General features: G+C 43.8%; 2 protein-coding genes across 3 annotated transcripts; one reads left to right on the forward strand and one right to left on the reverse strand.

Annotated features, from left to right (window-relative positions):
• Positions 1 to 9798: 9798 nt before the first annotated feature.
• Positions 9799 to 30807, forward strand: SMAP2 (small ArfGAP2). 2 transcript variants are annotated; one of them, XM_040424523.1, is made up of 10 exons: positions 9799 to 9946; positions 16189 to 16322; positions 16410 to 16495; positions 17816 to 17894; positions 19306 to 19389; positions 21441 to 21522; positions 22007 to 22113; positions 22776 to 22938; positions 23140 to 23456; positions 29535 to 30807. In XM_040424523.1, exons 1-10 carry the CDS (start codon positions 9844 to 9846, stop codon positions 29649 to 29651), a joined length of 1272 nt encoding a protein of 423 aa, XP_040280457.1. In that variant the 5' UTR covers positions 9799 to 9843; the 3' UTR covers positions 29652 to 30807. The 2 variants fall into 2 exon arrangements, with proteins under 2 accessions (XP_040280457.1, XP_040280458.1); XM_040424524.1 differs by having other exon boundaries at positions 19306 to 19380; positions 29535 to 29686.
• A 29948-nt stretch (positions 30808 to 60755) lies between these two features.
• Positions 60756 to 196102, reverse strand: RIMS3 (regulating synaptic membrane exocytosis 3). Its single transcript, XM_040424526.1, has 6 exons — positions 195889 to 196102; positions 110834 to 110975; positions 107862 to 107974; positions 74022 to 74123; positions 65148 to 65287; positions 60756 to 61037 (listed from the first exon to the last, which is right to left on the reverse strand). Exons 1-6 carry the CDS (start codon positions 196100 to 196102, stop codon positions 60825 to 60827), a joined length of 924 nt encoding a protein of 307 aa, XP_040280460.1. The 3' UTR covers positions 60756 to 60824.
• Between the last annotated feature and the right edge of the window lie 92256 nt (positions 196103 to 288358).

Genomic DNA, 288358 nt, shown 5'->3' on the forward strand with positions numbered 1-288358 from the left:
CGACCACCACTGAACAAGACACACAAGCTGAAACGTCAAGACTGGGCCAAGAAATATCTCAAGACTGATTTTTCTAAGGTTTTATGGACTGATGAAATGAGAGTGAGTCTTGATGGGCCAGATGGATGGGCCCGTGGCTGGATTGGTAAAGGGCAGAGAGCTCCAGTCCGACTCAGACGCCATCAAGGTGGAAGTGGAGTACTGGTTTGGGCTGGTATCATCAAAGATGAGCTTGTGGGGCCTTTTCGGGTTGAGGATGGAGTCAAGCTCAACTCCCAGTCCTACTGCCAGTTTCTGGAAGACACCTTCTTCAAGCAGTGGTACAGGAAGAAGTCTGCATCCTTCAAGAAAAACATGATTTTCATGCAGGACAATGCTCCATCACACGCGTCCAAGTACTCCACAGCGTGGCTGGCAAGAAAGGGTATAAAAGAAGAAAATCTAATGATATAGCCTCCTTCTTCACCTGATCTGAACCCCATTGAGAACCTGTGGTCCATCATCAAATGTGAGATTTACAAGGAGGGAAAACAGTACACCTCTCTGAACAGTGTCTGGGAGGCTGTGGTTGCTGCTGCACGCAATGTTGATGGTGAACAGATCAAAACACTGACAGAATCCATGGATGGCAGGCTTTTGAGTGTCCTTGCAAAGAAAGGTGGCTATATTGGTCACTGATTTGTTTTTGTTTTGTTTTTGAATGTCAGAAATGTATATTTGTGAATGTTGAGATGTTATATTGGTTTCACTGGTAAAAATAAATAATTGAAATGGGTATATATTTGTTTTTTGTTAAGTTGCCTAATAATTATGCACAGTAATAGTCACCTGCACACACAGATATCCCCCTAAAATAGCTAAAACTAAAAACAAACTAAAAACTACTTCCAAAAATATTCAGCTTTGATATTAATGAGTTTTTTGGGTTCATTGAGAACATGGTTGTTGTTCAATAATAAAATTAATCCTCAAAAATACAACTTGCCTAATAATTCTGCACTCCCTGTATATATATATACCTGACACTAAAGGGGGGGGGGCATCATCTACTGGGGCCACCCAGGTGGGGAGCATTATACTGTATATAACTGGAACTAAAGAAGTGGGCATCATCTACTGGAGCACCAAAGGTGGGGCATTAGATATACCTGACACTAAAGAGGGGGGGGGCATCATCTACTGGGGCCACCCAGGTGGGGAGCATTATACGGTATATAACTGGAACTAAAGTAGTGGGCATCATCTACTGGAGCACCAGAGGGGGGCATTATATATACCTGACACTAAAGGGGGGGGCATCCTCTACTGGGGCCACCCAGGTGGGGAGCATTATACTGTATATAACTGGAACTAAAGAAGTGGGCATCATCTACTGGAGCACCAAAGGGGGGCATTATATATACCTGACACTAAAGGGGGGGCATCATCTACTGGGGCAACCCAGGTGTGGAGCATTATACTGTATATAACTAGAACTAAAGAAGTGGGCATCATCTACTGGAGCACCAAAGGGGGGCATTATATATACCTGACACTAAAGGGGGGGCATCATCTACTGGGGCCACCCAGGTGGGGAGCATTATACTGTATATAACTGGAACTAAACAAGTGGGCATCATCTACTGGAGCACCAAAGGGGGGGCATTATATATACCTGCCACTAAAGGGGGGGGGGGGGGGGGCATCATCTACTGGGGCCACCCAGATGGGGAGCATTATACTGTATATAACTGGAACTAAAGAAGTGGGCATAATCTACTGGAGCACCAAAGGGGGGGCATTAGATATACCTGACACTAAAGGGGGGGGGGGCATCATCTACTGGGGCCACCCAGGTGGGGAGCATTATACTGTATATAACTGGAACTAAAGAAGTGGGCATCATCTACTGGAGCACCAAAGGGGGGGCATTATATATACCTGGCACTACAGAGGGGACCATTATCTACTGCGTTCACCATGGGGGGAGCATTATACACTGCTCAAAAAAATAAAGGGAACACAAAAATAACACATCCTAGATCTGAATTAATTAAATATTCTTCTGAAATACTTTGTTCTTTACATAGTTGAATGTGCTGACAACAAAATCACACAAAAATTAAAAAATGGAAATCAAATTTTTCAACCCATGGACGTCTGGATTTGGAGTCACACTCAAAATTAAAGTGGAAAAACACACTACAGGCTGATCCAACTTTGATGTAATGTCCTTAAAACAAGTCAAAATGAGGCTCAGTAGTGTGTGTGTGGCCTCCACGTGCCTGTATGACCTCCCTACAACGCCTGTGCATGCTCCTGATGAGGTGGCGGACGGTCTCCTGAGGGATCTCCTCCCAGACCTGGACTAAAGCATCTGCTCCTGGACAGTCTGTGGTGCAACGTGGCGTTGGTGGATAGAGCGAGACATGATGTCCCAGATGTGCTCAATTGGATTCAGGTCTGGGGAACGGGCGGGCCAGTCCATAGCATCAATGCCTTCGTCTTGCAGGAACTGCTGACACACTCCAGCCACATGTGGTCTAGCATTGTCTTGCATTAGGAGGAACCCAGGGCCAACCGCACCAGCATATGGTCTCACAAGGGGTCTGAGGATCTCATCTCGGTACCTAATGGCAGTCAGGCTACCTCTGGCGAGCACATGGAGGGCTGTGCGGCCCTCCAAAGAAATGCCACCCCACACCATTAATGACCCAATGCCAAACCGGTCATGCTGGAGGATGTTGCAGGCGGCAGAACGTTCTCCACGGCATCTCCAGACTCTGTCACGTCTGTCACATGTGCTCAGTGTGAACCTGCTTTCATCTGTGAAGAGCACAGGGCGCCAGTGGCGAATTTGACAATCTTGGTGTTCTCTGGCAAATGCCAAACGTCCTGCACGGTGTTGGGCTGTAAGCACAACCCCCACCTGTGGACGTCGGGCCCTCATATCACCCTCATGGAGTCTGTTTCTGACCGTTTGAGCAGACACATGCACATTTGTAGCCTGCTGGAGGTCATTTTGCAGGGCTCTGGCAGTGCTCCTCCTGTTCCTCCTTGCACAAAGGCGGAGGTAGCGGTCCTGCTGCTGGGTTGTTGCCCTCCTACGGCCTCCTCCACGTCTCCTGATGTACTGGCCTGTCTCCTAGTAGCGCCTCCATGCTCTGGACACTACGCTGACAGACACAGCAAACCTTCTTGCCACAGCTCGCATTGATGTGCCATCCTGGATAAGCTGCACTACCTGAGACACTTGTGTGGGTTGTAGACTCCGTCTCATGCTACCACTAGAGTGAAAGCCCCGCCAGCATTCAAAAGTGACCAAAACATCAGCCAGGAAGCATAGGAACTGAGAAGTGGTCTGTGATCACCACCTGCAGAACCACTCCTTTATTGGGGGTGTCTTGCTAATTGCCTATAATTTCCACCTGTTGTCTATCCCATTTGCACAACAGCATGTGAAATTGATTGTCACTCAGTGTTGCTTCCTAAGTGGACAGTTTGATTTCACAGAAGTGTGATTGACTTGGAGTTACATTGTGTTGTTTAAGTGTTCCCTTTATTTTTTTGAGCAGTGTATATAACTGGCACTACAAAAAAGGGTATTATTTACTAGTGACACCAAGGAAGGGTGATCATTATATATACCTGGCACTACAGAGGGGCATTATATACTGGTATTAGGGGGAGCATTACATACTGGCACTAGAGGGGGCATTACATATATAGGCACTACAGGGAGCATGGAGGAGCATTATATATTGGCACTACCAGGGGTCATTATCTACTGGCATTACAGGGGAATCATTATATATATATATATATATACTGGCACTACAGGGGGCATTATATACTAGTAATACCGGGATCATTATCTATAGGCATTACAGGGGGGCATTATATATATGGGCACTATGGGGGGACGGAGGAGCATTTTACACTGGAACTATGGGAGGGCATTATAGATATAAATATATATTGGAACTACAAGGGGGCATTATAAAAATGGCAAATTAAAGCTGGCATTAAAAAATATAACTTGTCCCACAAAAGAATAAGTCTTCATATGGCTATGTGAATGGATAATTTAAAATGTTATTGCTCTTGAAGGGAAGAAAGGTGAAAAAGAAAATTATCCTGGTCTTTAAAAAGTCACAATATTTTCATAGAATTTCAAGTCATTTAATTAGAGAATGGTGTAACTGGCAAATTTCTAAATTGCTTCATTTAAAAAAATATGTCTGCATTCATCTGAATGCAGAAGCTGTAAAGTCATGGCCACTAGGGGTCTCACTTCCACCAAATTTGTTGTCCACTGCCTGTTGTTAAGGGCTCGTTCACACAACCGTTGGTGTCCCGTTCCCATATTGCGGACCGCATTTGCGGATCGGCAATACACGCAAATGGGTCCGCAAATCCGGAGATGCGTAACGGAAGCACGGAAGGGAACACTACGGAGTGCTTCCTGGGGTTCCGTGTTATGCCTCCGCACCGCAAAAAGATAGAACATGCTCTATCTTTTTGCGGAATGGAAGGATCGTGGACCCATTCAAGTGAATGGGTTTGCGATCCCCATGCGCCTGCCCCACAGAAGGTGCCCATGCATTGCGGACCGCAATTTGCGGTTCACAGCACGGGACGCCAACGGTCGTGTGAACGAGCCCTAAAGGGGGTGTCTCACTTCAGAAATATGACATTTATCATGTAGCGACCGGGACGTAAGACTAAGACCTGATGAGCGAGACAAGTTCTACCATTAGTCCATGTTCACATGGCTCGGATTTGCCAAGGGCAGATCAGCTGTGGGTTGTTTAAAAAGTCTGAAGCTGAAACAGATTGGTCAGCTGACCACATGCAGATTAGCCCGCCCACTGTAATCCAATGGATCTAATCCATGGCTTTACCATCTGGAATGGCAGTTTTAATAAACTTTAGATTTTTTATGGACCATGTGAATGGTGTGTAAAACAGCACATTTCTATACATTAACAGTGCCTTATAGCTTGGCTCTTCCGGTCTACACCCATGACCCTCATCACCCATGCAGCTTCGCCACTTCCCACCTAAATCATGAGGCGCCTAGTGATGGGTCGATCGCGACTGATTCGGTACAAAGAGCTGACTCATTTACCTGAATCATGGGAGCCGGCACCCAAGCGAGAGTGAGCGGAAAACACACACATGGCAGAGGGCAGGCACAGTGGCGAGCTGCAGAGAATAAATGGGCAGGAAAGGCAGTGTTTTTGGGGAAGCATCAGTGGTCCAGCCCTATTAGTCTCCTGGTGATTAAAGGGGTATTCCCTAGCCACAAGATAGGGGATAATTATTAGAGAAAGTCTCAGGAACGCCCATAGAAATGCATGTGCGACCGGCAGCTCCGGTCATTTCAGGGGTGTAGCATGGGACCTGCATGGGGTGTGGGCCACCATTCTCGTGATCGGTCGGGGTCCCAGCGGTAGGACCCCCACTGATCTGTTATCCCCCAGTGATAGGCAAACTGCGGCTCTCCAGCTGTTGCCAGGGCCGATCCTAGGGTCACAGGCGCCTGGGTGCAGAAATATTTCTGGTGCCCCCACATGGGCGTGGTTATCTTACTAACTCCTCCCCTTTACAATGTTTCTATGGCAACAACTTCAGCCCCCAACTTCAGCCCCACGAATCGGCGGCTCGGCTTAAAAAAAAAAAAAAGTCAAAAAAAAAAAAGTCCCGGCGGCTCGCTCGGCCAGGGCCGGACTGGGGATAAAAACCAGCCCTGGAAAAAGTTGCACACCAGCCCCACAGCATTGCGTCATTATTTACTTGTTTATAATAGGAGAAATTCATTTTAAAACACGTGTGTAAACACGAATATGAACTTTGCCCCACGATAGCTCTTTTGTAGAACCCCCATAAAAACTTACAGTTACTTGACTTGGCCCTTGGGGATCTCGGACGCCACTTCAACACTTTGGCCGGGGGCTCGGCGGAGCTGATGTTGTGCTTTAACCTAATGAGAAAGATTTCATAATAAGGATTTGGAGAAAGGGCAGAGGGATAGCAGAGCAGGGAGAGGCTGGTGCTGCTACTAGGGGGTCATACCATGGGGGAGTAATAAAGCCCACCATAATGCCCCCCCAGTAGTAATAATTCTCCTTATAATATGCAAAACATTTGTAATGCCCCCAGTTGAGCTAATGTTCCCATAATGTGCCAATATAAAATACCCCTTCTCAGTGCCCCCGTAGATGACCCCCATAGTGCCCCCCCCCTTCCCCATAGTACCCACCATAATGTGTCCCAGTATAAAATGCCCCTATACAGAGCCCCCATATAAAATATCTTCTTTTTTAGCCTCAGTAGATGCCCCTATAGTGCCCCCCAATAATCTGCAGTAAGATGTGCCCCCATAGATGCCCCCAATCATGTGCCAGTAATAAGAGCCCCCCCACCATCATGTGCCAGTAGCCAGAGCCCCCCCATATCATGTCAGTAGCCAGAGCCCCCCCATATCATGTGTCAGTAGCCAGAGCCCCCCATATCATGTGCCAGTAGCCAGAGTGCCCCCAATCATGTGCCAGAAATAAGAGCCCCCCCACCATCATGTGCCAGTAGCCAGAGCCCCCCATATCATATGCCAGTAGCCAGAGCCCCCCCATATCATGTGCCAGTAGCCCCCCTTATGTGCCAGTAGCCCCCCTATGTGCCAGTAGCCCTCCTTATCATGTGCCAGTAGCCCCCCTTATCATGTGCCAGTAGCCCCCTTATCATGTGCCAGTAGCCCCCCTTATCATGTGCCAGTAGCCCCCCATATCATGTGCCAGTAGCCAGAGCCCCCCCCCATATCATGTGCCAGTAGCCAGATCCCCCCCATTATCATGTGCCAGTAGCCAGAGTGCCCCCATATCATGTGCCAGTAGCCAGAGTGCCCCCATATCATGTGCTAGTAGCCCCCCATATCATGTGCCAGTAGCCCCCCTTATCATGTGCCAGCCCAGTAGTCCCCCCTTATCATGTGCCAGCCCAGTAGTCCCCCCTTATCATGTGCCAGCCCAGTAGTCCCCCCTTATCATGTGCCAGCCCAGTAGCCCCCCTTATCATGTGCCAGCCCAGCCCAGTAGTCCCCTTATGTGCCAGCCCAGTAGCCCCCCTTATGTGCCAGCCCAGTAGCCCCCCTTATCATGTGCCAGCCCAGTAGTCCCCCCTTATCATGTGCCAGCCCAGTAGCCCCCCTTATCATGTGCCAGCCCAGCCCAGTAGTCCCCCCTTATGTGCCAGCCCAGTAGCCCCCCTTATGTGCCAGCCCAGTAGCCCCCCTTATCATGTGCCAGCCCAGTAGTCCCCCCTTATCATGTGCCAGCCCAGTAGTCCCCCCTTATCATGTGCCAGCCCAGCCCAGTAGTCCCCCCTTATGTGCCAGCCCAGTAGCCCCCCTTATGTGCCAGCCCAGTAGCCCCCCTTATCATGTGCCAGCCCAGTAGTCCCCCCTTATCATGTGCCAGCCCAGTAGCCCCCCTTATCATGTGCCAGCCCAGCCCAGTAGTCCCCCCTTATGTGCCAGCCCAGTAGCCCCCCTTATGTGCCAGCCCAGTAGCCCCCCCTTATCATGTGCCAGCCCAGTATTGTACCTATATAAAAAAATAAAAAAAAATAATACACTTATACTTACCTCCAGCAATGCGATGCGATGCAGGCCGCCTCTTCCGTCTGTGTCCCTCGCTATACGGCTCAGGCGACGCGATGACGTCATCGCGCCATCACCGGCCTCTGATAGGCTGCCAGCACTAAGCCGGCAGCCTATCAGAGGAACAGGAGGGGACACACCTCTCCCTCCTCTGCCGCAGCACAGGCATCTGTATTGCCGTCCTGAGGACGGCAATACAGATGACTATGGAGATGAGCGCTTCCGCAATGGAGGCGCTCATCTCCTGCTCTGCCCTGCCGCCGGCCGCGGCCGCCCCCACTTGTCACCAGGGCCGCAGCGCTGGGGTGCGGGGCACCCACTGCACCCCGTGTAGGATCGGCCCTGGCTGTTGCAAAACTACAACTCCCACCATGCCCTGCTGTAGGCTGAAAGCTGTAGGCAGTCTTTGCATGCTGGGAGTTGTAGTTCTGCAACAGCTGGAGAGTCGCAGTTTGCCTATCACTGCGGGCCTAGACTGTGGATACTGGATAACTTTTACCAACCAGAATACCCCATTAAACAAGAAGCATTAGATTACATCAGGGCTTTTTTTCTGGCGGAACGCACCGGAATGGCGTTCCGCCACCTTTTGACATCGCAGCCTGCCATGCTCCAGCATGGCAGGCTGCGATGTATCAGCGGGGAGGGACTGGGAGGAGGAGCTGGGGGCCGATGCGTTCACTGTGCTCCGGCCCCGCCGCTTTCAGTACAGTTATAAAATGTGTAATTAAATGAATAATGATTCATGCTGCCCCCTCTGTAGTATAACATTCAATATATTGTACTCACAGGGCTACTGTTATCGTAATGCAGGCAGGCCGGCCGGGCAGACAAGCGGCAGCGTCACTGACTGACGTCACGTGCCTGCGCCGCCTACTTCATTCATAAAGTAGGACGGGCAGGCACGTGACGTCAGTCAGTCACTCTGCCGCTCGTCTGCCCGGCCGGCCTGCATTACGATATAACAGTAGCCCTGTGAGTAGGATATATTGAATGTTATACTACAGAGGGGGCAGCATGAATCATTATTAATTGAATTACACATTTTATAACTGTACTGGAGCGGCAATGGGGGGTCTGTGGATGACACTGTTAAGGGGTGGGGGGGTGGGGGTCTGTGGATGGCACTGTTATGGGGTGGGGGGGTCTGTGGATGGCACTGTTATGGGGTGGGGGGGGTCTGTGGATGGCACTGTTATGGGGTGGGGGGTCTGTGGATGGCACTGTTATGGGGTGGGGGGGCTGTGGATGGCACTGTTATAGGATGGGGGGGTCTGTGGGTGGCACTGTTATAGGATGGGGGATCTGTGGATGCCATCCACAGATCCCCCATAACAGTGCCATCCACAGATCCTCCACCCCATAACAGCGCCATCCCCAGATCCCCTATTAACAGTGCCATCCCCAGATCCCCCATTAACAGTGCCATCCCCATCTGGGGGGTTTCTTTGCTGGGCTGGACTTTTATAGCCCCCCCAAATTTTACTTGCATCCCTGTTCTCTAAAGGGGCGGTTTTAGGGGGCGGTCCTAGGGGTGGGTAGGGGCATGGCCAGGGAAGGGGGGGGGGGGTGAGTTCCACCACCTTTTCCCTGAGAAAAAAAGCCCTGGATTACATTATAAAATAACTGGAGGTGTGGAATGGTGTAGATTTAAGTTGTTTTTTACACCAAAAACGGGGGTAGAAAATGATAAATGAGAGGGGCCAGACGGACATTTGAGAGCCAGTGAGCTGAGACAAAAAGCATCATGACTAGAGGCAGGCCCTTCTCCATACTGGCATTCCGCAGAGGTGGGTGGAGCCTGGACCTAGTTACCGCGTGGGCGTAATTCGGGATGTGTGTACAATATGGCTCCGTATTACGTAATAATAAACTCTTCTAGATAATGACACACAGTGAACTTCACTAGAACTAGAGCAGACATCGCGCCTGCTACAGCGGCGCTACTGCCAGTGAGGGGGCATCCCCGTTCTCGCTGCAACCCTGCGCTCAGGTTGCTAAGTGACGTCAATGCCCATTCATAATTTTTTCCCTTGTGGGCGTAAACATCCCTCCCTCTGATTGGCTGTCGGCGGAAGGTTTTTTGCACTGAGTGGGCGCGGTTAAATGACGTAACTATTGACGTACGCGACGGTAGGAGGCGACCCGGAAACAGGAACTGAGAGCCGCAGCACGGGGAAGCCATCTTACTGTCTCCCGGGAAGATGACCGGGAAGTCTGTTCGGGACGTGGAGCGGTACCAGGCCGTGCTTTCTGAGCTGCTGCTGAGGGAGGAGAACAAGTTCTGCGCGGACTGCCATTCTAAAGGTATGGCTTCTCAGTACGAATACCGGGCACTCCCTCATGTACCCCAGTGTGTGCCCCGCGGATAGGTTAGAGGCTGTCAGTGTGGTCTAGGTGCTGGCACTACTGGGGGTTCTCCGATGGGGACCTATATATCTCCATTCTGGGGTCAGGTCTGGTGACCCATTTAGGAGTCAGTATTCCGTTGTGCCCAGAGGGGAGGCTGATGGATCTGTTCTCTCTGTTGTCTATGAAGCCTTGTGATCATCGGGCCACTGACAGCTCATATTGGACCCCTGAACATCTCAAGGTTCTTGTCCAAGCAGAAGTACCACTAGAAGATGCTTCCAATGACAGAGAAAGTTGAGGGAGTTGGTTGTAGATTTAGAAGACATCATTTTTCCCCACAATGATCTTTTATGGAGTTTGATCCATGGGTCCATGTGTCCACCTGGACTATGGTCATGGGGGGAGGCACCTGCCTATAGGTGACACTAATCTCAGTGCATATTTAAGGTGCAATGAGCGGAAACTTTAGAAATAGAGATGGAGGAGCTTCTTTATTTAGGCCTGGTTCCTTGGCCTCAGTGAAGGGGCGCGTGGAAGGGAGGATGAAGCAGGACACCTCTTAGTAATTCTGTATTAGAGCAGGGGTTTCCTACCCATGGTTCTCCAGCTGCTGCAGAACTACAAATCCCAGCATCCTCTATTGGAAACAGGTGGCAGACCATTGTAATACACACTCCAGGCTGGCCAGATTCCGTAACCTCATCGTCTCTGCACCAGGCATGGATTTTATTGACTATGGCAGCTCCTGTTGCCCTCTACCTAAAGTCATTGATCGATCCTTGCCCTTTAGCAGCGGCACTGCGCCCAGCTGGTGACATTGTCAGATGTCCATTCTCCTCCTGAGATCCAGCAGTGCCACCCATGAAGGATGCTAATTAATGTCTTCCTTCTCACTGTGACAGGATTGTGCTTCCCATCTCCCAGCATCACCAGTGACTCCATTAAAACACCCTTTAGGGTTTTCCATATTGTCAGATCTCTCTACTTGATCCATCTAGACTGGCACCTTGTCCTCACCTCTGTACATGGAGAATGACACAAAATCCATATCTCCCTGGTAAATGGTTCTCTACAGAACATGGAGATCAGAGCGTGGTTTACCAGCAATCTCCCACAGGGAGCACATTTGCTGGGAAATGATACATCCGGTGATTCACCGCCCGTGGATTGGAGGAGAAATCCTTGATCATGCAGTGTCCTTCAGAAAACCTCAGTCACGGATGCCATTAGCTCGGACTCCAGTGTCGGGCGAGATGTGTTGACGCCGTACACAACTTGCAGGCAGCAAGCACTCCGGAGCACAAATTATTAACCATTTCACTGTCTAGATATGTTTACACGCTGCAGTCCTTGTTTGTTGCAGTTGCCTTCGGCTCAGTATATTGGACACTTTCTAGATTTATTTTGTACGCACGCTACGTCTTCTGCTTAGAGGTTAAAAGAAATCAGTATTTGAGCAATCCTCCTTTACAGAGCTTATACATGTCTGTAGGTCCACTTTAAAGGGGTTGTCTTTAAATGGGAGCAGCGCTGTAATGAGCTTCCTCCACTACGAGGCTGACGGAGCTGTGTCGTTCCGGCGCCGACTGAGCTACAACCGAGCAGTGTGGGGTGCTGGACCCCTGCCAATCAGCTGGTGATGACCTATCCTGAGGGTCGGGCATGACTTGGTAAAGGTTAGACAGCACCTTTTTAAATTCAGTCAGGCCACTTGGAGCATGGACTGCCCCCTATAGGAACGATAAACATTAAAATATACAAGCTGGTTAAAATTGGCCATAGAGCTAGCAATCATTGTGTGTGATACAAAAATGATAGGGCATAACAGAATGCATATCGCTAGGATATGCCATCTTTTTCTGATTGATGGGGATCCTACCTCTGAGACCCCCACTGATAAAGAGCATAAAGGGACTGTAGTGCTGCGGGCCCCTCACTGTGCACATGGTGCTCCGCTCTGTGCAGCGCTACACAGTGGATGAGCGGGAGCACCGCTTGTGCAGGGAAACCGTAGAAGGGGGTGGGGTGCGGTGCTAAATCAGCGCTACAACCTACAGGATTGGAGGGGTTTCCCAGAGGATCATAAAATGATGGCACATCCTAGCGTTTAGCCACCACTTTACAAGATGGGAATACCCCTTTGAAACTGCCCTCCTGGGGGTATGTATTTTGTGTAGGGACTCCCCATCCTCAGAGCAATTTCTAATAGCAACCGCTGACAGGCTGCAAATAAGGGTCCATTCACACGTCCGTAGTGTATTGCGGATCTGCAATACACCTGGCCGGCACCCCCATAGAACTGCCTATTCTTGTTTGCGATTGCGGAACGGATGCGGACGTGGGAATGGAGTCTTGTGATATGAGGAAGCAGCTTTGATACACAGAAGCTGAATTGTGCAAGTAAGACGGGGCATAGGCCTGTGCCTTTTTAAGATGTAGCGGAGCTCACTCACACAGGTATAGCATAGCTTTCATGGGATTTGTCCGGCCCAACATACAGTATAAACCCCTTAAATTCATTTTCTCCACACTGAAATCTATTTAGCGGGGTGGTTATGTAATTTCTAGGTTTTCAGAACAAATGACGCAAGTATAGTATGTTGTGTAATATTGTCACTTATGCGGAAGAAATAGAGGAAGATGACTGCCGTTATCTCATGGCTTTGTGAAGAGCTGTACTGTACATACAGTATTGTATAGAGCAGTGATGGTGAATCTTTTTAAGACCGAGTGCCTAAACTGTAACCCAAAACCCACTTATTTATCGCAAAGTGCCAACACAGTAATTTACCCTGAATACTACAGTCCAGTATAGTAAACCTTCCATGCACTTTACTATAATAGCCGGCCTACATTCAGTGCCCTGCCTGTGCTGTTCATAGTGCGCCCTGCGCTGATGAATGGCAGGAAAAGTCTAAGGCATATTGGTACACCATAGACTTTTTCCAGGGTGTGGGTGCCCACAGAGAGGGCTCTGAGTGCCACCTCTGGCACCCGTGCCATAGGTTCGCCAACACTGGTATAGAGCTTCCTACTGACCCGTGCCACCTTTTTCATACCAGTAGGTGTGGAGTACACACGATATAAAATCTATCTGTTCTGCACTCACTTCTTAGCGTCAGTGCTGCTGCCCTGTGTGTTTTGGGGCATTGTGCCACTCCATTGTGTCATGGGGCATTGAAGAGAACGCAGGGCTAATGTTAGCGCTGTGTTCTCTTCACCGTTCACATGGCAGCGGCAAGGAGATGCAATTACAGCTCCTCCGTCCCATTTACTTCAGTGCGAAGGAGCAGATGGAGGAGCAGGAAAACGGTGAAGAGAACACAGCGCTCACATTAGCACTACTTTCTCTTCAAACAGACGATCAGCAGGGGTGCCAGGAGTTGGCCCCCCTCCAATCTGATACTGATGACCTGTACTGAATAGGTCTTCATTATAGGAAACCAGAAACCCCCTTAAGGCTTATTTCACATGAGCGATGTGGAATGAGACAGGGTATTTTCAGGGGGAAAACGTATGGTTTGGCAGACATGTTGAATCGGTTTTGTCTGCAGTTAGGTTACAGTTGGTTTTTTTAGTATTTTTTCTGCATGTACGCGACCAGTTTTTTGCACGTGCGTGAAAAATAACTGAAGAATAACACTCAACATTTCCTAGAAACGATCAGTGAAAAAAGCATTACATCTGGATGCCTTCCGTTTTTCATACAAGCCCCATTCACTTCTATAGAGCCAGGGCTGCATAAAAAACGCAGAATATAGAACATGCTGCCATGTTACCTGAATGCAGAATTGATCGGTGATGAACGACGCTCATGTGCACAGACCCATTGAAATGAATGGGTCAGGATTCCTTACAGATGCAAGGCGTTCAGTACATGCATTGCATCTGGACGGAAAACGCCCTCTTGTCAAAGAGGCCTTAAAAATACTGTGGTCTAGTGGAGAAATGATCCCAGGGCAGTGCTGTGTTATCTATGAACAAGTTAGGTGTTGTCTTCTTCATCCATGGAAGGACTACTAGTGCTATCCTTCCTGCACAACTCTCAGCATGTGGTCTGTCTCGTCATACGTGTCCAGCCAGGATGAAGGAATAGCATTTACATTACTGCAGTTCTTGATCACACTTATGGCAGAAGGTTCTGCACCTAAATTTATTAGTAGAGCATTCATGAAGAGAACCCGCTTTTATGAAGTAGCTAGCTTCTCTAACATCCAGCAGGGGAGCCATAAGGAATGTTCTTAGGGGCTATTCACACCAGTGTATTCTGGACATATCATCCTTGTGTATTCCATGCGTCATGACTTCACCATGGGTTCCACCATGGCTCAAACAGATGCCAAATGTGCACAACTGATGCACCAGATCCATTTTCTCTTTCGCCTATGAAAGCACCCCTGGAGAGACCGCTACTTCCTCTGGACAGGAACCAGAACCGCCTTTTAAAAGAGGGATCCTCCCCTCTACCGCCAATTCTGTCCTAAGAGGCAGGAGAGAATCGGATCCTCTCGTCTGCTGCTTTTATTTCATGGAGCTAGGAAGGGTTCGGCTGCCTCTTCTCAGATTATCGCTAGGTGGGTCCTTAGCTTGCTCTTCTAAGGGAGTAGTTCGTCCCTCGGGGTTTGGGGCTCACTCTACAAGATCAGTCTCCACATCATGGGCCGAGAGAGCTTCCGCTTCTATAGAACAGATTTGTAGGACAGCTACCTGGAGTTCTCCTCATACTTGTTTTAGGCTACCTTCTAATGAAGGACTTTCCTTTTGGCTTTGGCCGTAAGGTGCTGCAGGCTGTGGTCCCGCCCTAGATAGGATTCTTGCCTATTCTCCAGGCGGGCTGTCATAGACGAAAGAGAAATATTGGATTACACTTACTCGTAATCGTTTTTCTTTGAGCCTATGACAGCACCCAGTTAATTCCCCCCCCCCCCCCCCCCCAAAAAAAAGGATTTATGTATACATAGATTAGAGAATGATGTTATGTTTCTTAGTTCTTGAGAGGGGACTGCTGGCGGTAGAGGGGAGAATCCCTCTTTTAAAAGGCGGTTCTGGTTCCTGTCCGGAGGAGGAGGCGGTCTCTCCAGGGGTGCTGTCATAGGCTCAAAGAAAAACCATTACCGGTTAGTGTAATCCAATATTTATTTTTCTGTTCTTCTGACGGATCAGAAGAACGGTGATGTGAACTCTCCCTAATATGGACAGATATGTCCAGCAGCTGTCCTGTTGATAGCACTTAGAGGGATGGGTCCTCTCTGTGACGTCCTGTCCCCCTAATAAGGCATAGATGGGTTGTCTTTATGAGACAACGCTTTAAGGGTACATTCACACCTCCGCAGTGTTTTGCGGATCCGCAAAACACGGGGACGGCACCCCAATGGAAATGCCTATTCTTGTCCGCCGCTGCGGAAAAGAATAGGGCATGTTCTTTTTTTTTTTTTTTGCAGAGCCGCAGACCGGAAATGCGGATGCATTGCGGAATGGATCGGGACCCAAAGTGTGGACGTCTGAATGGACCCCAATACTATAGCCTCAACAAGTATCTGGGAACTGCAGCCAGTCAGCTATTTTCCCAATCGGAACGATGCCAAGCCAGCTTTGAGCACAACGGCTGGGCCATGTCTGACAGCTTAGATGCTGGGCGTGGACTACCTGTTAACCAAAGGCTTGTCCGTGGGGTTATCAAGCAGCATGTCACTGACAACCAGTCTCTGACCTCTCTATTCAGTTTTTTTGCTCAGTCAGGTCTATGATACGTTTTGTGACTTCTGGATCTGATTTCAGAACTGATCATCTTCGTTTTGTAGACATAGCGGTCATTGGCGGTGCTTCGAACATTTGGCCTGTCATTGCAGTAAGTGTGCTCAGGAATTGGAAAGTCATGTGAAGCTCACCACTGAGAGCTGTGACCAACCATGTATTCTGATGGACATGCAGGATATGCCTCAGGAATATTGACTCTTTCCTGACACTGCTTTAGAAATGTGATACGTCTGCACATCATTTATGCTGAAGTGGATGCTTTTCTTTCTCTTCCTTTCCTTCCCTTTAGTTTCCGGAGCCGCTATCAGTGCTGTCCTCACACAATGTCTCACTTCCTGCATGAAATGCAGTGTACATGGGGACAAATGAAGGGACATTCAGGAGCATGGTGCATGTCGCCTAATCAGTTCTGTTTTTTTTTTTTATGTTTCTCTCGCCAGGACCAAGATGGGCCTCTTGGAATATTGGGGTATTTGTGTGCATCCGCTGTGCAGGTGTCCACAGGAACCTTGGAGTCCACATCTCACGTGTGAAATCTGTGAATCTGGACCAGTGGACTCAGGAACAGATACAGGTACAGGGGCATCCTTTTGTCTTGAGGAATCTCAGGCCCTTGAATGGCCTTTTGTATACGTTAACCGTTTTCTTTTTTTCTTTCCAGTGTATGGAAGAGATGGGAAATGGGAAAGCAAAACGACTGTACGAAGCATTCTTACCGGATAGTTTTATCCGACCACAAACAGACCAGTATCCTTTCAGCATGAGCCTGTTTTTGGGGAAACCCAAACTTTTTATTCCACATTGGTGTATTAAAATACCCTTTCTAATTGGGACGAAAAAGGGACACTTTTTTTTTTTTTTTTTCCTCCTTGTTTTAGGCTACTTTTACACTAGCGTTTTCAATTCCGCTATTGAGATCCGTCATATGTCAATTGCCATTGTCAATGGGGACAAAACTGAACTGAATGAAACAGAATGCGTTCCGTTCCGTTTGGTTGCGTCCCTATCGCGATGTGGTGCGGAGCAAGGCGGATCCGTCCTGACACACAATGTAAGTCAATGGCGATGGATCCGTTTTCTCTGACACAATGACTTTCAGTAGTGTTCATTACTGATCCGTCATGGCTATATAAGACATAATCCAACCGGATCCGTTCATGATGGATGCATGCGGTTATATTATTGTAACGGAAGCGTTTTTGGCGATCCATGACCGATCTGCAAAAAATGCTAAGACAGATCCGTGATGAACACCATTGAAAGTCAATGGGGGACAGATCCATTTTCTATTGTCAGAGAAAACGGATCCTTCCCATTGACTTACATTGAGTGTCATGACGGATCCGTCTTGCTCCGCATCACATTGCGGACAGAAAAACGCTGCTTTCAGCGTTGTTCTGTCCGCGATAGGGACGCAGCCAAACGGAACGGAATACATTCTGGTGCATTCTGTTTTGTCCCCATTGACAATGAATGGGGGCAAACAGGAAGCGTTTTCTTCTGCTATTGGGATCCTATGACGGATCTCAATAGCGGAATTGAAAACGCTAGTATGAAAGTAGCTTTAGTCGTCGGGAGTTTTTTTTCCACCACTGATTGCAATGCATAAACTTCCCAAGAACAGAGCCAAACCTGGGATTAGCTATTCAGGACTTAAAGTGGTTGTCCGGTTAAGACAACTTGTTCACCGCTCCATTTATCTCTATAAAACTGATGAAGATAGCAGAGTACAGCTACCTCCCGCAGCCACATAGATGTAGCGGCAGCATGCATGACTGCCATTCCATTAAGACTCGATTAGACACTTATCTTAATGGGGCGACCCCTTTTAAAAGCACAGTAAAAAAAAATGGAATAAAGGCCATAATAGTTAATCTGTGACTTTTCCTTTTACCCACAAGCATATATTTTTTAGTCTAGGAGAAACATCTAATAAAAGGAGCTAAGGTATATTACCAGTGGTGTGGTTTGTATAGTTTATAGTTAGCATTGGGGATTTTCTTGAGCTAATCTATAGACCTTTTCAGCATGTTGCAGGTTCCTCTTTCCTTAATTTCGCTTCTACAGAGCAGTCGAAACATTTATCAGAGACAAATATGAAAAGAAGAAGTACATGGATCGCAGTGTAGACATCAGTGCGTTTAGAGTGAGTATTTTATGTTCCCAGATTTTCTATTTGTTTCTTTGGTGCAGCTTTCGCTGTGCTGCTTCACCGCATAGCCAGGCAGTACCTTCTTCATGTCTTCTCCATTTTAACACACTGCACCAAACTCCCAACAGTGCAAGTGCAATGTATTTGGGTGGAGGAGAGACATCACATGGAGGTGATTTGCCTAGTCACATGACCCTCCATCAGCAGCCATTTTCCAGACAAGGCCGCTGTGTGGACCGCACAAAAGACTTGGTAAACAATTAGACAGACCTTATGAAATATAGAAAATGGCACAATTTCAATATTGGCTATATTAATAAGTGCCATATAATCCTCTTACAAACACTTTGATCAACAGTAACCAGAAAGTGGACAACCCCTTTAAAGGACTGTCTGTTAAAAAACCTGTTTTCAAATGCCCTGTGAGAGCATAGTGAAATGTGCTCCAGAACCCTCCATCCTCATCTGTTAGAGCAAGGAAGTGGCAGACACCCCCTTTAAGAATGACAATTAGGACTGAAACGACTACTCGATTTAATTCAGTAATTCGACATAAAAAAATTCTCTGCAAATTTTTTGCATCGAGGATTAGTTTGTGTCATGTGACCACTAAGCGGGGGTAAAGCGCTTGCTATTACTCACCGCTGCGTGGTCACCCGCCGGTCCGTACCGCGCTGCACTGTATCCTGACGCATCATCAGGTCATGGTGCACATAAGCGCACACTATGACCCGACGCTGTGTGACGGCAGTGCAGTGGATGGAGGAGCTGTGGAGCAGCGCCCCTTTACAGCAAAGCTAAGTACTGGCGCTGGGGGCATGGCTAGGAGGGGGAGATCGTGGCAAGCTGGTGGCACTTGAGGGGGGGGGGGGGGTGCTGGTGAGTTTTTATAAAGAAAAACGTTCTTTTAATTGGATTTTTGTTTATTAGAGTACTCTATTAATCGTTGGATTAATCAATAGATTACTCGATTACAAAAATAGTCTATCTGCAGCCCTAATGACAATGGCTGCGTACACTGCCAAATGTACGTTGACCGGTTGAAATAACATTGTAAAGATTTTGTGTGCGTATCTCTCTGTTTGCATGATTTCTTCTCCTTGTACACTATGGACATTAGCTGATAAAACTTTGGGTCTTTGGGGGAAATTTATCAAGTCCTGCACTCCAGACCTCTGGCATCAAAAAGTCACAAAATGGGGCTCTGTGAATTTTTGGGCTCCAGTTTTGGAAATTCTCAATCAACGTTTTAAAAAGTTGCAAATATTGTCGCAATTTTGCCCCAATAACAGGCTAAGTATAGACATCTCAAGATAGAAGTCTATTTCACAAATTTGGCTCAAATGACATAACACAGACTTCTGCAAATTTTCCCTCTTGACAAATCTCCCTTTGTCTTTAACAGAAAGAGAGAGAAACTAAGTGGAAGAAATCTGAATCTGCACCTGAAATCAAATCGGGGCCGGTCATATTTGAGAAGGTAAAGTTGGTAAGTTATCTTTTAATGACCTATTATTAAATCCGTAATAACAGCGCATCAGCCATGTTATATTAAATTAAAATGGCGGTCCAGGGAGGGATGTCCCTTCATTCCAAGAGGAGCTGTTATTATGATTGTACAATTGGTCCTCATCTCACACAGGTAATAATTCAGTATAAGAAAAGGTCTACGTTAGATAGTGGTCAATCATTAGTTCCACATCGGTACAAATCACGCTGTTTGCTTCTGAGAAACTTTATTGTGAATTAGTTCTTGCCTAGAATAAAGGGGTTGTCTGATTATTTAAAAAAAAAAAATTAGAGCAGCAAATTGAGCAGTGGCTGCACTTGAGTGGTGTGTTCTCCATTCACTGCTATTGGACGTCAAAAAACAGCCGAGCGTGCTCAGTCAGCTATTTTCAGAACTTCCATAGTGATGAATGGAGAGCACACTGTGCAGGCACTGGAGAAGCATTCAATAGAGATACAAGCAGGTCCCAGAATGGGAACCCACACCTTTATTACATTGATGGCATATCCTAGCGATATGCCATCATTGTCCCAGATGGGCCAACTCTTTAATGTTCTGCAAACAATTTTAGGGGAGAATGGGAATTTTGAACAACTTTCCAACTTTGACCATTCAAGTCAGTCTGCCAGTGGTGAAAGGTGATACCAAGAAATATGACTGCTGAGGTCAGTGATCGGCTGCAGCAGTCATTCACTGGCAGCTTATAAACAAAGACTGGCTGGCGGCCACTGGAGCATCTGCAATCCAACGGAGGAGGAGCATGAAGATGCAAGTTTAAAATTTTTTTTTATAAATATATATATATATATATATATATATATATATATATATATAATTTATAAAAAAAATTTTTAAACTTGCATCTTCATGCTCCTCCTCCGTTGGATTGCAGATGCTCCAGTGGCCGCCAGCCAGTCTTTGTTTATAAGCTGCCAGTGAATGACTGCTGCAGCCGATCACTGACCTCTGCAGTCATATTTCTTGGTATCACCTTTCACCACTGGCAGACTGACTTGAATGGTCAAAGTTGGAAAGTTGTTCAAAATTCCCATTCTCCCCTAAAATTGTTTGCAGAACATTAAAGGAGTTGGCCCATCTGGGACAATGATGGCATATCGCTAGAATATGCCATCAATGTAATAAAGGTGTGGGTTCCCATTCTGGGACCTGCTTGTATCTCTATTGAATGGTTCTCCTGTGCCTGCACAGTGTGCTCTCCATTCATCACTATGGAAGTTCTGAAAATAGCTGACTGAGCACGCTCGGCTGTTTTTGGACGTCCAATAGCAGTGAATGGAGAACACACCACTCAAGTGCAGCCACTGCTCAATTTGCTGATCTGGGACTGCCAGAAATAGCCGTGAACAAAGGGTGGTCGCACATGTTCAGCTGCTCTCCATTCACTTGAAGGGCCCCATTCGAGATATAGGTGTGGGTACCACCTCAGGGACACGGACCTATCTGAGATTGATGGCTTATTCTAGCGATAGACCATCAATGTCCCAGGTGGGCCAACCCCTATAGGATTCAAATGTCCAGTAACTAGATTGCTTAAAGTTTACCTGCGCTTTGAAAAAACTTTTGATGTGTCATAACGACATATCATAGGTTTTGATTGGTGGGGGGTCTGAATGCTGAGACCCCCACTGATCACTAGAACAAGGAGAAAAGGGCTCTGTCATAGCGCATAATTTTTTTCTCGTTACATTGAGACGGACCCATTGCCTTCTTTTAGCACGTTTTTTGCAGCAAGGAGAGACAAGCTAGGTGAGCGCTTCTCTCTCCTCGTTCTAGAAATCAGTGGGGTTTCTCAGCATTCAGACCCCCACTGATCAAAACGTTTGATATGTCTCCGTGACCTTAGAAATTTCACCTTTGTCTTTGAAACATTTGCAGATATGCAGTTTTGTCTGCTGCATACATGCAGATTACTATTGTGAAATGATGTGACAGTGGTATATGTCAGCTATCTGTATAGGTCAATACCCCTGACTTAAAAAAATAAAAAAACAGAACTTTGTTTTCTTCAGCCTCCTAAAAAAGATGACTCTCATCTTGCTAAAAGCTCTCCACAAAGAACAGCAGAGCCAGTCATGGACCTCCTAGGCCTTGGTAAGACTGCTTTTTATTTGCATTGTTTTGCCATAGACAACTCCTTTCCTTATATCTGTTGGGCCATATGGATATAATAGAGGAGGCTCTTCCAATTGAGATCCCTCTACTGGCCATATACAAAGCCCTTCTGGGCCAAGCAGCCCAAAAAGTCTCAATTTTCCCTTTGCAGAAATAACAGCTAATTCACCTGTCATCAGGGGACCTCTTGTGGGAAGGGGTTATCAGTCATCTGGCTCATAGTTAGATGTCTCTGTCTCTAACATTTGTGTAGCCTGTAATATATAATTATCTATTGTCACACTGGGTGTGTAAAATCTGAAGTATAAGGATAATAGCTGACAGTTGGCTCTTTGATTTATGATCAGTTCCAGTCATATCTATTAATGGGCCGCCAGAAAAAGAACTGCATGTGCTAGGTGGTTGTTACTGTGTATTTTAGCACAACTAGACTCCTGTACTTAGCTTTTCTTATTATTTTCAGATGCACCAGTGGCCACTACTGTTCCCAATGGAAAGTCAAATACCAGCTTGGAAAAAGAACTAGATCTTTTTGGCTCCACTTGCTTGACCAGCTCAAAGACCAACCAGGTAAACAGTCATGTGGTGTATTGTCTAATGTAGGTGGCTTATATGTTTTGTTAGCAGAGCCCAGCTAAATGGTCGAAAGACAATGACGTCCAAGTTTGTGTATTAAGGCAACTGGCTCTGTATGTGGATATATGAAGTCCACAGGCCGCCTCTTATGATTTTAAACATACTGTTTTCAGCATGCGTTATTTTAAAGGGGGTCTGTAAGCAGTTCTGATCATGCAAGCCTGCTGACAGCAGTGGGTAGGGGCTGGGAAGTGCAAATGTAGCTTTTGTGGAGCTTTTATAATCAGGAGTACTGCTCCTGTAAGTGCCTTGGCAGTTGAGCTTTATGTGAAGTGCTCTCTGCATTGAGCTGCTTTATAGCCCCTCTGCTTTGAGTCACAACTGAACATCCAACCAGGAGACCACTACAGCTGTCATTTAGAGCAGGGGGGGTTAAGAATCTCATGGCAGGCAGCACTTTAGTCAAATCCTGCCTCCATGATAAAAGTTCATATTCACACTACTCCTGATGATAAAAGCTCCACCGAAGGTATATTTGTACTGCTCTCCTCACCCTCTTCCTAGTGCAGTCAGCAGTTTCTGCATGGTCAAATCTACTGACACTCCCTTTATGGAGCAAAATCTGAGCCCTGCTTTTCTGGTTGTTATTCCAACAGACTGTCAGCTCCATGCCAGTCACTGGCTCAGGATCTGTCCCAGAGAACCTTAACTTGTTTCCAGAATCTGGTGGGAAAGCAGAAGAAGGAACAAAGAAGCAACTCTCAAAGGACTCAATCCTTTCTCTGTATGGGCCTCAGAATCCCCAGATTCCAGCTCAAGGTCTGAATTTGAGAAGTTAAGCACTCTTTGTGATGCTTTTCTAATCAGTGGGGTTCTGATTGTTCCCTACTTGTTCATTGGTGCAGGCTCGCCCATTATTGAGAGTGAGCACTACCTTAAGAACGCTTGTACTTGAGAAAACTGTCCATAATTCTTATTTCCCTTAATTAGTTTAGACCTTTCTTTTTATTTACTCTGCAGGAGCTCTTTTCATGGCACCAGCTCAGATGCCATACCCAAGTGCTTACACTGGCTTTCCAGCAGTTCCGTCTTCTAGTGGTGTTATGGGTGGTATGATGGCGTCACCAATGGGAATCATGACTCAACCAGCACACCCAGGTGTAGTTGCCCCTATGGCTGTTCCAGCAGGATATGTGGGTGGAATGCAAGCAGCAGTCATGGGTGTCCCAAATGGAATGATGGCGCAACATGCAGGCTACGTAACGGGCATGGGTGCTGTTGCTCAACCAATGTATGGCATGCAACCCGGACAGCAATTACAGTGGAATGTCACTCAGGTAAAATTTACGGGACATGTTCTGTATAATAAAACTTTCTTGTGCACTGTCTCAAAGTATTATTTTCTCGCCCATATTCCTTGGGGGACACAGGAAACCATGGGTATAGCTCTGCTCCCTAGGAGGCGTGACACTAAGTGAAAGCTGTAAGCCCCTCCTCCATCAGCTATACCCTTCAGCCTGGAGAGAGAGACTACCAGTTTTTGCTTAGTGTCCAAGGAGGCAAGACACTCCCTGCTTAGGCAGGGTTGTTTTCCTATAATTTTTTATTTTTGCGTTATTTGTTGTTTTTAATTCGGTTTTTTTCTACTTACAGGGACAACAGAGGCGCACTAGACCCCTCTGTTTTCTCCCGGGGTTGAGTCGCGCCAGTGCCGGTAATACCGCACTGCCGCCTCCCCCACAGAAGACAAGGTGGACCAGGGCAGCCTCGCTCCCCTGCGTCCCGCCAGCTCAAGGGTCGCCCGCACGCCAAGTCCCTCCCCCGGCTTCCTGCCACTGCGGTGCCAGTGGCTGAAGGGGCGACCCTGCTGGATGGATTGAGGGCGAAGACAGCGTATGGTGAGAGTGGCTGCTCCAGCCTCCCCTTCCCTCCCTCCCACCGCTGCTACATCTCTCCGTGCCATCTCCCCCCCCCCCCCCTTCCCTCCCCTCCCCCATGGGCATATCGGGGCCGGCAACTTTACCGGCCATCATTTGGGGGGGGACTTCGTTCTGGTGTTGCAGACCCAGGACAAGCTGGTTCTTAGGGGGGTGGCTACCATCTTCAACGGCAGGGCAGTCAGGGGGACGGCTGTATGAGGAGATTCAGGCGAGGGCCGCTTACTTGAACGGCACCTTTTCATGGCCGGCACTTCATCTACCTAGGGGGTTAAATCATTTTGCCGCGCGCGCGTGCGGCTCTGCTTCTCCTTCAGCGCGGCAAGGGGGGGGCGGAGCTTTCTACATGCGCTCCGCTACTTCCTGGTTCGTCGGGCTCCACATCTCAGGTGCTGCGTGGACCTCTCTCTCTCTCTCTGCCGTCCGATCCTGAAGCTATTCACCTCTGTGCCTGCCGCCTCTCCTCCACAGCCTCCCTTCAGTCTGCTGCCCTTGCTGTCTGCCGCTTGCATCATCTGGGTCTGGTAGGACTGTTAACCCCATCCGTGCCACCAGTACTGTTACTTGGGTGTGATCCCCGTTTTTTCACCTGGGGTCTCCCACTTTAAGTGCAACTTTTCTTCCACCATGTCAGACCCTTCTGCAGCTGCCAAGCCTTGGTACCATGCCTGTACCGCTTGTAGGGAAGCCTTTCCCCGGGGGCAGTCTGATCCGCACTGTCCTGCATGCCGAGCTCCACCGCAGCCTCAGTCGCCCGCTGTGTCGCTCCCTGCTTCCTCTGACCCGCCTGACTGGGCTAGATCCCTGTCCCAGGCCGTGGAAAGCCTCACTCAGGTCGTGGGCCGCCTAATAGACAGGCCGCCTACCCCGCAGGACGCCATTCTTACTGTCGCGCCCTCCGGGTCCATCGCTTCTGCCGCTGCGGCGGGTTCACCCTCTCTTAGTGACCCTTCCCGAGCTAGGCACTCTCAGAAGCGTTTTAGAGTAGAGCGAGCCTCCTCCTCGGATGCCTCCCTCTCCCCGCCACGCGTGCGCACTCAGACGAGCCTCTCCTCTCCAAAGGATTCGCTCTCTGAAGGTGAATTGGCGGTTTCAGATTTGGAAATGGACTCGGCCCTGCCGTCCAAGCTAGCCTCAGCGATGGGTCAGCTCATCTCTGATATTCGTGACACCTTTAAGGTGCAAGATGACCCCCCTAGCTCTGACGCAGCTAGCGTCTCCTTTATCAGACCCAGGCAGGCCTCAAAAGTTTTTCCAATCCACTCTGATTTCTCCTCCGTGGTGTCTAAGGCTTGGGCTCGCCCGGACGCCCGTTTTGTCAACCCCAAGAAGCTGGACATTTGCTATCCTTTTCCGGCCGATGTCGTGGCCACCTGGTCGTCCCCACCCAAGGTGGACCCCCCTGTGGCCCGTTTGTCAAAGAACACGGCCATCCCTGTTCCCGACGGGTCCTCTCTTCAGTCAGCGGAGGACCGTCGCATGGAGACCCTTTCCAAGGGCATTTTTGCTGCCTCCGGTTCTGCCCTCAGACCGGTTTTTGCCTCTGCTTGGGCAGGTAAAGCAATCTCTGCTTGGGGTGCGCAGCTGGAACAGGAGTTGGACTCGGACGTCCCCATCCAGGACCTACGTTCCTTGGCCCAGCTTATTATTCGGGCCGGGAATTTTGTTTGTGAGGCCTCCCTTGATGCGGGAGCCCTTATTGCACGCTCCTCCGCCCTGGCGGTTTCCGTCAGGAGGGAGCTCTGGCTGAAGGTTTGGAAAGCGGACGCTGCCTCCAAACGTTCCTTGGCGGGGCTACCGTTTGCGGGTTCCCGCCTTTTCGGGGTCCGCCTAGACGAGCTTATTTCGGAGGCCACGGGTGGCAAAAGCACCCATCTTCCTCAACCCCAAGCCAGGGGCGCCCCCCGCGGACGCCCCGGTGCGTCTCGTTTTCGGTCCTCCCGCAGGAACTCTGGGGCTCCCCCCGCAGCTGCCGCTTCGGCCCCTCCCCAGGATAAGCGTAGGAAGCCGTTTTTTCGGGCGCAGCCCTCCTGGCGCAGGCCGCAGGCTGCCCGCACACCCGCAGCAAAGCAGTCCTCTGCCTGAAGGCGCGCCCCCACCCACCCGGGTGGGGGGCCGGCTCCTCCTTTTCAGGGACGTCTGGATGGCTCACGTCTCCGACGCCTGGGCTCTCGAAATTGTGTCCTCCGGATACAAAATCGAATTCGCGTCCTTCCCTCCAGATCGGTTCTTTCGCTCCCGCCCGCCGCGGGACCCGAAAAGCGCGGCTGCGTTCTCCGCGGCCGTTCAAGCCTTACTGGACAGAGGGGTGATTACCCCCGTTCCTCTAGAGGAAAGGTTCCAAGGGTTCTATTCGAACCTCTTTGTAGTTCCCAAGAAGGGAGGTTCGGTGCGGCCCATTTTGGACCTCAAAAAGCTCAACCGTTTTCTCCTCCTTCGACGGTTTCGGATGGAGTCCCTCCGTTCCGCGGTGGCTTCCCTGGAGCGGGGAGACTTCATGTCTTCCATCGATATACAGGATGCCTACCTCCATGTTCCGGTAGCCCGGTGTCACCATCGCTTCCTCCGATTCGCCGTGGGGGACCTCCACTTCCAATTTGTCGCCCTTCCCTTTGGGCTGGCAACAGCCCCCCGGGTGTTCACCAAGGTCCTGGCCCCGGTTTTGGCCTTACTCCGTTCCAGGGGTGTTTTTCTGCTACCGTACTTGGACGATATCCTCATCAAGGCTCCGTCCCTTTCTCAAGCGGTTGCCAGCGTGGATCTCACTCTAGAGACTCTGGCGAGGTTCGGTTGGGTCATCAACTTCCCCAAGTCCTCCCTTCCCCCCTCCAGACAACTGGTCTTCCTGGGAATGCTTTTAGACACGGGAGCGGCGGAGGTACGTCTTCCCTCGGAAAAACGACTGATCCTCCGTCGGGCGGTTCGGGGTCTCCTTCTCCACCGTCGACCGTCCTTCCGCTTCTGCATGCGGGTCTTGGGGCAGATGGTTGCCTGCTTCGAGGCGATCCCATTTGCGCAGTTTCACTCCCGCCCTCTCCAACGGGCGATCCTCTCCTCCTGGGACAAATCGCCGGAGTCTCTGGATCATCCCTTCCATCTATCGCCTCCGGTGCGGTCATCTCTCCGCTGGTGGTTACAGTCCCCTCTTCTGGGCAGGTCCTTTCTGCCACTCAACTGGTTGGTGGTTACAACCGATGCCAGTCTCTTGGGCTGGGGAGGCGTGTTTCCTCCCCGATCCGTCCAGGGCATTTGGTCTCCATCGGAGTCCAAACTCTCGATCAATGTCCTGGAGCTGAGAGCGGCCCTTCTGTCTCTGCGACACTGGACTCATCTGCTGAAGGGTCATCCAGTTCGCGTGCAATCGGACAACGCCACGGCCGTGGCATACATAAACCACCAGGGGGGCACTCGCAGCGCTGCAGCGATGCGGGAGGTCACCAGCATTCTCCGTTGGGCGGAAACCCACGTCCCGGCTCTATCGGCAATTTTTATTCCAGGGGTGGACAATTGGGCGGCGGACTTCCTCAGTCGCACCACTGTCGACCCCGGCGAGTGGTCTCTTCACCCGGAGGTATTCGAGGCCATTTGCCTTCGTTGGGGCATGCCGGACGTGGACCTCATGGCCTCCAAGTTCAATCACAAGGTCCCCGCCTATCTGTCCAGGGCCAGGGATCCGGGAGCTTGCGGAGCCGACGCCCTCGTTCGTCCTTGGCGAGGCTTCGCGCGTCCGTACATATTCCCTCCCATCCCACTCCTGCCCAAGGTCCTTCGGAAGATCGCGGCGGAGGGCGTCTCGGTGATTCTGGTCGCTCCGGACTGGCCCCGCCGGTCTTGGTATGCCGACCTCATGCTGCTCCTGGCAGATGCGCCCTGGCCGCTGCCCGCCAGGGAAGATCTTCTCTCTCAGGGACCGATCTTCCACCCGCGTTTAAGGTCCCTACGTTTGACGGCGTGGTTGTTGAGACCACCGTCTTGACACGTAGGGGTTTTTCTGCGGACGTCGTCCGCACCATGATCCGTGCCCGCAAGCCGTCCTCTTCTAGGATCTATTATAGGACCTGGAGGACCTATTTGGGGTTCTGTGCCGATCTGGGGATTCCTCCGCTCCGCTTTTTTCTCCCCACTGTTTTGTCCTTCCTGCAGGGCGGACTCGCCCAGGGTCTGGGTCTTAGTTCTTTGAAGGGTCAGGTGTCTGCGCTGTCCATTTTGTTTCAGCGCCCACTGGCCCCCCTTGGTCCTGTCAAGACCTTCCTTCAGGGCGTGGCTCACGCGGTTCCCCCGTACCGCCCTCCGGTACCGCCCTGGGACCTGAACCTGGTTCTCTCAGCGCTCCAGGCTTCTCCTTTCGAGCCTCTGCGGACGGTTTCCTTGCGACTTTTGTCCTGCAAGGTTATTTTCCTTGTGGCCGTCACCTCTCTTCGGAGGGTGTCCGAATTGGCTGCACTCTCCTGTCTGGAACCTTTCCTAGTGTTCCACCAGGACAAGGTGGTCCTTCGTCCGGTCCCTTCCTTCCTTCCTAAGGTGGTCTCCGCCTTTCATCTGAACGAGGACATCGTTCTCCCCTCTTTGTGTCCTTCTCCTTCCCACCCCCGGGAGAGGGAGCTTCATCGCCTGGACGTTGTCAGGGCGCTCAAGGTTTACCTGGAGGTAACCAGCTCTTTCAGGCGTACTGACTCGCTCTTTGTGGTTCCGGAGGGGTCGCGCAGAGGGATGGCGGCATCCAAAGTTGCTATCGCCCGTTTTGTCAAGATGGCTGTTACTGAGGCTTACCTCGCCAAGGGCAAGGTTCCGCCCCTCGGTGTTACCGCTCACTCCACTAGAGCGGTCGGGGCTTCCTGGGCTCAGAGGAATCGGGCTTCTACGGAGCAGATTTGCAAGGCGGCCACTTGGTCCTCCTTGCACACCTTCACCAAGTTCTACAGGGTGCATACTCATGCGTCGGCTGACGCTGCTTTAGGCCGTCTGGTGTTGCAGGCGGCAGTTGATTGATGCCTCCGGTGTTGGTCTAATTTGTTCTGGTCCCTCCCTTCTGGGACTGCTCTGGAACGTCCCATGGTTTCCTGTGTCCCCCAAGGAATATGGGCGAGAAAAGGAGACTTTTGTATTACTTACCAGTAAAGTCTCTTTCTCGCTCTTCCTTGGGGGACACAGCACCCGCCCTTCATTTGGGTTTACAGTTGTGGTTCCGGCTTGGTTGCCCCCGTTGGGGCTTGACAGTTCCTTTTTTTCCGGTTGGTGGTTATCTTTCACTACTTGGACACGCAACTGGTAGTCTCTCTCTCCAGGCTGAAGGGTATAGCTGATGGAGGAGGGGCTTACAGCTTTCACTTAGTGTCACGCCTCCTAGGGAGCAGAGCTATACCCATGGTTTCCTGTGTCCCCCAAGGAAGAGCGAGAAAGAGACTTTACTGGTAAGTAATACAAAAGTCTCCTTTTTTTACTGTCTCCATATTATTAATATTAATATATATTTTTTAGGTGTCCCAACAGATGGCAGGGATGACCTTTTTTGGTGTAGGAGGCATGGCGGGATATGGACAGCCTACAGCTAACCAGGGACCTAACCAGAGCCTCAGCACACCAATGTGGAAATGAAAATAAAGAAACTCCTTTCCCAGTGAACTCTTGCTCCCCTCACTTTTCCAGCCAAGCTGGTCTTTTTCGGGTAAATGAGCATCTTCTTTCGCCTAAGTCTTTCTAAGGTTCACCCTACTTAAATTGCAGTCAGTCTTTCCCATACTTTTACAGGGACACCCTGGTCCTTTAAAGCTACTGTTACCGGTATGTTTTAGAATTTCTGAGAATTGTCTACAGTTAGACTTGTAGATGAGCTTCATAACGTGAAGAACCACATCAAGGATATGGTTATTCCGGCAACAAGAGATGGGTCCAGTTATGTGTGCTGCTACCAGCTAAATACAATGGGCACATGACTGAAGAGACCTGTGTTCCAATCCACACCAGCAAGCCTCTTCAGGACTGCAGCCACTATGTATCTCACCTCTGTGCAGCAACTGGAATAGCATGGTAGCCATACTTGTCAAATGGGTGGGAATAAGGCTTATTCTTTTCTCCATATCTAACTTTTAACTGTTTTATAAGTGAGGGTTTCTTTGAAAGTGGAGTAATGAAAGTAGGTAAATGCAAATTTAAGGCTTGTTCACGCCTGAATTGGTGGCTCCGTTACAAGTTTCATCAAAAAGACAGGACAAAAAAAGTCCTGCATGCAGAATATTATTTTGACCTCCAGAAAAACAGGATCCCAAAAGGAAACTCGGCGGAGTTTGTTCAGTGCTGCTCATCTCAGTTATGTGCGGAATCCTGCATTTACATTATTGAAATATATAGTGGCGGTGTAGGCCTGCCCTAATCTAAATTTAACCTAGTTAAAGGGGCTTGTCCCATCTGGGCATTTTTGGTATATGCACAGGGTATGCCATATGGGACAACTTCTTTTTAAAAGGCATCTGTCAGCAGATTTGTATGGATGAAACTGGCTGTTACATGTGCACTTGACAGCAGAAGACATCTGTTCATACGTGCCCACATTGCTGAGAAATATTACATTTTAATATATGCAAGTGAGCATCTAGGAGCAACAAGAGCATTGCCATTACACCTCGAGGCTCTGCTCTCTCGGCAACTGCTGTGCCCTCTGCACTTTGACAAGACCAGGCAGTGAAAGCATCAGGCCTGACCTTGTTCATTAAAAGGCAGAGGGTGCAGCAGTTGCCGATAAGGGCCCTAAGTGTAAGGCCGAATGCACAGGGCCGTGTTCTGCGGCCGAGAGCGGTCTGTGGTATACCGGGCTGGATTCCTGTTCAGAGCAGGAGCGCACTGTGTCATTGGTTGCTATGACGCCGTGCGCTTCATGCCGCCGCTGCTGTACAGTAATACACTGGTATAGTGTATTACTGTAGTGCAGCGGCGGCATGAAGCGCACAGCGTCATAGCAACCAATGACACCGTGCGCTCCTGCTCTGAACAGGAATCCAGCCCGGCATACCACGGACCGCTCTCGGCCGCGGAACACGGCCGTGTGCATTCGGCCTAACAGTAATGCCCCCGTTGATCCTAGAGGCTCACTTGCATATATTAAAACATCATATATCTCAGTAATGTGGACACATATGGACATGGGACCAGCACAGATGCCTTCAGCTTCCCAGTGCACATGTAACAGGTTAGCCAACTTCATAAGTATAAATCTGCTGACGCCAATGTTACAGTCGCCAATTATATAGATAACATTGCTTGGAAAATGGATTAAAGGGGTTATCCAATCCTAAAAAAAAGCCCCCCGCCCTATATGCTGGGCCCCCACGCTGAATATATTTACCCGGGTCCCTGCGCCACTACTGGTCCCCGCACCACCACTGCGGTTTCTCCCTGTGCATGGATGAAAACATCCGGTGTCGGAGGGGAGCAGCCAATGGAAGACTGGGATGAGCCTCCCTAGCGTCACCTGCAATGCTAGGGAGGCTAGTCACCGCCTGCCATTGGCTGCTCCTCCAATCTCCCCTCCCCAAGCTGGATGTTTTAATCCGTGCACGGGGAGAAGTGGGGACTCGGGTAAGTATATTTAGCATGGGGGGCCCAGCATATGGGAAGGGCTTTTTTTAGAATTGTATAACCGAATTGTATATTCTATAATTTTATATTATATGTATGTCATTTATTTCCTGTAATGTTACAATATATATCCAGTGTGGAATACCTGTTTATACCTCCCTTAGCACATGGCATTGATCTAGTTTGCTGAATAGTCTTATAAGGATATGTAGAAACTTGCTCCACTTTTATAACTACCCCCATTGTGCTACATTCCCTAAAATTATTTTAACCATTCTGCCGTTGTGCAGTGTACAAGGAGGATTTCTTATGGCAGGGACTGGAGTGTCGAAATCTCATATTGGCATACACTTAACTAGTACTTGTAGACCTTCACAGTGCATCCATTAGTGCATAGGCCATGTTTTATCAGATTATATGAACATGTGGGAGAAATTGTAATGTAGGTTTGTATCCTGTACGGGTCAGGCCTAATTGTTAGGGTACTTTCACATTAGCGGCAGGGGAGTCCGGCAGGCTGTTCCGTTGGGTGAACAGCCTGTCGGATCCGTCCTGCTGCTAGTTCACGTGTGCCCCCGAACTGCCGCTCTGTCCCCATTGACTATAATGCGGGGCGGAGTTCCGGAGGCAGCGTGGTAGCGCATTGCGAGAGGCAGCCAGACTAAAACTACGACATACAGTACTATTAGTCCGGCTGCCTCTCGCAGTGCGCTGCCGTTCTGCTGCCGGAACTCCGCCCCCATTATAGTCAATGGTGACGGAGCGGTAGTCCGGGGGTGCACGTGAACTAGCGGCAGGATGGATCCGACAGGCTGTTCACCCGCCAGAACAGCTTGCCGGACTCCCCTGCCGCTAGTGTGAAACTAGCCTTTAGACTTTTATTGCTATTCTGTTTCTCTGTTTGTAGTGTTTTAATGGAATCTGGTGCTGTTCATATCCATTCCTTCGGGAAGCTTTCATGTTTGGCCCCTAATGGCAAACCTTGTCACATTTTACACATCATACTTGCACATTACTTGCCATATGTTTTATGGATGTGTTGACATCATTATATTTACGAAGAGAAATGTCTGCCTTAAGAATATGTATTCGCAAATGACGTGATGGTTTCCCTGCTTAGGAAAATGATACATTAGCTTGCGACACATAATCTGTTTGCACACGGCACTTCTCTATGTTCAGAACATTTTATAGCCATATGCACTGACATCTTGTTTTATTTAGTTTTTATATTCTTTTATATATTCTAGAGTGATGTCATACATTTATGTTTTAAGGATATGTGGGCTGCCGTGCACTAGCATATTTTCCTCCTTTCTGATGGCTTAAAGAGGTTTTCGAGGGTTAAAAAAAAAAAATGAAAACATGGCTATTTCCAGAAACGGCACCACCCCTGCCCACAGGCTGTATGGGGTATTGCATGTCAGCTCTATTTACTTCAGTAGATCTGAGGTGCAGTATCAGACACGGCCTGTGGACAGGGGTGGCACTGTTTTTGCATAAAAGCAGTCATACATTTGTAATCCTGGTTAACCCCTGAATCTGCAAATCGATGCACTTTAATAGTGCTGATACACATTTCAGCACCCTGTCATTGAACTGAAAGGGTGTGTGCATGGGCTGGCTTTTTTATTCTTTTATTCTGCTTTAGAGATTATCCTTGTAGACATGTAAAGCTTTAGGCTGGTTTCAGACGGCCTCGTGCAGTCTGAGAATAATGGTCCATGCAACAGCCTAGCAGACCCAACCTCGCTGCATTCTAGTGATCTATGGCGCTAGGAGTTCCAGCCTGACCCTGGGTCTACTGTCCCACTCTCACAGCATCATTGCAGTACAGGACAGTGGAGCTGAACCCAGAGCATCACAGATCACTATCCCTGGTCTGTTCTGGAAATGCCGCCATCGCATGGACTGTTTTTCCCAGGCTGCAAAAGGCAGTGTAAAACTGGCTTTAGTTGATTTGACGTGTGTGCTCATATTGCATGTGTTCCCTTCTTCATACACACATCTAAACCTCTGCTATATTTATAGAGGTTTTCCAACAATACATACTTAACTCCTATCCACAGTGTCTATGGGACTTCTGAAAATAGGTGTAATCGGCTATCTCTGGCAGTCCCATAGAGAGTGGCAGCTCGCATGCTCTACTTGTCAATCCATTTGGGTGAGCAGGACCCATGTTCAATGGGTGTCCGTTTTTGGACCTTCACTGATGAGATACTTATCCCCTATCTTGTGCATACGGGATACGTTTGTATTGCCGGAAAACGTCCTTAGGCTAAATGCACACGATCAGGATTGCGTGCGGATTTTCTGCGCGGAAAATACGCACCGAAGGTCATGTACATTGTATTCTATAAGAATTTGATATTCTCAATGCACACGATGCGGATGCAGCATGTCAATTTATTTTATTTTTCCTGACCAGATTTTCTTCATTCACTTAGTAAAATCTGCATGCGGAAAATCCACACCAATTGATGCGGATTGACCGCACAGATTTCCCTGTGAACACCTGCAGATTTCAGTGCAGATTCTCCGCACACGAATCCTGAACGTGTGCGTGTACCCTAAATGTTTCTTGAAGAATTTAGTACTTTGTGCTCAGATATGTTGGGAAATGCTATTACTGTGACCCAAACATTTGAGACACTGCTTTGCACCCTTTAAGGAGAAGAAAAATTGTTAGGCTACCTTCACACATGCAGTTTTTGATGCTGCTCTTTTTTTTTTTTTTTTTTTTTTACCCAAATTGGTATGGGATACAGAAGAGCAAGAGAGTGTATATGAAGGACTTGTACTTTTCTCTTTTGAAAACCTGTGTGAATCCATTCTCAAATGGAGCCGGTCAACCCCTTTCTTAGTGATACACATGCTTGTGTGTGGACATGTACAAAATTTAAACAATTTCTAGTTTATTCGGTGCTGTGCTACCTGATTGACAGATCTCTCCCTATGCACAGTATTTGGGACAAATCTGTAAATCAGCGGCAGGGGCCCACAGCTCATGAATATGCCAGATTCCTGGCTCATGGACTGGATACACACAGCAAGAAATAAAGTTCTATAATTCCCATCTAAGAATACTGAAGGACTCCCTAATTATTGAAGGGGCTTTCCTGAGGACAGGTCTTCAATAACTGATCGGTAGGGGTCCGACTCCAGGCACAATCGGCTGCTTAAAGAGGCTGTAGTGTTCCTTTGAACACCAAGGGTTCTTCAAACAGCAGATCTGCAGGTGTGCCAGGTGTTGAACCCCCACCGATCAGATATTGATAACCGATCTTGAGGATATGTCATTAATATAGGAATCCCGGAAAACCCCTTTAAATCAATGGGATACTCCAGTTTCCAGAAAAATCCTCTTAAATCAATGGGATTTTTGCCAGTATCCATAGATAGGCAGCACAAAGACACTCCTATACAATACCTCTGTGCGATTTCGAAGAGCAGAAGTGTATGGCAGCTTGGTAAAGTTGCACCCTTGAGTACCTGCGTAGGTTGTTAGAAATACAAGTTTTTATAGTTTTCAGTGAACCCCTATGTGCAGAACTGGTCGTCTTGTACTAAACTAGCAGTGAATGTAACTGGGGCTAGACACACCTAGGGTCGATTTGTATGAGCCATTACATGGCCCAAGGGTCCCTGGCAATCAACTGCCTCTGTCCTTGTCCTGTAACTTGTTCCAAAACCACATGGTGCATACGTGACTTTTTTTTTTTGTCTTTTTTGAAGCAGACTACAAGACTTGCAGGCGTTATGTCCTTGTAGGATAGACTGATACTTGGCTGTTTGCATGTTGGTTTCCCAGGAAAAGCAGGGTTTTTAGCATGTCGGGCCTCTAGATTACTGTTTTTGTAGTGTATTTTTCGCTAATCAGCTGAACCAAATTCTTCAAACAAAAGGACTCCATTTACCATATGTGCTGGGAAAAAAATTCAATATTACGAATGTGAAATATTTGCACTTTCTGTAGCTTTAACATATGTTTATATTGTTTTTTCTGTAGCTTTAACATGTTTCTATTTTGCTAACTTGTGTTTTTTTTTTTTTTTGTGTGTGTGTAACTTGTCAGAGTTGTTTTCTTCTGGCAATGAGTTAAAGGAAATTTTAATTTAACCTATCTTACAATGAGCATTTAAGTTATGAACATATCTAATGCAGATAGTCTTGAAGGTATAGAACATTATTTTCTGTCAGTCTGAATTTATACTTTACAAATGTTTCTATTATTATTATTTTTTGTAACAATGATTGTAAAGGAAACTTGTTTCTTGTGTATTTGATTCTTGTTCATTTGAAGGAGGATATCATATACAGAGGCAGCTACACATCTGTGTATATGTACATTCCAAATAAAAAATGGTCATTAAACATTAAAATGGTTGTTTTTTTTTTTTTTTGCTTTAATTTCAGAGGGAATCTGTGACCAGGTTCATGGCATATGCTGGGTCACTTACGTAAATTGACCAGTCTGTATTGAATATCTCCAGAGGGAGCTGGGAGAGGATTCTGTATTGAATAGCTCCAGTGCTCAGCTTGGGCTGCAGCTATTCAAAGTGGTTGGAGCATTCATACAAGTGGCTCAGCATTCTGCTCAGGGTATTTGACACCAGTTTATGCCGCCCTTGGGGTAGCATGAATCCGGAGACAGATTCACTTTAGAGAGAACCTGTCAACATGAAAATGCAGTGCAATCCGCAGGTAGCATGTTATAGAGCAGAAGGAGCTGAACATGGGAAAAGATTCTGTAAAATGTGCCATCTATTCATTAACCTGTGCTTAAAATGATGAAACAAAAAAATGATAGATGCCCACAAAAATGTGTGACATTTACTACAGTGTAAAATCTGGTCACATCCTCTTCCGCGCCGTTACGTGACTGGTTCAGCTGTTGTCCAATGCAGGGGGATGCCGCTGGGGACATGACAGAAATCAAGGGAATGTAGGTAATATTGCAGCGGTTTTCGTATTGCCGAATTCTGGCATATTTGCTGGGTAGTGGCCAGATCTCTGCCAGACCCCATTATAGTCAATGGTGCCGGGGAGCATTTCAATAACAACCGGCAATGCCAAATCCAGAGAGCTTCGGCAGGATGTTCTATGATATAGTTAAGGTACTGGAGCCTTCCCCAGGTAAGTATACATATACAATAATATGCCGAAAGACAATGGGCAATGCATGTCCCATTTACTCACGATTCCTGTAGTTTCTCGGAAAAGATGCCCACGGGCTTGCCCATAGGGACTTATTACTTCAAGCTTCTGGAAAAAATCTGGGGCCTTCCAGGAAATACTCTGGGTCTAGCCACCGATAAGTGGGGTCGCCCCTTTCGGGGCGGGTGCTCTGCTTTTAGGCAGGGATAGCCAAAGGGAGACCCAGGGACATTCTATCTCCTGACACCATACCTTACGGTGACAAGCCCGTGGGCATCTTTCCCGAGAAACTACAGGAATCTTGAGTAAATGGGACATTGCCCATTGTCTTTCTGCATATTATTGTAGATGTATACCTGGGGAAGGCTCCAGTATCTTAATTATATCATAGTCACACATTTTTGTGGGCATTTATACTTAATTTTTGTTTCATCATTTTGTGTCTTTAGGGGTATTTCTTTCCTAACATTTTTTTTTTATATATTTGGTTATATTTTAGAGGGTTATTTTTAATAATTTATTGACTTATTGATGGCATAACGCTAGGATATGCTATCATTTTATGATCAGTGGTGGTCCAATCTCTGGGACACCTACCAATCCCAAGAATTAAGGGGACACGGGTTGTTGAGAATTAGAAAAACCATGGCTGCTTTGATCCAAAAACAGCATTACTCATGTCCACAGCTTTTCTGCTGCAATACCAGACACAACCCATGGACAGCGATGGTCCTGTATTTGGAAGGAAGAAGCTTTGTTTTTGTAATCCTGGACAATACCTTTATGCTGCACAATGACAAGCAGGGTCAAGCTCTGCAGGGACAGGTAGCACGGCCCCACATAAATGAGGGTGTGCTTAAGTTACTTTCAGCACAGGTGGGGTGCATCTGTGTGAAAGGGATGCAGTGTTAAACTAGCACTGCGGCTACTTCATTCTCGGGATTGGTGTGGGCCCCAGAAGTCGGACCCCCACCCATCATAAGGTAATGGAATATCTTTGCCATAAGATGCTCTTAAAACAGCACTGTTTTCAATTGGTCTGTATTAATAAGAATTTGCAAAACTCCATTTACTACAGTGTAAAATCTGGTCACATCCTCTTCTGCGCCATTACGTGACTGGTTCAGCTGTTGTCCAGTGCAGGAGGATGCTGCTGGAGACATGACAGAAATCTAGGGAATGTAGGTAATATTACAGCGGTTTACGTATTGCTGAATCCTGGCATACTTGCTGGGTAGTGGCCAGATCTCTACCAAACCATATTATAGTCAATGGTGCCGGGGAGCATTTCAATAACAGCCAGCAATGCCAAATCCAGAGAGCTTCGGCAGGAGGTTCTCTGCTGGAACTACGAACAGAAGTGTGAAACAAGCCTAAAGTGGCCAGGTGACTTGGAAGCGCCAGTGTGCAGGGATAACTGTGAAAGCGCTGTAGCCCCAGTGATTGCATTTTACTACTTTTGGGCTAAGAAAAAGAAAATTTTTATTTTTTTATATATATATATATATATATATATATATATATATATATATAATAATTTTTATTTTTTTTTAAGTCCTAGTTAAAAAAAAGTTCGGCAGTTTATGTCCTGCGGTGATAAACTTCACCCTTGCTGCAGTGTTTCCTAGTTTCAATTTTATACTGAACCGCCATGTTGCTGCTCTGATGGCTGGATGTATAACCTTTATCTCTGAATTCCTGACAGCTCATAAACACTAATTTTGTTTTATAAGAATTTAGCTATAATGAGTGTTTAGTCACAATGAGGTACACTGACAGTACATTAATATATTATTCTATAACTATATCTGGCCATATTGAATTTTTGGGTTGTTAGCCTACAAGACACATTCAGTTAAATACCGATATTGGAGGAGTCAGAATATTTACGTAAATTTCCTATTGACATCCCTGAAATAATATCTATAAGAAAATATTATTCTAATGTCAGAATCTGAGGTTTATAGAGATGAGTGACACTACTTATCTCTACCTGTGTATGCAGTACTTCTTTGCTTTGTCAGGAATTTCCTTCTCTTGTTTCAACTGATTTCCTTTTTAGGGAAGAGCTTATTCAGCAGCAAAATGTACTCCATCTGCTAAATGTAATCTCAGGAGTTGCACATGCAGTTCTCCAAATGCATTTAGAAGTCATATAGGGCTCATTCACACGACACTGTGTGCCCCATGCTGCGGTCTTTCTGGAGGGTGATGATTTATTTGCTGAACCTTTGCCACTTTGGCTATTTTTTTTTTTATCCGTTTGAACACTAGTTTCCCACTTCCTTCCACATTTTTTTAGATGACTTAAGTGGATTCTATCCACTTCTATGATTAGATAGAATCCACTTAAATCATCTAAAAAAATGTGGAAGAAAGTGGGAAACTAATGTTCAAACGGATATAAAAAGTGGCAAAGGTTCAGCAAATAAATCATCCCCAGTAATGAGTCTCCTAGTGTGTCCTGTGAGCAAAGAGCAAGTTGGACAATCTCCGTACATTCCTGTTTATCATCTCACTATGCATCTCGCCCTCCTGCAAATTAATGAGTAGCCCCAATAGTGTCTGGGGTTCTTATACAAAGGCTATCATTGTGATGCAATGGAATGCTGTGATGTCATGTGCTTATTTGCATATGCAGCAGCCTCCTGTCTTTTTTAAACTGTGGAAAACCCGGTTTAATGACCTTCAGACTAAAAACTTCTCACCCATTGGATCCTGCAGATCAAGGTGGAAAAAAAACAAGATCAGCTATCGGCTACTAGATGGGCAGCTGTAATAAAGAGGCAGTACAGTGCATCTATCTATCTCATATCCAGACTGGCCCACCGGAGTACCAGATGATACGCCAGTGGGCTCTCATACCATCATAGGCCTCAAAAGTGCAAAGAAAAAAAAAAAACATATGTAGCTGCATTTGAAGACCATAAACTACCACACATGGAGCAGGGACACAGGCACCTCGGGCTGCAGACAGGAGAAGACCTGAGGCTTGCACCAGAGACAGCGACTTGGAACAGGACTCTATTTGATTTTTATTTTTTTCTTCTTTCTTTGTCCACTTGGGGAGCATACTACTGAGGCCACTATAGTTATTACTACGGGAAGTCTAGGCAGCATGCATGCTGTGGCCCACATGTAACCTCCTAAGCCCCCCCCCCCTTTCTCTCCATATCTTAATTAGAGTCAACTGGAGTAGGGCAGAACATTGCAGCTATTGATGGGCAGCAGAGAGGTATGGCTTTTAGGGAGGTATTTGCTTCTGCTGAGGAAGTATTTTGTACTGCACTGTGGTGTTTGGTTCAACTGGGACATTATTTTTGCACTATTGTAGTTCTAACCCCGTGCTTTTGTGTTGGGCCCATCTATTTTTGTTGGCCTTGCCTACCTGTGTTGCCCCACCGTCTGTCAATTTGTGTCTGCCTCCAGCACAGGGGCCACGTTTAGATTTTTTTCCAGGCCACTTTAAAGAGGACCTTTCACTAGAATAGAAAATCTAAACTAAGTATACAGACATGGAGAGCGGCGCCCAGGGATCTCCCTGCACTTACTGTTATACCTGGGCGCCGCTCCGTTCTCCCGGTATAGCCTCCGGTATCTTCATATGTTCGGCTCCACCCAGTTGAGCCTGCCGGCGTCTCTTTCTCCCATGCTGTAGCGCTGGCCAATCGCAGCGCTCAGCTCATAGCCTGAGAGAAAAAAAAACTCTCAGGCTATGAGCTGAGAATTGGCCAGCGCTACAGCATGGGAGAAGGAGACGCTGCATTGATTTGCAGAGATGAACTGAAGGAGGAGAAAAAGTTAATGACGCAAGGAGGGACAAGTTGAACACTCATATCAAATTGTAGTTTACCAGAAGTCACGATTCTGATCTCTGGTTAACATAATACATCATGTAGCTGCATTTGATGCAATTGCCAGAAAGTAAAGGTCTAAATAACGGAGAGGAGAAATGAAATGAGAAAAGATGTGCACCATTACTGCAACGAGAATGAGTGTGAGGTAAGAAAAAAGTTTTCCAGTTTGCATCAATATCCATTAAAATAATCATTTATGAAAGCAGTTGTATTTTGTAGCGTACCTCATTTACCTTTATGGCTTAGATCTTTCATTTTTTGGGCTGTGGTTCCATGACCATGCCTATGCAGCTCTCTCTTATTTTCTGTGATGATATGTCCATGGACGTATCTAAACAGCCGTAAAAGATATGTATAGAAAATGTGATGGCTCACTCCGCTTGTAGCTGTGGATGGGTGCTAACAAGTCTAATGACTCACCCAGTCAAAAAAGGGATATAAAGTGTATAGAGAGGCTGAGCACTCTCCACCTGGATCACACAGAGACTCACACAATAGGTACTGATGATGATATTTATTACACCTAAATGAAGATCGATTTCTAAAACTGTAATAGAACAACAATAAAATACAAAGTAAAAACAATATAATAACTATAAAATACAGTGGGTACTTTATAAAACTCGGAATAGTTAATATATAAATAATAGATGGAAGTTCAATGAATAAATAATCGAAGATATGAAAAAGATCGAGAGGTATTCTATGTCGAATAGCCACTCAAATATTCAGGTAAATGTCCGGACACAGTTCGATAAATTTCTTTAGATTATTTCATATATTCGACGAATATTCCCTGTCTGGCAAAATAATAATAATCACACTTGCAATTGCCGTCTGACTAAAGCACAGTGGCGTCCCACGTGGTTGAAAAATGTCAGATCCGGCAGTACCTGGTTATGATAGTTCAACTGGAGCGGTGCAGGCAAGTTAGCAGCCCTCGATGTAAGTATTCTTCAGTAGATATTCACCAGTGGTTTTCTCGGTTTTTTCAGGTGTAGTAGCAGTGTGAATCGGATGTAGCGTTGAATATATGCCAGAAAAGTTCGTCAGGGTAAAATTTCCAATCCGGGTTGTTGGGGTCAGGACATTCATCAGCTGATGTGCGAGTCTTAAAACCAGACGCGTTTTGGGGTCTTTTCCTAGCCGCTTCCTCAGTGGTAGCCCGCAGAGGGGAGTCTACCCCCAGGGGCGGACTGAGAACCCTCAGGGCCCCCGGGCAAAATAAATCAAGGGCCCCCTTACAGGCCCCACCCATGTTCTGCTGCAAGCTTCACCCTTGTCCCGCCTCCAGCCACACCCTACACAATCTTTAATAAGATTTCAAAGTTAAAGCGACACAAAAGGCACCCAGACCACTTCAGCTCATTGATGTGGTCTGGGTACAGTGTCCCTTTTGCAAATCGAGCTGCAATGTTCTAGAGAAACTGCATTGTTTACGTTCCAGCAATAAGTCGGCCTCTAGTCGCTGGCAGCCACCTGAGGGCTTCCTGGAGTAAAACAGACCTTTGGTCTGGTATCTGACGCTGGACGTCCTCACACTCTGCATGATGACCTCCAGGGTCAAATTTTTCCCCATAGGAAAGCATTGATTCAATGCTCTCATATGGGGTGATCTAATCTCAGCGTCCATTAGTGAGCCTCTGTTAGAAGCAGTGTGGGCATAACTACTGTGAAGGGGGCACATATCTGGGCATAACTACTGTGAAAGGGGGGGAGGCCCTTCACAGTAGTTATTAATCCCTTTCAGCAGTCTCCCCTTCAGTGAAAGGTCATGCTTGACAAAGGCTATTCCTAGCCGAAACGTTGCTGCTGTTTTTATGCCATGTTGTGAAGTGATCGACTTAATAAAGAAGAATTGCTGGATATGCTGCTGTGGCCTTCTACTTTCTCTACATGCCTATGGATCTCGTTGGATCTGTGATCTCCTGCCCAGCTGTTGCATGACCTCCATCATTGCTCTACATAAGCCGCATGTTGTGCTGAATACATTTCTCCTGAATACATTTCTTCCCTTCAGTGAATGGGGGACTGCTGAAAGGGGTTAATAACTACTGTGAAGGGCCTAGCCGTCTGGGCAACCCCACAGATCATCCCCCCACCCACCTTGTACTTGTGCCACTGATCTGCTACTTGCGGGCTACATGTGCATGAGTTCAGTCACTTCGGTGCGCAATCCCATCCTGAGGCACGTGATCCCGCGAGACCCGTGACCTACAGCGGCAGGTCTTGCGAGATCACGCGCTGCAGGACGGGAGCCACCGAAGTGACTGAACTCATTCCCGCGCAGCCCACAAGTAGCGGACAATTACAAGAGGGGTGGGGAATAGCCAAATAAAAAACCAAAAGGTGTTATGGGGGCTCTGTGGATGACACACTGTTATGGGGGCTCTGTGGATGACACACTGTTATGGGGCTCTGTGGATGACACACTGTTATGGGGGCTCTGTGGATGACACACTGTTGTGGGGGGGGGGCTCTGTGGATGACACACTGTTGTGGGGGGGGCTCTGTGGATGACACACTGTTGTGGGGGGGGGCTCTGTGGATGACACACTGTTGTGGGGGGGGCTCTGTGGATGACACACTGTTGTGGGGGGGGGCTCTGTGGATGACACACTGTTGTGGGGGGGCTCTGTGGATGACACATTGTTGTGGGGGGGGGCTCTGTGGATGACACACTGTTGTGGGGAGGGGGATCTGTGGATGACACATATATAGCAGCATATACAGTGTCCACAGATCCCCCATAACAGTGTCCCTGTGAGTGAATGATCCCCAATACACTGCGCATGCGCGAAAAAGACGACTTGGTGCAGGCGCAGTAGAGGTTAACAAAATGCAAACAAAAATAAAGGTTAACAAAATGCAAATATCTAGACCTCTTCAGCACCTCTGTGACGTTTAATTGACAGTATTATGTCTATATCGTGGAAAATAGTTTTAAGGAAATGAAATAAAGATTTCAAATTTTATATTAGTCAGCAGTTCAAGCTAGACGTAATGCAAAACTATCTCCCACGATATGGACATAATACTGTCAAGTAAACGGAACACCGGCATCTGGTGTTGTAATGGCAGCGGGGCCCGGTGCAGTCACTGTATTCTATTACACCGGGCCCCGCTCACTGTAATACTAATATTCCGATGTGAACAACTTAAATCCTCTGCGATCCTCTCCCTCTCTGTACTCACAACCTCAGTAGCAGGCCGGGCGGCAGCGCAACTCACTGACGTCACGCGCCTGCTCCTCCCACTTTTTGAATGAAGTAGGAGGAGCAGGCGCGTGACGTCAGTGAGTTGCGCTGCCGCCCGGCCTGCTACTGAGTTTTAGAGATGGGAAGTTCGGATCTTTTTCATGAATCGGATCTTCGGTTCACTTCCTGAGCCGGCAGAAGCAAGTGAACTGAAGATCAATGTGCATGCTCAGCTCATCGAATCTTCGGTTCACTTGCTGAGTCGGCTCTCAAGTGAACCGAAGGTCTGGAGGGACTCGCTCCTGGAAAACACAGCTCTGCTGCAGTGGAGCAGACTGATGTAATTACACAGTATAGTTATTGCAGGGATTTAGATAATGGTCTAAGAGTTTATTAGTTAAAAGAATCAAATGAGTCAGAGACTCATTTGATTCTTTGAGTTAAAATAATCCTGTCACCGAGTCCCTGCCAGGCTTCCTGCTCTGCTACATTGCTGCAAGCACCCTGTACACACACAGCTCTGCTGCATTGCTGCAAGCACCCTGTACACACACAGCTCTGCTACATTGCTGCAAGCACCCTGTACACACACAACTCTGCTACATTGCTGCAAGCACCCTGTACACACACAGCTCTGCTACATTGCTGCAAGCACCCTGTACACACACAGCTCTGCTACATGCAATACTATACCATCTCAGATTTTGCACCGTGTTTGAATCTAGAGCATGTTGGGTATAAAAGGGCGTAGACTCCCCTCTGCGGGCTACCACTGAGGAAGGGGCTAGGAAAAGACCCCGAAACGTGTCTGGTTTTAAGACCCGCACATCAGCTGATGAATGTCCTGACCCCAACAACCCGGATTGGAAATTTTACCCTGACAAACTTTTCTGGCATATATTCAACGCTACATCCGATTCACACTGCTACTACACCTGAAAAAAAACGAGAAAACCACTGGTGAATATCTACTGAAGAATACTTACATCGAGGGCTGCTAACTTGCCTGCACCGCTCCAGTTGAACTATCATAACCAGGTACTGCCGGATCTGACATTTTTCAACCACGTGGGACGCCACTGTGCTTTAGTCAGACTGCAATCGCAAGTGTGATTATTATTATTTTGCCATTATTTTGCCAGACAGGGAATATTCGTCGAATATATGAAATAATCGAATGAAATAATCGAAAGAAATTTATTGAACTGTGTCCGGACATTTACCTGAATATTTGAGTGGCTATTCGACATAGAATACCTCTCGATCTTTTTCATATCTTTGATTATTTATTCATTGAACTTCCATTGATTATTTATATATTAACTATTCCGAGTTTTATAAAGTACCCACTGTATTTTATAGTTATTATGTTGTTTTTACTTTGTATTTTATTCTGAATATTTTATTGTTGTTCTATTACAGTTTTAGAAATCGATCTTCATTTAGGTGTAATAAATATCATCATCAGTACCTATTGTGTGAGTCTCTGTGTGGTCCAGGTGGAGAGTGCTCAGCCTCTCTATACACTTCGTGTCTAAACAGCAACAGGAGCAATGAGGGGAGAGCGTCTATTTACAGTGGATAAAAAAAGCTTACACACCCCTGTTAATGTCAGGTTTCTGTGCTGTAAAAAAATGAGACAAAGATAAATCATTTCAGAACTTTTTCCACCTTTAATGTGGCCTATAAACTGTACCACTCAATTGAAAAACAAACTGAAATCTTTTAGGTGGTGGGAGGAAAAAATAACAATAATGTGGTTGCATAAGTGTGCACACCCTCTTATAACTTGGTATGTAGCTATGTTCTAAATTAAGCAATCACATTCAAAATCATGTTAAATAGGAGTCAGCATGGTGTATGCCATCATTTAAAGTGCCTCTGATTAACCCCAAATAAAGTTCTGCTGCTCTAGTTGGTCTTTCCTGAAATTTTCTTAGTCGCATCCCATAGCAAAAGCCATGATCCACAGAGAGCTTCCAAAGCATCAGAGGGATCTCATTGTTAAAAGGTATCAGTCAGGAGAAGGGTACAAAAGAATTTCCAAGGCATTAGATATACCATGGAACACAGTGAAGACCATCATCATCAAGTGGAGAAAATATGGCACAACAGTGACATTACCAAGAACTGGACGTCCCTCCAAAATTGATGAGACGAGAAGAAAACTGGTCTGGGAGGCTACCAAGAGGCCTACAGCAACATTAAAGGAGCTGCATGAATATCTGGCAAGTACTGGCTGTGTGGTACATGTGACAACAATCTCCCGTATTCTTCATATGTCTGGGCTATGGGGTAGAGTGGCAAGACGAAAGCCTTTTCTTACGAAGAAAAACATCCAAGCTAGGCTACATTTTGCAAAAACGCATCTGAAGTCTCCCAAAAGCATGTGGGAAAAGGTGTTATGGTCTGATGAAGCCAAGGTTGAACCTTTTGGCCATAATTTCAAAAGATATGTTTGGCCCAAGAACAACACTGCACATAACCAAAAGATCACCATACCCACAGTGAAGCATGGTGGTGGCAGCATCATGCTTTGGGGCTGTTTTTCTTCAGCTGGAACTGGGGCCTTAGTTAAGCTAGAGGGAATTATGAACAGTTCCAAATACCAGTCAATATTGGCACAAAACCTTCAGGCTTCTGCTAGAAAGCTGAACATGAAGAGGAACTTCATCTTTCAGCATGACAACGACCCAAAGCATACATCCAAATCAACAAAGGAATGGCTTCACCAGAAGAAGATTAAAGTTTTGGAATGGCCCAGACAGAGCCCAGACCTGAATACGATTGAAAATCTGTGGGGTGATCTGAAGAGGGCTGTGCACAGGAGATGCCCTCGCAATCTGACAGATTTGGAGTGTTTTTGCAAAGAAGAGTGGGCAAATCTTGCCAAGTCAAAATGTGCCATGCTGATAGACTCATACCCAAAAAGACTGAGTGCTGTAATAAAATCAAAAGGTGCTGCAACAAAGTATTAGTTTAAGGGTGTGCACACTTATGCAACCATATTATTTTATTTTTATATTTTTTCTTCCCTCTACCTAAAAGATTTCAGTTTGTTTTTCAATTGAGTTGTACAGTTTATAGGTCACATTAAAGGTGGAACAAATTCTGAAATGATTTATCTTTGTCTCATTTTTTTACATCACAGAAACCTGACATTTTAACAGGGGTGTGTAGACTTTTTATATGCACTGTAACTAGCTGGGTGTTTTTAGGGACAGTGATAGTAGAGTGTATATAACTCGCTGGGTGGTAGGTGCTATTAACTAGCAGGGCGCTGTTAGGGGGCGGTTCTAAATCTGTGGCAGAGTAAGAAGCTCATCATGGGTTTGGTTAGATATAGCAGGAGGAAGTGCTACATACAGGATGGAAACAATCCAGGGTGATGTATTTATATGGAAAAACGAGTCAGGAGAGTCCAAATTTTAAAAAAAGAACATGGGGAAGATGTACATGAGGTAAGCAACTACATACATATCAATTAAAAACCACAGTAATCCCAGAAAACCCCTTTAAAGCTTTTTGACCAAGAGGACACCAAATCTTACAAAAGAAAGATGCTGCAGTACACGTTTTAATTGGATTTATTCATCTCTGGTTGCCAGAATACATGCGTTACAAGCTGACCATCCAAATGTGCTCACATTTTTATCTCCTTTTTCAAAAATTGCCAAGAATATTTTACAAAAAGAAGAATCGTGCATTTTGTTTTTATTAGTCATCAGTCCTGCTGCATGAAAACCACAAAAATACTAGGATTTGACAGTAAAGACCACGTCTATAAAACATTACAGAGCACAGGTAGAAAATGCAGGTTTCCCTTTTTATCATATTTCTCATTTGCTGTATTACAAACATTATCCATCACGTACTTGGCCTTTAGTTTGAGTATATATATATATATTTCTATAATATTTGTATTTTTTTTCTGTATTTTTTTATTTTGCCATACACAAAGCTTTACAAATAAAAGCAGGTATCAAACTATGTGACACCACATTCAGAGCATTAAAGCGTTACAAACATTCAACAGTGAGCCAGAAAGGAGGGCACTTCTGTGCGAAGAAGAGGCAGTCTGTTTTAGCCAGAGCTATGCTAACAGTTCTCTATTCTGATACCAGGATTGTCACGTGGCCTCATTGACGGGATTAATCAGCTAGCCAAATTCCTGCTGCTTCATGGCTATTCCTGCTGTTAAGGTGCTGGTCTATGGAATTGGTGAGACCACTTTTGGTCTGTTTGGCAGCCAGGACTGCTTGTGCTGTCTACCCTATATACTGCTCTTACAAACTGCTGGTGCACTGTATGAAAATAAGTTTTGTACCATAGTCTTACCCCCAAGTTGTGTTTTTGGCAACAATAACATTTTTTTTCTAAAGCTGTGTTTTTTATAAATTAAATGGTTTATACATTGTCAATTTTGTAAGGCAGCAGGGTGTGTCTGGTAATGATAGTCATGTCTGTGCTCCAGTTACTAACAGTAAATGTTTCTGCCCAGCTGTATAAAGAGCAGGATTGCCTGGAAGTATAGTCCCTGAAATCTCATTATGCCTAAAGTCTTAATATTCTTTGCTGCTCCTTCTAAGCGTTCTTTAACATGACTCGATATGGGGCCATAACAAGTGTTCATCGACAATATAACAGGTCAACCAAAGATTATTCAAAGAGCCTTCACACGAGTCGATGTAGAGTACATGGGGTGTGAACGTTCAGTACAATCTAATCGCTGGGGAGTTTAGACGAACTGATGATTGGTCAAAGAATGTTCCTATGAAAGTTTATTTCCAACCATTGGCCTGTGTAAAAGGGCCTTAAAGGGATCTCTTCTGTTTTGGTCTATCCTTCGGACAGACTCAAGACACATCTACCAATTAGCTGTTCTGCAGTAGTTTCCGTGGGAGAACTACACAACTCCATCCATTGTGTAGTAGAGCTATTTACTGCAGTGTTGCTTCACTTGAGTTGGACCCCTGCTGATCTCATATTGATAACCTATCATATGGATATATAATATATATATATATATATATATATATATATAGGATCAATATAAAATCCCAGAGAACCCCTTTAAATTACCTTGGTTACCTACCAGGGTAACAGATGCTAGGTAAACACCGCTAACGGCAGCCATAACTGTAGTCCATTTAAGTGCCATTCAGAGTGGTAGTAAGACTGACTAACTAGCTGTTTAAAGCACAGGAATGGCTGCCATTTCTGGTTGTTTCTTGTATGTTACTTGTGTTGGAAACCAAGAAACAACTTTATATAAAATTAAGGGGTTGGTCTAATTTCAGTGGCATATAGGCATGATATAGGAGAGTCATTTGCCTGGGGCCAAATCTATGAACAAGAGCCAAGGCAAACAATGGTGTGTTCATGTATGGCCAGCTCTATCCTACAGTGGTTTTATGAAGCTGGGCACACAGCGATCAGCTGCTTACCAGGCCTCGAATCAGTATAAAATGCAGTTTTCATGATAAGACAGCCCCTTTAAGATTTCACACAAGAGAATAAATCAGGGACTTCTATTTCCTAGTAATTATTTGATTTTAGGAGGAAATCTTATATACTAGAGAAGGAATAAATACAAAAATCTGTAAATAGAGTGAGGAACAGAAGTATTTGAACACCCTGCGACTTTGCAAGTTCTCCCACTTAGAAATCATAGAGGGGTCTGAAATTCACATTGTAGGTGCATTCCCACTCTGAGAGAAAGAATAAAAAAAAAAAATCAGGAAATCACATTGTATGATTTAAAAAAAATGTATTTGTCTTGCACTGCTGAACATAAGTATTTGAACACCTGAGAAACAGCAAGAATTCTGGCTCTCCAAGACCTGTTACTGTGCCTTTAAAAAGTCCACCACTACTCCATTCATTAATCTAACTTAGTAGCACCTGTCTGAACTCTTTAAAGACACCTGTCCACCCCACAGTCAGTCAGACGCCAACTGCTACCATGGGCAAGACCAAAGAGCTGTCAAAAAACAACAGAGACAAAATTGTGGACCTCCACAAGGCTGGAAAGGGCTACGGGGCAATTGCCAAGCAGCTTGGTGAAAATAAATCAACTGTTGGGGCAATTGTTAGAAAATGGAAGAGGCTAAAGACAACTGTCAGTCTCCCTCGGACTGGGGCTCCATGCAAGATCTCACCTCGTGGGGTATCACTGATGATAAGAAAGGTGAGAAATCAGCCCAGAACTACAAGGGAGGAGCTGGTCAATGACATGAAGAGAGCTGGGACCACAATTTCAAAGACCACTGTCGGTAGAACACTACGCCATCATGGTTTCAAATCATGCATTACAGAGAAGGTTCCCCTGCTCAAGTCATCACATGTCCAGGAACATCTGAAGTTTGCCAATGACCATCTGGATGATCCAGAGGAGGCATGGAAGAAAGTCATGAGGTCTGATGAGACCAAAGTAGAGCTTTTTGGTCTAAACTTCACTCGTATTTGGAGGAAAAAGAAGGTTGAGTTGCATCCCAAGAACACCATCCCTACTGTGAAGTATGGGGGTGGTAACATCATGCTTTGGGAGTGCTTTTCTGCGAAGGGGACAGGACAACTGCACTGTATTAAGGAGAGGATGAATGGGGCCATTTATTGTGAGATTTTGAGCAACAACCTCCTTCCCTCAGTCAGAGCATTGAAGATGGGTCGTGGCTGGGTCTTCCAACATGACAACGACCCGAAGCACACAGCCAGGATAACCAAGGAGTGGCTCCGTAAGAAGCATATCAAGGTTCTGGAGTGGCCTAGCCAGTCTCCAGGCCTAAATCCAATAGAACATCTTTCGAGGGAGCTGAAACTCTGTGTTGCTCAGCGACAGCCCCGAAACCTGACAGATCTAGAGGAGATCTGTGTGGAGGAGTGGTCCAAAATCCCTGTTGCAGTATGTGCAAACCTGGTCAAGAACTACAGGAAACGTTTTGACCTCTGTAATTGCAAACAAAGGCTTCTGTACCAAATATTAACACTGATTTTCTCAGGTGTTCAAATACTTAAAATACATTTTTTAATGTGATTTCCTAAATTTTTTATATTTTTTTATATTGTCTCTCAGAGTGGGAATGCACCTACAATGTGAATTTCAGACCCCTCCATGATATCTAAGTGGGAGAACTTGCAAAATCGCAGGGTGTTCAAATACTTCTGTTCCTCACTGTATGTAAACTCTTAATTAGACGTTTTAATAATTTTACATTCTGTAATGACTGGTCTTGTCTGTTTTAAGGAAGGAAATCAGTAGAAAGAAATTTCTTACAACACTTCTATTATATGTTGAGCTTGCTACCTGTTCTAGTAAATTATGCCCGATCTCAGAACTCTCCAATTCCTCTATAGCATCTACCCCCTCCAAGTTTTCATGCCACGTCTACTTATTTTGCTGACAAAGTGAAAAAACATACTGTTTAAGTAGCCTTTTTTGCTGAATAACAGAGATTTTACTAGGCACCTGTGAAAAGTGATGGTCTTTGTTACTTTTTCTATTCCCCGGATTCAATTTAGTTTCAAAGCATAAGTTATCAATTCCATATGGAGACCTTAATGAGGATCTAAAACAATATGTGCTTGTAAATTCAGCTGGGCTCCTGCTGTTATAGTGACCGACCTTCTTAGACGCACCTGTAATACCTTAATTTAGCTGGAGGTGGTCCCACTACAACTGACGGCAAAGGACATTAAGATTAGTGGGCTTTGACTCTGAAAAAAGGTCATATAAGGCTGTAGCGACGTAAATATGGTGGGACCTGATGTGCCTCCAATCAGTTAAGACTTGAATAGGCAAAGGAACTGTGAGGAGGAATGACTAATGAGGCTAAATTATCAATACAAACAGTTTCTGTAGTTATTGCCTAGAAACAACATTAGGGATTAATGTTCTGAGACCTGAGGCACAAGATACCTCAATCCCACCTAAGGTGACTAGGTGCAGGTGAACTAGCGAGTTGGTTTCTCATTAGTGTTGCTTTGGTCTACCCATTTACTTGCAAGTTATGAAGTTTGATATGTTTTTTTTTTTTTTTACTGAGAGGAATGTGGGGTTTAAACAAATGGGCAAGTGTAAAATTCATGGATTCTATGAACCTGGCTAATATGGGAAGAGGTTCTGAGCAGGGGTAACCCTCTATGACATGTGTTTTTGTCGCAGATTTTTATTTCATTATCAACCATGTGTGAGCATAGTCTAAAGGCCCTCATTCACATACAGTCATGTGAAAAAATTAGGACACCCTTTGAAAGCATGTGGTTTTTTGTAACATTTTTAATAAATGGTTATTTCATCTCCGTTTCAACAATACAGAGAGATTAAAGTAATCCAACTAAACAAAGAAAACTGAAGAAAAGTCTTTTCAAGATCTTCTGTAAATGTCATTCTACAAAAATGCCTATTCTAACTGAGGAAAAAGATAGGACACCCTCACATGTATTCCCTCTTAAATTGGCTCAGATCTCACACAGGTATATCACACCAGGTGCACATAATTAGTAGATCGTTACTCTGCATGTTGAATGAGGCTTGCCCTATTTAAACCTCAGACATTTAGTTTGGTGTGCTCCTGACTGTTGAAGTGAGAGTGAGCACCATGGTGAGAGCAAAAGAGCTGTCAGAGGACTTCAGAAAAAAGATTGTAGCAGCCTATGAGTCTGGGAAGGGATTTAAAAAGATCTCAAAAGATTTTGAAATCAGCCATTCCACTGTCCGGAAGATAGTCTACAAGTGGAGGGCTTTCAAAACAACTGCCAACATGCCCAGGACTGGTCGCCCCAGCAAGTTCACCCCAAGAGCAGACCGCAAGATGCTAAAAGAGGTATCCAAAAACCCTAAAGTGTCATCTCGAGAACTACAGCAGGCTCTGGCTACTGTTGATGTAGAAGTACATGCCTCTACAATCAGAAAGAGACTGTACAAGTTTAACTTGCATGGGAGGTGTGCAAGGAGGAAACCTTTGCTTTCCAAGAGAAACATCGAGGCCAGACTGACATTTGCCAGCGATAAAGTTGACAAAGACCAGGACTTCTGGAATAATGTTCTTTGGACAGATGAGTCCAAAATTGAATTATTTGGACACAACAGCAGAGGACATGTTTGGCGTAAACCAAACACAGCATTCCAAGAAAAGAACCTCATACCAACTGTGAAGCATGGAGGTGGAAGTGTCATGGTTTGGGGCTGCTTTGCTGCAGAGGGACCTGGTCAGCTCACCATCATAGAATCCACGATGAATTCTACTGTGTATCAGAAGGTGCTTGAAGAACATGTAAGACCATCAGTTAGAAAATTAAAGCTGAAGCGGAACTGGACCATGCAACATGACAATGACCCAAAACATACTAGTAAATCAACCAAAGATTGGCTGAAAAAGAAGAAATGGAGAGTCCTGGAATGGCCAAGTCAAAGTCCAGATTTGAATCCCATTGAGATGCTGTGGGGTGACTTGAAAAGGGCTGTACGTGCAAGAAACCCCTCAAACATCTCACAGCTGAAAAAGTTCTGCATTGAGGAGTGGGGTAAAATTTCCTCAGACCGATGTCGAAGACTGGTAGATGGCTACAAGAACCGTCTCACTGCAGTTATTTCAGCCAAAGGAGGTAACACTCGCTATTAGGGGCAAGGGTGTCCTATCTTTTTCCTCAGTTAGAATAGGCATTTTTGTAGAATGACATTTACAGAAGATCTTGAAAAGACTTTTCTTCAGTTTTCTTTGTTTAGTCGGATTACTTTAATCTCTCTGTATTGTTGAAACGGAGATGAAATAACCATTTATTAAAAATGTTACAAAAAACCACATGCTTTCAAAGGGTGTCCTAATTTTTTCACAAGACTGTAAGACTTTTATTGGCCAAAACAGCAGCCGATTTTGGTAAGACCAGATGACTAACTAATTGTATTGGGAGCCCCCGACAGGTGATGTTGGGGGAGAGAAGTATTGGACACACTGAATTTCAACACCCGATCCTTTTGTTCACCTAGGAGATAAGCTACCACCAGAGATGTCTGACAGCGCCTTTCACCTCTATCCCCACTGAAAACACCTGGCCAACCTTGTATAATATGTGCATAAAGGAATCGGGAGAGATAACTTTTTTCTGAACAAGCGTCAAGTCAGCAACTATTGAAGGTGAATGGACACCTTAATACAGACAGGACAATTACAAGGAGTCAGACTCATCAGCTACAACAGAGCTACAAGAAGGTATTACTAGACAAAATATTAAAAGAACGGCGGCTCTACCTAAATCCCAGATAGTAGACTGGTGCACACCTCACGGTACCCCCTATACCCGTAAAGAAGCCGTAAATAGTAAAATAGAAAACCCTTTAAAGGGTTTTACATTGCCAATATTTGCAAAGGTCCATGTGTTTCAAGTTACAGAGTGTCCCTCGGTTTTTACTAATTAAACTTTTTTTGATTTTGAGATATTTATATCTGTCTATGAAACAGAAAGCATAAATTATGAATTAGGCTATATTCAGACAACCGGATACCGCACATGGCCGGCCCTATGATAGAAATGCCTATTCTTGTCAGCATGATTGCGTCAGCAGCGGCAGTTGAGGGATCAGAAGCTACATGGGTTCCAGGGGTTGGATAACCCCTTTAATGCTGGCTTCTGGTCATGTACTAACACATCTGAAAATTCATTGGGCCTCATTTATCAAAACTGTCTTAGTTGCCCATAGCAACCAATCAGAGTTCGCTTTTATTTTTTCGGAGCCCATTAGGAAATGAAATATGAGCTCTGATTAGTTGCTATGTTACAGATTTCCTGTTAGACTATTTTTTATGTAGTTTCTGTTCGTGTAAATTCGCTAAAGATGCAATATTGCATTTTTATAAAGCCTATTTTTTTGTAAACTGTTACAACATTTATGCCTTATTCACACATCAGTATTTGATCAGTGTTTTTATCCGATAATTTTTTTTACTTTTTAAGCTAAATACAGGAGTAGATCTGCTTTTGTAAATGCACCAGTTCTGACACAGTGACCACGCGCCATAGGAATTAAGAATTTATGGCATTTTACACACTTAGTTAAAGGAGATAAAGGAAAACTAGCTTGCCTGGTTGCTATGGGTAACTAAGCCAGTTTTCCTTAACAACAGTTTTGATAAATATGGTGTTTCATAATGTTTTTCTTGGCATTTTTTTTCTTTTTCTTTTTTTTTCCTTTAAACTCTATAGTGATATAGAAATGCTACAAAATGCTGTGCAATCTAAGGCTGGAATTAGGTGTGCAGTTTTTGGTAGTTTTTGAGCCAAATACAGAAGTGGATACATAAGAGAGTCTTTTCTTTATACACTTCCTTTCATTTTGGATCCACACGGCATCAGAAATTGACAAAAAACTGATGGTGTGATTCCAGCCTGAAGAGGTTCTAAGCTTATAAGTAGAGATGAGCGAATCGACTTCGGATGAACCATCCGAAGTCAATTCGCATAAAATTTCGTTCTAATACTGTACGGAGCAGGAGCTTCGTACAGTATTAGAATGTATTGGTTCTGATGAGCCGAAGTTATTAATTTCACGAAGTCTCCCGAGACTTCGCGTAATAACTTATGAAATTAATTTATACTCTTAAAAAAACATTTCCAGAACTTGGGTTCGGTTTCAAGGTACCACTTGGAACCGACCCTGAGTTCGGGAAATGTTTTTTTACAGTATAAATACATTTTTGAAATTATTATACGAAATCTCGCGAGACTTCGCAAAGTAATAACTTCGGGTCATCAGAGCCAATACATTCTAATACTGTACGAAGCCCCTGCTCCGTACAGTATTAAAACAAAGTTTTTTGCGAATCGACTGGATTTTTCATCCGAAGTCGATTCGCTCATCTCTACTCATAAGTAACTAATAAAGCTTTTTTGCAGTAGCAGCTCTCAAGGACTGCTGCATGCAGCATGTGTATGTTCATTTACAATGGTGCATGGACGGACTGGCCATAGACCCTACAGGGAAATTTCCCGGTGGACCGATGCCCAGAGGGCCTCCCAAGCCCTTCTCTTGGCCGTCAGCCAGGTAAATAAAGATCTGATGCTCTCAGCATTAATGTAGGAGCATTTGGCACTTATGCACCTGGCCAGCGGCCGAAGGTGCCCTCCTGAATTCACCTGGAATACCATCCTTGGGACAATGATATATTTTCATAGTGTGTCATGGGCGGCAGTATTTTGTGCTGCACTGTGGTATATGGTTCTGCTGGGGTGGTATCTTATGCTGCACTGTGGTATTTGGTTCTGCTAGGGCGGTATTTTGTTCTGAATTATGGTATTGCTGGCGCCGCCTACTTCTGTTGACCCACCTTCTTTCAATTTGGATCTGCCTACAATATGGGGTCACTTTTAGCTTTTTTTCCAGGGCCACTTCAAGTTCCCAGTCAACCCCAGTAATGGTGCCTACACTTGGGGGACTCTGTATTAAAAAGCATAGTACCTTAAAGGGAGTCTGTCACCTACCTGACCGGTTTCAAACAGGTGACATTGTTTAGTGGGGCACAAAGACATGACACAAATGTTACCCGTGTTTAGTTCTTCTGATGCTTCAAATCGCCCAAAAAGTCAATTTTATCATATGCTAATGAGCCTTCTCAAGTGCCCAGGGGCGGAGAGTTTTCTGAAGTTCCTCCGCCTCACTCGCGCCTAACTCCGCCCCTCAGTAAGCTCAGGCCAGCCCTGTGGCTCTGTGACATCATATTTCCCTATAGGCTGTTAGCGCATCACTGCCGGGCCCGGCATGCGCCAATTTCATGCCAGTAACTGGTGCATGCGCACTCCATATCCCTCTCCCTCTGCCCACAGTGGGCAGAACACTGCACATGCCCGGGCCCGGCAGTGATGCCCGAACAGCCTATAGGGAAATATGATGTCATATTTTTGTGGCATAAAAAAAAGTCGCAAACACAGTGTTTTCAACTTTTTAAATGCCACTTGTAACAAATTCTCTCACAAGTGCCGTTTTTACATTGCCTGCCCTCACCACTTTCCTAAAAAGGGGGCAGGGAGAGGGTGGGGTAGCTGGCCCATCACATTTATTTCCGTTTGCATCAGTTTTCTGGCACAAATGAAGACAGAAATCTACAGTAGCTCTGAGCTGCTGGGGATTTAAATCTGGCGCATGGACTGATGGAGGATAAGCCTAATTTATGATGAAACATGGGCCTCGTCATGAATTAAGCGGATCCTCCGGCTGCGCAGGGATATCATGGACTGGTGTAAAATGCCACTCCTTAATAAATCTCCCGCTAAGTACATAAAGCTACATGGAGTCAATCACATAGTAGTGAGATTAGTGTTACTGCATATCTTTACTGTGTTGTAAGTGAAACCCACAGACACAACCGGACACTGACCCATTTTGACGATACAAGGACATCACCTTCACAGGGTCTTCATGCAATAGGTTGGATGCACTGAAGCATGACAGATTATCTGTAGACAAGAGTGTGGACTGGACTAGAGATGGCCATAGACATAAAAATGTAGGGCGGCCTGTCATAAGGAAGCAGCATACACAGATATTTTGTTATGACCTGGCTTTTTTTTAACCAAGGAAAATCAATTCTAATCTGACTGTTGTGAAAGAGGACCTGTCACCTTCCATTTTTACCTTGTTTTTGACATTTTCAGCATTAGGTAATGAGTGCTAAGGTTTTGAATACATTAACACTGCCCAGCTTCCTCTCTAGTGCCTTCCCAGTCAGTACATATAGGGAAAAAGTACAAAATAGCCAAAATCTCATTTGAAAGTCTCATAGAAATGTTTAGGGATGTGAAAATAGTTACTAGCCCTAAAAAAGTACAAACAAAATTATTCCAAAGTGTGCAAACCCCACCACCTTCCCCCTAAAAGATGACAGGTGCTCTGTAAACACTAGGGCAGTCAGAACAGGTAAACATTTTCCAGATCATATCATTATTATCAGTGTGTTTATGTTTCACTGTAGTCTTTGAGAGTTAGGCTACTTTCACACTTGTTGTTGTTTTCCAGTATTGAGATCCGGCAGAGGATCGCAATACTGGAAAAAAATGTTTCCGCTTGGTCCCCATGCATTCTGAATGGAAAGAGATCCGTTCAGGATGCATCAGGATGTCTTCTATTCCGGCAGCATTGCGTTTTGTGCAAGCTGCGGTTTTGTGTCCGGTCATAAAAACGGAAAAAAACTGATTCAGCGCTGAAAACAATGTCAAATTCAATTGTGAAGTTATACTATCAGTTTTGATTTCAAACAACCACATCTTAACTGGACGGACGGATGCATCATGATGTGCAAAATCAAAACGTATCCATTTAGTTCCGGTATTGAGATCCTCTGCCGGATCTCAATACCAGAATTAACAACGCAAGTGTGAAAGTAGCCTTAGACAACAAACTTTTTATACTCTTTGAACTCTGGATATGTATATTTCTGCCTATTTTTTTGCATACATGAAACTACTATCCAGGAGTCTGAGATCATTAAAGACATTGGCCACTTCTGGCTAATTGTGACCAATGTGTATGTAGGATGACTATACGGCACTTACTAATGTAGCCTTTGTTGATATTCTGTGGCATTTGCTATTTTTCCTAAACCATGTTGTTAGGCAAATCTTCTGTGTTGTCCACATAAAAGTCCTGTCCATAAGATGGCCTTTGATGGAGGGTCATGTGACCAGACACATCTCTCAACCTCCTCCATTCCAAAACACTGCACCTGCACTAAATCCCAGTAGTGGAGGTGCAGATGGCAGGTGCAGTGTATTTGAATGGAGGAGAGACATCACATGGAGGTGATTTGTCTGGTCACATGACCCTCCATCAGCAGCCATTTTATGGATAAGACCTCTGTGTGGACAGAACAAAAGACTTGGCCAACAAGGGGGCAGACCTTATGAAATATAGAAAATGGTGCAGAATATCAACAAAGGCTACATTAGTAAGTGCCATATAATCATCTTCCAAACACAATGGTCAACAGTAACCAGAAAGTGGACAACCCCTTTAATAAAAATAAATAAAAATCATGACTGTATGTTATTTGACGTCTATATGAGCCAGATGATTTGCAAATATCTGTTAAAGCTTTGGAGTTTTAAGTAAAAATAACATTCAAAATAATAATCAGATGTTTCACTGCAGGTCATCTCTAAAACAAATCCTTCAAATTTTTGAGGATATGCTTTTAAATTCTGTCTACGTTATAGTGGTTTGTATAGTGAACAGACTTTTTTTCTTCACTAATTTGAGGGAAACAATTCCACACACAGCTGCCACAGAATGTCAAGAGAGATACGGTACTTACTGTGTTATGGTGTCTATAGTGCAATCTTTTCTTTCCTTACATTACAGTGTGACTACCTTAACAATTCCATCCTGTCCTTCCGTATTTCCCTTTTCCATCTTCATGCGTTATTTTTTTAAGGAAAACGTGGGACTCTTATCCACCATCCTGATGAAAAAAAACATACTGCAGACTGGGTTGAAATTGTAATAAATGGCGGTAGACTGGTCCAGAGAAAGCTCACAGTTCCATAGACGGCCCATGTCTTTTTCAGCCCTGAGTTGTTACAGTAGACATCCTCTATGAAACAATATCAGTTGCTACATGAGATCACATGCTACATATATGCTTTTGTGTTCCAGTATGCATGATGCTTGCATCCCCGTTTCTTTCTCTTTTTTTTTTTTTGCCAGAAACTGTCCAGTGCTTACCATAGATGATCATGATGAACATTTAGTATAAGTGTATGGGATATTGCAAGTCTGCGGACAAATGCAGTCACCTTTCACGTCTTTTGGAATCAAGATGACCTCTTTGTATCAGGCAGGCTAGCACTATGAAGCCTACAAATCGCCTACTAACTTATTGGCACATTGAAGCGTGCTCCTAGACAATCCAAGGTTGTTTGCAATGAATATCATCGTTGCGGTAAAGGAGCACATAGCAGATCTTCCTGGCACTAAAGTGTTTTAGGAGTTCAGTGCAGCTCGAAAAAGTTTAAAGCACTTAAAAGAAAACGGATGAGATGATTTGTGATATTACACAAGAGGGTACATGCAGTAATATATCTATATATATATATATATATATATATATATATATATATATATATATAAAGATTGCTTATCTGTGCTGCAAAAAGAACATGTAGACAAAAAGTAACAAGTCTCCGTTTGCCATTCTTATCGTAAGACCTCTGAAACAAAATTGCACCTTTAAATGCTACATTCCATTTTGAACGCAAAAATGTAGAAAAAAAGTATTTTACCTGAAAAAATATCATTTGCAGTATAGATAAATGTAAATGCATTCATAGTTATGAGTGTATATAGCTTTGTATGAAATATACATGATATCACAGTTGCTAACATCAGCTCCCTTGAAATAGAACATTTATGACAGCTCACTATGATGGGGCACTGCTTTCAAAAATGAGGAGCAGTAAAACATCTGCAAAGGGATCATACAATTTACTATATTTTACTATATCTTGAGATCTATGTGCTGTCTAGTGTATATGTGCTTTTTTTGTATAATGTAACACACTGCTGGAGACATGCATTGGCATACGTTTACTCCAGCAGGGTAAATGAAGCCAAGGCAGCTAATCTGCCACCCTTATAGGCCTTCTAAGGAGACAAGGGTGACACAGGGCCGTTTTGCGGATTCTTTTCTGCATGTAGTATCTTTGTTTGGTTCCCCTGTAATATTTAAATATAACAGTCTCTTAAGAGTTTCATTATAATATAGATATATATCTTTTTGTATATAATTTTTTGCAGTATCATTTAATTGGCAGCTTTATATCGTTTTGTTGCACAGGGTCCTCAGCCTCAGTTACATCCCTCCTTTTCCAGAGCCCTGAATAACCAGTCTATAGGGTAGGTCTGGTGCTATAAAGAGGAAGGTGATTGGTTAGGCTTCAGGGAAAGGAGAGAAATTTGGAACAAAAAATTCAACAAACACTTCTTCTTCCTCCGCAGGTTAGGTGCAAGATGGACTGGTGGAGCTCTCCAGTGAGGACTGTGATAGCCGTCGGGTGAGTGGAGCAATGCTGGAGTCTGCCAGTGATGAAGTGGGAAATAGTTTGTACCAGCCTGTGACACAGGAACTTAGATCAAGCTCTTCAAGTAGAATCTGTGCCATCCCCATAAAGCATTTGTGGTCCATTCTGCCATAGTCTCCCCACACAATTACCTATAGAAGGTACAGAAATGGTCCTTGTATTAACAGCAGAACTGTTGGTCACATGTAAAGTTTGGTGAAGTTGCATTAAAGGGGTTGATCTCATCTCAGACATTAATCAATGTCAGGAACATGCGGGTTCCTGGGACCTGCTCCTATCTCCAGAATGAGCCTCTCAAAGTGAAGGAACAGAAGTCGCACATGTGTGGTCACCCTTCACTGTTCTAGTTCTAAAAAGAGCTGGCTCAGCTATTTCTGGCAGTCCCCATAGCGGTGAATGGAGATGTGGCCGTGCATGCAGAACTCTTTTTTCCGAACTCCCATAGCAGTGAGTGGAGAGCACACCACACATGCACTATGTGCTTTCTTTCACTTTAGGGGCCCCATTCTGAAGATTGGAGCTGGTCTTCAAGGTGGAACCCGCACCTATCTGACATTGATGGCATATCCTAGCAAATGGAAGTATGAATTCAAGAATAAAAATAGTTACAAATGTATTCATGCCCAAGTAGATACTGTCATTTGGTTCTTAACGTCAATGTTTCACCACAGGCAGGTTAAAATATGTTGACCTCTAGCTTATGATAAAACTGTGAAGGATGTACATGGCACTTATACTAGACACTTTTAACACGACTTGTTCACTATATCTCAACCATATTTAGATATATATACACAGTCGAGTCACATTATTATGACCATCAGCTAATATCCAGAGTAACCACCGGACAGCAGCTAGACAGGCTGGAGTGACTCAATAAGGTCCTGGTAGGTTGTCACAGGTATGTGGAGCAATGCTGACTGTGGGAGGAAGATGAATAGCTGGTCAGCTCACCACACCAAAACCTTACTCACCATAGACAGAAAGTCCAGACAGTGCTCGGACGAAAAAACGCTCCGGCTGTGGTAATAGTACTTGAAAATGGAATCTACTTAAAATCTATAAAGTGCATGTAAAAAGCTACACGTTGTCCTTGGCATTTCATACAATGCGCAAACAACTTATTTAAAAGAAAAAGCACAGGTGGATTAATTGGATTGGAAAAAGACCCGCCCCCCCCCCCCCCCAATCTTATTTCATCGGCATATTCAAAGAACCCAATTTGACCCTTTATTACATGGGAAATATCCAGGAAAGCATGCCATAATATTTCCATTATATGCATATAAACAGATTGTGTAAGTGATACCTGATCTCAAATTTAATCCTCTGTGCATGTGAGCATACAGTTCATCCAGTTTAAGCTCTAACCTTCTGAGGTAGGTTTAGAGTAGGACCTGCCTGACCTGAGACCCCCTTGGCGCTGGGTAGGTGGGCACAGATGTGTTTTGATCAAAATGTATTGGCTAAGAGTCTTAGATTTTATCATTAGAGTGAGGGCTTAGTCCATATGTTATGTTTGCATCTATTGTTATAGTGCATTAGTTTCTGTGACTTTATAAATGTAGCCATGCACATCCACATATTTTACTATCATATCGGGCAGGATGTTTTGTATCTTTTTCCATGATTTTTTTTGAATGTTAAATTAGCCTGATTCATACGGACACACATCGACGATCCCATCCAAATAAGGAGGAGATCGTCCATGAATCTTCCATATCACATGATATGTGTTAAAAAAAGAATGTACATAATTTCTTTCCCAATACCACATATGCATACTGCGTATGTGGTAAATTCGGACAAAACCTTAGCCAAATCAACAAAAGTAATGTCATGTTTCATATGGGTGTACAATGCAGCGATGTCACATGACAACCAGGTATATTCACCATGCCATTTAACCCCTTCCATTTGTCTAAGTCTGAAACGCGTAGCTTTTTACATGCACTTTATGGATTTTAAGTGATCAATAAAGAATTGTTGTTTTATTTGACACTGTGCTGGATTTCATTTTCAAGAGCCATGTTGACTGCAGTGCATCCCACAGCTGCTGGAAGGTGAGTGGGGAGGATCCATAGAGCAAACAAATGCTTTATTGGGATTAAGTCTCGGGAATTAGGGGGCCAGGGTAGTACTTGGAAGTTTTGTTCATGCTCTTCGTCCCAATGTCAGACATTTCTGGTCGTGTGACATGTCCCATTGTCTTGCTGGAAGATCCCATCCACCTTCAGGAAGACAATCAGCATGTATGGATTCTGCAAGGATGGATTCATACCTAAATCGCTTGAGTGCCTTCCGCATGGATGAATGGGCCCAAAGTATGCCACAAAAACATTCCCTAGACTATAACAATGCCACCACCAGCTTGTGTTTTTCCAGCAATTGTTGCAGGGTGTTTGTTCTCTGATGTTTCTCCCCTGACACACCAATGTTCATCCAGAAACAGATGAAACAGAAAACGTGACTCATCATAGAAGGCAACCCTCTGCCAATTAGCTGAAGTCCAATTCTGATACTGCCCTGGAAATTGAAGCCTTTTCTGCTGATTCAGCTTCGTTAGCAGAGATGCAGTGACCACCCGTCTGCTTCGGAGCCCTGTATGCAGTAGAGATCGCTGAACTGTTGTTTTAGACACAAGTCTAGTAGCCCCCTGGTTCATTTTGGTGGTGAGTTGCTCCACTGTAGAGTGTTGATCCACCCCTGACACACGTTCGTAGCTGACATTCACCTCTTACATCAATGGCGTCAGTGCTCTGTAGTTTCCGTGTGACTTATTTGCAATGGTAGCCAAAAAAATTGATGAAAAACCGCAGCACTCCCAGTCTTGAATCCAATTTTGTGTTTATTAACACCGAAAAAAATATCAAGGTTGCTATTTTTTTCGGTGTTAATAAACACAAAATTGGATTCAAGACTGGGAGTGCTGTGGTTTTTCATCTATTTTTTGGGCTACCAAGGGGGCCCTCAGGTCGGGGCCTGGCACTGCGCCGCCATTTTACACAGAAATCGGCTAACAAGTGGTGCTGTCCTGTCTTCACTTTGACGAGTTATTTGCAATGGTGCCATTTGTACACTCAAGATACACTTTCACCACAGCAAGCATGTGAACAGTTCACAAACTGCACAGTATCAGAAATACTGCCACCCTTGGCATGAAAGCCAATAATCATCCATTTTTGCAACTCTGATAATTTCGCCCTTTTACCCATGACGGCAACTAGGGATATGTGTGCAGACAGCCTATCACACACCTTATATGCCCACCAGTTCACCACACGTGACTTCCTTCATGAGCTAAGTGTTGTCAACGTCAAAAGTAGGAAGTGGTCATAATAGTGTGATTCGACTGTGTATAACTGTTGGGTCAAATTTAAGCTTAATGAAGAGTTCCACGTAAAATATAGAACTGTCCACATTAGAAAATCTTTTACTTATAGTAATAATGACATTTTTCTGTTCAGCGGTTGCTGAGAGGGATGACAGGAAGAGCTGCCATATTGGCTTTGAATTATTTTGTCAGAAATGGATGCTAAATAGGAGACCTCTAGCTTCCTACAAGCTGAACACATCCTATTGTAAGTCTTCTCCATAAAATAAATTAAAATACAGTCAATATCTCTGTAAGCAGGGGTCTCAGCGGTCTCAATTGAGACTGGGCCCCTAAGCCAGGGTGTCCCACAAGGCTCCCTTTGCCAGTTGCAAACCACCAATTATGTTTTGCCTTCCTTAGGAATTTTTCTGTATTAAAATGGAAGAGAAAATGTATAAATGTAGTATCATTGTAATCGTACTGACCCAGTGAATAAAGGTAGCTGGTCAGTTTTACCACATAGGAAACACTGTAAAAACAAAACCCATAAAACTGTATTGAATTTTGTTTATAATTTAACATCATCTTACATTTTCTTTCTATCTTCCCAATATACCGTATGCAACAGTAAATGGTGCCATTAGAAAGTACAACTTGCCTCACAAAAAACAAGCCCTCATATGGCTATGTGAATGGAAAAATAAAAAGGTTATCGCTCTGGGAAGGCTGGGAGTGAAAATGAAAACAAAACAGAAAATGGCCCAGTCCTGAAGGGGTTAAATACTCTGAAAAGTAAAGGATTGTTTTGCTGGTAGGATTGTAAGTGAACTTCACCTCTTTTGTTTAGTGAAATAGGGCTGAATAAGTTGATGAATTCACAATTTGCTAATGAATCGACATAATGTTTCAGGAGGAAACACCTTACCTGTAGTACCTTCCCCTGAGGTCCTTCATCAAAGAGGAGAACTTGCTGATAAAGTGGGTCCCATGTTTTCTTAGCTGTTCTAGTCTTCTTCTTGGACAAACATGCCCCATTTTCTATCAGGTAGACCTTGATGTATGGAGCTGTATATATAAGACAGTAACAAACTGTGAGAAAAACCATAAAAGCTTAGAACAATTGAGAAAGAAAGTGATGCAATATGAGAACCAAATTGGACACAAACCACTAGTGACTGTAAGTGACTGTAGGTCTATGGACCCATACTGTGCCTCCATGTACCTCAGATTTTGTGCAAAAACATTCAAAGAGAATTAGTGAGAAAAAAACTTGGAATGCGGCAAAAGTATGGTGTACAGTATTTCAGTGCTATAACGGAGACAGTTCTTGGTGGCAGAGTACCAACAAGTTTGTAATATGTACACTCCATGAACTACTGCATTGCTGTGTGCATGAGGTCTAATTCCCTGAATATATACATCAATTAGGTGTAGATATAGTATCTGGAGTATTTCAGGAGACGCCCAATGAATTCAATACAAAATGGCTTGAAAATAAAAACCTGCATGAGTGGCCGAAGAAAAGGGGTATTCCCATCTCAGTCTTTTATATTAATTGTCCCATGCAGTATATAAAGTTATGGAAATAGTGTAGCACAGCTCACTTGGCTTTTTCCATCAACCCAGCCATCACATAGGATGGGGAATCCGATCTTAGCCATGAATACTCTTGTAACCTGGGGTGGAAAATGTTCTGTTTAAAATCCATTCCGAACTGTCTAAAGTAGATTCATGTTATGTGTATAGGGATAGCAAACAAAATATGGCAGCACACTGTTATACATGCAAACAATAGAACTAGGGATTATAGATTATTCTGGATTACAGTGGTACTATACCTACTATACATGAAAAAGGGAAGCTATTTGCGCAAACGTGTGTCAGACCCATCTACCAATGTCAAGATGGCTTCTGCAGATGGATACCTAACACTAACAGAACTCCCTCCCCTGGGTCTAACTTAAAGGCTATGTACACCTTTGGCGGCAATTTTTATTATTATTGCATTGTACTCATTTTGAGCTAAAAATAAATTTTTAAATTGGTCTTTATTAAAAAAACATGGAGTCCTTTTTTCTGTACTGGGCTGAGATGCTCTAGAAGCAGACTCTGGATTTTTTCTCTTTTCTGTCAGTTGGGGAGCTGACAGGCTCCTCATCTCTTCTCTCTGACATTAAAAATAATCATTATAGCTCAGTTCTTATCTTACTGATAAGAATGGGCTTAAATAAGTGTTTATGACCCCTTAGTAGTTTAGAGATAAGGTTTATTAGATGACCGGCACAAAGTAAAAGTGACAGTACCAGTCACACAGTTAAAAAAAAACATTTTTGGATAGCGGCTCACGCTCTGATTATACTGGATAAGATGCTCTATCTATATGACTTCACCCCGTCACAATATGTTGATTTATAAAATTATAAATAAAGTAAATAGGCACACTTCATCTAGAATTACACAGAGGCTTCTATACTTTTGAAAATATTTATTGTAAATATGTACTCTCCACTTGAACTTAATCACATCTTTAATACATACATCTCCATTAAAATACATATAAACCCCCAACAAAAAGAGCATAAAACCCCAAAAAATAATAAAACAAAATATTTTTAAAAATTGAGACCGTATTGGGCAATAATGGTACGTTGTCTGTCAGTTATATAACCATTAAAAGTGCCCGGTCTGACCCAGGAAGAAGTACAGCGGCGTCTTAAAAAAGATTAAAATAGACAAATCGCCAGGACTGGATGGCATACACCCCCGTATCCTAAGGGAATTAAGTAATGTCATAGCCAGACCCATATTTCTGATATTTGCAGACTCTATACTGACAGGGAGTGTTCCACAGGATTGGCGCATAGCAAATGTGGTGCCAATATTCAAAAAGGGTGCAAAAACAGAGCCCGGAAACTATAGGCCGGTAAGTTTAACATCTGTTGTGGGTAAACTGTTTGAAGCTTTTCTAAGAGATGCTATCTTGGAGGACCTCAATGAAAATAAGCAAATAACGCCATATCAGCATGGCTTCATGAGGGATCGGTCATGTCAAACTAATTTAATCAGTTTCTATGAGGAGGTAAGTTCTAGACTTGACAGCGGCAAGTCAATGGATGTCGTATATCTGGACTTCTCCAAAGCATTTGACACTGTACCACATAAAAGGTTAGTATATAAAATGAGAATGCTCGGACTGGGAGAAAATGTCTGTATGTGGGTAAGTAATTGTCTCAGTAATAGAAAACAGAAAGTGGTTATTAACGGTGCACACTCAGATTGGGTCACTGTCACTAGTGGAGTACCTCAGGGGTCAGTATTGGGCCCTAATCTCTTCAATATATTTATTAATGATTTTGTAGAAGGCTTGCACAGTAAAATATCAATTTTTGCAGATGACACTAAACTGTGTAAAGTAATTAACACGGAAGAGGACAGTATACTGCTACAGATAGATCTGGATAGATTGGAGGCTTGGGCAGATAAGTGGCAGACGAAGTTTAACACTGACAAATGTAAGGTTATGACATGGGAAGGAATAATGCAAGTCACCCGTACATACTAAATGGTAAAACACTGGGTAACACTGACATGGAAAAAGACCTAGGAATTTTGGTGAACAGCAAACTAAGCTGTAGAAAACAGTGTCAGGCAGCTGCTGCCAAGGCCAATAAGATAATGGGTTGCATCAAAAGTGGCATAGATGCCCGTGATGAGAACATAGTCCTACCACTTTACAAATCACTAGTCAGACCACACATCGAGTACTGTGTACAGTTCTGGGCTCCTGTGAACAAGGCAGACATAGCAGAGCTGGAGAGGGTTCAGAGGAGGGCAACTAAAGTAATAACTGGAATGGGGCAACTACAGTACCCTGAAATATTATCAGCATTAGGATTATTCACGTTAGAAAAAAGACGACTGAGGGGAGATCTAATTACTATGTATAAATATATCAGGGGTCAGTACAGAGATCTCTCCCATCATCTATTTATCCCCAGGACTGTGACTGTGATGAGGGGACACCCTCTGCGTCTGGAGGAAAGAAGGTTTGTACACATAGAAGAGGATTCTTTACGGTAAGAGCAGTAAGACTATGGAACTCTCTGCCTGAGGAGGTGGTGATGGTGAGTTCACTGAAAGAGTTCAAGAGGCGGTGGCTCAGTGGTTAGCACTGGTGCCTTGCAGCGCTAGGGTCCTAGGTTTGAATCTGATCAAGGACAACATCTGCATGGAGTTTCCTCCCACACTCAAAAGACATACTGATATGGACCTTAGATTGTGAGCCCCATTTCTGGAGTCTAATAATATTACAGGCTATAGCTACTAGAGAGGGGTCTTGGATCCAGGGAGTTATACTGATTGCCTGATTGGAGTCGGGAAGGAATTTTTTTCCCCTTAAAGGGCTTCTGTCACCCCACTAAACAGTTTTTTTTTTTTTTTGTGTACTTATAATCCCTATCCTGCGATATTGCTATACTTTATGTTATTAATAATTTTCGTTCAGTAGATTTTGCAAAAAACATACTTTTGTGATATGCTAATTACCTTTCTACCAGCAAGTAGGGCGTCTACTTGCTGGTAGCAGCCGCAGAAAACCGCCCCCTCCTTCTGTTGATTGACAGGGCCAGCCGGGATCTCCTCCTCCGGTCAGCATTTCAAAAATCGCGCGCCTGTGTTGATTCGGCGCAGGCGCTCTGAGATAAGGAGGCTCGGCTCCTCAGCACTCCTCACACTGCTGACAGGGCTGGCCGGAGGAGGAGCTCCCGGCTGGCCCTGTCAAGCAACAGAAGGAGGGGTGGTTTTCTGAGGCTGCTACCAGCAAGTAGACACCCTACTTGCTGATAGAAAGGTAATTAGCATATCATAAAAGTAAGTTTTTTGCAAAATCTACTGAACGAAAATTATTAATAACATAAGGTATAGCAATATCGCAGTATAGGGATTATAAGTACACAAAAAAAAAATATCAGTTTAGTGGGGTGACAAAAGCCCTTTAAGTGAGGAAAATTAGCTTCTCCCTCACAGGGTTTTTTGCCTTCCTCTGGATCAACTTGCAGGATAACAGGCTGAACTAGATGGACAAATGTCTTTTTTTTGCCTTATAAACTATGTTACTATGTTACCCCATTGTTGATTATAATGGATTGTATGGTAGCTAACAATAGATAGCTACCATACAATAGATGCCATACAATCCATTATAATCAACAATGGGGTGGCTATATAACTGACAGACATTATTGGCCAATACAGTCTAAATTTTCTTTTAATATTTTCTTTTATTATTTTTGGGGGTTTTATGCTCTTTTTGTTGGGGTTTTTTATATATTTTAATGGAGATGTATGTATTAGAGATGTGATTAACTTCAAGTGGAGAGTACATGTTTACAATAAATATTTTCAAAGGTATAGAAACCTCTGGGTAATCCTAGATGAAGTGTGCCTATCTACTTTATTTACAGTTAGAGAAACAGTTAACCCTTTGTGACAGAACAGCTCAATATTTTTAATAAAGGCCGATTGAAAATATGATTTTTAGCCAAAAATGAGTAACATGGAATAATAAATAATAATTGCTTCTGAAGGTGTACATAGCCTTTAAGCCTATAATGTTCATGGTGGTATAAATGACTTTGGATTTTCTTGCAATGTGTTTGGAGGGTAGCTGCCTCCTTTTAGATTAAGCACTCCCTGCCATCTGCCCAGGGCTTCTAAGCAGAGTATAAATATAGCTGGTTCCTACACCTCCCTGAACATTGTAGGCTTAGGTGAGGCTCAGGAGAGGCAGTCCTGTTAGTGTTAGATACTAGAGATGAGCGAAGTTATCAAAAATTCGATTTGGCTCCTTCGCAGAAGTTCATAAAGAACTTTGATTCATTATGAATTACTTTGTCACAAATCGCGTTCCATTGTATGTAGCAGGCGCAATGAAGGGGAACGGTGATTGCGCTGCCCCCGTCATTGAACCCCTCAGATGCCGCGTTCAATGCTGATCACAGCATCTAACAGTCATATTGAGGCCTTTCAGGAGTTAATCAGGAGTTTAAAAAATATATATACTCACCTCATCCATTTGCTCGTGGAGATGCCTTCATGGCCACCTTGATTGAAGAAAAAGTGCCAAATCTCACACGCACTGACATGATGACAGACATGGTGACGTCATCACATGTCAGTGCGCAAGATTTGGTGCATTTTCTTCAATCAAGATGGTCGCAAAGGCATATCCGCGAGCAAATGGATGAGGTGAGTATGTATTTTTTTACTGCCATTTATAGATTCATTACCACGAAGCGCCAGAAAATTAAGATTTGTGACAAATCGAGATCACTTCGAAGTCGATTGGTTTAACTTCAATTCATTCAACACTATTAAGTACCCATCTGCAGCGAGCGCTGTGCGCTATGCGCTTCCTGTCCCACCCCGGTGGTCATGTGACTGCCGTGGCCGGGAGATTGCAGGAGCTGTTGGGTCTTCCACAGACCTCGATCAGCCCTGCACTGAGGTTGTACAGCGCTGTATAGTGCTGTACAGCCACTCTGGGGGGTGTATTTCCCCTGTAACTGGGGCTATTATGTCAGCCCCAGTTACAGGAGAAATCAATAGTGAAAAAAAAAAAGTTAAGTTAAATGTCCCCCAGAGGTCTTGTATGACCTTATGGGGGAAGCAAAGTGTAAAATAAAAAAATAAAAATAATAAAGTGTTTTATAAAAAAAAATTTAAATAGAAAAATATATATATATACATATTTGGTATTGCCGCGTCCGTGACGGGCGGCTCTATAAATAGATCACATGATCCACCCCGTCCGATAAACACCATAAAAAATATAAATATAAACAGTGTCAAAAAAAGCTATTTTTGTCACCTTAAATCGCAAAAAGTGCAACACCAAGTGATAAAAAAGGCGTACGTCCCACAAAATGGTAACAATCAAACCGTCACCTCATCCCGCAAAAAATGAGCCCCTACATAAGAAAATCGCTAAAAAAACAAAACTATAGCTCTCAGAACATAGAGACATTAAAACATAATTTTTTGTTTCAAATATATATATATATATATATATATATATATATATAGTTTTCAATATTATTGTGTTTACGTGAAATAAATAAAAAAAGTATACATATTAGGTATCGCCGTGTCCGTAACAACCAGCTCTATAAAAATATCACATGACCTAATCCCTCACATGAACACCATAATAGAAATAAAATAAAAACAGTGCCAAGAAAGCCATTTTTTTGTCACCTAACATCACATAAAGTGCAACACCAAACGATCAAAAAGGCGTATGCCCCCCAAAATAGTACCAATCAAATTGTCACCTCATCCCGCAAAAATGAGAGCCTAACTAAGACAACGGTCAAAAAATAAAAAAGCTATGGCTCTCAAACTATGGAGACACTGAAACATAAATTTATTTTTGTTTCAAAAATGCTATTATTGTGTAAAACTTTAATAAATAAGAAAAAGTATACATATTAGGTATTGCCACGTCCGTAACGATCTGCTCTATAAAAACGTCACATGACTTAACCCCTCAGGTGAACACTGTAAAAATAAATAAATAAAAACTGTGCTAAAACAACCAATTTTTTGGTCACATTGCCACATAAAGTGTAATAATGAATGACTAAAAAATCATATGTACCCAAAAATGGTACCAATAAAAACATAAACTCTCCCTGTAAAAAATAAGCCCATGCACAAGACGATTAGCAGAAAAAAAATGGCGTTCAGAAAATGGAGACACAAAAACATAATTAAAAAAAAATGCTTTATTATGTAAAACTAAAACAAACAAATAAAGAAAGTAGACATATTTGATATCATTGCGTCCATAACAACCTGCTCTATAAAAATAGCACATGATCTACCCTGTCAGATGAATTTTGTTAAAAGTAAAAACTGTGCCATTTTTTGGTTACCTTGCCTTACAAAAATTTTGATATAGAGCCATTAAAAATCATATGTACCCCAAAATAGTACGCATAAAACTGGCACCTTATCCACTAGTTTCCTAAATGGGGTCACTTTTTGGGAGTTCCTACTTTAAGGGTGCATCAGGGGGGCTTCAAATAGGACATGGCATCTAAAAACCAGTCCAGTAAAATCTGCTTTCCAAAAACCATGTGGCGCTCCTTTTCTTCTGCACCCTGATGTGTGCCCTTAAATCAGTTTACGACCATAAGTGGGGTGTTTCTGTAAACTGCAGAATCAGGGTAATAAATATTGAGTTTTGTTTCGCTGTTAACCATCGATGTGTTAAAGAATAAAATGGATTAAAATGCAAAATCTGCCAAAAAAGAGAAAATTTTAAATTTGATCTTCATTTTCCTTTAATTCTTGTGGAACATCTAAAGGGTTAACAAAGTTTGTAAAATCAGTTTTGAGTAACTTGAGGGGTGTAGTTTCTGCAATGGGGTAATTTATGGGGGGTTTCCACTATGTAAGCCCCACAAAGTGACTTCAGAACTGAACTGGTCCTTAAAAAGTGGGTTATGGAAATTTTCTTAAAAATTTTAAGAATTGCTTCTAAAATTCTAAGCCTTCTAACGTCCTGAAAAAAATAAAATTACATTTGCAAAATGATGCCAACATAAAGGAGACATATGGGGAATGTTAAGTAATAAATATTTTATGAGGTATCACTTTCTGTTTTAAAAGCAGAGAGATTCAAATTTAGAAAACAGTGAATTTTTTTTAAATTTTTCGTCAACTTGGATTTTTTTAATAAATAAAGGTAAAACATATTGACTCAAATTTACCATTAACATGAAGTACAATGTGTCACGAGAAAACAATCTCTGAATGGCTTGGATAAGTAAAAGTGTTCTAAAGTTATTACCACATAAAGTGACACATGTCAGGAAGGGTATAAATGGCCCGGTCTGGAAGTGGTTAAAGGCTATGGACACCTTTGGGGCAATTTTTTGTTTATGATTGCATTTTACTCATTTTGGACTAAAAATTTTTTTTCAATTTGTATATATTAAAAACTTTCAGCAGTTTTTGTAATACACAGAGATAAACATTAGTCTATTTGCAGACTGTTACTCCTGAGTTCTGTCAGCTGACAGCTCATGTGAAACCTTATGGCTGATCTCCTGACCTCATAAACACTCATTTAGGCCATATTTCTATCAATTTGGTAAGAGTTTAGCTACAATTAGTGTTTATGAGGTCCGAAGATCAGAGATAAGGCTTCACACGAGCCATCATCTGACAGAACTCAGGAGGGACAGTCTGCAAATAGACTGATTTTTAACCCCATGTATCACAAAAACTGCTAAAAAGTTTTAATAAAGACCAACTAAAAACAGATTTTTAGCTCAAAATGAGCAAATGCAGTCATAAAAAATGCCCTGAAGGTCCATGGCCTTTCATTTTCCTTCTTTTTTTCCAGTATTAAGGCGGTTGTTGCATTAATAAAGATTGTGCAGGCAGCCAGTAATACAGTCAGTGTACTAGAAGGGGCTTCTTCCCATGCAAGGAGAACATGCTGAGAGGGAATCAAAAGAACACCAGGGAGAGTCATAACAAGTATATAATCGAAATATCTAGACAGGAATTTTTTTTAATTATGTCAGCAAATGTTCTGCTTTGTGTGATCTGATAAATATGTAATGTTTGGACAACCCTTTTTAAAGATCCCTTTAAATCAGAGAAAGCTAAACTAATCAGCAAACTAGAGCCCGGACTGGAAGGAATAAAGCAAGTCATATATGCAATTCAAATGCAAATAATATAATTTTGGTGTGCTTTTTTTATTTTAGAAAGATATTTTTTTTACCTGGTATTGTCTTAGAACCTGGTTTTGGAGTTAGACCCCTTGCCTTGATCACTTCCACCTCAAGCTGACCATTGCGGTCTAACATTGCGATGTTTACATCTCCTTTGAAAAAAAGGAAAAAAAAAACAGGATTTGTTTTACTTCACATTACAACTATAAAAGTTTAAGTTTCATTAAACTTTGCTCCTGTAAAGGTGGCCATACCCCTGTTGGCCGAATGAGTGTTTAGCTGAAAGATATTTCCCCCAACTCCTAGATGAAAGGGGATTAGCTGCCACCAGACACCTCTAGTGGTGGCTTATTGCTCATGGTCACAAAGGATTGGTCATGTTGAAATCCAACGTACCCCTGTAAAGGTGGCCATACCCCTTAAATAACTATTGGCCGAATGAGTGTTTGGCTGTCAGATATTCCCCCAACTCCCCGATGAAAGGGGACTAGCTGCCACCAAACACCTCTTGCAGTGGCTTATCTCTCATGGTCACAAAGGATTGGGCATGTTGAAATCCAATTTACTTAATCTTTCATTCCACTGACATCTGCCAGCAAGAGAGTTTTGTGTGAACATTGGCCAATCCTGCCAAAATCGAGGGTTTGAATTATTTTTGTGTGTCAGGATCACAACTTAGACTCAGGATGTGAGCTTAAAGAGTCACCCAGATTTGCAACATCAGTTTCCCATTCTGCTACTTTGAGTGACAGGGTTATGCTAAATCTTTCCCCTTTAGCTCTCTGACATCCACAACTAAGGAATATTAGCTGCTACCACTTGTGACATTAAGCGGACAAGATGCCTTTAACTGGCTAACTCACAATTACCCACTAAGACCCACTATGCTCTCTAGCATTCACAGGGTTAATACACAAATATTAGTAATGCTTCTTCTGAGATTATGAAATCATTTAGAACACAAGAAGGCTCTTATTAAAGGGATTTTCCCATCTCAGACAATGGGGTCATATCCTAGCGATATGCCCCCATTGTTTGAAATTGGAATACCCCTTTAAGGGGTGTGGTAATGTGAACAGTGCTGGAAGGTGTGTTGTCCCACTTCAGGTACCTCAGATGGGTGAGACAGATAAAATCCAGAGAGTGGCAGTAGTCTCAGCAAAGCATAGTTTGCTGAGACATTTTTGTATACATTTTCTGGGCTGGATTTTACTTGGACTGGTGGCTAGGCTTGGTAGAGGGAGTTGCCAGTCCACACCCTTCCAGTACGGGTTTTCCTTTCTACCTGAGGTGATCGCAGGTGAGGCCTGCTGTAATCAGGCTGGCATAAAGCGCCTCAGAGTAGGTCAGTCTGGGGAGAGATACACTGTGAGATACAGAGACCCAGAGCAGAGGCTCTGTGTGTGGTCTCAGCTTGCCAGGCTGAGAGACCAGGGCATTGTGACAGCCCGAAGTTTGGGGAACGCCGGGATTCAAGGGTCACAAGGCCGGAGTCGGGAGGACTGTTGGGCCACACTTCCCCATACAGGTACGGGACTGATTACAGCTGGAGAGGCTGGGGAACTAAGGGCTGAGAAAAAGCTGCATATGGGTTCCGTGTGTGAACAGGGTTCTGTAGCTGAGTCAGGGCCACGTTATAAGGTGTAGTGAGAGCCCAGCTGGGTAGGTATTTGTTTTGTTTTGATGTATGTGGGAACCTCACCACCCCAGTGATTATTAACTGTACTGTTCAGTGTATGAAAAATGTCCCAATAAATGCAATGGTTGGCCCCGAAAGCTGCGGTGGACCACGATTCTTGTGAGAATGACCCCCCAGGTACAGCGATCCCTTACAGGGGTTATCCCATGATTAATGTAAAAAATTAAAATCAGACTTCATATAGTATATGACAACCTCTTTCTAACAAATCTAGAACCAGCCCTGTATCTCACATGGATCCAGAGATCTCCACTTTCATTGCTCTGCTAGAATTATATCAAGCTGACAGCTCAAGGGGAGTGTCTTTTCTGCTGCAGCTCAGGAGGCGTGTCTCAGCTCTCCCTATCACAGCTCAGGGGGCGTGTCTCAGCTCTCCCTATCACAGCTCAGGAGGCAGTTGAAGGATGAAACTGAGCATGTGCGGCTTTCTCAGTGAGCCAGACAAAGAAATGAGAATAAAAAAGAACAAACGGCAGGAGGCGCTATGCGGATACATTTTACAAAATAACTCAGTCATTACAATTTTTTTAAATTAAATACAATTACAAAAGTAATTAGATCCAAGTGCTGGTTTGAAAACTTCAGAATATGTTTGGTGAGACAACCCCTTTAAAGTGAAGTTTTAATATACACAGGACAGTGCGTACAAAAATGCAGTTATCAAAATGTAAAAATACAATGGCATACAAATTAAATGCAAAAAAAATAATTTTAAAATAAAAAGGATAAAGGAAACGGAACTTAATACGTTACAAGATGGTAGAAGTCCAGTTGCCTGGAGGTAGTTGTCCCCCAAAGAAATGACAATTTGCTAAAGGAATCCACACCTTAAGAAGAATCTGCAGATTCCACTACGAGCTCCCCTTCCTCTGATGTGATGGAGAGGCTAGTGTGTATGCCAATGGCCTTTTACGACCAAGTTTCATGAGGTCACCTTAACAAAGGATTTTGCTCAAAATCTTTCCACTAAGATATATTTTCTTGTGGGACATCAAGCTACCTTCATCCAACCCGCCATAATGTTTTCACACACATGCATATCTGCATATCAAACATGGAGGGATTAAAGGCAGTACTTGATGAGTCCCTTAATTACTACATCTTACAGAGCCCTGATTGAGGTGATGTTAACACAGGTGATGGAAATAAATGGCCTAATACAAACCTGTGGAAGTACACTGCCAAAATATGGATTAGATCCAGTATTTCTTTGATGAATATTCATCTATATGGGTTTTGTATACATTAACCCTTTCTGCAGGTTAAAATATCCTCAGCCTGACCTTTAAAACGGCTCCACCAGATCTAGGGGCTTTTCAGGAAACTCATATGCCAGTAACAAGTTTTAGGAGGGGGATCTCCTGTCTGTGTGAAGTTGTTCTGCTTACCTGGGTTTGTTTAGACAGACTTTGAGTTCTGGTTTTGGGAATAAGGCATTGATAATTTTATGGCCAACCACAATGTTGGGGAGGGGGGTTCTACTTTCTGCTATCTAAAAAAAAACATTTTGATATCTATAGCACCACATTATGTCTAATATATTTAGGCACTTTCAAATCCAAGATCACTTTCACAAATACATTTTTAGCAGCATAAACCATGAAACTGTTTTCTGTTGTAGGTGAGGCTACATGAGGATATATGATTGCATTCTTTAAACAGCTTGTGTCTACTGTATGTCCTGTTTGTTGTGAGGAACTGTTATATGTACAGTATTCCGGGGAAGACTAGCAGTGTAACAATATGGTCTATGTGTCATCCGCTTTGTATTTTGGCAGATATGACTCATATGTGGGAAGTCGAAATGTTTCAATAATGTACAGTGATGAACACTGAAAAGTCAAGATATTCACATTTAGAATATTAGTCATGGGTACAGCGGTACAAAAATGTTTATTTAAATGCAATTACAAAAGTATTCAGGTCCAGGTGCTGGTTTGAAAACTTTAGAATATTTATCGTGGGTCAACCGCTTTAAAGTGAAGTTTTAATATACTGTACACAGGACAGTGCACACAGAAATGCAGTTATCAAAATGTAAAAATACAATGACATACAAATAAAATGCAAAAAAATAACAGTTTGAAAATAAAAAGGATAAAGGAAACGGAGCTTAATACGTTACGAGATAATAGAAGTCTAGTTGCCTGGGGGTAATTGTCCCCCAAAGAAATTACAATTTGCTAAAGGGATTCAGACTTTAACCATCTCCCGTCTCGCTAACGCCGATCGGCGTCAATGCGGCGGTTCTGCCAGGTCACACTAACGCGAGATTTCCTGTGAACGCGCACACACAGGAGCGCGCGCACACAGGAGCGCGCGTTCACAGGAACCGGGGGTAAACGAGCTGATCTACAGCCTGCCAGCGGCGATCATTCGCTGGCTGGCTGTAGATGCGATTTTTTTAACCCCTAAAAGGTATATTAGACGCTGTTTTGATAACAACGTCTAATATACCTGCTACCTGGTCCTCTGGTGGTCCCTTTTGCTTGGATCGACCACCAGAGGACACAGGCAGCTCTGTAAAGTAGCACCAAACACCACTACACTAAACCTCCCCCTGTCACTTATTAACCCCTTATTAACCCCTGATCACCCCATATAGACTCCCTGATCACCCCCCTGTCACTTATCACCCCCCTGTCATTGATCACCCCCCTGTAAGGCTCCATTCAGACGTCCGTATGTGTTTTGCGGATCCGCGGATCCACAAAACACATACGGATGTCTGAATGGAGCCTTACAGGGGGGTGATCAATGACAGGGGGGTGATCAGGGAGTCTATATGGGGTGATCATCCCCTGTCATTGATCACCCCCCTGTAAGGCTCCATTCAGACGTCCGTATGTGTTTTGCGGATCCATGGATCCGCGGATCTGCAAAACACATACGGACGTGTGAATGGAGCCTTACAGGGGGGTGATCACCCCATATAGACTCCGTGATCACCCCCCTGTCATTGATCACCCCCCTGTAAGGCTCCATTCAGACGTCCGTATGTGTTTTGCGGATCCACGGATCCGCAAAACACGGACACCGCGGATCCGCAAAACACGGACACTGGCAATGTGCTTTCCGCATTTTGCGGATCCGCACATTGCCAGAACTATATAGAAAATGCCTTTTCTTGTCCGCAATTGCGGACAAGAATAGGACATGTTCTATAGGCTCTACAAAAAAACGCAGTGTTCGCCCGATCAGGCCTGATCTTGTGCGCACACTTGCGTTCAGTCCGCCCCACCGCAGTGACAGAAATTTATTTTTTTATGATCACTGCAAAAACACAGTAAAATCGCGGCGACGCTATAAAGATCACTTTTGAGGGGCATGGTGAGTTCATAGAAGATTTTTTTTTTTTGCCACAAGTTAGCGGAAATTGATTTTTTTCTTTTTTTTTTCTTACAAATAATAAATAATAAAATCTCACATGAACTCACCATAGCCCTCACGGAATCCAAATACGTGAAAAAAAATTTAGATTTATATTCCAGACTTCTTCTCACGCTTTAGGGCCCCTAAAATGCCAGGGCAGTATAAATACCCCACAAGTGACCCCATTTTGGAAAGAAGACACCCCAAGGTATTCCGTGAGGGGCATGGCGAGTTCATGTAAAATTTTATTTTTTGTCACAAGTTAGTGAAATATGAGACTTTGTAAGAAAAAAAAAAAATAATAAAAAATAATCATTTTCCGCTAACTTGTGCCAAAAAACTAAATATTCTAGGAACTCGCCATGCCCCTCACGGAATACCTTGGGTGTCTTCTTTCCAAAATGGGGTCACATGTGGGGTATTTATACTGCCCTGGCATTTTAGGGGACCTAAAGCGTGAGAAGAAGTCTGGAATCCAAATGTCTAAAAATGCCCTCCTAAAAGGTACTCCTTGGAATTTGGGCCCCTTTACGCACCTAGGCTGCAAAAAAGTGTCACAAATGTGGTATCGCTGTACTCAGGAGAAGTAGGGCAATGTGTTTTGGGGTGTCTTTTTACATATACCCATGCTGGGTGAGAGAAATATCTCTCTAAAATGACAACTTTGTATAAAAAAATGGGAAAAGTTGACTTTTAGAGAGATATTTCTCTCACCCAGCATGGGTATATGTAAAAAAACATCCCAAAACACATTGCCCTACTTCTCCTGAGTACGGCGATACCACATGTGTGACACTTTTTTGCAGCCAAGGTGCGCAAAGGGGCCCAAATTCTAAAGAGCACCTTTTGGATTTCACAGGGCATTTTTTACGCATTTGAATTCCAAACTACTTCTCACGCTTTAGGGCCCCTAAAATGCCAGGGCAGTATAAATACCCCACAAGTGACCCCATTTTGTAAAGAAGACACCCCAAGGTATTTCGTGAGGGGCATGGCGAGTTCATGTAAAATTTTATTTTTTCACAAAAGTTAGTGGAATATGAGACTTTGTAAGAAAAAATTAATAAAATAAAAAATACATTATTTTCCGCTAACTTGTGCCAAAAAAATAAAAATTCTAGGAACTCGCCATGCCCCTCACGGAATACCTTGGGGTGTCTTCTTTCCAAAATGGGGTCACTTGTGGGGTATTTATACTATCCTGGCATTCTAGCACCTCAAGAAACATGACAGGTGCTCAGAAAGTCAAAGCTGCTTCAAAATGCGGAAATTCACATTTTTGTACCATAGTTTGTAAACGCTATATCTTTTGCGCAAACCAATAAATATACACTTATTGCATTTTTTTTATCAAAGACATGTTGAACAATAAATTTAGAGAAAAAATTATATAGAAATGTAGTTTTATTTGAAAATGTTTACAACCGAAAGTGAAAAATTTCATTTTTTGGCAAAAATTTCGGTCAATTTCGATTAATAACAAAAAAAAAGTAAAAATGTCAGCAGCAATGAAATACCACCAAATGAAAGCTCTATTAGTGAGAAGAAAAGGAGGTAAAATTCATTTGGGTGCCAAGTTGCATGACCGAGCAATAAACCGTTAAAGTTGTGGAGTGCCGATTTGTAAAAAAGGACCTGGTCACTTGGGGGGTATAAACCTGTGGTCCTTAAGTGGTTAAGAAGGTGTGGATTCCTCACCTGTTCCTCACCTCTTGGTAGTAGTGGGCTTGTCCTACTTCCTGCCAGGAGGGGGAGTTCCAGTCTAGTCAGACAGAGAGAGTGAGGAGTGAGGGAGCCTGTGATCCAGCTCCCGTTCCTCCAGACCATGAGGGCCCCAGAGGTAGCTCATCTAGGAGGAACACTGCCCTAGAGAACCTGCAGGGTTCCAGGCTACAGAAGAGCTGTAAACTACCGCGTATATGTGTCAGCAGAGTGATCAAGCAATCAAGCTATACAGACTTCACTGCAAGGTGAGGGTAGACATGTCAAGACACCCACCACCGCAGATCTGGACAGGCATAGCTAGAAGCCTGCATCATACAGTGGACACCTACAGGTGCCAGAGTACAGCTGTAGGGAAGGGAAACAGGAGGGAGACATTATCAGCTACCAAACTTCAGAGTCATCTTTTGCCACATTGCTAGCCACCATACCCCATTATCTGGGAGGAGAAATTGCATTTTGTATGAACTGCTGCTGGATGTGCTGCTATTTGTTTTTTGCACTCAATAAAAAAAAGACGTTCTTTGTTCTATACTGTCTATCTGGTTCCTTCACATCACTTATTCACTGCACCGAACCCCAGGGAGTGATGGCCTGAGGGAGAGCACCGTGACACAACACAACAACATCTCATCAGGGCCACAACCACTCACTGCACATATGAATAGGGATTGTCTACATGTGACACCCCCTTTAAAGGGGGTACTCTATTCTGAGCTAGATGTCCATATACTGTTCCTGCAAGGGGGCACTCTGTGTCCCCTTCAGCAACCATGTAGAACTCCTGCTATTCTGTCTGTCCTATGAAAAGGAAGAGAAATAGCAATCGAGTGGCGGGATAACTCTGTAATACGCCGTGGCACCTTTGTGATTGTTGGAATCGGCCATAGATTTTTAAAAGGTTATAGATATCTGCATCACATAAAATTACATTTCCACGGATACAGGTTTTGCTATTTTAAACACAGTATATGACTCCATACTATTTATAACTAAAATAAATATTCACACAGAAGTTTGATGTCACCACATTCAGAAGGTCACCTGTGACAGTACCGAGCGACATCCACCAAGGACCGCTAAATATAGATTGGTATGTAATGACTTCTTGGATTTTAGTTAGTATTTTTCTCTGGATTGGAAATAGAAATGTTTTATTGCTGAGCATAATCATAGCCGCGCATTTAGACCGTATTTGTTAAAAGCTATTTACTGGTAAAATGGTATGTTATCTGTTTATATATGTGTCTGTAGCAATGCATGTCTAGTTCTTTATGTCGGAGGTTATTTTATACATTTCCATCCCAGGTCTGAAGATTCAGCTTTGAATTTAATTGATTTAAAGGGTTTGGCCACTTTAAAATATTTTTAGGCTAGTGTCTATATTGCAGTCAGTGGTCTGTTTTTGCTCATTTTCTTGCATCTATATTCTGTTTATTTTTCATTTATGGTCTTTGCTGCTGCTCCAGTAAGCAAATGATGTGGCTTGTTTTGGCTGCTGCATCCCCTATATATGTGCAGTGTCCCACTCTGTGTTAGAAGTTGGTCCCTTTAATAATGTGATGTCTATTTTGTCTGTAATAGCTGCAAATTCCTTACAACAGGCTGGTAACTGCATTACACCTATTCACCACTAGGTGGTGCTTTAGCATCATAAATATAGAACAGGTCAGTCACAGGAAGTGAGATGAGAGGTTAGTGGAGGTAAGGAGAGAAGTATAGCATGTAGCTGCTGAGGTATAACCCTGGGCACACTCCAGTAGGGCAATATAGAGAGGGAATCAAGGCCAAGGTTACTGGATCCTTACTGTAGTTCCACTGTCCAGCCAGGGATGAAGTGGATTTTTGTGTGTAAAGGCAACCCGTCCAAAGAATGGAGCAAAAGACTAATGCCTGCCGCTAGGGAGACCGTTCTGTTAAATGCAGAATTAAGATAAAGATCGAAGTACCTGAAGCCTGGTTTATTGGAGCGAAGCCAAAGCTAAGGAAAGTACCTTTCCCACACAAGCCAAACCAAAGCCTGTATTGGTTAGCCCTACCGAGCCAGTTATTGGGAATTGCAGCTGAGCATTCTTTATTGTGAACCAAGGCACTACTACTGGATTATACTACCTCAAGACAATTATTCGAGTAAAGTTCCAGTTTGTTCATCAACTCCTGACTCTCTCCTTATTCGTCACTATCCCTCATTGCACCTTACGGTGCTGGCGTCACGAACACCAGGAACCCTGCCTTTACGGCACCTAAAAAACCTATTCCACCGAGGACACCTCAACCACTATCTGGCGGAAGTCCCTGGACAACAGAGCGTGCCCCGAAGGAACTGGTGCTGTCCTTCCATTTACTGCACGCTGGCCCAGGGAGCTATACAGAACTGTGAGTAAACTACTACTACCCCCATCGGCCCACCATTATTCACATATTGGCCCTGTGGTCCCGATAGCTTGCACTATGTGCTCGTGTCCTGTCCTGTTGCACAGACTTCACATCAGGTGTTCAGGATCTGCGCAGTAGGAGCAGTTCACTGCCTCCAGTGTGCCATCCAATGTGCGCAGCTGCCTAGTAATGCCAGACAACCTTTTGGCTTTTGTTGTGCAGATTTTGATGGATTGGTTTACAGGCGCCATGTTGCTTTTGAACAGCTTTCTGGACTACCTGTACAGCCATTTTTTGAGAACTATACCTTTTTATTTTTCTCTTGATGGAGCTGTGTGTGGACTTTTTGAATGAGTTGCTATTATCATTGGTACTATTTTGCAGTAAATCTCTTTAATCACTTTTTTATTTTGTTTATTGGGAAGCGGTTCTGCCATTGCTTTTTGTTTATTGTGGCACCGTGCCATGTTAGCTTTAGTCTACTGGTTAGTATGATTGCAGATAAACTGTGTTACTACTTTTACACAAAGCATTTTTAAAATAATCATTTTTTTGTCGCCATTTTCTGAGAGCCATATTTTTTATGTTTTTGGCACCATCATGTGCGAGGGCTTGTGTTTTGCAGGATGAGGTGACGCTTTCATTGGTAACATTTTGGAGTACATATGACTTTTTGATCGCTTGATATTATGAGTTTTGGGAGGCGAGGTGACCAAAAAATGCAGATGTTTTTATTTACATCTTTTACGGTGTCCACCTGACAGGCTAGATCATGTGATATTTTTATAAAACTGATCGTTACAGAAATGGCTATACCTAATGTGTCTATTTTTTATTTATTTTTTAATAGTAAATGGCTAGATGAGGGGAAAGGGGTGTTGTTTTGCTTGAAACTTTTTTTTTTTTATAAAACACTTTTTTTAAAACTTTTTTTTGTCCCACTAGGGGACTTAAGTTTTTGAGGGTCTGATCCCTTTTAAAACGCAGTACAATACATGTGGTTTTACACTGACAGTTCACATATGAGACCCATCCTGGCGGCAGGGCCTTATAGGCCTCCATATTCGGCAGGCCCTGAGGTCTTTATAAGGCCTTGAGCTGCATAGTAGCCATTGGCACTACGCAATGGCATGAATCGCACATAGCAAAGGCTTTTTTTGTCGATCCTCAGCGCTAAACCACGCCCAAGCCTTCTCCTAGCAGTGTGAAAAATAAAAACAAACAGCCCTTGCCCTGCGCGATACAGCGCAGAGCAAGGGAGAGCATCGGAGCATAAAATGCTCTGATGCTTATATCGGGGGGGGGGGGGGGCTGCCTAGGTGAAAATGAAGATTTGTCTGGGTTCAGCTCTGAATGTGGCAGTGGCTAAGTAGGAAATGGGTGCAGCTTAAAGTGTAACTGTCGTTTCGGTTTCTTTTAGTGTAGGGAAAAGGTGTAGGGAAAGATGTTTCTTTGTACTTTGTACTAAAAAGATGTTTCTTTGTACTAGAAAACAAGTGTCTTTTTAGCAAAGCTGTAACAACATTGCTAAGGAGAGTCAGTCTTCAGTTCTACTGAGTGTTAAAGACACCTGTGTGTAACATACAGAACTTCCAACCTGCCTCTTGTAACTACCTCAGTCCCTGACTAGGTATATGTGACCTATCAATGACCATCTCCCTACCTATCTGACTTGTTACACACAGGCATCTTCAGCACTCAGTAAAATGCTGAAGACAGGCTCTCTTTGACAACGCTGTTAGACCTTTGCTAAGAAGAGTCTTTAAATGGAAATAACATTTAGGGTCCATTCACACGTCAGTATTTTTACCTTTCCAGATAAACGTTCCTTTTTTTTGCGGATCCGTTTTTCATTACAACCTTCAGTTTTTTACTAAAGTGCTTCCGAATCAGTTTCGTGTTTCCGTTATTCCGTTTTTTTTTTCATCCATTTTCCTGTCAACTGATCCGCAAAATCGGATGACATAATGGATGGTTTTTGTGCATGTCATCCGCATTTATGCGGATCCATTGACTTGAATGGACAACGGACCCGAAAAACGGAGAGAAAGTAGTACAAGCTTAATTTTTTTTCAGGATCCGCATACTCGAAAATAGGAAAACGGATTGGATTCCGTGATTCGGACCGCACTATGATTGGTGTCCGCATTTTTGCAGAGGCAATTGAAATTAATGGATCCGATAAAAAACGGAAACGGAGTGTTATAACGGACGTGTGAATGGACCCTTACACTGTAAGATGTGAGAATGTGTGTCAGAATTTTCGTGCAAAATTCTGTAGCAATGTAAGCCAAATAAGAGGTGGTATAATCATAGACTGGGCAGTTGCTGCCCCCCATTCTCCTGCTGTCAGCGCTCATAGCTGCTGAAATACATTGTCAGGACTGCCATGCATGCACTCAGGAGTCCTCTCCATTATGGCAGAAGAGCACAGCAGTCCAAGCTGTGTATTTCAATGCAGCTTTGGGCGGTGACAGTAGGAGAATGGGGGGGTGAAAGTAGGGAAATAAAAATAGTGATCTGGACTCCTTTTCTACAGGACTACTCACGTATTAATGTAGATAATAGTCCAAAATTGGGATGACAGATTCCCTTTAATTCACGTAAATAAACATACACCAAGCTTGGTGTAAGGTTACTTTCCTTAAAGGGAACCTGTCACCAGTTTTATGGTGTCCTAACTAAGGGCGACATAAATAAGTGACTGATTCTCTTAGCACAATGCTGGGTCACTTTCTTTAATTGACCCAGTCAATCTGCCAACATCTTGTATTGAAAAGCTCCAGCTGATAATGATGAGTCCTGAATATTCATGAGCTCCTGACTCTCCCCGCCCACCTGCTGCTGAATGACAGTTTGTTTCCATATGAACCAGCAGCAGGTGGGCAGGGGAGTGGCTATAGCTCTGAATTAAATATACGCTGGACTCAATGACATCACGCTGGACTCAAATCAGCTCATTAGCATGCGGCATGCAGCATCTTTGTGTGTATATTATGAGGTAACCATCTGTCACACCAGTAAGTGAATACATCTAAGGCACTTTTTAGTAGTTAATGATTGTATATAACTAGTTAGATTATAATCAATTATCCGCATGACAGGTTCCCTTTAATGAAATGGTCACTAATCTTTCAACAAACTTTTTATTAATCAATAATACAGGTAAAAATGCTAAACTCTGTAATAGATCTTATCAGGGAAAATGCAATTTTTTCCATCTAGCAGCTCAGTGCTCCGCAACCTCTGCACAGATTTCTATGGCCACAGCTGTATGTGTCTCTCTCCCTCTTCACTCTCCATAGACTTCTATGGCGAGCATGTCTGTGTGTATCTCTCTACACTCTTCACCTCCTCTTCTTTCCCCTCTCCATAGACCTCTATGGTCAGCATGTAATCTGATTCTTCGGTGAGCTGACAACCGTCTTGTCGCTCAAGGTGGATTTAACAGATAATGTTAGTTTAGGAAGGGGGTGCATTTTTCTCTGAAGCTATATTGCAAAGCTTTTTATATTTGCCTGTACTATTGATTTATGCAATGTGTGTTGAAAGTACAATGACTATTTAAATCAAGGCTGCCCATGCTTGGCTGTTTGAGCACCACAGTCACTTTATCAAAGTAATAAAACTATGTATAAGACAACATAACTGACTGTGGATGATTTCCAGGGCCACTGGGAATTGCTCATCTAACCGAGGTCATAGCATAGAAGTCAGCTGGAATTCTGCATAAAGCTTTTTTGGTTTGCGGTAAGGACCTGGAGAAAGGCTTATTTGCTTCTTACAACTGATTACTTTTGTAATTGTCAGTGATTACTATATGTAGCCTACTTGCTCCATCACACAAAACTCTGGCTTCTACCACAATGGCTGAAAGGCAGCTTTGCATTTTCGGCCATCATTTTAAGAAAAGTGAAATGAAGGAATATGAAAAAGAGTAGTGCAGTAGTTTCGAGATGGGAATGATATCATTCCTTTAGGCTAGAGTTTCCACTGTAAAACACTAACACGGTAATTAGAGATGTCAATTAATCCCATGGGAAAGGGGCAATTTGCAGCAGGAAGATTGTCTTACCAGAAATTACTCTCCAGAGAAAAAACATCTAGGCTTGGGGAAATATCAGGGAAGAGGTGTTCAGATCAGTCCCCTATAGCATCAGCTTAATGAATATTTTTTCCTTTAATAACCCCATGTTCTTACTCCCAGCTATTCTATTTAATATAAAGCATTTTACTCCTAATGTTCCCAAACGACCATTACCCAAAGGTAATGATGTATTCCTAGCAGCACTAACATCAATCCTAAAAAATCTCCTTAAAATCTTTCTATAGGCTCCTTGTCTCATGTCTGATTGACGCTGTGCTACAATAATATTCGGTACAGCCATATAAGCTTTCTCCCACCATCATGGTGACATGTCATTGGATATTTCCATATTTGCAGGTGCAGATTTTTTATTTTATTAGCATATACACTATGGATCACTGGGAAGACTGGATAGGACTGTTAGTTTTCTGAGGTGTTATAGGTATTTTTGCATACGCTGCATGAATTCTGTTTGAAAGAGTGCACTTAAGAAGTAGCTGGGCAGAACAATTGCTGATTCTGCAGTCTGTAAAGCCACTGTGATGGGCATAAGAAATTACCAGTACGGATGTTGTTTAATTCCCACCTTAATCCACAAATGGAAACTTGGCCCCTAAATCCTTATGGTCGGATTTCTGTCTTTTAAGATAAAGTAGATAAGTCAGCTATAAATTTACTGTTCTAGCAAATATGACATGTATGTTTCTATGTAAATATTGAAACCAAATTGTTTTGGCAAAATATACCTAGTACTGTATATAATGGAAGTTTTATGATATATACTGTAGTTCATAACATAATTGAAGTTACTAGCATTCATTATCCTGTTACATTGACACCTTTCAAGGGGTGAGATATACTCTATAAGGCAAAATGGATGTGTTGGGAACTGGAAAATTGTCCAATGTAAAAGATTTTAGTCTTTTTGACAAGGACCAAATTGAGATGGCTAGACAACTGGGTCACAGCATCTCCAAAAAAGCAGGTCATGTGGGGCTTTCCTAATAGGTAGTGACTAGAACTTATGAAACATGGTCTAAAGAAGAAAACAAGCCTGGTCCATGGAGTGCCATGGAGTGCCTTACTGACCTTATAGCATCTGCTGCTAATGTAATACCCCTGACTTCTCTATTTTATGTGCAGTTATATGTAATGTTGTATATATATTTTTTGTACCATGTGCTATTTAATCCAGCAGGGGAAGTAATGGTTGGCAGTGGTTGGCAGGAACAGGGTTAACCGTCCTGTTTCTCCCCTCTTGGTAGGAGTGACTGCTGTAAGGTGAGGAACTACAGCGAAGTCACCCATCACCAAACAACCATTAGGCCAGCATCACCTAAGTGCAGAACTGCAGCCATCCAACAAGCCACCAAACTTCCTCAGCTAGTGCTACTGTATGTATTTCAAGTTCCACATTTCATTTAGTAAAAGACACTTTGTTACATTTAACTCCTTCCTCATTCTTCAGTACTATATTTTCACTGCATCCCACCCCAGGGAGCGACGGCCTGAGGTAGGACACCAGCACACTACCACAACGCTTCCTTAGGGCCACCACCACTTCTTCTACACTTGCTCCCTACAGAGGCTTGCTGCAATAACGTCTTGGTGCATTGTACTACAGGACAACTTGGAGGTCTTGTTAAGTCCATGCCTTGATGGGTCACAACTATTTTGGTTGCACAAGATGGACATACACATTTTAGGCAGGTGGTTTTAACCCCTTACTGACACCCACCGTACAATTATGGCAGATGTTGGCTCTTTAAAGGTGGCATCCACACAGGAGCTGAGCGGGCACCATAGCTGCCGGGTTTCACCCCACCTGCAAAAAATTTGCCCTTTTTATAGACACAACTATAAAAAAAAAGTTTTAGGGGTCAGAATATGGTGATGGGAAAAAAAAAAAAATGTCCCCAAGTTTTTTTTTAAGTTTTAAAATACAAGAAAAAAATATAAAAATGCAGTATTGCTTTAATTATACTGACCCAGTTTTACATGGGGAATGCCGTAAAAACAAAACCCATAAAACTGTGGGTTTTTTTCCAATTCCACCCCATTTGGATTTTTTTCCGCTACATTGTATGCCACAGTAAATGGTGCCATTAGAAAGCACAACTTATCCCACAAAAACAAGCCCTCATACGGCTATGTGAACAAAAGAATAAAAAGGTTAAGGTTTGGCAAAGCATGGAGTAGAAGACTAAAACAATAAAATAAAAAAACTGCAAATCGTTGCATGTATACACTTTTAAACTAATTTTTCTCCAAAAATCTGCACAGATTTTTATACATGTACCTGATAATATTATAAAGTTCCTTTGTACTCAACTGCATTTAACATATAGACACACTAACAGTGAGAGCACATGGTGAATCCAACTGCGCCATAATATCAATGGGGACAGTGTCATCCAGGGTAATGGGCGACACTTATAGTGGACTTTTAATCTCGTTTGAAAGTTATACAGTAAGCAACAAGTGCATAAAAATGCTGGGCTGACACTTGTACCTGAGATCATGATGATGTACTTTTATCCGAAATACTAATGATTTACTTTTATCTTGCGCACTTAAAAAGAGCAGCCTTTGGAAGTTAAAATATCCAAGCAGATTGTAGTTATAAAAAGGAAAAAATATATATTATTCATCTGGTATTGTTATGACAATTTTATAAAGTAGCAGACATGATAATAAAAGCTGTACAGTTGCAATATGTCTTGATCTGTTTCTTGCGCTGTGTTTCTTGTATTACATAACTATGAATTGCAGTCCTATAATAAACCTACAGATGGTGCATTTACACGTACAACCACAAGGGGGCAGTATTACATTACAAGTTGTGATTTTGCATAAGGTTGTGATTAGGTTAGCACTGGTAGAAAGAGGTAGGTACAATGCAGTATTCTTATTGCAGTGGCATTAATAATATTGTACATAAGCAGTGGGAATATGTAGTTAATATTCATATTACACAGATATCAAATGCATTTGTAATGCTTTGTCTACAAGAATTTTACAGACTATGGACTTGTTCACACGACCATATGTGTTTTGCGGTCCGTTTTTCACGGATCTGTTGTTCGGTTTTTGCGTTCCGTTGTGTTTCCGTTCCGTTTCGTGATTCCGCAAAAATGTTCCGTATGGCTTCAGTATGCTTTCTGTTTATGTTCTGTTTTTTTTGCGGACCCATTGACTTGAATGGAGCCACAGAACGTGATTTGCGGACAATAATAGGACATGACTCAAAATGTTGCGGAACGGAAATATGGAAACAGAATGCACACAGATTAAGGGCTCGTTCACACGAACGTGTGCTGCCCGTTGCCATATTGCGGACCGCATTTGCGGATCCGCAATACACGGGCACCGTTCCGTGTGAATTCCACTTCAATGGGTCCGCAAATCCGGAGATGCGGAACGGAACACTACGGAAGCACTGCGTAGTGCTTCCTGGGGTTCCGTGCCTTCGCACAGCAAAAAGATAGAACATGCTCTATCTTTTTGCGGAACGGAGGGATCGCGGACCCATTCAAGTGAATGGGTCCACAATCCCCATGTGGCTGGGCCACGGTCGATGCCCATGTATTGTGGACCGCAATTTGCAGTCCACAGCACGGGCACAAGCTTTACATAGTCGCAGGACAAGTTTTACTTTTTAATGGCACCATTAACTATCGCATACAATGTAGTGGGAAGCTGGAAAAAAATCCAAATAGAGTGGAATTGGAAAAAAAATCCAATTCCGACACAGTTTTATGGGTTTTGTTTTTAATTCATTCTCTATGCTGTAAAAATGATCTGTTACCTTCTGAAGTTCAGGTCCAGGTAGTTTTAATACTGAAAAAAAATAAAAACTTTGGAAAAATATTTTTTTTCATCGCCATATTCTGACCCCCATAACCTTTTTATAGTTATCTTTACAGAGCTGTCTGAGGGCTAACTTTTGTGGGATGATCTGTCGTTTTTATTGATACCATTTTGGAGTGTGTATGACTTTTTAATCACTTTTTATTTAAGTTTTTCTTGGAGGTGAAGTGACAAAAAATGGCAAATCGGCCATTTAGATTTTTTTTCCCATGACGCCTTTCGCTGCATGGGATAAATTAGGGGTGCACCGAAATGAAAATTCTGGTCCGAAACCGAAACCGAAAATTCAGGATGCCCTTGACCGAAAACCGAAACCGAAACCGAAACTGCCTTTTTGCCCAAATACTTTTAAAATACTTTTTTTTTAATGATTTTATTAATAATTCTTTTTCATGAATGAAATTCATCTGTGGGTGGCGCTGTTATGGAGAGGGGGATCTGTGGGTGGCGCTGTTATGGAGAGGGGGATCTGTGGGTGGCTCTGTTATGGAGAGGGGGATCTGTGGGTGGCGCTGTTATGGAGAGGGGGATCTGTGGGTGGCGCCGTTATGGAGAGGGGGATCTGTGGGTGGCGCTGTTATGGAGAGGGGGATCTGTGGGTGGCGCCGTTATGGAGAGGGGGATCTGTGGGTGGCGCCGTTATGGAGAGGGGGATCTGTGGGTGGCGCCGTTATGGAGAGGGGGATCTGTGGGTGGCGCCGTTATGGAGAGGGGGATCTGTGGGTGGCGCTGTTATGGAGAGGGGGATCTGTGGGTGGCGCTGTTATGGAGAGGGGGATCTGTGGGTGGCGCTGTTATGGAGAGGGGGATCTGTGGGTGGCGCTGTTATGGAGAGGGGGATCTGTGGGTGGCGCTGTTATGGAGAGGGGGATCTGTGGGTGGCGCTGTTATGGAGAGGGGGATCTGTGGGTGGCGCTGTTATGGAGAGGGGGATCTGTGGGTGGCGCTGTTATGGAGAGGGGGATCTGTGGGTGGCGCTGTTATGGAGAGGGGGATCTGTGGGTGGCGCTGTTATGGAGAGGGGGATCTGTGCACTGTTATGGGCATAACAGTGCACAGATCCCTTTCCCCATAACAGTGCACAGATCCCTTTCCCCATAACAGTGCACAGATCCCCCCTCCCCATAGCAGTGCACAGATCCCCCCTCCCCATAGCAGTGCACAGATCCCCCCCTCCCCATAGCAGTGCACAGATCCCCCCTCCCCATAGCAGTTCCATAGACCGATCCCCCCTACCCATAACAGCCCCGGCCCTGCTGCTCACAGCATCTTTATTTTACCTTACAATCGTGAGGCTCCAGTAACTAACAACTCTGCAGGCAGAGCGGAGGGCGGCGTAACGTCACTTACTCACGTGACGCACCTGCTCCGCCCACTTTATGAATGAAGGAGGCGGAGCAGGCGCGTCACGTGAGTAAGTGACGTTACGCCGGCCTCCGCTCTGCCTGCAGAGTTGTTAGTTACTGGAGCCTCACGATTGTAAGGTAAAATAAAGATGCAGTGACAAAGTAAACCGCCCGCCTGGCGCCCGCCCGCAGATGGTGGGTGACAAATCCCACACCCCATATTTTCGGCCGATATGTAACAATATCGGCCGAAGTGGATTAGGTGCATTTTCGGCCGATATTTTCGGCTGCCGAAATTTCGGTGCACCCCTAGGATAAATATTTTATATTATAATAGTATGGGCATTTTTGGAAGTGGCGATGCCCATGATGTTTAGGTTTTTCTTGTTTTTTTATTCCAAGTTAAGGTTAGTGATTAGAATTTTTTATCTTTTTTATTTTAAAAAAGTAATGTTTTTTAAGTCACTTTAGGTGACTATAACATGCCATAATTGGATTGCATCTTGTATTCTGTATTTCATATATATGCAATGCAGAATACTAAATTCACTATATTCCAATGCAGTGCTGCCGCCTTCAGGTCTGCATTGGAATATACTAGTAATCGGGCTGTAAGGCTTGCACAGGCTTAGGCCAATTACTAGTACAGGCTGCCTTCCGCGATCTCAGCCAGGTGATGGAGGCCTATGCCGGGAAATACAAAGTGTAAAGTGGACAAACAATTGATATTTCAATAGCTCTTACGCTATTGCCATTGCATAAATGGACAGCACCTGTTTTGTTTACACAGGCTGATGTGCCGCCAACAAACAAGGATTTTAGGTGCTGCATGTAAAATGTAAGTGTTACTACACACCTCTACCCCGCTAATATCTCCTAAGAGCCTTTATACTGTCATTTGATATATGTTACATTATGTCCTCCAGAAATGTACATATAAAACTATGTTAAATGTAATGCTTTATGTAATTATCCTGGTTACCAGCGGGTGGCAGCATCATTGACACAGATAGTCTAAATGTTATGGCACTTCAGAGGGGAACATTACTGTTCTATTCTGCCCCCCCCCCCCCCTTCCTTCTGAAGAGAGGTGGGCTAGTCCCTCTTCCTGCAGCAAGGGAGGGAAAAACAGTTAGAACCAGATATAGCTTACCCCCTGTTGGGGAAGGAGGGTTTTGAGTGGTACTCCTTTCTTAGGGAAGAAAGTAGGGGCGCGTCTGCAAGAGACGTGGAAGAAAGTAGGGGCGCAAGAGACGTGGCCATATACCCAGTCTGAGCACCTTCAGCTCTGCAGGATGAAGAGAGCAGAAACTACAGTCAAACTCCAGAGTTCCAGGAAGAAAGCATCCCCTGAGAATCCATCTGTGAGATAAGTCCAGAGTCCTAGGAGAAGCCTATTCAGGGCTGGCCTTAGGTGTCCAGGCGCCCTGTGCGAGCTAATGCTACTTTCACACTAGCGTTCGGAGCGGATCCGTCTGATGTTTCATCAGACGGATCCGCTCCGATAATGCAGACGTTCGCATCCGTTCAGAACGGATCCGTCTGCATTAAAACTTAGAAAATTTTCTAAGTGTGAAAGTAGCCTGAGCGGATCCGTTCAGACTTTACATTGAAAGTCAATGGGGAACGGATCCGCTTGAAGATTGAGCCACATTGTGTCATCTTCAAGCGGATCCGTCCCCATTGACTTACATTGTAAGTGTGGACGGATCCGCTCGCCTCCGCACGGCCAGGCGGACACCCGAACGCTGCAAGCAGCGTTCAGCTGTCCGCCTGGCCGTGCGGAGGCGAGCGGAGCGGAGGCTGAACGCCGCCAGACTGATGCAGTCTGAGCGGATCCGCATCCATTCAGACTGCATCAGGGCTGGACGGAAGCGTTCTGCTCCGCTCGTGAGCCCCTTCAAACGGAGCTCACGAGCGGACAGCAGAACGCTAGTGTGAAAGTAGCCTAATCTTGTGGTGCCCCCCCCCGTTCATCTAAACATACACAAAGAGGAAAACAATCTTTGTAACAAACAGATAATTTATGTGCAAGTGCCAAAAAAGTACAATCAGACCCAGTGTCACCCATAGCCAGTCTCCTGCCCCCCTTAATCATACCCTGTCACCTTTGCCCAGTCCCCTGCCCCCCTTAATCATACCCAGTGTCACCCAGAACCAGTCCCCTGCCCCCCTTAATCATACCCTGTCACCTTTGCCCAGTCCCCTGCCCCCCTTAATCCTATCCAGTGTCACCCAGAGCCAGTCCCCTGCCCCCTTAATCATACCCTGTCACCTTTACCCAGTCCCCTGCCCTTCTTAATCATACCCAGTGTCATCCTTACCCAGTCCCCTGCCCCCCTAAATTAGACCCTGACCCCCTTAAATTAAGGGTGACAGACACTGGGTATGATTAAGGGGGCAGGGGACTGGATAAGGGTGACACTGGGTATGATTAAGGGGCAGGGGACTGGCATTTGTTTGTTGGGTGATCACTTTTTTCATGGGGCACCTAAAATCATTATTTCTCAGCGGCACGAGTAAATGGTGGATGAACGATCATTATTACCCTTTCACACAGCATTAGTCGATTTCCGGTTACAGGCGAATCAGCAGCACACCACCCTCAGAGGCAAGGTACCTGATGATGTCTCTACAGAGCAGACCCTAGCCATGCCTCAGATGTAGACGTGAAATCATCAAGATAGGGAACTAACACAATAAAAAATGTCACTTGACCATGATGGAGTGCAGGAAAGCGGGACATTAGAGATAACCAATCACTATTAGTAAGTGATAATGGATTCTTTCCTGTCAATTGATGCCGAAATATGCAAAACCAGAATACCCCTTTAACTAAACATGGATAAACTTGTTTATCGTCAACAGTCACTTGTATATTGCCTGGTGTTGGCCCGTGTAATAGCACCTTTCAGCTAGGGCTCCATGGGTGCAAGAATTTGCCAGAATTGCTTGGTAAAATTGCAGTCATATCACAACGGGCACACAATGGCTCCGTGGTTAGCACTGGTGTCTTGCAGCGCTGGCTCCTAGGCTTGAATCTGACCATGGTCAACATCTGCATGGAGTTTGTATGTTCTTCTTGTGTTTCCATAGGTTTCCTCCTAAAAGTGGCTCCATGTTGTAGTCGGGTCCAAATTGTCAGAAGGTGGGGTAACACAATTGGGCAAGGACAATAGAAGTAGGTGGGGCCTGAAATATTGTAGTTCAGCATAAACTACCTCCCAGCAGAGCAAAAGACTACAGCGCAGCGCAAAATACTGCCTCAGCAGAGCAAAAGACTACAGCGCAGCGCAAAATACTGCCCCAGCAGAGCAAAAGACTACAGCGCAGCGCAAAATACTGCCCCAGCAGAGCAAAAGACTACAGCGCAGCGCAAAATACTGCCTCAGCAGAAGCAAATACCACAGTGCAGCAGAAAATACTGCCTCAACAGAAGCAAATACCACAGTGCAGCAGAAAATACTGCCTCAGCAGAAGCAAATACCACAGCGCAGCGCAAAATACTGCCTCAGCAGAAGCAAATACCAGAGCGCAGCGCAAAATACTGCCTCAGCAGAAGCAAATACCACAGCGCAGCGCAAAATACTGCCTCAGCAGAAGCAAATACCACAGTGCAGCAGAAAATACTGCCTCAGCAGAAGCAAATACCACAGTGCAGCGCAAAATACTGCCTCAGCAGAAGCAAATACCACAGCGCAGCAGAAAATACTGCCTCAGCAGAAGCAAATACCACAGCGCAGCAGAAAATACTGCCTCAGCAGAAGCAAATACCACAGCGCAGCAGAAAATACTGCCTCAGCAGAAGCAAATACCACAGTGCAGCAGAAAATACTGCCTCAGCAGAAGCAAATACCACAGCGCAGCGCAAAATACTGCCTCAGCAGAAGCAAATACCACAGCGCAGCAGAAAATACTGCCTCAGTAGAAGCAAATACCACAGCGCAGCAGAAAATACTGCCTCGGCAGAAGCAAATACCACAGCGCAGCAGAAAATACTGCCTCAGCAGAAGCAAATACCACAGCGCAGCAGAAAATACTGCCTCAGCAGAAGCAAATGCGGTACGCCAGACCTGCAGGGTAATGCGAATGTGAGGTCACGGTCAATGGCAAGCGAGGGTCACTCACAGTTATGTATGGAAACCCTGGGCAGGCATACAGCAGTGAAGGAGAGGCTGGCACAAGAGTCCTCTGGGGCACACTCTGTATTTAGGGACCAGGCCTGGTGGTGGATGAGGTGCCCTGGATGTTGCAGGTGCTTTATGTGCCTGGGGGGCAAGGTCCCTTTAAGGTTCGTGACGCCAGTGCCAATTAAACGGTGGCACACCGTGTAGTGTCAGATGGAATAATGGAGGAATCAGTAGATAAACCAAATGTCTTTTTACTTGAAATTCACGGTGTAAACTTTATACATACAGTTCAGTTGATAAATGGTTGTAATGCAGTTCCTCAGACAATACTTTGCACACAGGTAGACTTCAGATGGTGGCAGGAAATAAACAGGCAAGATACTTGGAGGAACACAATGATTATTGCTTTACAGTGCAACACTGCTCTATCCCCTTCAGCTATTCTAGCTGGCTGGATTCCAAGGCCCGGATGCCTAGATGCTGGCTTTTATCCTTTGTATATCGTTCCTTCTCCAAGATCGCACTTGCTGCATTCTATATAACTCTGTCCATCATGGTACTTATCTGACCTGGTGTTGACTGGAATGGAAGGGAGGATAACTGCTGGTTTTCCCCAGGAGGCATTATCCTGCTACTGGGGTGTCTTCAGAGCTAACCTAGGCTCTCTTTATCCACAGGTAGGCTAGGATCCCTCTACTAGCCCCCTGGTTACAGCTAACAGCCTGGGCTGTCCAGCTGCATGTCAGGGGGGAGGCTCTGACTGGTGCCTTCTAACTGGTCTCTGCAGACTCCTGACCTTGAACTCGAACCCCGAGCTGACTCCCTTTCCCTGTCTGGACCTGAATACTTATACTAAGGCAACTCTAGCTCCCTCTAGCGTCTAGGATGACTAACTACAGAGACTAGGCCTGATACTACATAATACAGGGAAAAACATTACATATAAAAACAACAATACTTTACAATTCACATAACATATGCACAGTTGGAAATGACACTCCTGTCCCTTGTGAAGAGAAGTCACGCACACCCCAATTGACCCTCGTGTAGTGCCCACGCTTAGTCCGTGGGGCCACTACACAAATACCACAGCGCAGCAGAAAATACTGCCTCAGCAGAAGCAAATACCACAATGCAGCACAAAATACTGCCTCAGCAGAAGCAAATACCACAGTGCAGCACAAAATTCTGGTGCCTGCACCACAGTATTCGGCTGTATCATCGTCCTGAGGACAGTGATACAATTGAGTTCAGGAGGCCTCCTGTGGTCTTTGGCCAGGTGCCTAAGTACCTGATGCTCCTAGCATTAATTTTAGCAACAGATCATTATGTACAGGGCTGGTGGCCATAAGGAGGCCTCAAGCAGCTCCCTGGAATTCAGCCCACCAGAAAATTTCCCAGTCTACCCATGCTCCCAAATACATACTAATAGGGAACTTAGATTGTGAGCTCCATTGGAGACAGTGAGTGATGATAATGTCTGTAAAGTGCTGTGGAATATGTCAGCCCTAAGTGAATAAAAATAAACTTCAATTACTAATTTATTTGGGTGGGGGGGGGGGGATTACTACAACTTCAGTACATGGCTGTGAGGATGATGTTCTCTGGTAAAACATGTATGTCCTTTTAGGTCCTTTTAGGTGTCAGGTTCACCATATTTTCTAGCTTTAAAGGAGTTATGTTCATCCTCTCAGTCAGTCAGACAATCAGCTGATCTCCACAAAAGCCCCTGATGATCAGCTGTAATGCCTGGGGAAATACACATAACCTGCAACAGCCACTGCATACAAAATATAGATTTAAGTGAGATCTACTGTTTGCAGACTGGGTCCCTAGTAGAGGGATACCTGAGCAGGACGACCCCCTCTGTACTTTTTTCAGGAGACAACCCCTTTAAAGTGTAATTTCTAAAACTATATAAGTGACAAATTCTAACCAAAATTTTACAGCAGGAACAATTTGAAAGCAAGATACAAGGCAGCAGTGACCTTCACATTTATTGCAATTGACTTGCAAACAGTGATGGCCAGTTCGCAGTGTTCGCCGACGAACACATGCGATCTGCCATCTTTATTCCCAAGTCCGGCGATGCAGAGCCAAGTCCTTACCTGTGCCTGCGCCGCGAGCCGCTCTGAAACCCATGCGGTCACCGGGAGCAGGCAGTTCTGAGAACATCACATCGCCGGGCTTGGGAATAAAGATGGCAGATCGAATGTGTTCATCGGCGAACACTGCAAACTGGCCACCACTGCTTGCAAATATGTCAGCAGACTCGAGATTTCTGGTTACAGCAAAAAACTAATTTGTGCAAATTATAAAATGTGTTCAATGTGCTGCCCATTGTGTTGGATTGTCAATGCAACCCTCTTCTCCCACTCTTCACACACTGATAGCAACACCGCAGGAGAAATGCTAGCACAGGCTTCCAGTATCCGTAGTTTCAGGTGCTGCACATCTTGTATGTTCACACCATAGACAATTGCCTTCAGATGACCCCAAAGATAAAAGTCTATTCCATCTTGCTGGAAAAACTCAGGGAACGTGCCAGCTTCAGTGCATAAAGAGGGAAACACATCATCATGTAGCAATTTCGCATATCCAGTGACCCCCTTAGACTTTTATCTTTGGGGTCATCTGAAGGCAATTGTCTATGCTGTGAAGATACGAGATGTGCAGCACCTGAAACTACGGATACTGGAAGCACACCATTGCTTTTCTTGTGAAATTCCCAATAAGTTTGATGTGTCACATGACCCTCTTCCTATTGAAAAAACAAAAGTTGGATTCAAAATGGCCGACTTCAAAATGGTCACCACCCATCTTGAAAAGTTTCCCCCCTCACATATACTAATGTGCCACAAACAGGAAGTTAATATCACCAACCATTCCCATTTTATTAAGGTGTATCCATATAAATGGCCCACCCTGTACAGTATATTTTATCTGATATCCTGCCTGTGATGGTAATGAGGTGGCTTAGTGGCAGGGTGAAAACTGCAGGATTTTAAGATTTTTTTTAAAATATAGATAATGACATAGGAAATGTAAAAATAAGATGACCAAAAAAATCTTTAAAGAGTAAATGCACCTTTACAAACAGGAGCAATCTGAAAATAAAGTCCCTTCTTTTGTGTTCCACTGACATGTATGCAGAGCGATTGTAGTGTCACACTGATACACTAATGTCCTGCTTGATTGCTCTTGGTTTGTCTAAACTAATAAAAAAAATATTGCAGTAATGCCCCTAAATGTAAAAATTAAAAACATACACTCACCTCTTTCCTTGCAACATTCTCTGCACCTCCGGTCCTTTTGCTACTGTCTGTTTGCAGAGTGCAGCGGTGATGTGCAGGTGTACCGCACATGACTGCTGCAGCCAATTACTGTCCTCCATGATTGGTGATAGGTGCGTCAAATAGGAACATAGATGCACAGGACACAACCATAGTTCTGCCTAGTTAAGAAAACTCACCATTCAGATCACATATTGAATACTGTGTGCAGTTCTGGGCACCAGTTTACAAAAAAGATTTAGTACAGCTTGAAGAGATTTAAAGGCAGTTAAAGTAGTAAATGGAATAGGTGGAGTACAGTACCCAGAAAGATTATCAGAACTGGGTTTACTTAGTTTAGAAAACAGACAATTGAAGGGTAACCTAAGATGTATAAATGAGGGGAGGAGCATGCGTGCGAACGCACGCAGGTAACGTCCACACTCCCCCTCTGGCTGCTTGAGCTCCCAGCCCGAGATGAAGCCGGCGGGGCCCAAGTTCTGAAGCTGTTTGAACTACCGCTCTAATCACCGCCTTGCGGCCGCCCCATTTGCTGTCTGGAGGATGACTTAGCTATCGATCGGGGGGCCGAATTAATGGTTATATTCCGGAGGTGAACTAGCCAACGTCGCGTCTGATTTACCTGGGCTGTTGCCTGTCCTTCCTTCTCGTTTGTGACTGAGTGCCGCCTCTTGCCTGTTGTTGCCCTGCTGCCTGTTTCTGCCGTGCCACCTACTGGCCGCCGCTACTCCCCGCACCCGGAATGAGTATGTGGAAAGTTTCAAGAGATGGGTGATGAGCGGAGGTTTGGTTCGACGGCGTGAGAACTCCCCCCTGCTCCTTGGAATTGGTGAGACACTATTTGCTGGAGCGGTCTTAACTAATTAGTGGATATAATATCGAGTGAAGGTGTGGGCTGGGGGGGGGGTTGAGGAAGCCACGATACCAGGTCCTGAATTACATACGAGGGATCTGGGTGGTCCCCCCTGCCCCTGTGACCGGCACCCTGCATTTAGAGTGGAGGAGCGCTGCTGACAGAGGCGACTGGGCCGAGAAAGACTAAAGTGGAAGAAATGTTGTGGTTGTGGGGTGGGTAGGTGGGCAGGGGCAGCATACAAACTGGTGGGACAGAGAATACACGGTCTAAATGTCCTTGTTTGTTGAAATTGGCAAATGTTATCTGGCTGGTGTTACAAAAGGGAACGGTTGTTAACCCTTACTAAGATCTTAGATCCCTAATGGACTTGGATGACCAAACTTTAATTAAAGCTGAACCAGTCTGTTAAAGGGGCTAACGGAACCACAAGCTACATGGGGAAGACCTGATAACTGTGGTCGGATATGGACTGAGTTAAAGGCAATGATGGACCGCTGATTGATAGTGGTCACATGGAAAAGCAACTGGAAGCTTATGTTCTTATGGATGTTTAATGTTTGGTTATCTTTTGGGGGCTGTATGTTAAACACTTCCCTCTGAATGCTCTATAACAATACAATTTGGTTGCTGGGGGGGAGGCAAAGTAGAGGGGGGGGGCGGTCAGCGACCTGGTTAAAGGATAGCGAGACAGGGAATAGGGAAGAGGGCTAAGGGGCAACTGGAGCTTAATACTTCAGTCTCCCCAAACCAAAAAAAAGTTGAGAGATCCAAACAACTGCTCCTGACCAATATGTGCGGCCAGACTAGCCCTAGAGAAAGGAAAAGAGAGGATGCCGACTCCAGGTCAAGAGGGTGAATCTTTTTTGGAGGTGGACCCTGGCCTGGTGCTGCAAGGGGAGGGTTTCCAGTCTGGGGAGAGAGGCAATAAACAACTAAAGGAGATAGAGGCAAATGCCTCAAAAAAAGAGGAGCAGGCTCCTAGCCTGCAGGATATATTTCAAGAAATAAAAAAATTTAATATGGCGATACAGGACCTCTCTCTCCAGACTGGTAACATTAGGGAATCGGTGGGGCTCCTTAGAGTTGATTTTCAAAAATACAAAGACAGGTTAATAGAGGAAGAGAAAAGAACATCGGAAGTGGAGGACCTACTACATGTAATGGTTAAAGAAAAATAATGTTTAAAGGAAGAAAACAGGGAACTGAAAACCAAATTAGTACATCTAGAAAATAGGTCTAGGAGGGTTAACCTGAGATGTATGGGAATTTCAGAGGGTGCAGAGGGGCAAGACCCCTGCGCCTTTATGCAAACGTGGTTGAGGGAGCAACTGGGTCAGGATATCTCTGACTATAAAAACTTTGTGGAGCAGGCATATAGATTGTCAGCAAAGATACCTCCCTCAGGCACTAGACCGAGAGTAATTATCATTAGCTTTAGCTTATTGTCAGTTAGGGATAAGGAGGAGATATTACGTAGGTCAAGGAAGAGAGGGAGGTTAGAATACTCAGGCACAGTAGTAATGTTATTCTATGACTATGCACAGGAAACGGTAAATGAAAGAGGTCGATTTACAGATGTGAAAAAAATGCTGCGTTTAAATAATGTGAAGTACTCGATGATGTTCCCGTCTAAGCTGAGGATTGAATGGGAAAATAAAACTTGTTTTTTTGACACAGCAGAAGCGGTTAGAGAATGGACTAAAGAAAAGATAAAGAGCTGAGCGGTATGGGCTGGGGGCGGGCTGAGGGGGGAAATGCTATGTTAGAGAACCAGGGCTGAGGCTATCCTGGCTCATTCAGAAGGGATGGAAGGGGGGGTTAGGCGTGACGTTTGTGTGGGATTTTTTTATTTTTCCTCCTTCTCTCCTCTTCTCCTCTTTCTCACTCTGTGCTCCTCTCTCCCTCCCGCCCTTTGGGACCCGAACTATCCAGATAGCGACTAGATAAAAAAAAATACATGAGAATTATCTCGTGGAATATTAGGGGCTTGAGTAGGGGTATAAAGAGAGTTGCGGTCTTTGATGCAATACATAGGTCTCTCCCTGCTATAGTCTGTCTGCAAGAAACTCACCTGACGGTCGAGACGCTGGCTGGGGTCTCCAGGCCGTGGATGCAGCACTCCTCCCACTCAGTATATTCCTCATATGCGAGAGGGGTGAGGAATACACCGGAATATAGATATAAAAATAGTGAAAGTAGTTGTAGATAGGGAGGTCTGCTATGTCTTGCTCGATTGTATACTGGAAGGAAGAGCTTGGATGATAGTAAGTGTGTACATACCACCACCCTTTAAAATTGACGTCCTATAAAAATACACGACATTGCACTCAAGGTGGGGGATAAATCACTTTTAGTGGTGGGGGATTTTAACAATGTAATGGATGTAAGATTAGATAGATGTAAAATAAGCAACACGCCAGTTCTTTGTATGGGATCAAAATTTAAAAATATTACAGAGGAGATGGGATGGATTGATATTTGGAGGGTTATGCATCCAAAATTAAGAAAATATTGAGTTAGCTTTCACAAATAATAAAGGATCACTAGATATTGATGGGGTTAAATATGGACAACGTGGGATTTCGGATCACAACCCAATTAATATAAATATAAAAACAATAAAAAAAAAAGAGGGATGAATATAAATATAGGATGGATAAATATGATGGGTACACACAGTAAGATCTTGAAGGAGATAATAGAGTTCTTTGATATAAATAAAGGTTCAGCGTCAGTTAATATGGTATGGGAGGCCGCAAAGGCCTTTATTAGAGGGATTAATACAAAATATAAAGTAATGTATAAGAAAGGAACAAGAGAGAAAATAAATAATTTGGAAAAAGAGACAGAAGAAAATGAAAAAAAGTACGTTGCGAACCCTACAGAGCAAAATTATACCGCGTGGACAGAGAAAGCCTCTAATTTAAAAGACAAACTATTCTTGCTGGCAGAACATCAAAAAGAAAACTATGTAAGGGACAACTATATTTATGCACATATACCGGGAAAAAAGTTAGCGGCCTTGGTAGCAGCTCAAACAAACAAAAATAATTACATCCATTGCCTAGTTGATGAATCGGGATATAAAATTACTGAACAAATGGCTAAAATAGAATTACTTATAGAATATTTTGCAGACATTTATAGTAGCAAAATACAAAAAAGCTCGGAACAGATACAGATACAGCATTTTTTGGATGAAATTTATATTTCTAGGCTAACAATAGATCAATGCAAGTCCCTAGAAGCTCCTTTAACTCCTTCATAAGTGAATGATACATTATCTAGGATAACAAAGAACAAGGCCCCAGGAATAGATGGTATTCCGTTTGAGGTTTATGCCCAATACAAAGAAATATTAATACCGAAAATGCTTATGATGTGGGAGACCTCGAAGCAGATAGGGAAATTAGTAGATACCCTGCGAGAAGCATTAATTACACTTATTTTAAAACCTGGGAAGGATGCAGCTCTTCCGGACTCATACCGCCCAATTTCCTTAATTAATACTGATAAAATACTGGCTAGGATTTTGGCAACTAGACTTAGGAGTATAGTTTCGGTCCTTGTTCATCAGGATCAATCGGGGTTCATGTCAGGGAAAACTACAACTGATAACATTATGAGATATTTTGTAAACACCCAGTATGAACCCACAAACAGTGGAGAACGGATGATTGCAACCATAGATGCCTCAAAGACTTTCCATACCATAGAAGGGCCCTTTTTGATGGGTACATTGCGGAGAATGGGATTTGGAGATAGCTTTGTTTCTTGGATAAAGTTATTATATACCGAAATTTCCGCAAGGGTGATAGTAAATGGAGAATATTCAGATAACATACATATTGGTAGGGGGGTTAGACAGGGATGCACCCTTTCTCCTCTACTATTTGCTATAGCTATGGAGCCGCTGGCCAATATGATTAGGCAAGACAAAGATATTGTGGGGTTTAGGTATGGTACTTATGAGGAGAAAATTGCCCTGTGTGCAGACAACATTATGCTGTTTGTGGGTTCACATGGGTCACTTTCTAGGATTTTTCAAGTATTTGATCAGTTTGGCAAGTATTCCGGTCTTAGAATAAACTGGTCTAAATCAGCTTGTGTCCCGATTGAGCCTCTGAACAATTTTATACCGGGGATGCTGGAAATTAAGAAGATTAATGAACCTGTTAAATATCTGGGTATCCAGATCACCCCAAATCCCAGGGACTATGTACAGCTGAATGTGGTCCCAAAAATACAAGAAATGAGGAAGAAAATAGAGGTTTGGAAAAGATTGAATGTTTCGATGGCTGGTCGTATCTCTCTGGTGAAAATGTGTTTATTACCTGCTTTGAACTATATTTTGTGGAACACACTGGCGATGATCCCCAAAAGATTTTTTAAAATAATAACTAGTTTATTAACGGACTTAATATGGCGTGGGAAAAAACCGAGGATAAAGGCACAAATATTGTGCATTCAGGAGAAGGAGGGTGGATTATCAGTACCAGACTTGGAACTCTATTTTGTTTCTGGTTATATAAAAAATATGATAACATGGAGTAACACGCAAAGATACAAGAATATAATAGCAGGGATTAATAAAAGATTGGAAAAATTTAATATTTTTCAAATACTGGAAGCAGGCACTTTAATGCAACAGGAACGTAATAAGACACCCTTTAATTGTGCTGATGGCTAAAATTTGGAAGGTGGCAAGAGACCTGTGGCCTCAGAGTGGTTTTCATGCTGACACTATACTGTGGGATAATATTTATCTCACAGAATTAAAATCGATTGAACAAAAAATCTGGTGGAAACATGGAATATATAAAATAGGCCAGATATGGGCAGAAGGGGATATAATTCCCTATGAAAAACTTAAAGATAACTGTCAACTAAAAAAATATAGATTTGATTTTTTTTATTTTCAATTAAAACAAGCACTGAATAAGACGCTAGGAAAAGGTGCAAAAATAACTGCCCTACCGCAGCCCTTAGTCAACATTATCAAATTAACACCAGGGAAGAAACTGGTTTCAAGAATATATCAATGCTTGTTACACCAAAAGACCAAGGGAAGAGCAATTGATAGTTAAAGGTATAAATGGCGAAGCGACCTATATTCTCAACGGGAAGATTTCTGGGAATTGGCCATACAGGCCAAAAATAAGGTTTCAAGGAATTTTTCTCATAGAATTATTCAATTTAATATACTGTATCGCCAATATTATTCTCCCAATATGTTAATGAAGTGCTACAAGTCCAAAGAGTTTAAGTGTCCAAAATGTGGTGAGGTAGGAGTGGATGATATACATGTATTATGGACATGCGTAAAAATCCAAGAGTACTGGGGAAAGGTTTATGAAAAAATAGAGGAATACCATCAGTTTAAAGTGCCAAGGCAATTTGAAGAATGTATCTTGGGAGTGATGGATGGAATGGATGTCCCTCAACATCGAGAGTTAGCTTCTAAACTGCTATTTCAGGCCAGGAAATGCATTGTTGGATTCTGGGGGGAGTGTTGCTCCCATGGTCAAGGAATGGGAGGGCTCGGTTGGAGTTTCGCTTGCCAGGGAGGAATTTAATTTGGTAGGAAAAAAAATAGCAGATTCGCTACGTTATGGCAGAAATGGTTAAATAAAAACTGAGTGGTCTTGGGGAGGAAGAGCGGAGACCGGGGGCTGGGGGGGAGGTGGAGAGGTGGGGGGATGGGGATTGGATTGAAGAGGAGAGGAGAGACTATTTATTTTTTTAATATATATTTTTTTCTCTCTCCTTCCCTTTTGGAAGGAGCAAGCGGCGTGCAAAGGGTGGGGGAGGGGGGTAATACATATAAATATAATATGAATAAAAATTGATATGGATGTAAAAATGCTATTTACTGAAAAATTGTAAATGGTTGGAAAAATGAAATAAAAATTTATAAACAAAAAAAAAAAAAAGATGTATAAATGCATCATAGGTAAATACTAATTCTATCCTATGAAGTATAGTTATAACATTTTGGCATCACCTGCCTAGAGGAAAGACGGTTTCTATACCAATGTAGAATGGAATTCTTTACTGTAAGAGTATTGATATTATGGAAAGCTCTGCCAGGGGAAGTCATTATGGTAAATTTAGTAAAAGAGTTCAAAAGGGGCCTGGACGCCTTTGTTGAGTGTAATAATATTACAAGTCATAGTTAATAGATAACTAGCGATAGGTCTGGAGAAGGCTCATTGATCTAGGGACTTATTCTGATTCCATATTTGAAGTTTTACCAAAGGCTACTTTCACACCTGTGGTAAAGGTATCCGGCAGGTTGTTGCGGCAGAGGAACCTGGTGCTCATGCCAGAAACCGGACAATCCCCGCCAGATCCCATTATGGTCAATGGAGTCTGGCGGTGAATGGCCGTATCCGGCTAGGCTGGATCTGGTGAACTTCGGCAAGCAGTTCCTCAGCCGAAACAGATTGCCAGATACCTTTACCACAGGTGTAAAACTAAAGGTGAGAAAATTGGCTTCTACCTCATGTTTTTTGCTTTGCTCTGGATCAATATTACAATATACAAACTATATTACTATTTTAACCCATCCTATGATATTAAGTCAGTTTATTTTACTTTCTGTGATTTGTTTGTAAGGTCAAGCTGGCCATACACATTAGATAAAGGTCGGATGAACATGATGATTTTGGTAGAACCAGCCTACTCTCCCCTGGTAGAAGTTGGGGGAGAAAAAGATCAGGAAGTTGAATCCCTTTGTTCTCAGGTAGCGGTTTTCTGCCCTTTCCCTGTTTTGGACATATTCATGCTCGGCTTGGAGCAATTAAGAAAAATAACTGTCTGCTGAACAATCTTTTGGCCAACAGTTATCTAATGTGTATGCCAGCTGTAGTGTAGAGACTCCCAAGAAGAAAAAGACACTTGCTGGGGGTTGTATACTTTGGCCAAAGTATTAACTAATAAATAAGGTTTATTATTTCTGCATGATGCCTGTGTCAATACTTTATGTGGTCAACTTGAAAGAAAGGCAAGCAATGATTTTCTTTTTAATTAAAAGGGTTTACCTACTAGGAGAATGGATGCCCACACACCTAAGTTTGCCAATTCATGGATACCCAAGTTTCCAAACCAGTGACAAGGTGGCACCTGTAACTACTCACCCATGGGAGGTGTAGCAAGAGTTTGTCTTCCCACAATTTGTGCTGGTCCAAGTCCATCAAGAAAATTGCTGAACTGGCTCTCTGCTCCTAGTCGTGTGGTAGGAAAGATAAATCTGAAAATGGTAAAGAGAGATATTTTTGAATATTAGGGTGATAAAAGTCATGGAATAATTGATAGTGTGATAAAAAATTCAAGTGAACTGTATGGAAGAAATCTATTTGAGGAACAATGTGTCGTGGAAACATTTTTATTTCATTTTAGAGGTCTTCATTAAACATTGCCGTTCTTGCAGGTATACTTGCATACTTAATGATGCTGAAGTCCGTGGCAATGCCAGCTAATATGAGCCATTAAGTGGAAGGACCTTTTATCATGCTATTGGCTAAATGATCATAGAGGTACTAGAAAATACCAAACAAGTGATTTATTTGAAGGAGATAATTCTAATATTTATATACATAATTTATATGCATAATTTTTTTAATGTATTTTATTGGGATTTTATGTGTTAGACCAACACAAAGTAGCAGGTATGTGTGAAGTGACAAGAAAATGATGCATGATATGCCATCCACCCTGAGTCAATACTTTGTAGAATCACCTTTTGCTGCAATTACAGCTGCAAGTCTTTGGGGTGTGTCTCTACCAGCTTTGAACAGCTAGAGGCTGAAATTTTTGTCTATTCTTTTTTTCAAAATAGCTCAAGCTCAGTCAGATTTTATAGAGAGCATCTGTGAACAGCAATTGTCAGGTCTTGACACAGATTCTCAGGGAGATTTTGGTCTGGGCTTTGACTGGTCCATTGTAATATATGAATATGCTTTGGTCTAAATTATTCCATTGTAGCTCTGGCTGTATGTTTAAGGTCATTGTCCTGCTGGAAGGTGAACCTCCACCCTAGTCTCTAATCTTTGGCAGCCTCTAACAGATTTTCCTCCATGATTGCCCTTTATTTAGTTCCATCCATCTTTTCATCAACTCTGACCATCTTCCCTGTCCCTGCTGAAGAAAAGCACCTCCACCGTATGATTCTGTCATCATCATGTTTCATGGTGGGGATGGTTCGTTTAGTGTGATGTGCAGTGTTAGTTTTCCACCACACATAGCGTTTTTCATTTAGGCCAAAAAGTAAAATTTTGTCTCATCTTACCAGAGCAACTTCTTCCACCTGTTTGCTGGGTCCCCTACATGACTTGTGGCAAACTGCAAACAGGACTTCTTATGGGCTGCTTTCATAAATGGCTTCTTCTTCTTGTCAGTCTTCTATAAAGGCCAAATTTGTGGAGTACGTGACTAATAGTCTTGTGGACAGATTCTCCCACCTGAGCTGTGGATCTCTGTAGCTCCTCCAGAGGGACCATGGGCCTCTTGGCTACTTCTCTAATTAGTGCTCTCCTTTCCTGGGCTGTCAGTTTAGGTGGACGGCCATTTCTTGGTAGGTTTGCAGTTGTGCCATACTCCTTCTATTTTTGGATGATGGCTTGAACAGTGCTCTGTGAGATGTTCAGAGCTTGTGTTATTTATTTTTATAACCTAACCCTACTTTACACTTTTCCACAACTTTATCCCTGACCTGTCTGGTGTGTACCTTGGTTTTCATGATGCTGTTTGATCACTAATGTTTTCACTAACAAACCACTGAGGCATTCACAGAACAGATGTAGTTATAATGAGTATAAGCTGCACACAGGTGAACTCTATTTACTAATTAGGTGACTTGTGAAGGCAATTGATCAAACTGGATTTTATTTAGGAGTACTGTGGGCTGAATACAAATTCAAGTTTTGAATACGAGGTTTCATTTCCTTTTCCCTTTACACATACTTGCTACTTTGTGTTGGTCTATCGCATAAAATCCCAATAAAATACATTTAAGTTTGTGGGTATAACGTGAAAAAAATGTGGAAAAATTCAAGGGGTATGAATACTTTTTCAAGGCACTGTATATATGGATGGAAGGCACTCGTCCATACACATACTGCAGCTCACCCTATCCACTTGATGAGTACCAGAATCCCTTCTCATCTGAGTGCACACCTATATACTCTATATTATAATGTCAATTAATAAAAATAATAATGCAGAATTAAAAGGGTTTTCCAGGATTTTTTAATTGATGATCCGTGGGGTCAGACACCTGGGAAACCCGCCAATCAGCTGTTTCAAGAAGGCAGCGACACTCCTGTGAGCGCTGGTGCCTTCTCACAGCTTACCAAGCCCAGTGCCGTACATTGTGTAGCAGCTGTGCTTGGTATCTCAGCTCAGCCCCATTCACTTGAATGGGGCTGAGCTGCTCCTAGGCCACATGACACATGAAGGGGTATGAACACTTTTTCAAGGCACTGTATATATGGTTGGATGGCACTCGTCCATACACATACTGCAGCTTATCCTATCCACTTGATGAGTACCAGAATCCCTTATATACTCTATATTATAATGTCAATTATTAAAAATAATAATGCAGAATTAAAAGGGTTTTCCAGGATTTTTTAACTGATGATCCGTGGGGTCAGACACCTGGGAAACCCGCCAATTAGCTGTTTCGAGAAGGCAGCGACACTCCTGTGAGCGCTGGTGCCTTCTCACAGCTTACCAAGTCCAGTGCCGTACATTGTGTAGCAGCTGTGCTTGGTATCTCAGCTCAGCCCCATTCACTTGAATGGGGCTGAGCTGCTCCGAGGCTACATGACACATGAAAGTGTCATCACTCTGCATAGGAAAAGCAGAGAGAAGGCAGCGGAATTCAAAGACGCGCCGCTGCCTTCTCAAACAACTGTTTGGCGGGGTTCCCGGGTGTGGGACCCCCACCATTCAGATGCTGATGACCTATCCAGAGGATATGTCTTCAGTATAAAAATCTCGGAAAACTCCTTTAAGGAGGCACAATGTAACTTGTATTTGAAAGAACTGTACAGTAACAGAAGAGAGGAACACATGAAATTGCGCAGAATAAAGGAATCAGACTTACGTGCCATCAGAACTGTTACTATTTGTGCTACCATCTGTGGATTCTCGACTGCCTTGTCTAGTCATCCGATTTCTCATCTCCACAGCAATACCCGTCTCTGTGCTGCGCCTGATATTACTGCGCAGTTTCTTTGTTGTACCATCTGTGAACATAAACAAGACAGAATTACACTATAGCTCTGAGTGAATATGCAAAGGACCTTCTAATTTACAATATCTTGGAATTGTACTGCAATCATTTTAGCTATATAACACATGAGCCTAATTAGTCTAGTGTTTTCCATTTGATCTTGGGTAACAAAATTGAATTTTTGTTATTTCTAATACATTTCTTGATCATAGTTACTGGCAGAAAAAAAATCATCAGACACACAGAAGAGACTTGAAATTGACACCTTCTTCTGAAGGCATCATGTTATAGAACAGAAGCATGTTATAGAGTAGAAGCTGAGCAGATTAATATATAGTTTTGTGGGAAAATATTCAGTAAAACTTGCAATTTATACCTTTAGGTTTCTTCTCTTTCTGAGTTCAGTTGTACACAGGGCCGTCTTATCTAGGTATATTCACTTAACCGAGAATGCTACCAATCATGATAATAGCAGAATAGACCGTCTCTTCAGTGACTGACAAATATCTCTGACTAACACAGAGAATACTATTAATCACTGACGGCCCTGTGTGCAACCAAACTCAGAAAGAGCAGATATATAAATGCATAAATTAACAAGTTCTAGTGAATCATTTTCCAAAAAACAATATATCAATCTGTTCAGCTCCTCCTGCTCTGTAACATGCCGACTGCAGATTGCTCTGCCTTTTCATGGTGACACTCTCTCTTTAAAAAAAAATAAGTCTCATTGTGGCAAATGAAAGTACATCCATGTTCAATTGGGTATGATTAGAACTTAAAATAGTATAGTATTGTTTATAAACTTGTCTGTAAGTATGTAAAATAAAGATCTTCTAACTTTTAGCGCTGACCATATACTGTAATAGCAAAATGAGATTTGCTATATACAGTCAGGTCCATAAATATTGGGACATGGACGCAATTCTAACATTTTTAGCTCTATACACCACTACAATGGATTTGAAATTAAACAAACAAGATGTGCTTTACCTGCAGACTGCCAGCTTTAATTTGAGGGTATTTACATCCACATCAGGTGAACGGTGCAGGAATTACAACAGTTTGCATATGTGCCTCCCACTTGTTAAGGGACCAAAAGTAATGGGAAAATTGGCTTCTCAGCTGTTCCATGGCCAGGTGTGTGTTATTCCCTCATTACCCCAATTACAGTGAGCAGATAAAAGGTCCAGAGTTCATTTCAAGTGTGCTATTTGCATCTGGAATCTGTTGCTGTCAACTCTCAAGATGAGATCCAAAGAGCTGTCTCTATCAGTGAAGCAAGCCATCATTAGGCTGAAAAAACACAACAAACCCATCAGAGAGATAGAAAAAAACATTAGGTGTGGCCAAAACAACTGTTTGAAACATTCTTAAAAAGAAGGAACTCACCGGTGAGCTCAGCAACACCAAAAGACCCGGAAGACCACAGAAAACAACTGTGGTGGATGACAGGAGAATTCTTTTGCTGGTGAAGAAAACACCCTTCACAACAGTTGCCCAGATCAAGAACACTCTCCAGGAGGTAGGTGTATGTGTGTCAAAGTCAACAATCAAGAGAAGACTTCACCCGAGTGAATACAGAGGGTTCACCACAAGATGTAAACCATTGGTGAGCCTCAAAAACAGAAAGGCCAGATTAGAGTTTGCCAAACGACATCTAAAAAAGCCTTCACAGTTCTGGAACAACATCCTATGGACAGATAAGACCAAGATCAACTTGTACCAGAGTGATGGGAAGAGAAGAGTATAGGGAAGGAAAGGAACTGCTCATGATCCTAAGCATACCACCTCATCAGTTAAGCATGGTGGTGGTAGTGTCATGGCGTGGGCATGTATGGCTGCCAATGGAGCTGGTTTTCTTGTATTTATTGATGAGGTGACTGCTGACAAAAGCAGCAGGATAAATTCTGAAGTGTTTCGGGCAATATTATCTGCTCATATTCAGCCAAATGCTTCAGAACTCATTGGACGGTGCTTCACAGTGCAGATGGACAATGACCCAAAGCATACTGCAAAAGCAACCAAAGAGTTTTTTAAGGGAAAGAAGTGGAATGTTATACAATGGCCAAGTCAATCACCGGACCTGAATCCGATTGAGCATGCATTTCACTTGCTGAAGACAAAACTGAAGGGAAAATGCCCCAAGAACAAGCAGGAACTGAAGAAAGTTGCAGTAGAGGCCTGGCAGAGCATCACCAGGGATGAAACCCAGCTTCTGGTGATGTCTATGCCTTCCAGACTTCAGGCTGTAATTGACTGCAAAGGATTTGCAACCAAGTATTAAAAAGTGAAAGTTTGATTTCTAATTATTATTCTGTCCCATTACTTTTGGTCCCTTAACAAGTGGGAGGCACATATGCAAACTGTTGTAATTCCTACACCATGCACCTAATTTGGATGTAAAAACACTCAAATTAAAGCTGACAGTCTGCAGTTAAAGCACATCTTGTTCGTTTTATTTCAAATTTATTGTGCTGGTGTATAGAGCCAAAAATTTTAGAATTGTGTCGATGTCCCAATATTTATGGACCTGACTGTACACTTACTCAAGTAATGTTTAGTCAGATATTACCCCAATTCCTATATCTCATGCATCACTGGACTCTGCACATGATAAATGAGAGGAAGTAGCAAAATAATAATAAATCATTGCATATATTGGAAGAAGAGGTGCTGAAGATAAAAAGAGGGATCATGTGAAGAAAGAAAATGCAGAGATGTGACATACAGTATGGCTTAAAGTGTAACTAAAATTTTTTATTCTTTTTTGGAATTTATAGGGACAGTGATTCTGACCATTTTTGCAATATACTTTAATTACTGAAATCGTGCATTTCTATTAGAAAAAGAGCTCTAAATTGGCCAATTTTGAGCCTTAGCAACGCTCCTCTGTCTGAATGTGTTATGGAAACAGAAGACAGAGTAGAATTGCTAAGGCTCAAAATGGGCCACTTAAGAGCTATTTTTCTAATACAAAAATGTACGATTTCAGTAATTAAAGTATATAAAAAAAATGGTCAGTATCACTGCCCCTATATATTACACAAATAAAAAAAAGAATGACACATATCTATTAAGACCATGTTTGTTAGTTTTTTGTCCAAAATCCTGTGCTAATTTATTTCATAATATGTCTAGGGGTTGGAGTTCAGTTCTCTGTCAAATCCACTACTTCCCTTCGCACAGCCATAGAGTCTCACTGTAAAAGTCTGGCTGCCAGCCTGCCTGCTCACTTTGGGAAGCCTTATGAGCTTATTACACATTTATTATTGAATTAAGTGAAAAGAGGTTTTCTCGTACTATTTTACTGATGACCCATCCTTAGACTAAGCTATCAACATCAGAATTGTGGAAAGCAAACGTAAAACCCACATAAAGTACAATAGTTGTAGTACAAACCGGATTCCAAAAAAGTTGGGACACTATACAAATTGTGAATAAAAACTGAATGCAATGATGTGGAGATGGCAAATGTCAATATTTTATTTGTAATAGAACGTAGATGACAGATCAAACGTTTAATCCGAGTAAATGTATCATTTTAAAGGAAAAATACGTTGATTCCAATTTTCACGGTGTCAACAAATCCCAAAAAAGTTGGGAAAAGTAGCAATAAGAGGCTGGAAAAAGTAAATTTGAGCATAACGAAGAGCTGGAAGACCAATTAACACTAATTAGGTCAATTGGCAACATGATTGGGTATAAAAAGAGCTTCTCAGTGTGGCAGTGTCTCTCAGAAGCCAAGATGGGTAGAGGATCACCAATTCCCACAATGTTGCGCAGAAAGATAGTGGAGCAATATCAGAAAGGTGTTACCCAGCGAAAAATTGGAAAGACTTTGCATCTATCATCATCAACTGTGCATAACATCATCCGAAGATTCAGAGAATCTGGAACAATCTCTGTGCGTAAGGGTCAAGGCCGTAAAACCATACTGGATGCCCGTGATCTCCGGGCCCTTAAACGACACTGCACCACAAACAGGAATGCTACTGTAAAGGAAATCACAGAATGGGCTCAGGAATACTTCCAGAAACCATTGTCAGTGAACACAATCCACCGTGCCATCCGCTGTTGCCAGCTGAAACTCTACAGTGCAAAGAAGAAGCCATTTCTAAGCAAGATCCACAAGCTCAGGCGTTTTCACTGGGCCAGGGATCATTTAAAATGGAGTGTGGCAAAATGGAAGACTGTTCTGTGGTCAGACGAGTCACGATTCGAAGTTCTTTTTGGAAATCTGGGACGCCATGTCATCCGGACCAAAGAGGACAAGGACAACCCAAGTTGTTATCAACACTCAGTTCAGAAGCCTGCATCTCTGATGGTATGGGGTTGCATGAGTGCGTGTGGCATGGGCAGCTTGCATGTCTGGAAAGGCACCATCAATGCAGAAAAATATATTCAGGTTCTAGAACAACATATGCTCCTATCCAGACGTCATCTCTTTCAGGGAAGACCCTGCATTTTTCAACAAGATAATGCCAGACCACATTCTGCATCAATCACAACATCATGGCTGCGTAGGAGAAGGATCCGGGTACTGAAATGGCCAGTCTGCAGTCCAGATCTTTCACCTATAGAGAACATTTGGCGCATCATAAAGAGGAAGGTGCAACAAAGAAGGCCCAAGACGATTGAACAGTTAGAGGCCTGTATTAGACAAGAATGGGAGAGCATTCCTATTTCTAAACTTGAGAAACTGGTCTCCTCGGTCCCCAGACGTCTGTTGAGTGTTGTAAGAAGAAGGGGAGATGCCACACAGTGGCGAAAATGGCCTTGTCCCAACTTTTTTGGGATTTGTTGACACCATGAAATTCTGATTCAACATATTTTTCCCTTAAAATGGTACATTTTCTCAGTTTAAACTTTTGTTCCGTGATTTATGTTCTATTCTGAATAAAATATTAGAAGTTGCCATCTCCACATCATTGCATTCAGTTTTTATTCACGATTTGTATAGTGTCCCAACTTTTTGGGAATCCGGTTTGTAGTTGTCAATTGTCCTGCCAAATCCCAACCTAGATCCTAATTTATGGAAATCCACTAAATCCCAAGATTAATGGTCAGCAACAGATATCACTGTTAAAAATGGAGTCAGGAATAATCGTAGGGTAAAACCTGCTTTTACTTTCACTGCATCCCGATTTTTAACAGTGATATCTTCCCATGTACTGAATATATTGCTGTGATTCTGGTATAGTATGGAAGCTTGGAATGTCAGCTTCCAAACAATTCCAAAGCAGACATATGAGAAGCTGCCCCCACTGTCAGTCTGGAGAAGAATAAGGGAGCAGTTGCAGATTTGACAGCTGCAGGAGGAAAGGAAAATTTGTAAAAAAATATATGGAAATGTGGCATTATCATCATTGTAGTGACCCACATAATAAAATTTTTATTTTTACCACTCAGTGAACGCTGTAAATAATAATAATTCCTTTTTTTATCTTTCCCCCTAAAAAAATAAAAATAAAAGTTATTTCCTACACTATACAGGGTGGGCCATTTATATGGATACACCTTAATAAAATGGGAATGGTTGGTGATATTAACTTCCTGTTTGTGGCACATTAGTATATGTGAGGGGGGAAACTTTTCAAGATGGGTGGTGACCATGGCGGCCATTTTGAAGTCGGCCATTTTGAATCCAACTTTTGTTTTTTTAATAGGAAGAGGGTCATGTGACACATCAAACTTATTGGGAATTTCACACGAAAAACAATGGTGTGCTTGGTTTTAACGTAACTTTATTCTTTCATGAGTTATTTACACGTTTCTCTTTGTTTACAGCCATTGACATGTCGCCGAGGTTAACACGTGAGGAGCGGATAGGAATTGATGTCTGGTGAACGCAGTAACCGGGTCATTGCAGCAGATTTCAATGCAAGACACCCTACGAGACCACCCATCTCCCATGCTACAGTTAGCAAACTGCTTGCTAAATTTCGTGAAACTGATTCAGTGTTGGATTTGCCAAAATGTGGATGCATGAAATCTGTCTCTAATGAAGAAACATCAGTGGCTGTCCTAGCTTCATTCAGCAAGAGCCCACAGCGTAGCACTCGCCGCATGTCACTGGAGAGTGGCATTAGGCCTCCTGCACACGAACGTATTTTTTTGCGGTCCGCAAAAACGGGTCCCGTTTTTCCGTGATCCGTGACCGTTTTTTCGTCCGTGGGTCTTCCTTGATTTTTGGAGGATCCAAACGGATCCGTCCTGAATTACAATGCAAGTCAATGGGGACGGATCCGTTTGACGTTGACACAATATGGTGCCATTTCAAACGGATCCGTCCCCATTGACTTTCAATGTAAAGTCTGGAGTCCCTTTTATACCATCAGATCGGAGTTTTCTCCAATCCGATGGTATATTTTAACTTGAAGCGTCCCCATCACCATGGGAACGCCTATATGTTAGAATATACTGTCGGATATGAGTTAGATCGTGTAACCTCATTTCCGACAGTATATTCTAACACAGAGGCGTTCCCATGGTGATGGGGACGCTTCTAGTTAGAATATACTACAAACTGTGTATATGACTGCCCCCTGCTGCCTATCAGCATCCGATCTCTTACAGGGGGCCGTGATCAGCACAATTAACCCCTCAGGTGCCGCACCTGAAGGGGTTAATTGTACTATCATATCCCCCTGTAAGAGATCAGGGCTGCCAGGCAGCAGGGGGCAGACCCCCCCCCCCCCCCCCCCCGTTTGAATATCATTGGTGGCCAGTGCGGCCCCCCCCCCCTTTCTCCCTCTATTGTAATAAATCGTTGGTGGCACAGTGTGCGCACCCCCCCCCCCTTCCTCCCTCTATTGTAATAATTTGTTGGTGGCACAGTGTGCGCCCCCCCTCCCCCTTCCTCCCTCTATTGTAATAAATCGTTGGTGGCACAGTGTGCGCCCCCCATCGGCCCCCCTCCCTCTATAGCATTAACAACATTGGTGGCCAGTGTGGGGCCTCCCATCTCCCCCCCCCCCCGATCATTGGTGGCAGCGGGTTACTAGCAATAGTACAATAGTAAAAGATTCATACTTACCTGGGAGCTGCGATGTCTGCTTCCGGCCGGGAGCTCCTCCTACTGGTAAGTGACAGTTCATTTAGCAATGCGCCGCACAGACCAGTAGGTGGGGCTCCTGGCCGGACACGAACATCGCAGCAGCCGGTAAGTATGAATTTTCTACTATTGTACTATTGCTAGTAACCCGCTGCCACCAATGATCGGGGGGGGGGGGGGGATGGGATGCTAAGTAACCATGGCAACCAGGACTGTAGTAGCGTCTTGGTTGCCATGGTTACCGATCGGAGCCCCAGCGATTAAACTGGGACTCCGATCGGAACTCCGCTGCCACCAATGATGGGGGGGCGAGATGGGAGGCCGCACACTGGCCACCAATGTTGTTAATGCTATAGAGGGAGGGGGGGCCGATGGGGGGCGCACACTGTGCCACCAACGAATTATTACAATAGAGGGGGGGGGGCGCACTGGCCACCAATGATATTCAAACTGGGGAGGGGGGGAGGGTCTGCCCCCTGCTGCCTGGCAGCCCTGATCTCTTACAGGGGGCCGTGATCAGCACAATTAACCCCTTCAGGTGCCGCACCTGAAGGGGTTAATTGTGCTGATCACGGCCCCCTGTAAGAGATCGGGTGCTGCCAGGCAGCAGGGGGCAGTCTTGTACACAGTTTGTAGTGTATTCTAACTAGAAGCGTCCCCATCACCATGGGAACGCTTCTGTGTTAGAATATACTGTCGGTTCTGAGTCTTCACGAAGTCAAAACTCAGCTTTGAAAAAGCTTTTATGCAGACGGATCTTCGGATCCGTCTGTATAAAAACTAACCTACGGCCACGGATCACGGACACGGATGCCAATCTTGTGTGCATCCGTGTTCTTTTACGGACCCATTGACTTGAATGGGTCCGTGAACCGTTGGCCGTGAAAAAAATAGGACAGGTCATATTTTTTTCACGGCCAGGAAACACGGATCACGGATGCGGCTGCAAAACGGTGCATTTTCCGATTTTTCCACGGACCCATTGAAAGTCAATGGGTCCGCGAAAAAAAACGGAAAACGGCACAACGGCCACGGGTGCACACAACGGTCGTGTGCAGGAGGCCTTAGTCGAACATCCCTTCGGCGGATATTAGCTACTCACAAATGGCACCCTTACAAACTCCAGCTACTGCAGCATCTCAACGAGGATGACCCAGATCGGCGCACTGAATTTGCAGAATGGGCAAAACAAAAATTGGAACAGGACCCTCAGTTTACTCAGAAGATTTTGTTCAGTAATGAGGCAAACTTTTATGTGAATGGTGAAGTTAACAAATAAAACCACCGCTATTGGTCTGACACTAACCCACATTGGATAGATCCCTCCAAGACTGTTGGAACAGGTGACTGTTGGGTGTCAGGTCCGAGCATTCCTAGATGAACAGTTTCCTGGAAAGTGGATTGGTCATCGTGGGCCAGTTGAATGGCCCCCAAGGTCTCCCGATCTGACCCCCTTAGACTTTTATCTTTGGGGTCATCTGAAGGCAATTGTCTATGCTGTGAAGATACGAGATGTGCAGCACCTGAAACTACGGATACTGGAAGCCTGTGCTAGCATTTCTGCTGCTGTGTTGCTATCAGTGTGTGAAGAGTGGGAGAAGAGGGTTGCATTGACAATCCAACACAATGGGCAGCACATTGAACACATTTTATAAGTGGTCAGAAACTTGTAAATAACTCATGAAAGAATAAAGTTACGTTAAAACCAAGCACACCATTGTTTTTCGTGTGAAATTCCCAATAAGTTTGATGTGTCACATGACCCTCTTCCTATTGAAAAAACAAAAGTTGGATTCAAAATGGCTGACTTCAAAATGGCCGCCATGGTCACCACCCATCTTGAAAAGTTTCCCCCCTCACATATACTAATGTGCCACAAACAGGAAGTTAATATCACCAACCATTCCCATTTTATTAAGGTGTATCCATATAAATGGCCCACCCTGTATATACCCCAATGGTTCCTCAAAAAACCTACATCTAATCCAGCAAAATAAAAAAAAAATTAAGAAATAATTAAAAAGTTATGACTGCTGGACCACAAAGGGGGAAAATATTATTGGTCCTTAAGGCTAAAATTAATGATGTCACTAAGGGCTTAACAATGCAATACTGTCCCCTGAGTTGTGCGCCAACAAGATTTACTGCAGACACAATAAAAATCTACAATAAAAAAGTGACATTTTTGGGAGGGTTTTTCCAATTTTAAAGTGACTGTTAAGAGGTTAAATCAGATTTGGGCATTTGTTTTTTCTGTATGCTCATAATCACAGAGTGATACAGATCTGTGTAAACCATTGTCATCTCATGTATTACGGTTAATTGAGATGTTTGTGAAGCAGTGGGAAGAAGCGAGGCAAACTTTCACCTTCTGTGGTTCTCAGTAAGAGTCTGGAGGAGCTGTGTCACTTGTTATTAATTTAATTTCATATGCTGGAAAGACATTAGTGTAACTGGGATCCATTAGTGTTTAAGTGCTTTCTTTTCAGCGCAACCAGTGCTTGGTCTTTTAGGGGCACTGTCTGGAAATGCATCTTTAAACGGAGGATTATGTGTTACAGTCAATATGAACTAGTATCTTAGTAGGAATTGTGATACTGTACTATCCAGCATGATGCTCAAGCACTTATATGGTCCTTTAGTCATTCAAATAATTACATTATGCCTACTATATACTCCTACCTACTAGTAGTTAGCTATTTCCTGTATGAGAAGGAAGTTATATGGCAACATACAGATGTAGCAAGCATTACTGAATCATTCAAATAGATGGTATGTAACACAGTAAATCTCAGTTTAAAGGGGTTCTCCGAGTGTAAAATATTGATGACCTTTCCTCAGGATAGGTCCAACTCAAGGGACCTCTGAAGATCAGCTATTTGAAGAGGCTGCAGCGCTCTGGTGAGTTCTGCAGCCTCTTCCTAGGCCAGATACTTCACGTTTATTACATGGCCTCTGTACAGCTCAGTCCCATTAAAGTGAATGGGCCTGGGCTGCAATACAAAACACAGCTGCTTTACAATGTACAGAACTGTGCTTGGTATGCTGTGAGGAGGTTGCAGCTCTCGTCCCTTTCAAACAGCTGATCGGTGGTGGACCTCGGAGTCAGACCCCCACCGATTTGATATTAATGAACTATCCTGAGGATAGGTCATTAGTATTGTGATCCTGGAGAACCCCTTTCACACTAGATTTATTTGTAAAATATGAGAATACCTAACAGATATCCCTGTCCCTAGTAATGAACACAATACACAAATGCGCACTAAGGTTGATGTGCAAAGGATGGTATGTGGGAAATAAGCAGTATACTTGTTAAAATTAATATGGAAACAGCACAAACATGCAAACTCTGTTCATTGCCAGCTCCCTACAAAGTTTGGGGTCATTTATCATTTAAGGCTGTTTTTGCATCAGTTTTAAGTCTGGCTCTGCTTTGTGTGCCTGCACCAAATTTATGACAAATTTATCACAGCTCCAAGTCGCTTTGGATAAGTCTCTATGAGCTTGCCACATCTTACCACTGGGATTTTTGCCCATTCCTTCTTGCAAAACTGCTCCAGCTCCTTCAAGTTGGATGGTTTGCGCTTGTGAACAGCAATCTTTAAGTTTGACCACAGATTTTATATTGAAATGAGATCTGGGCTTTGACTAGGCCATTCCAACACATTTACATGTTTCCCCTTAAACCACTCGTGTGTGTTGCTTTAGCAGTGTGTTTGGGGTCATTGTCCTGCTGGAAGGTGAACCTCTGTCCTAGCCTCAAATCACACACAGAGTGGTACAGGTCCCTGTATTTAGCACCATCCATCTTTCCCTCAACTCTGACCAGTTTCCCAGTATCGGCTACTGAAAAACATCTCCACAGCATAATGCTGCCACCACCATGTTTCACTGTGGGGATGGTGTTCTTTGGGTGATGTGATGTGTTGGGTTTGCGCCAGACATAGCGTTTTCTTTGATGGCCGAAAAGTAAAATTTTAATCTCATCAAACTATAGCACCTTCCTCCATACATTTTGGGAGTCTCCCACATGCCTTTTCGCGAACTCACAACGTGCCTTTTTGTTTTTAGCTGAAAGTAATGTTTTTTTTCTGGTCACTCTGCCTTAAAGCCCAACTCTATAGAGCGTACGGCTTATTGTCGTCCTGTGTACAGATACTCCAGTCTCTGCTGTGGAACTCTGAAGCTCCTCCAGGGTTACCTTAGATCTCTGTGCTGCCTCTATGATTAATGCCCTCCTTGCCCGATCCCTGAATTTTGGTGGGCGGCCATATCTTGGCAGGTTTGCTGTTGCGCCATGTTCTTTCCATTTGGTTATCATAGATTTGATGGTGCTCCTGGGGATAATCAAAGATTTGGATATGTTTTTATAACCTAACCCTGACTTCTCAACAACAGTGTCCCTTACTTGTTTAGAGAGTTCCTTGGTCTTCATGGCAGTGTTTGGTTAGTGATGCCTCTTGCTTAGGTGTTGTAGCCTCTGGGGCCTTTCAAAAAAGGTGTGTGTATGTAATGACAGATCATGTGACACTTAGATTGCACACAGCTGGACATCATTTCACCAATTATGTGACTTCTGAAGGTAATTGGTTACACCAGAGCTCTTTATGGGCTTCCTAACAAAGGGGGTGAATACATACTGTGGGGATCAGCTCAAACAGTGACTTCAGGTGTCGTTTAAACAATAGTCTTTTATTTTGTTAAACACAGCCTTAACAAATGCTCGCTTACTTCAGCGGGTAAACAGAAAGAAACACAGTTCGTATGAAGTGGTATAACTCACAGTCCTCTGTAGTTCCAGAGTTCCACCATCCGCTGGAGAGGGGAAAAATAGGCAATGGCAGGCTTATCCACAGCAACACAGCTACACACCACACAGCTTTACTCCCAGTCTGTTACACTTCCAGACTAGGAACCACACCCCCAGCTCTCCTGGGATTCCTGGCTTAAATAGGCACCTGGCCTGGATACGTGGGAGTAGTCATCCCACCCTGCTCTTTGACTACTCCAATGAAACCCGGCCCGGATCAGCTGCAGCTAGCAGCTAAACTACCTCTAGCAACTGTCAGTAACCTAGGGTTACTGACAAAACATTGCCGGTTCATTTCACTGAGGCCAGGCACCTCGGTGACACGTATCTATCATCTATTATGGCACCTTGTGCCTTCTCACATATCCCCCCCCCCCTCTGTCCAAAGCCGGGGGCTTGGACATCTTTAGCCCCCAGACTGTGTACCCTTGACAGGGCGTCTGCATTCCCTTGCATCTTGCCTGGCCTGTGTTCTACTGAGAAGGAGAAATCTTGAAGTGCAAGGAACCAGCGGGTAACTCGGGCATTATTCCCCCTCTTCTCTCGCATCCACCTTAGGGGAGCATGGTCTGACACTAACCTAAACCTCCTTCCTAGTAAATAGTACCTAAGGGAGTCTAGTGCCCATTTTATGGCCAGACACTCCTTCTCAACGATAGCATAATTCCTTTCTGCTGGGGACAGTTTTCTACTCAGGTACATCACTGGGTGCTCTTCTCCATTCACTACCTGAGACATGACTGCACCCAGACCTACATCGGAGGCATCGGTCTGGACTACAAACTTACAGGAAAAATCCGGGGCTATCAACACTGGTTGCTTACACAGGGCCTGTTTAAGCTCTTGAAAGGCCCTTTCCGCTTCTGGGGACCACCTCACCATAGCAGACTTTGTGCCCTTTGTCAGGTCAGTCAGGGGAACCGCTATTTCTGCAAACCTGGGGACAAACCGCCTATAGTAGCCTACAATACCCAGAAATGCCTTGATCTGCTTCTTAAGACGTTATAAGGTTGGATAGCTCTCCAATTGGATAGCGTGGGTATTAGGAGATGGTTCCCAAACCAGATATATAGTGTAAAAGGACTCCTGTACTCCACTTTGAATTTCAGTATAAAGCTTTATTTAGTGCGGTTCCAGTCAAAAAAAATGTTTTCGGCTTAATAGCCTTCTTCAGTGCAACTGGAAAGGCATACAAGGTATCACAATAAATACGTGTACAATGATTACAATACATGTGCAAAAAAACTTACAGCATTGGATTTGTTTTAAGGAAAATCGTACACTGTATATAGTGTTACAAATAGGTGCGGAATAGACATACAGCACATAACATATCGATAGAATTGTGTACAGGGATCCGCTCTCTTGTGCCTTGTCAGATTTTACTTTTTATTCCTTAATTCCACCATTACTGCCTATCACCCCACTTTAAATTGGGTTGAGCACGGAATGATTCACCATAGAATAAACCCACGACCAAAGCCACCTACCCACCATGGATTACCCCGATGGAGATGACCCCACAGGATCCCCAGATGACAGACGACGCTCTCTTGACATGCCATATCGACACGTCTTCCTCATTGATCTGCTTCTTAGTTAGTGGACGGGGCCAATTCTGAATGGCTTCTACCTTGTTAAGCTGGGGTTTAATCTCCCCTCTTCCCACTACGTAGCCCAGGTATCTGGTTTCCTCCATGCCTAGGGCACATTTGGCTGGGTTTATCGTAAACCCCGCCTTCCTTAGAGCATCAAGGACGGCCTGAACTTTTCTGAGATGGCTTTCCCAATCGCGACTAAAAATGACAATGTCATCTAAGTACGCCGCGGCATACTCTTTATGGGGCCGTAGTACTTGGTCCATAGCTCTTTGGAAGGTGGCAGGGGCCCCCTGCAAGCCAAACGGCATTCTTACATACTGAAAAGACCCCTCAGGTGTAGAGAACGCAGTCTTCTCCTTAGCCTCTTGCGACAGTGGGATCTGCCAGTATCCTTTAGTGAGATCTAAGGTGCTAATATACCTTGCGGGGCCTAGCCGTTCGACCAGCTCATCTACCCTGGGCATAGGGTAAGTATCAACTGTGGACACTTCATTAAGCTTGCGGTAGTCATTGCAGAATCTCCACTCCCCGTTTGGTTTTGGCACTAACACTATGGGGCTGGACCAGCCACTTTTTGACCTTTCAATCACCCCTAGCTCCATCATCCTCCTAACCTCTTAAGAAATCACGGCCTGGCGGGCTTCAGGGATCCTATAGGGTTTTAAGTTCACTCTCACTTGGGGATCTGTGAGGATCTCATGTACTATCACATTTGTACGGCCGGGGGTTTCTGTGAAGAGATTTGTATTCCTCTGCAGCAGTTCCCTAAACTGTTGTTTTTGGGAGGGGGATAGGGTCTCTGAGATTTTAACAGCTTCGATGGTGGACCCCTGTTGAGCCACCAGGCAAGAAGCTTCAGGTGGGTCTCTCTCCTTCCAGAGTTTGATAAGATTGACATGGTATATCTGGTAGGGCTTTCTCTTCCCTGGCTGGTGTACCCTATAGTTGACCTCCCCCACTTTTTCCACTATCTCGTAGGGACCCTGCCATTTGGCTAGGAATTTGCTTTCGACAGTAGGAACTAACACTAACACCCGATCTCCCGGATTAAACTGTCTTAGACAAGCGGACCTATTATATACCCGGGCCTGTGCCTCCTGAGCCTGAAGCATATGTTCCTTTACAATGGGCATCACCCTCGCCATCCTCTCTTGCATCTGTGCTACATGCTCTACTACACTTTTGTAGGGAGTGGCCTTACTTTCCCACGTTTCCTTTGCCACATCCAAGAGACCTCTGGGGTGTCTGCCATATAGCAATTCAAAGGGTGAAAAACCTGTGGAGGACTGGGGCACTTCTCTAATAGAGAACAGTAGGTATGGTAACAGACAATCCCAGTCCCGCCCATCCTTCTCTACCTTCCTCAGCATGGCCTTTATGGTCTTATTAAAACGCTCCACAAGGCCATCCGTCTGAGGATGGTATACGGAGGTTCGCAGCTGAGTGACTCTTAAAACTTTGCACAGTTCCCTCATCACTTTTGACATAAACGGGGTCCCCTGATCTGTAAGAATCTCTTTGGGAATACCCGTTCGGGAGAAGACATGGAACAACTCCCGGGCAATATTTTTGGATGTGGGGTTCCGTAGGGGAACAGCCTCGGGGTACCGGGTAGCGTAATCAGCGATTACGAGGATGTACTGATGCCCCCTAGCGGACTTCACCAATGGGCCTACCAGGTCCATTGCTATCCTTTCAAAGGGGACCTCAATGATTGGTAAGGAGGACGAGAGGGCTACGGAAATGTGCTACCGGGGAAGTGACCTGACAAACTGGACACGATTGACAGAATTCCCTAATCTCTCGGTAACACCCCGGCCAATAAAATCGTTGTAGGACCCTCTCAAGTGTTTTGTCTGCACCCAGGTGACCACCTAACACATGGGAATGGGCCATGTCCATAACCATACGTCGATATGGTCCCGGGACTAGTAGCTGCTCTATCACTTCGTCCCGTATCTTGGTCACCCGGTATAATAGATCCTGATTCAGGGCAAAGTGTGGAAACCGTTGGTCGACCCCGGGCTCTTGCGGAACCCCATTAAGGACCTCCACATTCTCTAGTGCCCCTTTTAAGGTCAAATCTCGAAGTTGGGCCGTACCAAACTTTCCCCGGGATACCTCCAAGTCGGGGACATTTTCCTCTGGGGTATCCTCTTCCTCATTGTCTCCTAGCAGGACAGTCAGAGGAAACTCCTGGGTCGCCTCTGGACCCCCACCCACAGGGTTGCATGGGCCTGCGGGGCGATTTGGCATAGCAACCTTTGCCCACAGGTCCCAGAGCAGGGGGCAGTCACGACCAATAATAACCTCATGCAGTAAGCATTTCACTACTCCCACATGGTGGGTCAGGGCAGCCCACCCCGTCTCCAGCGTAACCTGGGCCACCGGGTAAACTCTGGTGTCCCCATGAATACATGTGACTCCCAGATTTTTCCCAGAGACCAACACATGAGGAAGAGAGGCCGAGATCAGGGTGACCAAGCTCCCTGAGTCCAACAGTCCTGAGACCAGAGTTCCATTGACGGTTAGTGTACACATCTAGGGTCCCTCCCCCCCTGTGGGTATGGCGCTGCAAGCTGGCTGCGCAAAGAAGGAACTGCGCCGCCCTGCAGAACAGTCCATGGGCTCCGTGGTGAGCGGACACTGGGCTACCATGTGACCCGGGGCCCGACATCTCCAGCAAATGATTTCCCGAGGGATTCCTCTGGGTATGGGTTCGGGCATCCCCCTGGCCTTGACACGACCCTCTCGAGTAGGCTTGGCCCCTAGTCTCTGACTATCGGAGTCCTTCCTGGCCCCCCAATATGTTGATTTCAGGTTCCCTGGACCGCCCAGGGACTTCTCCATGGCATGGAATCTCTCCACTAGTCCCACCAGGTCATATGATGTCTGGGGGTCACCCTGTGTAACCCAGCACTGAATGGGGTGAGGAAGGGAGTGCATGAACCGGTCCATGACCACACGCTCCACCATTTCAGCAGGGGAGCAAACCTCTGGCTGCAACCACTTTTGAACCAGATGTAGTAAGTCAAATAGCTGGGACCTCAGAGGTTTGTCCAGGCTATAGGTCCAGTACTGTACCCTTTGGGCTCTCACAGCCAAAGTAACACCTAGCCGTGCCAGGATCTCGGCTTTTAATTTGGGGTACTCTTTAGCGTCCTGCAGGGCAAGATCATAATAGGCCTTTTGGGGCTCCCCAGTTAAATACGGGGCCAGGACTTCAGCCCACTGATCCGGTGGTAGCTTTTCCCGGTCAGCCACCCGCTCGAACACCGTGAGGAAAGCCTCGACGTCATCCTCCAGGGTCATCTTTTGCAAAGCTTCCCTCACAGTCCTCCTGACACGATGACCATCATTCGGAGTGGGAGGAGTTGAACTCTCCCGAGTGCGAACGGCGTCGGTCAGGACGGCCATCTGCTGGATGAGCAGCTTGTTGGTCTCTTGCTGGGCTTGCATGGCGTCCGTATGTGCTTTCTGTTGCTGCAAGTTTGCCTGCACCAGGTGCTTAATCACTTCCTCCATGGCAGCTGGTGTGGGTTGTCTCTGTGTTGCAGCTTTGACCCAGGACATGTAATTCGACCGCGGGTTTATGCCCGCATCCTCCACCACTTGTGGGGATCAGCTCAAACAGTGACTTCAGGTGTCATTTAAACAATAGTCTTTTATTTTGTTAAACAGAGCCTTAACAAATGCTCGCTTACTTCAGCGGGTAAACAGAAAGAAACACAGTTCGTATGAAGTGGTATAACTCACAGTCCTCTGTAGTTCCAGAGTTCCACCATCCGCTGGAGAGGGGAAAAATAGGCAATGGCAGGCTTATCCACAGCAACACAGCTACACACCACACAGCTTTACTCCCAGTCTGTTACACTTCCAGACTAGGAACCACACCCCCAGCTCTCCTGGGATTCCTGGCTTAAATAGGCACCTGGCCTGGATACGTGGGAGTAGTCATCCCACCCTGCTCTTTGACTACTCCAATGAAACCCGGCCCGGATCAGCTGCAGCTTGCAGCTAAACTACCTCTAGCAACTGTCAGTAACCTAGGGTTACTGACAAAACATTGCCGGTTCATTTCACTGAGGCCAGGCACCTCGGTGACACGTATCTATCATCTATTATGGCACCTTGTGCCTTCTCACAATATGCACAAGCCAATTTTCTGTTTTCTATTTCTAAACAATAGTTTTATTTAGCTCACTCAGGCTTCCGCTTATGCACCCTCCTAATCCTCTGTATATGCACCCCCCTCAGTCTCTGCTGTGTGCACCCCCAAATACACCACCACCACCATAGGCCCGCCACTTGAGTCAGAGGAATTATGTTTCCATCCATTCTCAGACCTTACCGATGCGCAGCCATTCGTGACATCGAATGAGGAAGAGGAGGTATGTAGCAACGGCCACCACCCAGCAGTCTGATGACAGTACCCAGATCAGCCCAAGGAGGGAGGTCCCCGCTGTTGCTGCCTACTCCAAGATCTCAAATTTCAGTGGTGGTGAAGGTAATGATGACGTGTCAGACGTCACATGGGTGCCAACAAGAGAGGAAGAGGAGGGGAGTTTAGAGGGCGAGACGGAGCAGCAGAGAGGGAGGAAAAGGAGGAGAAGCAGTCAGAGCCCGCAGGGCTCAGGAGGCAAAAAGCAGACTGTAAATGTATCTGGAGCGAGCCATCCACCATGCATGGTCACTTCTGGCGCTCCCAGATTGCTGCTGACAATAGTGTTGCTATCTGCAGCCTGTGCTGTCAATGCATAAGTCATGGTAAGCCCAACACTCACATAGGGACGACCGCCTTAAGAAGGCACCTGGCCTCCCATCACCGAGCCCAGTGGGAGCAACGCCATCAGAACCCACAAAGCCACACTCTTGGCGCTCCACGTCCTGCCTCTTCTCCTTCTCCTTTCTGCTCTCATTTATCATCCACTCCACCTTCCACCGTGCCATCATCGTGTTCATCTGGCAGAAGGCAGGCTTCCGTGGCCCAAATGTTCAAGCGTAAAAAGTTGATGATGCCGGATAACCCTCTTGCCCAATGGCTGACTGCTTGCTTGTCGGAACTGCTAGCCCGCCAACTACTGCCATATAAACTAGTGGACTCGGAGGCCTTTTGAAAATTTTTGACCATTGGCACACCGCAATAGAAGGTCCCCAAAAGGAAATATTTCTCCCAGAAGGGCATCCCAGAGCTATATGGACACGTTCAGCAGCAATTGAATATATCTCTGGCACACAGTGTCGGTGCCAAGATACATCTGACCACAGACACGAGGTCTAGCAAACATGGGCAAGGAAGCTACATAGCTTTTACTGCCCACTGGGTGAACCTTCTGACGACCGTCAAGCATGCAACCCCGTGGCTCCCGTGTGGATCTAGTGTTAACGCCAAGGATTACATGAAGGCCTGTCTCTTCTTCTCCACCTCCTACTCCATCCTCCGTCCCCTTCTCAGCTGACTCCTCCTTTTCCACTGCTACCACCTCTTCCGCTGCGCCCCCCAAGCTTCCCAGAACCTATTTGACGTACCAGGTGAGACATTGCGCCTGGAAGCCAAGAGCCACACCGGTCCTGCACTGCTTTCAGCTCTGCGGTCACAGGCCGATCAGTGGCTAAACCCGTTCAATTTGTCAGTTGGTAAAGTGGTGTGTGACAACGGTGCCAATTTGATGAGCGCGCTGACACAGGGCAAAATGACACACGTGCCGTGCATGGCACACATCCTGAAATTAGTCGTGCAGCGATTCGTTGCCAAATACCCCAGAGTCCAGGACATCTTGCGGCAGGCCAGGAAAATCTCTGGCCATTTTGGAAGATCTTACAAGGCCATGGCTCAGACGTCTGATTTGTGAGAGCCCGAAGCGCTGGAACTCCACCTTGTATATGCTTGATAGGCTGCTCCAGCAGCAACGTGCCGTTAACGACTACCTGTTCAAACTCTGCAGCAGGACAGGTTCTGGGGAGCTTGGTTTCTTTTTACCACGCCAGTGGCTGCTCATGTGCGACGCATGCAGACTTCTGTGGCCATTTGATGAGATCACCAAACTGGTCAGTCCCAGCCAGGGCGCCATCAGTGCCATTGTACCTTATGCCTTCTTTCTGGAGTGTGCATTGCGTTTTGTCATTGATCAAGCTGTCGAGTAGCAGGAACCGGAAGATGAGGAATTTGCAATGCTGAATGAATTCCCAGGGGGGGCTACTCCATCTGAGACAAGTCAGCAGTCAGGAGTCTGAAGAGGAGTCAGAGGAGGATGGTGGCTGGGGAGAGGAGAAGGAGGTGCAAGAAGAGCCGGCTTTGAGGGGGACTTTAAACTTTTCGGGGATCTCTGGTGTTGTCCGTGGCTGGAGAGAGGAGACCAAGGACGACATTCTCCTGGGCGATGAGCAGGAGCCAGGGCGCTCCACCTCTTCCAATTTAGTGCAAATGGGGGTCTTCATGCTCCAGTGTTTGAAGAGGTACCCCTGTATAAAAAGCATAAAGGGTAAGGACCAGTACTGGGTGGCAACATACTTAGATCCCTAGTAGAAACACAAAATGGTGGACATGTTACCAGCATCACAGAGGTCTGGAAAAATGCAGCACTTCCAGGCCTTGCTGCGAGAGATGCTGCATTCTGCTGTTGCGGATGCTGGCGGAGGAATTTCCACCAACAGCGAAACAGGTGCGGGTACCAATCCTCCTGCGCCTGCAAGAAGAGGGTGGTTTGAAGATGTGTTGGTCACTTCGGATATGAGATCATTCTTGCAATCAACCCTGTCGACAGCCGCCCTCCGGATCCAGCCTCAGGGAAGGTCTAGACCGATAGATGTCTGACTACATCGGGTTAACGGCCAATGTGGATGCTCTGAGAAGCGAGGAACCCGTGGACTACTGGGTGTGCAGGCTTGACCTGTGGCCAAAGCTGGCAAAATTTGCCATGGAACTCTTGGCTTGCCCCTCATCGAGTGTCCTGTCTGAAAGGACATTCAGCGCAGCAGGGGGATTGTGACCGATAAGCGCACTCACCTAGCTCATGACAGTGTGGACTACCTCACATTTCTAAAAATGAATGAGGCATGGATCTCAGAGGAATTCAACACCTGTGACGACCACGTGTAATTGAATTTCCTCATGTCGGCCCACACATATCCGCCACCACCCAGAACAAAGAATTGTCCTTGTCTTATGTATATACAGCGGCAAAAAAGGCCTGTCAGGTGAATGCATAATTTTTGGGGCCTCTACTCCAGTGGCCTACAGTAAAAATTTTATCCAGTGACCACTTACTGTACCTCCAGCCACATCATCACAAGTTATTTTCTCTCAGGTGAATGCCTAATTTTTGGGGCCTGTACTGGCCTACAGTAAAAATGTTTGCCAGTGACCGCCTAATGTACCTCCAGCCACATAATCACAAGTTATTTTCTGTCAGGTGAATGCCTCATTTTTGGGGCCTGTACTCCCGTGAAAAAACTCACTGAAAAAAGTGGCATAAACGGGTGAAAATGCTCCAATCCCAGACACTGTATCATGTCTATAACCGGGTGAGCAATTCCTCCGCATGCGGTCTGCAGACAACGGCAATCCCCAGCAAAAAATGCGTACAATGGAGGATGCCGGGGCGGACCGCATGCACCACAAGAACATCTTAAACAAAATGATACATTGTGCAGATGAAAAAATATACATACAAGAATCACTGCAAAAAATGCACCAAAATGATATGCAACTGGTGCCTGAGGGGCTCCAATATGTTCCTGACTGGAAGATATTGGCAAAGTTCTCAGCTTTTAACATCAGCCTGAGGAATTAGCTAGTATTGTCGGTTGCGTATCATTTTGGTGCATTTTTTGCAGTGATTTTTGTATGTATATTTTTTCATCTGCACAATGTATCATTTTGTGTAAGATGTTCTTGTGGTGCATGCGTTCCGCCCCGGCATCCTCCATTGTACGCATTTTTTGCTGGAGATTGCCGTTGTCTGCAGACCGCATGCGGAGGAATTGCTCCCCCGTTTATAGACACACCACAGTGTCTGGGTTTGGAGCATTTTCACCCATTTAGACCACTTTTTTCAGTGAGTTTTTTCCAGGGAGTACAGGCCCAAAAAATGAGGCATTCACCTGACAGAAAAGAACTTGTGATTATGTGGCTGGAGGTACATTAGGCAGTCACTGGTAAAAAAAAAATTCTGTGAGGTTTTTTGTCTTTATGTGTATGGAATGTGCCACTTTATTTTGTGGGTAACATTCTTTTGCACCTGGTAGCTTCTGTGTCACATGGTCTGTTGTGGGTGCGGCTCACAGCTTTATCCTATCTCACAGTGCATTGGTGATACCACTATGGAGGCATGTGAGAGCCTGGCTGTGAGTTGATTTCTAGCACTGATTCAGACCCTGTTCACACACCACGGGCAGTTGAGTGGTAGGACCCCATGCGTGCTGAGACACCGTGACGTGGTGCATGAGGGGCTCCGATATGTTCCTGACTGGAAGATATTGGCAAAGTTCTTAGCTTTTAACATTGGCCTGAGGAATTAGCTAGTATTGTCAGTTGCGTCTCATTTTGGTGCATTTTTTGCAGTGATTTTTGTCTGTACTCCCGTGGCCTAAAATAAAATTGTTCCAGGCTCCAGCAGGGCACATTTTTGAGAGTTTCCCTTTAAGATGCATAAAAATGGCCCCTGATTAAAATACATATTTTTTGTGGGCATTTTTGCCAATGATCCCCCTCTGGTATGTCACTGTCGATTGTTGTGGGACTATTTGTGCACTTTTAGTAAGTATTTGGTGGCTGCAAATATGACCTGAAGATTTTTCAGGTTTGCCTGCCATTAAAGTCAATGGGGCCCGCTGAGAACGCGCGGCTCACGAACATTTGATCGCCGACATGCGGTCGCATTCGAGAGCCGTCCCTGCCCATTTTCGTCCATCACTAATGTGGTGTACCCCTTTAGGTGTAAAAGTCCACCAGGGGGTTACCTGGAGTGGGTTGCAACTTTTTGGCGACTTTTGCAAATGTCGCACATAATAAATGAGTTATAATCCAGGTCTACTCTTACTTTCAGCTCTTAAAAATAGACTATTATCAAAAGTGACAAGGACAAGGATCCCGAAATGTTCAAACTAAATGTCGTAGAAAATGTCCCAGTTGCCATGACTTTCGACTTTTTTAGACCACAAAACTGGTGTATCTGATTTGATAAATGACCCTTTTATTTTTTTTGCATACAAAACTCGATTGAAACTGATACTGAAAGGAGATATTCTTGAATCAATGATAACATCAGTATAGTTTAATATACAATATTGAGTTTCTATTTCATATGACTGAATTAGAACTATAAATGGCTATAGGAAAAGGGGTTTTCTGGTTTAAAATAATAATTTCAGAAGTTAGTTGTAATTTTATAATGTATTTCTTTTACCTTAATTCTAGTAAGCTCTGTTCTGGGGTGGGGTCACATGACCATGTCCACACAGCTCTTTCTTATCACCTGTGATGTTATCTTATGAAAAGAGTTCAGTATAATAATATTACAGGCTATAGCTACTAGAGAGGGATCGTTGATTCAGGGAGTTATTCTGATTGCCTGATTGGAGTCTGGGAGGAATTTTTTCCTCTAAAATGAGGAAAATTGGCTTCTACCTCACAGGGTTGTTGTTGTTTTTTTTTGCCTTACTCTGGATCAATTTGCAGGATAACAGGCTAAACTGGATGGGTGGATTTTTTTTCAACCTTACAAACTATGTTACTATGTCCAACAGCTAGAGCTATGGCAAAGAAAAAAGTGCATCATGAGTTTGGTTGGATACAGCAACAGAGAGCGGTACATACAGGATGGAAACAAAACAGAGGGATTGGTTTACATTCTTAAAAAGGGACAGGAGAGTCCAAATTGAAAAATAAAAATTATGGGAAAGTTGTACATGAGGTAAGCAACTACATAATCTGTTAAAAACAACAGTAATCCTGGAAAACCCCATTTAGGGAGCTGTCTGGTTTACGAAAACCCTATTCAAATGCCCTATGGGAAAGTTAATAGAAAGGGTTCTTTGTTCAATATACTCGTCTATTAGCCATAGGGGGCCAGGTATATGGAACACCCTCCCTAAAGTAACAGGTATAGTGGATGTATGGCAACAGTGTGGAAAAAGCAATCAAAGCAGTTTAAACATAAGTAGACTTTACTCCACTTGGTACATAAGCTTGGTGGTTACAGTTCTCTCCAGGATCAGAAGACACAGTACATAAAACATAACATTACAGTTCAGTGGCTGCTGATGACAGCTTTCCACAATTTTACTTCTCAGCCTAATGGACCAGGCATGGGTCACTCTGTCCTCCACACTGTTCTCTAGGGTGGCAATTTTCTGACCCATTTCATTGAACCTTCTCATCACGTCCACTGTCGACTCACACTTCTCTAGTCTGACACAACCCTTGATTCAGGCCACAACCGAGGCATCGCTGGGCTAGTTAGACGTCTCTATACCCACTAATGGTAAGAGATAACCCCTCATGTAAATTCCTAAAACCCACCTCCAAGTGTCGCCACTATCTAGAGGGAGTCCCCAATATATCCGGTCTGAGTGCATGTAAGGTAATGCAATTATATAGACTGATGCCTTCTATAAGGGTATTACACTCTATACTGACTGTATAATCACAGATTGTTTTGGGTTAGTTTATCTATTATATATGTTTGGTAGCTGCTTGAGTAAAAATTGATTTATTATGCTATCATTTTCATTATTCGGGATACATACTGATATACTTGACCAGATATACCTATACTAATATATTAGCTTAGTCCATTTACCTTGTATTGGCTCTGTTTCTGTAGCAGGTCTATGGGGCTTTGTTTCATCTGGTCTCATTTTTTAGTTGTGATGTATTGTTATATGTAATATTTAATAAATTATATATTCTTATTATACTGAGTATCTCTTATTCCATGGGGTTATTGGCATTTCTCTATAAGTTGTTAGTCTAGTCAGGCTAGACAACTTTTTTCAACATATGGTCAAACATTGAGGTATCATCTGTAATCTTGCAATGCAGCATATAACAGATCAATTTAAATATACTAAAAGGCCACCTCCTATATGCAGAAAAGGCACATCACTTTTAACTGGTAGAACAATCCTAAAATTACTGTCTTTTTTTTTTTAGGGTGGGTCCTAGTCAGGGGCGTAGCTAAAGGCTCATGGGCCATGGTGCAAGAATTCAGTTTGGGCCCCCCTTCCCTCTGTGCTTTGTGGCCAGTGGCAGGGGAGGAGAAAATTGAAACGGCACCACCCAAGCCAAATCTTGACCCAACCCCTTCTCTCCAGCCAGAGGTGTAACTTGACCAGCATGCGCTTTCTATAATACCGGTGTCTTCTTATAAAGCACAAGGGTCTTTGGGCCCCCTCAAGCTTCTGGGCCCGATAGTGACTGCTACCTCTGCACCCCCTATATCTACGCCCCTGGGCAGTTGCAATGCAGAAACGTCATGATTCCTGCTAAGCTGAGCAGAGGGAGAACACAGGATAGGGGGAAGGTGTGCTCCAATCATCTTGGGGACTGGGATAGGTGAGTATTACTTTTTTATTTTATTAAAACTACAGGGCAGCACTATTGTGGGGGACACTAAGGGGGCCACACTATTGTATAGGTGGCCTTGTAAGGCTGCACGAAGGGCCAACACTATTGTAAAGGGCATTAAAGGGACAACATTATTGCAAGACGGTCACTAAGGGTACTTTCACACTTGCGGCAGGACGGATCCGACAGGCTGTTCACCCTGTCGGATCCGTTCTTCCGCTATTTCGCCGTGCCGCCACTACATCCCAATTGACTATAATGGGGACGGGGCGTAGCTCTGGCACAGTACGGCAGTTCGCGGTGAGAGGCCTTTCGCCGTGCTGTGCCGGAGCTCTGCCCCGTCCCCATTATAGTCAATGGGGACGGAGCGGCGGTCCGGCGAAATAGCAGAAGGACGGATCCGACAAGGTGAACAGCCTGTCGGATCTGTCCTGCCGCAAGTGTGAAAGTACCCTTAAAGGAAGCAAAATTGTGAGGAGGGCAGCCTTACTGTGAGCAGCACTTGTGTTGTGGGGCACAGAAATGTGTTAATAGGGCAATACTTCCAGCATTAACAAGGACAGAACATGCAGGACCAAGTTGTATCAAAGCCTCCCACTGAACTGGTGAGCACATATAAAGTCACAGTCCTGCTCCCCATACAGAGACAGCTCCTCACACACAGAGACACCTCCTCATATTCAGACAGCGCCTCACACACAGGTTGCTGACCGTGACCCTCTGCTCGTCAGGCCACCACCCTCACTCGCGAGTCGCATCTTCTCCCCCACATCCGGCCGTTAGTGTCACCACTAGACAGTCTCAAAACTCACCTCGCCGCCAGCCACCGCATGTCCGCACTGCCGCCTGCTTCTCAGTGTCTGACTGGGAGCCGGAGATGCGCGGAAACCACGCCTCCGGCTCCTCCTCACTCAGTCAGACCCGGCTCACTCAATGTTGCGGCCGCCCCCTCTGACATGACAGACACGTGAGCCGCCAACAGCCTGCGCTGCGCCGTGCGCACTGCCCCCGAAGCGGGCCCTGGCCTGGATTTTGAATAGGAGGCGGTGGGGGGGCAATTGCGACCGCTGCGACCCCTGTAGCAACGTCACTGGTTCTAGTCGCCTAAGAGTGACTCTGTCTCTGGATGATCTGGTATGTCCATAAATCACATGGCTGGACAGCCCACTGATTTGAATGAGAACTGTGTAATACTTAAAGAGGTTGTCCCACGAGAAATATTCTATAGTTTTGAAAACAGCACCTAGATCTGAATACTTTTGTAATTGCATATAATTAAAAAATGTATATAGCCACTGAGTTATTCAATAAAATGTATCCGTATAGCGCCACCTGCTGTTTGTTCTTTTCTTATTTCTTCATCCTACTCACTGAGATGGCCGCACATGCTCAGTTTTATCTTTTAAATGCCTCCTGAGCTGTGATAGGGAGAGATAAGACACGCCTCCTGAGCTGTGATAAGGAGAGCTGAGACACGCCTCCTGAGCTGTGATAGGGAGAGCTGTGACACGCCTCCTGAGCTGTGATAGGGAGATCTGAGACACGCCTCCTGAGCTGTGATAGGGAAAGCTGAGCCACGCCTCCTGAGCTGCAGCAGGAAAGACACTTCCCTTGAACTGTCAGCTTGATATAACTCTAGCGGAGCAATGAATGGAGATATCTCGTACTATGGAGATATCGCGTACTATATGATGTCTGATTTTCATTTTTTACATTAATCATGGGATAACCCCTTTAATTTTTTCTGTGGGGGCTCTGCAGGGAAAGTTAACACTTGCCATAGGGTTCCCCAGCAGATTATAGTTGCCTAATGCGGTCCAAGCAGTGGTACACCCTGTGATCATCTTATTATCATTGAACCTTCCAACAAAAAAGAACCACTTGGAGACAATATTTTGTTACTAGCAAAGTCAACTACTGGTCTGTCACTTAAGGAATCAGCAACGTTAATGGATAATGAACCAAGAAGCATAGAACGTGTTCAGTTGTACAGTAGCTTTCCACATACTTGGCTCTTGCAGAGCAGGGGAATAAAGTTGCACATTGGACTCTGACTTGAAAATGAGCTTAAGTTAAAATTCTCAGCCTCTCTTTCAAGATCTGACATTTCTCTTACTTTAATAATTTATCTCTGGATCTAAATGCCAGCAGCAGCATAAATCCATAGCATAGATATTGCTTCCTTTTAGACTTGGAAGAGACCAAAGAATTCGGTACCCCCTGCCAACCTGTAGCCTATGATAAATTATTAACCAGCTTCTTTTTATCTAATTTAGAGTTATCTAAAATGATATGAATAAAACTGATCCAGGGATATGTGATGACATGACTAAAGTCTATGCATCTGGAATCCAGAAACTTGTAGGTGTGACCAATCGGTAAGGATAAACCTACAGCCTCAAACATCATGTAAACCGACAAATCTGCCTTTAAAAATAAGCATTCTATTTCTATTTCCAGCGTCTGAAGCCTTCAAAGTATCTTCACTTGGTCTGTCAGCCAATGAAAGCCTGGAGATCCTGTCTCCATGGAGACACAGTCCTCTGGATCATATCCACTAAAGGTAATTACCGTATGTCTTCTTACAGATGGAGATAGTGGTACACAAGTGATGCTGCCTGGTCCTTCAGAAGCAAGACATACACCATTATTGCTTCCCTGTCGCTGACATGATGGGTCAAAGAACACTCCCGCAGAACACAACTTTTAACTCACGGGTGTCCACCACTGTAACACCTTCTTATATCCTAACTGACTGCACATATACTGTATTTGTCATTATTAATAAAAGAAGGGAAAGATGAATAGATCCAGAAGGATTGATGGATAAATAGATATTAGAGAGAGAAATGAATCAGAGAGAGACAATGAGATACCTGAGACAAAGGATGGATCCAGTCGACAGATAATGAGATACAGCAGACAGATAATGAGATATAAAAGATGACAGATAGATAGATAGATAGATAGATAGATAGATAGATAGATAGATAGATAGATAGATAGATAGATAGGCTGAAGAAATTCGACGGCACATCCAAGGCGTAAAATAGTAGAAAAACTTTATTCACCAGACCCGCAACGTTTCGATCCGCTTCCTGGGATCTTTCTCAAGCAAAAATCCCAGGAAGCGGATCGAAACATTGCATAAAGTTTTTCTACTATTTTACGCCTTGGATGTGCCGTGGAATTTCTTCAGCCTATTATTTGGAGGGGGATCGTCTCCACAGCCGCTGGCACTCCACCTGTACCTGTTATACAGCTGTGCTGCCCAACCTTCCTTTCTTGTCCAGATAGATAGATAGATAGATAGATAGGATATAGATAGATTAATAGATAGATAGATGGATAGATAGATAGGATATAGATAGATTAATAGATAGATAGGTGGATAGATAGATGAAATTATACATTATACAAGGTCTTTTCCTACAAAGCAGCCGCTAATCATGCTGTGCCCCATAGAAGCCCCTAGCTCTCTGCAGGTTACTTGGCAACCCCTTGATGATCCAGGTCACCCGGAGATAGCCCTCCTAGTTACAGCTAGATAATGCGATACGATAGATAGATAGATAGATAGATAGATAGATAGATAGATAGATAGATAGATAAATAATGATATGTGATAGATAAATAATGATATGTGATAGATAAACTGATAGATAGATAGATAGATAGATAGATAGATAGATAGATAGATAGGAGATAGATAGATAGATAATGAGATATGATAGATTAGATAGATAATAGATAGATAGATAGATAGATAGATAGATAGATAGATAGATAGATAATCAGATATGATAATGAGATATGATAGATTAGATAGTTTAATATCTACATCAATGAACTGGCTGCAGCTCTGGAGGCCTCCTCAGCTCCAGGCTCTCCCTGCATGACCGCAAGGTGGAGTTCCTGCTGTAAGCCGATGACCTCCTGCTTCTGTCCCCAACAGAGAGAGGCCTCCAAGACAGCCTGGTAGCACTGGAAAAATTCAGCACCACATGGGCACTACCCATCAATCCTAAGACCAAAGTCATGGTGTTCCAGAAGAAGGGCCAGAATAAAGCCCCCATACCTTCCTTCACATCAAATAGCTCCACACTGGAGAAAACCAACAGCTACACCTACGTGGGGCTGGAGGTTAACCAATCTGGGAGCTTCAAAGCAGCAATAGAAACACTGAAAGGAAAAGCCTGCAGAACCTTCTACGCCATCAGAAGGCAACTGTCCTACCTCAAACCACCAGTGAGGGTCTGACTGAAAATATTTGATGATGTCATCACCCTAATTCTGCTCTATGGCAGTGAGGTGTGGAGCCTGGCCACCTACCCAAACCAGTCAAAGTGGGATTCCAGCCCAACAGAGACCTTCCGTCTAGTTCTGCAAATTCCTCCTCCAAGTCCATCGCAGCACCTCCAACATGGCGTGCTAGGCAGAGCTAGGCAGGTTTCCACTATGGCTCCCTGTGCAGAAGAGGGCAATATTATTCTGGGCACACATACAGGGAAGCAGCCCCGGCTCTTACCACCACCAAGCCTGGCTGAGCCTCAGGGCCCAGAGCCAACCCTGCGCCCTCCAACCGAGTGTCAGCTGCCTGTTCAGCCAAAACCCCCAACGTGCTCTGAACAAAGCACAAAAAAAGGGGGTCATAGAAGGCTGCAAAGAGCGATACATAGAGGAATGGAGAAGCGAAATAAACAACTCCCATAAACTCACTGTATACAAATCACTACAAAGGGACTACAACATGGTGACCTACCTGGAGAGGATACCCCGCCCTTAACACAGACAGACCCTGACCCTGTACAGACTGAGCGCCCACAGCCTGGAGATGGAGACGGGGTGGCACAGGCAGACATACAAGCCGCAGGAGAGCAGACTGTGCCAGCAGTGGCGTTGCAAGGGGGGTGCGGGCCGCACCGAGTGACACCAGCAGGGCCGGCATTTATGAATCATAGTCATTTGTATTGCCGACCTCAGGAGAGATGTGTCTGGGATTCGAACCCACGACCTCTTCCTGTGTCCCACCCTGTATGTCCATATATGGAGTCAGTGCTTGTGTATTCTAATTTAGCCTATATTTCAGAAAAGTTTCTGCTGGGATTCAAACCCACAACCTTCTGTATCAGAGGCAAAGCACCTAACCACACGGCCATAAGAGATGCATTGACACTGAGGGAAAAAATATGAGACTTCAAGTGTACATCTATACACATGACTGCTGCCCTAACGCACCCATCACTGCTATATCTCTATATGACAGCTGTCCCAGCACACTCAGCCTGCTATATCTCTATATATGATAGCTGCATCTATACACATGACATCTGTCCAAACACACCCAGCTCTGCTACATCTATACACATAACAGCTGTCCAAACACACCCATCTCTGCTACATCTATACACATGACAGCTGCCCCAGCAAACTCAGCTCTGCTATATCTCTATATATGATAGCTGCATCTATACACATGACAGCTGTCCAAACACACCCAGCTCTGCTACATCTATACACATGACAGCTGCCCCAGCACACTCAGCTCTTCTATATCTCTATATATGATAGCTGCCCCAGCACACCCAGCTCTGCTACATCTAATACACATGACAGCTGCACCAGCACACTCAGCTCTACTATATCTCTATATATGACAGCTGTCCCAGCAAACCCAGCTCTGCTACATCTATACACATGACAGCTGTCCAAACACACCCATCTCTGCTACATCTATACACATGACAGCTGCCCCAGCACACTCAGCTCTGCTATATCTCTATATATCTATCTACTGTATAGCAATACTTAGAGATATATAGATGTAGCAGAGCTGGGTTTGCTGGGGCAGCTGTCATATATAGAGATATAGTAGAGCTGAGTGTGCAGCTGTCATGTGTATTAGATGTAGCAGAGCTGGGTGTGCTGGGGCAGCTATCATATATAGAGATATAGCAGAGCTGAGTGTGCTGGGGCAGCTGTCATATAGAGATATAGCAGTGTTTTAGGGCAGCAGTCATGTGTATAAATGTATACTTAGCCAGCTATAACAGTAGAAGTCTCATATTTTTTCAATCAGTGTCAATGCATCTCTTATGGCCGTGTGGTTAGGTGCTTTGCCTCTGATACAGAAGGTCGTGGGTTCGAATCCCGGCAGAAACTTTTCTGAAATACAAGCACTGACTCCATATATGGACATACAGGGCGGGACACAGGAAGAGGCTGCATCGCATCGATGACATGGAGGTAAGTAGAAGTGTTTTTTTTTTAATACCCGACTGTTACTGCCATGGGGGGAGCGGGAGGCACTTGATACTGGCACATGGGGGGATGGGGGTTGGCACCTGATACTGGCACATGGGGGGGAGGGGGGTTTGCACCTGATACTGGCACATGGGGGGGAAGGAGAGAGGCACCTGATACTGGCACATGGGGGGAGGGGGGTTGGCACTATGATACTGGCACATGGGGGTGGGGGAGAGAGGCACCTGATACTGGCACATGGGGGGGAGGGGGGTTGGCACCTGATACTGGCAGATGGGGTGGGTTGGCACTATGATACTGGCACATGGGGGAAGGAGAGAGGCACTTGATACTGGCACTTTTTTGAGGGGGGGGGAGATGGCACTATGATACTGGGACATGGGGGGGAGGAGAGAGGCACTTGATACTGGCACTTTTTTTGGGGGGGGAGATGGCACTATGATACTGGGACATGGGGGGGAGGAGAGAGGCTCTTGATACTGGCACTTTTTTGGGGGGGCAGATGGCACTATGATACTGGGACATGGGGGGGGAGGAGAGAGGCACTTGATACTGGCACATGATGGGGGGGCATCTATGGGGACACTTACTGGCACATTATTGGGGGGCATTATGGGGGACACTAGGCCGGCAGCCTATCAGAGGCCGGACACTGAGGGCATCTACTGGGGCACTATATATGGGGCATTTTATACTGGTACATTATGGGGGCCCTAGCAGGAAGGGGGAGAGGAACACTATGGGGGAATTTACTGGGGGCACTATATAGGGGTATTTTATACTGGGACATTATGGAGGCACTATGGGGACATTAGCTCAACTGGGGGCATTACAATGGGGTATTTTTTGCATTGTCACATTATAAGGAGAAGTATTTCTACTGGGGGGGGGGGGCATTATGGGCTTTATTACTCCCCCATGGTATGACCCCCTAGTAGCAGCACCAGCCTCTCTCTGCTCTGCTATCCCTCTGCCCCTTCTCCAAATCCTTGTTATGAAATCTTTCTCATTAGGATAAAACACAACATCAGCTCCGCCGAGCCCCCCAGCCAAGTGGTGAAGTGGCGTCTGAGATCCCCAAGGGCCAAGTCAAGTAACTGTAAGTTTTCATGTGGAATATGTTTATGTTATACACATATAGCGTACACTGTGCCACACAATGCACAGTATACCGCTACACTGTGCCCCACAATATACAGTATACCGCTACACTGTGCCACACAATATACAGTATACCTGTACACTGTGCCACACAATATACAGTATACCGCTACACTGTGCCACACAATATACAGTATACCTCTACACTGTGCCACACAATGTACAGTATACCTCTACACTGTGCCCCACAATATACAGTATACCTCTACACTGTGCCACACAATATACAGTATACCTCTACACTGTGCCACACAATATACAGTATACCTCTACACTGTGCCACACAATATACAGTATACCACTACACTGTGCCACACAATATAGAGTATACCGCTACACTGTGCCACACAATATACAGTATACCGCTACACTGTGCCACACAATATACAGTATACCTCTACACTGTGCCACACAATATACAATATACCTCTACACTGTGCCCCACAATGTACAGTATACCTCTACACTGTGCCACACAATATACAGTATACCGTTACACTGTGTGTAGTGTGTTCCATAAGCACCATTGTTTTGTGGCGGCGGACAGAAAATAATCTGGAAGTGCCCCTCCCGAGACCAGGCTCTGACTGCTAGGGGGGGTCTGCTGAGCTAACGGATGCCCCATATGGCAGTAGCACCACCATAGCCCCCATATATGGCTAAAAAATTATTGCTTGGGGGGGGGGGGGGTGACACCATTTTGTACCGCACCGGGTGACACCACCCCTAGCAACGCCACTGTGTGCCAGCACTGTGTGCAGGGGGCTCTGAAAGATGAGGCCTACTTCCTGCTGCACTGCAGAAAATACTCACCCATGAGTGCTACTTACTTCCAGAGACTCTTCACTCACATCCCAGATTTCATCTCCATAGATGAGTGGAGGAAACACCACATCCTGCTGGGGGAAGAGGAGTTCAATGTGGAGATCACTGCCCAATATGTCTCAACCTGTCACCAACTGAGAGGAATATGAGACACAATGGACTATTATATCCCTATATTGCCCCTTTAACCAAACATCCACCCCCCTTTAATTCCCACATCAAAGCCCCCTCCAAAATACCTATTATTTCTTTGGTTTTGGCAATGCAATAGATAGATAGTGTGACACAGTGAGAGGTTTGGTCTGGGAAAACAGGCATCTTCCTCCCAGCATGTGCTGCTGGGCTGATTTACAGCAAGGTGAGGTCAAATACCGGACCGGATTTTAAGTGCCGGTCCAGGTTTTGGCAGTACCTGGCTGTCCTTAAATAGGCAGCTGGACTCAGAAGCGAGGTCTCTGTGTTGGGATCTGGGAGCCTTGTGTCTGGGTGAAGGTTTGCTACCTGTTTGGCGTGAAAACAGGTTGGTTCTGCTATGTTTAAGGACTCTTTGAGGCAGAATTGCCGCATGGTGTGAATTACCACCAACACCCCAAGGTGACTTTTTGCTTGTTTATGACTGCTTGTTTTGTCACTTGCCTAAAGTGTGAATAAAACACTGAACTGTTTGATCCAAAGAACTTGTTGTTGCCTCTATACTGCGTCTACTGATCCTCTCTACCAGGGCGAAACCCCACAATTGGTGGAGGATGCGGCATAAGCAGTGAGGCTGGCGTGAACGCCGATATTTTTAGTTTCTGCATTTTCCAGGCATGCTTGTATGTCGTACATTAAACCAGCTATATTACAAACAGTGCTCCACGACAAAATGGAGGCTATTGTGAAGGCCCTCATGGAGGCTAATCTGCAGCAGCGAGAGACAAACCTGCAGTAATGCGTGGCTAATAAGCAGCAGCAGGAGACTAACCAGAGTGCTGCTACAACACGTGATGGCTTTGCAGACAGCAGGAGCAACTCCGAGCATCCAGGATGCCCGGAAAGCAGTTGTGTTTCGATTCCTAAGAGGACCCCCGCAGACGACATCGAAACCTACCTGGTGATATACGAGAAAGTGGCTATCAGGAAAAAGCTACCCTGTGAACAGTGGGCTTAGGTCGTCGCTCCATTTCTGGCATCCGATTCCCAGCGGGTATATTTCGACTTGCTGGACGATCAAGCGGCAGACTACCAGAAAGTTAAGGGTGAGATTCTGGCAAGACTGGGTGTGAATGTGTTAGTCCAGGCCCAGCGGGTGCATCAGTTCAGTTCAACCTGGCTGAGCCTGCAAGACCACAGTATTATAACTTACTTCACCTCTTGCAAAAATGTCTACAGCCTGACGTGCTGAGTCCCACTGCTATGCTGGATCGTCTGTTAGCCGATATGTTCTGGAGGGCTTTGCCATACCCTCTCCCACACTGGATCGGTCAGGTGTCTCCTGGCAATGCCCTTGAGATGGTGGACCTGGTGGAACGCTATGAAGCTATCAGGAATCTAAAGGAGGGTTCTGTTGGGAGGGGGGTCAGCAAACCCCGGAAATCTCCATCCCAGGCACGGAGATTTGAGCCGATAAAACCCGCCCGGCAGACCTGGCTCCAATAGTCTGCTGGCAGTGTCAGGAGCCTGGCCATGTAAGGGCTGACTGTCCCCATCGGTTTGAGACAATGGATACTAACTATGGCTACCGTCAGTCGCTATATGCCAGGAGGCTGTGTGCAACAGGTACCCCAGAGTCTCTAGATCACTAGGGCTACCCTTGTGCAGTCCACTGAATATACTGGCCGGAAAGTCGGGGTGATGTGAATCCAGGAAGACTTAAAAGACTACCCTACCGCACTGGTGTCTCTAACCACAGTGGCCAGTAGATGGACCCACAAGGTGGCTGTTGCCACAAATCTACATTATGAACTCATTATAAGGAGAGACTTCCCGGGCTTCCCGGCACTGTGGCCTGCTATGAAAGTGACTGATACCCATGAGACAGGGGTAACACTAGCAGAGTGGCCCGGCTCAGGGGGAAGACTAGAAACCTGGGAACCTGAGACCGAAGGGCCAGCGGTAGGGGTGACCGCCACTTTGGTGAAAGAGGGGGAGACAACCCCGTTAAGTGTGATGGTGGGAGGCATGGAGGACTTGCCGGCAGGTCCTGAATTGGCAGAACTCAATGTCTCTGGGAATAATTTTGGTACCGCCCAATGTCGGGACCCAATCCTATCCCGAGCCTGGTAAAATGTGTTAATAGTAGATGGTGAACCACAACAACCTGGGGCAGAGTCAGTGTTTCCCCGCTTTGTGGTTAATCAGGGTATGTTGTATCGGGTAAACCAACTACGGGGTGAGCCTATTGAACAGTTGGTGGTCCCCAAGGCTTATCGCAAGCTTGTATTAGATCTTTCCCACCAACATGTTCTTGGGGGTCACCTGGGGCTGCGGAAAACTCAGGATCGTATTCTACAGCGGTTTTACTGGCCCAGCATATTCAAAGAAGTGATAGAGTTTTGTAAGTCTTGCCCGACCTGCAAGATAACTAGCCATCAGCCACATTTTCATAGTCCCCTAGTACCTCCCACGATTATCAAAGTACCGTTTTGCCGAATAGCTATGGACCTCATAGGCCCAGTACTGAAGTCCGCCAGAGGGCATCAACACATCTTAGTCATTCTAGACTACGCCACTGGGTACCCAGAGGCGATGCCACTGCGACATACTTCGGCCAAACTCATAGCTAAGGAGTTAATGGAGATGTTTTCCCGAGTGGGACTACCTAAAGAGGTTCTGACTGACCAAGGGACCCCTTTTATGTACAAAGTGATGAGGGATCTGTAAGTTGCTGCACATAAAACTACGGACGTCAATTTACCATCTGCAAATGGATGATCTGGTAGAACGGTTAAACCAAACATAAAAAAATATGTTGAAAAAGGTAGTGTCTAAAGATTGGAAGAACTGAGACCTCCTTCTGCCCTATATCCAGTTCGCAGTGCGAGAGGTACCATAGGCCTCTACTGGGTTCTCACCCTTCAAACTGCTATATGGCAGACACCCTCGCAGTCTCTTGGACGTGGCCAAAGAGGCGTGGGAACAACAACCCACTCCACATAAAAGTGTCATTGAGTACGTTACCCAGATGCAAGATCGGATAGAGGCAGTGTTGCCTCTGGTTAGGGAGCATATGGAGGCAGCTCAGCGAGCCCAGAGTCGGGTCTATAATCGTCAGGCTCGGGTCCGGATCTTTAAATCAGGTGATTGGGTTTTGGTTCTGGTGCCGACCATGGACAGTAAGTTCCTGGCTAGGTGGCAGGGGTCCTACGAGGTACTCAAGAAAATTGGAGATGTAAACTACAAGGTACACCAGCCAGGGCGGCGAAAGCCGAAGCAGGTTTACCATGTGAATGAAAGATGAGGCGGCTGCCACAGTAAAAATTGCTGACAGCCTCTCCTCTAAACAGACTCAGGAGGCCAGGGAGTTCGTTAGTCGGAACACGAATGTGTTCTCGGACCTCCCTGGACGCACTTACATAATCCAGCATGACATTGTCACTGAGCCTCAGGCAAAAGTCTGATTAAAACCATACCAGGTACCCGAGGCTCGGCGACAAGCCATTTCGGAGGAGGTGCAGCTAATGTTGCAGCTAGACGTCATTGAGGAGTCAAAAAGTGAGTGGGACAGTCCTATAGTATTGATACCCAAGCCGGACGGAACGTTGCGGTTTTGTAACGACTTTCGAAAAACTTAATGAGGTTTCCAAGTTTGATGCATATCCCATGCCCCGGGTGAGCTGAGCTCATTGAGAGGTTAGGACAAGCCCAGTATTTTTCTGTTTTGGACCTCACGAAAGGGTACTGGCAGGTGCCCTTAACGGAGGCTGCCAAAGAGAAAACTGCCTTCATCACGCCTGAGGGGCTGTATTAATATAAGGTCTTACCCTTTGGTCTGCATGGCTCCCCCGCCACTTTTCAGCGACTAATGGACATTGTGCTTCGTCCACATCGTCGGTACGCTTCGGCTTACCTGGACGATATTGTCATCCACAGTACTGACTGGGAAAGTCACCTACCCAAAGTGCAGGCTGTAGTGGACTCCCTTCGGAAAGCTGGCCTAACCGCTAACCCAAAATAATGTGTGATAGGGTTAGAAGAGACTAAGTACCTGGGGTATGTCATTGGGCGCGGAGTCATCAAACCCCAAGTGAACAAAATAGAGGCGATTCGGAATTGGCCCCAACCTGTCACCACTAGGCAAATAAAGTCATTCCTGGGAATGGTGGGCTAATACATGAGGTTTGTTCACCCCTTTGCTACTCTAGCCGCACCCTTGACAGGACTCTTGAAGGGACACAAGTCAATGATGGTTCGCTGGGATGATCGGGCGGAAGAAGCTTTCTCCACTTTGAAGTCGGCCCTGTGCGGGTCCCCGGTTTTGGTGACACCTCGGTTTATAGTACAGACTGATACCTCCGAAGTGCTGTACTGTCTCAGGAAGTCAACGGGGAGGAGCATCCCGTTGTCTTCCTCAGACGTAAGCTCACCCCAGACGAGACCCGGTATAGTATAGTGGAGAGAGAGTGCCTGTCTATCAAGTGGGCACTAGAATCTCTCCGCAATTATTTATTGGGGAGAGAATTCCGCCTGGTGACTGACCACTCCCCTCTCAAGTGAATGAGTCAGGCCAAGGACAGAAATGCCCGTGTCACCCGATGGTTTCTCGCCCTACAAAACTTTACGTTTTCAGTGGAACACAGGGCAGGCCGGTTACAGGGAAATGCGGATGCCCTGTCCCGGGTACACTGTCTGGCGTGTGTTCACCCCCTCACACAGTGAGAGGTTTGATCTGGGAAAACAGGTATTTTCTTCCCAGCTGTTGGGCTGATTTACAGCCAGGTGTGGTCAAATACTGGACCGGATTTTAAGTGCTCGTCCGGGTTTTGGCAGCACTTGGCTGTCCTTAAATAGGCAGCTGGGCTCAGAAGCGAGGTTTCTGTGTTGGGATCTGGGAGCCCTGTGTCTGGATGAAGGCTTGCTATCTGTTTGGCATGAAAACAGGTTGGTGCTGCTATGCTCAAGGACTCTTTGTGGCAGAATTGCCGCATGGTGTGAATTACCACCAACACTTTGAGGTGACTTTTTGCTTGTTTATGACTGCTTGTTTTGTCACTTGCCTAAAGTGGGAATAAAACACTGAACTGTTTGATCCACAGAACTTGTTGCCTCTATACTGCGCCCGCTAATCCTGTCTACCAGAGTGAAACCCCACAATAGATAGATGATAATGAGATATGATAGATAGATAGATAGATAGATAGATAGATAGATAGATAGATAGATGGATAATGAGATAAGATAGATAGATAGATAGATAGATAGATAGATAGATAGATAGATAGATAGATAGATAATGAGATATGATAGATTAGATAGATGATAATGAGATATGATAGATAGATAGATAGATAGATAGATAGATAGATAGATAGATAGATAGATAGATAGACAGAGATAGATGGATAGATAGATAATGCGATAGACAGAAGGATAAATAGATAATGAGATATAATAGATTAGATAGATAGATAGATAGATAGATAGATAGATAATAGATAGATAGATAGATAGATAGATAATAGATAGATAGATAGATAGCTAGATAGATAGATAGATAGATAGATAATAGATTGATAGATAGATAGATAGATAGATAGATAGATAATAGATAGATAGATAGATAGATAGATAGATAGATAGGAGATAGATAGATAGATAGATAGATAGATAGATATGAGATAGATAGATAGATAGATAGATAGATAGATAGATAGATAGATGATAATAGATTGATAGATAATGAGATATAATAGATTAGATAGATAGATAGATAGATAGATAGATAGATAGATAGATAGATAGATAGGAGATAGATAGATAGATAGATAGATAGATAGATAGATATGAGATAGATAGATAGATAGATAGATAGATAGATAGATAGATGATAATAGATTGATAGATAATGAGATATAATAGATTAGATAGATAGATAGATAGATAGATAGATAGATAGGAGATAGATAGATAGATAGATAGATAGATGATAATAGATTGATAGATAATGAGATATAATAGATTAGATAGATAGATAGATAGATAGATAGATAGAAGATAATAGATTGATAGATAATGAGATATAATAGATAGATAGATAGATAGATAGATAATAGATAGATAGATAGATAGATAGATAGATAGATAGATAGATAGATAGATAGATAATAGATTGATAGATAATGAGATATGATCTATTAGATAGATAGTATTTTGTTTCCTGGTGACTCAGATAAATATCAATCAATAAATCAGTACAAACAACACAAATCAGCATATAACTGGTGCACTGACATTGCAATCTGCAATGCACATTATACAAGGTCTTTTCCTACAAAGCAGCCGCTAATCATGCTGTGCCCCATAGAAGCCCCTAGCTCTCTGCAGGTTACTTGGCAACCCCTTGATGATCCAGGTCACCCGGAGATAGCCCTCCTAGTTACTTTCATCAGATTCCCATCTGTTTGATGCTCCCTGTTGCGACATCTGTCCTGTATACGGTATTCTCTGTATCTGACTCTATTATATCTCCTGCAGTGGCGGGGTATCACGGTTTATCAGGGATGGGATGATGGAAAGCAGATGCTCTATTCAATCTGTTCAAAGTAAGATCTAAGCAGAAGAAAGGCTCTTACAATGTGTTTATTTTCACCCATTTCTTAATGGAATCTGTCATTTTCTGTGGTTTTCTTATTATGTATAAATATTTCTTTATGAAGTGGTGTAAACAAGAAAGCGGAAATGTACTTCCCTGTCAATCTAACGGTGTGGCGAAGACAAGGCTTCTCCTGCCCCAGAGAACAATGTGCCAACCTTATGCACACTACCGGCCGCGTCCATGCAGCATTTTTCTACTAGAACTGGAAATTTTGTCTACAAAATGGACAAGAATAGGACATGTTCCATAGTTTGCGGAAAAGCCACACGGATGCAGACAGCACGCGGATGACATCTGTGTGCTGTACATATTTTTTGCAGACTCATAGAAATTAATGGGTCTATGTGCGATCTGCAAACATTGCGGATTGGACGTGGACCAAAACTATGGTTGTGTGCATGAACCATTTATATGTAAATAGTATTTTAAAGGGATTTTCTACATTGGAAAATCTATACTTGTTCGAGGGCATACCCTGACGAAAAGCTACTCACAAAGTGATCCCCTGCTGGGATCCCCCCATGATTAGCTGTAATCTGTGATGATCTGGCGGTAAGTGTTCAATTTTCCTGCAGTGACACCATAGGGTAATTTAAAAATTAGGGCTCATTCAGACAAACGTATCCGTCTTTGTGGCCCGCACGGGATACCGGCCGTGAAAATGCGGACAAGAATAGGACATGTTCTATCTTTTTTGAGGGGCCGCGGAACGGAACAACGGATGCGGAACACACACAGTATGAGGCCCCATTGAAATGAATAGGTTCGCATCCGTTACGTAAAATTGCAGAGCAGATGTGGACTGAAATATACAGTGGTGTGAATGGGTCCTTATACTGTGGCCATTCATATCAATGGGTTGTCTGTGTATCCAGGACAAGACAGAACCAGATCCTCTTTGTAACCTCTCCCCACCCTGACCAAAAGAATTCAGAGTTCCCTAACAAGGTATATGAAAAATGATATTTATTAGCTAGAAAATTCCTTTAACTGCTCAGCCTATATGCTGTATTTTTAGCCTAGATATGAACATTCATTTCATTGTATTATCTGGTGCTCACTATTTGTGGTGCTATAGTGCAGTTATTAAACTAATTGTTATTTTCAAAGGTGGAAGACTCTATATAGGTGGTCTTAAAAATAACCCCTATTATTCCGGATTCACCCCTATTTTTGGAAATATTAAAGGGGTTATCCAACACCTATAATTCCCCACTGCATTTCCCCAATAGCAGGCCGCAACGGGAATGAGCCTCCCTAGCATCACAGGTGACGCCAGGGAGGCTCGTTCCCGTCACGGCCTGCTATTGACTACAACCCTTTTTCCCCCATCACCAGATGTTTTGATCAGTACAACAGGGAGATGCAGCGGCGGTCATGCAGGCATCAGGAGCGACCCAGGTGCCGGGGAGCGGGGTAAGTATAACCTGTATGAGGTGCCCAGGTGGGGGGCATTATTGGGGTTGGATAACCCCTTTAACCTTTTAGTGCCATTGTTTTTTGGCACAAATTTCACACTTTTGACACACAAAAATAACCACCGGCGCCCTACAAATCTCATCGACCTTATAATGAGAAATGTTGGGTTCCACCAAGAAGGCTGATTTTTCATCAGGATTAAAAGGCTCAATTTTAATGGATACCACCTGGTCCTCACTATGGGGGTGATTTATCAATGTTTTTATACTGCTATAGTGACCTACAAAAGTCACAGATAGTGGCATACACATTTGACATTTGAATTTCTTGACAGTTTTTAAAGGTGTCTAGAAAACTGGAGGGGGCATGGCCTACCGCGGCCCACTGGGTTTACTATAATCTACTCCAGAAGCGGGAATAAATTGTACCTTAAAGGGATTTTCTGGCAATTTAAGATTTCCTACAGTGTGCAAGCATGGCCACCGCTGATCGATTGCAGGGTGGTCGTAACCATGGAAACAAGCAGTGTATAATGTGATGGAAAAATGAATCCAGCCAGCAAAGGAAGCAATATGGGTAATAACAACACATTAGTAAGTGGATTATATTAACTGTCTCTACATAATAAAGGCCACTTGCTGAAGTGACACAACCCCTTTAAATTCTATGAATCACCTGTGCAGTCAAGCCAATCACTATACCCCTAGGTGAAGGGGTATCCTTTGGGGCTTTTACTGATAACTTAGAGGCTCTGTGCCTGTGTGGTCAAAGCACTCACTACAACCCTTGAGGGGTCACTTTTTGGGTTGTATACTGTAGGGGTACATCATTGTCTCTTCAAATATGACATGGAGCCCAAAAACCATTCCAGCAAAATCTGACCTCCAAAAATCATGTGGTGTGCATTCCTTTCTGAGCCCTGTAGTGTGCCCATACAGCAGTTTATGACCAAATGTGCAGTGTTTCTGTAAACTGCGAGATGTTGGCAATAAATTTTGATGAGGCTTATTTTGTTGTTCACTGTTGCAGTGCTACATGCACACGGCCGTTGTTTTGGTCCGCATCCGAGCCGCAGTTTTTGCGGCTCGGATGCGGACCCATTCACTTCAATAGAGCCGCAAAAAATGGGGACAGCACTCCATGTGCTGTCCGCATCCGTTTCTCTCCTCCGTGGTCCGCAAAAAAAATTATAACCTGTCCTATTCTTGTCCGTTTTGCGGACAAGAATAGGCAGTTATATTAATGGCTGTCCGTGCCATTCCACAAATTGCGGAATGCACACGGATGCCATATGTGTTTTGCAGATCCGTAATTTGCGGACCGCAAAACACACAACGGTCGTGTGCATGTAGCCTAATCTGCACAAAAAAAATGAAATTTTTACATTTCAACTCTATTCTGCTTTAATTCCTGTGGAACACCTAAAGGGTAAAACAACATTTCTAAAATCTGTTTTGAATAATTTGAGTGGTGTAGTTTCTAAATAGGGGGTAATTTATGGGTTTTTTTTGTTATTAGGCAAGCTCCTCAAAGTCACTTCAAAACTGAACTGGTCCTTGAAAAAGTTGGTTTTGGAAATTGTCTTGAAAATTAGAAAAATTGCTTCTAAAATTCTAAGCCTTCTAACATGTGAGAAAAAAATTCCAACATAGAGAAGACTGTTATTTGCTCCGCAATCTGCGACTTTTCCCCACTCACGCCAGGTCTAAAAAGGGGGCGTGGGTGGGCAAGGAAGGAGACAGGCCAGCCTGTACATTTAGACCAGCAGTGGATACATCAAAGTTATGTAGAGGCCGGCACCCGTACATAACTTTAGCAGATCCACTACCAGCACATGGGGTTATTAAGACCAGCATCTAAAATGCCGGTGTTAATAAATGACTCCCTATCTTTTTATTTGAAGGGTGCCCTGCAGATTACAACTGATCACCAGAGATCAGCTGTAACATTTGGGGGGACCTGGCAGCACGAGATCATTTCCCCTCTACTGAGAAAAATGGAGACAATCATAAAACGTGTCTGAAAATCTTTTGAGCATTATACAGGGTGGGCCATTTATATGGATACACCTTAATAAAATGGGAATGATTGGTGATATTAATTTCCTGTTTTGTGGCACATTAGTATATGTGAGGGGGGAAACTTTTCAAGATGGGTGGTGACCATGGCGGCCATTTTGAAGTCGGCCATTTTGAATCCAACTTTTGTTTTTTCAATAGGAAGAGGGTCATGTGACACATCAAACTTATTGGGAATTTCACAAGAAAAACAATGGTGTGCTGCCCATTGTGTTAGATTGTCAATGCAACCCTCTTCTCCCACTCTTCACACACTGATAGCAACACCGCAGGAGAAATGCTAGCACAGGCTTCCAGAATCCGTAGTTTCAGGTGCTGCACATCTCGTATCATCTGAAGGCAATCGTCTATGCTGTGAAGATACGATATGTGCAGCACCTGAAACTACGGACTAGGTCACCAGCCTTTGTCCAGGGTACCAGCCTTCTGAGAAAGAGAGAAAGACAGCTAGTTCAGGCCTTTCCTCAGAAATTAACCCTTCTTTTGCCTATGCCTCCCCTGTATTGTTTTGCACCTGAATTCCTCCAGTAAAGAAGCGCACTGGTCTACTGCAGACCCTGACTCTCTGGACTTATTTCCTATTGGAGGGCACCACACCTTACCATCCCTTCCGGAGAGCAGCAACACATGGTGACAACTCTACGGTGTAGCGTTGGGGCCACTCTAAACCTCGCCACTGCACAGTCTGCTGGTGAGATCATAAATATCAGAAGCATTATGTCACCTTTTGATCAACGCTTCAAGGGTGCTCCGTGGATGTACTAGGTGGTGGCAGCGGTATCGCAGCAGAACCGCAAAGTCTGCCGCATAAGGGAAGACACTGTAATAAATATAACGATACTGCGCTCTGGGACTTTAGGTATATTGAAATTAATGCAGGGGTATCACAGGTTATTACAATTCAGCACATGAGTATACACTGTTATACAAGTCTTTATCTGGCTTTGCCAGGATACCTGTAGTGCACCAGCGCACCAAATATAAAAGTACAAGCAGGAGGATCAACATACAGACAGGAGTCCACACTACAGGTACACTGGCAAAGCCAGATAAAGACTTGTATAACAGTGTATACTCATGTGCTGAATTGTAATAACCTGTGATACCCCTGCATTAATTTCAATATACCTAAAGTCCCAGAGCGCAGTATCGTTATATTTATTACATTATGTAACCTTAATGTCTTACTATGGAAGTCAAGCAACCACAGTGGCCAGCTGTGTATCCTTAACAAGTCTCTACTCCTGAACTGTAATTAGAGACTAATGTGTTTATACAATCATTGAATTGGTGGTATTATAGAATTATAGTGCTTTCTGTTGTTTGAGAGGTAGGTTAGAAGTTTAGATTACATAATTCTTAAAGGTGTTGTCCAATCCAGGTTATGGCCTATCCTCAGGATAAGTATCATTATCTTATTGGTGGGGTTCCAACAACCAGATGTTCTGTACTATCCCCGATGCTGAAAGTCGGTTCTAGAGCAACACAGTTCCATTCATAAAGTGCACTGAGCTGGTTTCTGGAATGCTCTTTTCATTGAACTTGATAATGGAGGTACTACAGAAAAGCTGATTGGTAGGGGTGCGGGATGTCGGACCCCTGCAGATCAGATAATGATGACCTATCCCCAGGACTTTTCTGGGATTTAAATACTGATAACCTCTCCTCAGGTTACGTCATAAATATATGATCAGTTGGGGGTCTGACTTCCAACATACCCACCAATCAACTCTTCTGTCTGTGACATCATGTCCATAGATGACATGGCCTTTGTGCAGCTCAGTCTCATTCAAGTGAATGGGACTGAGATGCAATTCCAAGAACAGCTGCTATACAACCAATGGTGCTCTGCTTGATATAGAAGGAAGATGCAACAGTGCTGATCTGAGCACAATGGTCCCATGAAACAACTGATTGTGGAGATGCCAGTAGTTGGACCTGCGCCAATCAGATATTTATAGCCCATAGTGAGAATAGTTCAATTTTTCTCAAAAAATCCCTTTAACATCAATGGGGAAGATTACACATTCCAACAGAAGCGACATGAGATACAAACATAGTCTTAACCACATTGTTGTAGAATACACTATTACCAACTTGACAAACATTTGTACAAAAATATAGCTACAATACTGGTAATTCCAGATAATCAAAACAATTCACTTAAAGCCAATTTTACTGTCAAAACTCTTATATCATTTCATGGTGATGACTTTTTGTGTGGGAGACTACATAAGATATTACTCCACAGTGACTGAATATGTGGCAACCTGACTGAATATCACAGGGGTGCTTATTTCAGTCCAAATGTATGTTCCTTTCAAGTGTAACTTCTCCAAATTATTTTTAATAAATAGGCATTGAGTGCAAGATGATTGTGCACAGGGGTGCACTGCCAATGAGGCAAGGTGAGGTGATTGCCTCTGGCAGCACCACTTAGGGGCAAGTTCGGAGCAGCATAAGAGCCATGGGCAATTGTGGAAGCACTCATCTCTGCATATTCAGCTTCTTCGCTGTTCTCAGAACTGCGATACAGTTCAGTGTTGCGGTACATTTTTGTACTGGCACACATTATAAAGGAAGCATTCGTGTACTGGCACATATTGTAAGGGGGAATTATTTTACTGGCAAACATTATAAGGGGCCATTTTTTGTACATTATTACTACTGGGGGCATTAAGGTGGGCTTTATTACTATGGTGGGACTACAGAGCATGATGTATTAGTATGGACACTATGGGGGCATTATTACTTCTGGGGGCAAAAAAAGGGACATTATAACTATTGGGAGAACTGTTACCACATAGTGCACTCTGGTAGAGAATTATTATTATTGGTGGGACTTTTGGGAGGACTTTTACAGTGGGGGGCACCCTAGCATAGTATCAGCCTAGCACAATTATTTTTGGAGAACACTATGGCGGTAATTTACAAACAGATATATGCCACTTTTTGGTGTATACCTGTCGCAGATTGCGGTGCAAAGGTAATTTGCGCCGCAATCTGTGACTTTTCCCTGCTCACGCCAGGTCTAAAAAAAACGGGGTCGTGGCGTAGGTGAGGAAGGAGGAAGACCGGCAGGCTCATCTCATTTATAATTTCCTACGCCTGTTTTTGGCATAGAAAATGGTCTTAATCTACGCCAGCCAGGAGCTGGCATAGAGTTAGACAGGTGTTGGTCATGCAAAAGTTATGTAGATGCCGGCGTCTCTACATAGATTCGGCGCATCCACAGCCGGCTAAGGGAGTATTAAGACCAACGTCTAAAACTCCAGTTTTAATAAATGACCCCCTATGTTTACAGCACTATACGTGTCAGAGACAGTATTTCTGGACACAAAAATTATTGAACGGTGGGCCTTCTGCGTGGTAGTAGTATTTTTAGGGAGGCTGTTTCTGCAATATAGTGTTGAGGAGCACAATGGGCACAGTATCTGGGGTGGCAGAATGGGGTGTTGAGGAGTTAGGGAGAATGATGGATAAGCAGGAAACTAAGATGTTTGTTTGTCAAACTCTGCAAAGACGAGTAATGCCCTAAAGAAAACATCGGGTCTGAATGGAGAAGATGTGGAAAGATATTATCTACAGTACAGACCAAAAGTTTGGACACACCTTCTCATTCAAAGAGTTTTTTCCACAGTCACCGTACCTGAACCCAATCGAGATGGTTTGGGGTGAGCTGGACAGCAGAGTGAAGGCAAAAGGGCCAACAAGTGCTAAGCATCTCTGGGAACTCCTTCAAGACTGTTGGAAGACCATTTCAGGGGACTACCTCTTGAAGCTCATCAAGAGAATGCCAAGAGTGTGCAAAGCAGTAATCAAAGCAAAAGGTGGCTACTTTGAAGAACCTAGAATATGACATATTTTCAGTTGTTTCACACTTGTTTGTTATGTATATAATTCCACATGTGTTAATTCATAGTTTTGATGCCTTCATAGTCATGAAAATAAAGAAAACTCTTTGAATGAGAAGGTGTGTCCAAACTTTTGGTCTGTACTGTACATCTGAGGAAACATTACTGGATGTAAGAGGTATGTGGCGCTGTATTACCCTGTATGTTTTCTAGCACTGTATATATTGTTTTCCAAGCATGCCTTTAAAAGTAGGGCTGAAGGGAAGGGGTCAGGTGGAGAATCTGGCATTGGGGGGAGCATTTCAGTTTTTGTCTAAGGATGTTGAACAAATTTATTTCACATTGAGCCACAATAATTTTGCAGTGCATGCAGTCCTAAAAATTGACACTGTCTCATGTATAGAAAGCAAATAACTGTTTCAGGTTAAAGGGGTTGTCCGGCCTAGGAGCTCACAACCACAATGACAGTAACCTGTGGTCAATATAATAAAAACTCATCTGTCCATAGTCCCTCTGTTGTCACGCCGCTTCCCCATTTCCAGTGACAGCGATGTGCCATTCTAGCACATGTGACTGCTGAAGTCAGTAATTGACTGCAGCACTCACAAGACCAAGCCACTTCCGGCAGGGCAGGGACAGGAAGTGGCCAGGCACAGGGCAGCTGCGTAGTAATGGTGGGAGCGCAGATAGGTGAGTTGTTTTATTTAAATTGGCCATAGGTTTCAACCATTGTGGTGTCGGCTCCTAGGCCAGACATTTCTTTCCTATTGTAAAAGGGTTCTAGTTTTCTCTGCTGGAGTGCAAACCTAGTTGTGCAAAAAATATATATATATACAGGAAGATGTGGAGGATGAAGATGGTGGCTCACATGACCGTGGAAGGGAGGGGAATGGCCCTAATTGGGAGCCAATCACGGGCAGGGTTTTGGAAGTTCCTTTGGCCTCTGAGCTGGATACACACCATTCTGGGTGCAGTTTGCAATTTGAAAGCATGTGTTTTGGCTGTGTGTACCAAAAAAGCAATTACAGACATAAGTCAGTAATCTAGGTGTAGTAGGGAGAGTATAGGGACAGTATAGGACATATCCAATTGGGTATATTTAATAAATTGGTAGAAAAGTCAGGGTTTTATCAGGGAAGGCATAGGGAAGGAGGGACTGGTCTGGTCTGTGTTTAATACTATTTTCATACTGCTGCTGGCAGTTGAGAAATTCATGTTGCACTGCAAATTCTGCAACCAACAAAATCCTCCAATAACCTCATTTTTTTCTGTAAATAAATATTCAGCAGCCTTTAAAAAAAAAAAAAAAAAAGTTTCTACAGTTCATAAGTGTTTAACAGGCTTATTGCTAGCACCTCTAGCAGCAGCATCAAGCATACATTCTGCTGCAAAAGCATTATATTGTACCAAAATACAGTTTTAGTGACTGTGTTACTGCAATAACTACATTAATATAGAAGTTTAATTCACACATTGTTTTCCGTCAAGACACCAAGCAGTTTTAATGAACACGTTTTACTGTAATAACTGGATTAATATGGCACTTGTTACTAGTTTCATTCCAAACATTGCACGATTGTGAATGTGTTGTACTGCAATAACTGCATTAATATATCAGTTTCATTCCATGCATTGTATTGCGTCAATATTCTGTGCAGCTTAAGACTACTTTCTCACTAGCGTTTTTACTGGATCCGGCAGGGTTCAGCAAAAACGCTTCTGTTACTGATAATACAACCATCTGCATCCGTTATGAATGGATCCAGTTGTATTATCTTTTGCCAAGACGGATCCGTCATAAACTCCATTGAAAGTCAATAGAAGACAGATCCGTTTTCTATTGTGGCAGATTGTGGCAGAGAAAACTGATCCATCCCCATTGACTTGCATTGGCGGTCATGCAGGATCCGTCTTGCTCCGCATCCCAGGAAGGAAAGAAAACTACAACATATTGCGGTTTGCGCTCCGGTATGGGAACGCAACTTAACGGAACGGAATGCATTTTGGAGCATTCTGTTCAGTTCAGTTTTGTCCCCACTGACAATGAATGGGGACAAAACGGAAGCGTTTTTTTTCCGGTATTGAGCCCCTATGACAGATCTCAATACTGGAAAACTAAAACGCTAGAGTGAAAGTAGCCTTAGTGAACATGTTGTACTGCAATAACTGCATTATTATATGTTTACTTTTTATTATCTGTTTAATTACACGCATTATTTTACTAATGTAAATTAACAATAGCAGTATACAGTGTATTTCTAGAAGCAGAGGGGTGTGTAATTGGTCCTCTGCCTGTAAATTAAAGAAAAACACTTGCAAATCTTGCTACAGTTTAATATTTTGCACACCAGACCTTTGGCTTTAGATTTATGGGCCTCATAATAAAATGTCTGGTAAACAGAAAGGTGTCATCCAAGCATCAGAATGTGAGTGGCTGTAGTAGTGCAAACAGCAGAAGCAGCACCAGCCGTCTGGCCACTAGTAGTAGTAGGCCACCCTAGCTTCTGATCGCATTATTATTGAGGACAAAGAGGATGACATTGTGGATTGAGGGCTCACTCCTCCTCCCAGTCACAGCAGGATGATGTCAATGTCACCTCTGAGTCTGACACTGTGCCTTGGAGCCAGGTGTTACAGTCAGTTCCTACTGCTCCTTACAACTTGCTGCCCCAAGGAAGCCTTTCACTTGCATCATCTCTGTCTTCACTGCCCTGCTCCTAGTGTGACACCTTCTTTTTCCAAAGAAGAGGTAACAAAATCCCATGTGCTATGGGAGATACTCAAGATGGTCTTCCTGTTGATGACTTCCAAATTGGAACAAGTCTATCCTCCTTTTCCCTTTCTTTGTGTCAGCCAGGCCAGCTCCCAAAGCAGTAGTGTCCTTGTCATCATCATCAGCTGCTTCTTCTCCTGCTCAGACTCCTTTTCCTCTTTGTCCTCCGCTCCATCATGATACATACATATCGGAATGTGTGGCCATGAGAAAACCAATCGCGACCAGCAATTAGCTTGTGTGCAAGCTAAACTCTCCTCTGGCCAGGTTGCTGGTACAGTTGCTGCTATACCACTTATTAGTGGTAATTGTGGCGCAGTTCTGCACCTTCACCCAAAACTGAATTCATCAGGCTTTGCTAGCTCTGTACAGCTATTTGCAAAACTTGTCTCATTATCATGGAAATTTAGTGCAGTTCCATGCCTTCAAGAAAATGTAATTCTTCTTTATGCCATCAGCCAAACGTTTTGCCAGTTGTCTATAAAAATGTTTGCATTATCAACAAAATGTAATGCTTCTCTTTGCTATCAGACGGACTTTTTGCCAGGTGCCTGTAAAAATGGTCTCCACATTATGGAAATGTGGAGCAATTCCACGTCTTCAACAAAAGTTAATTCTGCTGTATGATATTCATACTTCTGGCCAGCTATCTATTCTTCTTTTAAAAAATTGTTTAAAATTGTCTGTTTTTTAAATGACTGTGACCTTTCCCTGTCACATACCCCGTTCCCTGATCGCATGGACTTCTGGGCAGGCAAATAGGAACAGTGGGCGGAACTGGCTCGCTGTACTGTCTTGTCCAACCTCCAGTGTCATCTCATTTTCACTGTGGCTGGTGGCGTCATCACAGCTAAACAAACAAAATCCCTTTTGTCAAAATGAATGAGGCATGGATCAGTGAGGATTTTCACACATCTCCGGCTGAGGCCGATGTCTACCATTGCTGATGATGGGTTTTTATTACCGGTCCCATCATGCCACTGCCGCTGTCTGCCTGCCTATCATCATATTCCATACTATATTGCTGCTGCTTCCACTGCAGTAGCTGCAACTCCTTCTACTACCACTACCATTAGCCCTAACCAGCCACCACTACTACAATTGTAACCCCAAAACAGCCACTCACACTTCGACTGCCTTGTCTGTTCCATACTGTGCTACTACTGTTGTCGCTACTATTGCTGCCACATTCGACTTTTACCCCTACACACCTAGACATTACCCTACCCCTTCCACATCCACACTGTACTGCTGCTGCTCCCAAAAATAAGTGAGAATTCAGAACAAACCACAGTTTTTTTCCTAACATTTAACACTTGTGTGTATAAACAAGGGCAGGCATCTGCCCCTGTTAAGGCATTATCTTTGGATGCTTCTTCCCAACAAGCCACTGTTTTGTTTTGTGTTTTTTTGTGATAATACCATGTGTTGATGGGGCCTTTATTATTTTCTTTTTGTATAAGTATTCTCTTTAGGGTGCTATCTCTTTTAATTTGAATTGTATGTTCGTAATTTCGTGTCCTGTGCTTCTTGTACAGTCAAATGACAATAAGGTGTCTCTTGTCTTGTTTTGTGTGTTTAAACATCATCTGCCTCCAATAAGGGACAATTTTTCGAAGGTTTCTAATAAGAAAAAGCTTAACAAATGCAATGGTGCAACATATTTTTAAACAGGGATAGAAAGATCAAAAAGTAAAAAAAAAAAAAACATTTTAAGAGAGAAAAATATGAGTTTTAGGAGACCTCAGAGTGTCACATACCAATTTTTAGGCCAATTGGAGCACTTTTGATGCGGGTAGAATCAATTTGTATCCCCCCTTTTACTTATTCCCGAATCGGACACAATGAATTTCAAGAAATTCTCTTATTTCTAGTCTGCACTGTACACAGTGATGGCTTGCTTCTGAGCCCTGTCCATGGTTCTGAAAGTCGAAAACCTTAGTTGATCAACTGCAAACCTCAGAACAAGATTTAAATAGACCACTTATTTTTGTTACTTTACAGCTATGGTTGTAAAAAAAACTATTGTTTGTCAGAAATTCCTACTTAAAAGTTTATCTAGCATTTCTACTAATTAAACAATAACTGTACAAGTGTAAAAAGAAGCCACCGCCAACTTTTTGCACAACTCGTTCTGTGGGGTTAATGGAAACAGTGCCACCTCTGTCCAAGGATTGTACCTGGTATTGCAGCTCAGCTCCAATTATGTGAATGGGGTGAGCTGCAATATCACTCATAACCTGTGGGCAAATTTGGCACTGTTTCTGGAAGAAAGCAGCCATGTTTTTCTAATCCTGGGCATGAAGGACATTTGAAAGTCCAGTAAATTAATCAGTTGATGCATAATGTAATCTATAATCAGTTTTTATTTAAGAATTCATAACTATCTTTGCACATTACAGAAATATTTGAAATATGCTGCATATAACAGTCTGACTGTGTGGCCCACCGGCTAGCCAACGGCAATGACACTGGAATGTGTAAATGTTAAAACACAGTGGTGTATTAATTTCCAGGAGGAGGGGAAACACTGGAAGTTCTCATCAGACTGGTTACATGGAGGAGTGAGTCTCTCCATGGACCATGACAGTAATTAATGCCTTCTCCATTCAGTTCATTGTGCTGTTTCTCATCGTATAATTAAAATCTTTTTATTATCCCAGAGTATTCGTGATCTGCCCAAGTGTCCTACTTATTGCCAGTTTTATCATGAAAAGATATTCAGGTCTGGTGTTTTGTGTAAGGCTTTCACATTAGCATACCGTACATCTGTGGCATACCCCTGTTTGTCACTGTGAGACTATCACCATAGAAGAACAACATCCACAATGGAATTTCACAATGAATTTCCATATAATAATCCCTGCATCAAAGAATGTGTGCATTGGGGTTCTAAGCTACGGAAATGCTTCCAATTGCTGGACTGACTTTTCTTCTCAAGTTGCAAAATGTCAATAATTTGACTGCATACTGACTTACCCAGAATGAAAGATGGATGACAAGTTATAAAAATAAGTAAAAAAAAAATCTATTCAATATATTTCTTTGAGGACTGGCTTGAAAATTACAAACAAACATTGGGGGGTCATTTATTAAGGGTACTTTCACACTTGCGTTGTTTGATTCCAGCAGGCAGTTCCCCTTGCCTGAACTGCCTGCCTGATCAGGCAAACTGTATGCAAACGCATGTCATTTTTTCTGACTGATCAGGCATTTTTCAGACTGATCAGGATCCTGATCAGTCTGAAAAATGCCTGATCAGTCAGAAAAATGCATTGCAATACCGGATCCGTTTTTCCGGTGTCATCAGGCAAAACGGATCCAGTATTTATTTTTTTCACACTTTTAAAGGTCTGCGCATGCGCAGACAGGAATACCGGATCCGTCAATGCGGCAATTTGAATGCCAGATCCGGCACTAATACATTCCTATGGGAAAAAAATTATAAGTGTTCAGTTTTTTGGGCCGGAAATAAAACCGCAGCATGCCGCGGTATTAGCTCCGTCCTGAAAAGTAAAAAAAACTGAACTGAAGACGTCCTGATGCATCCTGAAAGGATTGCTCTCCATTTAGAATGCATGGGGATAAAACTGATCAGTTATTTTCTGGTATAGAGCCCCTGGGACAGAACTCAATCCTAGAAAAACGCTAGTGTGAAAGTACCCTACGACCGGCATTTCAGATGCCTGTCTTAATACCTCTTTGACTGGCAGTGGATGAGTCGCATTTATGTGGAGACACCTGCCTATTCATAACTTCAATGTATCCACCGCCTGTCTAAATCTACACCAGCTCTCTTGCGTAGATTTAGACCATTTTCTACGCCTAAAACAGGCGTAGAAAATGATAAATGAGATGGGCCTGCCAACCTGCCCCCTTGCACACCCACGCCATGCCCCCTTTTTAAGGCCTTGCATGAGAGGGAAAAAGTCGCAGATTGCGGCACAAATAACCATTGCGCCACAATCTGCGACCGATATATGCCAAAAAGTGACTGTCGAGGTGTATGAAAGTATGATTGATTGCCAATTTACTAAGAAATCAACATATTTCTAGTTATATCAACAGACATCTTAACATCCTTGCAGAATATGTGGAAGGTACACACATTCGGTGTAGGCACTCTGAGAGAAGGACGCTCGCCTCCTCAGCATTCCCACAGTGCGCCTGCGCCGATGACATCACCGAAAGAGAAGATGTCATCGGCGCAGGCGCACTGAGGGAGTGCTGAGGAGGCGAGCGTCCTTCTCTCAGAGCGCCTGCGCCGAATGAAGACAGGCGCAGGATTTGAAATGCTGACAGGGCCAGCCGGAGGAGGAGAGCGCTCGCTAGCCCTGTAAATTAACAGGAGGAGGGGGCGTTTTTTTGCGGCGGCTACCAGCAAGTAGACACCCTACTTGCTGGTAGTGAAGTGATTTGCATATTTTAAAAGATCAATTTTTAAGGAAACGAAGCCACAGAACAAGGTAAGAGCCCTATATAGGGAATAGTCGTTAAATAAGGATTTTAACAAGCCCAAAAAAAAATAATGTGTTTTGGGGGTGACAGAAGCCCTTTAAGGCAAAAGAAATCAAATAATTGCCTATTATCTTCTGTAGGAGGTCACTTTGCAGTTAGGGGGAAGAGGTAAGCTATTGTAAATCATGTGGTCTTGTGTTATCTGCCTCCAGCTATATAATTGAGATGTTAGCTTTCAATGTAACCCTGCCTGTCATGATAATTAGATGATTGCTGAGAAGTGATCTCTACAGAACAGGAAGTGACAGCCTGTTTTAAAGAGTAACCATCATTTCACACAATGTCATTTCATTTAATAGAAAATGATGTTAATTACAAATTTCTAATTCACTTCCTTTAAAAAATATGTCTGCAGCTACCTGAAAAAAAAGCTGTAAAGTCATGGCCACTAGCAGTCTGACTTCCACCTAATTTGCAGTCCACTGCCTGTTGTCAGGCAAGATCCATCCCTGGTAACATAGACACAGAAGACAGCAGAGAGGAAATGGATGTGCGTCAAAGCTAGGTGGAATCCTAAGCCTGATAAAAGAACGGCTTTTACACTGCTTCTAAAGATCACAGGAGTGCCCTGCCTTTCTGTAAGTGTGATCTCTCTCTCCTTATATGAGTAATTGTATAAACTTTGCCTGTCACACTGTTGTGTGACCTCAAGAAATGTTACCTCTTTATGACACCGGCACTGCCTTACTCTTAGTTAACTTAATTGTTGACTATTGGCGGTTACATTGTCGCCTGACGAAAACCATCTGTTAGTTTGGTGGGTGAACGCAAAGAATGAGGAGAGCGTCAAATAAGGGACGTGGCCCCGGTAGTGGTGCTGCTGGTGGAGCTCCTGTTGCAGGGAGAGGACGTGGTCGATCTGTGCCAGCTACACGCACAAGTGAAACACCTTCCTCAGGTGCGAGTAGGCGACAGAACCTTCAGCGTTATTTGGTAGGGCCGAATGCGGCTCTATGAATGGTGAGGCCAGAACAAGTACAGGCGAAAGTAGATTGGGTGGCTGACAGTTCCTTCACATTGTCTCCCACCCAGATCAGATCAGAGTTGGCACCTGCAGCCGATGTCCATCAGTCCTTCACCTCAACCCCTTGCAAATCAGCCAAGCAGTCTGAGTCCCAAGTCATGGAGCAGTCTCTTCTGCTTTTTGATGACTCTGCTAGCAGGGTGGGCCTTGGAAGGGCCATCCACATATCTCTGCCCCAGAAGTGGAAGAGATTGAGTGCACCGATGCCCAACTACTTATGTTTCAGGATGAGTACATGGGAGGACCACCGCAGAACGTCTCGGATGATGACGAAACACAGGTGCCAACTGCTGTGGCTTTCTGCAGTGTGCAGACCGACAAGGAGGGCAGGGGTGAAGACTGGGTGGAAGATGATGTGGAGGACGATGAGGTCCTCGACCCCACATTGAATCAATGTCATGCGAGTGACCTGTGTAGTTCGGAGGAAGAGGCGGAGGACGCACAGAGCCACCAGCACAGCAGAAGAAGGAGCAGGGTGCAAAAGCGGAGCGGCCATCCTCTAGACAGTACGCCTGCTACTGCCCACCGCAGCAAGGGACCGAGCACACCAAAGCCAGCTCCAAGGAGTTCCTTGGCGTGGCAGTTCTTCAGACAATGTGCTGACGTCAAGACACAAATGGTTTGCACGCTGTGCAATCAGAGCCTGAAGCGAGGCATAAACTTTCTCAACCTGAGCACAACCTGCATGACCAGGCATCTAAGTGCAAAGCACGAGCTGCAGTGGAGTAGACATGTAAAAAACAAAGAAAGGTCTCTGGCTTCTCCTGCTTTCTCTTCTGCTGCAGTCTTGGCCTCTTCATCCAGCTCTGGAGTGACAGTGTCACCTACCACCCCGCCAACAGAGGATCTGCCAGCAACACCACCACCTGGGTCACCAAGCATCTCCACAATGTCCCATGGAAGCGTTCAACTCTCTATCTTCAAAACACTGGAGCGAAAGAGGAAGTACCCCCCTACCCACCCACGATTCCTGGCCCTGAATGCCAGCATTTCAAAATTACTGGCCTTTGAAATGCTGTCATCCCGTCTGGTGGAGACGGAGAGTTTTAAAAGCCTTATGGTGGTGGCTGACCCACAGTACATCATGCCCAGCCACCACTACTTTTCCAGGTGAGCCATCCCTTCCCTGCACAACCAAGTGGGGGAAAAAAATCAGGTGTGCACTGCGCAATGCCATATGTGGCAAGGTCCGCCTAACTAGTTTTAGGTGAACCAGTAAGCACGGTCAGGGACGTTTTATCTCTCTGACAGCACACTGGGTAAATGCAGTGGCGGCTGGGCCTGAGGCGGATAGAAGATTGGTGCATGTCCTTCCACCACCGAGGATTGCAGGGCGCTTCAGTTTGCCTCCTGTTGCTTCCTCCTCCTACTCCGCTTCCTCATCCTCTACCAGCTCCTCATCCGGTCGGCGTAACACCTTCACCACCAACTTCAGCACAGCCAGGGGTAAACGACAGCAGGCAGTTTTAAAACTTATCTGTTTGGGGGACAAACCCCACACCGCGCAGGAGCTGTGGACGGGCATGGAACAACAGACCGATGAGTGGTTGGTGCCAGTGAGTCGGACTGGTGGTGTGCGATAATGGGCAAAATCTCGTAGCAGCTCTGGGACTAGCCGGTTTGACGCACATCCCTTGCCTGGCGTATGTGCTGAATTTGGTAGTGCAGAGGTTCCTTACAAATTACCCCGATATGTCAGAGCTGCTGCAGAAAGTGCGGGTCGTCTGTGCGCGCTTTCGGCATTCTCACCCTGCTGCTGCTCGCCTGTCAGTTCTGCAGTGTAACTTCGGCCTTCCCGCTCACCGCCTCATATGCAACGTGCCCACAAGGTGGAACTCCACCTTGAACATGCTGGCCAGACTGTGCGAGCAGCAGCAGCAGCACGCACGGTTGAGTCGATCTGCGGAACAGCACCACTTCATCACCAATGACTGGGCCTCCATGCGAGACCTGTGTGCCTTGTTGCGCTGCTTCGAGTACTCCACCAACATGGCCAGTGCCGATGACGCTGTTCTCAGTGTTACTATCCCACTTCTATGCCTCCTTGAAAAAATGATTGAAGTCATTCACAAGTGGCTCCGAGGGTGGGTTCCTGCACCCACAAACGCCAGGTACACAATTGTCCAGCCGGGGCACAGTTCTGTAGGATGACGAGGTGGAGGATGAGGAGATGGAGGAGGAGGAACCGTGTTCACAGCAGGGTGGCACCCAAACCAGCTCATGGCCATCACTGGTGCGTGGCTGGGGGGATACACAGGACACAGACGATACACCTCCCACAGAGGACAGCTTTTCGTTGCCCCTGGGCAGCCTGGCACACATGAGCGATTACATGCTGCAATGTCTCCGCAATGACCGAATTGCCCACATTCTAACTTGTGCTGTTTACTGGGTAGCCAGGCTGCTGGATCCCCGTTACAAGGTCAACGTACCGTCCTTAATTCCGTCACTAGAGCGTGATCGTAAGATGCGCAAGTATAAGCGGCGGCACAGTGGAAGCACAAGGCGAAGGCAGAGGAGGAGGAAGAGGTCGCCAACGCAGCTGAGGCACCACCAGCACCTCAGAAGGCAGGGTTAGCATGGCCAAAATGTGTAAAGGCTTTGTCAGCACGCCACAACATCCAGCACCACCAGCTGATATGGAACGTCTTAGCAGGAGGCAGCATTTCAGCAACATGGTGGAGCAGTATGTGTGCACACGCCTACACAGACTGAATGATGGGTCTGCCCCCTTCAACTTCTAGGTCTCCAAATTGTGCACATCGCCTGAGCTTACCCTTTACGCCTTGGAGGTGCTGGCCTGCCCTGTAGCCAGTGTATTGTCTGAATGTGTGTTTAGCACGGCAGGGGGCGTTATCACAGACAATTGCAGACGCCTGTCCACAGCCAATGTGGACAAGCTCACATTAATTAAAATGAATCAGGCATGGATCCCACAGGACTTGTCCGTACCTTGTGCATAATAGACATGTATACCGGCCTTACACAGCGCAATTGCTCATTGTTGTATTTTTGATATTTCCCACTCTTTTGGGGTGTACCCTAATTTAAAAATAAATAAATAAAACAAAAAAACAGTGTTGGCTACCTTGTCCTCCTCCACCGCTGCTTCCACCTACACTGCTACGTCCACCGCCTCCTCAACCTCCTACTCCATATGGATCTCCACCTCATAGATCAAGAATTTTATTTTTTATTTTTACGTATTTTATTTTATTTTAAGTCATTTCACTAATTTGTCTGATACATTGTTGGGTTACATATCCCAAATTTTTGGCTGTGATATACCCCTGCTCTACCTAGTAGACAGGTTAATAAATTTCACTAATTTGTCTGTTACATTGTCTGGTGAAATTCACCAATTTTTGGCTGTGATATACCCCTGCTCTACCTAGAAGACAGGTTAATAAATTTCACTAATTTGTCTGTTACAATGTCAGGTGAAATTCACCAATTTTTGGCTGTGATATACCCCTGCTCTACCTAGTAGACAGGTTAATAAATTTCACTAATTTGTCTGTTACATTGTCTGGTGAAATTCACCAATTTTTGGCTGTGATATACCCCTGCTCTACCTAGAAGACAGGCTAATAAATTTCACTAATTTGTCTGTTACATTGTCAGGTGAAATTCACCAATTTTTGGCTGTGATATACCCCTGCTCTACCTAGGAGACAGGTTAATAAATTTCACTAATTTGTCTGTTACATTGTCGGGTGAAATTCACCGATTTTTGGCTGTGATATACCCCTGCTCTACCTAGTGGACAGGTTAATAAATTTCACAAATTTGTCTGTTACATTGTCGGGTGAAATTTACCAATTTTTGGCTGTTATATACCCCTGCTCTACCTAGTGGACAAGGAAATACATTTCACTAATTCGTCTGTTACATTCTTGGGTGACATTTTACCATTTTAGCCGTGAATAAACCCCTGCTCTGCATAGGTGGCAGGGACCTAATTTTTGAAAAATCGTCTGTTCAATTGGTGGGTGACATGAACACAGTTTTGCCGTGAATAAACCCCTGCTCTAAATAAGTGACAGGGACCTAAATTTAAAAAAATCGTCTGTTAGATTGTCAGGTGACATTTTACCAATTTTGCCGTATACAAACCTCTGCTCTGCATAGGTGACAGGGACCTATTTTTTGTAAAATCGTCTGTTCAATTGGTGGGTGACATGAACACAGTTTTACAGTGAATAAACCCCTGCTCTGCATAGTTGTCAGCAGGGGCGGACATACCGCCTGTGCAGCCGGTTCAGCTGCACAGGGGCCCAGCGTGGGAGGGGGCACTCCAATTAAGCTGTCTATGCATCTACAGGACGCACAGACAGCTGATTGTAATGGTGAAGCAGAGAGCTGCATGCTTCACCATTCATCATCACACCATACTATCTGACTTCAGTCTCAGGACGTACTGCGTCCACAGCTCTGAGGAGCAGGGCCAGGTCAGCACATCCTGAGCTGCATCTGCAATCGCCACCCTCATCCTCCATACAGCTCAGTCATGCTACCCTGGTACCCTGGTACCCTGGTGGTAGCCCCGCCCACATGCGGTCCTCTCCTAGCGCTTCTGGTGCTTAATGTGTGAGGCCTGCAGCAACTTAGGAGGAAGTGAGTTAGGGCCGGAGGCTGCCCCAGTGACCACTGTCTCTGCCAGATACTGAACTTTACTTGGTATGATGTTGTTTTTTACCCCACCCATCCCACCTGTCCCCCTCTGGCCCTCCTGTGACTGTCCCTTACCCACATACTGTGAGGCTACATTAACAATGTATTTTGCGGTCCACGGATCTGCAAGATATGTATTCCGTCCATATGCAATCTGTATATTTTTGCAAACCCATTAACTTAAATGGGTCTGCAGTCCGCATTTTGTAGAGAAATATAGGACACGTAACATTTTCCATCTTGTGCAGAACGCACATACAGATGCAGAAAGCACATGGAAGTCATTTGCTTTCCGCATCCGTATGTCTGTTCCGCAAAGGACAGAAAATGTGAGATGTCCTATACTGGTCCGCAACATGCAGGCTAGTTAATAGGTCTGCAAAAAAAATGCAGATGGCTCATGGGCGTCATCCGTAATTTGCAGATCATAAAATACATATGGTCGGTGTCATGTAAATGGGTTAAAAGTGTTGCCCAGACATGCAGGGGGTCATTTATTATTAAGGACATAGGGCGTACAGGTACGCCCTTGTGCCCTGGTACTTAAGGACACAGGGCGTACATGTACGCCCTGTGTATTTTCGATCACTGCCGTGCGGCTGGCAGTGATCGGAACCCGGTGCCTGCTCAAATCATTGAGCAGGCACCTAGGCTAAATGCGCGGGGGGGTCCCGTGACCCCCCCATGTCGGCGATCGCGGCAAACCGCAGGTCAATTCAGACCTGCGGTTTGCTGCGATTTCTGCAGTTTCTGGTCCCCGCGGTCCCTGACCGCGGGGATCAGAAACTTTATATGCCTAAAAAAAACGTTTTATTCACCCCCCCCCCCCTGCACCCCCGAATGATTTTATGGTGGCGGGAGGTGCAGGGGGAGGGTTGCGGGCGGTGTGGGTGGTGCGGGAGGCGGGCGGTGCGGCAGGCGGGATCGCGATCCCCCGCCCGCCTCCCCTTGTATAATCAATGGTTTCTAGTGGGTATACCAGGGTGCCAGCACATTGCTGGCACCCTGGTATAAACGGCTGACATCTGCGATGCGATGTCAGCCGTTTAACCCTTTCCATACAGCGGTCCGTACGGACCGTTGTATGGAAAAGGTTAACAGCGCAGGGAGCTCCCTCCCTCTCCCATCGGGGGGCTGCTGTGCCTTTGCAGCCCCCCGATGGGGAGGGAGAGAGCCCCCAGACAGCCCCCCGACAGATCCCCTCCTTACCCTTCCCCGTCTGCGAAGTTCTGACCAGAACTGAGCAGACGGGGAAGGTTCCCATGGCAACAGGACGCCTCTCAGGCGTCCTGCTGTCCATGGTGCTGAACAGATCTGTGCTAAAAGGCATAGATCTGTTCAGTGTAAGTAAAATACAGTACAGAACAATATATATTGTACTGTACTGTATTATACAGACATCAGACCCACTGGATCTTCAAGAACCAAGTGGGTCTGGGTCAAAAAAAAGTGAATAAAAGTGAAAAAAAAGTAAAAATCAAAAAACACATTTATCACTGATAAAAAATGAAAAAAATAAAATTCCCTACACATGTTTGGTATCGCCGCGTCCGTAACGACCTGATCTATAAAACGGTCATGTTACTTTACCCGAACGGTGAACGCCATAAAAATAAAAAATAAAAAACTATGATGAAATTGAAATTTTGCCCACCTTACTTCCCAAAAAAGGTAATAAAAGTGATCAAAAAAGTCGCATATACGCCAAAATTGTAACAATCAAACCGTCATCTCATCCCGCAAAAATCATACCCTACCCAAGATAATCGCCCAAAAACTGAAAAAACTATGGCTCTTAGACTATGGAAACACTAAAACATGATTTTTTTTGTTTCAAAAATGAAATCATTGTGTAAAACTTACATAAATAAAAACAAAAAGTATACATATCTTACGTCACAAAAAGTGTAATAGCAAGCAATCAAAAAGTCATACGCACCCCAAAATAGATGCCAATCAAACCGTCATCTCATCCCGCAAAAAATGAGACCCTACTTAAGATAATCGCCCAAAAACTGAAAAAACTATGGCTCTTAGACTATGGAGACACTAAAACATTTTTTTTGTTTTAAAAATGAAATCATTGTGTAAAACTTACATAAATAAAAAAAATTGTATACATATTAGGTATCGCCGCGTCCGTGACAACCTGCTCTATAAAATTACCACATGATCTAACCTGTCAGATGAATGTTGTAAATAACAAAAAAAAAAAACGGTGCCAAAAAAGCTATTTCTTGTTACCTTGCCGCACAAAAAGTGTAATATAGAGCAACCAAAAATCATATGTACCCTAAACTAGTACCAACAAAACTGCCAACCTATCCCGTAGTTTCTAAAATGGGGTCACTTTTATGGAGTTTCTACTCTAGGGTTGCATCAGGGGGGCTTCAAATGGGACATGGTGTAAAAAAAAACTGTCCAGCAAAACCTGCCTTCCAAAAACCGTATGGCATTCCTTTCCTTCTGCACCCTTCCGTGTGCCCGTACAGCAGTTTACGGCCACATATGGGGTGTTTCTGTAAACTACAGAATCAGGGCCATAAATAATGAGTTTTGTTTGGCTGTTAACCCTTGCTTTGTAACTGGAAAAAAAATATTAAAATGGAAAATCTGCCAAAAAAGTGAAATTTTGAAATTGTATCTCTATTTTCCATTAAATCTTGTGCAACACCTAAAGGGTTAACAAAGTTTGTAAAATCAGTTTTGAATACCTTGAGGGGTGTAGTTTCTTAGATGGGGTCACTTTTATGGAGTTTATAATCTAGGGGTGCATCAGGGGGGCTTCAAATGGGACATGGTGGCAAAAAAACAGTCCAGCAAAATCAGCCCTCCAAAAACCAAACGGCGCACCTTTCACTCTACGCCCCGCTGTGTGCCCGTATAGTAGTTTACGGCCACATATTGGGTGTTTCTATAAACGGCAGAGTCAGGGCAATAAAGATACAGTCTTGTTTGGCTGTTAAACCTTGGTTTGTTAGTGGAAAAAATGGGTTAAAATGAAAAATTAGACAAAAAAATGAAATTCTCAAATTTCCTCCCCATTTGCCAATAACTCTTGTGCAACTCCTAAAGGGTTAACAACGTATGCAAAATCAGTTTTGAATACCTTGAGGGGTGTAGTTTCTTAGATGGGGTCATTTTTGGGTGGTTTCTATAATGTAAGCCTCGCAAAGTGACTTGAGACCTGAACTGGTCCCTAAAAATTGAGTTTTTGTAAATTTCTGAAAAATTTCAAGATTTGCTTCTAAATTTCTAAGCCTTATAACATCCCCAAAAAATAAAATATTATTCCCAAAACAATTCAAACATGAAGTAGACATATGGGGAATGTAAAGTCATCACAATTTTTGGGGGTATTACTATGTATTACAGAAGTAGAGAAACTGAAACTTTGAAATTTGCAAATTTTTCCAAATTTTTGTTAAATTAGGTATTTTTTGGTGCAAAAAAAAATATTTTTTTGACTCCATTTTACCAGTGTCATGAAGTACAATATGTGACGAAAAAACAATCTCAGAACGGCCTGGATAAGTCAAAGCGTTTTAAAGTTATCAGCACTTAAAGGGACTCTGGTCAGATTTTCAAAAAATGGCCTGGTCCTAAGGTGTAAAAAGGCTGTGTCCTTAAGGGGTTAAGACCGGTCTTAATAACCCCTAAACTGGAACTGGTTCTGCTGATGTTATGAAGAGGCGCCGGCCTCTCCATAACTTCAGCACATCCAGCGACAGTGTAAATGCATATCATCCAGACTGAATCCTGACCCGTTCATTTCAATAGGTCTGTGTGAGGAGGCATATGTCTGGCAATAACTACTGTGAGGGGGACATATCTGGCCATAGCTAATGTGAGGGGGCGCATATCTGGCCATAACTACTATGAAGGGGGGACAATATCTGGGCATAGCTACTGTAAAGGAGGCACATATCTGGACATAACTACTGTGAGGGGGCACATATCTGGACATAACTACTGTGAGGGGGGGATAATATCTGGGCATAGCTACTGTGAAGGGCACATAATTTGGCATAACTACTGTGAGGAGGCACATATCTGGACATAACTACTGTGAAGGGGGGACAATATCTGGGCATAGCTACTGTAAAGGAGGCACATATCTAGCCATAACTACTTTGAGGGGGCACATATCTGGCCATAACTACTGTGAGGGGGCACATATCTGCCATAACTACTGTGAGGGGACACATATCTGGCCATAACTACTGTGAGGGGGCATATATCTGGCCATAACTACTGTGAGGGGCACATATATGGCCATAACTACTGTTAGGGGGCACATAATCTGGCATAACTACTGTGAGGGGGGCACATATCTGGCATAACTACTGTGAAGTTGGCACATATCTGGGCATAAATACTGTGAGGGGGCACATAATCTGTCACAATTACTTTGAGGGGGCACATAATCTGGCATAACTACTGTGAGGGGGCACATAATCTAGCATAACTACTGTGATGGGAAAATAATCTGGCATAACTACTGTGAAGTTGGCACATATCTGGGCATAACTACTGTGAGGGGCACATATCTGGGCATAATTACTGTGAGGGGGCAGATATCTTGCATAACTACTGCAAGGGGGTACATATCTGTCCATAGCTACTGTGGAGGGGGCACAATGTGGATATTACTACTGTGTGCTGGCACAAAGGGGCAAAAATTACTATGTAGGAGCATTAGGAGGACATTAATACGCACCACAGTATCTGAAGGGTTTCCCCTATCTTTGATGCGACTGATCACCCCTTCCTCTCCCTGTAGGATTGGGGGAAGATGACAAATTGGGGTCCCTTCTGCTGCCACACCTCATTGTATTAATCTTTACCTATGGCCTATGTTTATTTCTATATGTGTGGTTGGGGGGACCAGGCACATTCTTTGCACAGGGGCCCTCTGCTGCCAGTGTCCGCCCCTGATTGTCAGGGCTGGAATTTTTTTAAAATCGTCTGTTCCATTGGTGGGTAACATTAACCCATTTTTGCCAATGAAAAAACCCTGCTATGCATAGGTGACAGGGACTTACATTTCTAAAATTCATCTTTAATTGGCCCTTTCATTCGATCCTTCCACTTTAATAATTTGTCCCACATTTCAGCTTGATCACATTGCAGCCATTGACCTCCCTTGGATGTGGTATCCCTTTCTCACACTCCCTCTCCGGCGTGAAACCCTGATTCGCCGCTAACCGTGATCAACATGGTAGGTGCAGAAAAGAACATCGAAAGTTGATAGAGCAGATATCCAATTGGATCGTGGACATCACGGGGACATGCGACATGGTGGAGCAGTATGTGTGCACATGCCTACACATACTGACTGATGGGTCTGCCCCCTTAAACTTCTGGGTCTTCAATTTGGGCACATGGCCTGAGCTTGCCTTTCACGCCTTGGAGGTGCTGGCCTGCGCTACAGCCAGTGTATTGTCTGAACGTTTGTTTAGCACGGCTGGAGGGGGTGATCACAGGTTATATTTCCCAATGTTTTGGGGTGTACCCTAATTTAAACAAAGGAAAAAAACATTTAAACCAAAAACTAGTGTTGGCTACCTCCTCCACCACCGCTTCCACCTACACCGCCACATCCACCGCCTCCTCAACCTCCTACTCCATATGGACCTCGTACTCCTAGATCAAGATTATATATTTTTTTAATGTATTTTATGTTATTTTAAGTCATTTCCCTATCCACATTTGTTTGCAGAGCACTTGCCATCCTCTTAACGACATTTTGCTGCCATTTTCAGCCCTCTAGCCCTTTCCATGACTTTTTTAGAGCCATTTTAGTGCTCAAAAGTTCGGGTCCCCATTGACTTCAATGGGGTTCGGGTTCGGGGTCAAGTTCAGGTCCCGAACATCCAGGTGTCCACTCAACTCGACTCAGCACCTCTCACCCAAAAATGCCTGTCGCAGGTAGTGAATGACATTCATTTAAGAGTGGGTGATTTGCATCAGGAATCTATCTCTTGTTATGTGTTGGCAGGTCTGCCTGCACCATTGGTGTTGGATTTACCATGGTTAAGCAAACATAACCCTAATATCGACTGCCAAGCGAGACAGATTCTTGATTGGAGTGATTTTTGCATGGACAACTGTCTTAATGCATCGTTCTCTATGGTTACCACTAAAACTGTACCCTCGTTAATTTCTGAATTTTCGGATGTGTTCTCTGAGAGTGGTAATCAGGAGTTGCCTCCGCACCGGGAGTATGACTGTCCCGTCAATCTTATTCCCGAGCTAAACCGCCCAAATCTTGGTTGTATAATCTTTCGGAAACCAAAAGAAAGGCCATGCGAGAGTATATTAGAGTTTGGCAAAAAGACATATTAGACCATCCAAGTCCCCAGTGGCTGCTGGATTTTTATTTGTAGAGAAAAAGGATGGTACCCTGAGACCATGTCTGGACTTCCGTGAGCTCAATCGTATTACCGGCCGTGATCCTTACCCCCTTCCTTTGATTCCAGATTTCTTTAGTCAGATTGTCGGTGCCAAGGTGTTCTCTAAATTGGATCTGAGGGGGGCATATAATCTGGTAAGGATCAAGGAGAGGGATGAGTGGAAGACCGCATTTAATACCCCTGAGGGTCATTTTGAAAACCTGGTCATGCCCTTTGGGTTAACCAATGCTCCTGTGGTTTTTCAACACTTTGTCAATGACATCTTTCATCATCTGGTGGGGAGGTTTGTCGTTGTATACCTTGATGACATACTAATTTATTCGCCTAATATGGAGACTCATCAGGATCATGTGAGACAGGTGTTAGAGATCCTAAGAGAGAATTAGTTGTATGCTAAGATGGAAAAGTGTGTATTTGCTGTACAGGAAGTGCAATTTCTGGGTTACCTGCTCTCATCCTCAGGTTTTCGTATGGATCCTGAGACGGTCCGTGCCATGTTGGAAAATCTGAAAGCGCTTATGCGGTTTTTAGGGTTTAGCAACTACTACCGTAAATTTATCTTAAACTATTCATCGGTGGTTAAACCTTTAACAGACATGACTAGGAAGAGTGCTGATATTTCTATCTGGTCTGATGCGGCATTACAGGTCTTTTCTGCTGTGAAAGAATGTTTTGCTTTGGCCCCTATTCTGGTGCAACCGGACGTGTCTCAGCCATTTATTGTTGAGGTTGACCTGTCCGAGGTAGGGGTAGGAGCAATCTTGTCGCAGGGTCCTTCACCCAGTAAATGGCTCCCATGTGCATTTTTCTCTAAAAAAACTCTCGACTGCTGAAAGGAATTATGATGTGGGGAATAGGGAATTGCTGGATATTAAGTTGGCATTCGACGAATAGCTGCATTGGTTGGAAGGAGCAATTCATCCTATTACGGTAATTACGGATCACAAGAATCTGGCCTACCTGGAGTCGGCTAAGCGACTGAATCCAAGGCAGGCCAGATGGTCATTGTTTTTCACCAGATTTAACTTCATCGTCACTTACCGCCCTGGGGTTAAGAACGTCAAGGCGGATGCTCTGTCGCGTGGCTTTCCTGGGGGGGTGAGTCTAATGACCCTAGTCCCATTTTATCTGAAGGGGTAGTCATATCCGCTCTTTATCCTTATCTCGAGGCCAAGGTGTTGGAGGCACAGGAGGATGCTCCAGACTCTTGTCCTCCGGAGAAATTGTTTGTTCTCTCCGAATTACGTCACAAAGTGTTCGAGGAGCATCACTGTACGGTGCTTGCTGGGCACCCTGGGAGCAGATCGACTGTCGATCTCATCTTTCGCATATTCTGGTGGCCGGGGTTGTGTAAGTGTGTTGAGGACTATGTGTCAGCCTGTGGTACCTGTGCACGTGCTAAGGTGACACATACTTGGCCTTCCGGATCTCTGATTCCATTTCCCATCCCATCCAGACCTTGGACTCATTTGTCCATGGATTTTATCATGGATTTACCTAATTCTTCGGGAAAAAACGTGATTCTGGTGGTTGTCGATAATTTTTTGTAAAATGGCCCGCTTTATTGCATTACCTAGTCTACCCAATGCTAAAACTTTTGCACAGGTGTTTGTCAACAACATCGTGAAACTACATGGCATTCCCTCTGATGTGGTGTCCGATAGAAGGACTCAGTTTGTTTCCAGATTCTGAAAAGCGTTCTGTACTCGTCTGGGTGTACAATTGTCCTTCTCTTCGGCTTTTCATCCTCAGTCGAACGGACAGACAGAGCGCACTAATCAGAATCTGGAGATTTACTTGAGATGTTTTGTTTCAGAGAATCAGGAAGAGTGGTCTTTATTTTTGTCGTTAGCTGAGTTTGCCATTAATAACCGTAGACAGGTGTCCACTGATAAGTCGCAGTTTTTTGGGGCATATGGGTTCCACCCACAGTTTGGTAAATTTTCTGGTGCTCAAAATTCCGGCATTACTGAGGAGGAACGATTTTCCTCTTCTTTGTCTTTAATTTGACGGAAAATCCAAAATAACCTGAAAAAGATGGGCAACAAGTATAAGCGTATGGCTGACAGGAGACATATGAGTGGTCCGGACCTGAGAGTGGGTGATTCTGTGTGGTTGTCTACAAGAAACATTAAACTTAAGGTACCTAAAAGTTGGGCCCAAGATTTATTGGGCCATATAAGATCACTGCCATTGTTAACCCTGTAGCCTTCCGTCTTGAACTTCCTCAGGCATTGAAAATCCATAACGTATTTCATAAATCGTTGTTAAAGAAATGTGTCGAACCTGTTGAGCCGTCCTCCTTACCTCCCGCTCCTGTCCTGATTGACGGCAATTTAGAATTTCAGATTAGCAGGATTGTGGACTGCCAAGTTCTCCGGAGATCCCTCCAGTATCTCGTTCATTGGAGAGGGTACGGACCAGAGGAGAGAATGTGGGTTTGAGCGACCAATGTTAATGCTAGTCGTCTGGTGAGAGCGTTCCACAGAGCTCATCCTGATAAGGTCGGTCCTGGATGCCCGGAAGTCACCCTTAGAAGGGGGGGTACTGTCACACCTGTGACAGGTCTTAGAAGGTCTGAAAGATTATCTGCACATTAGTGATCTGACAGCCTCTTTTGGTTTCACTTTGTCTGTGTGTTGCTGGTATGTTTGGTTTTGGAAGAGCTGGAGTGTGGTTTTTGTGGAAGTCCTGTTCATCCATCATCCTCAAAAGTTAAGTGTTCTGCTTGTTGTGTTTTGTATCCCCCCCCAGTTGTTTACTAGGCCTCAGCGAGACGCTGGTTCCTTCACCAGGGAAGGAACGGGTTGTCTCTGCCCTGTCATTACCTTTAGGGAATCCGAGGGTCACCAGGGTTTTCTAGGTTCCTGTGTATGGGCATCTCTACCATCGAGAGGTGCCTATACGGATAGGAGTTAGGGCCAGGAGCAGGGTTTTATAGGTGGTGACCCTTTTCCTTCCCTAGCGGTTAGGCCTAGTGTCTTTCCCCTTCCTTCTTGTTGTCTTTTGGTGTCTCCCCTACTACATCTGTGACACTTTGGGGCTTTTTACCACCAATACACCTTTAGGGAAATCTAGGGTAATCTAGCTTAGGAATGAGGATAGAGAGTCTCCACCATCGGGATTCTTCTCTGGGCTGAGGGGTACAACAGAGTCATCCAGGGTCAGTGTGTTTCCCTCCCCCGGGACCCCAGCCCGCTCCTCTCTGTACATCTAGTTTCATAATTGATTTGAGTTAATTTTTGTAGTACCAGGGTTTTTTGATTGGCATCCTTTTCCAATCATAGTTTGGGCAATAGGTTTTAGATTGATATATAAAAAAATTATAGTTTTAAGGGTCTTACATACATTTTTGTGGTTTTATTAAAGTATAACTGGTACAGAAAAGATATAAGAAATATTGCTCAGTGCTTCATATGCAAAGAAAAGTACCGTAGTTTGTTTTCAAAACTCGTAGGAACCTCTTTAAAGGACATCTGTCAGCAGATTTGTGCCTACGAAACTGTGCGCTTGGCACCTGAAGACATCTATGTTGGTCCTAATTTCACATGTGCCTGCATTGCTGTGAAAAATGATGTTTTAATATATACAAATGAGCTTTAGGAGCAACGGGGCGTTGTCATTACACCTAGACTCTCTCTGCAATTACCGTGCACTTTCATTGACAGTGGCAGGCAGACGTGATCACGTTTACATTGCCTGAACTAAGTAGACTGCAATATAATTTTAGAGAAAAAAAATTCTGTCAAACTTGTAATTTATTTATTAAATTCCTGCTAATTCTGGGCTTTGAAGTGAAGGAGGCGGTCCTATCAGTGATTGACAGCTATCTATGTGTACACAGTCATAGAGGGAAGGCTGTCAGTCACTGATAGGCCCATCTCCTTGACTGCAAAGCCCAGAATGAGCAGGAATTTAAATTTATGAAAATTTTTAGTTATTAAAACTATATATCAATCTGCTCAGCATCTCCTGCTCTATAACATGCAGCCTGCAGATTAATTTGCACTTTCATGGTGACAGGTTCCCTTTAAGCATTCTAGATTTTCTTTCATGGAGCAGACCTGCAGGTCCTGGATAACAGAGAAGTCCTGTAAGGAAGCTGTTTGCACTACATAATACCATCAAATCCTTTTTCAATACATTCTGCACTGTTCTATCTTATATAACAGAAAGCATTGCCTTGAAGCATGAATCTCATCAGGAAAATTCCAACTGTGATGATGAGTTCTCCAAGAAGTAGTACAGTGCAAAGATAATTTGAGTTTCGATGAGTTTCTCTAAGCATGCAGACTTCCAGACTGGGCTCTTCTCTTCTATGCAGTAATCACATTTTGTGAGTTTTTTTGTAGCACAAGGACATATAGGATGTGCAAGAGTAATCATTGTCCTATATAGAATTCATTTGTATCTTCTCATGTCGTTATGCAAATAACAGATCTGTGAAGTAGAGGAACATATCCTTCTCTACTTGTGCTTCTCTAATCCCTTTGTTGAAGCTACTCAAGCATGTATTGAGCTGGTAATGGTGGCTGTGTAAGAGCAATATCAGCTAGCGAGGCGGCATCTGCAATGTCAATCTAATGACAGCTTTGCCCAGATATAACTGACAACAGGAGTAGTTAGCTCTGCATGGAGGGTGGCTTTCCAGTTAGGATAATCACATCACAATAAAAAGAAAAATGAGATAACACACTGAACACCCATCACAAAACTATAGAGATAAGAAGTGACCAGGCAGGAGGTCCATGAACCAACTACAAATCTCTTCAGGATACAATGCAATTTACATGTGTTTGTCTTCTTAGCCATGTGTCTATGAGTTAAAGTATATTTGTCATCAGACAGTTGTATCTTGAAGAGACACTAAACAATGAAAATGCACATTAATTTATTCAATTAAACAGATAAATATATAAAGAAATATTTTCTATGTGGCTCAGGAGATCAGCCATTTCCCCATCCTACCATACCCTGTGCCTGGCTGTAATGCTGGTTATACAGATTAGATAAATGTCCACTGAAACCAACAATTTTGGCACAAGGAGTCCATCCTCTAATGTGTATGGAGCCTCCAGACTCTCTCCTCAAATGCAGTCAAAGATAAGTTTTGGGAAGTTGGATATCACATGGCCCATCCTTTTGTTCTTAGGGGAGATAAGTCTTGGCAGTGACTTTTCCCCCTTCAGGACACATGCATTCTTCACTGGGCTGAGTGGGCACGTAAATGAAGGGGTTGGGGGAAACATAGCTGCCTGCCAAATTAGCATCATCCAATGTCTAGGGCCAGCTTATGACAACTGGCTGCAGCAGGAGCCTCCCCCCTCTCCTGTGTCTGCTGTGATATATGCATTGTTGTTGGATAAGCCTCATCCCCTCAGCAGTTTACCAGCTGAAAATGGAAGCAGTCAGTAAGAAATTAACCCTTGTGCAGGATTTTCATAACGCTGTTAATATTTTGCAATATGCAGAAAATCCTACATACTGACAAACAGATTAAAGGGAATCAGTCACCACATACCTGTAACCAAAGCCGTCTGAATGTTAATATGTGCACTTGTCAGCATACTGTAATTCTCTTTGTCCCATCCTTATCCATGCCCCCAATACTGGGAAATAAGGCTTTTTATTTTATTCAAATTTGCACGTTGACGCTGTCCTGTTTACTATTACCCATATTTTTTAGGTTTAGTGTACTGTGAAATATGCGCATCTGGAAGACATCCTAAAAGTGTTCGCCATAACGATAATGAGCGCTATAAATATATATATATATATATATATATATATATATATATATATATATATATAAAATATTCAGCTTAAGATTCTGTCAACTTCTTCATCATAAAGGCAAACTTGTATATTTTTGACTGTACAAAAAACAACTATATCTGGATTTGTATGGAGCATTATATAACGATGGTTCAAATATAGGGCCACCCATGTAATGCATAGACAGGTCCACAGGAGTTGGTGTCACTTTTACAGAATGGCTTTTGGATATGGCTCATAGCAGGGGTCTCAAGTGAGAGACTTCACTCTATGACTTCCACATTACCTAGTAGGGCATATAGACAGAGACTGTGCTCATAAGAGACAGTAAGTGGAAAGACATGGCAAGCAAATTTATGCCAAAATTAGAGCCAGTACTCCAACCCTAAGGTGGACATGAAATTTATTAGACCAAAATTGCTAGTGTAAATCTTAACTAAGAAGATGCTGTGAAGGTTTGCATCTATCAAAGTATAAAAGCGCTTAACTATATTGGGGATAGAGCTCTATCCCCAATATAATTAAGCGCAAAAATGCTAGTGACAAGAACCAATAAATCATGAATAATATCTTCCAAAGCCTTTTACCAACCACTGCAAGGCATCCTGCATGGACAAACTATAAAACTGCCCCAATGATTGTCAGGAAGTCTTCCCTTATTTTCTTCTAATGCAGGTCAACTTGTCCAGGAAGCTTCACTGTATAGATCTGTGCACACATTTTGATGTACAAATCTTGGGGGTCATCTACTAAGATTGGCATTTTAGACGCTGGTCTTAATAACCCCTGCTCTGGCGGTGGATCCGCTGAAGTTATGTAGAGACGCCAGCCTCTAAATAATTTAGGTACATCCACCGCCGGTCTAAATCTAGGCCAGCAAGGAAGAATTGAAAACATTTTCTATGTCTAAAACAGGTTAAAAAAATGATAAATGAGACTAGCCTGGAGGCCAGCCCCCTTCCCTGCCCATGCCATGCCCCCTTTTTGTAGACCAGGTGTGAACTGGAAAAGTCGCAGATTGTGGCGTTTACGCTGCAATCTGTGACAGAAATACACCAGAAAACTGGCGTATATCATTTAGTAAATGACCCTCCTTGATCATAATGTGAAACTGTCTGTGTCACGGCCACGGTTATGGCCGTGACTCCTTGGGAGCCGCATACTGTTGCCCGCGGTTTTGGGTTGTAGTGTCAACCGCAGCTTGAGGCATAATGTAGTTAGCCTCAGGTGCGGTTGCCGCGGTCAACAGCTATGTGTGCGGTTCCCTTGGAGTTATGTGCACGTTTGTATGCACTTTTGTATGTCTGTGTGCACTCTGTTTTGTGTGTGGTGTGCACTGACATCTTCCCTTCACTGTGGTTGCCCGTGGCAACGTTTGGTTGTATGTGTACATGTGGTGGCAGTGTCCCGGCCTTCGGGCTGACTTCCAGGACACGCTTGCCACCCATGTCGTTGCCTGCGGCAACAGCCACAGTGTGTTTGTAGTTTTGACACTTCCCCTTTTAGTTATGTTTTCCCTTCTGTGGTATTGGAAGGGTTAACTCCCTTTCTGTGTGTCTGAGTCACGGGGTGTGTCTGACTGTTGGGTGTGGCCTCTTGGCCCTATAAAGCCTCAGTTGTAGGCAGTAGCCAGAGAGGGTGTTTCAGCCATGCTGGCTGTAGACATCCTCCTGGTTACTTACCAACTGCCAGTGGGGGCCAACCTTCTGGTCATAAGCTTATATATGTCCTTTGGTGTCTGAAGATGTGTTTGCTTTATGTTGTTTTATTGCACCTGTGGTCCTGGGTTCCCGTGTGTTGTATGTTTGTGTGCTGAGTCCTGCTGTTTGTGGGCAGTACACCCACATGGGTTCCAGGCTTGGTTGTCTGTGGCAGGTCAGTGTGATGTTTGTGGCAAGTACCTGCCACTGCCACAGGTTGCACTTGTTCTCCCTTCCTTGCAGCTTGGCCAGTTAGACTCCTGTTCCTCCGTATCCAGAAGGAACAGGATGTCTTACTCTGACTCCTAGCCTAGGGACCGGCGGAGGGCGAGTAGGGATCCGAGGTTCCTGCGCATGGGTCCTCCTACCTTCAAGGTCGGCCCATGCAGGTAGGAGTTAGGGTCAGGTTAGGGACGCTGTTAGGAGGTGACCTGCTCCCTAATCCTGTTCGTCCTGGTCAAGCAGCGACCAACATCCTCCGGCACACGGCTGAGGGTTTCCCCCATCTTCAGCCGTGACAGTCTGGTTCAGTGTTCCTGCAGCAGAAGTAAATTAATAGCCTTGTACATCAATCCCCAAGAACAGCTCTCAGCTTGTCTAAGTTGTCATTTCTATATGTTTGTTCTTGGCATCAGCCCGTACTTGTACTATAGTGTTGATAATTAGATTGAGCTGAACGAACTTGGACTGGTTGCACTGCAGATATTGACATTGAGTCTGACCCTCGGTGTATTGAATCGTAGAATGTCAGTAAAGTAATGTACTTGCTCAAAAACACTCTAATAGACAAATAATTGGGTCCAGCTGGCATTCACCTCAGTTTCCAGGAATTAAAGGGGTAGCCCGCTCTCAGACATTGATGGCATATTGCTAAGATATGCCATCAATGTGAGATAGGTGTGGATCCCACCTCTGGGATCCTATCTCCAACATAGGCCCCCCAAAGTGGGGGAGAGCGTACTATGCAAGCCCAGCTTCCATCCATTCACCACTCTGGGAGTTCAGAAAATGCTAAGTGGTGGCTTGGCTGTTTCCGACAGTCCCACAGCAGTGATTGGAGACTTGGCTATGCATGTGCAGTTAACTCTCCATTCACCTCTATGGGACTTTTGAAAATAGCTGAGCGCTCTTCCTTGGCTATTTTCGTAACTCCCATAGCAGTGAATGGTGAGAACACCACGCATGCCTGGTGTGCTTTCCTTCACTTTGGGCGCTCCATTGTGAAGACATGAGCAGGTCCCAGAGGTGGAAGCCACACAGGCATGACCCACAGGGGAATGAGTGAATCCACTGGCGGGCCCCTGAGCAATGTAGACCCCTAGTCTCCCACAGTATGCACAAGTGACACAGTAGACTGACTGCACTACACACAGATAGCAGTTTATTATTATAGATACATTGGGTTAAGTTGACTTCTAGGACCAGAATAGTACTTATAACTTGGTAGTCAGAAGAGCGGCATCACAAAGGGCGCCTACCAACAAACCAAAAAGGAGAGACAGCTCCACTCTAACATACACCGAGGAGAAGAATTAGTGGTGGCCCAAGGGGGCAAGGTAACGATATCATGGGAAGTGGTGAATCCCCGTAAGGAAATACAATATTGGTGATAGCAAAGGTAAATAAAATAGATTAAATTAATAAAGTAAATAAATAAATAGATTGGCGGTGCCAGTTAATCAGATCAAGGCCCACAATGGTAATAATACAAAAACATAGAACACAGACACAATTAAAATATTGTTAAAAGTAAATACGGAGTTAAACTCCAGCTAACTCACTTCGCTGGGGGGGTAGCCACCAGGAAAAAGCTGAAGACACCTGGGGCAAAATCCCCCCGGCCGGGATCGCCTGTAGTATAATAGAGATGACAGTCTGCGTTCCAGTGGTGTGATGAAGATAGTATACAGCACACGGATCAGCAACTCGTAGTCAATCTCTTTATTCAAAGTAATATGCGGCTCAACGCGTTTCGGGGAAGACATAAAATTTCCTTCATCAGGAGCATTTCTATTTTATCTATTTTATTTACCTTTACTATCACCAATATTGTATTTCCTTACGGGGATTCACCACTTCCCATGATATTGTTACCTTGCCCCTTGGGCCACCACTAATTCTTCTCCTCGGTGTATGTTAGAGTGGTGCTGTCTCTCCTTTTTGGTTAGTTGGTAGGCGCCCTTTGTCACGCCGCTCTTCTGACTACCAAGTTATAAGTACTCTTCTGATCACCAAGTGTAGAGCTTACGCTAACACTATCTTCAGCTGCCTTCTTGAACACCTTCTTCCGAAATACTGCTTGTACCACGGTTCACACAAGAAAGGCAGTGGGAGATTAGGGAGATTAACAAGTGGCTGGTGTAGGAAGGAGGGGTTTGGGTTCCTGGAGAACTGGGCCGACTTCTCTATCGGCTACAGGCTCTATCGTAGGGACGGGCTGCACCTTAATGGGGAAGGGGCAGCTGTGTTGGGGAGAAAGATGGCTAGAAGGTTGGAGGAGTGTTTAAACTAGGGACTGGGGGAGGGAAATTACATTATAGGAGGGGAAGATAGTGCATATAGAGACCGGGGGGCAAGGTAGTGGGACTGGGGGAGGAATGAAAGGAGGGACTAGAACCGTTCAGAAGGAAAGGTGTAGGGTAAAAAATAAACCTCTCAAATGTATGTATACTAATGCCAGAAGCCTGACTAATAAAACTGGGGAACTGGAATTAGTGATGTGTGAGCAGGACTATGACATATGGGGAATAACGGAAACATGGCTGGATGATAGATATGACTGGGCAGTTAATGTACATGGTTACAGTCTGTTTAGAAAGGATCGTCAAAACCTGAGAGGGGGAGGGGTCTGCCTTTATGTAAAGTCCTGTCTAAAGCCCACAGTCCGAGAAGATGCAAGTGAAGGACATGAACATGTGGAGTCACTGTGGGTAGAGATACATGGAGCTAAAAACAATAATAAATGACTAATAGGAATCTACTATAAACCACCTAATATACCAGAGTCCAAAGAAAATCTACTACTAAACGAGATAGACAAGGCGGAAAATCATAATGAGGTGGTTATTATAGGGGACTTCAACCAGATATAGACTGGGAAACTGAAACTTGTATATCTTATAAAGGAAACAGGTTATTGGCAATAACCAAAGACAATTACCTCTCCCAACTGGTTCAGGACCCGACTAGAGGGACGGCCATACTGTACTTAGTATTAACCAATAGGCCTGACAGAACAACAGACGTGCAGGTTGGGGGACACCTGGGAAATAGTGACCATAAAGTAATAACCTTCCAATTATCATTCAAAAGAGCGTTTCTACAGGGAGGAACAAAAATACCAACTAAGAGAGGCCATAGGCCTAACTAACTGGGACAGAGTCCTCAAAAATAAAAATACAGCCACAAAATGGGATATCTTTAAAAGCATCCTAAAATCTCATTGTGAGAGGTACATACCGTATGGGAATAAAAGGTTAAGGAACAAAAAGAAACCAATGTGGATAAATAGAACTGTAAAGAAAGCAATAAATGTCAAAAAGAAAGCATAAAAATCACTAAAACAGGAGGATGGCACGGAAGCACTGAAAAACTATAAGGAAAAAAATAGAACATGTAAAAAACAAATAAAAGTGGCCAAACTAGAGACCGAGAGATTAATTGCCAAAGAGAGTAAAACTAACCCTAAAATGTTCTTCAATTATATAAATGTTAAAAAGTATAAATCTGAAGGTGTCGGCCCTTTAAAGAGTAATGAGGGGGGGAGTTGCAGAGAGCGACGAGGAGAAAGCAAAGATGTTAAATATTTTTTTTCTCCAATGTATTCACTGAGGAAAATAAACTGTCAGATGAAATGCTGAATGTAAAAATAAATTCCCCATTAAAAGTGTCCTGTCTGACCCAGGAAGAAGTACAACAGTGACTTAAAAAGATTAAAATAGACAAATCGCCAGGACCGGTTGGCATACACGCCCGTATCCTAAGGGAATTAAGTAATGTCATAGTCAGACCCTTATTTCTGATATTTGAAGACTCTATACTGACAGGGAATGTCCCACAGGATTGGCACATAGCAAATGTGGTGCCAATATTCAAAAAGGGTCCAAAAACAGAGCCTGGAAACTATAGGCCGGTAAGTTTAACATCTGTTGTGGGTAAACTGTTTGAAGGTTTTCTAAGAGATGCTATCTTAGAGCATCTCAATGGAAATAAGCAAATAACGCCATATCAGCATGGCTTCATGAGGAATCGGTCATGTCAAACTAATTTAATCAGTTTCTATGAGGAGGTAAGTTCTAGACTTGACAGTGGCGTATCAATGGATGTCGTAAATCTGGACTTCTCCAAAGCATTTGACACTGTACCGCATAAAAGGTTAGTATATAAAATGAGAATGCTCGGACTGGGATAAAATGTCTGTATGTGGGTAAGTAACTGGCTGAGTGATAGAAAACAGAGGGTGGTTATAAACGTTACACACTCAGATTGGGTCACTGTCACTAGTGAGGTACCTCAGGGGTCAGTATTGGGCCCTATTCTCTTCAATATATTTATTAATGATTTTGTAGAAGGCTTGCATAGTAAAATATCAATTTTCGCAGATGACACTAAACTGTGTAAAGTAATTAACACTGAAGAGGACAGTATACTACTACAGAGGGATCTGGATAGATTGAAGGCTTGGGCAGATAAGTGGCAGATGAGGTTTAACACTGACAAATGTAAGATTATGCACATGGGAAGGAATAATGCAAGTCACCCGTACATACTAAATGGTAAAACACTCGGTAACACTGACATGGAAAAGGATCTAGGAATTTTAATAAACAGCAAACTAAGCTGCAAAAACCTAGTCCAGCAAATGAGGATACAATCTAAATCAGGGCTATTGAACAAAAATCCTACTCCAGCAGTTAATTATAACCCTTAAAATTAATTAATTTTTAATTGGATATCGTTTAAATATTAAATTAGACACACGGAACAAAAAATCACACAAATAATTCCACGGTAGGCAGCTATATAGATATACTGTAGGATGGGGAGAACTGTCCCTATAGTTTCACCCTCATCTAGTGCTCAGCCCAGGGACGACCCCTGATGGTGGGGACTCCTTGTCCTCGAACCTAGACTAGCTGAATCCTACAACAGCCGTAACATAGTGATAGGGAAAAATAAGGTGCCTATACGTGGAAGAAAAAAGAAATGTTACACATATACTCTCCCCTATAAGGATAGGGTAAATTGATGTACTCTGTATACAACCCTAGTACTGTGATATAACAGTCAACAAGGTACACAGCACATCAAGGTATATGTAGTAAATTACACCCTATAGATATAAAATAAAATATACCCCAACGCGTTTCCCCCACTATGTGGGATCATCAGGGGGTAGGTAAACACAATTGATGTCACAGATATCGGATACCAATATTGATATGATAATATCCACAGTTTGGGGGTCGGACCACCAATAGTGATATACTTGCGTCCGTAAGCTGCAAAAACCAGTGACAGGCAGCTGCTGCCAAGGCCAATAAGATAATGGGTTGCATCAAAAGGGGCATAGATGCCCGTGATGAGAACATAGTCCTACCACTTTACAAATTGCTAGTCAGACCACACATGGAGTACTGTGTACAGTTCTGGGTGCCTGTGAACAAGGCAGACATAGCAGAGCTGGAGAGGGTCCAGAGGAGGGCAACTAAAGTAATAACTGGAATGGGGCAATTACAGTAACCTGAAAGATTATCAAAATTAGGGTTATTCACTTTAGAAAAAAGACGACTGAGGGGAGATCTAATTACTATGTATAAATATATCAGGAGTCAGTACAGAGATCTATCCCATCATCTATTTATCCCCAGGACTGTGATTGTGACAAGGGGACACCCTCTACATCTGGAGGAAAGAAGGTTAGCACACAAACATAGAACAGGCTTCTTTACAGTAAGAGAAGGTGGTGATGGTGAGTACACTAAAGGAATTCAAGAGGGGCCGGGATGTATTTCTGAAGCGTAATAATATTACAGGCTATAGCTACTAGAGAGGGGTCGTTGATCCAGGGAGTTAGTCTGATTGCCTGATTAGAGTCGGGAAGGAATTTTTTATTCCCCTAAAGTGGGGAAAATTAGCTTCTACCTCACAGTTTTTTTTTTGCCTTCTTCTGGATCAACTTGCAGGATGACAGGCCGAACTGGATGGACAAATGTCTTTTTTCGGCCTTATGTACTATGTTACTATGTCTTTTCTTTATTTAGTTCCATCATCTTTGGTGCCCCGGCTTTAACAGAACCTCTGGGTTTACATTGACCCAAGTAGCATTTGTTAACCTCCTCCCCTCATTTTTCTCTTTTACGTGTCCATTCTAGGACCAGAGGCAGGCCAGCCAATGTTCTTTTCTCCATGACCTGCCTTCTTGAAATTGCATCAGGGACATAAATAATCAATCATCTTGAGCATGTTGATGCTGCCTACCACAGTGTGAACCAGTGGTATTTGCATGTAGCTGTACAGTGGGTCCCCAAAATGAATTTTACTGGTGGGTCCCAGGCACCCTGCTCCAACACTGGACCCACACCTAGGACATCCTGGGAATATGACACCAATGTCAGCGATGGGCTAACCCCTTTAAGTACCCTGATAGACAGACCTTTAATTCTAATATTTAAAGACTCTAAAATGACAGGACATCTTTCACACGACTGGCACATAGCAAATGTGAAGCCAATATTCAAAAAAGAGTTGAAAAGTGAGCCTGGAAATTCTAGGCCTGAAAGTCTAACATCTACTGTGGGTAAAATATTTGAAGGTTTCTTAGAGATGCTATCATGGAGTATCCTAGTGATTATTAACCTTATAACAAAGCATCAGCGTGGGTTTATGAGGGATCAGTCCTGTCAAACCAATATGATCAGCTTGTATGAGTATGGATCAGGATAATGCTGTGGATGTTGTGTATCTGGACTTTCAAAGGCATTTTATTCTGTACTATATAAAAGGTTAATACAGTATATAAAATGAGAATGCTAGAGGAAAATATGTGTAACTGGGTTAACAACTTGCTCAATGAAAAGAAACAGAGGGTCATTGTCTTGGTGGTGAACTTCTGCTTCCCTATATAAATCCATGCTAATTACCTGCAGACACTTCTAGAAAGCGCAAATAGTGCAAATAGATTTTACAGCTTCCATTGAGTTCAATGCACTGAGCTCCCTCTGCAGGAAGCCAGTTTTATAATATACTATGTGAAGGATCAGCATGGGGGAGGTTTATCAATATATTTATTCTAGTTGTCCGGTGTAAAAACATTGAGAAATATGGTGTTCAGACTGATCACCATATATAAAACGCACTTCTGCTTTTTCTGACAGAAGTCATGGAAAGCATATGATAATATTACTTTTTTTTTCATTAAAATATTCCTCCACAAATAAAATAAAAATTGTAAATTCATCAAAAATTTCATTGAGTACCCACACTGAGTTTTTCTGTGGGCCCCTATGATATCCGTGTACGCCAGACCCTGTTCAGTTATGGGCTTTTTTAAAATATATTTATTAATGACCTTGTAGAGGGCTTTAGATTGTAGAAATTCAATATTTGCAGATAATACTAAGCTCTGTAAGGTAATCACCACAGAAGAGGATAATATTATAGAGGGATTTGAGGAAGCTGGAAGCTTGGGTAAAGAAATCACAAAATAATTTCATTGTAGCTAAATGTAAAGATCTACACTTGGACTGAGAAAAAAGTTCTACAATTTAACACTGGGTAAAACTGCCACTGAAAAAGACTTGGATATATCAGCGGACAGTAAACTTAACTTTAACGAACAGTGCCAGGCAGCTGCTGCCAAGGCAAATTAAATCATGGGATGTATCAAAAGAGGCACAAATGCTCATGACAAGGACATCCTGTAGTTTTACCTCTATGCAGGTCAGAACACACATGGAATATTGTGCACAATTCTGGCCATTTGTATTTAAGAAGGATATAGCTGAACTAGTGAAGGTGCAGAGAAGGGCGACCAAGGTAATTCAGGGAATGTGTGGATTGCAGTACCGAGACAAGTTATCAAACTTGAGGGTTATTAAGTTTGAAAAAAATACAGCTTAGGGGAAATCTAATTACAACGTACAAATACATGAAAGGACAGTACATTTTTTATACCCATGCCTATAACCATGACAAGATAGTAGCTTGTACAGCTAGAGGAAAGAAGGTAAGAGTAGTGAGACTATGGAACTCTCTGGCATACAATACTGTGATGGTTGATTAAGCCGAAGAAGGGCCTAAATGCTTTTCTTGAAATACATAGTAACATAGTTTGTAAGGCTGAAAAAAGACATCTGTCCATCCAGTTCAGCCTGTTATCCTGCATGTTGATCCAGAGGAAGGGGGGAAAAAAACACGAGGTAGAAGCCAATTTTCCTCATTTTAGTTAAAAAAAATTCCTTCTCAACTCCAATCAGGTAATTGAAATAATTCTCTGGATCAATGAAACTTTTCCAGAAATCTAATAACTATAACCTGTAATATTATTATACTCCAGAAATACATCCAGGTCCCTCTTGAACTCTTCTAGTGAACTCACCATCACTACCTCCTCAGGCAGAGAGTTCCATAGTCTCACTGCTCTTACCATAAAGAATCTTCTTCGATGTTTGTGTAGAAATCTTCTTTCCTCTAGATGTAGAGGATGACCCTTTCTCACGGTCACACTCCTGGGTATAAATAGATCAGCATGTGTACTAGAATTTTGGAGATGGGAGGTTGATCATTTATTCTGATAGCCATATTTGTACTCAGTGAGACATATAGGTAATTCCCAACCACCTTACAGGGGTTTTTTGGTTTTATGGATCAACACAGCAGAATTATAGGTTGGATTTGATGTACGTGTGTCTGTTTTTAACCGTATCAATTATAAAACTATGTAACAATTACAAATAATGATGAGCTAATTGATGTCATCATTTTGTAAGACAGAAATAACCCTCAACATGCCTATTCAGCTCACCCAACCTCATTGTAAATGTTATTTGTGTCAGAAAGGGGCATGGCATTCAACTCTATAGAACCTTCCGCACAGAGGCCACATGAACTTGTTAGGTGGCCAGATCTACAAACAGCCCAGGGGGTCTAGGAACAGACCAGGAGCCAGATCTATAACACACAGTATTCACGCATAACCACCAGAATTGGAAGTAACAAAAGCAGTGACATTTTAAATATACACTCTGGCAATGACTTAGTACTCATGGGAACAAAGGATTGGGGATATTGGATCCAACATGCCCAGTCATTCTTTCCTCCAACAACTCCATACACATTAGATAGTTATCTGATCTTACCAAAATCAGCTCCACCCGACTATCTAATGTGTATGGGTAAGTCTGCGAGACAGGGCAATGTATATCTGTCCAATGGTTTCTTATATACCAATGAGAATATTTATTTCTTCAGTGGCCACCTGCATAAATTAGAACAAAAGCATACTGTAGTTGATAGACCAGCCAGATGGGTGAAACCAGTTGGGAGAACCAGCAACACTTTTACACTTATATAGTACAATGCAGTTTATACCCATTTGGTGGGCTTTTTAAAATGTGAGTAGGACCCATAAAGTGTTTTTTTAAGATACCCCTGAAAGTGCTGTGCAGTATCTGCTTTTCCTTCTTAACACAGGTATGGGTTATACTGGGATCAAAGTGTATCTTGAACCTAGCAGATAGCCTGGAGGTGAATATTAGAGCAATTTGCAACTTGGCTTGACCACCTGTCAAAGGTTCTCTCTCCATAGTAGCTCTTCCCCTCCTTACAATTATGCTGTGCCCACAACTTGTTTTACTGGGTAGAGTGCCCATGATGACCTGTTTTAATCTGCAAAAGCAACTACATTGTACACATGAGCATCAGAACTGGACCATAAAGTAATGGAAGAAAGTGGTCTAGTCTCATGAATCACATTTTCTCTGTCTTGCTTAGAGGGGAAAGATTATAATGTTCTGGTCAATGTTCTGTTGCGAAACCTTGGATCCTGACATTCATGTGAATGGTACACTGACACATACCACGTATCTAAATATTGCTGCAGATAATGGCAGTGGCCTCTTTCAGCACAATAACGTCCTGAAAAAATCACTTTCAAAGTCCCAATAGCTCAATCTCATTGAACAGCTGTGGGACGTGCTGGAACAAGTCTGTTAAAAGGACTTGCAACTTAAAGGACTTGAAGGATCCTTTGTTAATATCTTGGTGTCATATACCACAGAGCAATTTTAGATGTCTTGTTGAGACTCGATGGCTCGAAGCTTGGTGTATATTTAAAAAAAGGTTTTGTTCCAGCATTTTGCAGCTTGACTACACCTCCCAGAATGCAAAGCAGCAGAGAAAACTTTGTGCAGACTTTGTGCCAAAAAGGAAAGCTAGGAGATTTCACCTTTCATGCAGCTCTGGACTATAATATAATCTGTAACTCAGCATTAGTACAAGAAAGATAATATAATATATTTTTCGAAATTAAATAGAAAATGAAAGGCGTTCATTGGCACATTATTTTCTGTATTGTATAACATTTCAGATTTCATATATGAAGAAGACTTACCAGGCTGGTTTAATTGCATTGTGCTCTTACTCCACTGGGACAGCCCCACAATTGCCACCATCTTTGCTCCAAGACTGGACCTCCTCTTCTTTGTTGTACCACCAGCTGCATCTGAAGACACCGAAGTCCCCTTCTCTAGGTTGTACATCTCTCCGCTGATGCTGGAGCTGCGGATTACATTTCTGGACGAGGAACTAGCCTCCCCGTTGAACATTTTGGGGAGGAAAGATCTTCACACATATGCAAAAAATAAAAAGGAAAGATTAGAATTGATACAGCATTTCCAATTAACAAGCCACAAATAAATAACACTTGGTCCTATAACATAAAGAATAAGAATTACTTGTATCATAAGACAAAACATTTATTGCAGTCAACAGTCTTGAGCGTAATGCATTGAGATCTTTGACCCTTCAATAACTACAGCAGTAGATCTGTGGCGATAATTACTGAACTATCCATGTTCCTTTAGTAGGGATCAGATCTGATAGATACATATCCGCTCCCCCCCCCCCCCCCCAAAACATAAAATGTAGCTGTTTTTGTCAGCATTTGTGTGATGTCATGCATTATTTATATCTGGTTTTGGCAGTGCTTTGAATTATCTGTTCTAAGCTCTGCAAGGGATCATAATTTCTCAAGACGTGTTTAATAAAGTATGTTTGAATATGGTGATCTATTGCATTTTGGATCTTTTCTGCAAGAATAAACAAGCAGATGATAAAAGAACATTCTAGTAAGGGTCCTTTCACTTGGGCTGATGCACAGGATCGGGAATGAACTGTTTGTTCCCGATTATTACCAGACCATTCAACCAGGTCATTGCCAGACCATTTAATGGCAGTAGAGCTTCATGCAGCAAACATCGCCTCTGTATGGAGATAAATGATAGCCACTGCGATCATTCATCCCCATACAGACTGTTGGTCTTCAGCACACCGCTGTTTACAAAGGGCAAAAGGCTGATGACAAATGCCAAATTAAAGGATCGTTGGGTATTCAGAAAAACTTTTGAGATTTCAAATGTCAATGAGACACATGAACGGTTTTCATCCGTGGGGGTCTGAGTGCTGAGACCCCCACTGATTGCCTGAACAAGGAGAAAAAAAACGTTTGCACATTGTGCTCTCTCCCCTCACTGAAGAACGTGGAATGAGATGGACTCAGGAGAAAGTCTATAGACCTGTCTCAATTCCATCTCCTGCAGGAAGAAGAGAGACCATTACCGTATATGTGAGCGCTTCTCTCTCCTTGTTCTGGAGATTGTTGGGGATCTCAGCACTCAGAAACTTTGAACTCTATGTCTCTATGACATATCAAAAGTTTTATGAAAACTCAGTGACCCTTTTAAGGTGCACATGAAAGCTGTGATTACCTGAAGAAGAAACATTTGCTCATTTGTCAGGTGATCGGTGGTATATTTACATTGGGCAACTATCAAGAATAAATCACATGAACATTCATCCTTCATAATTGTCCCGATCCTTGTCCTGTGTAACAGGGTCCTAACACACAGATATTGGTGCAGAGAAAGGGAATAAATTTGGACTCAAATAAAAAAAAATTAAATGCCATTTACAAACATTTTATTACAAGTTTTATAATGCAAGAAGCAAAATATTTTAATAAAAGGTTACAGTGAATTGCATTTTCACATCATTAATATTGGTTTTAATTTCTTTTTAACCATCCTCATTTATGGTTTTCTTCCTATAGAGAAAGCAGACATATACTCATGTCTAGCATATAAGCAGCACTGTGCCTGGGCTAGTAAGGAGCTCTTACTGCTCTAAGGTCTGACTATTCTCATTGCACGTATGGCACCTCATTTGCTCACACAGCAACATTCATTTGCTAAACAGCAGGGGATGTCAGGAATAGTCTTGAAGTTTTCAAATGAATCATGCAAGAAAATATATATATTGTATGGACATATTTAACATTGCCTTCACTTGTGCATACATGTTTCCCTGTTCTGTCTGCTTGATGAAAAGTGGCCTAATGGTCATGACCTCTCATACTTAATTGGCTGCCACTTGTCCACATAACTTTTTGACCCTTGGTTATTTTTTTACTCACTTAAGGTGGAGTTACATGGGCAGATTATCAGGAACAAAAGTGCAGCAGATCACCCAATGAACATGTGAAACGCTTGTTTATTGGGTGATTCTGTCGTCCGTGCAGGCACCTAAATTATCTTTTCTGAGCAGCAGATCGTGGTGTCTAAACAGCGATCTGCTGCCCAAAAACAATGCAGCTGTATGAGGACGAGCGATCGCAATAGCAATCCCTCGTCCTCATACTGTGAAGGGGTAATGTAAAAAATGAAAATCACACATCATATAGTACATGACAATATCTTTCTAACAAAGCTAGAACCAGCCCTGTACCTCACATGGATCTAGAGATCTCCCCATTCATTACTCTGCTAGATTTATATAAAGTTGGCAGCACAAGGGGAGTTTCTTTTCTGCTGCAGATAAGGGGGCGTGTCTATGCTCTCCCTATCACAGCTCAGGAGGCAGTTAAAGGATGAAACTGAGCATGTGCGGCCATCTCAGTGAGCAGGACAAACAAATAAGAAAAAGAGCAAAGAGCAGGTGGAGCTATACAGATACATTTTATTGAATAACTCAGTGGCTATACTAAATTTTTAATTACATCCAATTACAAAAGTATTCAGATCCAGGTGCTGGTTTAAAAACTGTAGAATATTTTTCATGGGACAACCCCTTTAATGAGCAGCCGACTATTGGGAAAGAATGCTTCCTTCCCGATAATCGCCTTCTCCCCGGCATTAAATGCACCTTTATATAGTGTGAGGAAACCAGAGTACCTAGAGGAAATTCATGCAAACACAGGGAGAACATACAAACTCCATACAGATGTTGCCCTTGGTTAGATTTTCCCTTAACTAGAATATTCTTGACAATCTTGATTTTCCAGTGAATTCATTGTGATTAGAACCAGCCTATGTACTGCCTCATAATTAACATGAAAGATGTGATGTATACATTATAAAGCAAATCCCACTGACGTAGGTAGCATTCACAAGTGCTAGATTCATACAATGACAGACACTAATGGTCCCTGACAGACCCTCTTGACCTCTAATTAGTCGGTCAGGTGTCCAGCAAAGTGTTCATCATTTCAAGGCAAAAAATTGTTTAGCATGCTGCTTTATTTTTCCTATCAAATATAATGAAATTTCTAATGAGGCCTGTGACAAAAATATTAACAGAGCCTTACAATGGCTATAATTCCATATAGTTTTATTAGGTTTTGTTAAAGAGGTTCTCCGATAATGATTTAAAATGGCCTCCAGTAACCTGTCCTAAAATGTAAGCAGGACTGGCTGCCTACACTTGCAGAGCTGCCTAGGGGGGGGGAGGGGGGCAGGGCCTCACTACATTGCTCTACCATAGATGCCAATGATGTGGACCTGCCTATGATATGCCATCATGGCTGAGCAGCCTGATAGGAAAACTTATCAATATGTAATATAAGCAAGTACCAGAGTGTAGTGAGCCTCACACCGTCACTCCCCTAGGCAGCTCTGCAAGTGTAGGCAACCCCTTTTATATATTAGGAAGCATTTGTTATTTTGGGCATTAAGGAGAGAAATTACCCCTAATCAGCTGACCAAAGGGTCCACAACACTGACAAGTGCTATGTCCTCTTGATTTACCAGAAACAAAGCTGTACACTTGGCAAGGTATGGAGCTAATTAATAGGTGGAGGTGCCGGGAGACATACCCCCATGGAAGTGATATTGCCTATCGGGTGGGCAACCTGCGGCACTCTAACTGTTGTAAAACTTGGGAATTATAGTTTCACATCAGCTGGAGTGCCACAAGTTGCCCGCCCTAAGGATAGGCCATCAGTATCAAAGCCCTATAGCATGTGCATGTAGCTAGGGTGAAACTAGCTCTATAGGGCTATCATATTTTATACTATATTAACATTTTAGTTATTATATCAAAATCTTTGATTTTCGCAAGTACAAACAACAGCAATTACCCAAGAAAATAAGGATTAGGAACGCTTTTTGCATGAATCACAGCTTCTGCATCTTTAAGAGCTTTAATTTCCACTTTCAGTGCAAATCCTGTTTTCTCCACCTTGGTTGTATGTATGTGACCTATACGTCATTACTGGTGTGAATGTGAGATGTTTCCATATCACCTTCCCCGCGATCCCTTAATAGTCTTCTCTCCTCAACACACCATACCAACACTTTGTACATATGAACTATGCGGCAAGCATCAACCCTTACTACTAAACTCTTTATCTGCCGAAAATTGGTCATGGGTACAAATCAAAGATTGTATTTCAAATTGCTATGTATGCTAACTGTATCATTATCACAGCTATATAATGACTACATCAAGTAGAACAACAAAATGCAAGATTTGTTGGTTTTCTGGGCAGAGTAGCTATAGGGAATTTACATTGGTATGGGAATATACTATCAGCTGGGACCTCGAATGATCACATATAGAAGGCCCATTTTCACATCTCAAAGTTTGTCTTGACATCCCCTCTTAGACTCCAATGGGGCTGTCTGCTTTGTAATACTGTTAATAAGTATACTGGAAAGAAACAATTGTAACATATCAGGAAGAGGAATGGTAACTACCATTATCTGCTGTGACCAGAATGCAGGCATCATACCAGCAAACCTGGTAAATAGGTTTCTCAGAGGGCATAGTTTATGGTTAGGGGGGATTGGGGGGTGAAAGCTCAGATTGTTACATTTATTTATTTTAATTAATTTTATAAATTTCTTTTTTATTGTCTTATTTTGACAACCAGGTAAGCATGTCATGGGGTTATGAGATGCAGAGGGCGCAGGCGGCAAGTCAAAGCCTTGGGCAGCCTAAACTGTAAACATTGTCCATTATGCAGTCATCTAAAATCTGTGGAACCAGCAAAATATTAGGTTACCCCAAAGATAAGTGGCCATCAGAGTCACTTTCTGCTTTAGTGAAATGCCATGTACCAAATTTGAGATGACGCTGAGCAACCAAGGAACCAGCTGTCAATTGACACCGGAGAATCTCCCCACTCCTATGGGCATCTGGCAGTGATACATTGAATAGAAGGCATGGTGGCACATCTCATCACCTTGGACCCAGCACTGATGATGTATTGACTTTTCATCTGTAGGACAATAGTAATGAGCTTCTTATTCCTTACAGAACCCTCTAAGAACAACTGAGTCATTTTGTCTGTTACATGAGGAAATATTTATGCATGGCTAGCATGACTATTCTTTGTCAATATGAAACATCAAGAAAGAAGTCACCTTCTCACTGAGAGGTCTGAATACCATGTCAAAGCTTTCCATTCTGCCTATTGTAATAGGAACGTATGTAGTAGGTTACCACACATGTTCAGCAATATCCAACAAATGCTACTGCTGACGCAATCATTGTTGCTGGGGTGTTTGGAAACACATAGGCATATTAGGGGACTGGTGTCATTGTGAACCTTCAGTTACTGTATACTACACAGCAGGAGACACTTGTCACCTTTCATGAAGATCACCATGGAAGCTGTACATCTCGTATAATGAGTGACTACCCAATTTAGAAGAAAGATGTTTCAGATGCACTTTTCACCTGCCAGATGAAAGAGGTGGCATCCACATCACCGCCTCATGTCCATGTCAGATCTGCAGACCTGTTACTTCACTAATATGACAAATGTGTGTACTCTCCATCATTAGGGATTGAAGCTGAAACATGAATAAGATGCAAACTGTCATGGTCACACACGAAGAAGGAGGCTTAAAACAGAGAGACCATGGATCAATAAACACTCATATCTGACCTTAGAATGAAATGATTATGTCTGACCATAGCCACTCATTACAGTCTCTGGGAGGTTGGATGTATTTTGGGGAGGCTGGATGTGACGGTCTGCCACCTCCTGTCCTCTTGTATACCGTATCATGTGACCCAGGCACTGCTGCAGTTTACATATCAGTATTCAGTATGCAGCGCTCATGTACCTTCTGAGCCCACCTGCCTATGGATGAAAGTGTGAAGATGATGCAGAAGTAACAATTCACACGCTGACCTGTAGCATCCGGGAATGATTCATGTTACATAGCAGGTTTATGGATTACTCAGTCCGCAACAGAGGGGATATGGCACAAAAGGCAGCAAATAGGGTATATTGGGTACACTGTGCCAGGAGGCCTATATTTGTGCAAGGGGAATGATCTCCCTTATTGTGAATGGAAACCTGTTATTAGCCCCTCTCTCACACTGTGAGACACTGGTGTATTGAAGGAAGGGTCGCCGTCTTTTAAGGGGCCCTGCAAAATGAGAAGATGTGATTAATTTACTAGCTGTATGTAAGGGATCAATGAAATTGAGCAACTCTGTGTTCTATTGTTAGGAGGCTACTGCGAGACCAATTAAACAGGCATCTTACAAGCTGTGGGGGATTGGAAGGAGGAAAAAGGTGAGGGGGCATTCATTATTAACAGTGTGATCCGGATACAAAGTGGCCTGTTTCATTTAACACATATTCTATGGCGTTCTGCGGTTTTGCCAATACGAAAAACAAATGCAGAATTTCTGCAGAAAAAAGGTCCACCCTTACTTTTTATTCTTCTCCCAAGTCATCAACAAGGACTGGGGATGATCTAGAGGTACTGCCCAGATGGGATATTAGATATCATGGTAAAATGATAGGGTGTTAGGATGGCATGAGTATGCCAGTAAGTAAATACAGGAAGAGGCATAGCAAATAGTCAAATGTATATAGTAGTGATAGAAACATAGCTGGATGATGGGTAGCAGACAGTAGAGTGAAGACACAATAAGACATAGATGCACAAAACAAAGGTGCTGCGTTGGTAGACAGATTAGTAAAGCAAACAGTGATGGCATTTTACAGCCACGCTTCTTACCAGCTGGCAAGCAGAGTCTTGGTGCCAGGGAGGCGTGGAGAAGAACTGGCTGAAGAAAAAGGCAAACAGATCGCCCAACTTTGCCTGTTTCCCTCCCTTTCCCCAGCGACCAGAGCACAGGTTGCTGTGGGCATGGAAGGAGGGCTGCAGCATGGAGCAGGGACGGTCGCTGGCAGTACGAAGGCAGCAAGAGACAGCAAGTGAGAGACAGAAAGAAGGAGACGGGGAGAGAAAGAGACGGAAGCACAAGGAGCTCTTAATCTTCAAGGGTTTCTGGAGAGATACTGAGGGAGCGCCTGCAAGATTGGTTGCTAAAGCGTCTCCATGGCAACCGCACTGACCCACTTCTGCAGTAGCCAAAAGCTGGGATGGAGATGCCTCATTAACCGCCTCATTGCTGTAGCAGCCCTCTACAACAGTATGCTTATGCGCTCCATAGCTAGAGAGAGAGGGGTTAATAAAGTCAACCATCAGCATTTATTAAGCGCCTTGCCCTAAATTCAATATTCTCAGAGGGACATGGTGCCAGGATGCTGAAGTTGATTTCTCATTCTCCAGTTGACTACAACTCTATTGCTATTTGATGTTGCAGTAAATATGGAGAACTTATAATAACCAGTGCACTCTGGAGAATGGAGTTGAAAACTGCCTGGAAAAATCAGAGATAACTGGCACACAAGTGGGCATCAGAAAGGGCAACCAAGAGTGAGATTTAAATAGTTTTGTGACTTTGGGTCACTAGCTTCACAGTGTACCCAAATATACAGGCATGCCTCCCGAGTCCTTCTTTTGTAGGGACAATCCCCCTTTTTATTCCAAGTCCCTCAGTCCCTCTTTGATCCTTAATTGTCCCTCTTTTTGACCTGGGTAATAAATGTGCATTAATAAATTTACTAATTTGCTCCTTACTAAACTATCTGTATGGTTTCTAAATGTGTATTAGACCTCAACGTCATATTTTGGTGCAGTTTGGACCTTAAAATATCTATAATACGATGATTTATATGCTAATATTTAAAGGGATACTGAAGGGCAAGAAAAAAAACTGTCCTAGGGGCTGCACATGTGTTAAAAAATAAAATAATTTATATTCACCTCACCGATCCCCAGTTGCTGCAGTTCTGATGACAATAGGTCCCCGCTGCACCACACTTCCTGCTGCTATCTTGATGTGGCTGTAAATGCTGTTCAGTCAATCACTGGTTGCAGAAATGCTCGGCCTCATCCAGTAATTGGATCTCTCAAAAAATGAGCTGCAAGTGTCCCTCTTTGATCACCCTAAAAGTTGAGTGGTATGATGCAGGGAACGCCAGCATAAAATTCTGTTGAATCCAGGCTGGCCCAAATGGGTTCTACCCACAAAAACTGTCATTAAAGTAGACAGATGGCCACTTGTCACCATTTTGAAAATGTAACAGGTGTTTCTAAAGGGTTAAATTACTTAGGGGCCATTATCCTACTCTGCCAGCGAATAGACAGGGATATTCCACATGAAAATCATGTAAGTCCAGGCTGGCCTAAAGTGGTTCTGGGCATGAATAACGCCATCAAAATGGCAAGATGGCCACTGATTTAAATAAGAACTGGTGTTTTCAAAGGGTTAAATTATTGTGTTATACTGTTCTCACACTGCAGGGATGCCCTGAATCTAAATCATTAGAATCCAGGTTGAGACTAAATAGTTTGTGGCATAAATACAGGCATTGAAGCTTGAAGTTGGCCACCATTTACTAATCTGAATGACTACGTGGTATTTTGAAATGTTTAGATGCTGTTGGGCTATTCATTTTGACACTGCAGTTAGGGTATGGCCACATGGACAGGTTTCCACATGCATTTTTTGGGCCCAAAATCAGAAGTAGATGGATACGACTTCTCCGCTTTTTTGAATTCGCTCCTTTTTTTGGCTTCCAAGACTGCATCATGAAGTTTGAACGTTTGGCCGTACCCTTACACATACAAGGACATGTCACTTAAAGTTCAGTGGAATCCCGTATGGCCTAAATGGGTTATTGCCAGAACAAAATTGCAGCAAGGTAGGATGATGGTCTCAGTTTACTGATTTGAAACAAATCTTTTCAAAGGGTTATAAAACTTTGGGGCAAAGATCTTACACTCCCAATACAATAGGGAATGCGGTACATCAAAATTATTTAACTCCAGGCTGACCCAGTCATGAATACTGCATTAAAGGCATTGGAAACATCTGAACCCATTTTTATGGCATGTTATCTACTTTTTCACATAAAACAGATTTGCAGTTGGTTAAACATTTTCTACTGTTCACCTGCTGCAGCTTGCTTGCATGTATATACACTACAATTCAAACTGATCAATGCCATTCTGTGCTAAATCTGCCAGACAAGCTCTCTAACGATTTATGACCTGAAGCTACACTACTCTGAAATAAAAATAAAAAAATTTGAAGAATTTGAGCTTAGTTTAGCTTCATGATAGGGGTGCAGAGAGAGCCATTTCAGTGTTTGTCTAGCATATTTCACACAGAATGGCATTGAGCAGTTTGCATTGTAAGGTATATAAGTGCATGCTGCAGAAGACAAACAGTAGAATAAAAAAAAAATGTAATTTAAAAAATATGTGCTGTACCATAAAAATGGGTTCAAAAGGTCTATGATGGGCAGAGGGATACTTTTTGCTATTTTAAATAAGTCATGGCTTTTTCCAAATGGTTAAGACCATACCGTATTAAAGCTATATCTGTACTGCAAAAAAGAGTAAAAATGCTTTGGCAAAAGTATAAAAAATGTTCACCTTTGCAATGTGTCGTCTATAAGGTATGTTCACAAAAGGGGTGTAGTTGTGAATGTGTAACCTACTGTACAACCACGATGCCTGAGTATGTAGAGTTTCAAGTTTGCTGCAGATAATAAATGTGCCTCTGCCAGTACTTATCTTCATGCCATCCTAACAACCTGCACTTCTTTACAAAGAAACATGGCATAGGTGAGGTAGGTACATCTATGGCAAATGGTAGTACAATGCAGTTGTTGAGCTTTACTGCTGCACTAAAGAGAAGTGCTCATTACTTATATAGTGTGAAAGCAAATGGGACAGAACCTATGCAAAGCTGCATACATTTGCATGTTTGGGGTGTTCCTGAGAGCACTGAGGGTAGGGTTTATATGTGTTTGCATGTGTGCAAAACGTGTAAGGTGTGTGGGATATGTGTATGCGCATGGGGAGTATATAGACCATACACACAGAATGTAAGAAGATATGTGGCTTATATGTTTGAAGCATATGCATCTACATATCCCCCTAGATAGGGGGTGCCACATCCTCTACATTGTTTACCAGATCCTTACTTTCAGCACTGGTTGTGCCTAGTATGGAACAATGGAATTAGAAGCATGAAACCCTGTCTACCTTGTACCAAACACTAACAACTGCTCATGCAGAACACCAGCAAATATTTGTAATGTGCTTCTCTCACATTTGGCAAATTTAACGTGTAAAACGCCAGTCTTAGGCTACTTTCACATCTACGATTTTGCTGCCCGGTTTTGAGATCCGACATGGAATCCCAAAACCACAGCAAAACGCTTCCATTGTAATAATACAACCGGCTGCGTCCGTTCAGAACAGATCTGATTGTATTATATCGAGAGTGAATAAACCGGATCCGGTACTAAAACCATTGTAAGTCAATGACCGTCGGATCATTTCCCAAAAAAACGGGTCCAGCACCATTGACTTACATGGTTTTTGGTGCCGGATCCGGCATGTTCAGTTTACCATGCAGCTTGGGAATACAACAAGCTGGAACAGAATCCATTCTGGTGCACTCTATTTCGGTTTGTCCAGTTTTGTCCCCATTGACAATGAATGGGGACAAAACGAAGCCTTGTGCTACGGTTTTGAGACCCTGTGTTGGACCTCAAAACAGGACAGCCCAAAGCTCAGATGTGAAAGTAGCCTTAATAAATTTGCCCTATGAATCTCACAAATTATTTGATTTATAATTATGAATTCTATAAAATACATAGAAACAGGCACCTAATTTGTCCACTAGAGTACTAGAGCTATGCGTATTACACAAAAAAGTGAAAACAAATTTGACAACTGAGAAGTTCTGTAGGGGGGACACAGTTTGCACACTTGCATAGGGGCATAGTTATAGAGGGCCCTGGTGCCTGAGGGGGACACAAAGAGCAGGGTTCTAGCAGATTTTGCATTGCACTGTGATATTAAGAGGTTGTCTAGGTTCTAGCAGTTAATACACTTTACTGGACACATTATATAAATCTGATATAAAAAGCATTCGAAGTCTTAACGCTATTTATCGTCTTTTAAAGAAGTTGCTGCTGCTGTTCTGTGTGTACCTTGTGCCAGGCGTCCTGCTGCACAGCAGTGCAAAACAGTATCTTTCTGAGGTTTACTTTCTTACTGTGTATGTTTCTTACTAAGTTTGTAGATCGATGCACACAGCCAGTGGCGAAACTAGAAATGACTGGGACCCACAGAACATTTTTGAGCTGGGTTTCCACAAGCAACTTCTTCACACACCACTACTCCCATGCAACCCCCACTCCTGTGACAAGTCAAGCTCGCTCTATCAGACCAGGTCCAGCAGCCGCTCCATCTGTTTCCTACACATATATACTGTATATAATGTCATTGTATAATACTATTGAGTGAACAGGGGTGTATCTAAAGGCTGATGGGCCCTGGTGCAAGACTTCAGCTTGGGCCCCCCCTTCACTGTGCATTGGTGCACCTAGATTGTCTGCTGCCTGAGGCAAATTTTGAAATGCCCCCCCCCCCCCCATGCCAAATTCTCAACCTAACCCCTTTTCTCCAGTCCTACTGTTAAAGGGGCTGTCCTCTTTTTACTACTGATGACCTATCCTCAGAATAGGTCATCAATATTAGATCGGCCGGGGTCCTCCGGCACCCCCAACTATCAGCTGTTTGAAGAGTAGGCAGCGATCATATGACATCCGCTTTCTCTTCTCTGTTCACCTGCTCGCCGTAGCATTTGTAGTGATGAGCAGGTGAGCAGAGCAGAGAAGGCAGTGCTCATACAAAAAAAAAAAAAGCAGACAACCACTTTAAAGACATACTTGGAAAACATTCCATACAGCGCTGCAGAACATACAGGGTCACACAGCGCCACATATGTACCTCTTACATCCAGTGGCGTCTCCTCTCTGATGTAGATATTCTCTTTCCTATTCTTCTTCTGTCAGACCAGACTGCCATGGTGACTTCTTTCAGCCACGCCTCGTCTCTGCAGAGTTTAGCAAACAGACATCTTACTTTCCTACTTTTCCATCATCCTCCCACCTTCTCAACACCCCATCCTGCCACCCCCAATACTGTGTCCATTGTGCTCCCCAATACTTTCCTGCAGAAACAGTCCCCCTGAAAATACTGGTACCACCCCCTTTCTTTCAAATCAGACCCCCATATAAAACCCTAAATGAGATCCTCCCATCTCAGACCCCAGTTTTAGTCCTCAGATCAGACCCCCATTAGACCTCCATGTAAGACCCCAACCCAATATCAGACCTCAGATAAGACCCCCATTAGACCTCCAGACCCCCATATCAGACCTCCAGACGAGACCTCCAGCCCCCCATATCAGACCTCCAGACGAGACCTCCAGCCCCCCATATCAGACCTCAGACCCCCATTAGACCTCCAGATCCCCATATCTGACCCCCAGTAAACCTCCAGAACCCCAGTCAGACCTCCAGACTCCCAGTCAGACCTCCAGACCTCCCAGTCAGACCTCCAGACTCCCAAGTCAGACCTCCAGACTCCCCAGACAGTCATCCAGACCACCCAGTCAGACCTCCAGACCCCCAGTCAGACCTCCAGACCCCCGAGTCAGACCTCCTGACCCCCCGAGTCAGACCTCCTGACCCCCCAGTCAGACCTCCAGACCCCCATTAGACCTCTCCAGACCCCACATTAGACCTCAATATCAGACCTCAGATCAGACTGTAAAATAATAAAGTAACTTACGTCTCCTGCCACCACTCTCTCTTTCCTGGCTGCCTTCTCTTCTCAGGGCCCGTGCTGGAGTCAGCTGACCTCCTGCAGCATCAGGTCACAGTGCGCTCTGTACGTCCTGATGCTGCAGGCAGCCAGGACACAGCAGCGCAGGCCCTGAGAAGAGAGAGCAGGAGGAGGGGTAAGTACTGGACAGCGCTCATGGCGCTTCTCTCACCCTTATGGGAGACCGCTGCAACCCCTATAGTTACGCCAGTGTGAGTGAGCCCTGACAATAAAATCTTTTAGTCCTCCTCCTAGCGCCTTCTGAGGTAGGTCCCCAAAGCAGCTGCCTCCCCCGTTTCCTCTATAGCTACGCCGCTGCACACAGCCTAGGGTACCTAGATCATCGTCAAAGACACATATACATAGATGTGTGCAGCTAACGTTGAGGTCTTTGGATCATACCAGTGCCTTCCAGCAGACATACTGAAGTACTGCAATGTGTTATACTAGCAATAAAAGGGCATTTTTCAGCAGATTTGTACCTATAAAACTGGCTGACTGCTTGGCAGCTGAAGGCATCTGTGTTGGCCCCATGTTCATATGTGCCCGCATTGCAGAGAAAAATGAAGTTTTTAAATATACAAATGTGCCTCTAGGAGCAAAGGGGTGTTGCTGTTACACCTAGGGGCTCTGCTTTCTCTGCAACTGCCGCGCCCTCTCCACTTTGATTGACAGGGCCAGGCACTGAAAATATCATCACACCTTGCCCTGTCAATCAAAGTGGAGAGGGCGCGGTAGTTGCAGAGAAAGCAGAGCCTCTAAGTGTAACGACAATGCCCCTGTTGCTCCTAGAGGCTCATTTGCATTTTTTAAAACACCATTTTATCAGCAATGCGGCCACATATGAACATGGGACCAACACAGTTGCCTTCAGCTGCCAAGCAGTCAGACAGTTTCATAGGTAAAAATCTGCTGACAGGTGCCCTTTAAGTTGCTTAGAGGTCAAGAACCCTAGTGTGACTAAATATATATATATATATATATATATATATATATTAAAAAATATTTTACAATAAGATACAAAACACAAAAAACACTTTTTTTTCCTCATTGCTAATACTTTAGGCTACGTTCACACCAGCATTTTTGCTGGATTCGTCATGGATCAGCAAAAACTCTGCCATCACGATAATACAACTGGCTGCATCCGTTATGAAAGGATCCAGTTGTATTATCTCTAAAATAGCCATGACAGATCCGACTCTAAAACCATTGAAAGTCACTGGGGGACGGATACGTTTTCTTTTGTGTCCAAGAAAACAGATCCAGCACCATTGACTTACATTGTGAGTCCTGACGGATCCCTCTTGCTTCGCACCACATCGCAGACAGAAAAACGCAGCTTAAAGCATTATTCTGTCAGCGATGGAGACGCAACCAAACGGAACGGAATGCATTCTGGTGCACTCTGTTTTGTCCAGTTTTGTCCCCATTGACAATGAATGGGGGCAAATCGAAAGCGTTTTCCCCCTGCTATTGAGATCCTATGACGGATCTGAATAGCGGAAAGGGAAAACACAGATGTGAAAGTAGCCTTATTATGTAAAAAAATAAAAATTCTAGTTTTTTTTCTTGTTTAACCTGCCTTCAAAGAAAAAAATAATAAAAAGCTATCAGAATTGTATGTACCCCAAAATGGCAGAAATAAAAACCTTAGTTCATTTGTTGTCACTGTGCTGTGTTGGTTCCATAAGGCCGAGTTCACATCACCGTTTAGTTTTCCGTTCATCTGATCCATCAGAAGAACATAAAAATAAACAAAAAATGGACCCTGTATTTTAAGCATCCCTTATGCTCAGTTATGAACATTTTGCATCTATAAATCTGCCATTTCCATCTGAGATCCATTATTTTATACGGAAAAACTTGTTTATGGCAATGGAGTGGAACCACTGTGTCAACCAACAGATTTGACTTTAAAGGGATTCTGTCACCAAGTTTTAGGCTATAGAGCTGCGGACATGCACGGCTAGATCGCCGCTAGCATGTCCGCAATATACCTGTCCTATAGGGCTGTGTTCTTTTATTTTCCTTAAAAAAGGATTTTAGAGATATGTAAATTAGTCTTGTAAGGTGTCCAAAGGGCTGTACGAACCTTCCTGGAGCCCAGCCACGCCCGCCTGTGAAGGACCCCAGCACCGCCTATGTCCTCCGAATCTCTTCCTTTCATCACCGATAGATTGCTGTAATCTCGCGATGCGCGAGCTCGCGCATGCGCAGTGCTGGTATAGTGTTCCTTCCCTGTGCTGGCATCAGCCTCAGGGAAGGAACTGCGCATGCGCGAGCTCGCGCATCGCGAGATTACGGCAATCTATCGGTGACGAAAGGAGGAGATTCGGAGGACGTAGGCGGTGCTGGGCTCCTTCACAGGCGGGCGTGGCTGGGCACCAGGAAGGTTTGTACAGACCCTTGGGCACCTTACAAGACTAATTTACATAGATCTAAAATACTTTTTTAAAGAAAATAAAAGCACACAGCCCTATAGGACAGGTATATTGCGGACATGCTAGCGGCGATCTTGCCGTGCATGTCCGTATCTCTATAGCCTAAAACTTGGTGACAGAATCCCTTTAACCCCTTAAGGACTCAGCCCTATTTCACCTTAAGTACTTGGCCATTTTTTGCTAATCTGACCAGTGTCACTTTAAGTGCTGATAACTTTGAAAACGCTTTGACTTATCCAGGCCATTCTGAGATAGTTTTTTAGTCACATATTGTACTTCATGACACTGGTAAAATGAAGTAAAAAAAAAAACATTTTTATTTATTAAAAAATACCAAATTTACCCAAAATTTGTAAAAAATTGCAAATTTCCAAGTTTCAATTTCTCTACTTTTATAATACATAGTAATACCTCCAAAAATAGTTATTACTTTACATTCCCCATATGTCTACTTCATGTTTGGGACAGTTTGGGAATGATATTTTATTTTTTGGGGATGTTACAAGGCTTAGAAGTTTAGAAGCAAATCTTGAAATTTTTCCGAAATTTTCAAAAACCCAATTTTTAGGGACCAGTTCAGGTCTGAAGTCACTTTGCGAGGCTTACATAATAGAAACCACCCAAAAATGACCCCATTCTAGAAACTACACCCCTCAAGGTATTCAAAACTGATTTGACTAACTTTGTTAACCCTTTAGGTGTTCCACAAGAATTAATGGAAAATAGAGATACAATTTCAAAATTTCACTTTTTTGGCAGATTTTCCATTTTAATCATTTTTTTCCAGTTACAAAGCAAGGGTTAACAGCCAAACCAAACTCAATATTTATGGCCCTGATTCTGTAGTTTACAGAAACACCCCATATGTGGTCGTAAACCGCTGTATGGGCACACGGCAGGGCGCAGAAGGAAACGAGTGTCATACGGTTTTTGGAAGGCAGATTTTGCTGGACTGGTTTTTTGACACCATGTCCCATTTGAAGCCCCCCTGATGCACCCCTAGAGTAGAAACTCCATTAAAGTGACCCCATCTAAGAAACTACACCCCTCAAGGTATTCAAAACAGATTTTACAAACGTCGTTAACCCTTTAGGTGTTCCACAAGAGTTATTGGCAAATGGAGATGAAATTTCAGAATTTCAATTTTTGGGCAAATTTTCCATTTTAATCCATTTTTCCCAGTAACAAAGCAAGGGTTAACAGCCAAACAAAACTCAATATTTATGGCCCTGATTCTGTAGTTTACAGAAACACCCCATATGTGGTCGTAAACCGCTGTACGGGCACACGGCAGGCCGCAGAAGGAAAGGAATGCCATACGGTTTTTGGAAGGCAGATTTTGCTGGACTGGTTTTTTCGACACCATGTCCCATTTGAAGCCCCCCTGATGCACCCCTAGAGTAGAAACTCCAAAAAAGTGACCCCATTTTAGAAACTATGGGATAGGGTGGCAGTTTTGTTGGTACTAGTTTAGGGTACATATGATTTTTGGTTGCTCTATATTACACTTTTTGTGAGGCAAGGTAACAAGAAATAGCTGTTTTGGCACCGTTTTTATTTTTTGTTATTTACAACATTCATCTGACAGGTTAGATCATGTGATATTTTTATAGACCAGGTTGCCACGGATGCGGCGATACCTAATATGTATACTTTTTTTATTTATGTAAGTTTTACACAATGATTTCTTTTTTTTAAAACAAAAAAAATCATGTTTTAGTGTTTCCATAGTGTGAGAGCCATAATTTTTTTTAGTTTTTGGGCGATTACCTTGGGTAGGGTATGATTTTTGCGGGATGAGATGACGGTTTTATTGGCACTATTTTGGGGTGCGTGTGACTTTTTGATCGCTTGCTATTACACTTTTTGTGATGTAAGGTGACAAAAAATGGCTTTTTTTACACCGTTTTTATTTTAATTTTTTTACGGTATTCACCTGAAGGGTTAGGTCATGTTATATTTTTGTAGAGCAAGTTATTGCGGACGCTGCAATACCTAATATGTATACTTTTTTTTATTTATGTAAGTTTTACACAATGATTTAATTTTTGAAGCAAAAAAAATCATGTTTTAGTGTCTTCATATTCTGAGAACCATAGTTTTTTCAGTTTTTGGGCGATTATCTTAGGTAGGGTCTAATTTTTTGTGGGATGAGATTACGGTTAGATTGGTACTATTTTGGGGTGCATATGACTTTTTGATCACTTGCTATTACACTTTTTGTGATGTAAGGTGACAAAAAATAGTTTATTTAGCACAGTTTTTATTTTTTATTTTTTACGGTGTTTATCTGAGGGATTAGGTCATGTGATATTTTTATAGAGCCGGTCGATACGGATGCGGCGATACATAAATAAATAAAAAGTATACATATTTGGTATCGCCGCGTCCGTGTCGACCGGCTCTATAAACATATCACATGACCTAATCCCTCAGATGAACACCATAAAAAATAAAAACTGTTCTAAATAAACAAGTTTTTTGTCACCTTACATCACAAAAAGTACAACAGCAAGCGATCAAAAAGGCATTTGCCCACCAAAATAGTACCAATCTAACCGTCACCTCATCCTGCAAAAAATGAGCCCCTACCTGAGACAATCGGACAAAAAAAAAAACTATGGCTCAGAATATGGAGACACTAAAACATAATTTTTTTTGTTTCAAAAATGATATTATTGTGTAAAACTTACATAAATAAAAAAAAGTATACATATTAGGTAAGTTTTACACAATAATATAATTTTTGAAACCAAAAAAATGATGTTTTAGTGTCTCCATATTCTGAGCCATAGTTTTTTTTTTGTGCGATTGTCTCAGGTAGAGGCTCATTTTTTGCGGGATGAGGTGACGGTTAGATTGGTACTATTTTGGTGGGCAAATGCCTTTTTGATCGCTTGCTGTTGTACTTTTTGTGATGTAAGGTGACAAAAAACTTGTTTATTTAGCACAGTTTTTATTTTTTATGGTGTTCATCTGAGGGATTAGGTCATGTGATATGTTTATAGAGCCGGTCGACACGGACGCGGCGATACCTAATATGTATACTTTTTTTTAACTTTATTTGGGGAAAATGACGTTTTGGTTTATTTTTACTTGAAACTTTTAATTTTTGGGGGAGAAAAAGTAATTTTTTAAACTTTTTTTTTTACTTTTTTTTGTCCCACTTTGGGACTTCAACTTTTGGGGGTCTAATCTCTTTTACATTGCATTCCAATACTTCTGTATTGGAATGCATTGGCTGTATGAGTAATACTGTGTGTACAGTTGCAAGAAAAAGTATGTGAACCCTTTGGAATGATATGGATTTCTGCACAAATTGGTCATAAAATGTGATCTGATCTTCATCTAAGTCACAACAATAGACAATCACAGTCTGCTTAAACTAATAACACACAAAGAATTACATGTTACCATGTTTTTATTGAACACACCATGTAAACATTCACAGTGCAGGTGGAAAAATGATGTGAACCCCTAGATTAATGACATCTCCAAGAGCTAATTGGAGTGAGGTGTCAGCCAACTGGAGTCCAATCAATGAGATGAGATTAGAGGTGTTGGTTACAGCTGCCCTGCCCTATAAAAAATACACACCAGTTCTGGGTTTGCTTTTCACAAGAAGCATTGCCTCATGTGAATGATGCTTTGCACAAAAGAGCTCTCAGAAGACCTACGATTAAGAATTGTTGACTTGCATAAAGCTGGAAAGGGTTATAAAAGTATCTCCAAAAGCCTTGCTGTTCATCAGTCCATGGTAAGACAAATTGTCTATAAATGGAGAAAGTTCAGCACTGCTGCTACTCTCCCTAGGAGTGACCGTCCTGTAAAGATGACTGCAAGAGCACAGCGCAGACTGCTCAATGAGGTGAAGAAGAAGCCTAGAGTGTAAGCTAAAGACTTACAAAAGTCTCTGGCATATGCTAACATCCCTGTTAGCGAATCTATGATACATAAAACACTAAACAAGAATGGATTTCATGGGAGGATACCACAGAGGAAGCCACTGCTGTCCAAAAAAACATTGCTGCACGCTTACAGTTTGCACAAGATCACCTGGATGTTCCACGGCAGTACTGGCAAAATATTCTGTGGACAGATGAAACCAAAGTTGAGTTGTTTGGAAGAAACACTCAACACTATGTGTGGAGAAAAAGAGGCACAGCCCACCAACATCAAAACCTCATCCCAACTGTCAAGTATGGTGGTGGGGGCATCATGGTTTTTTGGCTGCTTTGCTGCGTCAAGGCCTGGGTGGATTGCTATCATCGAAGGAAAAATGAATTCCCAAGTTTATCAAGACATTTTGCAGGAGAACTTAAGGCCATCTGTCCACCAGCTGAAGCTCAACAGAAGATTGGTGTTGCAACAGGACAACGACCCAAAGCATAGAAGTAAATCAACAACAGAATGGCTTAAACAGAAAAAAATACGCCTTCTGGAGTGGCCCAGTCAGAGTCCTGACCTCAACCCGATTGAGATGCAGTGGCATGACCTCAAGAAAGCGATTCACACCAGAAATCCCAAGAATATTGCTGAAATGAAACAGTTCTGTAAAGAGGAATGGTCAAGAATTACTCCTGACCATTGTGCACGTCTGATCTGCAACTACAGGAAATGTTTGGTTGAAGTTATTGGTGCCAAAGGAGGTTCAACCAGTTATTAAATCCAAGGGTTCACATACTTTTTCCACCTGCACTGTGAATGTTTACATGGTGTGTTCAATAAAAACATGGTAACCTTTAATTCTTTGTGTGTTATTAGTTTAAGCAGACTGTGATTGTCTATTGTTGCGACTTAGATGAAGATCAGATCACATTTTATGACCAATTTGTGCAGAAATCCATATCATTCCAAAGCGTTCACATACTTTTTCTTGCAACTGTATTACTCATACAGCTTCCGACCTGTGAGATCCAGGGGGCTGGATCTCACAGGCTCGTCACCGGAAGGCAGCGCGATGCCTTCCTTAGACATCGCGCTGCCTTCCATGCCATCGGGTCCCCCCCACAGCCCCATGGGAACCCAATGGCACTCCCGCCCGCAACCGCCGGATAAGGTAAAAGCTGCAAACCGCAGGTCTGAATTGACCTGCGGGTTGCGGCGATCGCCGACACGGGGGGTCACGGGACCCCCCCGGCGTTGTGACAGGATGCCCGCTAAATGATTTCAGCGGACATCCTGTTGCGATTAACCCCCGCCGCGCCGCAATAGCGATTTAAACTTAGGACGTACCGGTACGCCCTGAGTCCTTAAGGACTCGGGAAACAGGGCATACCGGTACGCCTTAAGTCCTTAAGGGGTTAATACTCCTAAAGGCGTTATCATGGCAGTCCCATGGTTTGGGCTGAAATACGAGGCAGAAGCACTCAAGAACTGCACGATCGAGTGAACCAGCAACAAAGAAGAAATATCTGAAACATGGCCTATCGAGACCCTTCTGGATGCAGGAACTCCAATCCATCCAACCATATAGTCTCAACAAGATCATGGAAACTGTCCTGTAAAAATAAATGAGTTAATATACTTAGAGATATATCTATAGGAAGTTTCTGTCTTCTGCTATTGCATTTCTTTATATCTTTTCCCGGTGACAGGTTCCCTTTAACTAATGAATATGTAAGTCCTGATGAGTTTTATAAGTTTTTTTTTTTTCATAAATCGGATAACCCCTTTAATGACAGCCTTAAAATAGCATATCGGTGGTCAATAAGGGGCTAACATTACATTTTAAATACACTCCTGATAGTCAGGAGGGTCCAGCCGGTGATCGCGATAATGGCGATCGACTCCGCTGCCTGTTTTCCTCCACTCTGCCACGCCGTGGAGGATCTTGCCGTCGACGGCGCCCTCTTCTTCCCTGGAGAGGCACTCGGGCTTCTTCATTCTGCCCTCTTTGGTGCTGTCTTCCTCTTTCTATAGTCCTGGATCTTAATCTCAGAGGAATAAGGTAATCGGTGGTCAATAAGGGGCTAACATTACATTTTAAATACAGTTTTCAGTAACTAAACTATAAAATAAAAACTATTAGTCAGTGAAAGGATGAAGTAAAAGCAGAAATGTTTTATTTGCTCTGAAAAATATTGGTCAGATAGTCTGGAACGATGGTAAATCCAGTAATACTGCCGTCTTGGCCAAGAAGACATATAAATGGAAAAGGACGGCAGCACTGTAGGTTCAGCCTCATGAGCAGGCACTGCAGATGTCTATTCTGGTGGAGAATGTCCTGCTGATGGTAACAGGACATTTTTGGCGGCGCCTTAGATGGTTCTAGTCTTGGACCCTGAATTTAAAATACAACATATGAAACACATCAATAATCAGTAAAGTGAGTGAGAAAACATCAGACAGATGAAGATGCTAGAGAGGACTTCTTACCATAGGTTGTAGATGGAACGGGGAGCAGGGTCTTCCTTAGTGGTGTCAGGTCAGTGGTGGTAAACTGAAGGGAGACAAATGAAGAAATACATTTTCAGTGGGTTAAAAGTGAAGAAAAACATGAAATAATTACTAGAAAGACTGATTTTATGACTACTATAAATGTGTTGTACGTATGGACCTCCTACCTGGGCCGCAATCCAAGCTACTTGATGTTATACTTGTTGTTTCATCTGAAACAATGGCTCCTACATAAGGGGCATCTCGGGTCGCAACTGAGCCAAAGAGATATGCAGTCACGATGGTATAGATGGGAGCAGGGAAGTGGTGTTACTGGCTCTCTGATGGTAAATTCCTCCATACAGATGGTACAAGATGTTATATCATCGTCCTGGATAAAAGGGCGAGACTGGAGGTCTGCTATCCTGCGTACCCTGCTCTGCACCCTTCTTTGTGGTGGTGGTGGTTGGTGCTGTGGCACTGGCTGACTAGGGCCGGGCTCAGGAGCAGCTGGCACAGGAACAGAAGCTCTCCCTTCCAATGGATTGGTTGTGGTCTGGGAGGCTACACCAACCATAGTCCTGCTGCTTGGCCGAGCAATGGCCACTCCTGATGGTCGGGAGGGACCAGCCGGTGATCGCGATAATGGCGATCGACTCCGCTGCCTGTTTTCCTCCACTCTGCCACGCCGTGGAGGATCTTGCCGTCGACGGCGTCCTCTTCTTCCCTGGAGAGGCACTCGGGCTTCTTCATTCTGCCCTCTTTGGTGCCGTCTTCCTCTTTCTATAGTCCTGGATCTTAATCTCAGAGGAATAAGGTAATCATCTAAAAGAAAATCATTAATGCAGTAATTACTAAGAAAGAAACCTTCAACAAAACCCAAAACTGTTCCTAAATGTGATTTTCTCCTGTAGATCCCATTACTGTCATCGACAAGCGGCAAAGTGCAGGACGATGAAACCCCCAGTTATTAGATTTCCCCCATGGAAGCGCATCCCACTTTGTAGAACCTTACCTTGATTTAGTAGGTGACTCATGGTCCACTGTCAACTAAAAAGAGGTGAACGAAATTGGGACAATAAGAAGCCCCCAAATAAAAATGGAGTCCAAGCACAGGTGGTAAAGTGCTTAAGGACTAAAAGCGGATAGAAAATCCGAAAATGTAGATCCAAAAATCCCAAAATGTATTGGAGCCAATGAAAGTGTCAGCAGACGCGTCAACTCAAAATGGCAACGATATCAGCCTGAGCTGGGCATAAACACCTTCAGAATGATGATGTCACAATGAAGGACCGGAACACTGCATCACTGTGACATCACTGTATTCTAGAGGCCATGTGACCGGCACATGTACGTGCCATGTGCTGCTCCTCGGACTGTGACATCACTGTATTCTAGAGGCCATGTTGGCTGCATAATCTGTGATATCTGTACATTATAGCTGCCATGTAGTTTCCTGGAGCACAGAAACAGAATGGTCCTGATAATTCTCATTCTATGGCAGCATTATATTTTTTTCAAAAGAAAAGAAAAGTTGTTATAAACATTATATATAATATATAAATCGGATAACCCCTTTAATGACAGCCTTAAAATAGCATATCGGTGGTCAATAAGGAGCTAACATTACATTTTAAATACAGTTTTCAGTAACTAAACTATAAAATAAAAACTATTAGTCAGTGAAAGGATGAAGTAAAAGCAGAAATGTTTTATTTGCTCTGGAAAATATTGGTCAGATAGTCTGGAACGATGGTAAATCCAGTGATACTGCCGTCTTGGCCAAGAAGACATATAAATGGAAAAGGACGGCAGCACTGTAGGTTCAGCCTCATGAGCAGGCACTGCAGATGTCTATTCTGGTGGAGAATGTCCTGCTGATGGTAACAGGACATTTTTGGAGGCGCCTTAGATGGTTCTAGTCTTGGACCCTGAATTTAAAATACAACATATGAAACACATCAATAATCAGTAAAGTGAGTGAGAAAACATCAGACAGATGAAGATGCTAGAGAGGACTTCTTACCATAGGTTGTAGATGGAACGGGGAGCAGGGTCTTCCTTGATGGTGTCAGGTCAGTGGTGGTAAACTGAAGGGAGACAAATATAGAAATACATTTTCAGTGGGTTAAAAGTGAAGCAAAACATGAAATAATTACTAGAAAGACTGATTTTATGACTACTATAAATGTGTTGTACGTATGGACCTCCTACCTGGGCCGCAATTCAAGCTACTTGATGTTATACTTGTTGTTTCATCTGAAGCAATGGCTCCTACATAAGGGGCATCTCGGGTCGCAACTGAGCCAAAGAGATATGCAGTCACGATGGTATAGATGGGAGCAGGGAAGTGGTGTTACTGGCTCTCTGATGGTAAATTCCTCCATACAGATGGTACAAGATGTTATATCATCGTCCTGGATAAAAGGGCGAGACTGGAGGTCTGCTATCCTGCGTACCCTGCTCTGCACCCTTCTTTGTGGTGGTGGTTGGTGCTGTGGCACTGGCCGACTAGGGCCGGGCTCAGGAGCAGCTGGCACAGGAACAGAAGCTCTCCCTTCCAATGGATTGGTTGTGGTCTGGGAGGCTACACCAACCATAGGCCTGCTGCTTGGCCCGGCAATGGCCACTCCTGATGGTCGGGAGGGTCCAGCCGGTGATCGCGATAATGGCGATCGACTCCGCTGCCTGTTTTCCTCCACTCTACCACGCCGTGGAGGATCTTGCCGTCGGCGGCGTCCTCTTCTTCCCTGGAGAGGCACTCGGGCTTCTTCATTCTGCCCTCTTTGGTGCCGTCTTCCTCTTTCTATAGTCCTGGATCTTAATCTCAGAGGAATAAGGTAATCATCTAAAAGAAAATCATTGATGCAGTAATTACTAAGAAAGAAACCTTCAACAAAACCCAAAACTGTTCCTAAATGTGATTTTCTCCTGTAGATCCCATTACTGTCATCGACAAGCGGCAAAGTGCAGGACGATGAAACCCCCAGTTATTAGATTCACCCCAGGGAAGCGCATCCCACTTTGTAGAACCTTACCTTGATTTAGTAGGTGACTCATGGTCCACTGTCAACTAGAAAGAGGTGAACGAAATTGGGACAATGAGAAGCCCCCCAAAAAAATGGAGTCCAAGCACAGGTGGTAAAGTGCTTAAGGACTAAACGCGGATAGAAAATCCGAAAATGTAGATCCAAAAATCCCAAAATGTATTGGAGCCAATGAAAGTGTCAGCAGACACGTCAACTCAAAATGGCAACGATATCAGCCTGAGCTGGGCATAAACACCTTCAGAATGATGATGTCACAATGAAGGACCGGAACACTGCATCACTGTGACATCACTGTATTCTAGAGGCCATGTGACCGGCACATGCACGTGCCATGTGCTGCTCCTCGGACTGTGACATCACTGTATTCTAGAGGCCATGTTGGCTGCATAATCTGTGATATCTGTACATTATAGCTGCCATGTAGTTTACTGGAGCACAGAAACAGAATGGTCCTGATAATTCTCATTCTATGGCAGCATAATATTTTTTTCAAAAGAAAAGAAAAGTTGTTATAAACATTATATATAATATATACACACATAAACGTGATACCACTGTAATCCTATTAATCTCACAATACAATTAAACTCACAGTAACTAGTTTAGACACTGAAATGAAAACAAAAAAGTCTTTAATAATTATATCATCAACTAAAAAGTAAAAGGAAACCCTCTCCTTAGAAAATTTATAATAAATGACAGTACCAAGCCAGAACAACCTATGTTATCAATATCCAATGTATGAAGCCACTCTTTTGTAAAAAAAATATATTTTTCCCTTTTTTCTTTTTGATAAAAAAGGGGGCAGGAAGCATATAGTAAGGTCGCTCCAAATAATTTGCCTAAAGGGATAGGTGCTCAGACCCAGCCACAATAATACATAGATGAGACACAGACGCTTGCCTCTCTTATTAGGCAGCAGCGTCTCTCTATGTAATCAGTGCGGCCAGATGAGGAGAGACACAGACTGAAACTAAGTGGCAGCACCCTCATGTTGCTTAGCGCTGTTGCAAACACTTCCCTCACTTGTGCTGTCTGTTATGGGGCTGAGAACAAGTAAACCAACTGTCCGTGACTCTCAATATCTGTCTACTAGTGTTGGGCGAGCATTCTCGGCCGAACAATAATTTTTCTCGAGCATCGTGATGCTCGGCACATCGCGGTGTTCGGCCGAATACCGTGTATGCTCGAGCGCAATGCTCGAGTCTCCTCCCCGCTACACAACCAATAAACGTGCAGGTAAGTACTACCATTCACTGTAATGCCGTAACCATGTTGGCTACTGGCATTACAGTGATTGGCTGGCCGGAATGCGTCATCGGGTGCTATATAGCACCAGATGACACGTGTTCGGCTCAGTCCTAGTCAGGGAGAGCTGGAGAGCAGAAGGGAGAGATAGTGTAAGGAGTGAAATAGGAATATTTTCGTTTTTATACTTGTTATAGACCCAAAAGTCCTTTTAAGGACTATTGTGTGTGGCAGCTAAATAGCTTGCAATTGTTTGGCCGCTGCAGACAGCGACATTATCTGCGCTACATCTCCTCTCTAACTTGTGCGCAGCCTAAAAATATCTGTGACATTCAATGTACTTTTTCCGTAGACGGTGTCCGCTGCGGACAGTTACATTACCTGTGCTACATCTCCTGTATAACGTTTGTGTATCCGAAATATCAGTGACATTCAGTCAAATTTTTTTGCCTCTGGTGGCCTAGGATAGATCATATGACAGCATCTCACTGTGCTGCATCCCACAGTTTTTTGTTACTTTGGAGCCTAAGCATACTATTGTCTCCTAGGTTTAGGGCCCCCTGATAGTGGCTTATTAATACCGCTTGTGGGAGGCTTTACCCTTTTCAGTGGGAAGGCACAGTAGATATACTAGACCAGCAGTGAAATCACCCCGTAATTAATAAGGGATTGCTCTGTTCAGCACTGGTTTTCAGTTTATACTATGCGGATATTGGGACAGGTGGTTACCGTTATACACACCTGCCCATGACCGCTAATTTGGTGTGGGAATGCACCGGTCACAATACACTGTGTCATAGAGCGATATATATCACACAGGTGGGGGTCCTTTCAAATATAGTTATCCCTCAGTAGTGTTGTGACCGTGGTATTGGAAATTGGGTAATATATGCTGTATCCCACTTTCCATACAGTCACATCCCACTATTGCCTGTCTCTGTAATAAGAGAAACAATTGTTTTGCCCTTTTATACCAGAATTTCTAATAAAGATTTATTATTTTATTTTTAACCGCTTATCAGGCAGTGACACTTTAATATTAGTGCAGCAAATTTTCTACATATTTGTCCGTTAGCTACTGGCAGCGACATTACCTGCGCTACATCTCCAGTATAACGTTTGTGTATCCTAAATATCAGTGACATTAATTCAGTGTAATTTTTTATTAGCCGCTGGTGACAGCGACATTACTTGCACTAAACCTCCTGTATAACGTTTGTGCATCCTAAATATCAGTAACATTCATTCAGTATAATTTTTTATTAGCCGCTGGTGACAGCGACATTACTTGCGCTATACCTCCTGTTTAACGTGTGCGCATCCTAAAAATATCTGACATTCTGTGTACTTTATTTGCGCATACACTTACAAAACTTGCGCTACTGTACGTGTGACATACTTGCAAGCATATATACCATTAGTAGTAAGATGGGGACATATTTCGTCAAACTGCCACGCCCCTTTTCAGCCATGTGACAGCTGTTCACAAACACGTCGGTGTATGTCTAACAATAGCCTGGCCAAGTCCTAAAATAGCTAGGCTACTATATAAACAGCTGTTCACATTCTGTTAGAATTTATAAATAGTGTTGAGCGAGCATGCTCGACCGAATTGCTGTTTGGCTCGAGCATCGCTATGCTCGGCACATCCGAGTGCTCGGCTGAATACTGCGGGTGCTCGAATACAATTTAATACAATGAAAGTCAATGGGAGACCCGAGCATCAAACCAGGCACCCCCTGCTCTGAAGAAGAGAGGGTGTCTGGTTCACAAAAAAATGTTAGAAATTGATGGAAACCCCATAAAAATGGTTTGGAAACAGCATTAAAGGGGTTGTCCGGGATTGGGGACATTGCTGTAAGAGAACACCAAGCACATAAATATTACATACAGTCCTGTCGTACCTTTTCAATACTTTTCTGATGCCCCGTTTTCTTGTCCTAAATTCTCTGCCGGAAGTGGCACTTTTCAAAGATTCAGTGACGTACCAGGTCCCTTTCTGCAGAGCGAAGCCTCTGCTTCCTCTTCACAGGGAGCCCGGTGACGTCACAGCCAGCCTCAGTGATTATGCAGAGAGCACTGAGGGGCGGAAACTAGGCGGCAACACATTGCGCCAAGCCCCGCCCCTCTGGTCCAGTGACGTCACCGGGCAGGGCGTATTCTTAGCAAGGATGGAGGGACTGAGCCAGGAGGCGCTTAGGGGCATGACTAAGAGGGAGGAATAGTTGCGGCAGGAGGCGGCATATGAATTAGGGGGACGGCTGCACGAAGGAAACAACGTGATGCTGCGCTGGAAGTTACCGCACACATAAACATAGAGGTAAACAATCAGTGGGGGACTGTAGGAGCCCAGCTGAAGTGTAGAAATACCTAAAAACATCTTGGGGGACCTTCAATCCTCTATTAACAGTGATTTAACTTTTTTTTTTAAAAACAATCTTGATCCCAGACAACCCCTTTAAGAGGATCGCTGGATGCATCTTAGACTCCTATTATGTACGACATACAATAGACAACAACACAAAGGCTATATGCCAAAAGCCAGGTATATGCAAGCCAACAATCTATCCATGAGACAGATGACAGGCTGAGTCCACATACCTTACAATAGCAGCCTTGTGCACTATGAGACATTCTAAACCAGCTCTCATCTGACTGAGAGCCAGTCAGCCTCAAAGTTACTTCAGATCTGTTGGATGGCTTGGGTGGACCTGCGCACCTAGTTTAATATTATTAGGGTGACAAAAAGTTTTCTGATTGTCCTAACATAATATTCAATAACCTTTCTATACAGTTTTGTCATGTAAAAACTAATTTGCATAAACATGGACATATGGGAAACATATGCAAATGAGCAGAATATGCCTTGTTTTTTAGCTAAAAAACTATTTGCATGGAAAATTCTACACTACTCATGAACAGCACCATCTATTGGTTTCATAGTCTTATGACAAGAGTAATAGTCTTGTCATAAGACTATGAAACCAATAGATGGCGCTGTTTATCTTGTTAAGGCGCTAGTAAGTGGGGCACACTGCTCAACAGAGTCCACACACCGTGTAGCACTCAGCCTATAATAACCTGCGCTAACACTGAGGTGTATATCGGATTGCTGATATCATTCACACATCTTCTAGCACTTTATCTGCGGTAATATAAGCTTGCTAGGTTGTATCTCAGGACTATTGCCTTGCTTGTAATGACTCATGAACAGCGCCATCTATTGGTTTCATAGTCTTATGACAAGACTATGAATCCAATAGATGGCGCTGTTCATGAGTAGTGTAGAGCGCAAATTTGCATGCCTTTCCCATATGCCCATGTTTATGCAAATTAGTTTTTACATGACAAAACTGTATAGAACGGTTATTGAATATTATGTTAGGACAATCGGAAAACTTTTTGTCACTTTAATGAGTTTGATCTAGGTGCGCAGGTCCACCGAAGCCATCCAACAGATCTGAAGTAACTTTGAGACTTACTGGCTCTCAGTCAGATGAGAGCTGGTTTGGAATGTCTCATAGTGCACAAGGCTGCCATTGTAAGGTATGCTGACTAAGCCTGTTATCTGTCTCATGGATAGATTGATGGCTTGCACATACCTGGCTTTTGGCATACAGCCTTAGTGTGGTTGTCAATTGTATGTTGTAGATAATAGAAGTCCAAGACGCATCCAGCCATCCTCTTAATGCTGTTTCCAAACCATTTTGATGGGGTTTCCATCAGTTTCGAACCTTTTTTTGTGAACCAGACACCCTCTTCTCTTCCAAGCAGGGGGTGCCTGGGGTTCTCCCATTGACTTCTATTGTGCTCGGGTGCTCAGTAGAGCACACGAGCACTTTAGTGCTAGATCAACACTATTTATAAAGCATCAGTAATTTAACTAAGTTTTTAAAATGTTTAAAAATAAAATTATATTAATCTTATATTAACCAATATATGTATTAAACGATTATAAATATTAAAAATACTAATAGATCCTTCAATCGAACTATCTATGGGACTTTTCTTATGATCTATTATTAAATATAGTAGGCCCCTGAACGTACAGTAGATAAATATTTTATAATAAAATAATATCTATTTATATAAAATATATAAAACTAATTTAATAAACTAATATCTATTTTATCTATTTATCTATCTATCTATTTACTATCTACCAATTTATCCTATAAACCTGTCACTACCAGAGCTTTGGGACGTTCTCACAGCTCTGTTTCTCCACCCCTGTGATGATGTCACTACTAGAGCTTGGAGGAGTTCTCACTGCTCTGTTTCTCCGCCCCTGTGATGAAGTCTTTACTTTCTGTTTCCTTCCTCCCAGCTGTTCCTCCTGCGTTTGATTTCCCTGCCTTTAAATCACCCCTCCTCCTATTGTAGGGCGTGGATTATATTTCTCATTTCAGTTGTAGCTCTTGCTTGAGTATCTTCACTTGTACTTATCAGTTCACTGGACCTGTGTTCTGCTGCAGCAAGCACTCCGGATATTGCCAGCTGTCCTTGGATCCATCTTCTCTGCGGCTGCAGCTCCTTTAGCTAAGTGTGCAGACATTGTTGTGTACCTGGTTATTTTCTGACTGGATCTGAGGTGGCCACGGTTCCTTCCATATACTGAGCAGGGCACCGGTGGCCGTGCCCCTTCCACTATTGTAGGGGTTACAGTGGTCATCAGTCTTAGGTACGCAGGCATGCCTCGTTCCGCCATTTGGATCCGGGCATGTGCTTTAGCAGCATAGGGAGAGCTTTGAGGGTCTGACAGGGGTCACCCTTTATCCTCCCTAGTTTGGGTCCGGTCAGTAGCCCTTTTTACTGTGTATACTCTTGTTGCTCACATACAGCCGTGACATTATAATCCACCATAACCGTCCTTTTTTGACATGGATCCGCTTTCTGGCCTGGTTGACCGCATGCAGGGTCTTTCTTTGGAAGTAGCGGATCTCCGTCAATCTATGACTCAGCTTCAAGCATTGGGCTCTGCTCCGGCTCATGGAGTCTGTTGCGAGCCAAAGGTCTCACTTCCGGAAACGTTCTCCGGGGGCAGTGAGAATTTTGTTCGCTTCAGAGAGGCATGCAAATTCCATTTTTGCTTGTGTCCCCACTCCTCTGGTAAGGAGGAGCAGAGGGTGAGGATTGTCATCTCCCTGCTCAGGGGTAATGCTCAGACTTGGGCTTTTTCGCTGCCATCAGGGGATCCCTCCCTTCGATCCGTGGAAAGATTTTTTGTGGCCCTGGGGCAGATATATGATGACCCGAATCTAACTTACGTGTTTTATGCCAGAACAAACTGTCTGCGGAGCTTTATTGTTCTGAATTTCGGAGATGGGCAGCTGATTCAGGTTGGAATGATGCTGCACTCCGGAGTCAGTTCTGTCATGGTCTCTCAGAGAGATTGAAAGATGCGTTTGCTTTCCATGAGAGACCAACGTCCTTAGAGTCTGCCATGTCATTGGCGGTACGCCTTGACAGGCGTCTAAGAGAAAGAAACAAGACCTCTCTGTCCAGCCATTGTCAGTCTAGGGGCAATGGTGCGGACTCATTCAGTGTGCAGGGGCCTCATCCTGTCTCGCTCCCCTCTGAGGAGGAGCCCATGCAGCTAGGTCGACTTGCCCCTGATAAAAGAGGATTTAGTCCTCAGAGTATGGTGTGTTTTTGTTGTGGGGGCATAGGTCATTTGGCAAATGTTTGTCCGTCTAGGAGATTCTTGAACTGTACTAAGAGCGATAATAAGAGAAAAACCTCAAAAGGTAAATCATCAAATTCTGCTTCATCTGCTACTTTGGGAAAAGTTGATGTAGGAATTGATGCTTTTCCTCTGACCTGCAGTTCCCGTTTTCTCCTGTCTGCCAGGGTGGCGCTAGAGAGCAAAGTCATTTCTTGTAAGATTTTTGTCGATAGTGGAGCGGCCGTCAATCTTATTGACACTCAATTTGTAGCCGTGCATGGTTTTCAGGTTTGCACATTAGAAAAGGATATACCTGTTTTTGCTATTGACTCTGCTCCACTCTCACAGAGATCTCTGAAGGGCATTGTTCACAATATCCGGCTAGCTGTAGGTGACACTCATGTGGAGGATATATCTTGTTTTGTCCTTAACGGATTGCCTTCTCCTCTAGTTTTGGGGTTACCCTGGCTCACTAGACATAACCCCACTATTGATTGGCAAGGAAGGCAAATAAGTGGAGTGGAGTGACTTTTGTAGAGAGAATTGTCTCACAGCGACTTTTGCAGAGGTGTCTACTAAAACTGTGCCATCATTTCTCTCTGATTTCTCGGACGTGTTTTCCGAGAGCGGTGTTCAGGAGCTACCTCCTCACCGGGAGTTTGACTGTCCCATTAACCTCATTCCCGGCGCCAAGCTGCCAAAAGCACGCCTCTACAATCTCTCACAACCGGAAAGAATCGCAATGCGAACTTATATCTCCGAGAGTCTCGATAAGGGGCATATTCGTCCCTCAAAGTCACCTGTGGCCGCGGGTTTTTTTTTTTGTTAAAAAAAAAGATAGCTCTCTGAGACCTTGCCTAGATTTTAGGGAGCTGAACCGTATCACGATTCGCGATCCCTATCCCCTTCCTCTGATCCCGGACCTCTTCAACCAAATTGTTGGGGCCAAGGTGTTTTCCAAATTGGATTTGAGAGGCGCGTACAACCTGGTCAGGCTCAGAGAGGGGGATGAATGGAAAACGGCCTTTAATACCCCTAACGGGCATTTCGAGAATCTCGTTATGCCTTTCTGCCTGATGAATGCTCCGGCCGTCTTTCAGCATTTTGTTAATAGTATTTTCTACCATTTAATCTTGATGATATTTTGATTTTTTCCCCTGATGTTCAGACCCATCAGGATCATCTTTTTCAGGTTCTGCAGATTCTGCGGGAAAATAAATTGTACGCCAAGCTGGAGAAATGTCTTTTTATGGTATCGGAGATTCAATTTCTGGGTTTTCTCCTCTCTGCTTCTGGTTTTCGCATGGATCCGGAGAAGGTCCGTGCTGTACTTGAGTGGGAGCTTCCTGAGAATCAGAAGGCATTGATGCGCTTTCTGGGTTTTGCGAACTATTACAGAAAGTTCAATTTGAATTATTCCTCTGTTGTCAAACCCCTTACTGACATGACAAAAAAGGGGGCGGATTTTTCCTCTTGGTCGGAGGAGGCGCTTGCAGCCTTTTCTAAAATTAAAGAGAGTTTTGCGTCTGCTCCCGTCTTGGTGCATCCCGATGTTTCCTTACCTTTTATTGTTGAGGTGGATGCTTCCGAGGTGGGTGTGGGTGCAGTTTTGTCCCAGGGCCCTTCTCCTGCCAAATGGCGACCCTGTGCCTTTTTCTCTAAAAAACTCTCCCCGGCAGAGAGAAACTATGATGTGGGAGATAGGGAGTTGTTGGCCATCAAGTTGGCTTTCGAGGAATGGCACCATTGGTTGGAGGGGGCCAGGCACCCTATCACCGTTTTTACCGACCATAAGAATCTGGCATACTTGGAGTCGGCCAGGCGTATGAATCCGAGACAGGCCAGATGGTCTCTGTTCTTCTCCAGATTCAATTTTGTCGTTACATTCCGACCTGGGATCAAAAATGTGAAGGCTGATGCTCTCTCTCGCTGTTTTCCAGGAGGGGGAAACTCCGAGGACCCGGGTCCCATTTTGGCGGAGGGGGTAGTTGTTTCTGCCTTATATTCCGATTTGGAGGCCGAGGTCCAGGCTGGCCAGACTGAGGCACCTGCCCGTTGTCCTTCTGGGAAGTTGTTCGTGCCTCCTGAGCTACGTCACAAACTCTTCAAGGAGCATCATGATACGGTTCTTGCTGGTCACCCCGGGAGAAAAGCCACGGTAGATCTCATTGCTCTGAGATTTTGGTGGCCGGCTCTTCGTAAGTCGGTGGAGGGTTTTGTGGCTGCTTGTGAGACGTGCGCTCGCGCTAAGGTCCCTCGTTCACGGCCTTCAGGTTCCCTTCTCCCGTTACCCATACCTTCCCGTCCTTGGACACACCTGTCCATGGACTTTATCACGGATCTTCCTCGTTCCTCGGGGAAGTCGGTGATCCTGGTGGTGGTGGACCGTTTTAGCAAGATGGCTCATTTCGTACCTTTCCCTGGTTTACCCAATGCTAAAAAGTTGGCGCAAGCTTTTGTCGACCATATTGTTAAATTGCACGGCATTCCCTCGGATATTGTTTCCGATAGAGGCACGCAGTTTGTGTCCAGGTTCTGGAAGGCTTTCTGTTCTCGCCTGGGGGTTCGGCTGTCCTTCTCTTCTGCCTTTCACCCGCAGTCGAATGGACAGACTGAGCGCCTCAATCAGAATCTGGAGACATATTTGCGCTGTTTTGTGGCAGAGAACCAGGAGGATTGGTGTTCATTTCTCCCTCTTGCTGAGTTTGCTCTGAACAACCGTCGTCAGGAATCTTCTGATAAGTCACCATTCTTTGGTGCATATGGGTTCCATCTGCAGTTTGTGACATTCTCGGGAGGGGCTCTTTCTGGTTTACCTGAGGAGGAGAGATTTTCCTCGTCTTTGTCTACCATTTGGCAAAAGATTCAGAGTAATCTTAAAAAGATGAGTGAGAAGTATAAGCGTGTGGCTGATAAGAGACGTGTGCCTGGTCCGGACCTGAATGTGGGTGATCTGGTGTGGTTGTCTACAAGAAATATTAAACTTAAGGTTCCCTCCTGGAAATTGGGTCCCAAGTTTATTGGGCCTTATAAAATCTTGTCAGTCATCAATCCTGTTGCCTTCCGTCTTGATCTTCCACGGGTTTGGAAGATACATAATGTATTTCACAGATCTCTCTTAAAACCATATGTCCAGCCCACAGTACCCTCCTCTTTGCCTCCTCCTCCGATTTTGGTTGATGGCAATCTGGAGTTTGAGGTTTCCAGAATTGTGGACTCTCGCATTGTCCGCGGTTCTCTTCAGTACCTCGTTCATTGGAAGGGTTATGGTCCTGAGGAGAGAATGTGGGTTCCGGTGTCGGACATTAAAGCCACTCGCCTCATCAGGGCATTTCATAGGGCTCATCCTGAGAAGGTGGGTCCTGGGTGTCCGGAGTCACTACCAGAGCTTTGGGACGTTCTCACAGCTCTGTTTCTCCACCCCTGTGATGATGTCACTACTAGAGCTTGGAGGAGTTCTCACTGCTCTGTTTCTCCGCCCCTGTGATGAAGTCTTTACTTTCTGTTTCCTTCCTCCCAGCTGTTCCTCCTGCGTTTGATTTCCCTGCCTTTAAATCACCCCTCCTCCTATTGTAGGGCGTGGATTATATTTCTCATTTCAGTTGTAGCTCTTGCTTGAGTATCTTCACTTGTAGCTATCAGTTCACTGGACCTGTGTTCTGCTGCAGCAAGCACTCCGGATATTGCCAGCTGTCCTTGGATCCGTCTTCTCTGCGGCTGCAGCTCCTTCAGCTAAGTGTGCAGACATTGTTGTGTACCTGGTTATTTTCTGACTGGATCTGAGGTGGCCACGGTTCCCTCCATATACTGAGCAGGGCACCGGTGGCCGTGCCCCTTCCACTATTGTAGGGGTTACAGTGGTCATCAGTCTTAGGTACGCGGGCATGCCTCGTTCCGCCATTTGGATCCGGGCATGTGCTTTAGCAGCATAGGGAGAGCTTTGAGGGTCTGACAGGGGTCACCCTTTATCCTCCCTAGTTTGGGTCCGGTCAGTAGCCCTTTTTACTGTGTATACTCTTTTTGCTCACATACAGCCGTGACAAAACCCCTATCAAGCTATTAAAACCTAATAAAAATCCTAATAAATTCCTATAAAAATCCTATAAACCCCTATCAAACCCATATTAAAACCTAAGGCCTCTTGCACATGAAAGTTTTTTTTTTCGTTTTTCGTTCCGTTTTTTGCGTTCTGTATATGGACCGTATACGTAACCATTCATTTCAATGGATCCCCCCCAAAAACGGAAGGTACTCTGTATGCCTTCCGTTTCCGTATTTACGTTCGGTTCAAAGATAGAACATGTCCTATTATTGTCCGCATAACGGACAAGGATAGTACTGTTCTATCAGGGGCCAGCTGTTCTAATCCGCAAAAAAATAGAATGCACACAGACCGTATTTTTGCGGATCCGTTTTTTGCGGACCGTAAAATACTGAAAAAGCCATACGGTCGTGTGCAAGAGGCCTAATAAAAATCCTAATAAATCCCTATAAAAATCCTATAAAACCCCTTGTCAGGACTCGAACCTGTGGCCAGTCATGTCCCAGGCGGTAGCTCTACCCACTAGGCTACCGTCTCTCCTTGGACTGTTCTCTAGCTAACTTCTAACTTCTAACTACCTCTCTTGTCCTTGCTTTGACCTGCTGATTATTCCAATCTCTTGCACCTGCTGCTTCCCTATAAAACCCAGCCCTTGAACCCAGCCCTTTGCTGGTTATTGTGCCTCCAAGCCTGTAGCAAGCTTCCTCTCTGCTCCTCCACCGCTATTGCTGATTTACTATCGTTGCCAACCCGGACCGTTTTGACCTCGCTGAATTGCCGCCTGCATTGACTTACTGCTTACCACCGACCACGCCTCCGTCTACTCCTGCTGTTATCTCGCTGCCATCTCTGCTGCCGACCCGGACTGATCGACCACGCTACCTGCCTCCTGCTTCTGTGGGCCTCTGCCACTGGACTCCATACTTCCAGCTCGGGTGTCCTCAGACTCAGGTGAGCCTCGATTGACACTACTCCGTAACAGAATAACCAGCCCAAAAAAAATAATGGAGTCCGCAGTGGCCACCCTGCGCAAGCAGGTGTCTGAGCTGCAAGAGTTCGGCACCACCTACCAGGAGAAATTTTCGCAAATCCAAGGCCTGGTACAGAGTCAACAGGGGGAGATCATTGAGCTCCAACGGCAACTCCTGGACATACGCGGTGTGGCTGCAGACACCCGCATGCCACTACCCTCAAAATTCAATGGAGATCGTCGCCAGTACCGGGGCTTTCTCAATCAGTGCCGTATCTACTTCCGGATGCATCCGGCCCCCTTTTCCACTGATGAGAAGAAAGTATTGTTCATTGTTAACCTCCTGACGGACGAGGCCCTGGCATGGGCGTCTCTATACGTGGAAACCAATAGCCGTCTGCTGCACGATCTGGATGTTTTCATCACAGCTATGAGCCAGGTCTTTGATGACCCCAATCGCTGTGCGACAGCTGAGGCAAGACTACACAGTCTTCGACAGGGAAGACGCTCTGTCATCGAGTACGCCGCCGAGTTCCGCCGCTGGGTCTCAGACACCAACTGGAACCCAGCTGCTCAAAGGAGCCAATTTCGGCGAGGTCTATCGGAGGCGATCAAAGATGAACTTGCCAGACTTGAAGCCCCGGATGATTTGGACGACTTCATTCAGGTGTGTGTCCGTATTGATCAGAGGCTCACCGAGAGAAGGAAAGAAAGGATCTGGTTCCAAGGTGACAGACCCGCTTACTCTACTACCCAGCAGGTCGCCCAACCTTCCATCGAGCCGATGCTGGTTGACGCAGTGCGCAAGACTCTGTCCGTAGCAGAAAAAGAACGACGACTGGCCGAAGGCCTCTGCCTCTACTGTGGGGAGCCAGGGCACATTGCCATCAAATGCCCCAACAAATCCCGCAGAACCATTGCCGTCACTAAACTGCGAGAGCAGCGGCAGGCCGCAATCCCACCGGTGACGGCAGAGACAACTGAGTTAGCAGCCACCGGGTCCCACTTCACCATTCCAATTGTAATTACCATCGGGGATCGACAACTTCTCTGTTCTGCGATGCTCGACTCCGGGGCTGGCGACAATTTTATGGATCAAACTTTTGCTCACGAGAACAACATTCCGCTTGTAACCAAGACAGCCCCTATCGATCTGGAAATGGTGGATGGGTCCCCACTCTCCTCGGGACCCGTTACACATCAGACCACAGATTTACAGCTCCACATTAAAACCGACCACCACGAGACGATCCACTTCTCTTTGATTTCCTCCCCCAAGTTTCCGGTGATCTTGGGCATCCCGTGGTTAGCCACTCACAACCCTTCGGTGGACTGGGAAACCCGCTGTCTACGGTTCACATCCGAGTTCTGCTCTTTGAACTGTCTGCATGAACCTGCTTCCCCAACACCCAAAGTATCTATCATCTCGGAACCAATGGTCAAGGAGCTGTTGCCTCCACAATATAGTGAGTTTCAGGATGTCTGCGAAAAAAAAAACGCAGACAAGCTGCCCCCGCATCGACCATACGACTGCCCAATTGAATTATTACCTGGGGCTGAAATACCCTTCGGCAGCATCTACTCCCTCTCGGAGCCTGAACTCAATGCCCTGAAGGACTACTTGGACGAGGACCTAAAGAAGGGCTTCATTCGACCCGCCACCTCCCCCGCGGGAGCACCCTTCTTCTTCGTGGAGAAAAAAGACTCCTCTCTACGCCCTTGCATTGACTACCGCAAGCTGAATGATGTTACGGTAAAAAAACTTTACCCTCTCCCCTTGATTTCGTAAATTCTCGAGATACTCCGGGCGGCGAAAGTCTTTACGAAAACTCGATCTTCGAGGGGCCTATAATCTGGTTCGCATCCGTCCCAAGGATGAATGGAAGACCACCTTTCGCACACTATATGGACATTTTGAGTACTTGGTTATGCCCTTCAGACTTTGCAATGCCCCAGCCACTTTCCAACATTTCATTAATGACGTCCTTAGGGACATGCTGGATCTGTTCGTAGTGGTATACCTGGACGATATTTTAATTTTCTCGGAAAATCTCGATCAACATCGCGAACATGTCCGCAGGGTGTTACAAAGACTTCGCGAGCAATCCCTTTACATCAAGCTCGAGAAATGCGAGTTCAAACAGACCACCACCCAGTTTCTCGGTTACATCATCTCCCCGGAAGGGCTGAGTATGGATCCTCGGAAAATTCAGGCTGTAATAGATTGGAGTGTAGGCCGCAAATTTACTTTATAGCGCAAAAGATGAGCATTTGCAACCCAACAATGTAACAGATGAATTAGTGAAAAGTATTTCCTTGTCCACTAGATAGAGCAGGGGTATATCACAGCCAGAAATTGGTGAATGTCACCCAACAATGTAACAGACAAATCAGTGTGAAATGTATTTCTCTTTCCACTAGGTAGAGCAGGGGTATATCACAGCCAAAAATTGGTGAATTTCACCCGACAATTTAACAGACAAATTAGTGAAATTTATTTCCCTGTCTACTAGGTAGAGCAGAGGTATATCACAGCCCAAAATTGGTAAATTTCACCCAACAATGTAACAGACAAATTAGTGAAATGTATTTCCCTGTCTACTAGGTAGAGCAGGGGTATATCACAGCCAAAAATTGGTGAATTCCACCTGACAATGTAACAGACAAATTAGTTAAATGTATTTCCCTGTCCACAATGTAGAGCAGGGGTATATCACAGCCAAAAATTTGGGATATGTAACCCAACAATGTATCAGACAAATTAGTGAAATGACTTAAAATAAAATAAAATACGTAACAATTAAAAATAATAATCTTGATCTATGAGGTGGAGGTCCATATGGAGTAGGAGGTTGAGGAGGTGGTGGACGTAGCGGTGTAGGTGGAAGCGTCGGTGGAGGAGGAGGTAGCCAACACTGGATTTTGGTTTTAATTTTTTTTGTTTAAATTAGGGTACACCCCAAAAGAGTGGGAAATATAAAAAATACAACAATGAGCAATTGCGCTGGAGCATAACAATGGCTGGGTAAGGCCGGTATACATGTTTATTCTGCACATAGGTACGAACAAGTCCTGTGGGATCCATGCCTGGTTCATTTTAATGAATGTGAGCTTGTCCACAATGGCTGTGGACAGGCGGCTGCGCTTGTCTGTGATAACGCCCCCTGCCCTGCTAAACACACGTTCAGATAATACACTGGCTGCAGGGTAGGCCAGCACCTCCAAGGCGTAAAGGGAAAGCTCAGGCCATGTGCCCAATTTGGAGACCCAGAAGTTGAAGGAGCAGACCCATCATTCAGTACATGTAGGCGTGTGCACACATACTGCTCCACCATGTTGCTGAAATGCTGCCTCCTGCTAAGACGTTCCATATCGGGGTAATTTTTAAGGAACCTCTGCACCACCAAATTCAGCACATGCGCCAGGCAAGGGATGTGTGTCAAACTGGCTAGGCCCAGAGCTGCTACGAGATTTCGCCCATTATTGCACACCACCAGGCCGGGCTTGAGGCTCACTGGCACCAACCACTCATCGTTCTGTTGTTCCATGCCCTTCCACAGCTCCTGCGTGGTGTGGGGTTTGTCCCCCGAACAGATAAGTTTTAAAACTGCCTGCTGTCGTTTACCCCTGGCTGTGCTGAAGTTGGTGGTGAAGGTGTTACGCTGACCGGATGAGGAGGCGGTAGAGGATGAGGAAGCGGAGTAGGAGGAGGAAGCAACAGGAGGCAAAGAGAAGCGCCCTGCAATCCTCGGTGGGGGAAGGACATGCGCCAAACTGCTATCAGCCTCAGGCCCAGCCGCCACTGCATTTACCCAGTGTGCTGTTATGGAGATATAACGTCTCTGACCGTGCTTACTGGTCCACGTATCTTACTGGTCCACGGATGGCATTGCACACCTGATTTTTTCCCCTACTTGGTTGTGCAGGGAAGGCATGGCTCGCCTGGAAAAGTAGTGGCGCCTGGGTACGACATACTGTGGGACAGCCACCGCCATAAGGCTTTAAAAACTCTCTGTCTCAACCAGACGGAAGGACAGCATTTCAAAGTCCAGTAATTTAGAAATGCTGGCATTGAGTGCCAGGGATCGTGGGTGGGTAGGAGGGTACTTCCTCTTTCGCTCCAGTGTTTGGGAGATAGACAGCTGAACGCTTCCATGGGACATTGTGGAGATGCTTAGTGACCCAGGTGGTGGCATTGCTGGCAGATCCTCTGTTTGCGGGGTGGCAGGTGCCACTGTCACTCTAGAGGAGGATGAAGAGGCTGAGACTGCAGCAGAAGAGGAAGCAGGAGGAGCCAGAGACCTTTCTTGGTTTTTGAGGTGTCTACTCCACTGCAACTCGTGCTTTGCACTTAGATGCCTGGTCATGCAGGTTGTGCTCAGGTTGAGAACGTTTATGCCTCGCTTCAGGCTCTGATTGCACAGCGTGCAAACCACTTGTGTCTTGTTGTCGGCACATTGTCTGAAGAACTGCCACGCCAGGGAACTCCTTGGAGCTGACTTTGGTGTGCCCGGTCCCTTGGTGCGGTTGGCTTACTGTCTAGGGGACGGGCGCTCCGCTTTTACACCCTGCTCCCTCTTCTGCTGTGCTGGTGGCTGTGTGCGACCACCGCCTCTTCCTCCGAACTACACAGGTCACTCGCATGACCTTGATTCCATGTGGGGTCGAGGACCCTTATCGTCCTCCACCTCATCTTCCACCCAGTCTTCATCCCTGCCCTCCTTGTCGGTCTGCACACTGCAGAAAGCCACAGCAGTTGGCACCTGTGTATCGTCATCATCCGAGACGTGCTGTGGTGGTCCTCCCATGTAGTCATCCTGAACCATAAGTGGTTGGGCATCGGTGCACTCAATCTCTTCCACTTCTGGGGCAGGGCTATGTGGATGGCCCTGGGAAACCATGCTAACAGAGTCATCAAAAAGCAGAAGAGACTGCTGCATGATTTGGGGCCCAGACTGCTTGGCTGATGTGCAAGGGGGTGAGATGAAAGACTGATGGCCATTAGTGTTGAGCTCGAATATTCGAATAGTGAATATTAATCGCGAATATCGTAACTTCGTAAATTCGCAAATATTACAAATATAATGCTATATATTCGTTGTATCGAATATTCGTCATTTTTTAACATCTGAAAACATGATTCCTCCCTGCTTCTTTCTTGTGGGTCAATAAGCCATTGGCCCACAAGCAACTTAAGCAGGGGGGAATCATGTTTTAATATGGAAAATAAAATGACCAATATTCTAAAAAACGAATACTGTACATAGCAATATAGTGAATATATTTGTTATTTAGAATTTTGGCATTATTTTTTTCCTATCTGTACCGTTGTTCGCATACTCCTCCCCGACAAGCGTCCCGTCACCATGGGAACGCGTGTGGGTTAGAAAATACCATCGGATCTGAGTTTTCCTTGAGATCGTGAAAACTCGGATCCGATGGTGTTTTCTAACCCACAGGCGTTCCCATGGTGATGGGGACGTTTGTCGGGGAGCAGTATGCCAAAGTGGAATAACAGTGCACATTGGGGAAAAAAAGACGAATATTCTAAATAACGAATTTATTCGCTCTATTGCTATAACTTTGTCTTTTAGAATATTACGAATATTCTAAAAAACGAAGTTATAGCAATATAGCGAATATTCGTAAAATACACATAGACTGCAATTTAGCTAATATACTGCTATAGTAATTTTTTTAATAGTGTACATATTTTCCAAAACTGAAGTTCAGAAGAGGCAAAAAAAATTACACCAAAAAAAAAAGATGATAGCACTATATTAGCTAAATTACAATCTATATGTGTATTTTACGAATATTCGTAATATTGCTCTAACATCGTCTTTTAGAATATTACGAATATTCTAAAAGACGAAGTTATAGCTATATATAGAATATTTGTAAAATACACATATTAGCCTAGCCATAGTCATAGGAACGTTGCCTTATACTGTCAAAAGAAAAATCACAATACGCGAATAATTAAATCGCATATTATTCGCGATAAATAGAATAATGACGAATATTCTATTTCGACGAATATATGACGAATATATATCGCGAAATCAAATATGGCACCTCCCGCTCATCACTAGTTGCTCTCTCTCTCCATGCAGACTGTGGCCTGCTTACTGGTTAAGTCTCTCCTACTGGGCTCATAGGGTGCTTATGCGTTCCTTCTGGCTCTTAAAAGGTCGGCACAGGCACATCCTAATCTGCTCCAGCCTATGGCTGGCTACCTTAGGGTACTTAAAGGCTACAGTATATACATCTTTGGAGGCAATTTTTTTAATGATTGTATTTTACTGCTGTGGGTGACACTGTTATGGGATCTGTGGGTGACACTGTTATGGGGATCTGTGGGTGACACACTGTTATGGGGGATCTTTGGATGACACTGTTATGGGGATCTGTGGATGACACACTGTTATGGGGACATCTCTGGATGACGCACTCTTATGGGGATATCTGTGGATGACACTATTATGGGGGGGATCTGTGGATGACACTGTTATGGGGGACCTGTGGAGGACACATATATAGCATCTTATGATATATACAGTCAGGTCCATAAATATTGGGACATCAACACAATTCTAACATTTTTGGCTCTTTACACCACCACCATGGATTTAAAATGAAACAAACAAGATGTGCTTTAACTGCAGACTGTCAGCTTTACTTTGAGGGTATTTACATCCAAATCAGGTGAACGGTGTAGGAATTGCAACAGTTTGCATATGTGCCTCCCACTTGTTAAGGGACCAAAAGTAATGGGACAACTGGCTTCTCAGCTGTTCCATGGCCAGGTGTTTGTTATTCCCTCATTATCCCAATTACAACGAGCAGATAAAAGGTCCAGAGTTCATTTCCAGTGTGCTATTTGCATTTGGAATCTGTTGCTGTCAACTCTCAAGATGAGATCCAAAGAGCTGTCACTATCAGTGAAGCAAGCCATCATTAGGCTGAAAAAACAAAACGAACCCATCATAGAGATAGCAAAAACATTAGGCGTGGCCAAAACAACTGTTTGGAACAATCTTAAAAATAAGGAACGCACCGGTGAGCTCAGCAACACCAAAAGACCCGGAAGACCACGGAAAACAACTGTGGTGGATGACCGAAGAATTCTTTTCCTGGTGAAGAAAGCACCCTTCACAACAGTTGGCCAGATCAAGAACACTCTCCAGGAGGTAAGTGTATGTGTGTCAAAGTCAACAGAGAAGAGAAGACTTCACCAGAGTGAATACAAAGGGTTCACCACAAGATGTAAACCATTGGTGAGCCTCAAAAACAGGAAGGCCAGATTAGAGTTTGCCAAACGACATCTAAAAAAGCCTTCACAGTTCTGGAACAACATCCTATGGACAGATAAGACCAAGATCAACTTGTACCACAGTGATGGGAAGAGAAGAGTATGGAGATGGAAAGGAACTGCTCATGATCCTAAGCATACTTACTACCTCATCAGTGAAGCATGGTGGTGGTAGTGTCATGGCGTGGGCATGTATGGCTGCCAATGGAACTGGTTCTCTTGTATTTATTGATGATGTGACTGCTGACAAAAGCAGCAGGATGAATTATGAAGTGTTTCGGGCAATATCATTTGCTCATATTCAGCCAAATGCTTCAGAACTCATTGGACGGTGCTTCACAGTGCAGATGGACAATGATCCAAAGCATACTGCAAAAGCAACTAAAGAGTTTTTTAAGGGAAAGAAGTGGAATGGTATGCAATGGCCAAGTCAATCACCTGACCTGAATCTGATTGAGCATGAATTTCACTTGCTGAAGACAAAACTGAAGGGAAAATGCCCCAAGAACAAGCAGAAACTGAAGACAGTTGCAGTAGAGGCCTGGCAGAGCATCACCAGGGATGAAACCCAGCGTCTGGTGATGTCTATGCGTTCCAGACTTCAGGCTGTAATTGGCTACAAAGGATTTGCAACCAAGTATTAAAAAGTGAAAGTTTGATTTATGATTATTATTATGTCCCATTACTTTTGGTCCCTTAACAAGTGGGAGGCACATATTCAAACTGTTGTAATTTCCACACCGTTCACCTGATTTGGATGTAAATACCCTCAAATTAAGCTGACTGTCTGCAGTTAAAGCACATCTTGTTTGTTTCATTTCAAATCCATTGTGGTGGTGTATAGAGCCAAAAATGTTAGAATTGTGTTGATGTCCCAATATTTATGGACCTGACTGTATGTGTCATCCACAGATATCCCCCATAACAGTGTCCCTGTGTAAATAGTGACCCCCAATACACCTGGCCCCGCTCACAGTAGTCTTCATATCTAAACTGTAGTCATGTAATCCTTAACCTCTTGGTTAGCTTTGTCAACCCCTTAAGGCCCTATTTCACCTTAAGGACCAGGCCATTTTTTGCAAATCTGACCAGTGTCACTTTAAAGTGCTGATAACTTTAAAACGCCTTGACTTATCCAGGCCATTCTGAGACTGTTTTTTCGTCACATATTGTACTTCATGACACTGGTAAAATGAAGTAAAAAAAAAAACATTTTTATTTATAAAAAAAAGACCAAATTTACCAAAAATGAAGTAAAAATTTCAATTTCTCTACTTCTATAATACATAGTAATAACTCCAAAAATAGTTATTACTTTACATTCCCCATATGTCTACTTCATGTTTGGATCATTTTGGGAATGATATTTTATTTTTTGGGGATGTTACAAGGCTTAGAAGTTTAGAAGCAAATCTTGAAATTTTTCAGAAATTTTCAAAAACCTAATTTTTAGGGACCAGGTCAGGTCTGAAGTCACTTTGCGAGGCTTACATAATAGAAACCACCCAAAAATAACCCCATTCTATAAACTACACCCCTCAAGGTATTCAAAACTGATTTTACAAACTTTGTTAACCCTTTAGGTTTTCCACAAGAATTAATGGAAAATAGAGATACAATTTCAAAATGTCACTTTTTTGGCAGATTTTCCATTTTAATATTTAATAATTTTTTTCCGGTTACAAAGCAAGGGTTATCAGCCAAACCAAACTCAATATTTATGGCCCTGATTCTGTAGTTTACAGAAACACCCCATATGTGGTCATAAACCGCTGTACGGGCACTCAGCAGGGCGCAGAAGGAAAGGAATGCCATACAGTTTTTAAAAGGCAGGTTTTGCTGGACTGTTTTTTTTGACACCATGTCCCATTTGAAGCCCCCTGATGCACCCCTAGAGTAGAAACTCCATAAAGTGACCCCATCTAAGAAACTACACCCCTCAAGGTATTCAAAACTGATTTTACAAACGTCGTTAACCCTTTAGGTGTTCCACAAGAATTAATGGAAAATAGAGATCCAATTTCAAAATTTCACTTTTTTGGCAGATTTTCCATTTTAATAATTTTTTTCCGGTTACAAAGCAAGGGTTAACAGCCAAATAAAACTAAATATTTATGGCCCTGATTCTGTAGTTTACAGAAATACCCCATATGTGGTCATAAACCGCTGTACGGGCACACGGCAGGGCGCAGAAGGAAAGGAATGCCATACGGTTTTTGGAAGACAGGTTTTGCTGGACTGTTTTTTTTACACCATGTCCTATTTGAAGCCCCCCTGATGAACCCCTAGAGTAGAAACTCCATAAAAGTGACCCCATCTACGAAACTACACCCCTCAAGGTATTCAAAACTGATTTTACAAATGTCATTAACCCTTTAGGTGTTCCACAAAAATTCATGGAAAATAGAGATACAATTTCAAAATTTTACTTATTTGGCAGATTTTCCATTTTAATAATTTTTTTCCGGTTACAAAGCAAGGGTTAACAGCCAAACCAAACTCAATATTTATGGCCCTGATTCTGTAGTTTATAGAAACACCCCATATGTGGTCGTAAACCGCTGTACGGGCACACGGCAGGGCGCAGAAGGAAAGGAATGCCATACGGTTTTTGGAAGGCAGGTTTTGCTGGACTGTTTTTTTTTACACCATGTCCCATTTGAAGCCCCCCTGATGCACTCCTAGAGTAGAAACTCCATAAAAGTGACCCCATCTAATAAACTACACCCCTCAAGGTATTCAAAACTGATTTTACAAACGTCGTTAACCCTTTAGGTGTTCCACAAGAGTTATTGGCAAAATGGAGATGAAATTTCAGAATTAAAATTTTTGGGCAAATTTTCCATTTTAATCCATTTTTCCCAGTAACAAAGCAAGGGTTAAGAGCCAAACAAACTTAATATTTATGGCCCTGATTCTGTAGGTTACAGAAACACCCCATATGTGGTCGTAAATAGCTGTACGGGCACGCGGCAGGGCGCAGAAGGAAAGGAATGCCATACGGTTTTTGGAAGGCAGATTTTGCTGGACTGGTTTATTTGACACCATGTCCCATTTGAAGCCCCCCTGATGCACCCCTAGAGTAGAAACTCCAAAAAAGTGGCCCCATTTTAAAAACTACGGGATAGGGTGGCAGTATTGTTGGTACTAGTTTAGGGTACATATGATTTTTGGTTGCTCTATATTACACTTTTTGTGAGGCAAGATAACAAGAAATAGCTGTTTTGGCACCTTTTTATTTTTTGTTATTTACAACATTCATCTGACAGGTTAGATCATGTGATATTTTTATAGACCAGGTTGTCATGGATGCGGCGATACCTAATATGTATACTTTTTTTTTTATTTATGTAAGTTTTACACAATGATTTCATTTTTGAAGCAAAAAAAAATCATGTTTTAGTGTTTCCATAGTCTGAGAGCCATAATTTTTTCCGTTTTTGGGCGATTACCTTGGGTAGGGTATGATTTTTGCGGGATGAGATGACGGTTTTATTGGCACTATTTTGGGGTGCGTGTGACTTTTTGATCGCTTGCTATTACACTTTTTGTGATGTAAGGTGACAAAAAATCGTCTATTTAGGACAGTTTTTATTTTAAAATGTTTACGGTGTTCATCTGAGGGGTTAGGTCATGTGATATTTTTATAGAGCCGGACGATACGGACGCAGCGATACCTAATATGTATACTTTTATTTTATTTATGTACGTTTTACACAATAATATAATTTTTTAAACAAAAAATAAATCATGTTTTAGTGTCTCCATATTCTGAGAGCCATAGTTTTTTCAGTTTTTGGGCGATTATCTTAGGTAGGGTCTCATTTTTTGCGGGATGAGATGTCGGTTTGATTGGCACTATTTTGGGGTGCATATGACTTTTTGATCGCTTGCTATTACACTTTTGGTGATGTAAGGTGACAAAAAATGGTTTATTTAGCACAGTTTTTCTTTTTTCTTTTTTACGGTGTTCATCTGAGAGGTTAGGTCATGTGACCCCCCGCGCATTTAGCCGAGGTGCCTGCTCAATGTTTTGAGCAGGCACCCTGTTCCGATCACCGCTCGCCGGGCGGCGGTGATCGGAACAACACATGACGTACCGGTACATCATCTGTCCTTAAGGACTCGGGAAACATGCCGTACCGGTACGTCATGTGTCCGTAAGGGGTAAAAGTAGCGTAATAGTCTGTAGTAGTACTCGCTATCAAACTACCGTAGCAAGCCGGCCAGCAGCGTAACGTTACTCACTCTGTCATGTTCCTGCTCCTCCCACTTTATTAATGAAGCAGGCAGAGCAGGTGCGTGACGGAGTGAGTGACGTTATGCTGCTGGAAGGCCTGCTACGGTAGTTTGATAGTGAGTACTACTACAGAGGATTGCGCTACTTTAACAAAGCTAACCCACTGGTTAAGGATTAAATGACTAAACTTTACATATGAAGACTGCTGTGTGGGGCCCGGTGTAATAGAGTACAGTGACTGCACCAGGCCCCACAGCGGTCGCAACATCAGTTGCCGGCCTCCAGCCCCTCCTTATCCACTTTTGGGGGAGAAAAAGTGTGTCTTATAAAGCAAAAAATACGGTATATAATTTCCTTTTTTGTTTTGATTGTGGATATATCTAGTGAGGTGTACAATTGCCTAAATTATTGACTTGACTATTGGACTGACATTTCTGTCTAGGACACCAGGGTGATGGGGCTTTTTTCTGTGTTAGGGACTTCTTAGGGTGACCAGGAGGTTCCTGACACAGGATCGCCCTTATCGGGGCGGCCATTCTGTTTTTAGGTAGGGATTAAATAGCATTAGGGAAAGGAATAGGGAAAAATCTTTTTCTTTTAAAATCTACTAATATAAGTACAAAAGAAGGTGATCAGCAACCATTTTAGTGAATTTTATTAAAAGTTATGTTTTAAGTGGTGTTTTCGGTGATAGACCCCCAAAAAAAAAGCGGCAGTGGGCTCAGAGTGGTTTAAAACATAAAAGAGCCAATATCCATTTCACCAATCCCTACCCAGGTGTCCTCTGCTACTTCCTTCTCCAACCTTGATACACAGGAATTTACTGGAAATGTTCTCTCAACCAGTCATTGGCCACAGAAGTGACCCACCTCAGCCAATGATTGGCTGAGTAGACACTTCCTGTGTGTGGAGACAGCAGCAGGAAGTAAAGGGCAGCAGAGACCCGGGCAGCAACTGAACAGCTGTGGCTGAGGATCAGCGAGGTGGGTTGTATGGTTGTTGAAAATCAACACAGCAACAGAATGGCAGTTATTTCCACTGTCATGTATGAGTCAGAAGTATGACTATTGTAATATCACTAATTGTTTGTGTATACGGTGGCGGTATCTATTCTTGTATCAGGGACAGCCGAGGGCATACAGGAGTTTCATGGTACGGGATCGCCCCTGTCAGGAGGAAAGGAAGGAGCATGTGTACAGGTAACACTTCCTACACTGCAGTTCATGCAGTTCATGTGAGGGGTATGTGTAAGGCTACATGCACACGACCGTATGTGTTTTGCGGTCTGCAAATTGCGGATCCGCAAAAAAAAGGATGACGTTCCGTATGGCATCCATTTTTTTTTTGCGGATCCGTTTTTTTTTGCGGATCCATTGTAATAATGCCTATCCTTGTCCACAAACTAGAAAAAAATAGGACATGCAATATTTTTTTGCGGAGCACCGGAATGGACATACTGATTTTTTGCGGACCTATTGAAATGAATGGGTCCGCATTCTATCCGCAAAAAAAACGGCTCGGACACGGAAACAAAATACGGTCGTGTGCATGAGGCCTAAGCAAGAGGTAACTTGTTAATTAGAGCAGATATGATGAGTCTGTTTGGGGGAGGGGGAGTATTGTATATTTTTCAATACTTTATATGTTATGGTGCTGATTATCAGTAATCTGTAGTGCAACTTGGCAGCAAGTGTAACATTCCCTGCAGTGCCACCACATGGGAAATGAAGCATTGCACAGTTCCTATGGCAATCATATATATCCTGTAATTCATTACAATGTCTGGCCCTCCAGAGAAGAAGAGCGAAGCACTTGGTAGCAGATTTTCAGTCTGGCTGATATACGAGGATCCTCAAAAGGTGCCCTCCTCTATTAAATCTGAATCCCCTGATGAGATATTTAAAAAATTGATTCACTAAACCAAAAAAAAACTAAAATGAGCCACTATTCAGGATATGGAATATAGGTTCATGGTTATATTGACACCGCAGTAAACAATAGACTGCCATAAAATTTCAGGTGGAAGCAGAACAAATCAAGTGACTTCTGTAACCTTTTGTTTCCCATTAGATGTCAAATGACAGAAATGAAGCATTGATGGTAAATCAATAGGATTACAAGAAGCAATCTTCTAGGTGCAGTTCTTTTACTCATCCTTTTATTATGTTCTGACTATGGGAAACTATTCTATGCATTTGATAGCAAGTCTTGGATTAAAGGGGTTTTCCAGGACATACATATAATGACCCATCCTAAGGATAGGTCATCAATATTTAAGTTCCAGTGACATGAATATCTTTTTATCACCCTTGAATGGCCTTATTAAATGATTGTAGATTAGCTATTTTGTATCTTTTGTCAAGACTAAAACTAACCAGTTTACTTCTGTGTATACATGGGAAATCTACTAATTTTTATATAAATGTTATGATATAGAAATGGTCACTTTCTTGATCATAACCTTGATTATTATCATTATTATTATTTGGTCGTTACCATCTTTATTTGGTAGTGACATGTTTCAAGAGCTCGAAAAAATAATTGATTTTGTGTTACATCACCATAAGCAAATAAGGAGGGAGAGAATTAGTAGTTTGCAAATAATACCCAATCTTTATCATTGTCTACATTGTTTTTATTTATTTTATCTGGTTTTTGTGAGTCTTTTTCAACCTATGAAATGCTGCATTTAAAGATTTCTCTCCAATAACATTGGCTACAGCAATGCACACATTATGCAAGAGTAACCAAGTAAGACATCATTTGTAAAGCAAGTGCCAACTGAGGTTTATGCCTTACATAAGATGAAGCATCTACAATGTGTTCACAAGATATCACACTGAGTATTCTTGTACTATTTTACTGTATCTAAAATGAAAAAATAAATAAAAATGTAAGTCACAAAGTCACTCCCTGCAATACATGTTTCTGTTTCTGTTCCTGTATTACAGGAAGGCTGTTTCCGAGGATAACAAGATTTGTAATTATCAAAGCCCCTGATGAGAGAAGGATATGGTGCTGAAGCAGGATCAGCAGCATATGCTAAAGCCTAAACAGACAGTTCGGAAGAAACAGATGGACTGATGGGATCCTGTATCCGGTATTCACCAGACAACAGTCTGTCCGGGCAGAGATCCAGGGATCTGCAGTGCAGGCAAAGGGAGAACACAGATTAATTGCATCAAAAGACATGGGAATAACAGGTGTGGCACAAACTGGAGTGGAGATATAGCATCGAGACACAACATCCAAACTACATGCAAAGAGCACATTCCTCTTACATATGGCTTTATCTCTTGTAAGAATAAAGTTAAGACAACAGATCCTCTAATACTGTAGACAAGTGTAAAAACAAAACTGGAGAATGCACTCATGGGCACTGCTTGGGTTTTCAGGACAATATTTAAGAGCCACGCCTGAATAAAGTGCCAGTTGTAAATGGGTTTCTTTCTGCATTACACCTCACTTTAGCGTTAATAGGATTCAGACAGACTGCTAAATAATTCACCTAGATATTGACTCAGAGCTGTAACGTTTGGTGTTACGGCCAAGCCTTCCACATCAAAGTGGACTGTCTCAGTGGGATTCAGTATTTTAGTGCTGCATTGTGCCAGCCAGGCCATGTTCAGGAGGAAGAATAAGAAGTGTGCCGCATTCAGCAGTACAGAACAACATACACATTATACTGTGGATAAACCAGCTAGTGTCAACTGTTATTACTCAAGAGACACTTTTAAGTGAAGTCAAGAGACCCCTTTCTGAAAAGTCAAGAGTTGTATGAGGTTCTCAAGCTGGGGAACTAGAGAAGACACATTGGCAATACATATTAATGGTTTGTTGGTGGATCACACCCATTTTGATGGGATTCACCAACCACCTAATGTAAGTCCCTGGAAACATTGGTTGATCTGTTTGCAGTTTACTTTGTTTGGTCCTTTGATTCCAGAGATATGTTGCCTTTCTTTCTGTATAGATGGCACACACTTGAAAATAAAAGTACACGGCCAGCAGTATGTGGACAACCCTTCTAATTATTTAGTTTGGGAGTTTCAGTTATACCTATTGCAAACAGGTGCATAAAATCAAGCTGACACTCATGTAATTGTGGTAGTATTACAGGTCATACTAAAGAGCTCAGTGAGTTTGAGGGAGTCTGACAGCTGGATTAAGGACTACTTCCTGCAGTAGTCCATGATGGGATATTTAAAAAAATTAATTAAATAAACTAAAACCCCTATAATGAGCCGCTTTACAGGATATGGTACTGCAGATAATGAGTCTGGATCTTTACTTTTTCTTTGGTGCTGCCCCCTCCATTCCCCCACTGTGCACTGGCTAAGCTCCACTAAAATACATTGATCGGACTGCTGAGCTCACGCTCATAAGGTCCTCTCCATCATGTGCATGAGTTCAGCAGTAAAGATTAGATAATATGATTTGTTCTAAATTTCACAAAATTACTCTTGCCAAACGAATTTGAAGTTTTGGCGATTCACTTCGGACAAATATCACAAAACAGTCCCAGAAATTTAGTGGGAAGCAAGGCAGGGAGGAAGAAGTTGGAGGAATACTTGACCCTGGTAGCTAGGGAGCATGCCCTGATTGGCATGGGGGCTGACAGCCTGTGAGCCAATCAGGGGGCAGGATTTTGTCAGCTCCTTGAGTCTTTTTGTCTAATTTAGTCTGATTGTCTTGCCTTTTTTCTTTTATACAATATTATGATTAAACAAAATTGGAAACTAATACAAAAAACTGCTATAGAGATTATTGTTTTGAATTTTAAAAGGCATAAGAAATGTGACTGCGCAGTGTGTTTTCAAACATGCTGTTTGTTAATACCATCAACCATGCATTGACCTATAGCTATATACACTCACCTAAAGAATTATTAGGAACACCATACTAATGCGGTGTTGGACCCCTTTTGCCTTCAGAACTGCCTTAATTCTATGTGGCATTGATTCAACAAGGTGCTGATAGCATTCTTTAGAAATGTTGGCCCATATTGATAGGATAGCATCTTGCAGTTGATGGAGATTTGAGGGATGCACATCCAGGGCACGAAGCTCCCGTTCCACCACATCCCAAAGATGCTCTATTGGGTTGAGATCTGGTGACTGTGGGGGCCATTTTAGTACAGTGAACTCATTGTCATGTTCAAGAAACCAATTTGAAATGATTCGAGCTTTGTGACATGGTGCATTATCCTGCTGGAAGTAGCCATCAGAGGATGGATACATGTTCTCATTCTGTTTACGCCAAATTCGGACTCTACCATTTGAATGTCTCAACAGAAATCGAGACTCATCAGACCAGGCAACATTTTTCCAGTCTTCAACAGTCCAATTTTGGTAAGCTCGTGCAAATTGTAGCCTCTTTTTCCTATTTGTAGTGGAGATGAGTGGTACCCGGTGGGGTCTTCTGCTGTTGTAGCCCATCCGCCTCAAGGTTGTGCGTGTTGTGGCTTCACAAATGCTTTGCTGCATACCTCGGTTGTAACGAGTGGTTATTTCAGTCAACGTTGCTCTTCTATCAGCTTGAATCAGTCGGCCCATTCTCCTCTGACCTCTAGAATCCACAAGGCATTTTTGCCCACAGGACTGCCGCATACTGGATGTTTTTCCCTTTTCACACCATTCTTTGTAAACCCTAGAAATGGTTGTGCGTGAAAATTCCAGTAACTGAGCAGATTGTGAAATACTCAGACCGGCCCGTCTGGCACCAACAACCATGCCACGCTCAAAATTGCTTAAATCACCTTTCTTTCCCATTCTGACATTCAGTTTGGAGTTCAGGAGATTGTCTTGATCAGGACCACACCCCTAAATGCATTGAAGAAACTGCCATGTGATTGGTTGACTAGATAATTGCATTAATGAGAAATAGAACAGGTGTTCCTAATAATTCTTTAGGTGAGTGTATATCAGTATTAGTGTTGAGCGAACTTGTTTTTCAAATTCGGCGTACAAAGTTCGGGTTCGGATTATCTAAGAATTCCGTTATGGATCCTGGTACCCTGGACAATAAGTGTTATTAGTTTAGTTAGATTGTGTTTTCCTATAATTGTGACTTAGATAACAATCAGTGCAGAAATATATATATTGCAGTTATGCAACATGAAATCCTGCGGAGACAGGGCGCAGGATCAGAGCGGTAATAATAATATAAGTATATTACAAAGTTTTTATTTTCACATTTGTGGCCAAATAGATCTACATGTATTATTAAGGAGCCTTCAATAAGGCAATATTTCTTGGCATATATTTTATGGTCCTATGCTTGGCATTTACACAGGGAATATATCCCGGTGTATATGCCAAGCATATCGGTAGGGCTCCATTTACCTGATGGTAAGAGTGTCTCGCAGCCTTCCATGGGAAGAATATGTGATGTGAATAGACCCTTATCCAGATGGGAACAGTTAGTAACAATGAATGGGCAAAAAGATGTTTTTTTTGTGTCAAATTTATATACATTTTTTTACTTGACTAGATGTAACTGTAATGTTTGTACAATCTTTCAGCATAAAGGGCCTTTGCATAGGGCCACATGTTTCTCTTTTTACAGCTCACATGCAGACCTACGTGTATTAAAGCGTTTTTCCCAAGGCAGACATTCACCACCTATTCACATAATACGTTACAAAATGCCTGCGCCGACCGCAGATATTTGTACTTGGCTGTCTCCATCAGTGCAATTTTGAATAGAGCAGCACAGTGCATGCTAGACCACCTCTCCATTCAAACACCTCCTTACTATGGGGTGCAAGGGATCAGATCAGCAAATCTGTACTGATAAAACTGCCTGACCTGTTGCATGTGTTCTTGGCAGCTGGTTCAGCGGGTAACATGATCATTTGTGCGGTCGCCTAAATCATCACTTGCTGGCAGCAGATCGTGCCGTCTAAACAACACTCTGCAAACAATGATTCTTTATGGGGATGAGTGATCGCAATAGCGACCAGTCACTCATCAGCCTGTTGCTTTTTTCAGCAGTCTATGCTCCTTGGGGTCCTCCTGTGTCTTTCTGGCATTCACAGCTACCAGAATGTTCATCGTCTGTGGCTCGAGTTTCTGGCAGGCCTATGAGAGCTGCTTCTTAGGCTTGCACCCTCTCCTCTTCCTAGGAATTATGTGAGCATCTCTCTCGGCCCCTTAAGGGGTCAGCATGCACAGTTCCTCAAACTGCTTTCAGCCTATGGCAGACTCCCACTAAGTATATAAGGTACCCTTTCATTGAGAGGGGTGTACGAGCAATACTGTTTCTAGCTCGCCAGCTCCCTGTGAAGGTGCACTGTATATGCTCTGATCTCCTGTGCCCAACCTCGTATTGATCTTGTGCTGTCTGCCCCAACCATTGGCTTGCCCTGGGCTTGTTCCCTGATTATGGTTTTGCTTGATCCCTTGCTGCTCTGCACCAGTGGTGTCTTGACCCCCCTGGGTCTAGAAGTCACTTGAATAGAGACTACTCTAAGAGGTAGCAGCATATACACAGATATAATACAAAAATGTATATCCAAAAATGTATCTTTATTGAAATCAATAAAACAAATAAATAGATGCATAAATTGGCAAAGACAGACACAACCACAAGCAGAGTGCACAAAACACGTCGGGACATCAAGTTATAGCATTGCAAGTAGTGGAAAAGGTGGGCTGGAAAAACAAGTATAAATAAATACAAAATAAAACCACGTGGCTCCCGCACCTAGATAAAAAAAAAACATGATTCACAACATATACACAATACAGACCCGGCTAGTGGCACCTCCTAGAGACCCGACACATGTTTCGTGCAAGCTTCCCCATGGGGAGTAGGAGCTATTCATTTTGTGTTTTATTACTCATTGGTATCCCCCCCCCCCCCCCCGCCCCCTCTAAGAGGTAGCAGCCTGGCAGTTCCCCTGCAGTGGAGTCCAGAACCCTATAAAGCGGCTGCTTAGATACCACCCTTAGGAGTAGCCCAAACTTAAATCTGTTCAAGTGACACTGCATATCCACATCTGCTTCTGTCACACCTAGTCAGTGGTGGCAAGCATTTTATGAGTTATTTGTTACTTTGTTAGTTATTTTAATAACATGTTTCAAAGACTAAGATCAGCATTCACTCTAAGGCTACTTTCACACTTGCGTTGTTCTTTTCCGGCACAGAGTTCCGTCACAGGGGCTCTATACCGGAAAAGAACTGATCAGGTATGTCCCCATGCATTCTGAATGGAGAGTAATCCGTTCAGTTTGCATCAGGATGTCTTCAGTTCAGTCGTTTTGACTGATCAGGCAAAAGAGAAAACCGTAGCATGCTACGGTTTTATCTCCGGCTAAAAAAACTGAAGACTTGCCTGAACGCCGGATCAGGCATTTTTTCCCATAGGAATGTATTAGTGCCGGATCCGGCATTCAGAATACCGGAATGCCGAATCCGTCGTTCCGGTATGCGCATGCGCAGACTGAAAAAAAGGTGAAAAAATAAATGCCGGATCCGTTTTTGCCGGATGACACCGGAAAGACGGATCCGGCATTTCAATGCATTTTTTCGACTGATCAGGCATTTTTAAGACTGATCAGGATCCTGATCAGTCTTACTAATGCCATCAGTTAGCATACATTTTGCCTGATCCGGCAGGCAGTTCCGGCGACGGAACTGCTTGCCGGATCTCTCTGCCGCAAGTGTGAAAGTAGCCTTAGGGTAAATGCACACAATCAGGATTGCGTGCGGATTTTCTGCGTGGATTTGCGTGCGGTCATGTACATTGTATTCTATAAGAATTTGAAATTCTCATGCACACAATGCGGATTTTGACCTATGATGCGGATTTTAAAATCCGCAGCATGTCAATTTATTTTATTTTTCCTGACCTGATTTTCTCCATTCACTTCAATGGGGAGAGTAAAATCCGCACCAAATCCGTACGTAAATCCGCACCAATTGATGCGGATTGACCGCAATGATTTCCCTGTGAACACCTGCGGATTTGAGTGCAGATTATCCGAACATAAATCCTGGACGTGTGCATGTACCCTTAGAGTCCCATTAGACAGGCAGATATTTTTACATTAATGAGCGGAAAGTGACAATTTAGCAAGTTCAAAAGATGTTTTATTACACTTAAGGGTGCATTCACACGACCGTAAGTGTTTTGCGGACAGCACTTGGCCGGCGCTATATTGAGAATGTCTATTCTTGTCTGCAGACAAGAATAGGACATCTTCCATATTTTTTGCGGGATGCAGAACGGAACAACGGATTCAGACAGCACACGGTGTGCTGTCCGCATCTTTTGCGGCCCCATTGAAATGAATGAGTCCGCACCCGTTCCGCAAAATTGCGGAACGGATCCATTTATACGGTCGTGTGAATGCACCCTAAACTATAATCGCTAAATATTTTTTGCTGTTTGCTCATTACTGCAATCGTGGCTCATTTGCCCCTACAACACTGTTAATGACTGGCATATTTCTGATTAGACAAGGGGATGTGGCAACGACTTAAAGGGTTTCTATCACTTCGTATGCCATAATTAGCTCTCAGACACTAGCGATCCGCTAGTGTCTGCTCTGGCCAACCATCCTAATATAAGAGCTTTTTGGGCAGCCGTTTTGCTAAAAAAATAACTTTTATAAATATGCTAATGAGCCTCTAGGTGCTATGGGGGCGTCATTAGCACCTAGAGGCTCCGTCTACCTTCATACACAGCCACCGCCCAGCGCGTCCCTCCAGCCCGCCCATCTCCTGATGAATGCGATCCTCCGTGTGACGCAACGGACGAATTCTCGCGCATGCGCCGTGCGCGGCTGTATTCGGCGCATGCGCAGAGAATGTCTGACCGCTTCCCTGCTCAGATATCTCCACTGCGCCTGTGCCGATGACATCATAGTGCTCCATCGGCGCTATCTTATTACAGCTATGCAGCAGTGCTCCAAACAGCCCCGTACCTCCGCTGTGGTTACTGAACCAAAAGCAATTTCTAAATAAGTATAGGGGCACCGCGCACCTCCACTAGGCTACTGCACACTATAATGGGAGACCGCTACTCGATACCAAACTATAAGGCGAGATTTACCTTGTTATTAGTATTGATCCCCCTTTTTTAAATTTAAACTATTACACTGAAGCCAGTCATTGGCTGCAGCAGAGCATGTGATCATGTCCATGGTGCCCTGGATGTCAACACTGCGGGGACCGGAATATGGAGGCATTGAAGGCCGCATGGAGGACTGGAGGAGTGGGAAGGAGGTAAGTATAACTCTTCTGTTCAGAGAGGTAGTCTGCTGCCACTTCAAAAATGTAATTATTATATATTTTTTTATTTAGGCTCTGTTTTTGCTTGCCTTTTGATCTGTCAGTAGTTCCACAGTGTTATTCTTGCAGTCAAAAATACTGAAACTTAACAGAAAACTTAACAGATCCTATAATAAGTCATGGAATCCATCATAACTCATTGGGATCCATTTGAAAATCCATCCAGCATAATTGTCATAACTCTGGAAGCAATCTGTCTTGTGCAATAACCCTCGTCCCCCATCCAATGGTATTTTCACCCTGTATGACTGAAAGGAGAATTCTTTTGAGAACTGGACTTAATTACAGTATACCACAGATCACACTTAAGGCACATTTAAATGCTGCAAGGAGAAACCAATTGTCGGAAAGGAAGTGTTCCTTCCCGACAATCGGCTGGTCGTTAAGTGGAGGTGTAGCACTGCATTTACATGCAGCGATCACCTCCAAAGTATGAGGTCAAGCGATGGCTGCTGCTATCACTCATCCCCATATATAATCATTGTCCTTGGGCATCAGAGTGCTGTTTAGACAGTACGATCTGCTGCCTGGGAATGATTGAGTGTCTGCACCTCAGGTCATTTCACCCAATAAACAAGCGTTTTGCTCATTCATTGAGGTAATCTGTGGCACCTTTAGATGGGCAGATTAATAGGAACTAGCATTCGTAGGAACATTCGTTCCTGAATGTGCCGTGCTGTGTAAATCCAGCTTTAGGGCTTGTACAGACCATTTCATAAAGTGGCTGGTATAAATTGGTGAACTGTGATGGTCCTATTGTAATGACGCCAGTTGTTCACAAATCTTTAGAACTGGAATTCACCTATAGCAATCACCTTTTTAAGTACTAATAGTGTCTCTTGTTACTCAGATACCCCCAGGCAGGGGCGGACTGGCCATAGACCTCACAGGGAAATTTCCCAATGGGCCGGTGCCCATGGGGCCATCAGAGCCCTCCTAATGGCCGTCGGTTGGTTATATAATGATTTTATGTGCAAAGCATTAATAATGCTAGGAACATCAGGTACTTATGCACCTGACCAACAGCCGCAGATGCCTCCTTAAAGGGGTTCTCCAGGAATTAAGAAAAGCAAATTACTGAAAATACCTAAATATTACTTTATTATAAATATATTCCCAAATACCTTTCATTAGTTATAATGGCTTGTTTTGTTTAGGGAGCAATCATTAGGAGAAATAAAATGGCCACCGTCCTATTAGTACACACAAAACCTGTCCTAATCACACAGCAGGACAAGTTACTTCATAACACTGAGCTAAAGAGCTGCCTCATCCTCCTCTCCTAATTGTCAGGGATTATGATCCTAAATAAAGTTTAATATGTTCTTCAGCTGAATCTTTGTAGGAATGGAGTTCATGAGGAGACATGAAGTACAGAGAGAAGGTGGGGATGTGGCTGATGAGCAGCAGCTCTTGTATGCAGTCTCCATTACCAAAGCCCCACATTACCACAGTCTGTCCTGTCCGTCATCTGTATTTCATGTCTCTTTATGAACTCCATTCCCACAGAGATTCAGCTGAAGATCTTATCAGCTCAGAGCCGGATTAGGCAGTTCTTTAGCTCATTGTTGTGAAGTAACTTGTCCTGCTGTGTGATTAGGACAGGTACTTATCGAACGACGGCCATTTTATTTCTCCTAATGATTGCTCCCTAGGCAAAACGAGCCATTATAGCTAATGAAAGATATTTGGGAATATATTTATAATAAAGTAATATTTAATTATTTTCATTTTCTTAATTCCCAGAGAACCCCTTTAACTCAATTGTATCAGTGTCCTTACAACAGTGACACAATTGAATACTCTGGTGAAGTCAGTAGTATTTTGTGCTGCACTGTGGTATTTGCTGAGGCAGTATCTTGTGCTGTATTACAGTATTGCAGCCCCCACCTACTTGTGTTGGCCTGCTTTCTGCCAATTTGAACAACATGGGACCACTTTTAGGTTTTCATCCAGGGCCACTTTAAGTTCCCAATCTGCCCATGTTGACAGGACCTACAGTAGGGCCATATTACATAATAACCAGACAGTTATGAAGCACGTATCAACAACAAATATACAGAAGTGAAACTCACTGTTAGAAGACAGGAGCCAAATGATGATGGTAAACACATGATGGAGAATATCAGTCAGGTAATGGACTAAATAGATGATGATAACCAAGTATAACAAACAGATATAGCTGACCCTATCACCTCATTTCCCTGAATCAACCTCTAGATCTATTCCTGAATACTGAACCTCAAACCAAACACCACTGACCCTCATTGTCTCTGAAAATATCCCTTTGGAAAACCCTCTCTGAAATACCCTGACCAAGGTGCAGAACACAACAAGCAAGACAGGACTAACAGCAAAAACACAAACAAACCTCAAGGCTCAGAAATAAGGTCTGGATAAAAATAAACACAAAAACAATTACCTGTACACGGTCAAGGAGTCACTAGGGGGAACTAGATACTAAACACATGATACAAAGATTTGCTGGAAAGAAATGTACAGAGCTTATACTATCATTGGCAAGATCATAGCAGAGACCAAAAAATATTTAAAGGAAGGCTATGCAATCAGGAACTTCTTTCCAAATGTGCATGGCCTATATCAGTAATGGATCAGCTGTGAGATAGTTATATGAAAACTGTCCTAAACAAACTAATAAACAGGAGGAGGAGAAGAAGCAGCAGGCAAAAACCAGCTTGTTGCAACACCTATCAGGCATTTTATGGCATATCCTGTGGATGTATCATAAAAGGTACACTTTTAAATACTTGGGCTGGTAAATTTGCTGTTTGAAAGCAAACATAACTAATAATCCCAGCTACAGAATAAAATGATAAAACAAAACTTCCTGTACCGATGCTCAAAGTACCCTCTTGCTAGTCTGTGTGATGTTATCTAAGTTAGTGGTGCCCAACCATTTTTTCATCTGAGGGCCGCACTAGACATGGTATAGATTTTGCGGGCCAGAACCAGTTACGAGTGTGAAGCAGGCACATGTGAGCATTACTACTGTGAAGGGAGCACATCTGAGCATTACCCCTGTGAAGGTGGCACATCTTGGCATTACCCCTGTGAAGGGGGCACATCTGGGCATTACTCCTGTGAAGGGGGCACATCTGGGCATTACTCCTGTGAAGGGGGCACATCTGGGCATTACCCCTGTGAAGGGGGCACATCTGGGCATTACCCCTGTGAAGGGGGCACAGCTGGGCATTACCCCTGTGAAGGGGACACATCTGGGCATTACCACTGTGAAGGGGGCACATGTGAGCTTTATTACTGTAAAGGGGCCACTCTCTCTACTGCCAGCCACAGCGTAGACCACCGCTACCAGTGTCACAATTCCAACCAAGACCAATGAACATCACTCATGTCCTGGCCTTCCTAAAGGAGTTTCCTTCTTACCCCTCAAAGGCATGTACTGCTGGACCCCCTGCCACATGGACACCAGCGGGCCTTCGGGATATATACTATTACCAACTCTCCTCACTAAGGTACCAGCCACACTCACAGGGGGCAGCTCTCCTGAAACCACACTGCTCACACACAGACCACTGTCGCCTGTGCCCGCCATTAAGCAGTAAGGTGGTCAGCCCTTCCTTCCTCCGCATGTAGCAGCGCACACATCCAGACACAGCACTGCTTTTACAAACAACTACTGGGCCACGGGAACGACGGGAACTTATTACACTTACATTCATTCAGTGAGTTGCCTCGATGTTTAGAATGGAGACTTAGCACTGCGCCACAGCAGCCGCCAAGGAGTGTTACTTCTTCTCCTTCTTCTTCCACTGTGCAGAGTGCAGAGTCCAAAATCAAGTATATCCAAAAGGTCTACAATTCACTCAGTGAGGGAATTGCAGACTCTCTGGATATACTCTGTATAATTTTGGGTGTTACAACCTATCAAGTAACAGTTGTGATCACTTATCAGTTACATACAAGAGTTCAAGATACCTTCAAATAAAGTATATGTTGCTTTATTTGCAGCACATAAAACAAAAAAGCTACTTTTCGGCACACAGACCTTTCTCAAGCCACACAGTGGTAGTCATGTCTGTAGAAGCCTTAGCTTGTATAGCTACTTGTGGATTATGTTGTTGTTTGTCCTAGTTTTATACATGGGCTATAAAGTATGTATAAGAAATAAATAAGCTATAATGGCAGAGGGTAGACTTTTGGGCTGGTATCAAACATTACAGTCAGGCAGACACAACTCTATTATTCCTATCAAACACCCCTTCATTGTGTAAATGAAAAAGTAAAGCTACTGTAAGAATACCTAGGTGTGAATCCCAGAGGCTAGACCTTTGGCACTATGTCCTAGTAGCTGAAATGTACAGTAACATATGGATTAGAGCAACGAGTGGTCTTACCTTGTTTGAAAGGAGGCAAGAGGTTATCCAACAGTTGACGTTCTGGTGCAGACGAACAAATATTGCGTTCTACTAAGAAAAAGCTTTGTTCTCATGTAAAATTGACAGCCTACTAAGCAAACCCCATGGTGAATATTAGTTGCGATACAGCCTGGTGAGGTTTCTTCCAAGACTGTTTAGCAATTTGAGCAATTTAAAGCAATTTGTATCTACGGAATTGTCTTTGTAAGAATATGATTGCTATATCTTTGTGGTTAGATGTTGTTTTTCAGCTCGGGTGTCTGACTCTGGATATTAGGAACTGGAGACGTTCCCTTTATCTTATTATAACTGCTGCTGAAATGATGCTGCCTGCATTTCATCTTCACCAGTTATCAGCAGGGACTTCTAGTAATCTCTGGTAGAAGCCGCAGAGTAAAGGGAGGGGAGACGTTCTACTGAAGCCATACATTGAGCATCTATCCAGTCAGTGCAAAATCCTTTTCTTGCCTCATTCTTTCCTTTGTTTGGCTCTGCCTGTTCTTTCACAGTGTTTATCAATGCTTTTAATATACCATATCAGCAATGCAGTACTTGTAATAACATGGTTTTCTCCCCTGTGACCAGACTTCACTGTTCTGGTAGTCAGCTGCCACCTTGCCTCTAGGGTCTGCAGCAATACTGTGCCACAAAATAAACATACCCTGTACATCTGCTCTCTCGGCATCTCTACACAAGGAACACTGAACTCACACCATGTGCAAGTATCTGCATTTCCATGCCAAATGAAGGTTGCTACCAGTACTCTTGATATGAAAAGTTACCAACAGAGGACTGGTTTTAATTTTATTTTCTTGAAAATATTGAGGTGTCAAAAAAATGTTTATTCAAGAATATTATTCTAAATAACCCCTAACTTAACAGAAATCAGACAACTGAGAAATGTTCTGTTGTGCCATGTTATGATATACTGTATATATACTATAATAAGCCATGTTAAACAAAAGCAAACATAAAAAATGTTTAGAATAATGGACTGGATTTAACAATAAAAAATATTCTTCATGGGACAACCCCTTTAGGAGACTAACTGGTTATCTAAGGGGGTGTCCCAATGAGGCCTGTCAGAACCCTTAAAGTGGTTATACCATTATTAATTAAATGGAAAACGAAAACTGGACTTCATATTCAGTAGCATATGACAAACTCTAACAAAGCTAGAACCAGCCCTGTACCTCACATGGATCTAGAGATCTCCCCATCCATTGCTCCAATTGATCTGCTAGATTTATTTCAAGCTTGCGCTCAGGAGGCAAGTCTTTTCTCAGGGGGCTTGCCCTTTTTTTCTGCAGCTGTCTCCCTATCACAGCTCAGAGGGGGTCTCATTTATGTTGCATCTCTCTTCCTGTAATTGTCACAGTTTCTAACAGTAGAAAAAGCGGGTGGCAGCTGATGCCTAGTTCACACAGTGTTGGATCAGTGATTTCCATCAGTGATTGTGAGCCAAAACCAGAGGCTACATAGAGATAAGGTACAATGGAAAAATTTGCACTTGTTTTTGACCCATACCTGGTTTTGGCTCACAATTGCTGATGGAAATCACTGATAAAGCACTGATTGTGTGAACTAGGCCTGAAGGATGGAACTGAGCATGTGCGTCCACGTCAGGGAGGTGGACAGCGAAATTAGAAAAGTAACAAACAGCAAGTGGTGCTATACAGATAGATTTTATTGAATAAATCAGTCGCTATACTAAATTCTTAATTACATGCAATTCCAAAAGTATTCAGATCAGGTAGTGGTTTGAAAAGTTGAATATTTTTCATGGGACAACCTCTTTAATTGTCTCTTCCACCAACCCTGGAACTGGAACTGCCAGTAAAGTAACTAGTGATTGCGGTTATGTTATGTTGCACCATGTTATGTTTTATAGCTGTAATATGCCATGCTAAACTAGTCGTGCTTGTCAGAGGTTTGTATTTGAGGACTAACGTCCAATTTCTTGCAGGACCTGTTTCTTATGGGTACCGTACACTTAAGACTATAGAGGTAGGCATGTTGCTTGGCTGAGGTTAGAGGTAATTTGTGTGGATGCTGTAGTGATAGACTACATGGTCATGCGTCAGTGTCAAACGTCCCAGGGAGCCAGTAGTGGGATGAGGAACCCACTGGCAGTAAGCAGCTGACAGCCCAGAAACGCGGTACAAGTTTAGGGATAATCCAAGAGGGGTAGTCAATGTCCAATCCGGGTCGAGACAGGCAGCGAAGGTTCAAAGGTGGAAGACAGTCCAAGGGTCAGTAACCGGGAAGGATACAAAGGAACAACAGGCAAATAGCAGGATCCGCAGGGAGGCTAGGTGTTCACCATAAGGTGGAATAACTCAGCAATGAACAAGAGCTCAGGCCAGGTCTTTATAGCCAGGGAAGGTAGGACCACCCCCTGGTCCCCAAGGCAACCAGGAGGCCTCCCTCCTTGGGAACCAATGGCAGGCGAGGAAGATGGACGGTGTGCACTGGGAACCTCCCCCAACAAGGCTCACACCTGACAGACGGATAAAGCAGGAACGCTATGCTCCCGGGGATGCGCGCGCAGCCTGCGTACTGCGCATGCGCACACGCCGCGCGACTCGCGCACCCGCACCTCGGACACCAGGTGTTCTACCGAGCTGAAGGGGAACCCGTGCCCTGCGCCGTGCCCGCGGTCCCCGAGTAGGGGTAACACCCCCTACTTCCTGACAGTCAGCTTAACAGCAGAAGCTGTTCTGAGTTCTGGTGAGCCAAGGTGCACATGTCGCTAGTTGGGCCTGCTGATAAAGGTAAAAGCCCTTAGTTCCCACAGAGAAGTTACAGACCTCTGGCTGCTCTGGGCTACTGTCACTGATTGGACCTCTGGAATAAGTGTTCATGCCAACAGAGGAGCCCACCCTGGATAACATATGGATGTGGAGCAAAAATACGGTCACATGAATGGGGCCTAATGGTGTGTAACCGCTAAGCTTTCTGACACAATATTGCATGTAAGAAGTTTCTGTGGACTTTGTAATGGTAACCACAAAAATGGCTCCATGAAAAAGGCCTACATAAAATTGTATAGTAATAAATTCATATGATTAAAGGATAACGGTCATATTTTCACTCAAAATTAAATTTTCATATATGTTGTTGCTGCTGTGGTGATAATCCATAATCACTAATGATTGTGTTCACATACCACTTGTTTAATAAGATTCCGTCCATAGCAACCACTCCTCACAAGACTTCTTTCTGACTATCTTCTTAAGATGGCTACCGATGCCCTTACCCTGAGGCAAAGACCTCCCTCCCTAAATACCCAGAATTCATTCGGCTCATCTCGGGAACACGCAGCCTCACCCCAAGCAATAGACTTTCTCCAGACTTAAACACGCCCTCTTCCTCCTGAGTAGTTGATCGCAAATATTTATCGTGAACATCGGCACTATCCCTGTCCGACGGGAGCGCACACGCAGCGTTCGGGACTGCCCACTACTACGTCCTCCGTTTTCTGTATATAGAAGATAGGAGACGGAGGACACCTAGCTGTTTTAGCCGCACCACTGAAATGCCTGGGGGAGGAAAGAACATGCTGCAATTACTAGGTAATTCAATACCTATACAGAAGTATTAACTAGTAAACTTAGTCAGACCAATCCAATTACATTAAAAAAAATATGACTGTTACCCTTTAAGATACTTATACTATATAGATTTAAATTATTCATTTTCATTCATGGTAGATAAATGGGTATGTACAATTATAAATATCTATGGCACTTTTCAGAACACTGTACTCCGGGTCATCTGGCATACATTTGGAAGATGAGAGGAATTCTTCACCCTGATATTGCCATGCAAGGCCTAGAAAGTTATGGAGCAGACATGGGAACCACATGAACACCCCATGTTACATACCTGTTGCTGCTTTCTACTGTTAGTTTGTTAAGAAGAATATATCTTCCATATACAGTCGGGTCCATAAATATTGGGACTTCAACACAATTCTAAGATTTTTGGCTCTATACACCACTACAATGGATTTGAAATGAAACGAACAAGATGTGCATTAACTGAAGACTGTCAGCTTTAATTTGAGGGTATTTACATCCAAATCAGGTGAACGGTGTAGGAATTACAACAGTTTGCATATGTGTCCCACTTGTGAAGGAACCAAAAGTAATGGGACAATTGGCTTCTCAGCTGTTTTATGGACAGGTGTGTGTTATTCCCTCATTATCCCAATTACAATGATCAGATTAAAGGTCCAGAGTTCATTTCAAGTATGCTATTTGCATTTGGAATCTGTTGCTGTCAACTCTCAAGATGAAATCCAAAGAACTGTCACTATCAGTGAAGCAAGCCATCATTAGGCTGAAAAAACAAAACAAACCCATCAGAGAGATAGCAAAAACATTAGGCGTGGCCAAAACAACTGTGTGGAACATTCTTAGAAAGAAGGAATGCACCGGTGAGCTCAGCAACACCAAAAGACCCGGAAGACCATGGAAAACAACTGTGGTGGATGACCGAAGAATTCTTTCCCTGGTGAAGAAAACACCCTTCACAACAGTTGGCCAGATCAAGAACACTCTCCAGGAGGTAGGTGTATGTGTGTTAAAGTCAACAATCAAGAGAAGACTTCACCAGAGTGAATACAGAGGGTTCACCACAAGATGTAAACCATTGATGAGCCTCAAAAACAGGAAGGCCAGATTAGAGTTTGCCAAACGACATTTAAAAAGCCTTCACAGTTATGGAACAACATCCTATGGACAGATGAGACCAAGATCAACTTGTACCAGAGTCATGGGAAGAGAAGAGTATGGAGATGGAAAGGAACTGCTCATGATCCTAAGCATACCACCTCATCAGTGAAGCATGGTGGTGGTAGTGTCATGGCGTGGGCATGTATGGCTGCCAATGGAACTGGTTCTCTTGTATTTGTTGATGATGTGACTGCTGACAAAAGCAGCAGGATGAATTCTGAAGTGTTTCGAGCAATATTATCTGCTCATATTCAGCCAAATGCTTCCGAACTCATTTGACTGCGCTTCACAGTGGAGATGGACAATGACCCAAAGCATACTGCAAAAGCAACCAAAGAGCTTTTTAAGGGAAAGAAGTGGAATGTTATGCAATGGCCAAGTCAATCACCTGACCTGAATCCGATTGAGCATACATTTCACTTGCTGAAGATAAAACTGAACGGAAAATGCCCCAAGAACAAGCAGGAACTGAAGACAGTTGCAGTAGAGGCCTGGCAGAGCTGCCATCTTAACTCCTTACCTGTGCCTCTGCGCGAGCCGGTCTGAAATCAAATGCGGTCAGCGGGAGCAGGCAGTTCAGAGAACAGCCCGATGAAGGCCCCCGGCGGCTGTTCTCGGAACTGCCTGCTCCCGGTTACCGCATTTGTTTCAGACTGGCTCGCGGCGCAGGCACAGGTAAGGGCTTAACTGTGCCTCGCCGGACTTGTGAGTTAAGATGGCAGCCCGCATGTGTTCGCGGGCGAACACGGCGAACTGGCCATCACTGCCAGGGATGAAACCCAGCGTCTGGTGATGTCTATGCGTTTCAGACTTCAGGCTGTAATTGACTGCAAAGGATTTGCAACCAAGTATTAAAAAGTGAAAGTTTGATTTATGATTATTATTCTGTCCCATTACTTTGGTCCCTTCACAAGTGGGAGGCACATATGCAAACTGTTGTAATTCCTACACCGTTCACCTGATTTGGATGTAAATACCCTCAATTTAAAGCTGACAGTCTGCAGTTAAAGCACATCTTGTTCGTTTCATTTCAGATCCATTGTGGTGGTGTATAGAGCCAAAAATCTTAGAATTGTGTTGATGTACCAATATTTATGGACCTGACTGTATATGTAGCCCGGCCTTGCACCACTTTGGCTGCAGGGATTTGTGGTGTTATTTGCTGCCCCAACCACTCACAATGGTACGGTATTATAAATATAATGACCAGCAGATATTTATGTAATAACTGATTAGACAATTAGTACTAATGGCCCATGGTGTAGCATGCAAAAGTTGCCATTGTCAGGTCTAGTTAGTTATTTTCTATGGATGCTTCTACCACTTTGTTATAGGGACAAATGACAATGGTAATTTCCTGACCACGCAATGCAGAGTTAATTATATACTGAAAGTCTCCAAACACAGGCATTCATCAATAGGCCTGTTTTCCATCAATAGGCCTGTTTTCCAGTATAATGGAAACATAAATTGTTTCTATGGATTTCATAGTTTTACTTCCATAAATGTGAATAACACAATACACTAATTAGAAATAGCACGATATCGTTAATAATGAGTCCATTACAAAGCATAGCAGGGATTAAGCTAAAGCCACCCATATACATAAGTGTCAACCGGAAGGTGGCCAGTCAGTCTTTCGGAATCTTTGTCCTAATGATGTGACTTGCAATATGCTACACCATACTAGAGGTCCATATCACGGAGGTACTTTAAAGAGCACCTTTTGGCAGGACAGAGAATATTAACTAGGTATACTGCCTGGTAGGGTTGATAGAGCTGCATAATATAATATCTGTCTGACAGGTGCTCTTTTAAAAATAACATATACATTTTTGCACAGTGGCAAATATTTGGCCACATTCATCCGAGAGATGTTTTTATCTGTATGGGCAGCTTTAGTAAAAAAAAAAGTATATCTTGGTGCATCAATTGCTGCTTCCCTGTATATTATCTGTATACATATAAATTAAATGAATGCTTATATAATAATATCAAGACAATAAAGCCATAAAACTGGAACAAAAATGTCTTTCATCAAAAAAGTCTTCTCTCTTTTCCTCTTTATCTGTTTTTTTTTGTTGGATGACACTACTGTAATCATTTATGTATGGCAATCTTGACATGAAAATCTAGAGATATCCGGTAGTTCAGTGTTCAATGTGAAGGAACAGTCTTTGATGTCATGGGAAAAAACCTCATCCACACGTAGCAAAAAACATGTTTGTAATTTGGAGCACAATTTCAAATTAGCAGCATGCTCATTATTTTGCAGAAATGTTGCATATGTTCACAACGGGTTTTAATGGGAAAACCGCTGCCGAAGGTGTGTATTGGTGCCAACGGACTGAGTGCATATGGTCCACATGTGGAGCAAAGAGGACAGAGTTTGGCCTGTGAGATTGTGTGGGCCTGGGACCGGTCATTAAACTGGAGGGCAGAGAGGGTTTGTTCACAGCGAGAATGTTGGTGGGCTGGGGGCTGGAGTGCAAGTGCCACAAGCCTTCCGAATGGGTCACTGTGGGTCATCTGGCACACCTTCAGAAGACTCACAGGCAGAGCTGTCAACCAAACATTGCCAAGTAAGACCTGGAGAATCATGGAGCAGATGGGGTAGCACCTGATCACCCACATTTCATACTCCTAACAGTTGAACCTAATTTTCATTAGCTTTTAACCAACCATCTTTCTCAGTACACCACTTGCATACCCCTTACCTCGATTGGTTATCAGATGTGCTAAGAAGAACATATCTAATATATGTGGCCTGGCCCAGTGCCTCTTTGCCACCCAATGAAACTTATTATGTTTACAACAAAACAATGAGGTTTTTCTGCAGTGTCTTTAGGGTTTTTTGCAATGACTTTAAAACAGTTTTTCCATCAAGGAAAAACAGGGTAGGAGATAAATATATGACCGCTGAGACCCAAGAACATGGGTCCCAATAAATGTATGCCAGCTGAGACCCAAGAACATGGGTCCCAGAGTCCCCTCTGTGTGAGCAGGTGTGATTGCCATTCCCTTCACTTCTTTGGGACTGACGGAGTGCATCACTATGCTCTTTGGCAATCCCATGGAAGTAAATGTAGTGGAGGTCACACATGCGCACAACTGCAGCATTCACACAGGGAATTAGGGAAAACTGTTTTCAGAATCGCTGGAGGATACTCATATATTTTCAGCTATCCTGTGGATAGGTGATAAATATTCTTTATGGGAAAACCCCTTTAAATTACATCAGACATATATATATATATATATATATATATATATATATATATATATAATGATAACGGGGAGTTCCCTGCTTGTGCCAGAACAGAGAGCCACTCTGGCAGACCTGTGCATCCAAGCATTGCATGGATGGCCTAAAAATATATATCCTAAAATGCCCCTATAATTCCTCCAGTCTCCTTACTGTACCCATAGTAATAATGACTCCTAAAGTACCCCCAGAAATAATGCCAATATTGTGCCTCCAACAATAATAATGCCCCCAGTAATAGAACATCCCCAACAGTACCCCAGTATTAAAATGGACCCAGTGCTTCAAGTAATACCCCCAATAGTGTCCCAGTAATGCCTTCTATAGTGGTCCCAGTATTAGAAAATGCACCCAGTAATGTCCCCTATAGTGTTCCCAGTAATAAAATCCCCCCAGTAATCCATTAATGCCCCCTATAGTGCCCTAGCAATACCCCCCTATAGTTCTGGCATCAATGCCTCCTATAGTGCCCAAGTAAGTAAAAAAAAAAAATTACAATCACCTGTCCCATTACACACTATCTTCTCGGCTGTAGGCCACATGCCTCATCTAGCCTGCAACCTATGATGCCATCAGGCCATGTGCATCCCAGCAAAGGCAGACGCTATGATGTAATCACTTTGTGACTGCCTGCGTCATTGTAATTTTATATACACTGCTCAAAAAAATAAAGGGAACACTTAAACAACACAATGTAACTCCAAGTCAATCACACTTCTGTGAAATCAAACTGTCCACTTAGGAAGCAACACTGAGTGACAATCAATTTCATATGCTGTTGTGCAAATGGGATAGACAACAGGTGGAAATTATAGGCAATTAGCAAGACACCCCCAATAAAGGAGTGGTTCTGCAGGTAGTAACCACAGACCACTTCTCAGTTCCTATGCTTCCTGGCTGATGTTTTGGTCACTTTTGAATGCTGGCGGTGCTTTCACTCTAGTGGTAGCATGAGACGGAGTCTACAACCCACACAAGTGTCTCGGGTAGTGCAGCTTATCCAGGATGGCACATCAATGCGAGCTGTGGCAAGAAGGTTTGCTGTGTCTGTCAGCATAGTGTCCAGAGCATGGAGGCGCTACCAGGAGACAGGCCAGTACATCAGGAGACGTGGAGGAGGCCGTAGGAGGGCAACAACCCAGCAGCAGGACCGCTACCTCCGCCTTTGTGCAAGGAGGAACAGGAGGAGCACTGCCAGAGCCCTGCAAAATGACCTCCAGCAGGCCACAAATGTGCATGTGTCTGCTCAAACGGTCAGAAACAGACTCCATGAGGGTGATATGAGGGCCCGACGTCCACAGGTGGGGGTTGTGCTTACAGCCCAACACCGTGCAGGACGTTTGGCATTTGCCAGAGAACACCAAGATTGGCAAATTCGCCACTGGTGCCCTGTGCTCTTCACAGATTAAAGCAGGTTTACACTGAGCACATGTGACAGACGTGACAGAGTCTGGAGACGCCATGGAGAATGTTCTGCTGCCTGCAACATCCTCCAGCATGACCGGTTTGGCATTGGGTCAGTAATGGTGTGGGGTGGCATTTCTTTGGAGGGCCGCACAGCCCTCCATGTGCTCGCCAGAGGTAGCCTGACTGCCATTAGGTACCGAGATGAGATCCTCAGACCCCTTGTGAGACCATATGCTGGTGCGGTTGGCCCTGGGTTCATCCTAATGCAAGACAATGCTAGACCTCATGTGGCTGGAGTGTGTCAGCAGTTCCTGCAAGACGAAGGCATTGATGCTATGGACTGGCCCGCCCGTTCTCCAGACCTGAATCCAATTGAGCACATCTGGGACATCATGTCTCACTCTATCCACCAACGTCACGTTGCACCACAGACTGTCCAGGAGTTGGCAGATGCTTTAGTCCAGGTCTGGGAGGAGATCCCTCAGGAGACCGTCCCCCACCTCATCAGGAGCATGCACAGGCGTTGTAGGGAGGTCATACAGGCATGTGGAGGCCACACACACTACTGAGCCTCATTTTGACTTGTTTTAAGGACATTACATCAAAGTTGGATCAGCCTGTAGTGTGTTTTTCCACTTTAATTTTGAGTGTGACTCCAAATCCAGACCTCCATGGGTTGAAAAATTAGATTTCCATTTTTTAATTTTTGTGTGATTTTGTTGTCAGCACATTCAACTATGTAAAGAACGAAGTATTTCAGAAGAATATTTAATTAATTCAGATCTAGGATGTGTTATTTTTGTGTTCCCTTTATTTTTTTGAGCAGTGTAGCTTTCAGGTTTAGTGGCCTGAAGCCTACAGTCATGGTCAAAAGTTTTGAGGCTAACACAAATTTTGGTTTGCACAAAGTGTGCTGTTTAAGTGTTTTTAGATCTTTTTGTCAGATGTTTCTATGGTATACAGAAGTACTATTATAAGCATTTCATACGTTTTTAACTTTCCATTGATGAATACATTGCGTTTATGCAAAGACTCAGTTTTCACAGTGTTGGCACTTCTTTTTCAAGACTTCTGCAATTTGCCCTGGCATGCTGGATATCAGCTTCTGGGGTGAATTCTGACTGATACAATTCTTGTCTAATCAGAGCTTGGAAGTTATCATTATTTCTGTGCTTTTGTTTGTCCATCCACTTTTTGAGGACTAACCATGGGCTCTCCATGGGATTGAGATCTGGGGAGTTTCCTTGCCATATAACCAAAATTTCTATATTTTGTTCACCATGGGATTGAGATCTGGGGAGTTTCTTTGCCATATAACCAAAATTTCTATATTTTGTTCACCGATCCACATAGTTATCACTTTTGCCTTGTGACATGGTGCTCCATTATGCTGGAAAAAGCATTGTCCATCATCAAATTGCTCCTGGATCATTGGGAGATGTTGCTGCTGGAGGGTGTTTTCATACTATTGTTTATTCATGGCAGTGTTCTTAAGTAAAATCTGTGCTTGCTGTCTTGCCTGACCAAGCTCTGCACTGGTGGTGACCCAAACCTATTTGGGAGACAGTCCTGGAACTTACTGGACTTCATTTGGTGCCTGAAGCCTCAATAAATGGTTGATTTAGGTGCAATGTTAAAAGTATCAATGTCCCTTCCTGTGAAGCCCTTTTGATGCAAAGCAAAGATGACTGCACATGTTTTCTTGGTGGTAACCATGGTTAACAGAAGAAGCCAATGATTTCAAGCATCACTACACCTTTTAAAGCAACCAGTTTAATCTTCTAAGGGTACTTTCACACTACCTTTTTAACTTTTCCGGTATTTAGTTCTGTCCTAGGGGCTCAATACCGGAAAAAAAACTGATCAGTTTTATCCTAATGCATTCTGAATGGAGAACAATCCGTTCAGTATGCATCAGGATGTCTTCAGTTTAGTCACTGTACGGTTTTTGGACGGTGAAAATACCGCAGCATGTTGTGATATTTTCTCCGTCAAAAATTGAAATGCATTAATGCCGGATCGATCCCTAAGTGTTCCAGAAAAACAGATCCTGTTTTGCGGTCTGCACATGCGCAGACCTTTAAAAATTTGAAAAAGATAAATACCGGATCCGTTTTTCAGATGACAACCGGAGAGACGAATCCGGTATTGCAATACATTTGTGAGACTGCTCCGTATCCGGATCCGTCTACAAATAGTATCCTTTGCATACAGATTTCCGGTTCCTTAATTCATTTTTCCAATCCAGCAGCGGGTGGCCATGCTTTTTCACACTATAAAAATGGAAAGATATGTGGATAGCTCACCACCCTCCTCAGTAGGGTAGGGGTGCTCTAGCCGATAAGACTGCTCACTCGATCAGTCCAAGAAGATAAATAAAATAGGAAGAAAAACGGCTGGCACTCACTATGTGGTATCACATCAAACAACAATTTATTAAAGCTGTATCGCTATTTAAACAGTAAAATACATATTCGATAAAAACAAAATAGTTAAAAATCCCCCTAAAAAAATAAATAAATAAAAAACAATATACTGTTCAATTGGATCTAAAACCGCACAAGAGTAAAGTCTCTTCAAAAGATATGATGTTTCTTTGTCTGTTTGTGCAATATATGTCCAATTGAGTATAACAGGAATACTGTCGTTATAAATGCAATAGGAAATAAAGCCAAGTCCCCACGCTGTGTTGGTAACTGCTGGGATATAGTCTCTACTTGTCTATGGTTCACTTCAGCAGTTGTTGTTTAAATAGGTTTCAGTTTTTGGATATATCATTCCTTTGCAGGGTAATAATGTAGCTTACCCACCAGGACGAAACTCCGGCTGTCTACTTCACTCGCCGCCGCTTGCTCTCGGCGTCCCCCGCTCTCCGTTGTTTGGCACGTGATGTACCTGGGTTATCGCGGGATTTAGCAATTCCAATCCGAAGATCTGGTGAGAGCAGAGCGGAACTCCGGCTGTCTGTTTAGTTCGCCGCTGCTAACTCTCGGCGTCCCCCGCTCTCCGTTGTTTGGCACGTGATGTACCTGAGTTATCGCGGGATTTGGCAATTTCAATCCGAAGATCTGGTGAGAGCTGTAGAATAAGTATATGAGTGGAGCGCTCCACTTGTAAAAAATACTTCAAATTTCGTTGATCATATCCAGAAGCTCCTTATTGGCAGGGATATAGATAAATATATTTGTAAGACATATCAAAAACCCTCTGCCCGGAATGCATTTATCCTGCATTCTAGCTGTCATCTGCCCAATTGGCTGCTAAACGTACCCTTCGGACAGTTCCGTAGATTAAAACGGAACTGTACCGAAGAGGCCCAATTTGAATTAGAAGCAATGCACCTGAGGGATAAATTCCTGGCCAAACAATATCCAACTAATTTGCTAGAATGTTCATTGGAAAAAGTCAGGAAACTACCAAGGAGTTCATTATTAACTGTCAAAATAGCAGAGCAAAATGAAGTAGACTCCCAATTCAGGATTATTCTTCCATACACAACACAAAGAAGAAAAGTGGAAGAAATTATTAAACGGCATTGGCATCATCTACTACTAGACAAAACAATAGGGAGGTTGATGCCAACTAAACCACAGATAATATATACTAGAGCCGCCAATTTAGGGATAAAAGTAGCTCCATCGATTAAAACAAGAAAGAGAGCTACATTTAATACCGGGAGACTAACTAATCTGAAAGGTTTTTACAAATGCGGACAATGCATTTGCTGCAAAATTACAAGAATCCCTAGGAATACTAAGACGGTATCTTCCACACAAAATTCTTTTGTGTGGGAGATTGAACAATTCCTGACATGCAATTCTGTGAGCGTGATCTATTTGGCACAATGTCCGTGTTCAAGACAGTACATTGGACGGACGAAAAGGGCCTTGAGAGTGAGGATATCGGAACACATTTCCAACATTAAGAAGGGGTACGATAAACACTCACTCTCAAGGCACTTTAAAGAAGCTCACGGACAGGACCCGACAGGTCTGTCCTTTGTAGCTCTAGAAAAAATTGACAAACATTGGAGAGGTGGAAACCATATAGAACGGATGTCTAGGGCAGAATCCAAACAAATATACAATTTTGGAAGTTTGATACCAGCGGGCTTAAACGCTGAACTGGAAATTTTTGGGTTCTTATAGATCAGGTAGTGTGCCCCTCATCCAATTGGGAATCACATGATTGGCCATTTAGTGGCACTGTGGTTCCCTCCTGTTTGATGTGCACGCTACCTCTGACATCACTCTCCTATATGAATACCAATATCGTAAGAGAGATAAGAATAGAATTTACGGAGGATGAGGCCCTTTACTATACAGACGTCATGAACAAGCTCATATTTGTTATACATTATTTTATATATTTGATTATGCATAAACTTCTGATCTCCTGGGATGCATTGAAATCAGTTTTTTTACAACTTTTATAAATTTAATATATTGACTATTATTATGTATTTTTATATTGATAAATGACTGCGTTTGGGTAGATTTATATTAAACAACAGGTTGCGGTTTGGATTTTGCAAAAAACGCATATGCGATTTCAAAACCGCATCAGAAACGCATCAAAAACCGCATCAGGAGGAAAAATAATTCCAGCCCAGATTTTGGAGATTGCTGAGGAGGATATAAAAGGAGGAGATTCAAGGACAGGGATATAGCTACTGATGAAGAGGATTGAAGTCCTCGAAACGCGTTTAGCGTTATATCCCTGCCAATAAGGAGCTTCTGGATATGATCAACGAAATTTGAAGTATTTTTTACAAGTGGAGCGCTCCACTCATATACTTATTCTACAGCTCTCACCAGATCTTCGGATTGAAATTGCCAAATCCCGCGATAACTCAGGTACATCACGTACCAAACATTGGAGAGCGGAGGACGCCGAGAGTTAGCAGCGGCGAACTAAACAGACAGCCGGAGTTCCGCTCTGCTCTCACCAGATCTTCGGATTGGAATTGCTAAATCCCGCGATAACCCAGGTACATCACTTGCCAAACAACGGAGAGCGGGGGACGCCGAGAGCAAGCGGCGGCGAGTGAAGTAGACAGCCGGAGTTTCGTCCTGGTGGGTAAGCTACATTATTACCCTGCAAAGGAATGATATATCCAAAAACTGAAACCTATTTAAACAACAACTGCTGAAGTGAACCATAGACAAGTAGAGACTATATCCCAGCAGTTACCAACACAGCGTGGGGACTTGGCTTTATTTCCTATTGCATTTATAACGACAGTATTCCTGTTATACTCAATTGGACATATATTGCACAAACAGACAAAGAAACATCATATCTTTTGAAGAGACTTTACTCTTGTGCGGTTTTAGATCCAATTGAACAGTATATTGTTTTTTATTTATTTATTTTTTTAGGGGGATTTTTAACTATTTTGTTTTTATCGAATATGTATTTTACTGTTTAAATAGCGATACAGCTTTAATAAATTGTTGTTTGATGTGATACCACATAGTGAGTGCCAGCCGTTTTTCTTCCTATTTTTCACACTATAGGAAGAAGTGACGGCCTCTCTGTTGGCCAGGACCATGGGAATGCATATGAGTTGGCACTTTTTCCTATAGTGTTCAAGCACGGCCACCACTGCTGGATTACAGGGTGGTTGTAACCACTAGATACGAGCAATGTATAATCCAATGGAAAAGGAAAAATTTATAAGGAGGCTATATGGACAATCACAATACATTAGTAAGTGCCTTGTATTAACTTTATCTACATGATAAATGCCATTTGTTGAAGTGAGACAATCCCTTTAAGTTAATTTTGATGGCAAGAAATGACTTTACAATTAATTGCAATCCATCTAATCGCTCTTTATAACAATCTAGAGTTAATGCAAACTGCCAACATTAAAACCAAAGCAGCAAACTTTGTGAAAACCAAAATTTGTCTGAGTCACGACTCCCATTCCCTGCCACAGTATTCAACTGCATTGCATTCCTGAGGACAGCAATACAGTTGAATCCAGGGGGGTGGCCACTGGCAGGATACACAGGTACCTGATGTTACCAGTGTTAATTAACGATAGTCACATCAACGGTTGGCCCCTGGGGCCATGTAATGCTACATTCCACCTGCAAGAGCTTCCACTTGTGTCAGACCTGTATGTTTTTTTGTATAATAATATATATACAGATGTATGCTATAATGTGGGTAGCTGTTTTATAGGAGAATTCCAAAAGTAGGTACCATGTGTTATACAAGCTGGCACCATGTGTTTATACAGGTGTAAGCAAATACCTAGGTTACCGGTATGTAAAAAGCTAATATAATAGCATTTCCGATAGGTACCCTTTAAAGGCATCATGTGAACAGAAATAATGCTGAATCAACATCTTCATGTCCCATTATGTCACAAATATGTAAATTTGCATTCTACATATCTGAAAAGTCAGGAATGTCCTTGTGTTCAGCATAAGATTGGGGCTTTACTTCATACTAAAGGTGAAAAGTTTAAATCCTGCTTTGAACAGATTATGAGTGAATCAACTCTGTAACCATGTTGTGTAGTAGTTTGTGAAGTGTATCAGCTTCATTGACAGCTAATATTAGCACACATTCCCTTTAATTACAGTACACTCAATGAGAAAAAAAATAAAGCACCAAGAATGAGTTGTTGGAATCAAATGAAACTTTATAAGAATGAATGCAATTATTACATATGTAAGGCCCCTTGCAGACGAGCGTGTCCGGATTAGGTCCAGATGCGTCCCGGTGCATTGCGGCAAACCCACGCGAGTAGGAACGCAATTGCGGTCAGTTTTGACTGCGATTGCGTTCCGATGTTCAGTTTTTATCGTGCGGGTGCAATGTGTTTTGCACGCACGTGATAAAAAACTGACTGTGGTACCCAGACCCGAACTTCTTCACAGAAGTTCAGGTTTGGGTTAGTTGTAGTGTAGATTGTATTATTTCCCCTTATAACATGGTTATAAGGGAAATTAATAGCATTCTGAATACAGAATGCATAGTACAATAGGGCTGGAGGGGTTAAAAAATAAAATAAAATAATTTAACTCACCTTAATCCACTTGTTCGCGCAGCCGGCATCTCTTCTGTCTTGTTCTGTGAGGAATAGGACCTTTGATGACGTCACTACGCTCATCACATGATCCGTCAGATGATCCATCACTATGGTGATGGATCATGTGACGGACCATGTGATGAACGCAGTGACGTCATCAAAGGTCCTATTGCTCACAGATGAAGACAGAAGAGAGTGGATTAAGGTGAGTTAAATTTATTTATTTATTTTTTTAACCCCTCCAGCCCTATTTTACTTAGCATTCTGTATTCAGAATGCTATTATTTTCCCTTATAACCATTATATTCCCTTATAACCATTATAAGGGAAAATAATACAGATCGGGTCCCCAGCCCGATCGTCACCTAGCAACCGTGCGGGAAAATCGCACCGCATCCGCACTTGCTTGCGGATGCTTGAGATTTTCACGCAACCCTATTAATTTCTATGGGGCCTGCGTTACGTGAAAAACGCACAAAGAGGAGCATGCTGCGATTTTCACGCAACGCACAAGTGATCCGTGAAAATCACCGCTCGTGTGCACAGCCCCATAGAAATGAATGGGTCAGGATTCTGTGCGGGTGCAATGCGTTCACCTCACCCGTGTGAAAGGGGCCTAAGTGATTACAATATCAGAGCGAAAGGATAAGGTTATTGGGGAAAACTGTCCAGTTGAAAGGAGGCTCTAGTGCCCTGTTGGGCCACCTCTAGCCTAGATACAAGATGAAATATGTTTGGTCATGGAGAGATACAGATTCTGTATGGTATGGTATCACCTGCACACTTGTAGGTTGCTGAAGCTGGCGTCCCAGCTGGTCCCATAAGCACTTGATTGGTGATAAATCTGGTGACCGGGCAAGCCAAGGTAATGTTGCAATCTGGCGGAGACATTCCTGGAAAACTATGCAACAAAAATGATATGACCAACTTATGCTAGTAAATACAAATAATTCAGACATTTTCAGATGCCAATTATCTTTTAGTTATATTTGTGTTTTTTATGTTTTTAAATGTTTTTACACTGTTTTAGCTTTTTTGGAGGACTTAAAGGCTATGTAAACCTTTGGAGTAAATTATTTTCTGATTGCATTTAACTTATTTTTGGCTAAAAATCATATTTTTTAATAGGCCTTTTTTAAAAATATTGAGCTGGTCAGTCACAAAGGGTTAACAGTTTTTCTAACTGTGTGACTGGTACTTTCACTTTCACTTTGTGCTGGTCATCTAATTACCCTTATCTATAAACTACTAAGAGGTCATAAGCACTTATTTAAGCCACATCTTATCAGTAAGATAATGATTGAGCTTTAATGAGTGTTTATAAGGTCTGAGGGCAGAGATAAGGAGCCCGTCAGCTCCTCAACTGACGGAAAAGAGAGAAAATCTACAGGCAGCTAGTAGAGCATGTCAGCTCTGTACACAAAAAAGGATTCCATATCCATAAAGACCAATTGAAAAAATGATTTTTAGCTCAAAATAAGTATAATGCAATAATAAAGAAATACTCTTTCACCCTTCCTGAGTCCCTCCGACTGCCATGACAAACATTCAGTACCCTGTGAATTGGGCAACAGGTAGTCAATCAGGGGGCATAGGAACCGCCCTTCTACTTTATAACTACTCAGATACCATAGAACATGAAAGTTAAAGTGTTTCTCCGGGCTTTTAATATTGATGACACCCAGCACCCACACCAATCAGCTGTATAAGGAGACGGCACGCGCAGTGTGCACGTGCTGTCTCCCGTTTCTCTTCCTGCTCTTGCTGCTTTGCCATAGACATGCATGTGTACACTGTGCGCGCCCCGTCTCCTCATACAGTTGATCGGCGGGGTTTTCGGGTGTCGGATCCCCCGCTGATCTAAAATTGATGACCTGTCCTAAGGATAGGTCATCAATATTAAAAGCCTGGAGAACCCCTTTAAACAGCCGGGATAGTAGTCATCTCCAATCCTGCCCAGTGCAGGTGGATGTCAGTTGTACAATACAGCCTGCAGCCACAGTGTATGGAGCGGGCTCAGCTACTGAGCCCACTCCATATACTCCTAGCACACCTCTTACATACAAGTACATTAAAGCATGCAAAGCGGTTAATGGGATCTTCCACTTTTTTTAATTTATGGAAACAGCCTCGGCCCTGATAAACTGATAAATGAACTTACACCCTGGGCTCTCCAATCCAGTGCCTCCACCCCTTCCTCTCCCCCACACTGCAGCCAGTTATGTAGTGTTGTGGCTGCAATGGTGACGATCCATGCAGAAATCACCAGCCTCAGCGGTCAGGTGCCATACAACGCTGAGGCCAGTGAGGCGGTCATGGTCATATATACTGTATATATTACAATTTTGCCAATAAAGCCTAAACAAATACCTTCAATTAGTCAGCACGGGCTTTGCCTACACTAATGCTCATTTCTTTTTCCATTGGGTATCCCTGTCTTGCTCTGCCAGGGAGGAAGTTGCTTTTGTTAATCAGATTGTCCTCCTCAGTGAAGATAAGAGGATTTCTTGAGATAGCACTGTTCTTCTTACTGACTAAGCTGTTGGAAACCCGTCAAATAATAACCATTCACTGAGCTGAACGCAGTAAATTGCACATATAACCGTGCTGTGACTTTTACACTAAGAAGTAGATAAGGTTATTTCTTCTTCAGCTGAGCTGTATGGTAAATCTGACCATATACTTGCAAATCTGGTATCTTGGCTTCTGCTTCATAATCCAGTTTGATCACACAAATACCCAGACTAGACAATGGGTTTAAAGGGAACCTGTCATCAACTTTATGCTGCCCATACTAACGGCAGAATAAAGTACACACAGGTGAGTTGATTTCAGCGGTCTGTCATTTAAAAGTTAAAAGTAAGTGGTTACTGAGAACCAACATCATAATCATTGCAGACTGGGCCTGGAAAAGAGTCACAGCCACCTGAGAAGAGTCCTGGTTATTCATGAATTCCTGCTCTCCTGCCCACCTGCTGATGACTGATCTTCTACCTGGTTTTCTCCCTTTCTCTCTAGGAGAGAACTGCCAATCATCAGCAGATGGGTTAGAGTGCAGTGATTATGATGCTGGTTCTCAGTAACCACTTACTTTTAGCTCATGAGTGACACACAGCTGAAATCAGCATTTTTGTCACTATTTTATGCTGCCCTCAGTGAGGTCAGCATAAAGTTGATGACAGGTTCCCTTTAAACAACGTTTTATTGATATACTTAAATCTTCACAATTGTATATATATTTGTGATCTTTTGAAGCACTTTAATTTTAAATAGTTGTTTTATCTGTCCGAGTTTCTCTAGGTTTCAAACAAGCCAGGTTTTTCATGATTATTAGCATACTCTACAATGTTCTCTATGCAAAAGTATATGGTAATCCAGCAATGTAATCAAATTCAGTTTACTTTGCATATATCTACAATGTCTGAATATACTACCTATTTCTCATATAATCATCCTATATAGATTTTATTGTCATATTTGACAGTTTACAATGTTTAGGAACTGGGAATGGCAGCAAATAGAAATATATCTATGAGGTTCGATATCTCACTTTAGGAGAATGTTTGGATACTGGTAAAATATATATTTGGGAGTTAAGCAAGCAATTGTGTTAAATGTTGTCAAAATATCTTTGTTGTCAGTGTTGAGTTAAGTCTCGTTGCACACTGCCGGCATAGTTCCAGCAGGCTTCTGTCAGAGAACAGCCTGCCTAAGCTATCTGGACCTGGCATTGCAAGATATTACCAGAATGTCCTCCAGCCGAATTGACTATAGTAGGGTTCGGCAAAGATCTGTCCGCTACCTGGCAAATATGGCGGGGATCGGCTGGACAAATACCACTTCGTGCTGGACCCTATTATAGTTATTGGGGTCGGCGGGCATTCCAGTAATGTCCGACAACGTTCGATTCAGAAAGCTATGGCAGGCTGTTCTCTGCCGGAACAGCCTGACGGACTCATGCTGTCAGTGTGAAAGAAGCATAAGTAGACCATGGGCCCTAGGTTGTTCTGAAAACTTTCCCAGCGCTGCCCTGCAATGTCTATAATCAATACCACATTTTTGTGCTAGTATTGCCCACTGCCAGTATCCAACCAACGCTAACAGTATCAGACTGTATAGGGAAACTACCTTTAGAAAAGCCAACTATCCAGAATGCTTGTTCCAATAATTGCCCCTATCCTCGGCCTGTGTAAAAGGGCCCTATAACAGACATGTCAGGAGAGGTATAAATCCGGGGACTCACAGGTGATATCTTTCCTGATTGAAGTTGTTTTGTTTTCTTCTCTTCTTCATCCGGCCGAGATCACAATGACAACTTCTGATATCTGCACTTTGCTGTTGTGACATCTTATACCTCTCATATCTACAGCCATCCCCAGCCTCTACAGCAACACAAATTAGTTCACACAACAGATTAAATACAGACCCAAGAATATATCCCTCCTAAAGAAATACATAACCCCTAACAAATTCAGAGCCCAGATCCCCTAATTACAGACCCAGGGTAGAACCACTAAATAAATTCAGAGTTCAGACCCTAGACCAGGCCCCTTTAACTAAAACAATCCCCAGACCAGTGCCCATACACTTAAACAGTAGAAAATCCTCTGCTCCCTGGGTGCTCTCCCCTCTGAGCTGTGACAATATATGGCCTTCTAGAATCCATATAACCATTTGAAGGTGTATTTAGATGGGCTGACTGAGTGGCGGAATTCGACTGGTCAAAGATCAGCTGGAGAGTGATCTCCTTCACAGTATGAGGATGAGGGATCCAATCATGGCTTCTGAGCAGCAGATCGCTGTTTAGACCACACAGTCTGCTGCTCAGAAGTCATGATCGGTGGTGTCTGCATGAACGATAGGATCACCCGATGAACTAACGTTTCGCTCATTCATTGGGTGATCGGCGGCACAGTTAGACGGCCAGATGATTGGGAATGACCTTCCCAGGATAGGTCAGTCCATATAATCTGGATGATTATTGGTGCATCTAAATCCACCTTAAACCTCCCAGTAGCCATTGCACTTCAGTCTCTACCATACTCTCTGGCTTAAGGACTTGCGCATATGCCATTCAATCACAATAGGGTCTTCATATGGTCAAGTGAAAATGTACAGGCCCTTCTATAGGCCGTGCTGATAATTGCGCAAAGCAGTTTTGTTGCGTTCTTTGCTGCAATTCATGCAAAAATAGCAATCAAACCATGATGTGCATCAAATCTTTCAACCAGAAATCATTGTACAAAAGATGTTTTGCCACTGCTTTTGCTGTGATTTGTAGAAAAAAAATCTGAATAAATTTGCAAAGTGCAATAACTATTTGTCACGAGGGTATCAAGAGCCACGTCTGACTCCGCTATACCCGGGGTCAGGAGGTCGCAGCGGGTGGCTGCGCGCTCTATATCTAAAGATCACGTTGTTTCTTAGTGATTGTTTTCTGTGTTTGCCTTGCTATCCTTTTTGTCTCAATCAGGGATCCGTAGCTTCTCCTCCTCAGCTGTTTCTTGTCTGCCACTCCCAACCTCCTTATGTTCTCCCCTCACTCTTCTCTAGTTGCCAGTTATAGAGCTTCCTGCCTGGACATCTATACTGACCCACTGGAGTTGTGAATCCTGGTTGTCGTTCCAGAGTGCTACCCTCCGGATCCCTGTTGGGCTTCTTGTTGTCTCCTGTTGTCGCCCACCTGGGATTATATGTTGAGTTTGTATTGTCTGTCCTTCCCTTGGTGTTTTCCTTTAGAGCTAGTGGTGCGGACTAGTGTTCCCACCGCCCTGTTCACTATCTAGGGCTCAGCTTAGGGAAAACCAGGGCTTTAGGCACGTGATCGGCGTACGGGTGAGGAACCCGTCTAGGGATGTCAGGGCAGCCAGGTGCCAGCCGCTAGGTGAGTCAGGGGTCACCACCTTCCCTCTCACTTGGGCAGGGCCTTCCTTGTTCCCTCCCTCTGTGTCACGTATGTGATAGTCACGCCGACCGTGATATTATAACTGGCCTTTACTTTTTGAGAAAAAAATAAATAAAATAAAAAAAAATTCTTTTTGTTGTTTTTTTTTTCTCTACTTAGAATCCAATATGGATCCTATTGCTGCCTTGGCAAAACAGCTTCAAGGCCTGTCTTTGGAGGTGGCAGGATTGAAGGCGTCTGTCCTCCAACAACAGCAGCAAATGCAGCAGACCGCACCCCCAGCGGTTGCTATGGGTAACCAGGTTGTTACAGAACCCAAGGTTGTTCTTCCTGACAGATTTTCTGGGGGAAGGGACAAATTTGCAACGTTCCGTGAGGCCTGCAAATTATACTTTAAGTTGCGCCCTTACTCCTCAGGTAATGAAGAACAGCGGGTTGGGATTGTCATTTCCCTGCTTCAGGGGGACCCACAATCCTGGGCGTTCTCGTTACCCCCTGGTTCCCAGGCTCTCCGGTCAGTGGAGGGATTTTTTGGGGCTTTGGGTCTCATATATGATGACCCTGACCGAGTCACGCTGGCTGAGTCGAAGTTACGGAGACTCCTACAGGGAGATCGGTCAGCAGAGGAATATTGCTCAGAGTTCCGTAGGTGGGCTACGGATACTCAGTGGAACGACCCGGCTCTCAGGAGTCAGTTCTGCTCTGGGTTATCTGAAAGGGTTAAGGATGCACTGGCGCTGTATGAGACCCCCCTTTCCCTTGATGCTGTTATGTCCCTCTCTATCAGAATAGATAGGCGTCTTAGGGAGAGATCGAAAATTCCTGAGCAATTGGTTACCTCTCCCAAGCAACAATTAGTCTGTACTGACTTAGATGAGCCTATGCAGCTAGGCGGAACTTCTCGTCAGGTCCGTCCTCCTGAGGTTCGCCGTAGGGGGGGGGGCTTGTTTTTTCTGTGGGGGGAAGGGTCATTTCATTAATGTCTGTCCCTCCTTTCTCAAAAACAAAAGACCGTCGGAAAACTACTAACCCCAGGCTGTGCGGAGGATGTCAGCCGGGGGGTATACGTTTCCTCCATACGAACATCTCAATTTGTGTTACCAGCGGTTATTGTTTTTGGTGTTAAGACGGAGTCTATTTCTTTTTTTCTAGACAGTGGAGCAGGGGTAAATTTGATAGATGCCCATTTTGCCCGCACTATGGGTTTGTCTCTCTGTACGCTGCAGAGACCTATTCCCGTATTCGCTATAGATTCGGCTCCTCTGTCTCAGAGAAACCTCACCCACATTGTTCATAATTTACACCTTCGGGTAGGGGACCACCATAATGAGTGTCTTTCATGTTACGTTCTGGAGGGCCTTCCCTCTCCTGTGGTATTGGGTCTTCCCTGGTTGGTAGCGCACAATCCAGTGGTGGATTGGCAGGCCAGGGAGATATTGGAGTGGAGTGAGCATTGCAGAGAGAATTGCTTAAATAACAATTGCTTAATCGCCTCCATAGCTTCCCTACCTACATTTATTTCGGACTTTGAGGACGTTTTTTCTGAAAAGGTTTGTCAGAAGCTACCACCTCATCGTCCTTATGATTGCCCGGTTAACCTGATTCCCGGTGCAAAATTACCCAAGTCCAGGTTGTATAATCTTTCGGGTCCCGAGAGACAAGCCATGAAAGATTATATCTCCGAGAGTCTGGCTAAGGGACACATCAGACCCTCTTCTTCACCCGTGGCTGCAGGGTTTTTCTTTTTTAAAAAGAAAGATGGGGGCCTGCGTCCTTGCCTAGATTTCCGTGAGCTAAACCAGATAACCATCCGAGACCCATACCCTCTTCCTCTCATTCCTGACCTTTTTAATCAGATTGCGGGTGCTAGGTGGTTCTCCAAACTTGATCTTAGGGGGGCCTACAATCTGATTCGTATCAGGGAAGGGGATGAGTGGAAGACAGCTTTTAACACCCCTGAGGGGCATTATGAAAATCTAGTTATGCCTTTCGGTCTGACCAATGCCCCCGCTGTCTTCCAACATTTCGTTAATGATATTTTTAGTCATCTCATCGGCAGGTTTGTAGTCATATACCTAGATGATATCTTAATTTATTCGGCTGATCTGAAAACACATGAGGTGCATGTCAGGCAAGTACTGCAGGTCCTACGGACGAATAAATTATATGCGAAAATTGAAAAATGTGTCTTCGCCGTTCAGGAAATACAGTTCCTGGGATATCTATTATCTGCTTCAGGTTTCCGTATGGATCCTGGGAAGGTCCAGGCAATTTTAGATTGGGATCTTCCTGAGAACCTTAAAGCCCTACAACGGTTTTTGGGTTTCGCAAATTTCTATAGAAAGTTCATTAAAAATTATTCAGTGATCGCTAAACCCCTTACCGACATGACTAGGAAGGGGACTGATTTTTCTAAATGGTCTGACGCCGCTAAAAATGCATTTTTCTCTCTAAAAGAGAGGTTTACCTCGGCACCTGTTCTAATTCAACCTGATGTCTCCCAGCCTTTTATTGTTGAGGTAGATGCGTCAGAGGTGGGAGTGGGGGCTGTATTGTCTCAGGGTCTGTCTCCTAGCAAATGGCGCCCTTGCGCTTTCTTTTCCAAAAAATAATCTTCTAAAGAGAAGAACTATGATGTTGGAAATAGGGAACTGTTGGCGATTAAGCTGGCGCTTGAAGAGTGGCGTCACTTCTTAGAGGGAGCAATCCACCCCGTCACGGTGATTACGGATCACAAAAACCTTCTGTACCTAGAATCGGCTAAGCGTCTCACCCCTAGACAAGCTAGGTGGTCGCTATTCTTTACCAGATTTAACTTTGTAATCACCTATCGTCCTGGGGCAAAAAATACCAAGGCAGACGCGTTATCTCGTAGTTTCCCTGGAGGGGGTAATGCTAGTGATCCGGTACCTATTTTACAAAGAGGAGTGGTTGTCTCTGCTGTACACTCTGTTCTAGAGGGAAAGGTGTTAGAGGCCCAGGGGGACGCCAGGGCCTCTTGCCCCTCAGAGAAATTGTTTGTACCGTTAAACCTGCGTCTTGAATTATTAAAAGAACATCATAATTCGGCACTTGCTGGGCACCCGGGTAGTAAAGCAACCTTGGAGCTATTATCTCGTCGTTTTTGGTGGCCAAGGTTGCGTCAGGATGTAATGGATTTCATGTCTACTTGCTCTACTTGTGCACGCGCGAAATTCTCTCATACACGTCCAGCAGGGTCTTTATTGCCTCTTTTTATCCCCAATAGGCCATGGACACATCTGTCAATGGATTTCATCACTGACTTACCGTTGTCTGCGGGTAAAACAGTTATTTTGGTAGTAGTAGACAGGTTTAGCAAAATGGTACACTTTATTGCGCTACCCGCACTTCCTAATGCTAAAACTCTTGCTCAGGTGTTTATCAGTGAAATCGTGAAGCTTCACGGGGTCCCTTCCGATGTGGTTTCGGATCGGGGAACCCAGTTTATTTCTAAGTTTTGGAAAGCTTTTTGTTCCTGTTTGGGGGTACACTTGTCCTTTTCCTCAGCTTTCCATCCTCAGTCGAATGGACAGACTGAGCGTACCAACCAAAACCTAGAAACATATTTAAGGTGTTTTGTGTCTGAAAACCAAGAGTTGTGGTCATCATATTTACCGTTAGCTGAGTTTGCCATAAATAATCATTATCAGGAGTCCACTGGCAAGTCACCATTCCTTGGTGCATACGGTTTTCATCCCCAATTTTGTACTTTCAAAGAGGGGTGGTCTTCTGGGGTTCCCGAAGAGGGAAGGTTTTCTTCATCTCTTTCTTCGGTATGGCAGAAGGTGCAAGTTAACTTGAAAAAGATGAGTGGTAAATATAAATGCATGGCCGATAAGAAACGGTCGCCAGGTCCGGACCTAGGGGTGAATGACTATGTGTGTGGTTGTCTACTAGGAATATTAAGTTGAAGGTTCCCTCTTGGAAACTGGGCCCTAGGTTCATTGGTCCTTATAAAATAGTAGCCGTCATTAACCCTGTGGCTTTTCGCCTGGAGCTACCTCAGACTTTTAAGATCCATAACGTCTTCCATAAATCGTTACTCAAGAAGTATGTTCCACCTCTAGAACCATCACCGCTGCCACCTCCTCCTGTTATTGTGGATGGTAATCTGGAGTTTCAAATAGCCAGAATTGTTGATTCTCGTCGGGTCCGCCGCTCTCTTCAGTATCTGGTGCATTGGAGGGGTTACGGTCCCGAGGAAAGAATGTGGGTTCCAGCGTCAGAGGTAAACGCCAACAGGTTAATTCAGGCTTTCCATGCCTCTCATCCGGAGAGACCTGGTCCTGAGTGTCCGGAGGCCCCTCGTGAAAGGGGGGGTACTGTCACGAGGGTATCAAGAGCCACGTCTGACTCCGCTATACCCGGGGTCAGGAGGTCGCAGCGGGTGGCTGCGCGCTCTATATCTAAAGATCACGTTGTTTCTTAGTGATTGTTTTCTGTGTTTGCCTTGCTATCCTTTTTGTCTCAATCAGGGATCCGTAGCTTCTCCTCCTCAGCTGTTTCTTGTCTGCCACTCCCAACCTCCTTATATTCTCCCCTCACTCTTCTCTAGTTGCCAGTTATAGAGCTTCCTGCCTGGACATCTATACTGACCCACTGGAGTTGTGAATCCTGGTTGTCGTTCCAGAGTGCTACCCTCCGGATCCCTGTTGGGCTTCTTGCTGTCTCCTGTTGTCGCCCACCTGGGATTATATGTTGAGTTTGTATTGTCTGTCCTTCCCTTGGTGTTTTACTTTAGAGCTAGTGGTGCGGACTAGTGTTCCCACCGCCCTGTTCACTATCTAGGGCTCAGCTTAGGGAAAACCAGGGCTTTAGGCTCGTGATCGGCGTACGGGTGAGGAACCCGTCTAGGGATGTCAGGGCAGCCAGGTGCCAACCGCTAGGTGAGTCAGGGGTCACCACGTTCCCTCTCACTTGGGCAGGGCCTTCCTTGTTCCCTCCCTCTGTGTCACGTATGTGATAGTCACGCCGACCGTGATACTATTATGGTACTTTGGATGGCCATAGGACCCTAGACCTCCGATCCCAGGCACTCACCCAAACTATCCATATTATAATCCAGCTTTCTGAACAAAAAGAAGTCATGTCAACAGAGGTCATAAACAGTTTAATGGCATATACACATGTGTTTATAGGTTTTTTTTCAACTAGAAATACACAGAATATGGAATAATTGTCTGATTGTTGGGGGCCCAGCTGCGGGAATGCCCCATGAGAATGGAGTGGTAGTGTGCATGCATGACCACCACTCCACAAATGGTGACAGAGACAGCTTTCCCCCCCCCCCCATGTCTAACCACCTAGATGCTGTGGTAGCTATTCACCATTGGCATCTAAAGGGTTAAGAACAAAGGGCATTAAGTAATATCTACTGGATGGCATGGGTACAGGACAGGGGCGGATTGGCCATAGACCTTACAGGGAAATTTCCCGGTGGGCCGATGCCCAGGGGGCCGCCTGGGCCCTTATCACAGTCGTCCAGTGGAAGTTTTTGGGGATGTATTTTGTTTTATTTTATGATGGACTGTGGTATTTGGCTCTGTTGGGGTGGTACAATGTGCCACAATATGGTATTGCTGGCCCTGCCTTCCATCAATTTGGACCCGACTACAAAACGGGGCCACTTTTAGTATTTTTTTCAGGGCCACTTTAAGTTCCCTGTCCGGCCCTGGTACAGGAGATGCAGTGGGTGTCAGCTGTAATATTCAGCCATCATCCTCCTGCAATGGCCTGGAATGTTGTTACTATTAAAGGGATAGTCCTATCTCAACAAATATGGCATATTGCTATAAATGTCAGACAGGTGCGGTTCTACCTCTGGGACCTACTCCTATCTCCAGAATGGAGCCCTAAAGTGAAGGAAGAACAGTTGCGCATGCATTGCCACCCTTTATTCACAACTATGGGAGTTCCAAAAATAGGTGAGCACTGGCTATACTATTTCATACAGATCCCATAGTGGTGAACAGAGCTGTGGCCATGCTTGTGCAGCTTGATCTCAATTCACTGCTATGTGACTTCAGAAAATAGTTGAATATCCTCCCTCGGCTAGTTATGGAACTCCCATATTAGTAAATGGGGATGACACCAGGCATGAACACCATGCCCTCCTTCACTTCAGGGAGCTGCACCTATCTGGCATTTATGAAATATCCTAGTGCAAGGCCATACATGCTGAATGGGACAACCCATTTAAGTGGCACCACTAAAATGGATGTACAGTTACCTCCAAATGCAGGAAGGGTTTAAATGTGTTTCCAAGAATAAAACACAGATGGCTTATCCTTAGCCACACATATGGACAGGCCACTGTGTCTGTGAAAACAATGAAGATGCTGATTCTCCTCTCTCTGCTGAGTCCACAGGGTCCCCAACCAATTGGACACTGATGACTAACCAAAGATCAAAGTTATACTCCCAAAAATCCCCCTAATGCCTCATTGCAATACATTCATACATTACAAACATAGCCTTATATTCAAATTTATACAAGGTAATGACCTCAAAAGGATGAATGTGCACATGATGTCTATTGTTCAGCCATACTGGCATCTTTCAAACAGCACTATGCATGTCCAGCAACCAATAAGGGCTCATAGTCATGTTCAATAATTTACCAAATGCATCTGGAGCAGATGCCTACCTTGCACATCCCATACAGTCATTGTAGCCTGACATAAGGAACCGCTGTTACATATAATTTAAATCCAAAATGGCAATCCCCCAGAGTGGAGAAAAATAACAATGAGCAAGCTTTTTCCCAGGGAGCAACACCCTAAAGACTTTCTTTGAGCCACACATCTGCAAGTGCAGCGAGCCCCTGAGGAACCGGAGCAGAGGATGGGAGTGGTAGTGCCCGGATTATGATGTGTCACAGTGTACTCCCTCAGGCTGTTGCTCCCTGTGGTCAATGCAGTGAAGGAGGGGCAACCTTTGTTCCCTTGGGAAAATCCCTGGAGCCGTGGGCTCCCTGACAGATGGTAGTTCGGGGATGCCTGGTGTGAATGTCCATGCAGGTGCTAGGCAGGACACGTCATGGAAATGCAATGGCCAGCATATGGTGTTAAGAGTCAGAGACCAGGCCA

This window comes from Bufo bufo, chromosome 3 (assembly GCF_905171765.1).
Source record: "Bufo bufo chromosome 3, aBufBuf1.1, whole genome shotgun sequence".
In the NCBI taxonomy this organism is placed as follows: domain Eukaryota; kingdom Metazoa; phylum Chordata; class Amphibia; order Anura; family Bufonidae; genus Bufo; species Bufo bufo.

Bases quoted from the DNA above. Each gene is read 5' to 3' on its own strand.
- RIMS3 (XM_040424526.1), bottom strand. From the start codon at position 196,102: ATGTTCAACGGGGAGGCTAGTTCCTCGTCCAGAAATGTAATCCGCAGC. The intron at 110,976-195,888 runs GTAAGTCTTCTT...TTATGTTCACAG, and splicing joins AATGCAATTAAACCAGCCTG to ATGGTACAACAAAGAAACTG. The intron at 74,124-107,861 runs GTGAGTAGTTAC...TTTTTTTCAAAG, and splicing joins TCTTGCTACACCTCCCATGG to GAGATGTAAACATCGCAATG.
- SMAP2 (XM_040424523.1), top strand. From the start codon at position 9,844: ATGACCGGGAAGTCTGTTCGGGACGTGGAGCGGTACCAGGCCGTGCTT. The intron at 16,323-16,409 runs GTACAGGGGCAT...TTTTCTTTCCAG, and splicing joins GGACTCAGGAACAGATACAG to TGTATGGAAGAGATGGGAAA. The intron at 23,457-29,534 runs GTAAAATTTACG...TATATTTTTTAG, and splicing joins TACAGTGGAATGTCACTCAG to GTGTCCCAACAGATGGCAGG.